The 264,300-nt window shown below is 41.4% G+C and overlaps 2 protein-coding genes across 6 annotated transcripts; one reads left to right on the plus strand and one right to left on the minus strand.

Annotated features, from left to right (window-relative positions):
* Window positions 1–25,791: 25,791 nt before the first annotated feature.
* MUSK (muscle associated receptor tyrosine kinase) lies at window positions 25,792–81,218 on the minus strand. 5 transcript variants are annotated; one of them, XM_064735899.1, is made up of 17 exons: window positions 81,122–81,218; window positions 77,021–77,147; window positions 73,658–73,809; window positions 72,112–72,239; window positions 71,487–71,628; window positions 55,173–55,297; window positions 51,179–51,338; window positions 50,788–50,791; window positions 46,624–46,890; window positions 41,730–41,905; window positions 41,287–41,310; window positions 38,081–38,169; window positions 37,580–37,739; window positions 36,119–36,311; window positions 35,598–35,789; window positions 28,482–28,630; window positions 25,792–26,676 (listed from the first exon to the last, which is right to left on the minus strand). In XM_064735899.1, exons 1-17 carry the CDS (start codon window positions 81,216–81,218, stop codon window positions 26,000–26,002), a joined length of 2,862 nt encoding a protein of 953 aa, XP_064591969.1. In that variant the 3' UTR covers window positions 25,792–25,999. The 5 variants fall into 5 exon arrangements, with proteins under 5 accessions (XP_064591969.1, XP_064591970.1, XP_064591971.1 ...); XM_064735900.1 differs by lacking the exon at window positions 50,788–50,791 and adding an exon at window positions 49,680–49,686 and having other exon boundaries at window positions 81,122–81,200; XM_064735901.1 differs by lacking the exons at window positions 37,580–37,739; window positions 38,081–38,169; window positions 50,788–50,791 and adding an exon at window positions 49,680–49,686 and having other exon boundaries at window positions 81,122–81,200.
* Window positions 81,219–125,652: 44,434 nt separating this feature from the next.
* On the plus strand, window positions 125,653–242,893 carry SVEP1 (sushi, von Willebrand factor type A, EGF and pentraxin domain containing 1). Its single transcript, XM_064735572.1, has 50 exons — window positions 125,653–126,259; window positions 139,161–139,416; window positions 140,561–140,737; window positions 164,353–164,511; window positions 164,757–164,936; window positions 169,875–170,054; window positions 174,316–174,513; window positions 176,842–176,960; window positions 178,184–178,313; window positions 178,965–179,072; window positions 179,294–179,425; window positions 180,700–180,894; window positions 181,904–182,025; window positions 183,630–183,738; window positions 185,622–185,810; window positions 186,143–186,376; window positions 186,895–187,056; window positions 187,768–187,929; window positions 188,756–188,917; window positions 189,466–189,560; window positions 190,675–190,771; window positions 191,400–191,513; window positions 192,354–192,467; window positions 193,349–193,550; window positions 194,602–194,759; window positions 195,843–196,044; window positions 196,713–196,888; window positions 198,235–198,359; window positions 201,704–201,827; window positions 202,350–202,520; window positions 204,603–204,776; window positions 207,586–207,705; window positions 208,468–208,644; window positions 209,411–209,495; window positions 209,810–210,001; window positions 211,011–211,178; window positions 213,113–213,785; window positions 215,140–217,919; window positions 218,903–219,128; window positions 220,254–220,409; window positions 222,215–222,278; window positions 222,954–223,127; window positions 224,079–224,252; window positions 224,675–224,848; window positions 226,142–226,318; window positions 227,658–227,828; window positions 232,748–232,843; window positions 235,990–236,085; window positions 238,669–238,762; window positions 240,349–242,893. Exons 1-50 carry the CDS (start codon window positions 125,741–125,743, stop codon window positions 240,377–240,379), a joined length of 11,073 nt encoding a protein of 3,690 aa, XP_064591642.1. The 5' UTR covers window positions 125,653–125,740; the 3' UTR covers window positions 240,380–242,893.
* Window positions 242,894–264,300: the final 21,407 nt, after the last annotated feature.

Genomic DNA, 264,300 nt, shown 5'->3' on the forward strand with positions numbered 1-264,300 from the left:
GAGGCAGATTAGTGTGATTTATGTCTTGAGAAAGCTGGTATTTTGCCAGCAATCCACTTTCTAAGTCTTTTGGGTGGAGATCCAGCTTGCACCATGATTAAATGCCATGTGCTAGCATGTTTCCTCTTGCAGTCAGAAACTGAACACCAGCAAAAGCAAAAGGAGGAAGCCTGAAGAAGAGTATAAAGATATTTTTTATTAAAAAAGACCAAAAAGCAGGAAGCAGCAGGGTGCCCAGGATAAATGATCCAGCCCTTGCATGTGATCTGCTTGTAATAAAATAATAAAAATCCTGAGCCATTTGCCATGTTTACAGTGCCCAATGGAACAGGACAGCCCTGCTATTTGCTCTTTCAGAGTCTTTTTGTTCCGTGTATTTTCAATATGTTCCCTGTCTGTACTTTTATCTCTGAATTTCACTTTTCTCCTCCTATTTCATTTTTGCATTGTGCAGTGCAAAGCAAAGGGAGTAGAAGAGTGGCTGTGGCTCATTCCCATGCTGACTTGGTGCAATGCAAACAGGTGGCAACAAAGCTGCTGGCTTTCATGAAGGAAGATGTGTACCTTTTCTTTTTTCCTTTGAAAACATATGGTGAGTGCCTGTGTGAAGTTTGCCAGTTCTGAATTTTCTCAAGGTGTTTAATACATTAATTTGATTCTTTTGCAACAAAGTCTTCAAAACCTGTCCCTGGCTGGCTTATCTTTTAAGTCGGACTATCTGAATAAAGATATCTGTGGGTTTTGTCACTGTAAGACAGCAGGAATCCACTTGTTAGTTGGACCATTGAATTATTTTGGCCTTACACAAAAGGCAGAGAAGGAAAAAAAAGAAGATATTAATTTGATACGTGCACACAGACTTTCAGCCATTTTTCATTTTCACATTGTCCTTTTATTTTTCACTTCTCATTTCTCTTGGCTCTCCTGCTATGAAGTTACCTGTTTGCCCTTGACAAACATTGGATGCTTTCTTTCTAATTGGCATCAGGTTTGGGCCCAAAGACTTCAGAGTCAGGCCTTCACCAGTCCCTTTTGCTGAAATAAGGACCATTCTGACACTGCACCCACATTTTCAGCATCTCTAGATCTTCATTACACTCAGGATAAAAAACAGTCAGTTTCTTTTCTATCATTTTTTTAATTGATGGAATGAAATAAACTGAAACAGTAGATCTCTGTGAAATTCCTGGGTTGCATGAAGCCACAAATGACACATACCAGAGATCAAGCACACTCATTTCTGTACCATTCTGGAATGAACAAAGGTTCAGCCCTTCAGTGTTTTCTGCAGTAGCCCTAAGAATTTCTTTCATATTTTCTGCTTTTTACTTTTGCTTCATTTTAACACAATCATGCAAAATAAATCCAGCAATTCAAGTCGCCTTTGAGCATGTGACCTTGTTACCTCTTTTAAAATCATGTATAATATTAAATTTTGACATTGACTTAATATCATTTCTGATTCACTTAATCATCTGATAAGAAAATAAATGCATGCATAAGTGTTTTTTTTCTGTTCTGTCACAAAGCAGCTATGTCACCTCTTTTTTTGGATCTTTGGCAGCCTCTTTCTTCAGCCTTTTGTAATTTCATATGGATGGCTGTTTTGACATAATTCTTCATGTGTAATGAATTATTGTGTAACAGTATACTCAAACCATGAGATCAACTGAAGGAATATATGGAGGCATTAAAAATCTGTGGTGTGAAGTGCAGCATTAAAACCATACAGTGTACAGCTACGTCCCTGGTTACGTCAGAGGTGTGATGGGGAGCACAGCGTCTGAGAAACTAAGACAAGGCTTTTTACATATTGTTTGAAAACCCATGAATGAATGCATTGCTTTGGTATCAAAGCCTAGCAATAACCCTAAAATCAAACATCCAAAAGTTGTGGCATTGCATTAGAAGCTATTTATCATTTAATGCTGCCTTTAGGGCACTTTTGCTTGTCTCTCCCCTTCTCTAGAATTTTTCCAGCATATTACTATCAGCTACAGAAAAGTTCAGAGCATATGTCCAGACTCAGAATTAAAACCAGCATTTGCAGAATTTGTTATCTGAAATTGAATAAACAGGGATGCTTGCATTTGAAACTAGGTGGGGAGGTTACTTTGTGTTACTCTTTCACCTGCTTTTTGCCCTACCCCAATTAATCTCTGCTCACTCAGGTCCCCCATAGCCTGAAGAGAACTGAATGGCCTGGTTTCACAAGCTGCCTTAAAAACCAGTCTCTGGTTTTAAACCGTCTTTTTCGCACTTTCCCGCATCAATGGCACCTCTGTGGTAGCCTGCAGTGTCAGATAGAAGTCTCCCTGACGCAGCTCATACTCTTGCAGACTTGTTTTTGGACAGACTGTCTTTGCCCTCATATTGAGGGAATTTGCAATGGAGTAGCAGAGAGTTTTGCTGAAGTACAGGCTTGGGGCAGTCTCTACAGCTTGCAGAGAGGGCATTTACTACTTTTGGTTTTTTTAAGGTAACGACAGAAAAGTTTTGAAGTTTGTAGCTAGCAGCATTGCCAAAGTTTCCTCTCCTCCCTTTGGAGGCATGCCCATAACTTGCAGTAGTGTGTGGTCCAGAGCACTGTGAGAGGTGAAGAGGTGTCTACTACTTTTGTAGAATCTTTTCTGACCTCTGGTCTCAGAGAATGCTTTCTTCAGGACTTTGACACTAAAGCACAAACAATACAGGAGTGGATAATCTGAAGGAAACTCTTGTTTGGAATGGAGGTTGCTGACTTATTGCTGTCCCTTGGGGTTTACTTTGGCTCAGCTCAAGTTCAATCCTCCAAAGTCCTGAACATCTCCTGCCAGGGACTGGGCCTTGTTTTGTTTTCAACTGACCACAGTGATTTATGGAACTCCTGGAAAATTCCCCCCAACAATATTGTTTAATTGTTTATTCATAAGTCTCCTTTGGCTAGGGAGCTGAGGAAGCTCCAGAGCTGCAAACATGAGCACCTCCACAACCAAAACTCTGTAACAGCTTCCATGTTCTGTGGTGTGAAACACGGAATGTGCTCTCCTCTGGGAGATGCTCATTGCCCCATTGTTTGAGGCATGTAATGTCACAGAGGCTGTGACCCTTCTCTTGCATGACAGCCACCACTTGGCCACAGATGGGACCTGCTGGGCAAGGACAGGAAGACCTTGTTCTTCTCACAGTGCTGACTGCAGGAGCTCCAGTGCTTTATGCCCTAGACAGGGACAGGCACCTTTTTGTGTCCTGAGTAATGCAGGAAGATCGCATCTTTAGGGAGGAGTTTCTCTCCCACCTGTAGCAGAACCTCAGTCAGAAATTTATGAGGCATCTTCACTGAATAAAAGGAGTTGAAAAGAACCTGACAAGGTACATGTGAATAAAAGGGTATGCAGGGCATATGTATCCTCCTGAGTTTGGCCTGCTGACAAAATGAGAGACTGTAAAAATTACATACACACACCTGTAATGAAAACATTTCAGAAATCCAGCACAGACCTTTGAAGATTATATTTCTGAAAAAATCCTACAATGTTTCTGCACGCTGTAGCATTAATTAGGAGAAAGCACTGGCTGAAGACCAGTTTATTCTGGATTTTTTTGTTGTTGTTGTTCTGTTATTTCTGATTCAGTGCACATTACTGTCACAGAATGAAGACATAAGGCTTGAGTGACAACAGATTGTCCTCTAGGAACCCATATCTCTACCCATTCTCTCTTAAGTTCTTTAATAAAAGGTAACCTGTTACCAATACAGTCTTAAGTAGAATATATATTGCAACACCTGACGGTTGCTGTTTCCTGCAAAAGTTTTACATTCCCCCTACAGCCTGGATTACTCCTCCTGACAGTTGGGCAAGGGAGCATTTGCAAAGCCCAGGGATGTACTATCACCAAGAGATCCATGGACCTACAGCTTTGCTGAGGGAAAAGAAGATCTGGCAAAGGATACAAAAAAGCTTCCTGGGAGTGCTCCGGGATGAAATGGGCAGAGAGCCACATTTCAGCTCCCATTTTCTATTAAAGAGAATAGCTTGACCCCTCACATGCAGAGAGATTCCCATGGGGTAATTGAGCAAATTCCTAGCTCTGCAAACACCTGTGGGGTGAGATTTGCCAGTTTCCCAAGTACTGGGGTGCCCCAGCAGCCCCTGCAAAGGTCAGCTTCTACCATGAGGAAAGGTCTGTACTGCTCCAGCAAAGCATCTGAGCACATGGTTGGAATTAAACATGCACTTATTTGTTTTGCTGAGTAGAGGAAAGGAGTAGAATTGAGGCCAGTGATAAGGAAAAGGTGATACTTTGAAGTATAATATAAAGGCAGAGTTAACTCATTGAGTTATGCACATTTTCCAGCCTGTCAGAAAACCATTTAGAGAAATTATTTTCTGTGTCTTTAAGAAAGTGCATATCTTGCTTCCAGATCCTTCTTATTTTTGGAAAATATCTGTTGCATTTACTGTGGCTTTTCCTCAGACATCTTGTTTTATCCTTCACATATATGGTTTTATATTTCTCTGCCACTGCAAAAAATTTGCAAATGAAGTAAACTCTGGATAGAGACCTGATCTCTACCCAGAAAAAAATCCTACAATGCCTCTATCTGTATTTCAGAAGACTGAGTTCCACCAAAACTGAAGGTATTTTTTCTTCTGCTCCTCAGCAAAGAAGGAGTAGCACTCTCATGAGTCTTTTCATACTGTGGCATTGATTTTTGCAAAATATTACAGTTTTTTTTTTTTGGTCATAACAATTCTCCATCATTTATTGCTCTTGTAAATTTATCTCCAAAATCCCTTCTCAAATTTGTGGCTTGGTACCCCACCATTTGCATAGTATAAGGCAGATCAAGAGATGTGAAAAGAACATGCTGGAGTCTGTTTCATTATTCAACATTTTCACGGAACCTCCTGACCACACACAGAACAGTCATGAGTAGTCTCTATACCACGAGATCCGAGTATGCAGAGTGTGCACACAGCTTTGAAACTGAAGATTTCAGTGGAGATGCCAGATTGTCATGCTCTCAGGATGCACATCCAGGGCAGAGGCTTTGATACCAGGGGAGACAGGCAACTGCATGCCATTACTTCAGCTGTGTTACAAACTGGCCCTGTGAATCTTCAGCTCTGCAGCATCTGGTAGGATAGCAGAGCTGCCACTGCCATGCTTTTTGAGAATACCTTCAGGAGTAGACAGCATGGGCAGTATCAGGTACACTATTCATCTTTGGCAAAAATCTGAGATTTTGTACTGGCGGTCCATTCCTGTTTTGTGAAAGGCTCTGGAAACACCTGGCCTATCTCTCATCTTGTTTCATCTCACTGGACATCGGTGTCTCATGTGGTCACTGGTGAAACAAATATGTGTGTTGTTCTCATTCTCTCACAACAAATTTAAGATCAGAAGTTTAGTGAGGTTTGAAAAATTCCCCAGAGTGGATACACCAGAAAAAATTAAGCAGGACTCATGATTTTCAGCCTCTACTGGCATGGTCCTTTTGTTCCCAGTACACCTTAAAAGATGTCCAACACCTTGAATTTCTGTGCCTTTCAAGAGCCATTGAAAAATTAACAAAATAGCATCTTTTCCCACCTTTTCATGTATCCACAAAGAGAGTTGAGAGCCAAACCAACCAGCAAAAGTGTGGAATTTCAGAATCTTTCCACAAAGATCCAATGATGTGCAGAAGTACTTACCAAAAAACTCCTTGAACATGAGCCATGGCTTAAGACACATAATTACTTTACTGAGTGCCGAGTGAATAAAATATGCCAAGAGGCTGCTGCTCTCATGCCATTGCTTCTTGACTCCCATTCCCAGACTCCAGTGGGGTCACAGATGCATGAAGCGGACTGCTGGAATAACACAAAATAAGAGGCAAGTTCTCCCCAAAAAAACTTGCCTTTAAGGCCTAATCCCTAAGTTAAATCCACGTGGATAGAGCTTTTATCCTATTTCCAACCAGGACTTCTGCAGTAGGCAACAGGAGGCAGGGATACAACCTGGAGATTATTCTATAGCACCTCATGTCATTGCCAGGCAAAAGGGTTTGGGCATCTGTTCCCAGGAGAAGGGGTCCCTGCCAGGTTGGCATACTGTGGTGCAGGGAGTGGTTTGGTATCACTGAGAGGTTTCCCTGTGAATTGTTTGCCTCTTTCTTGCACCCGCTGTAATTGGCATTGTTGCCATTGTGGTTCATTTTCCTACCTCATTGCTGTTTCCAGTAAATTGTTCTTATCTCAACCTGTAAGCTTTACCTTTTGTGCCTCCTGTTCTTAATTCCAGCCACCTGTAGAGAGATGGAGAAGGGGAGGGATAACAAGCCAGCAGCTCGAGGTTTGGAGAGTCTCAGTGAGTGTTTACTTGGCGAATACCATTGCTAAAGCATGACAGCCTTCTGTGCTCCTGGGATGCACTTGGAGCGCTGCCCCACAGTCTGCCAGGTGGAACAGGACCTAAGCCACGATCCCACTGGGCCAAAAGGAAAAAGCAGAAGAGAAGGAAGAAGCAGAAGAGAAATAACTGGAAATGGAGCAATATACTTTCTCTCTGTGCACTATACATGGGCTTCAGGCTTTTCCTTGTCTCACAAAACTGGGGACTTCTCACCAAACTAGAAGCCCCAAGTTTCATTCAATCTCTGTTGCTGAGCTTTTTGCAGGCAATCTGGCCCATACTCCCAGACCATTTGTGTTCTGTTTGTGCCTCATGTGATTTGGATCAGGGCAAAAATTATCATTTGTATCAGCTCTCTCATTTCCTCATTTGCTACAGTCTCACACCTATCCACTGTGGCTCATCTTTTCCTTTCTATCCCCTGGTGGTAAACTGCTGTTCAAAACATTGTGCTAAGCCTTCAGCTCTTTTACCATGGTCAGTTTGAAAATCAATAAACCAGCCAAAAAACACCCAAACACCAACAGCTTCCTGTTTATCAACACTATATTACTACTAAAAAATCCCTGACCTCTTAAAAAAAAAACTATTTAAATTTTTAGGAAGACATTCTATTTTCCAAGGGCCTGTCTTCCAAGAGTGTCAGTTGGTTCCTTCAGACAAGGATGGCTCCCAGTTTGCAGCGGCAAATTTCTGTTTTGGCAAATGCCAGCATAGCCTTCAGAGGTTTGATTTGGTGCCTACAGGTGTGGCCTGGCTGCAGGAGCTCCAAGGCAGATTAGGACCAAGCCCTCCTCCACAGGCAGAGGCATCTTGCTGGTAGGTCCCTGGACCTCGCTGCCAAGAGAAGGTTGAGAGCAGCATGTGTCCTTGCAGGACACCCTGGGCATGGCTGAGTGTCATGGTTTGAGCCTGGCACAGAGCCAGTGCCCCCATGAAAATGCCTCACCCTGGTGTCTGCTGTGAGATGTGACCAGGAATAAGCAAAACAGGCTCTAACTTAAACATAAAGACCACTTTATTACTTAAACTACAGGAAAATAGGGAGGGACTATAAGGAAAAAAAAAAAAGAATTGAAAACCTTACAAAAAAACCATTTTCCTCCTCCCCCACCACCTGACTTTCCCAATCCAATACATTCTCCCAAAACAACAAGACAACCCTTTCTTGCATGATTGGGACCTTACAAAAATGCTAATCCTCCTTGAAGCTGAATAAGAAGGGAGATGAGAGATGAGATGACTTGGCCCGGAGATTGTGGAGATGATTGGATGGGGAGAGATGATTTGGAGTGGCCTTTTGGCTGGACTTCAACAAGATCACAGCAATGTCTCCACCCACCAATAAGAAAGAGACACAAGCTTTCCTAGGCGCCATAGGTTTTTGGAGGATGCATATTCCCGAATACAGTCAGATCGTGAGCCCTCTCTACCTGGTCACCCGTAAGAAGAACACTTTCCACTGGGGCCCAGAGCAGCAACAAGCCTTTGCACAGATCAAGCAGGAGATTGCTCATGCAGTAGCCCTTGGCCCAGTCAGGACAGGACCAGAGGTGAAGAATGTGCTCTACTCTGCAGCCGGGAACCATGGCTTGTCCTGGAGCCTTTGGCAGAAGGTGCCTGAGGAGACTCGGGGTCGACCACTGGGATTTTGGAGTCGAAGCTACAGAGGGTCTGAAGCCAACTATACTCCAACAGAGAAAGAAATCCTGGCTGCCTATGAAGGAGTCCAGGCTGCTTCGGAGGTAATAGGCACTGAAGCACAACTCCTCCTGGCACCCCGACTACCCGTGCTGGGGTGGATGTTCAAAGGCAAGGTTCCTTCCACTCACCATGCCACCAGTGCTACATGGAGCAAGTGGATTGCTCTCATCACTCAGCGCGCCCATATAGGTAAACTGAATCGCCCTGGGATTTTGGAGGTCATTACAAATTGGCCCGAAGGTGAAAACTTTGGTCTCTCTGATGAAGGGGAACAAGAAGAGACACGAGCTGAAGAAGCTCCACCATACAACCAACTGCCAGCAGAAGATACACAATACGCTCTCTTTACTGATGGGTCGTGCCGCATTGTGGGAATGAACCGGAAGTGGAAAGCAGCTGTATGGAGCCCCACACGGCAGGTGGCAGAGGCCACTGAAGGAGAAGGTGGATCAAGCCAACTTGCTGAACTCAAAGCTGTTCAACTGGCCCTGGACATTGCTGAGAGAGAGAAGTGGCCAAAGCTCTACCTTTATACTGATTCATGGATGGTAGCCAATGCTCTGTGGGGATGGCTGGAGAGATGGAAAAAGGCTAACTGGCAACGTAGAGGAAAGCCAATTTGGGCTGCTGAAGAGTGGAAAGACATTGCTACCAGGGTAGGGAAGCTGCCTGTGAAGGTCCGCCATGTAGATGCCCATGTACCCAAGAGTAGAGCTAATGAGGAGCACCAAAACAATGATCAGGTAGACCAAGCCGCAAAGATAGGGGTGTCCAAAATAGACCTAGATTGGGAACATAAAGGAGAGTTATTCTTAGCTCGGTGGGCCCATGATGCCTCAGGCCACCAGGGCAGAGATGCCACCTATAAGTGGGCACGAGACCGAGGGGTGGATCTAACCATGGACAGTATTTCTCAGGTTATCCATGACTGTGAGACGTGTGCCGCCATCAAGCAGGCCAAGCGACTGAAGCCCCTCTGGTACGGTGGGCGGTGGTCCAAGTACAAGTATGGGGAGGCCTGGCAGATTGATTACATCACACTGCCCCAGACACGCCAGGGCAAGCGCTACGTGCTGACCATGGTGGAGGCCACCACTGGATGGCTGGAAACCTACCCTGTGCCTCATGCTACAGCCCAGAACACCATCCTGGGCCTGGAAAAGCAAGTTCTGTGGAGACATGGCACCCCTGAGAGGATCGAGTCAGACAATGGGACTCATTTCAAGAACAGCCTCATCAACACCTGGGCTAGGGAACATGGCATTGAGTGGGTGTACCATATCCCCTACCATGCACCAGCTGCAGGCAAAGTGGAGAGGTACAATGGACTGTTAAAAACCACATTGAAAGCATTAGGTGGGGGATCTTTCAAGAACTGGGATCAGCATCTGGCAAAGGCCACCTGGTTAGTTAACACCCGAGGCTCTACTAACCGAGTCGGCCCTGCCCAATCTGAGCCTTTGCAGAGAGTAGATGGAGACAAAGTCCCAGTGGTACATGTCAGAGGTTTGTTAGGGAAGACTGTGTGGATCAATTCTGCCTCGAGTACAGACAAACCCATTCGTGGGGTTGTCTTTGCTCAGGGACCAGGTTGCACGTGGTGGATAATGCAAAAAGATGGAAGAACACGATGTGTACCTCAGGGAGACCTGATTGTTGGATAAAACCTGTATAAATATCACTGTTTCCTGAATGTTATTACCATTGTCTGTGTATAGTTGTATAATGGATGTATCATGTATGTACTTGTAGAGTTAGAATTTATATTAGTTTTAGTAGTAAGCAGACGATATGGGGATAAGGGGTGGAATGTCCTGGGTTGACTATATGATGCTTTTATCCCCAATCGTCTCATTCTGTTTATGTTGAATAATAATAAGTTTTGTACCTTTAAGAGTGTTACAGAGAGTGAAGGGGGAGAGAGAAGAAGCGCGCAGTTTGTTTTTCAGACACTGCACTCCTCCACATTCCTGCTCCTGACTGTGTTGTCTGCGGACAGACAGCGGGACAGAGAGCTTTTTTTTTTTTTGCTTTTTAGTTAGTGTTAGCTAGCTGAGGCAAAGAAGTTCCCTGGACTGTTTTTTCCCTTTTTCTTTGGACCTCTTGGAACTGCTCTGGACTGAACACCCAGGAGAGCACCGGCAGCTGCAGCTGTGGCCCACCGGGCCGGCCCTGGCCTGCGACAATTCCAGCACTGAGAGACTGATCAGAGACTGAGTGAGCTGCTGCTTGAACCCGGGGTTTTTCTCAGTTTGTCATCTCTTTTAGAGTGGCAAGGGGTCTCATTGTTTTGATACTGTTTTGGTCTTATTGTTTAATAAACAGGGGGTTTTTTTCCACCTTTCTCCTAGGAGGTATTTTTCTTTCCTCCCGGACCAGTTGGGGGGGAGGGGCCGATTGGATCTGCTTTTCCCACCGGAGCTCCTTTGGGGGGATTCTTCCCCAAATTTGCTCTAAACCTGGACAAATACATGAATTGGCTGGACTTTTCTCGTAGCTATGGACTCAGTTGTTCCTGTGACACAGACTGCATTTAGGGGGAGGCAGTGCCTCAAAACCAGGAAGGTTCTTTGTGAGGACCCCCCGGCCCCAGGGGGTTGGAAAAATATGGGGGGGACAGAGGTCCCAAAAGCAGAGACTGTGCCTTTTTGGAGTGAGACAAGGCATCCTTGAAAGACAACCCTAAAAGCAGCTCTGGCCATGCGCAGTGGTGAGAGCACTGGGCATGGAAGGACGATGTTACAAGCGGCAGAAGGACTTTTTTTTCTTCCGGGCGGTGCCGAAGTAACAGAGAAGCACACGAGGTTTCAGTGTGTTTCCAGGAGAAGCCTATGGAACGAGAAGGACTCCTTTCCTCTTCATGAACTGATGTTTGAGTATACTAAAGTGTCGTGCCGGGCTGGGCAGTTGTTTTGGGAGAATGTATTGGATTGGGAAAGTCAGGTGGTGGGGGAGGAGGAAAATGGTTTTTTTGTAAGGTTTTCAATTCTTTTTTTTTTTTCCTTATAGTCCCTCCCTATTTTCCTGTAGTTTAAGTAATAAAGTGGTCTTTATGTTTAAGTTAGAGCCTGTTTTGCTTATTCCTGGTCACATCTCACAGCAGACACCAGGGTGAGGCATTTTCATGGGGGCACTGGCTCTGTGCCAGGCTCAAACCATGACACTGAGTCTTCTCATTAGGAAGCAGGACACTGAGTGAGGCGGGACACTGAGGTGACATTTAGCTCTCTCCTGTTGGCACTGGCTTGAATGGGGCCAGGACTGTGTGAACTGGGACTCTGGGTCGTGATCAAGTTGATGTATTCAGGCTTGGTTTCCAACAACATGTGAGATTATGGGGAGAAGTTATATAGTCTCTCTAAAAAATAAAAAAAAGGTATACTTACTTTCGGATTAAAAAATACAGCCTCAAGGGACATGTTTTGAGCAGTACTGGATTTTGTAGCCATCCTGCAGTGCACGCTTTTATTTTGTTTGCAAGACAGGGAGAGGAAAACTGCTTTCCTTGTGGTCAAAAATTATTTTGCTGGGCAACTACCAGACTGGATTAGTCAGGCATGCTGAAGGCCATCTGATCTATTCTGATCAGAGCTGTCTTGCTAATAGTTCTGTAACTGACAGCCTTGTAAATATTTATGAGCTACTTCCCTGCCCTGAAATGCAACGGCTGTTGTTTCTAGGAGTCCATAGATGCTGTGTGTGGCCTGAGACTGCATGAGTTGACAGGCATTGCCACAAGTTTGAGAGCACACACAAAGACACTCGAAATGTGCAGGCAAAGAGAACTGTGGTCCAGAAACAAAAGCTGTAAACCTTTTCCGTTCCCCTCCTGGAAGCAATATCAGCTAGCCAAGAGTCAGTTTGATCTCCCTCACAGGGCATGCAAGGAGAACTGAACTGAAGGAACTATTAAATGACCTTCAGCCAGCTCTTCCTCATGACTTTTGCTTTTCACGGAATTCTGATTTGGAAGGGACTCACAAGGATCATCAAGTCCAAGTCCAAGTCCTAGCCCAGCACCTGCACCCAAGACTCACACAATGTACCCAAGTGCATTGTCCAAATGCCACTGTGACCACATCCCTGGGGAGCCTGTTCCAGTGCCCAACCACCCTCTGGGGAGAGAATTTTTTCTTAATATCCAACCTCAAGCCTCACAGATGCTCCCTCAGATCCTGTCACTGTCACCACAGAGAAGAGATCAGTCGCTGCCCCTCCTCTTCCCCCAACAAAGGGAGTTGTAACTGCAGTGAGGTCTCCCCTCAGTCTCCTCCACGCTGAATAGACCAAGTGACCTCAGCTGCTCCTCACATGGCTTCACCTCCAGACCCTTCATCACCTTTGTTGCCCTCCTTTGGACACTCTCTAACAGCTTTAAATGTGTTTTTTATATTGTGGCACCCAGAACTGCCCCCAGCACTGGAGGTGAGGCTGCCCCAGAGCAGAACAGAGCAGAGCAGGACAATCCCCTCCCTTGCCTGGCTGTGATGCTGTGCCTGATGCCCCCCAGGACATGGGGGCACTCCTGGCTGCCAGGGCACTGCTGGCTCATGTTCAACTTGCCATTGACCAGGACACCCAGGTCCCTTTCTGGAACACTCTCCAACCTCTCATTTCCTGTCCTGTCTGTACATCCAGGGTTGTCCCATCACAGATGCAGAATGTGGCACTGTCCCCTGTTGAACTTCATACAGTTGGTGATTGCCCAGCCCTCTAATTTCTCAAGATTTCTCTGCATGGCCTCCCTGCCTTGAAGGAAGTCAACAGATTTTCTGATTTCATTCTCCTCCCAAAAAAATATTCTCTGCTGTTTTCTCCATTGTGGCAGCATATTCTGTGGGTGTGATTTAAGTGTGCATCATATTTTGGTAGTCCAGCATCCCCTAAAATATAGACACATACCTTCTACAAAGTATCTGAACACCACAAACCTGTTGTCACTTTCTCAGCCCTTTACTCTCTACACCTGTATAGCTTGCTTTTGTGTGACCCTCCTCCACACCATAGCACAAGCCACACAACTCAGGAGCAGTTATAGCTCCTCTTGGTTTTTTGTTTTTTGGTTTTTTTTTTTTTTTGAGAGAGAAACTTACTTCTTCTTGAAATTTCTTAATTCTGTTTAGATAGAAAATTGCAGGTGATTTTTATTTGGGCTCTTTTTTCCCATCCATGAGTTTCTAACTTTCTGTGTTTCCATTTGATGAAGATGCAACCTGTAGCTTTTTAGGCAGCCAAGAACTACTCACTATTCATGTCTCAGCCTCTACAAACCTCAAAGCCACTGAGTGCAATGCTTATCCTTATCTTGTCCTCTATTTGCTCTTTTATTGAAAGGGAGGAGAGTAAAGCAGCCTGACTTGAAGAGTCATGTGAGTTACTGCCCTGTTTTCTCAGGATCAGAAAGGAGGATGGAGGGAAGGTCTCCACTCACGGCCAGGACTGTGTGAATTTTGGGCAATCACTGTGAGAGCTGATCCCTCCAGCTCTTCTCGTTCTTCTGCACAACTAACATTGAAACCGAGACAGCACAAAGGTCCAGGACTACTGTTAGTGATGATGGAGCCTGTGTGATCCAAACCATTTCCAACTCTGCAGCAGTATTAATTTTTTCCATTAATGCTTTGTGCCCCAGAACAGCTGCAGAAGTTTGTCACTGTTTTGTCAAAGAAAGTCAGGGAACAGCCATTAAAGTGTTATATGTAAGAATGAAAGAAAGGAATTAATATCTTCACCCTCTGCCTCAGTTTCCCAAATACTGTTTTAGCAGTTTCAGTTTAACTGATTTATAAAGTATCTTTCTTGAAGAAGTTATCTTCTGTGCTGGAAAAAGGAGCCTATGAAAGGGCTTTCTAAGGGCCTGGGTTTTGAAACATAAATTCTCAAATAAAGATTTAGGTACATCTGTCTTCTTGAACCCTCAGGAATGCCAATATCAGGGGAAAACAGCCATTGCAGCACTCCTTATTGCTTTTGGAATGTTCAGATTTGTGCTTAACTTAACTGCAAGTTGGCCATGAATTGTAGCTCCTAAGTGAGGTCCATGGGAATTGTTCAACTGTCTTCAATGAAAGCTGGATCAGACCCTATTAAGCCAAACGTAACAGTTGTAATTATACATAACATATTTTTGTCTGTACTTTACCCAAAGCAGGGTGAAGAACATGGCTGAGCCTGTTTCAGAGAACTATCCTGTTTGGCAGTAAGTTTTTGGTTCCTAGTCAGATGTTTACAGGCAAGTCTCTGTCAAATATTGAACTTCTGTCCTCAGAAAGGGATAAACTGCACACACCCTTAGGGCAAGCTTGCTTAAGTATTCTCACCTATTGACTTCACAGCAGCTCTCAGTAGCTCATAAAAAAATACACAACAGGGATTAATTACTATCTTGGTCTCAGTCCATTCACAATAGGAGCAGAGAACCTCTCCTTGCTCACCAACAGGCAGACTATCTCATTTTGTGTGAGCCTCAAATAATGAGCTGGATGTGGTGGGTCTCACAAAATTTTCATTATGCTGCTGTTGGTGTACATTTGATGCCTTTGTTTGGACAGAATTAGGAAAATTATTTCTGGACAAAAGCATGTTTCAGTGAACACTGCTGAGCAACTCACCATGACTCTAAGGCCACCCATTTGTTTGTTCAGCAATGTAGGTAAAACCAAGAGTAAAGTAAGAGGGACTCAATGACCTTAGAGGTCTTTTCCAGCCTCGATGATTCTGTGATCTCAATGGCCACAGCACCTATTGTCTCTGGGCCTCCCATGGGGCTGGCACCATACCTCTGGCTGCCCTTGGACTGGCCTTCAGTTAGGTCCTGGGGCTGATGGTTTGCCTAATTGGAGCCACAAGTTACAGCATTCCCCTTCCCACCATGCAGGTTTAGGTAACAGCTTTGGAATCTAGCCAGGTGTTTTATGTCTCTTTGTTTTTCCCTCTTGCTCTCACTCTGCTGCATTGATCAAGACTGTGTTGTAAGCGTTAGGAGACAGGGGACTTCCAGTGCCCGCCTGTCATTTTGACTTGGGAGACTCACAGCACGAAGTTGAACTTCTGTAGGTGGAAATCTTCCACATTTTGGCCTTACTGAAACATGCATTTAATTTTAAAAAAAGATAAATCTTATAGGATGGGCAGGAAGGGCACTTCCCAGAGCTTGCTGTAACCTATTAATTCAGATAGGCGGGGACTACCAGAAGGCTCTTCTTTACGAAAGAACCTCTGAAGCAAGGGGAAAGAGGAAAGAGGGAGAGAGAAAATTTTTCTTGCCTGTCTGCCACCAAAATTGTACATCTGGAAGATGTGCCTAAGGCAGCATCAGGCTATTTGGAGTCTTGACTTACCAGAAATTTCTATATCTCAGGAATTTGCTAAACTGTTTGGATCCAATCATAAATTTGTCACCAGAAGATTTCTAATTGTGTGAGAAACTGCCAGAGGAGGTCAAGTACAGGTCATTCTTATACAATTCTAGCATGAATTTGCATCAACTCAAAAAACTGTGTTATGTCCATATTTACAGCAGCCTAGGTGTTATAAATCTTTGTCTTGCATAACTGTTGATATTGCAAAAACTTTGCTGTCAACAGCAAGGCTGGCATTTTCAAGCATGTTCTGAGCAAGGCAATTTCTCCTCATGGGAAGTTCAAGGGCCAGCAAGCTGCACTAACAACGCAGGGGAGAGTGAAGGATGAGTCTCATACTTCTGCCCCACTTTTCCTGCCCCAGGAAGTGGAGCAGATCAGGAAATTATCCCTACTGTATCCCACCATGTCTGTTACTTGGTAACAGCATCAACACACTTGCTGCTGCTTGGCTAGGACAAATTGTGTTCCTCAGAAGGACAGAAAAGCCATCCAAAAAGTAGTCACACCCATCCTGGGTTGCCTTGTGGATGTTGCCCTGCAGTATCACAGTGTCTCTGCAACACAAATTCCCACCACGGTGTGTCCCACAAGTCTTTCTCCTTCCTACCACCCAGCCAAGCATTGAGATTGAAACAAACAACAAGAAGTTTCTGAAAATGCAGAGAGGTCCATGCCAGCCCTGGGTTCACATCCTTGCTGGGGCAGCAAGCACTGGGATTGTCAGGTTTTTTGGCTGTGGGTGGAGCTGCCTGCTGATTCAGGGAGCCATCTGCAGATGAATCACGGGTTTCTTTGTAAAAAGACTACCCCAGGAGACACAAGGCAGCCAGCTGCTTAGGTCAATGGTTTCAGGGTTTGGAAGTGAAAGAACTGCATTTGGCTGCAATCATTTATAGCTGAGCACTGAGGGCTGCCAGTGACTAGATGGAAAAAGTACTTGCTAAGAAGTACTGCTGCTGATAGTGTGGTGGCGTTTTACAAGTTATGGCACAGGGGCACAGATGGACTTCAGAATCCAGTGGAGTGTGCATCCACCTGTCAGCACAGATTTCCCTATGGCTTGCTCAGAGACGAGGGCTCCAAACACAGGTTTTTGTGATTTTAACTTGGAAAAAAGTCTGTGTGCAATCCCATCTGCCACAGTGGGATCACAGGGTTAGAGTTGCCAGCTGAAGTGTAGGTATTGTGTGCAGCTGTAGGGGCATCAGTCCCTAGAAACTTCCTCTGCAGACGGGCTTGGCTTCTTATTCTGTATCATGTAGTCTATTTTTCCTTATGCCTTTCAGTTATTTCCCTTCAGTGTTTAATACTGTTGCATCTCTGTCCGCTAGAAACCTGGCCAAAAGCCATTGACACAGTCAGTGGGTAGCAATACTTTGGGTTGCACCAGGAGTTTGTTCTAATTCTTGTAGCCCAGCAGGTGCACACAGGGCAATTGCTCATTGAAGGATGCTCAGGTTTTGGTTCAGAAGGTGTTATAAGCATTGCCCAAGAGAAACAAAAATACAATGCAAGAAAATAGAAAGTTAACATTTTTTCAACTACCTATATGCCAATGCCAATGCCAGACCAACCAATAATCCTTTGGGTAAGGAGAAACATGTGATCTGAGCCCGGATTTTACAACCCAGGCCCTTCTGCAAAGGAATCTTAGAATAGGAGCAGTAAACCAGGTATCAGAAGGACACATATTTAGTATCATGACTCCAGCTGTTGCCAGCAGATGGTTTAAGAAAAGCACCAGTTCAGATTGTACTAACATCCATAAAGTAGGTTTTTTGCTCTTTGTTTCTCCAAAATGCTCTAAAAAACAGCACTGTAAAGCATTGAAAACATCAAACATAATGCAATTAACAGGCCTCTCCCATATGATTTTTTGTAATCTATTTTGTTTTCTTTTCCCTTATACCTGTTCATACTTTGGTATCTGTAACCTCATGTGTGCATTACTGGGCCCTGTGTATGACTTTTTGCCTCCTTGTTTCAAAGTTCATTGGAAGCCCCTTCATATCAGTGTTGGCTGAAGCAGTGGATATTATCAGCCCCACTAACCTCTGAGTGGAGTTAGAATTGACAGTGAAGGCAAAGAGGATCTCAGAGTTCCAAAAGAATGAACTGTGCATATTTTTTATTGTAGACAGAGATACTTTTACTTCATGTGTAAGAATTTAATTTAACATTTTGTCTCAAGTTAGTTTTAAAAACTTCTTGCTAACAGATAATCCTTTGTATGGATTGGCATAAAAGGGCAAATGTGTAGTAGTAGCAGCTACTTGACTGCATGGTATCTGTCCAAGAAAAATATTTGTGCAAGTCTTGCTGAGTCAGGGTATGTTTCCAAATAGGCAGAGTGTCCCTCTCATTGACAGGATTTATCTCACACAAGCTAAATCAAATACTCTTCTGTCCTGTAGGCTCAGGGCAATAGTGCATATTGTTAGCAAAAGAGACAGCAATCCTTTTCAACACAGTGTATAAGTATCCTAGCGTTGTGTCCATATGAGGTGTGGTACACAGTAAAACAGATTAGCCAAAAATTTATTGTTTTGTCTAGATAGGTGACACCTGGTGCCCAGACAGTCACAGTTTTTCCCATCTGAGATTACTGAGAGGAGAGATCATTAAAATGCTTTGCTGTTGACTTGAAGATCTCACATGTAAGACACACCAATACCAAGTTGTCTTGTCCATTCCCCTGCCAGTCCTCAGCTGTTGGAGTGCAACATGCTACTGGCACTGAGCTATAAATCAGAGCAGTTTCTCTCGAAATGTAGCTGCTCAGCAGCCTAGCGGCATGCAGACACTCCTGGCAAACTTCAGCAGGGCCACTAATGACACCCAAACCTGGTGGCTTTTCATTGCTGGAAGTTTTGATCTGGACATTTTGTACAGTCCTCTCCAGGAGCTCTTTCCAAACAAAATGCAGCCTCCCAGCCCCAAAAAGACCTGCACCTATATTGCAGGCCAGGTACCTGTCTGAGGTAGGGACGGTGCTGCTCTGTGCAGGGGCCACAAAGCCACAGCTCCACCACTGTAAGAGGTGTGGAAACATTCTCATTTACTGGTGTGGCCCTGCTCCACAAAAGGCACCTGTCTGGACCCTGTGATCAGATGAAAGTGGTGCATTGCTGGGAGGAAAGGAAAGAGAACAGGGCTGTCCTGCTGCTTTCCTTGCGAAGGGCATGAGGTGTGGAGAGTTCAGGGTCTTGGAGCATGAGCATCAGGAGATCTCATCGTGTTCCAGAGCAGAAGAAAAAAATAACAAAAGCACTGCAAATAAATCTCAGCCAAATCTGAGTTAATCTGGCATGGGTCTGACTGTGCCTGGTATTGTATCCCTCAGGAAAATGGTGTGCTCCTCAGCTGAAGAATGCCCTGCTCCTTGCTGCACTTCCCACGTAGTGGTCTCACATCATCCCATCTGCAGCCAGACACGGGAAGTTCCCCTTCTTCACAATAGCCAAAGCCCTCCTGTTCTTCAAAATCACTGCTTTGAAGTTAGCACTGCTTTAAACAAGAAGTCAAATTTAGCACAGCAAGATCTCAACATCCAGTGGGTGAATAACCTCCATTCATTCATCTGGCACTCCTCATTTCTGCACAGATCCCCTCTTCCATTAAGTTTTTTGTTTACATAAAAGTTAGCTAGCCTATATAAACTCCAAAAGTGTAACATCTCTTTTATATAAAAGCCATGGGGGAGGGCAGATAAACATACAAGTGCTCCAACATGTTCACTCATGCCCAGTAGAAATGTATGGTGTGGTTATCTCACAGTCAGAGTAAGCACACTGGCCTATTACTGGCAAAAGATTTAAAGCATCCCAGCAGACAGAAGAAAAATATTTCTTCAATAAATATATTAAATTAATTAATTGATTGTTTTTTGGTCCAAATTTATTATAAAATCTGTCTATCAGTTGCTGATGAAACTCTTATTTATTTAATACTAAATTTGTGGGATATAATATGATGCTGTGTTAGCATATGAATATGTCAGTGGTGTAAAGTATGATCTTTGCTAAGGGCTACCACTCCAGCACTGAAGAAAATTGCTAGTTCTGGTTTTAAGGGCAGCTTCAAACCCCTCATGCGTTCCCCTTTTGCGCGGGGGCGAGAACGGCCCTGGAATCCGGCTATCTGGTGAGGGGCGAAGGCCAGGGCCCCTGCGCATCAGAAAACAGCTCCCCTCGGCGGCTTTGGCCTCGGGCTGAGCTGGGTGATAGCTCGGAGCAGCGCGGTGAGAGACGAATTAGGAGGCGACCACTTGCTGGGGGTAAACTGTCGGTTTATTACAGAAGAACCAACAAAGGAGGGGAAACACCCAGCAAATGGCCCCGAACAAGGGGCAGGAGAGGGTTTTAAGGGAAAAGGGGGGAAGAAGGCAGGGAAACCCGGCTATCCAATAGAAATACATATTTGGAGGTACGAAACATAACTGATACACTAAAGTAACCAGCTGTTATAAATCATAGGAGGGGCTCCGGGGCTACAGCCAACCATACCTCCCAGAGAAAGGAAAATTCTCGAAACCTGGGAGGAGAAAAAGAGTGATTGACTGACCCCAAGGAGGAAACAACTTTCACTTTATAAGAGAAACCAAGGGAGGAGCAGTTTCATTTCCATAGCAACATAACTGGCAGGGTAGCAGCAGGAAGTAATACAGAAAATGGGGGGAGCAAACTAACGAACTTAAGAACACACCACAGCACCCTTTCTACAGTTACAACTGGCCACTGTACCACTAAGTACGGACGAGGGCTCCAGGGAATGCTCTTGGCTGTGCACAGCAGCACTGTATAAAGAGGTGAGTTTCTAAAGATTTGTCATTGAATTAGTACAAAATTTTTCTCCCAAGGTTGAGAAACTTGTAAAACACCCATGACACTATTATGATAGGCTCTGAGGTTTTGGTGGAATAGGTAAATGGACAGGGTTGGTTTCTTTCTTTTTTCCATCTTGTTAATAATAAAATTATCCTAGTCCTACATTTGAACACCACTGAAATCCTCTGGATTCTTTATGAAATATGAAAAGTTGTTTCATGTTACTTCACAGTTCCACACCAGCAGCAGAGGGGCAGTAACTCCCACATCACTGCAATGACAGAAACTTAGCAAAGCCCTCTTAGGACTTTCCTTTGAGGAAGTGAGATGTCATTACATTTAGCTGAAGATGCAAAGTTTTTTAATTAATGGAAAGACACAATAAGGAATTTGCATAGAGGATTGAGTGAAACCTTGTTTGCCCTCCCCAGAAAGCAAGCTTCCTCACCCTCTTCCATAAACACCTACACAAAGACAAGGATATGCATTTACAAAATCACATATGAAAGTCAAGAAAAAATAAATTATCTACTACATGCTTCTGCTTTTCCCAGCCACGTGTTACTCTCATTGTTTCATGCAGAGTGGCTGAATTACGGAAAATACTCAGGGTGACTCAAGGCACTGGGGACATCTCATTGTGCTGTCTGGTTCAGGTGAAGGGGGTCGGAAGGAGGGAAGCCTGGCAGAGATTGTACTGCTGAAGACAACAGGTTCTGTCATAGGGTCAACTTTTTAGCCAGGCTAGAAGAATGTTTCTCTACAGATTTAAAAGTCTATGCATTTGGTGGTGGGAAATGAGTGCACCACTTCTTCTTGTGCCTTGAAAAACTTGGCACATCAGCCCTTTAATATGGTTCAACCTGACTGAGAGAATGAAAAAATAATTCCTTTCCTAATTCATTAATGACTTTCTCGCAAAGACAATATTACAAAAAAACACTGTTTTCCCTAAGGTTTCTAGCAAGAAGATTTGCAGAAAACTCTTTAGATTGTATTGGGAGAATGGCAGGGGGAAAAGAGAGAAATAAAGAATGTACTTCCAGTTTGCCTGATTAATTGTAGTCAGAAAGTTTTGTTTGATTTCCCATTCCTGATTGTTAAAGATTTGCAATTAATTTTAAATAGTTAAAATTCCCATACATTTGCTGAGTGAGTTCATCTTCAAGGATCATATGCAGAAAAAACAAATTTTAGCCTTTTAGATAAACCCATCAGCATGAAATTTTGCTCAGCTGTGTTCTACAAACAGCAAACTCAATACCCTTTTGATTTTCTATCACATTTTAATTCTACACATCTAGGTGTGTGACCAGAATCCATGCACAAATACCAGCAGATATTTGGAGGGAGAGAGATGTCATTGCCATCTCTATGAGGCATCTTACACTTTGGGATAGTCATAAAGGGACTCCAATCTACATTGCTGTAAAAACATTCTCTTTTCCCTTGTCCAGCCCTTAGTGTGTTCTCATAATATAAAGTTTCTTAATGTATTCCTACAGCACCCATCAAATTTAACCCACCAAAACCACATGCCTTTGAGCACACATAATAAGGTAACTTATTACTGCAACTACCTGCAGTATAACAACTGTGATTTTAAAGCTGTAACAAAGATATTTTAGTAAAATGAAACACCATCCATTTTCAAAAGAAAAAGAAAAAAAAACAAAAGCAAAAGCAAAAATCTCCAACACCATGCTGGAGAAGGAAGAGAACAGAGAGAACAGAATTAGTATTATCCTTTTCAATGTCTCTTTATTTTATAAAATATTGCACGCAAGAGTTACACAGGTTGAGATAATGAGAAATGTACATCTCTGCTAGGGACGTCTTTCAAAGCCATCATTCATGAAGATATAACAAACAATCACAGAATAATAACTAGTATATTCCCCTGGGTAAACGAGATGAGACAGTTACGTTTAGCCCACACAGTGTTTGAGAGGATCTGAACTAAATTTGATCGTGTTGTAAACAGTGTCCAATCATTTATGGAATTTAAGCTTATAAAAGTGCATTTTAAATGCAACTGTCAAATAAGGGCACAGGAACATAAAAGGATGTCTGTGTTGTTCAGTTGGTCAGGTTTCACAATATGTCACCAAGGATAAAGATGTATATGCGCTGCCAGCGCTCAAGGCAGCACACTTGCAAAGGGAATGCGTACATCAAATGTGCTGCAAATCCTTTTCTTGGGGGTCTCATCCAGTGCCCCAGATTGCTGGCTCCCTCTGCTCTCAGTGGGAATGGGAGCCAAAGCACCAAAAAGGTTAATCTTAAACTCATATGTTAGTATGGTCCCTGCACAAGGGTGACATGCAAATTCATGAAGCATTCCATATTTTTTGGGCCAGTGTGGACAGAACTAAATGTAGAAAAGTTTTCTACCTTGCAGCACACAAATTTTCTAAAATGAAGACAAAAATGTTCACTTTTGATTCATCCTCTCTCTCCACATGAATTATAAATCCAAACTAGAAAAGCAAAATATTTTTGCTTCCAAGCAACTTTTTTGAGTGACAAATTTTTCTTGCTCTTCTGCTTTATCATAATCCCTTTGTTTACGCCCATTCAAAAAAATTGTGTTACATGACAATTGCACAGAAAGTCTAGAAGAATCTGGCATAGCACACTGTGTAACATAGAATGAAGACAGCAGAATCTTAAACATAAGGAGGAGAAAAAAATCTGTGAAAGGAGGCGTGTCATGAAAGCAGTGAACCTCCAGCTCCTAGCAAGCTGAAAAGCACACAGCAGAAGGAAACAATAAAATCCAGCTAAGGCAGCTGAAGTCCTGCTACAATTTAATCCTCCAAGTACAACACCATCTAGGTGCTAAGTCCCCCTGCTGGATCAGTCCACAAAAGCGATTACCATCCCTGCAGAACATGCTGCTGAGAGCTTCTCTGAGTCTGTCTTCAAATGATCTTTTTCCTCCTGCAAGAAAGGAAGCTTTTCCCATCCTGACCTGCAGACACTGACTACCTGACCCCTCAGTACATGCTTATAGTGCAAAGGCTGGAATGCTGGATGAGGAAAACCAAATTTTCCACTATTATCCTAAATAGGGGGCCACTGAGACAAGCATTTGGGCTAGGAAAATGAGATAAAAAGGGCTACACTTCCAATTTTATGGGAGTCTTTCTTTCACAAAGAAAGTGAGTGAAAGTTCCTAGAGTGTGACATTACAGGCAGCTAACAAGAAGAACACTGATTTTGAAATAATTTTCCTGGGGGAATGGGAGAATGAAAAACTGAAGGCATCACTGGGATCCTAGAAGGCAGAAAGGCAGCGTGTCCTCCACTGTAAATGGGTGTGTTTGTTTACATTTAGCACATGGTGCAGACTTTGCACCTGTTACTGTGGGCTTTGCTTAGCATAAGAATCATTCCAGCTTCAGAGGAGGTGCTGGGTACCTGGACCCTCACCACTACCCACACACACCTTCTGACCCTGCCCTCTCTAAACAGGGTGACAAAATGCCTGATGCGTTGAGCACTGCCAGGATCTTGAATGTGCCCCCTCCCTTACAGAGATGATGCAAGTCCCTGGCTCCGTATTTGGTGATGTATTTGGTGATGCTGATGCTGTATCAGCTCCATCCTTCCAGGCCTGCCTCCTCACTTCTGCCTTCTCAAAACAGGGAAGATAGACAGGGAGCTGATACAACCCAACAAATTCAACAGTGCGCACTGCAAGGTGGTCATAATGTGGTGAAAAGAGCTATATAAGGAACGCCAGTACAATTTTTTATTGAAGTTGAGGGCACTGGGATTTTCAAAGGTATTTGTCTTTAGCACTAAACCTCAGTAAATGTTGTGTGATAGCAGCATGATGCTAGGACTGCTAAATGAGTGAAACAGCACTGGCCATTTTGTGCTTACTGTGCAGACACTACTTTAGCACTTCAACATTTTGCAGCCCAGACCTCTTTTCTTGCCATTGTCCTTCGTAATTGCAAGCTCTTTGCTCCAATTAAAGGCAACACCAGTGGTCTGAAAACATTAAATCATGCTGTTGTGGCCACAATTGGAACAAATGACGTTATATGAGAAAAAACCAACAAAATCAACAAAATAAAAACCCAAACAAACAGGAGAGCAGCAGAGGAAAGTATGATCTTTCCAGTTCTTTATGATTCATAGACCTTTCCAAGACCTTACCTTTCAGAAAACATAGATAGCTACACTCTGCTGCTGCTCTCTTGGTAGGCTAAACCAGTGTGTCCACGTTACAGAAGCCTCACTAAAACACTCACTCATTTGCACTCCTGCTCTATAGTCATAATGCACATCCCTGCCTCAGGCTACATTTTGCATCAGCAGTGGGGCTCTGGGACAACTGCTCCTCACTCCACAAGGAGCTAAAAGGTTACACCCATCACCAAAGGAATAAAATTTACTCTGGCACTGAAGTATCCATCACAATTTGGAGAAACATTTGGTGTTTGGAGATGGGCTGCAGGTTGTTACTGAGGCAGTCTCATCTTTGCTCTGCAGATGGACAGTTTGCAATTCTTCTTGCAAACCTTCTCTACCTTCTCCTAACTGACAGGTTGTCTCTGAAGGACGCTGGTGGCAGACATCCACCTTTCTTACTTCTCTGTCTCTAAATTGCAACACAAGGAAAGGTGGCCAGCAAATATTGTAATTGGACTTAGGAGAGTCTGTCATGAAAGGAAACCGGAAACAGGAGGCAAAGATTGCAAAAGAAATGGAAACAAGCAATTAATACAACCTGCCATGCCTCTTCAGGAGGGGATTCATTTCTTTCTGCTTTTGGCATGTTGAGGACCAGGCAGTGGCAAATAAATACACCTTGGATGCCTACAAGGTGCAGCACCAGGCCTTTGGGATGAATTTCTCCCACAGCATCAAATGGCATTGTAGCTTCAGGGGAAGGTAAGTAAGATGTACTGCAATGCTTAAGGAAAGGTTTTAGATGAGCCTTTAGCAAACATCAAGTGAACATAACTCTGGATTTCCCACACTGGAAAATGGAAAGTGTCATGCTCGTCAGGAATTTGCCTGTCTCTGTAACAGAATATGCAGGTGGCTGCCCAATGGTCCAGCAGGCTCCAGTTTTGACTCTGTCAGTATTATTGTAATGAGAGAGAGTGAAAGTTAAAAGGAAGATGAAAGTGGCCTATGGCTTCAGAAACATCCTTTTTCTGCAAAAAGACTGAGTATGCAAATACAAAATAGTAAACAGTACATGAAAATAACATAATAAACGGTATCCCCAAAAGAAGATTGAACTCTGCAACCTTTTTTTTTTTTAAAATAATACTAGAAAATGTAAAAGAAACAGGATAAAAAGGTAAAAGCCAAGAGTGTAAATGCAGAAGGGCATGGCGGGATCTCCCAGGAAGGGAAGAAACAGTGCTTAGGAAGAAACATTAGTTTGCCTTCCCTAGTCTACTTTTTGCTCCTGGAAATGCTAAATATAAGTACTGAGTTAGTATGACCAGCACTCTCACCAACCTGAGGAGTCCTGTCTTGGTGGCTAAAGGTCAGCCCTGTTGTTTGGGAGGTACAGTCCCACTCAAAGAGGTGCAAAAAGGGGTACAGTCTGTGTTTCATTTTTGGCTGTGGAACAAGCTCTTTCCTCCTCCCTGAGTGAGACACTGTGTGAAGGCACCATCACTCAGGAGCTCTTGGGCTGGTCCAAGTCAGTCTAAATAGGTGGACACAGGAGACAGGAGGGAACTGTATCCCTCAGACAGACATGTTGGCCACGGCCCTCTCATACATGCGCTCCAAGATGCGGTGGATGCTGGCAAAGCCTGGCCGGTCGGCAGGCAACTTGCTCCAGCAGAGGCGCATCAGGTTGTAGAGCTCCAGAGGACAATTGTCGGGGCAGGAGAGGACATTCCCATCCCTCACGTAGTAGATGACCTCTTCATGAGCCATCCCATAGTAAGGCTGCATGCCGTAGGAGAATATCTCCCACAGCACCACCCCATAGGCCCACACATCAGACTCCGTGGTGTAGCGGTTGTAGAAAATGGACTCAGGGGGCATCCAGCGGATGGGGATGGCATCGTTCTCGTTTGCTTTGTAATAGTCAGCAGAATACATGTTCCTTGAGAGACCGAAATCTGCAATTTTCACCACCATGTTCTCCCCCACCAGGCAGTTTCTGGTGGCCAAATCCCGGTGGACGAACTTGCGCTCGGAGAGGTAGGCCATGCCAGCAGCAACCTGCTTGGCAATGCAGAGCTGGCTGGTGCAGCAGAGCGCCAGGGGGTTCGGGAGGCGCAGCCGCGTATCCAGGCTGCCCTGCGCCAGGCTGCACAGGTTGCGAGGCGAGCGGTCACGCAGGTACTCGTTCAGGTCCCCATAGGCCATGTACTCGAACAGCAGGCACATCGGCTTCCCAACCGCGCACACGCCTGCCAGGGCACACACCACACGGGTCATTTGAGCAGCAAAGAGAGTTTTGCTGTGCAAAAGCCGCAAAACACAAAAAGGAGGCTTTCTACAATGCAGAGATAGAGCCATGCAAATACCACCCACTTCGCACGCATCCATCATGCGTGCTGCCTCTTTTCAAGCTCCTGCATCAGGGATCTGATGATGAGCTCCATGGGTGATGCTTACAAATCATGCACATGCCTGCATGCAAAATTTTTCTCAACATCCTGGTTAGAACACAGAGTTTTGGAGCTACGTTTAATGAAGAACTTAGGCAATCCCGCTTAAGTTAGTATTAACTAAAGTATTGAATTGCCTCTTCCCAGGTGCAACTGCAAGGACTTTCAGGAAGTAACCTTTAAAGTTCTGATCAAGTTACTTTTTAATTCTTATATTTCTTATGATTGTTGTGTTGTTAAACAACAATATTGTTGTAGGGGTGACACATATGCAGGAAGACTTCAAAAGTATTCACAAGGGGCATGTTCAAGGGCTCAGTGGAACTCTTGAATTGCAAGGAAACTCCTGCCCTTACGGATTTATTTTTTTTTTAACAACTCATGCAAAAAAAAGTTGGTTGAGGAATTACTTTTGGCATGACAGATATTCAAAAATGAAAGAAAGACAACAGAAAGGAGATATTTGCCATGTCTGTTAGATGTAGAATGCAGTCCTACACGCTTGGCACTTTCTCAGCTTTATTGGTGGGCCAGCATTAACCACACTTCCACGAGCCTTACTGATCATACAGTGATACAGTAATATTTGTGCACTCACCATTAAAATGCTAACCAGCAAAAGCCAACATTTAAAATGTATGTGTTTTGCTTTCTTAGGATCATCATTTAGCAATTGATGATGTAACTTATTGTGAAATCTGAAATTCTGACTGATGTCCTAATATTTGAATCTTTGAGGAAAAACAAATGGCTGCTCCCACTCTGATGACATCAGGATCTGACAAGTGTACGTGAGAGATTTATCATTTAAGCTGTTTTCAACAATGTGGCTATTTCTCCACAGCCCCATGAGCTGGTACTAGTTTGTGCCTGTACCTTTGTCCTTTTCTGGCCTAAAATGTGTTAACAATAAACACAAAGTTTAGTCCAGTTTAGTGCTCTTTCTGCCTTTCATTTCTGTAGCCAAAGTATCTGTATCAACCCAGCTTCCCCAAAAATGTGGTTTATCCATTTCAAAATGTTCTGGAGCTTCCTACTGAAATAAATTAAGATCTCAAATGTCCCTGTTCACGAGAATCAGATCTGCATACAGCAAATTAGAGTAGTACTGCCAGATAAAAGTGGCCAGCAGCATCTACTTCAGAAAAAAAATTTACAATCTTCCAAAAGAATATTTTTTGTCAGCAGCTTTCTTCTCAGAAAGTGTCTTATTAGTCAAGCTTCAGCATCAAGACTTTCTAAAAAATCCAACAAAGAAGGATGTCCTTTCAGATGAGAATGGAAGGAAAGGAAGAGGCTGTTTTTGTGGCTGGCTTTTTGTTAATTTAATTTTGTTTTTTTAATGCTATTAAGTGTTCGGACATCACAATAGTAAGTGGGACATATAAAACTAACAAGACTTGTAATATTTATTTTCAGTACCCACAAAATAAATCACAGTTCCAGGAAGTTCACGTCTTGCCTGTAAGACATCTGGGTCAAGGTTATTAGACTGGAAGCAGAGTTAGGCAACAAGATGGCCAGCAGTTTACCCAGTGCAGCATGAGGAGGTTTTGATGTGATGCACCCTCTTGTTAAGGCAACAGGATGCCTCACTGAGATACCTAAAAGCTTGACGATGTTAGGATTGTCAAACTCTGCCATGAGAGCTGCTTCCCTCTGAAAGTCAGCCTGCATGTCTGCAGATGCTTCCTCCTTCAGCATTTTCACTGCTACCATGGTGAAAGGTTCATATGGCAGCAGCCCTGGGGCCCTGCAAGGAGAGGCAAGAGAGGAAACCATCAGTGATGAATACATGCACACTAAATATAGGCTCTGTTTCTGATGCAGAAGGAGAGGCTGACCAAAGAAAAAAAAAAAAAAAAAAAAGGGAGAAGGCCCCAGAACCAACAGAAGGAACCTTAAAGCCCAGTTTCATCAGTTTCATCTCTTGGAACTGTAATATGCATTGCAGAGGCATTTAATTTGGTTCAGGTAGGACTAAATTCAATATAGCTTTTTTTGATCACTGATCTTGCTGCTTACAGAGTCATTACCGTGTCTGCTAAAGACATAAATAAGGAACAGGTTGGTAAGAAACAGCTGCTCTCTAGGCTGGAGATCACATCATAAACTTAATGGAGGACAGATGAACTCTTCGGCCCAAACAATTCACTTTTGGGGTATAACAGTGGAGTTAAAAATAAACCTATTTTTTATTAAATTGATGAAAGAGCCTCCTTTCCCATACCTGGCACAGCCATGACTTTGGTATATCTGGCTAATATTAGAGTGAAAGTAACAATCACAGGAAGTGTATTCCCTTGGTTTTGTAAGGAAAATAGCCTTTTGATACTGTTCTCTCTCTGTGTGTGTGTGTGTGTGGCATGTGTATGCACCTTTAAGAAGTTATAAAACCATTTGCTCATTTCAGCTGGATTTAATGTGGTGTACCTGAGGTTTAGAAAACAGTTTATATTGCTTCAAGATTTGTGGAAACATGTGACAGGACAGAAGGGACAAAGCAAGCCTGTGCCTTATCTGAAGAACAAGTTAATGGGTAAATACACGTTTTGATACTTGTGAATCTTCAGCTAAAGTTTATAGACACAAATCCTTGGGAAACAGAATCCTGACTTTGAGCAACAGATTTGTTTTCCTATCCATAGGATTCCCTGCACCCTCAACAAGTTTAATTATTTGGGCTTGCCAAAGATTTAGGGGTAGCTGTTGCTGGAGAAGAGTAACTTTCCACTTTCAAACATGCACTAAACCTCAGATGTACATTTTGTTTCCTGCACAAATTCTTGCCAGGAGCCTTGCAGCTAACACACATTCCTTACAGGTAGCCAGCCAGAGCCCATGGGGAGTGGTGCCCATTTATGTGTCACGTTGCTGCACCAGCCTGACTGCCCTCCCGTTGCTTGAATGCCAGGTTATTTTATTGCTCAGTAGCACTAGAGGGGACTCCAATTTCCAAAGCAAACTTCCAGCTTCCTTGTCTTCTACTTCAGACGCATGGCAGTTGCAACAGTTGTACTTGGATGCTTTAAATGTCAAATGTCACTGGATGGCAGGGTGTCCATCAAGAAAGGAATCAGAGGTGGCTGGATCACAGCTGAGACACTCAGCAAGGAGGTGTGGCATGCCAGAGCGGAGGATCAGGCCCCACACTTGTCTGCTACGCCTCCATTATGGCACAATGTCTTCCTTCTTTTTCCCCGTGCTGGCAGTAGTTCCCTGTCTAGTAGGAGGGGAGGAGTACGAGCACCTGCTGTCAATTCTCAGCACTAGAGCCAGCAACAGCAGCCTGAACAAAGCAATAGGGGATTTAAAAGTAAAAATAGGAGGGCTTTATATCTTCCAAATAGTCTCAGAGATTGCCACTCATCTCTGACTAGCAGACCCAGAACAGTGCCAAAGCAGGGATGGGCAGGCTCAGTCCTGACTGCTTTAGAGACAGAAACTCACTCCAGGCTGATGTACACCCAACCACCCAATTTCACTAAATTCTGTAATGTAAACTAACCTAAATGTAGCCAAGTGAGGTTAAGCTACACAATGCCTTTTAAGTAGCCCTCAGGCAAAAGCCAGAAATTTCACCTTTGGTAGCTCATGGTGATGCAGTACCGTTCTGAGCAGGCCTGGGAAACTCACACTGCTCTGGCACAGAGGCAAGAACTGTCTGAAGTCCTGTCAGACAGCTATCAAATGTGACCTCTTTCATGCCCTAAAGACTGTCTTTGCACAAATGATAGGGGCACATCTGCACGGTAGCAGCAGGAAGCAGCTGCCTCTGAACCTGGAGAATTCAGCTGGAGGGCCAGAAGGCAGAGTGTTTTTCAAAAATTAGGCTAATTCTCTCCTAGAACAGGGAAGCATCAAAAGAAATTACTTTAGGTAATCTCTCTTGCAATTAAGGAGGAGAAATTTACACTGCTCATGCATAGGGTGGACAGCAACAGTCCTTTGCCTGCTTCACTACCAATGGATTTGTGCACTGGAGTCATAAATTGGCATTTCAGTGCATGCTTAAAGAACTAACCAGCGGTGCAGCTAGGAATTTCACTCTGAGCCTATCTAGAGAATGTCTGACAGAAGTTCCCAGTCAGGTTTTCCTTCCTAAGCAATGTTATGAGTAGAACAGCTGCCCATTTTTTGAAAAGGTTGCAGAGTTCACAGGTTGGGCTAGTTGCTGCCAGGGTGGAGTTCTAACTGTTTGTTATTGTAATCACCTGTTGTTTTCGTTAACTACCTGTCCTTGAAGAATTCCCCTTCTATCGAGTGGCACCCTGCTGCTTCCTGGAGGATGGCACCCAGACGGCGGAGAGGAAGGGGCGCCGAGTCGGCGTGCAAATGACATCATTTCCTGCATGCAACGGGATGGACCCCTCACAAAACCTAGCCAAAAACCCCTAAAACAACGAGCCAACACAAAATTGATGAATCAAAGTGATGACTGGGTGTGAGGAACAGAATCTAGTGTCCGCCAAGGCCTTTTTACCCCTCACCCTAAAATGACGATGTTGGCTAGACAGAGGACCTCGAATGTTGAACGGAATAGCAAAGGATTTCCCGATGATCTCCTGAGGAAGGAATACCCAGCTCTGCCCACAGACCAGTGGACAAAGCTGCACTCTTCCTCCTCCTCCGAGAGCACGCACCCGTTGTTTCTCCCCACCTGAGCTGATCAGTTTTAATAAAGGCATTGAAAAGGAGAAAGGTCTCCTGCCTGTGTCTATTTCAAGCAGCAAATATGTTAAAAAAAAAATGAGGAGCAGTCTGAACCTGTATTTAAGACTCTGTCCTGTCCCCATCTTGCTCACCATAACAGTTGGGCAGCTTCTCTTAGATGATTAAATAATGTAATTAACATCTACTGAGTCTGGTGGGAGCCTACCTTTTCCTCATTCTTTTGTTCAGTTAATATGTGAGCAGGAGACTGCCCTGAATAAGCAGGAGCTGCTTTTTGAGGAGGAAGGGAAGGTTGGATTTTGGTTTTTTTAATAATTAACACCCACACTATTTTTCAGCTATGTATGAGACAGCAGGTCAAAAAATACCCTTTGCAGATAGAGAGAACATGAGGAGACTTCTGTCAAGAAACTCTGACCTTAGGAACAGCCCTGTTCCTAAGGAGGAACAGCATGTTGTGCATTTGTAGTGCAGGTCTACCAGCCTACTAGCAAAACCTCCATACCGACCTACTGGCAAAGACTCCACATCCAGGCTTTTAGGCAATCCTGATCTTCAGGCATTGCCTGGACCACACAGCTCAGCTCTGGAAGAAAACTTGCATGCTAGTCTGCACTGAACTGCACAGAGCTGGTGCTCTGGTGTCTTGTGAGGCCAGTGGGGTCCTCCCAGGAGGAGAATCAGCCACAAAGACCTATCTGGGACAGACCTGAGCCTGGTCCTGAATTTTGTTTTAAGCATGGTTCCTTCCTTATCCTTCCAAGTGTGAAGCTGTTCCTGGTGAAGACAGTAGCCTTTCATGAGAAGCTAGTAAATGATAGCTAGACACTTCCTGTCCTAACATGTTGCTTGACCCAGGAGTGAGTAAACACTGAATCAGGACTCAGAGCAGCCAACTGGCAAAGGCATCGCTGGCACTGAGTGCAGAGCTGTGTTTACAGAAGAGCAAGAAACATGAGAGCAGGAGAAGTAAGAGGATTGCTAAACTTAGCTCGAGATGTTAATTTAACACATGCAGGAGAGTACATTTTATCCTTCTGAGATGGAAAGGCAATAATTTGAGTTTTGATCATTTCAGTAACCTGGATGAACACACAGCTTATACTAGGACTGCACTGATCTCCCAGAAGTGCACAGAAATGTCTATACCTTATTATAAGGAATTATAAAGCCTTGGAGACATTTTTGATAGAGGTGGTAATGAACAAAGGAGGTCCCTAAGAAGCAATATTTCTGTGGATCCTTCCCTGAGCCAGAGAGAGCAAGCATCTCTCAAGATGCTTCTCACTTTGCAAATGCTAGATGAGATGTAATACTTTCTTTTCTTCTCCTGTGTCTTTTTCCATTGTTTTGTCCATTGACAATAACAAAAAGGCTTAATTGAAAGAAATTGCAGTGCTGAAGTGTATGAAACCCACATAAAAAGTCTTTACACCACTTTGGCACTTACTTAACTAGCACTTTAGTGACATTTGAATGCCCTTTGAGAAGTCTTTCTTGATATCCATGAAAGCCATTTCGAGCTCAGAAAGGTCTGTGCAGCACTCAAATTGTATTAGACCTTCCAGCGCAGGGCCAAAGCAGCACTTGGGAAGGAGAGTGCCTGCCCTGCTGGCACAGGAGTGAAAACTCCTGCAGCATGAGCAGGAAGGTGCTGCACCTCAGGGCGCCCCGAGCACTGCGCTGAGGCTGGGACAAGAGCTGCCCTGTGCCCCTGGTGTGCAGTGCCCCAAGCACTGCTGCTGTGCAGCTTCTATAGCTGTGTTCTTGCTTCAAGCTCAGATGTGTTTGGCCATCCAGGACAGCAGTTCATCACAGGCTAGGCATTTGTGGCAATCCCACTGTGCACCCTTTGAATTTTGTTATTTTTAGTTCCCTCTGTAATAAAAAAAGTATGTTTGCTTTTCTTCCATTAGAAATAATTTATCTCTTCATTAGAAAAAAAAATCCATCACAGCTGTTGAAACTGTTTCCCAGCTGTAACATGTCTAACCTGTACAGAACTAATTTTCTAGCAGGTACATCAACAGCTTAACTATAAACATTACAAATACCTGCATTATGACTACTTTTTGCAAGATAGCCCTTTGCTTTGGCAGTCAAATGAAGCATTTCACCAAGCAGATCTTGGCTCATGGTGGGACTCTGATCCTTCCCTGGGTTTTTGTTGAGGTCATCATACACTACTCTAGATACAGCCACAAAATCAGCTATGCCCCATGCTTGTTAACTGCAAAGGACAAAGATTACTGCCCTGACTAAGCAGGGAACTGTACAGCCTGTACATTTTGTTCTAGGAATTTGGGGATGGGACTTTAGGAGGAAACTATTATTGTCCAGATTGTCTTGCAGAAATTATGGATTCTGTCAAGAAAAACTAGATATCTTCCATCCTCCTCACTTTTAGGGCTGTCAATTAAAGATTTTTCACATTTGTAAAAGTGCACAACCTCACTTCCCATGATAATATCAGAACTGGACTGTCATCTAATATCTCAGGTTTAAAAGAGGTAAAAGTGACTGCAAATTCCAAAAATAAAAAGTGAGAAACTAACTAAAGGGGACACTGAAGAAGTCTAGAGATAAAGGAATTTATATGTGTTACTCAAACACTGATATCCAGATAGCCATGGAGCCAACCAAGGATTGTTATGACAGGAGGAAGGGGCCATACAGAGGTAGGGCAACATTTTTCTGAGACAAGGGTCCTTGTTCTGGCTCCTGGAGATAAGCACAACACCAGCATCAGAGGTGCAGGAATGAGGCTGAGAAGTAGGTGGAATGGACTGCAAGGGGGGATCAAGAGCACCCAAGACCTTAAAGTCCCTTAATCATTTCCAGAAAGGTCTGGAAGAATGAGCTGCCCATAATAACCCACTTTGTATAGAAAGTGAGGAAATTAGCTCCAGGCCACATAAATTTTACTATAAAAAGGTACCCTTACAAAGCCTTGACACACATGTGCCCCAGGACCATAAACTTTCTGTCAGCTGAGTTGATGGTGGAGCCAGGACCATTGATCTTTTTTCCTTCCTTCCACCACTTGCTCTTTCTTTCTTTCTTTTTCTTTCTTTCTCTCTTTCTCTCTTTCTCTCTTTCTTTCCTTCTTTCCTTCTTTTTCTTTTTCTCCTTCCATCTTTAATCCATCTTTTTGTCTCTGTTCCTTTTCACACTACCCCTTTATTCAAAACCTTCTGCCCTGTGCTTATATAGGAGGTTAGGGACAATAAAAGAGCTATTTTCATGGAAGGCATGTAATTTGCTAATAAAAATTTGTACACTTTTGCAGATACTCTGGCTTTTGCAATTCCTTTCACCTACAAGCATCTGCAAATCTTGGCTGTGCATTTTCCATTAAGGCTGGGACACCACAGACACACAACCATACGCCCATCTCTGCACTGGCCTATGCAGGAAGGGTTTTTAGGGGATTTTTGGTTTGGTTTGGTTTGGTTTGGTTTGGTTTGGTTTGGTTTGGTTTGGTTTGGTTTGGTTTGGTTTGGTTTGGTTTGGTTTGGTTTGGTTTGGTTTGGTTTGGTTTGGTTTTGCCGCAGAATCAAATTGCAGTTCAGTTTGGACTGAACCCATAGCATGATGCAAAGACTTGTGGTAATTACACAGGTCAGTACTGGTGTTGTAATGGAGATCACCACACACTGACAATTCATAAACACTGGGAAATGCAAGAACTTCACAATAGGTCACATGTTATAGGCAGTACTCTTGGCAAAATTTAGCTGAACTGTTTTAGCTGAACAGATAATGTCAGTAAGGCATTACATCTACTAGAGAGTAGAAAAGAGTGATTTGCAGCAAAAGTTTAACAAATATTGACAGATAGCAGTGGACAACAAAAACAATTCTTCAAATCTGAGTGTTGTGTACCATTTGGTACACATGCATTTGAGTATTTGAGTGGATGGATAAATGGATGGATGGATGGATGGATGGATGGATGGATGGATGGATGGATGGATGGATGATTTCCATGCTGATTTTTTCACAAGTACCTTCAGATAAAGAAGACTCACAAAGAGACTGCTTACCTGGCCTGGAAGACTCTCCCAAATGCTCCCTCCCCAATATCTCTCACATATTCAATATTGTTCCTGGGATACTCCAGGCTAAGCAATTTTGGATTGAGGAGAAGAGGCATGCGCTGGTACATGGGGTTGGGGTGCAGCCGGTCCAGGAGCAGTTCGGAGGGCAGAGTGGTGAGAGTTGGTGTCTCCGACTCTCTAAAACAACAGAGAGATTTTTGGTCAGTGTGTGCACAGCCCTCAGTCAGGAGATAACTAGCTTCATCTCCTCCTGAGTTTATTTATTTCAGGATGAGAAAGGAAGGTGCAGCAGGGCTACTGAAGGAACCTTGCAGCAAAGTGTCCATGTCCCTAGTCACCACCTTCTGCTGTGGCACAGGAGTTCAACAGAACTAACACTGGGCTGACACAAGCAGAGGGAGGGCTGCTGTCCTCTCACAGGTGTTCCCAGGACTTTTCTCTCAGAAACAAGAAAGCTCTTTTTCCAAAGCAGCGTTTCTTGCACTGAATTAAGTTCCAAGCTTTACCTTTTTTTGTTTTTCCACTGTTTTCGACGACGGCAGCAAACCAGGGTGATAATGCCAAAGATCACGACCAGGGCAAAGCTGGAGATGATTGAGATGATAACAGTCATGGAGTATGTAGGGGAAAATGGAGGAGGAGGAGGGGGAAGATTTAGAGTCTCTCCACTTGGTTTTCTTGTTCCCAGTGATAACAATGCTGTAATGCAAATAAAATCAGAGGGTTATGCCTCTGCTCATTTATAGAGCTTTCTCTAAGAGGAATTTATGAAGCTAACTTGTCACCCTGGAAATTACTGACATTACATACAGCCCTATGACCACATGAGAGGACCATACTAGGGAAGCTTGGTTTGCAGGAAGCAAAACCCATTTGTTTTTGCCTTGTGTGAAAATCCAAGATCTGGTACGACTAATATATACTGCCCATTAAGTTGGGAACACAGTTTTGGCATAGAATATTTGCAAGAGTTACAAATGGGAGGTCACATCTGACAGTCTCAACAGTATTCAAATATAGTAATGTCTGCAGTGGGAAAGATCAATGGTGCACAATGTAAACCACAATGTATCATGTGTCCTAAAAGGAATCTGCAGAAGGACTGTAAGACCAAGTAAGTACAGAGTGATACTTTCCCAAAATATCCTCTTACCCCCAGCAGTTTGCATCTCAGTGTCTTTATGGGGAAAATGTGGAAAACTAGTTTAAAGCACACTTGGCTGAATTATTAGGGAAAAAAATCACATAACTACCTGTGGAGTGCCTTCTGAGATATTCTAGAAAATGCTGTTCTCTGCATGCAGTGTTTGAGAGCAGAAAGAAATTTAAACTCTTCTTTTTAGTTGTCAGCTAAACTAAAAATTACTTGTGTTCACTTATGTCCATAGAACATAAGGGCAGTAAGTTTCCAAATGCAGTTTCTTATTTCTGAGCACTGAAATCCAGAAACTGGGAATCTTGGATGAAATATTTTTTAAAATTTTTTCTGGTTTTGAAGAAGAAATTACAGGAATACTTAGCTTCTACCTCAAAAACCAAAGAGGCTTCCATCTTTTTATGGCTTATTTTTAGTTTAAATTGGGGAACTGGGGGGAGGGGGGGAGGCAGGGCAGTCTTACTGAAAAAAATCACCCTAAACTAAACAACTAAACAACTTTGGAAAACAACCTGAAGCCCTACCTTCTAAACAGTGTGACAAATCAATTTTTCAGAATATCACAAAACATTTCACTTCGTCTTTAGCATTTATATAACCTAGGGCAAGATGCTTGATTCATCTGTCTTCATTTTCCCCTCTTCATGGGGCACATTAAACCTTCTCATTAAAGATGCTGAATGAATCTGTGAGAAGACCCAGAGCTAACTGAATCCAGAGGACAGAACAGATTGGTGTACCCAGGATGAAAACACCTAGCATGGCCCCGGAACAGCAAAAGTGGCAGAAATCATAAAGTGCTGTTGCCTACCATCTCCACAGGGAGACACGCTGCAGTATTCCCAGGTCACAGCTGGATCCTTTGTGTAGCACCAGGGACGCTCATTCTCACCTCCTGGGTTGCGGCAGTAATTCTCAGCATCAAACAGCTCTGGGAAAACCTGAGGAGTCCTCCTGTGCATATGGGGAGCCTTGGGGAAGGAAGAAAATTGTATTAGTGTTTCGGCATAATTTTCCATGCTATTATTATTAAAACAAAATTAAAAGAAAACCCAAAGGAGAGAATCAAGACAGAGCTTTTGGTGAAACAGCCATTTGGTTGCCTGAAATGACAGAGAACACATCTTGACACAGTAAGGAGAACTTGCAGATTGAAATATGATGAGGTTATAAAATGAGCTCAAGAATGAAGACAACTTGTTCCCTGCTCATCCCTTGCACTGAGACTGGGCTGCCTGACTCTGAGAAACTCCTTGAAAAAGCAAACCTCGAGCACAGCTCTCCATTTGGTGCATCTCACACTGACACTCACCTGATCACTCCACTTCTGGCAGGGAATGCCAGATGCTGTGACGTTGGCTGTGCCCTGGTAAAACTGGCCATTGCCACTGTAGCAAGTCCCTGGAAGAGAAAAAAACCTGTAGGGTCAAGGCATTTCAGAACATGTCCTGCAGCAGATGCTCAGAAGAATAAAGTTCATGTTGTTACATGAGACCACCTGACAGCATCAGATGTGAAGCACACAGAAGGACTAGACAACACAGAAAGGGCACTGCTTAGCCTCCTGTTTACTCTCTAATGGATTTTGCACTTTACATAGGCAGAAATCTGGTAAAACTTCAAAGAGGGTACTGCAGCTCTCTCAGATTGAGAAAACAGGCCATGGGTATGTGATGGTTGAACTGCAATAGTTCGCAGTACATCATGCAGAAAGTGCAGGGCAGAACCACACTGAATCCACTCTAGCCAAACCAAGGCAGAAAGCAAATCACAGCACTGGTTCCATGACTCACAGCCTGCATTCTTACTGGGGCACTAATAAGAAGACACTCATATTCCTCAGGCTGGTAGCAGGGAGCTGGAATTCATAAGGGTGCCTTCCTCCTGCTTCTCTGCAGTGCTTATCCTCTTTGATTATTTGGAAACAGCCTATGATTTTCTGCATGCATGGAGACAATACCCATATTGTCTGAACATGATCTGAACTATGATTTAAGGAATGGAATCAGTATAAAACTATATTCTTTATAATGAAGGTAGTGCAGTCACTGCATATACAGGGCTTGTTCCAGCTGCAGAAAAATTAGGCAGAAAATCTTGAGATTTTACTGCAGGAATATGCATTAATGTCCTCACAGGATGTATGTCCTCACATACACATGTCCCCATAGGAGAGTTTAATGTATGCTGGCATAATCTAGGAAGCAGAAGGACAGCAGAGGAGATGCAGCCTTACATATTTCAATACATAGTACCTAATAGTACCTAATCTCTAGTACCTAATAGTACCTAATAGATAGTACCTAATCTCTAAACTCAGCTGAGCTGTGGCTAACATTGTAATAGATGGCATGTATTAAGGTCCATTGCATTGTTAGCCTTGAAAAAGTAACAAACCAGCACATTCTTTTGTCATAATTTTATTTTCTATTATGTTCATAATCTCGCAGCTCAGGAATAAAGAAGAACAAGAAGAAACATGATGCGTTCTAAAATAATGACTTTTTTAAGCAAATACTTTTCATCTTCTTGAAAACTTTGTGTAAGGGTTGACCAAAATTTGACACAAGGCTATTTGTCTTTGTGGATTGTACACTTTTTCGTGTACCAGAACCATAGCCAACACAGCATCATGACTATCTGCTGTTTTCTTCTTGCACTCAGGTTGCAGTTATATATCTTGATAGACTCTCAGCTTACTGAGGCTTCAGCAGGTAGCAGACTCCATACACCTGCAGGTAGGCACACTGCCTCTAAAGTGTTAACTCCAGTCCAGTGAGCTTAAACAAAGCATTGAGTTCATGTAGCCCTGAGGCATCTAAACACTTCAGTAGAGGATTTAAACTTATGACATATGCAAAGTAAAATACTCTAAGGTGGATTTCTTTGGCTGATACATAAATACCATTTATGACTCACATTTGTAATAAGATAGCAGCCCCACATGACCAGAACCTGTAGAGGTGCAACAGAGGTGTTAAACTGTCCTGGAACATACTTGTGTACCTGAGATGAGAATTTACTTGTTTCACATTCAAAGACAAGGAAAGCGGTGCCTGAAACATACCTCATGACACAGCTAGTAATAAACAAGGAAAAGATTTCTGCACAGATTTGAAATAAATGTCAGTGGTACACCTCAAAAGATTAATGTGGACACCTTTAGGGGCAGGAGCAACACTAAGAACCTCTGAATCTTTCATACTCTGGAAATGCAGATGTTTTCATAGACTGTCTTCCTACAATGAGGACAGAGGAATAATATAGCTGGTCCACCTGGACATTAATGAATAATTTGATAACAAGCTAGAAAACAGTTCAGTTCATGCTCAACAAACCCCTGTGCACATAACAGTGGGTCTAAAGAAAAAAGAGGGGTGAGTATTACTAAAATGTTACTATTATATCTTCCTGGTTCATGACTGAATAGTGTACATTTATGCAATGCCACTCTGGGAAAATGCTGTGGAAGCTGAACAGAAAAGTTCATGCATACACAATACACAGGAGACAGAGGATATATCCTGAAACAACTATGGGGAGACTGAAGCCATCCCACAAATGCTCCTCTCATATGCTGACACCTCTGTCTTGTGGTTCCTCTGCCAGGGCAGGGAAGGCTGCCTTTGCAGCCTGTAGGCACTGGCCCAGAGGGCTCTGAAGCCCTTGTCTCCATGTCTGCATCACCAGGCCCCTAGGTGTGGGGTTTTGTCAGGTGAAGCCAAGATCCTTCCATGAAAGAACATTCCCCAATATTCTTTATTTCCTTTTTTTTTTCACTTTGCCTCTCTCTGCATACATAAGGTGTGAGCCACTGCAAAATCTGCAAACCTCACCTGCTTAGATGCCTGGCAAGAGATTCCTTTTTCCAATGAGGCAAGTTCAGTGGCTGAACTTGAAACTGGAATTGCACACGAGTGCAAGAGTTGGGTGTGCATGCTTCAGCCACAGCCAGCAGCAGGGGGGAGCCTGACAGAAGTCAAAGCAGCACTGCAGGACATGCCTGGGTCTCACCACTGGCCATGGGAGGTTCATACAAGAAACAGCCAGACTTCAGAGGTGATTTGAGGAGAGAGCTGGGAGCTTAAGGTCTTGCAAGGCCATCCTGACTTATAATAAAGGCATTAAAAGGAGAAAAAGTCTCCTGCCCTGTTTATTTCAAGCCTGTTGTTAACATACAAGGCTGGAACGACCTCAGAATCAGAAATCCAAATATAGGTAGAGGGGAATGATAGGCAGTGGGTAGAAAGAAAAGGAAACAGCTGGAGGGAAGGGTACCATCTAAAACCAGCATGCCTATCTCATAAAAAGTTACCAGCCCATGGTCCCCCCAACCTCCAAAGAGCTGGAAATGTGTTGTTTCCCCGTGCCTCGGTCATGGAAACCCAGATATTCCTCAGTAACAATCTAAATTCAACCAGCCAGGACCAGCAGAAAACACAAAAACATGTGCAAATGGCAGCTTCAATAAAGAATATTCTGTCTCTAAAAACATAGAGTCTGGAGCAATCTACTTACTGGTTATGTTCTCCTTCTTGAAATCTGTAAAAAGACAAGACAAGATGTAAGGAGGGATTGTCCAGGATGCAATATCACCAGATGCTCACTTAGAAGCATGTTACAGGAAAAGGTTCCCTCCCTAGCAGTGCTTAAACAGCTTAATTATTTGTAAAGGCACCCAAGTGGCAACTTTGCCATCATTAAGACTGTTTTTCAGGATTGTTATGATCTTCCCAGTAAAGATCCAGGCTTTATTTACTTGAGGGATTTTTCCCACACCCTGATTGCACGAGAGAGGCAAACAGCTACAGCAGCCTCCACAATTCCATGCACAGGAGGTGCTGACAGGACCGTACCCACCATCAGCTTTTACTTTAGCTGTAAATTATGGACCGTACCCTTCCCCTCTCCCTTACCAAGAGCACAGCTCTCTGGACAATCAGCAGCATGTGCCATCTTACCAAAGAAAGGGATGTGGGTACAGGAGCTGGGATTCTGGTGCAGGCTGGGCAACCTGTTGCATTCAGGAAGAGTGAGCAGCATCAGCCCTGGCTTGTAAATCCCCTTCTGAGAGTTCTCCTCCATTGAGAGCCATTCCTTAAAGCAGTAGAGATCCTTTACAGCAAGGCAATTCTCTCTACGTTGTTTTGCAAAAAACAGTGAAATACAGCTGTCAATGGCTTGAAAAAAAAAGGCTGCACTTAGCAATGAAGTGCAGGGGTTATCAAGCTGACAGAAATCCATTAATGGGGTGACACTTCTTTAAAGCCAGCGTGTCTGGCTCATAAACCATAAAAGAAACTGTATGAAATGCAACAGCTTCTTTTAAGAAACATACAAACCTACATTTTTAATGAAGCAGGGTTATGCTCAAAACACAACACGCACCAAACTATGAGGAGTTCATTCCAATCTTTTTCTACAGATTTTTTTCACATGTTCTTCTAATAAACATCATAGAATGGTTTGTGTTGAAAGAGACATCAAAGATCATCTATTTCCAATTTCCTGCCACGGACAGGGGCAGCTTCCACTCAACCAGGTAGATCAAAGCCCCATCCAACCTGGCCTTGGACACTTCCAGGGATGAGGCATACACAGCTTCCCTGGGCCACCTGTGCCAGTCTCTCACTATCCTCACAGTAAATAATTTCTTCCTATTATTTAATCTAAACCTCTTTCAGTTTGAAGGCGTTCCCCCCATCCTGTCACTACATGCTCTTGTAAATAGTCTCCCTCTCATTTCTAGAGTTAGAATTTTTTAATATATCCTAAAATCTCACTTGGCTTCTGCCATCTACTAAAAGCAAAAGGTGAGCTGCAATTCTTAACCGTCTTATATTAAATATTTGCATATAATTTTAATCTCACTGAATAAAACCCCAGAATTTTTTAATTGTGTCTACAGGCAACAACTTTAAATCCATTTTTTTCTATGTAGATATCTGCAAATTGCCTGGTAAAAAAGTGACCTGTCTCCCACCTAATGTGTTGCCTCCATAACAATGTGAAATATTCACTGACAAGAAGTGCGTTGGATTTTTAAATGGGACTTATATGAGAAATTGTTTGTGGAAAAGGGTGAGGTAGAAATACCTGCACTAGAAAAAAAAGGAAAAGAAAAAAAAGAAAACACACCATTCTGGGAAGTTTGTGGATTTATTATATTGGTCAGTTTATCAGTGATTTGCTTATTTATGTAGCCATTCTTGAGAGCCTGAGTTACAAAATCAACTTTGAGATCATGTGCAGAGATTTCTTTTGCACAGCTCAGCTGGAGCCTTTCCCAGATCCACAACTCATCACACATGATGCAGAAAGCAAAATGTACTTCTGGGGTGTGTGGGGAAGGATTTAGCCAAATTCACCACCTGGTGGGTTGATGCAACCTCCTTAATTATACAACAGTTTTGGCAAGAGCAGATGGTCATGAACATCAGCAATGGCTAACAACACTGCAAACCCTCTAAAGCGCCTGAAGGGTCATTGAGAATTCTACTAGAGAAATAGCTTTTCTGCAACAGTAATGGATGCCCCTCAATTCAGCAGGCTGAAGTCATCAATTCCCAGGTACTCTGTGCTTGGTTTTAGCCAGTCCTGGCTTATTCCTTCCTCCCTTCCATGGAAGCCAGAATGCGGCCAGATGGCAAATTTATCTTTTTTATGTTAAACAACATGTGGAACAGGAGTGACCTTGTGAAGTAAAGAAATACTTAGATAGGGAAATGAGAAAAACTTGCATTTGAAGCACTGGCTGAGACCTGGGAGATCTGGACTGAATTAGCTCTGTTCATTCCTGGATCCCAAGCACCGTTAAATAAGCCCTTTATTCAGTGTTCAATTGCAAAACGCAGAAGACCATTCTTCTGCAGTGCTGTCTGCTCCAGGGCTAAAGGAAGGTTATCTGCACCCTGGAAGAATGGTAACACAGCCAGAGGGAGGGTGGTCAGTCACTCCTGGATGGGTTCACACCGCTGTTGTAGCACCCAATGCTGCGCACAGAGGGTTTGCTGAGGTCACAGGCAAAGATTACTTCAGGTTATTATTGGAAATGTTATGTCATGGAAATGACAGATGGACAAAGAGCAGTAATGGCAGAAGACAGCAAGTGTGCCAGGAGTGTTTCTAGGGACCACAAGAGACTATGTAAGGGGAGGTGGGGACACACAGACCCAAACAAGGAAGAACTTTCCCCAACACAAGACTGTTCCCTACAGCCTGATCACTTCCTATCAGCAGTGATTGAAACAGAAACTGCAGGTTGTTCTGCTATTGCAGTAGCAGCCAGCAACAAGAGGCAGTTGTAATCAAGAATTATGAGATGAGACTTCACTTTCCCTTAAAAACTCTCATTTTAATCAATTTGCATCTAAATTTACATTGAGTGAACTTTTCCCATGTGGTTTTCTTGTTTCATTTCATCTTATTTTACCCCCCGATTACTTTTAGAAAAGTTTTACTCAGCCTGTCAGTTGTTATTCTTGCTAGCTAGCTTCCAAACCAAATGAAATTAAAAAAACAACATAGAAACGAAAAAATGGTGCAGAAAATAAATAATAAGATACAAATACATGGGCATATATTGAGGGCAGTATGTCCCTGAAGAACTGGGAGAGCTCTCCCACATTGGAGAGAGTTAAATTCTTACTCATGAAGTATTTCAGCTGAAAACTTGTGTAGTCTAGCCAGCTTCTGCAGAAAGCTATAAAGTTGTCAGTAAAAAGAAGTTAAGAGAATTGGAAAGTAACAAAGAGCATGTGAGATGTGTTCAAGAGCCCCCAGACCTCTCTCAGCCATAAAGAAGTCCATAAGATGTCTGAGTTATCAAAAGGAGTATTGGGCTCTGGAAGAACGGCTGTCCAGCTGATGCTCTCTGAGGACAGGAATCAGGAAGGATGCTGTTCCAGAATTTTTCTTATAAAGAAAGCTGCATTAAAATTAGGATCGAAGGAGGGAGGCATAATTAATAAAAACCAACTCATGAATTTGAAGAAAAATGGTTCCAGGCAAGCCCATTAACATTTAGATATATTAGCAGATGTTGTAACTGTTAGCTCAGGTGCATCAAGATCATGTGAATATTTATGTTAGTTTATATAATTCTGACTTTAGAAGTGCCCCAGAAGTACAGGTCTTCAGTCAAATCACTATGAGTTCTGGTCCTGCAGGGCCACTCATGGGCAGGGGTAAATGAAGCAAGGCCAAGATCTAACTGAAATGCTTTGCAGAGCAATATGCAAAACCCTTAGCTGACTAATGTGTTGTTAATGCATGTGTGGCTGAGATACAAATAATGTCACAGGTCTTGAAAAAAGGCAGAGTGATCATGTGTTTAAGGGCACAATGACAAAGAGCAGAATATTGAGGTGGTAGGGAGGAGCCTGCCAGCAAAAAGCAAATGGTAGTACTTGGCTGCATGACTATCTCTGGATAGTTGCACGTATTATTGTTTCGTAGGATACAAGGCAGCATAGGTACCAAGTAGAAAGCCAAATGTATGGTCAATATTCACAGTGGGATTTTCCTCTGCACCTTTGTTTTAGAGGTGTTAAAGGAGAAGCAATGAAAAAGGTCCCAATTACAAAACCAACATGTTGCCGATTGTCTTAAAAAGCCCCTACATATCTGGAGAAATTATTGCCATTAGACATCAGGCACAAGTCCATCCAGCAGTGTGCTTGCCGTGTCTGTAGAAAAGTTTGTATTCTTATTTGGGACACTAGAGCTGGGGCTACTCTTCCAGTAAATGCAGATCTGAATAGTATTTTAAAATGTGTTTCAAGGAGGACAAGATCAAAGCAGTGCACTTTAGGCAGGGATGTCAGCTGCCCAAATGTGGTATGGGTAATGACTACTCTTTTAGGGGCTGAACATGACAGGAAAAAGAAAGCTTCATCCTGATATGTGTGTGCGGGGCTGTCCTCTGCAAAGCACAGCAGGCAGTCATAATTCTGTTTCAGTTAAAAATAACCAAACCTGGACTCGGCAGAAGAGCAAAAACTGTGTGCAGGGCTTGGGAAAACCTGTTTTAATCTAGTCAGAGAATTTGGGAAGGATGTAAAATTTCACTGCAAAGAGGAAAGAAAGAAACTCGCCTCCATGACCATGGTGGGAGGACAAGGAGCAGCAAGGGAAGGGCTGCTCAGGAGGTTGTGTAAGGAGAGAGTAGTGTCTGTCACTGGGATGTGTTTACAAATACCTGTCAACAGTAGATTAGCTATAGTAAGAGATGCTTTGGACTCTTCAGGTTCCCTGTCAGCCCAATTTCAATGCACATTTCTCTGCATACAGAAGGATACTGTAACCACATGGTAGTTTTGGTTTATCAGGTACAACTACACAGGCAATGCCTCTGGTCTCATCATTTTTGTCACATTTTTGTCATAGCAGAAAGTACTAAATGATTGGTATATTGCCTCAGCCAGATTTGTTGCATTTTCTGGAGCTGCATTTAGTCAAAATTTGAAAGAAGCAATTACTCTTTATAGTAATAAAAAATATAGATACTGGCCTAGTAAGATAACAATAACAGAAAACAATATGAATTATTGAAACTACTTATGTAATTCAAATTGATACTTCTTTTCAACACAATCTTTCAAACACCTGATGTAATGTAGATGTGTGGACTTCAAATCCAGACCACACCCTAGCAATGAGCACAGTGAGAGCTGAATCAGTCTGTGTGTACAGAAGAGAGAGCAAAGGGAAAACCTGTGCGAAGCTAGAGGGCCCAGCTTCACTCAGCTTCACTTGCTACTGCAAGCAAGCCTGGACAATCCCTCACCACTCCCCTGCTGCACACACATCCCCACAAAATGAAAGTGAAATATGAGCATGTTTTTCTTCATTTACCTGCACACTGGCTTTGGAGCTGGCCCAGCTCCCGAGGGATTGCACTCCTGGAAGATGTAGTTACACAGCAGAGACTCAGCAGCCGGTTGGCAGAATGAACTCACCATTTTCAGTTCAGTCCAGGCAGTGTGCACAAGCAACTCTTGGGTCTCCTCTGGGTCAGCATACGAGGAGTTGAAGAAAACAAGAGCATTCTTCGCCAAGATAGCACTACACACCTCACCTCTGTATGTGCTGCAGTAGCCTGTGTCACCCTTGTACAGCTTGCTGTCGAGGACAAGAGCACACACACACAAACAAAGAGTAAGCTCACAGACCTGAACAGCTGCATGAGCACAATGGCCCTGTTTCTGAATAAAGTGGCATGTGTAAGGCTAACAGAGGGCAGAGGACATGGTAGATGTTTATACCACTAAAACCAGCTATTATATCACAAGAATGAAAATTCTGCAGGGCACCCTGGTACCAGCCCAGGTGAGCTCCAGGGAGGAGGCTCTGACCAAGTGTTGTTAAAGTTATAAGTGGACTGAAGGCTGAGCAATCACAGAGAACCATGACCTAGCATAGCCCCTCATCCTGCCTCTGGGCTCTAATGGAAAAGAATTTTACTTTCCTGCTTCCCTGCAGTAGGGATCAGCCATGCTGCTTGCTTGCATTGCTTGCAGTTCTGTGGTAACTCAGGATTTTTCACTCTGCTGTCTAACAAGAGTTAGAGTTTAATGTAAGATAGAGTTGATGAACAGGAGCCAGGTAAGTTCCACCCATCGTGTACCAGGGAATTTTCCAAAGGTCAGACCAAGCTCCTGCCTGCCCTTCCACAGCTCCTGCACCGCTCCTGACCTGTCCCTCTTCCACACCTTTAGCTGGGGAACTCAAGAGATGAGGAAGGCACAAGTCTTTGTGTTTTCCTTCCCGGTGTTTTTCTGCAAGGTGCATCTTTTCACCACATCTCCCATTTTGCTAAGTCCTGACACATAGCATGGAGACAGAGCTATGCAGGAGCAGTAAAATCACAGTAGGGTCATCTTCTTTGAGGGCCATTTATCATTCCCATGTTAGTTGTATCTGGAAGGAGATCTCTCCCCCCTCCCTTCCTCCCTACATTCCCATGGCCATCAAAAGCAAGCAGCAGGGCAAGGGCAGTGCACAGACCAGCCGTGCTTCCAGTGGCTCCCACAGTCACCCACCAGCAGCCAGGACTGCCGGTGAGGAGGTGCCCTCTGCCCAGGCAGCCCGTGGGATGCAGAGTCCTGGGTACGGGAGGCAAAGCTGTGAAAACAGACTGCCTGTGTGTGGGGCATGGCCAAATCAGGGCAGAGAGGAGGGCTGGGTGCAGCTGTCCCCACTGCCATTCTGTCAGTGTAACTGGGGTCAGAGAGTTCAATTCACAACATGCCAACCATTTGGAGCAGTCAACAGAGCTATTTGTATCTTTGCCTTTTATTTCTTTCCCTTGTCCAAATAATCACCCATTGTTAACTCTGGGGTTTCTTGCTGATTTTTTTTTTTTTTTCAGAAAGCTGGAGGTACATGGACAAAGGATTACAGAGGGTGCTCACATTTCTGTTCTTCAGATGCTATTTCTGCAGATGACAATCCCTGGCCCTGTTTTAGCTGCTCTATTTTGGGCTCCATGTGAATTTTTTCTTTAATTTTTTTTTCTGTGTTACACTGGATAAAAATTACAAGAAGGCACCAATCCTTTGAGGTTTACCAAAATGGCAGTGATGCTCTGACACTGTATCATCTCAGGCTCCATGGACACACTTTCATGTGACACAGGAGTCTCCCAGCATGCTGCATGAGTCTCACAGCCCATGAAATCTTCCTGCACACAGCAGGTTTCCCCAAAGCAATGCACCAATCCCAGCACCCTGCTGGAACTGCTCTTGGCATGGCAGGGATCATGTTATTTGCATTTCCCTGATGATTCCCATTGTGCTTAATTTGAAAGTTGCATCCTTCCTGTGGCCAGGGGCAAAAGCAGGGACAGGTGTGCATGGGGCTGTTGTGCTGCTGACTTCAGGGGACTTCAGAGGCAGACCGAGAAGAGCTAACAGTGCTAACATTATGTTTCCTTGCTTTTATAAAATATGCAAGGGGACACAGACCAAGTTGCAATGGAGAAGTAGCAACAATATGTTTCTCACAATGGTTTGTCACAGAAAGGAAATATAATGCAGCAAATGTTAAGAACACCTATGGGACAGATGGGCTGAGCACTTGGTCTGTGTCCCCATGCCTGTCATACCTGCAGGGGTGCAGGTGTAAGGTGTAAGTCTGCCATTGGGTGGTCACTTAATCACTTACAAACTTCCTGAATCAACCTTGCAAGCTCCTGTGATGAAAGCAATAGCCTTGCAGGGAGCCTGTGACAGCAGAGTGGCAAAACCATTTGCTCAGACTTTCCCAGGCTCTGCTCTTTTCTGTGGTGGCCAGAAACTGCCAGCCCATCTCCCAGGCTAACATTCTCATTTTCCTTCCAGACTGCTCAGCCAGTGCAGTGTGTAGAAACATGGAAGGATTCTAAAGAGAAAAGACCCACTAAATTGTTCAGTCCTGCAATAATTACTAAGCAGAAGTTCATTTCTCATTGCATGTAAGTGGCTTTATTCATCCATAACTCTGCTTGGAACAAACAATCTTCTCCTGCCCTAATCTGGTGAGCAACAAACCAAATTACATTTATTAACTGTGAACTGGTAGGAGTTTACCTTGCAGTTAAGCTTTGCCATGAACATTTATAAGGTCAAGGCAAACTGTGGATCTGTAACCAAGCAGAAGTTTCTTCAGAATATTCTTCCCAGCTACCATATTTCAAACAGCCTTACTGCTGGCTTAACTCAAAACAATTGTTAACTACCCAAGCTTAATCTCCAATTATGCCTTTGTAAAGGAGATCAGTGATCCCTATGGGTGAACCTCATATGCACAGTTGGAATGAGAGAACCCTACCCCTTAATTTAAACCAAATTAACCAGACCCCCTTGGCTCATTATTTTTCTTCTCCCTGGCCCAGAAAGGGCCTCCACAAAGCCACAGAAAGTCATTCTTACCTCCATTCTGCCAAGAGGCACCAGATCCAGGAATTGGGATGAACCAGGAGAAAGAAGAAATGGAAAAGACATCAGTAACACTTTCTTGCTCCCTCTGAGATGCATAAGTCAAGATTTCCATGCTAGGAAATGTATCTGACAACTGTAAGTTGTATGAAAAAAAGTGCACCTAAATTCTATTCCTTTGTTTGTATCTTCTTGTGGGGAAGAAAAGTTGGCCAACACTGAACACTGTAAAGTGAGAAAGAAGGAGGAGGAAGTGGATTGTTGATGGCAGTGCCAGCTGAAATAGACTCTTGCACCATAAACCCACACTTTTATCCTGGTCCTTTGGGTCCCTTGTAACCAGCAGGCAGCATCCTGTGTTTAAGCCACATGGATATCCATTACTTGAGGCAACAGCTGTAACAACCAGGAGATGCCAGGGCTGGGGATGCAGCAGCGGCACACAGCAGTGGCCCTGGCTTGCCATGCCACAGGGAGCTGGACAGTGCCAGCACAGGGAGGAGGTACTGGGCACCAGCCAAGCGCCAGGGCACCTCTCCCCTTGGAGCCTTGTGAGCTGGGGCAAGGCCAAGGCAGACTCCTGCTCAGGTCTAGGGTGTAGTTCTCCTCCTGCTGAGTACACACAGCCTGGAGGAGTAAAACTTCCACCAGCCCCAAGTACCTGTTCGCCCCACTGCATTTGTAGGACACACACTTGCCTGGGCTGAAAGCAGAAGTGGGGATGGGAAATTCAGTACCAAATGCTGACTACATTATGGAGCAGAGATTATACTGATTATACTGATAGGTTTCAATGCCCAGTGTAAGAAAGGGCATGATTATTTTATCAAGAAACTAGAAGCTAAGGCACTGAGAGATAAACAAGTACCTGCCTGGTTAAAAGCAGAACCAGGGCTACCTTCCCATGTCCAATTTGATTCCTGTTTCCTCACTAAGTCCCCTTGCCTGTCCAAAGAGGGATGGGACAAGCTACCACCTTTCTCCCTGTATGACAAATGCTGTTAGTTAGCTCTGACAGAGGTATTTCTCCTCTTTGGAAATTAATTTTCACATTTGGGAGACATCTCTGAGGGAAGAGATAACTTCAGGCAAGGCAGGGTACTACTCTGACAGCAACCACTCTGCTTTCTGGATGCCAACCCCTTGTGAAGCTGAACTGCTTGAAGCTATTTTCACTTTGCTGTTAGATGATACCAACGCTGGGTCATGGCCACAACTTCCTCCATATGGATGAACTTACCAAGTGTGCTTCTGGGACACAAAGTACAAGACAGCATCAAACATTCAGGAAATGACAGCTATGCCCGTCTCCAAAGTGTAAGAGTATATGAGGAAATAGCCTGGTGGAGGATGTACTTGTACTCAAATTTAGGCCCCCACACACTATCAGCTCTCCAAAGCTTCCCCTCTTCCACCACAGTATTCCACATCCCTTTCCTCTTCCCCAGCAGGAAAGGCTAAAAAAATTAATGGCCTCTTCTTTCCCTGCATACCTGAAATGCTGATGGTTGCTGCTGCTTTTGCGGCTCCAAAAGTTTTGCTGTGCTTGTTTGTGGCAAGACAAGTGAACAGGCCAGGTCGGGTGACATACACTTGCAGTCTGGAATCAACCACTCTGTCCTTGACGCTTTCTGCTATCGACCCCACAGAAACCTGAAAGAGTGAAAGCCCAGCTCAGTAACATTTCCAACAAAGACACAAACAGGCAAACCAAGGAAAAATCTGAGACAGAGTCCCAGGCATCTAAATTGGCAGAGGAAGATGTGGTAAGGAGACAAAAGTGGCAGAGACCTAAAGCTGCTGGTGTTACTTTGGCCCTTTCACAGCCGCCGACTTCACACACAGAAATAAATGCTAAAAGATCTCTCCTATTTCACACCTCAGCAATACTTTTGCAATTAGGTTTCAGTTGAAGAGGGTCATAGTCACAATTTGGTTTATGCAATTGAGCTGGCTAATTACTACACAGCTTCTTGTAGTAGATAGTTTGCCTCTTCATGCCTTAGGAAGGAACTGCGCAGGATGACTTTGTGAACATCCGCTATACAGAGGAAGAAAAGAAAATAGTTTGGAAGTCATTGATTCTGGATAAGTATAATCATTTCAATACTCTCAAAGCAGTCATGAGCACAGAAAGTGCTCTGGCTACAATACTTCAGCAGATACCTGATATATTTTCTTATCTCACAACTAGAAATGTGGAAGGGGCTGAAAATATGATGATTTTGGCCAGCTCTTTTCCCATGTCAGTAATTTGCAGTTAAATGAGCTTGAAGCCTGCTGATTTTGGCTAGTTGGCCTTGATTTACCAGCAAGTCTTTCCTGCCAACATGGTATTCATCAAAGTAGGAAAGCATGGCACATACAGACTATATCTTGCAAAGGCAGGAGGAAGGAGAGTATTGCCTGCTCTAACCTTCATACTGATACTGATAAGAAGCATCAAACATAATTCAAGCAAGGTATGTTGCCTGGGGACCCCCTGGGTGTAACCGACTCTAAGGACTTTGGAGATTTTCTCCCTGGATTCACCCCAGCAAAGCACTCTACCTTCACATGTAACTAAGACAGAAGTATTAATCTGACCTCCCTGGAGGTCAGTAAAAATATGCTTTCAATGAGACCTTTCAGTGAAATGAAATATCAATTGTATTGATAGCAATAATCGAAAAAACAAGGAAGTCATCAGTGTTTTTCCTTGTTGTTCCATGTCTTGTAAGCAGATTGGATTCTCTATGAAAAGAAAATGATGAAAAGAATATATTTGTTTTGCGTCTCTCAGTGTCAGCTTAGACTTGTGGTGAAAGAATGTTCATGGGAAGAAATCACTAAATAATCAGACCAATACAGTTTGTAAGTACTGCACCAGGTATGTCAGCCACTGTGCAAATGAAGGGACCAGGGATATATTTGGCCTTATAACATGAAGTCAGTTCAAGAGGGTGGGAGCCCAGGGGATATTTTTTCACAGATATATCTTTTGTTACAGAGCTGCTCAAATTTAGTTTTAGACTCCTTTTCTCTCCAGAAACCCCTCAACACTAAAATGGTGCAGGGACCTTCTCAGTGGGAAGGAGGTATTTCCTATAGCCCTCCCTGCCTTCCAGCATCTTGGTGGGATAGGTGGCTGCTTGCCATGAGCAGCTTGTGCTAATCCAGTCTTCTCTCCTGCTGGCTCCTCAGGCCTCAGGTGTTCCACATCTGGCAGCACTGGACTGTGCCTGCTGAGCACACAGATAACTGGGATTGTTCCTTCCAGCTTGGGACACAGGAGGAAGAGGTTCCTCAAGTAACCGCAAGCAGTACAAGCAGTATGCACCATATACAGTGGCAAATCACGGCAGTGGTGCCTAGGACTTCCACACTGGCCATCTGTTGTTTGCTTTACTGGAAACTTCAAGATGTTCCCTTGTGTTAACTGATTCCCTTTCCGTTTCAACCACATTTCCTGAGATTTTTTTTTCCAGGAGTTCTCTTTTTAGTCTTTAAAACATCACTTCAGCTACCAGGAAATTGCAGACCTCTTCATATCTTCACACCTGGCTCATTTATTCCTGGATATGTGGAAAACTACATTATAAGGTCCATGATGCCCTGTGGTGCATAGCAGGAGGAAAATGTATTGTGTTTCTAAATAGGTAGGCCAGGCAACTGCTGCACAGAGGAGTTTCCTCCTCCTTTTCCAAGGAAGCTCAGTAAGCTCAGCAGACTCCTGTTCTTTGAACCTCAGGACAATTACAGGTTGGTGTTCAAAAACCATAATGCCACAGGCATGCTGCATCTTCAAAGGACTCACCCTTGCTGTGAACCAACCCTCAAATTCACCATGCCCCATCCACTGCCTTCCTGCTGACTCTCCCAGAGACAGGCTCTCATTAAGCTTTCCTTGCCATATTTAACATGAGGCAATCAGGAACACTACCCTCCTGGTACTGGGCTATGCCTTTCAGACAGCTGTGGGGCAGAGCAGATATGACCAGTGAGACAGTGGTCCAGGCAGGGCCATCATCTCACGTACCTCAGCTCTCTGTGGGACCCACTCACTGGGATCTCAGCAGAGTACAGGTCTGTGCTATGAAAATATATTGCTCTTTCCAGGTACCCCTGACCCCTGCAAAAGGTCGCATTCTCGGTGGGTAAGAAGTCTTAAATAAACACCTACAGTTGTCTCAAACTAAATATTGTCAGAAACCACCAAGAACCCATGGGTCCCAGCAGAGGCTGATCTGATCCCTTTGCTGCTCTGCCTAGCAACACAGAAGGAATATAGAAAATTAGCCCTAATCAGACTGGAGGACACAGTAAGGTATAGAGGAGGCAAGGAAGGAAGACAGCCTGCAGAGTAGCCATGGGGTCTTAATAACTTGTTTTAATGTGTGGAGAGAGGAGATACAAAACAAAATAGTGATATCCCCTTGAAGTAAGAACCAAGGGGATTTATTGGTCCTCTGGACCAGCAAGTCCACAGGAATCAGGATCAGCCTATGCTCAGAAGGACTCGGGGCTGACAGGAGGTCCATGAGAAAGAGCAAAAGCAGATCACCAGCCTGCACTCAGCAGACACTCCACCTGCCTCCACAGAATCATGCCCTGGAGATCACGCCCTTTAAAAAGCTGTCAAAAGACCAAAGAGAGTATAAAATGTGCATGAAGACTAGAGGGAAGCTATGGCAGGCTTGGGCTGCAATGCTACCATGACTGGTTCCCTGCTCACTCCCACACAGGCAATATTAGACATCAAGCAGGTATTCAGCTCACTGATATGAAGGCATTGCAACAGCCTACACACAGGCATGAAAGCCAGGCAAATTGAAAGCAAGCACCCATATTAAGTGGTCAGGATCATTACACCACAGAATCTTTCCTATGAGACACAGTGGATTTGCATTCTTTAGTGCCTGCCACTGAAGAGGGTGTGCCTTTCTTAAGAAGATGTTCCCGCCCAGGCATAAATTCATGAGATATTTCACATCACGTAGGTCAGCCTAGAAAATTTCAGATCTAATATCTTCTTCAAATATCCTGTGCATAATGTGGTTCCACAGGTATTTGACCTCAAAACAGTTTGGTCCATCTAACTCCATGTCATATTTTACATATTTGTCAGATATGCAATTTTCCTTATTATTGTTACCATGTTATTTAAAAAGGAAGGGAAAGATAGCTGCAGAAAGACACAATGAAGTCCTAGAAATTCTGTCTTGGAGGATGGTTGGAAAGATCTAAAGAGCCCTTCTTGGGCTTTTTAGATCCTAACAAATTAATCTTGGGCTTTTTAGATCCTAAAATATTAAGTAATACAACACCGTGGATAAGGGGGACAATATTTTTCCAGGGAAAACTGTAGCAGAGAGATGAGCTGGACTCAACCAGTTTGAAAAACAAGGTGCTAAGTTAGGAAGGAATAGAAATCACTGGTGCTGACTACCAGCCCTTCCAGCTGATAGCAGTCCTCCAGTGCCAAAAACATGAAAAAGAGGCACTTACAGCTTTCCCATTTTCCAGCCAGGTGACAGTAGGGACTGGAATGCCAGTTGCTGTGCACCGCAGTGTCACCACGGACCCAAAGGTGATGTTTTGGGATTCAGGAGCCTTCAGGATTCTGGCAAACACTGTAAGAGAAGACAAAGGTGCTCGTTGAACAATAATGTAATGCTGAGGCTGGTGCCTGGGGGTACTCCTTGATGTAAGTCACAGCTCCATGAATAAAAGTAGAGCATGAACAGGCTTCCCATGAGGAGGACAAAAAAATATTTACATTCTGCAAATAGTTACATTCTGCACCTTATGGACCATAAGTTTACCGCTGGAAATTTGTGTCAAGTCCAAAGCCTAGAGGAGGTAATGTGCAAGAAAACCGAGAGGAAACTCTTTGGTAGCATGCAGATGGAACAGCTTACAGCAAAAAAAGCAGCAAGTTACCATGCTGCCCTTCCCCAGCTGACCTGTGAAACTTTGTCTGAACCATTAAGAACCACCAGTATGGATATGTGCCATGAAGGTTAAGGGTCAGATAAACATCTCAGTCTGATTGCAGTGATGAAAACTTGCCATGGAGTGCTGCAAACACTGGCATTTTCCACACAACAACAAGCTGCCCTGAGGGGAAATGTCTAACATCAAGCATTGAGGTATGAGAGAGTGGCTGGCAAAAACTTTAGGAAGATGAGATTGCAGTGGAAAAGTAGATTTTTGAAGTGGCTTCTCATTTCTACAGCTCTTGCTTCTTTTGTGGACATATGGTTACTGGGCCCCCTGCAGAAAAGTGACATAAGCATTCCCTTCACCCAGCCCCCTTCCGTTTTTGTTGTTGTTTTTTGTTGTTGTTGGGTTGGGTTGGGGGGAGATAGGGAATGGGGGGATTTGGAATTGGGGAAGGGGGCAAGGGTGAGGACTGTTGGCCAGAAATAACAACTGAAGTATTTTTGCTGAAAACTTATTTTGATCCAGAAACACAACCCTGATGGTCTTAACAAGCTGCTGTACTTGGACCACATAGAGAAAAGCAGAGAAGAGAAACTTCCCACCTGGAACATTTGAGTTTTGACCTAAAATTTTTAATGGAAACACCAGAATGTCTGTACAGAAGCAGGCTCAAAAGCACTGCTATTTCTTACTCAAATTTCTCATGCTTAGTGAGTTACACCTTCTAGACCACACAGTAATGTCTAAAAATCTCCATCGGAAATTATAAGAAGCTGGGAAGTTTCTCTTAGTGTTGTCAGAAAAGCCTGAGATCTTGTTTGCCACTTTTATCTGTGTGTTTTTCCTTATCAACATACCTCACCACGTCAGCATCTTCTGTTTGCCCTGTTCAGAATTAGAGCATTTAAGTGTTCCCCTTAGTGTTCCTAATAGTGTCCCCACTATTTGGGATGGGAAGGCTTTGTCTGCAAAATTTCAGTTGAACTGAAAAAAAGTATGTGCTTTCCACATAGTCCTTCCGCCCAGTTCTCAGCTAGTATGCAGCTGAGGTTTGTTTTGACAAAGAGCCTAAAAACAGCTTTTGCTCATAGATAAGTAGCAGTCAGAGTTAATTTCAGCATGGAATCCTTTTTGCCTTTCAATAATCTCTTGGGCAGAGGCTTTTTGGAAGATTAAGTTTAGTGTTAGTTAAGTGAAAATGGAGAGAGGATAAATATTATATTGAGCTTCTTAATTCTGCAGCATGCTTCAAGCAATCCCACTGTCTCTGCTCAGTGCCACCTGCCTAAAGCCAAAGCAGAGCAGTATCAGGCTTCTGCACCTCCTTACCCCTCAGCCAGGCAGCAGGTATGAAGCTCCATCAGTAATAAGCAAAGCTGCAGTCACTGGCCAGAAGCTTTTCTCATGAAAAATAAGTAAAATGAAACCTTTGTCTGAAGTTTCACTTCAGGCCATTAACACCAGATGGTTATGAATTCGGACCCAAGTTTTGCAGGCTAAGCTCATAATTATTTTTATACTTCATTTGGAGAAATACTAAACTTTGGGGCCTGTCCTCTGGCAGCAGTTACGTTCACATGGCTCCAGCTGAAGCCAGCACGTTTCCTTCCAGGGTTGGAATATGGCCCTTAGTGCTTCTCTTGTGCTGCCCAATATGCTGCTGGGACCCTTGCCCACCTGATGCTGCTCTCTGACTCTGCTGCTCAGTTAAATTAATACCAAAGTGACAAATTACCAGCGCCCAGTTAGCTGATGCTGGATGGTGGCATATATGTCCTCCTCTGTACTAGGTGATCTCCCAAAATCTGCTAGGATCTTTCAGCCAGGAGGAAAAAAAGGCACACTTTGAGAATGGCAATAGCACAGGCAGGGTGCAAAGCCACAGCAAGCACTATGGCAGGCTCAGCTCATGCCTGGCATGGTGCCTATGGGAAGGTCAGAAAGCTGCATTCCTCCTCCCAGCGTCCAACCATCAGCACTGATAACTGCACTCGCTTTAGTAGCCCAGCACACTGCTAGGTAAGCAGTTGTCTGCCACCATAGGCAAGGTAAAGCATCAGGCCATTCTTAAGATCCTAAAACACCAAATACTGGGACTAAAAAATCCAGCAACAGCTCCTAAACTTTCACATGTTTCTAGTGGCAAGTACTGCAGGGAGGGATGGCTAAGTAAAATTTGGTCTATAAGCAACTAAGCTGATTTCCAAAGTGTGGAAGAATTGAAATTCCTTCTATCCCCAGGGCTATCATGTGCATTTTTCAAGACCTTCAGAATTAAAGTTACAGATTTAATTCTTTAACATTTCAGATACTTACATTTGCATGCTTTCAAATATCTTACTTAAGTATGAAGCTGTAGATGGTACTACTGGAATAAACTGGGGGGGGGGGGGGGGCAATTAAGGGAATTAATTATTTTATTTTTAAATGAGAAATTTCCTGGGACAAGAACCAGACTTTCCGGGTCCTAAGAGGTTTTGGAGCATAGCTGATCAGCCGATCCAGGGACATATTTTCCAAAGGACTCTTAATCACTGAGAAAGAGTATTAAAAAAATAGTATCACCTATTTCTCAACCGCATAATCTATGGGTAGATGATCAACACATTGACATTGCTGTCAGACTTGAGTGCTGTGGGAAAGTCAGGATGGGTTGCATAAGTGCAGCCAGTGTCACCATCCACCTGTGCAAAGCAGGGCAAGAACACCAGGATGAGCTCAGGGTCCATTTTGGCAACTGCATGAGCAACCAAATCTGTCCTGTATCTAAATGGCAGAACACATACCCCACAACCATGATTTTTCTGCCCCCTCCCTCTCCTCCCCCAACCCCCAATTCCACAAGTAAAGACAAGAGGCAAAGGCAAGTAGGAAATGGCAAATCTGGTGGTAGCGTAGTTGGCAGGAAGAGGTATGTGAAAGACAAGAAGAAGGATCAGGAAATAGAAATAAATGTTTGTAAAATTCTTTTTTTTGGTGGGTTCATGACCTTTTCTTATTCTCAATTTTCCTCAGAGTGAAAATTTCCAACAATCAGTGATTTCTAATGCTTCCATTACTTGTTTGTCTTTTGTCTTTTTCCACATCCTCCTGAATTTGGATTTTGCCTTTGCTTGTTTAGCTACATTACTATCACAAGATTAGCAACATTCTTATCAATACCCCTTGGCTCTCTGCACTGGATTCACCCACAGGCATGCCAAAAAAGCAGTTAGGGAAAGTGGGCAAGGACAGCTTAATTTATTTATTTATTTCAGTGGAAAATAAAACAGATGAGCTGTAAATGAAATCCAGACAGCTGAAAGCCAAGCCAGCATGTCAAATTTCACTCCCAAGCCCCTTAATAAATGTATTTTTTACAGCCTTGGTAAATGATGTTCTGTGCACTGCAGGGCTTGCTAGGAGGTATCTGTACCGTGGCCAGCTTCTCTCGTTTCTGAGAATTACGTAACATCATCCAGTCCAAACAGTAGAGCTTTAATTCACTCACAAAATTTTTATACTATAAAAAGATTAAAGCAGTATGCCCTCCCCCCTGCCTCCACATTGAATGGCTAACTCTTTCCAGGTGACTTTTTTTCCCCATTGGCTTTGATGGAGCTATGTTTAATTTCCCAGGTTTGGGGTCTGGTCCCGCAGTCCTGGCAGATGCCTGCCCTCAGTCTGGGTAAGGCCTATTTTTTGTTAAAGAAGGCTGGATTTGGCCAGTCACAACCAGACAGCTGTGTAGGTTGCCTGGAGCCATGCTGCTGCTTTGGGGAAAGGACAAAATGATGCCCAGAGCACTAGTGATGCTGTTTGTTTTTTTGCCTTTTTACTTTAATATGCTCTCTGTATTCTTCACACATACATTTGTAGCTCTGTAGCCTATTGTACTAGTTGCTGGTTTTCCCAGTACTTTTCCATGGCCCTTCCCGAGGCAGAAAGACAAAAGAACTTGCAGAGCTCCAAGCCCGGGGAGGTGCAGGGCCCCTCTGCTGTCTTGGTTCCTCCTGGGAACCAAGGCCTACAACAACTCTTTGGGACACATTTCATGGACAAAGCCCAGCTAGTGCTGAGTGGGGGACTCCAGAAAAGGGGCTTGACCTGGGGAGGGGGGCGGAATTACATCAACATTTGTCCCCCTAATTGGTGCTTATCAATTATGCTAATTTCCTAAAACCTACAAAAATGCACTCATCCTTGGGAGGGTGGGCTTTTGTGGACATCTTTCCATAACTGCCCCTGAAGGCCTTCAAATAAAGATTCACTCTTATATTATGTCCTTACTAAAATGATCTTGAGTTTCAGTTCCAGGTTGGGAAAAAGGCAACACCAGGATCACTCAAGCACTAGTTTTGGGATGTGGGGTAGGTTGCTTTTTATCCAGAGGCCACAGTTTCTTTGGTGAACCCTGAATTTAAGAGAATATGAGCAACACTTTCCCATGTATGTGGATTAACTTAGCCTGTTGACATCCACAGGTGTTCACATCCAAGAGTTTGTTGACAGAGTCCTGTCGTGCTGTAAAGCATCTGCATCCCCCGTAGTCCAAAGCAAGGTAAGGCCACCAGGAGCTAACTTTGTGTTGGGAACTGCCTGGCAACATTCCCTTCCCACTGCAGCCAAAGCCTGCTCTTATACAGGAGCCAGACCCAATGTGCCTGTCCTCCCAGGTCTGATATCTCAATCTGCCTCGCTTTCCACCACTGCTTTGTATTTATCAATGAAATATGACCTTTTGGGTGGCTGAAACCAGGTCTTAAGCATATTATTTTTGCAGCTAAGCTGCAGAACACAGTGTGTAAACGCAAATCTTGTGTGCACAACGCATTTTCCTTTGCATCCAGTGTTGTGTTGAGATCCAGTATGTCTACACTGCTGCCGGAACTGGTAAACCACATATTGTCTTGGAAGCTTTCCAGATATAAATACCCTGGCAAAGACTTTGCACTGTACAAAATTCATGTATAAGTAATTAGCTAAATTGCAAACATTTTTTGTTTGTATTTGCCAGTGTTCCCATAGCTCTTTTGTACCTGAAGCATGAAAGGTCAGAATTATTTCTTTTCTGCAGAGGTGCTACTGGGCTTGGACTTTTCTTACAAAGCCATAGAAAAAATATTTCTGCTTGCTAGCTGTATGCTGTGAAGAGCCATGAACTTGTGCCACTGTGATTTTTGCCAGTGAGAAGTCCATTTGTCTAACTTCCCATTCAGATTCATTCAGTGCATAACCATTCACCCTTCCTGACAAGCCTAAACCAGGCAATCAGGGAGAGGTAAAAAGCAGAGAGACTACCATTTCCTTCCCACAGGTGAGAGATGAGGGAAGGTCTGACAAATACACTTTTAAATACATAAAAATCTGCAGCATTTGTGTTTTCTAGCATTAGCTCCATAAAATGAAAAAAATTCTTTAAATACCAGTGCCAAGAACAGACCACATACCATGCTTATGGATCAGCAGTCACAGAGACAGCCACTCCAAGCTGTGTGCAGCAGCTAATCACATTCCAAGAACCAGGGCTGACCAGGCAAGATACAGTCTCTGCAGCTGACATGACAGAACCAAATCCCACCTTGGAGAACAAACATATTCTCCAGCAAGGACAAGGAGACAAGGAGTCAACCACTCCTCTTGCAGCAGCAGCAGCAGCCGCAGCAGCAGCAGCAGCTTCTGAGCATGGCTTAGCACTTCCAAAAGGGGGATGAGGTAATAATTAAATCCCAAGATAACTGCAAGGTCAGTTCTACTTTGATCTCCAAGTATTTCTTACCTAAGTTGCAGCACTTATCTTTTTTTGTAAGTCTACCAAGTAAATACAAAGAGGAGCAAAACAGCTCCAGCAAAGCTGATATGAGACACTTCCATTTATCTCTATCAAATTGCTTACCTATTTTATTTAATCTATGTACAAACATGTTTATTGCTAGAGAACCATGTGTATACAAGTTATCAAAGCAAAAAAAAAGTACATACACACTGTAGGAAACCCACACAATCACTGTATTATTTCTCAAGGAGCAGCACTATTATATATGGGGCCCAAAAAAGCAAGGTGAGGAAGAGCTGTAAGCAAGTTGTAAGCAAGCAGTACTTCATCATCCACTGACCCTCACCCTTTTATTGTGGTAACTCAGGAGGATAAGGCTCCAATGCATCTGAAGTATCTGCATTTTGTACACAATGGCAAGATGCAAGTTCTTCTGGCTCCTGATATATTAATTGGGAGACTTGGGTCTTGTTGTAGTCCTTAAAGCATCATGCAGCACAGGCTAGATTCCACAGCAATATATAGACACTCAGCCTGAGGCCATGAGGTGGGACAGTTCAAGAACTGTGTGAAAGGAAGATGGAGAAAAGCACAACATCTCCATCCTGAATCATATGCCTTCAGATTCAAAGCTCTAGTGTCTGATAGAAAATTTTTTCATAGCAAGGCAATAACTTTTCAAGCTAACTTTATTTTAGGGTGGACTCCTAGATTTATGGGTGGTAGAACAATTTACATTAGTAGAAGGACTGATGTGATGGTAAATATATCAGCCACTAACTTTTCAGCTGTGAAGGACTTTACACTCCATGTAGATGTCTCTGGAATCCTAAAAGGAGACACCACAAATACACAAAGATGTAATAACCAGGAGTAAAATGTAAATAGATAGCTTATATCCTGTGTAACTATATAAAACCTGTTCTGTACAAGTGTTCATCTCTATATACAGAGCAAACACTAGATTCAAGGACAAGTGAGGATAATGCGTTCAAATTACTTCCCAAGGAAATGAATGAGGAAATTCTTCTCATGTCATTACTGGTCTTATATTTGTGTTTGGTTTCTTTGAAGGAAAAACCCTTTTAAACCTCCTTATGATCTGTCTTGTCTACAGTACAGAGTCATATCTGATGCATTTATCTTTGCCCCTACCGACTACTGAATGTGAAATTGGAAAGGAAGTTCCCAGCCTCCTGAAGTCAAGGAGCAATTCCTTTGCCTGTTCCACTCATGATCATGACCCATCATGGCTGCTGCCAAGGCTACTAGTCTGTGTGCACATATTGAAATCGTGGTTATGCACACCCAAAAATGAGATAATCCACACATCATCCTGACATCTGGTCTTCACCACTGGTATTAGCAGTACCATAAATTTAATTACATATCATGTGAAAAGTAGTTCCTTCTGTCTGGTTTAAAGTGCTGCTCAGTACCTGCTAGGATGTTCCTTGGTTTGGGGACAGCAAGGAACCTGTTCCCTGCTCATCTTATCCATCACACATTCTTGATTTTTAGTGTTGCAAACTCATCTAGTTCCTCCTACAACAGAGATCCATCTCTTTTCCAAATTCTCAACTCCCCATTTGATATACCCTTTTTGTGAGGGTCTATGAGGAGCTCCAGCAACTTCAGAATGGTTGTCTCAGTTTGCTCTGGTCCCCTTTATCTGACAGCTATGGATATTCTCTATCCTCCACTCCCCCCATTGCTCTGTGGGAAGCTCATGCTTTCTAGCTAGCCAATGGTTTAGAGAAGAGACGGATTTTAATTGCCATGTCATTTTTTCTCTTAAACCCACAATTCATTCAATGATGTGAGAAGGTCATAAGTTTTTCAAGTGCCTTCCCAAGGTCTTTGTTAGGGGAAAGAGGCTTTTGCGAAAGGAAATAACAGGCTCAAATGCTTTTAAAGAAGAATTCTGTGTATGTGCCTTGTCTGAAGCCTCATTGCAGCTCCTCATTGCAAGAGGCCACCCTGTGATAATGACTCAAAGGCAGCATGAACCTCCTGCCAGTGTCACAGCGGAGCAAGATTTGGGAGTAAATTGAATAGCTCACATGTACTTGTCATTTGTTGAAGGTCTGAGGCTGCTTTCTTCCTCCTGCAGCTTTCCCTGTTACCCTGTAATTAGGGCCATGATTGCTTCTGCAGCATCTCAGAACCTTGGGATGACTCTGGTGAGTGCCACAGGTAGGAGGAGATTTAATGAGATATTCTGGGTTCTCAGTTACGCCCACGCCACCCCACTGAGGTCAGCCAAATACTTTGGTGTAATTACAGGCAAACTTGTAATGCTTCCTCCCCATAAACATTTTGCAATGTTTAAAATCAAACTGCTGTATTCACCCTTTACTGTCACAGGACATTGCCTGCAGGTACATACACCAGCACCAACACAAACAGGAAAGGCATCCTTTCCCAGAGCTTCTGCCTCTGCTCAAGGCCAAGCCAAAGGCTCTTCTTCAGTGTTGGTATTTGAATTTCCGTGAGGAAATTTCATCCAATACTTAAAAGAAGAATGGCAAACTTCCTTGCCAGTTTACTATTTGGCAATTCACCTGACCCAAAACACTCTGCCTCAAAAGATGAGAGAGATAAAAATTCTGATTTCACACTGAAATCTAATTTGTGGGAAATGCAAGGCAACAGTGCTGACTGGCTGCTTCAGTGGTCTCTTGGTATCTCCCTGTCCTACATCATCTATGCCACTTGCAGGCAAGTCGACACAAAAGTGTAAAAAACTTTTTGGATGGCATATCAGGAGTCAGCTCATTCATAACATAGACCACCTCTGGAATGTGGTCTATTCAAATTGATAGAATTTTCTTCACTAAATACATGTTTTTATTCCTGTTACTTTAATTTTGGTGTGACTTGCTAGTCTGCTGATTTATCTGTGCTTTATCTGATTTTTTTCAAATTTGTCCCAAGACTATATAAGACATCCAAAAAGCATCTGAAGGAAACTAGTGCTTTACACTTCAGAGGGACAGCCTCTTAACTAAGCAGCAATGGCATTGCTTTGTATTGACAATTTGTCTGCCATCTCCTGACTGGCACAAGAATTAGACTACATGATTAAAATAAAAATCTAGATGGAATCTGGCAATTCTTTTCTTCTGAATGGATGGTTCTCCAAGGAAAGCCTTCCTATTTTTAAGGCTAAGGCCGTTTTCAGAAGTGGCTTACAGGGAAGCATTTTTGTGGCCTGTGGCAGGGTATTATTTTAGTAGCTAGTAATAAGCAATAAAATGTGGCCAGGAAAAGACATCTATCTACCAGAGCTGGAATGCAAAACAAAACAACATCTAAGTCAGGGGAGTATAAGGAGATTTGGTTCTGTAATTGTTTTAATTTGATTGTTTTATGTATTGCCACATAATAGCACAGGATGAAGTGAAGCAGCAACACTTCAGCAAAGAAATTAATGAAATGGCCTAGTTAAAGAAAGGGTCAGTAGCCCTTAACCGATGCTTCTTCAGACAACTGGAAAATGCAGAGATTTGAACCAAAAATGTTAATATATCCATGGAGAATACAGGTAGTTTTTTTGTTAAACACATTCCCTCTTCTAATGTTTGCCCTGGCTATTTTGTTTGTTTGTTTCCTTACAGATGTATGATTGCTAATTTCTACACATGTCTGTAGAGTGACAACTTCAAAACTAAAGGTTATCACACAGTATGCTCCTGAATTCCACAAGTCTCTGGTGCCACAGGCTGGTGGAGATCAAGCTCAGTTTCATATAAATCACAAGATGGAATTGCATCTAACTCAGTACACAAACAACAGGATCATCCACATGCTTTCTCCTGTCACATAGCAGCCCCTGTATTTATTGCCTTTTTCTACACTTTTCAACATTAAAAATGCATCACTGAGCAAACTGGAACTTCAGAGGTTTCACTAGCTGGATGCAACACTGAGAAAAACAGGAAGTTTGTTCTTTACCTGCAAGGGAAGAAAAACCTTTTGCGCACCACATTCCAGCACACTGTTCACATTGTCTCCCTAGTCAGAAAACTGCCATTCATTCACATGCTGCTGTGGTGCCTAATCCACCACAACCCTTTGTACATTTCAGTGACAATAACTCCATTAGTTTCCAGAAAATGCTCTTTCAATAGTTGAAGCTAAGTATAAGGCTAAGGCTGAAATGTGGTTTTTGGTGTTTTTTCATTTGTAAGCAGGGCAGAAATTCATAGTCAACTTTTCAATTTCTTTTGTGATTTTTTTTTTATTGTTGTTTTGAAGAATGAAGAAGAACAAGAGCCCTTCTTTATGTGAATTCTACCAATTCACAAGGTGGAATTTCCCTTCCCCTAAGGGCAGAAGAAACATTCTTCAAAACAAAGAAAAAACTGAGCCCAGATCTGGCAATGGCACCTGTAAATCAGCACAAAATTTACTGGTTTGGGGCTGTTCTGCAATACACACTTCTTATTTGATGCAGAAATTACATATAATCTGAACACTGACTATAAGGATAATATCTGAAAAAGATAGTAAGACATTAAAGCAAAACCATCCAATGGAATTTATTTTGCATGTTAAGAAAAAATTAATGAGACAGCTTCACTCTGTGTCTGAGTGATAAGCATGCTCATAACAGGAATAATCCCATGCCTCTCACCACACAAGAGCTCATGGCTTTAAATATATTCTTTTAATATTACACAATTCATGGATATGGGGAATCCACACATAATGGATATGGGGAATATCATTCTTAGCTCATGTCAGACCTTGGAGACTGTGCAATTTTAGGCAGCAGGCCCAGAAGCTGAACCTGAAAAGCTCTTGTGTGGCTTTTGTGAAACGGTTTGATGTCACTGCAAATACCAACAAAAATGAAAACTCCTCCCCTTCTATGGCTTATGTACATAAATATCTGTCTAATGCATAAAGGAAAAAACCAAAGGTCTTACAGACCCTACAGATTTCAAATGCTCAGAGGAGGCCCAAAAAATGCCTTCTTGGCACAGCTTAAATCTTTATACCCTGCCCTAAGTTTTCCCTTTCATCAATGGTAATTTCTGCATTTGATGACAAATCTCAACACTATTGATGGCAATGACTGCTTCTCTATTTCCAATGGAGTGATTTCAGATTTCAGATAAAACTGGAATATCTTAGTCATCTCAGTCAACATCTTGTCAATAAACTTCAGCCTTCAGACATCTATGTGAACTGCAGATCAGGTAAGCAAGCAAATGACTCTATTCAACCACAGTCCTGAATCTTGGATTAATTCAGGAACCTTTCAGCCAGAGATTCACTTTGAGAATTAATGCAGCAAGCAACAAGAAATCTTTGGAAATCTTTTGGCAAAGTACTGCTTCACTGAGTATATAAATACTCTTCTAGGTTTTGCAGAAGTGTACATTACCAAAGTTGATAATGCAGTGATTAAAAAGCTAATTAGCAAAATGCTTAAGATGATAGAAAATGAATACATAACTGCAGGTCAGAAATGTTGCCTCCAGGAAATTAAAAACTCATTTCTTGGCAAACAGTCAAGATTATAATATTGTTCCTTTATCTCAAAGCGCACTTTACTTTCTGTATCTCAATGTACCTTCCAACTTCTGGATGTACAATAGCAAGAGGAAGTCATCTTCACGTGCTAATTTTAGCAGACCCAACACACTCAGCGCATTTTTATATGTTTGGCTTTGTAGAAAGCAAAAGCCTTGTCCTTTGTGGAAAAAGCTTGTTTCTGCCTATTGAACTTCTGCTTCATGCCATTACTTTCACTAGTCCTTTTCTCATAAGCTGAGTGGGCTGTAACTAGAAGAACCAGATGAGGAAAATACAACCATGCAGCTTCTGCACAGCTGTGAACCAGCTCACTAATGAAGAACTAATTTATAATGATCCCAGCAGATGTCAGAAAGAACCAACCCTACTCCTCCGAGACATTCCTCAGAGGGAAACCAAAGACATGTATCATTTTACTGCTACAGGATGCCCCAAGATGACAAAAATTGTGTGCAACCCTTCTTCAGGAGTGATGCCTGCCTTGCACAGTCACTCATTTGGCTCACTTGGCCAATGCTTGCCTCTTGCATCCTTTCTCCATACCTTATCTCCAGAGCTTGGTTTCTGATCCCAAATCAAGGGGATGCTCCATGGCCTCTTTCTTCTGCAAATGCCCCCCAGGCACCCCAGGCAGATTTTGAGTGAGGGCAGTGCTGTCCAGAGACTCAACACCGTTCCCAGTGAGGAACCAAGCTCTTCCCACAAACCCAACAATTAGGTCCATTATGATTGTATATCTAGCACTTGTGGATTATGCCTTTAAAGAAAAAAACCTATTTCACCATCACTTGTCCAAATTCTTCTGAGTTTGCCCCAGAGTTGGATAATAGATGCAAAAAGACAGGCTTTTTAATCCTTTCAATTAAAATCCTGAGCCAGAATTAACTAATTATAATTCATGACCTGAGCCCTGGTGCCTGAAACCTGCCCTGGGAAAGCAAAAGGGCTGCCCTTACCTGGGACAGGTCTATGCAGAGTGAAGAGCCTACAGAGTCCTTATCTCCTTCACAGCATTCACTAATGAAAACTGAAAAATCAGTTCCACTAAAAGAGGCCTTCAATGCTTTCTTTTTCCTGACAAGAACTGCATCTGAATTTTTATCTAATTGCTGAAATTATTTCAACTTTGCTTTAAAAACAATAAAACCTTAAAAATACTAAAGCTGTGCTTTAAAAGTAATAAATAGAGGTCAGTATTATGAATGTTGAGGAAAACTGACAAGGAATAGATGAAAAAATATTTGGAAAATCAAAATAGCAGCATTTTTCAAATAGTTCTACCTTGGACCACTGAAACCAGATGTACTGTAAGGTACATCAGTAGTGTAAACCTTTGGGCCAAGTCTGTTGTCAGTTTGAAAAAATGGACCCTGCACAATTCATGCTATATACTTGTGACTTGCTGCAATTTCTGGGCCAACTTGAGCAAGTAATTTAAGCATGTGCCAGATCAAAGCACATTTAGGAGCCTGATTGCCTGCAGAGGGCAAAGAATCAGTCTTTCAAGAACACCTCTGCACTTTGAACAAATACATTAAACTGATTGCAGGATGTGGAAGCCAGAAGATAAGGGGCTAATATGTGTGTCTCAAACACTGCTAGCCACAGAGCTGTGGAGCCAACCAAGGATTGTTGGTAGTGCCAGCCAATTACCAACCATGACTGGAGAAAGGGGCCAAATGGAAGTAGGGCAGTGCCTTTCTGGCACAAGTGTCCTTGTTCTGGCTCCCAGAGTTAGCACAACAGAGTACAGCTGAGGCACAGGAGTGATGCTGATGAGCCAGCATGGAATGTAAGGGGGGATCAAGAGTACCCAAGATCCCTGAAGCCCCCCAACCCATTTCCACAAAGGTCAAACATAACGGGCTGCACATGATAACTCATTTGAGTAGAGAGTGACAAACTTAGCTCCAGTGCATGGAAACTTCACTATAAAAAGGACAACAAAGCCGGGACACACGTGTGTTCCAGGGGCCTGCATACCTATCAGCTGGATTGATGCTAGAACCAGGACTCGTGGTGCTGCCCTCTTCCTTCTGTTCATTCTCTGTCCTCCTCTTTAATCCTCTCTCTCTCTCTCAGTCCCTCTCCTTTCATCCTAACCCTTTACCAAAATCCACTGCCCCATGCTTATATAGGAGGTCAGGGATTACCATACACATTTCCATGCCAAATGTGTAATTTATTAATAAAACTTTGTAAGCTTTTGCAGGCACTCTTACTTTTGTCATTCCTTTCAACCCCAAGGACCTATGATCCTTGAGAGCTCCCTTCTGTGCAAGGGTGAGGTGCCACACAGGACCCATTAAAATGGAAGTACACAATAAATCAGTGATTTAGCTCTAGCTAGGCATAAATATTTACACTTTTCCTTGAATGGACACTTGCCTTGAATTAAATATTCCTAGTTAACCAGCCATGCTTATTCACTTTATTTTAATGTTAAACCACACAATGCAGGCTGAGGACTCCAGCAAATACTAGGACCAAGATTAACAAAAAAATCATAACGTTATTACAGAGAAGCAATAAACAACAATTTTCATAAATTTGATTAACACTATGAATGCTCAAAGAATACAGAAACGTGATTTTCCTGCTTTGAATAATTTTAGCATATTATTTACTTGGAGTTATTTTCAAATGCTGATACTAATGGGGTAGGAGAGGCAGGAGGGGAGGGATACTAAAAATAATGGTAGAGATGTGTGAGGGTGATGTGTGCAAATACCAACTTGCAGGCGTACACAGGTATGTGCACATGTAGTTATGCTAAATATCCATGAAAATTGATCTAAAACACCATCAGGGGAAGGGATTTGTATGCACAGCAAGCCGCTGTGTCAGGATTATGAATGTTGATGTCAGTTTGAACAAATGGATCCTGCACAGTTCACTCTATGTACTAAATCAGGATTAATACCTCTGAATTTTGGAAGCCAAAAATATAAATCAAACATGTGTCTGTCTAGTTTGGATGGCCACCTGAAATTAGGTATATTATACAGATGTCCTACCAGAGAAACCCAGGTGAGCCTGAAGAAAGCATTTACTTGTTCACCCAACACATGAATGGAACATGAGGGGAAAATTTGTGTGGGAGCATTGGCCTGCCACTGATCAATTAGGAACTAATCTTCCTCCTTTTAAAAAGAGCACACATACACACCCCAAGTAGGGTATTTGTGATTTATTTTGCCAGTCCTTGAATTAACAGGCTACTGCATAATTCTGGAGATGGAGAAAAACTATCAACCAGCAGCCTGGATTTTTGGTGCAATTCCAGCTTGTTTTTAGATTCCCTAACTGGCTTTGGCAGATCTGGAGCAAAGAATTGCAGTGACAGAGCCCCTTCAGGGTTTGTGTTCATAGCACCAATCTGCCATTCACAGTTTAACTCTTGACAAGCCTTTGCCCATTGTCTCAGTGACAGGGGCCAAACTAAAACCCAGGACTCAAGTTGTTCACATCAAGACCCAACTGTTTTCAGTTTGCTTCACTACTTTTAGCCTGGGAGAAGTACAGTTCTGAATCTAGGTTAAGAATGGCTGCCTTCCTGTTTTAAAGTTATTTAAGGAATTTCTAGTATACATGGTCTGTATGTATAAATATTAAAAAGGGACAAAAAAAACCCTGAAAAATTCACTCATTTTTTAAGAAAATAGCAGACCTACAGTAATGTATAGCTGGATCTAATATATCTGATACTGGTCCCAGAAGGAAGTCTATGTTCTTCTTAGAAATGGGATTGCATGCTAAGTAACCTCGGATAGCTCCAGGCCAAATATAACCTACAATAGTGTTTTGAGGCTTACTAAGAAAATGCAGACCCTCTCTACTTTCTGCATTACAGTCATCCTGAATCAGAAATAAAAATTTGTTTGTCTACTAAATTAGTCAGTCCCCCACTCCCACCACAAGCCCTTGCCCAAACCAAATTCGCTTATACAATTCAGGAAGATAGAATACCTAGTTGCCAACATTTGGGTACCCATGTCTACTGTTCTCAGCACTCTGAAACTGGTGATGGTTACACCACAAAGCAAATACCTTCTGCACATAAGAACTGGACACAAAGCACATAAGGACCAGAAACTGAAAAACCAACCTAGTGTTCATTTAGTGGGCAGAAAATGTTCAAGTCCACAAAGGCAAAAGCTCTCCTCTCCTCTCCTCTCCTCTCCTCTCCTCTCCTCTCCTCTCCTCTCCTCTCCTCTCCTCTCCTCTCCTCTCCTCTCCTCTCCTCTCCTCTCCTCTCCTCTCCTCTCCTCTCCTCTCCTCTCCTCTCCTCTCCTCTCCTCTCCTCTCCTCTCCTCTCCTCTCCTCTCCTCTCCTCTCCTCTCCTCTCCTCTCCTCTCCTCTCCTCTCCTCTCCTCTCCTCTCCTCTCCTCTCCTCTCCTCTCCTCTCCTCTCCTCTCCTCTCCTCTCCTCTCCTCTCCTCCTCTCCCTTTTTATTATCGCCCTCTAGGGTGGTTTTGACAACATCAACACACTACTTCAGGTAAATTCAAGTTAACGGGGTATGCATGAGAGGCTGGCACATGGAGCTGGAGGCTGGTTCAAAAGTCACTCACCTTCCACTACCACATTTGCAGGTTTCGAATAGGCTGTACCCAAACTGTTCTTGGCTACACAACGATACTGTCCTGCATCTTCTCTCTGAACATTGTGTATCCTTAAATTCCCAGAATCGAGGACAGCAATGCGAGCAGTCTCCTGCCGGAGGAAGGAGCCATTGAGGTGAGGACTCTACATGCAGGCTGCACACAAACAGCATCAAAAATCTGTCTACAAAATTTGGGCTTACATGCATGAGCACCATACATGTCCTATAACTCGAGGATTTGGGGCCAGCTCTTCCTGCTCATGACATGACACATTCACCCATTGCTATTTTTGCAGATGAGTGAATTATAGCTTGAAAGAGCTCCTATTTAAGAGAACACTCACAAGTGCTTTCCTCAGTATTTGTCCATACTTAGCAGTGACAGGCATATATCACATAAAACGTAGATACACAGAGAACATTTCGTTCACATGTAGAATCACTGCAAATGAAGATATTTATGAGATGAGCCCTGGATTTTCCTAATGCTTTCTTTCTAGCTACTAGAATTTACAAATACTATAACTAATGCTAATATTTAACACAGTATCTTTAGCAAATATTTAGTATTACTGAAAACCATTCATACTCACCTTTACAACTGTTTCTCCTTTGACCCATGAAACAGAAGGTTTTGGATTCCCCATTGTAGTGCATGGAAGAACAGCCTTTAATCCTTCTATTATTTCCACATTTACAGGTGGACGAGTTATTTTGGGTCCTAAAATTTTTAAAGCCAAAAATTAAACTTGGGATGAAGCTACAAGATAATAGAACAAGACAAATTCAGGAATTACATGCACAAATCTGCTGCTTTTTCTGTGTATTGCTGGAAGATAAAGCATTCTTTCTTAGTTTTGAAGTTATTTGGTAAGAAAGAACTTTCTTCAGCACAGCATTCAGTTAAAAAATATGCAAACCCAGCCAAGTTGCATGGGTTATTTGTTTTCCTGAGTGGAGTTTGACAGTCATTTGAATTAGGGCCTGGGCTAAAATCCAAATTCAGATAAGAGTATTTCCAGTATTGAAGAATGTTAGCATTCCAGGTTCTGACATTTTTCACTGCGTAAACAGTCTTGTCTCAAAGCTCAGATCTGGGTTGAATTGATTTTGAAAGAATTTTAACCCAGGCTTACCTCTAGCTCAACAAGAAGGGTGTGTAAATGCAATTAACATCCTTAACTGAAGGATTTATAACTATGAAAAGGAAAAGGAAAATCAAGCCTAAAAGAAAATGCAGTCAAACTGCCTAAAAGAAAATGCAATCAAACTCCCTTAAAGTTAATGAGGGATAAATTTAAATTCATTTTACTCAAAGAACACAGTCTACCTTAGTCTGAGCTGAGAGTATAAAGGATTATTATATTAATATTTTGGGAGATCTGACATTTTGAGGCCCTTGCATGATAAATGAACCAGCAGAAAAAACACTTTCAGAGAGCATCATCTCCTGGCCACCACCTGAAAGTGACTAGGATGATGCAGAGTTCCAGTATTACCAGACCTTGAGGGTCATCTCATTAGCACAGACAAATCCTTTCCTACCAACAGATGCTTTAGCCAGAATATACCTCCACTGCCTTTTAAAGTGCTTGTGTAAATAACTCTAGCCATGTGAGTCCAGCTTTACTGAGTTTGGCATGTATGTAGTTCTCTGTAAGAGCAAATCTTTTCCCCTCCATGTGGAATGATGAGATTTACAACATGGTGTTCCAGAACATTCAATACTGCTATTCAGAGCATCTGAATATAATTTAGTTGATTTTGCCATCCTCAGGAAGAAATCTGTATAGTGAAATTTTACAATTAAAATTCACCAGGGACTTAAGCAGTATTGCCTCAGAGGACTAATCTATCAAACTCTTTTACAGATTTTTGCACAAAGGGCATTCTTCAAAGCATCCATTTTTCCCTTTGAGCTTAGAACAAATATGTGTTATTCAAAGTAAATAATCACAACTGCATTAAGTTATGATCCCATATGCCATGTCTCTGACGGAAAGAACTGCACCCACCTTCCCAAGAACCAAGAATGGGTTTGCCCTGAACATGGACCCCCAGGTGCCATAGATGGGAGTCTGCTCAGGCTTTTGATTAAACACTCACGTGGCATCAGGAAGACATTGCATTCCCACTTACGCATTTTCACCTGGAGAGCCCCACAGCTCTGTGCAGCTGCTCCAACTCCGTTATCTGCTGTGCAGCAGTACACCCCATCATCGCTGTCCTCCACACTCAGGATGGTCAGCAGCTGCCCATTCCTCTGGATGCTGTACCGTGTGTCAAACAGCCTGCAGGGCACAGCACGGATTGTCAGGGACAGCCAGGGACAGAGAAAGGGAATTGCATTTGAATATGCAGACTGCTAATGTCACTACAAATGGCAATAATTCTACCTCTGATTGTCAACCCACAAACAGAAGGGAAGGTGCTGAAAATGTTGAGTTCTGAATTAAGATTCTAATTTTCACTAGACCATGCAGCTCTGGACTGTTACTAGTGTAGTGGCAATTCTTCTGCCCCGCAGACATTGGTAAAATCAGTAAGCTCATGTTTGGGGTTTTGACTGGCCAAGGACAGGCATGAGCACAAATAATCAGTTCCAGCCAGGTCCTGGTTTAGGTATCATTGTTCAATGTAAGAGAGACATGCTTACACAGGAACTAGAGGTAGTGAAATTGTTTAAAGAAACCTTCTTCAGGAAAAACAAAACAAAACAAAGCATAGCAAAAAAAGTGGGATTTTTTATTAAACAGATAAAGTTATGGAAATATTTTTAAGGTTGTGAAAAAAGACACAAACCAAAGACCATGAACTTTTGTGTCTACATCCTGGAGTAGTTTTGTCTATTTGTTTTGCAAAAAACCCACCAAACCAACAAACAAGCAAAGAAATGTACTGAAGCCATCTGGAAGCTAGAGGATTCAAGGATAGCTATGGTTTAATGACAGCAGGCTTTAACCCAGATATTTCAGAGAACTGCAGAAAGCCCTGAAGCTGGATCAACAAAAATATGGGATATTGTAACAAAGTATGTGGGTCAAAGACCAATTTCATATGTGAGCATGACAAGAGAAGTGTGGTATGTAAATAGGGGGGATATGTGGAGTCAAGTGGGAGAGCCAAGGAAATCAGAAAGAAAGATGATGAGAAATCAGAGAGCTGAGGTATTGATCTTCATTGCAAAGCTATGATAAATATAAAGAAATAGTATAAATAAACACGAAGACATTAACTATTTGTAGTGTCCATTTTCACATCTTTGTTGACGCTTTTAGGAAGCACCTTCATGCAATTGGACTTAGATTTTAATGAACAGTGGAAAAAGGGTTGGGACCTGAGGATTTTATCCCAAGCAATCACAAGTATCTGACCACTACATATGTCAAGTTTTGTCTTTTACTGTTAAAAATTGTACAGTAGTCATTGACTAATCTGAATGTACCATTGTGATGGCTTAGGTATGTATTTCCTTTCAAAGCATTTCACCACTCAGTATTACATCTCCCTCCTCTTTTCCAGCTTGGGAAGAAAGAGTGCCGTGAAGTTTTCCACAATGTAAAAGACATGCTGTCCCTGTCCCCTTCTTGTCCTAAGGAAGCCCTGTTCTGGACGATGGGCCAGGTAACCATTGCACTCAGCACAGGGCACCTGCTGGCTTACTTGCACAAGTTTTGATGTCAAATGGAAAGGCACATCCAGAAGACTAGTGCTGACTATTGTCTGTACTGGCTCTATTCTCATTGAAGTTCAAAGTTTACATACTGTTTTGTTTTGCAGATTAATCTTGCTGTCTGTCCAGGATCCTGGAACCTTGGCAGAAGAGAATTTTGGAAACAAAATAACTGATATTAATTGCTTTTAATTACTAGACCCTTTGAAGTTTGATACACACATACACACACACACTCACACACACACACACACACACACAGAGAAATACATTTACATAGGGTTTTTTTCAGAAAAAAGTGTCTTCTGATCTGATGCTTTTCCAGTGTGCAAATGCTTTCATCCAAGTTTTTAGAAAATAACAAATATATTCATATATATTTTCCTCTGTCTTTGGTGTGAGCTTTTGTATCCAGCAGTACTGAATATTAATGCCTTGTGAAATGAAACGCTGTTACTAATGCTGCTTCAGAAGTCGCTGTAAAGGAATGAAGCACCTGAGCTCTATGGCCTTACCATAAGAGATGATTTTATCTTTATTTTCCATTTTGGTCAAAGCACTGTGTCTCAGAGACAGAGTGGAATGGCTTTAAGAATTATGTTTGGCCTCTGGAAGAGGGGAGTGAGGTGATGAATGATCTGCATTTCAAATTACCTTAGAACACAGAGAAGAATGATAATCTTAAAGACATGGGAGGAGAAAGACATAGTCCTTCAAGGATGGCTTTCTCTCCCTGCTTTGATTTTCCGTCATGAATGTCAAAGATGGGGAAGGAATTAGGAGAAAGGTGACCTGATTTGGAAATAACATCCATGGAAGTTCAGAACTTCATGCTGGAACAAAGGCAGGATCAGAAGTTTAGGGCCAAAGTTTGCTGAGATGGCCAACAATGAAATAAAATTTCTGAAGGCCTATATTAATATTTGTAACTTTCTGCTTTGTCCTACTCTAAAGCAGTTTTCCAAGCAGTGAAACCTCCTTCTGCTGCAGACTTATTTGAGCCTCCTATGTCAGTGGTTCAAAACCTTTTTGGATGTTTAACCACAACAGTGAGAACCATACTTCTGGTGCATCTGAAGTACTACATCTACTCAATATGCACATCTCCTGTGGAGGCTGGGTATTGACTATGTTACACAAAGTTGTGTTGTGCTGCATTTTCCCTCGTAGAGTAAGTCACTTACAGCCATTTAGAATGAGAAACCGATGTGAAGCCATGTGGCAGATGTAATGTGATTTCAGAGCTAGAAGATCAAGTACAGTTTACTTTGTAGAAACCTGTCTGCAGCAAAAGAGCAAAAACAATGGCAGCAACTTCCATTTCCACACTTCCAGAAGGCTGCCTTCTTTGTTGACATCTTGATGCCTGGTTGTTAACATCTGACCATGCAAAACAATGAGAAGACAATTTCCAGATCCAGAACTAGAAGCAAAGAATGGCACAGCACAACCCCTCTCATGCAAAGATTCCAAGAACATTGAGACAGACAACAAACCCTGCTAAGCTCCTTTTAAATATTATACAGCATCCTCCTCCTTCATTAGTGGATGAACTGAGGAAGAAAGCACATTGAATTGTCTGAAGCTGGGGAGAAATGTCCTTGCAGCAGAAACCAACTCTCTGCAAACTCAAATGTGTGAAGGCGCAAGAGCAACCTCAAGTGCTCTTACCACTCCCTCAGAAATACAGAATCCTAGATAATTACAGCCACTCATTCTCTCTCCTGCCACAGACCGATTTTTGTATTTCCAGATATCTCCTGTATCATGAAAAGAAGCACTGTCAATTTTGGCAGAAGGTGCTGGTGAGGGCTGTGGCTGCTCCCTACCTGATGGGAATGCTGTTGCGTGTCCATGTAATCTCTGGCTCAGGATATGACTCCACTACACAGACAAACTTGGCAACATCTTCTACCAGGGCATCCACTGTTTCCAGAGGAGTGCTGATCAAAGGAGCTGTGTGAAGAAGAGAAAATGAGAACATCTTCTGGTGCCTACTGGAGAGTGTTACATAGCCTATCAAACACCTTTGGTGGAGGGAGCCATGTCCCTGCAGGGTCACTCAATGGCATTTTCCCTTGAGGTCTTTACATAAGATGCAAAACAGAGCAAACCAAGCTCCAACAAGCTCAGTGTGTCCCGTGTTTCTGACTCACAGCAACAGATGAGCATACTGCAAGGACACAGGTGAGGATGTCCCACTGCAATAAGGGCGGCATTGCATAGGCTGGAAGTGCAAGGGGCAGCACAAAAATTGAAGCCAAGTTGACCTGCCCCTGGAGTGGGAAGAGTGCCTCCTTATTACTGCAGGAGATGTAAGCTTTTTTGTTAATATTACCAGATTTATTCACTCAACTATTTATCTTTAAAGAAACAACAAAAACAAACATGAAAAAAAAAAAACCCTGTTATATACAAACACCAGACACATTATACAGCACTATATTTTTCTAAGCCAGGCTCACAAAGACCATTCAGGTCATTCAGATTTGTGTCATGTCTAGGACTCATTGTCACTTTCTCACATTTTCTAACCAAGAAGCATGAGAGTTAGAAGTTTAATAGCTATGTCTAATGCTTATTATCATAAATCTGTAGTCATACATTAGTTGACTGTATCTTTAGAAACATTTGCCATCGCTCCGGTGAAAGACTTGCAGCACAGCTGGAAGGGATCAAAGCATAAGCCTAGCCACTCACTTTCCCTGCTCATGTTATTCATTGCAGCCACTGCCTCCAAAAACACTTGAATATCTGGACCAATGGCTGAAAGAGACACATCCATATTGGTTGGACTGGATTTCACTGACAACTGTGCTGAGATAAACTATTTTTTACTATATTCCTGAAACACTACCTTGAAAATACATCATGGATTCAGGAGTCTTCCTGTTCCTCACTGAGCATAGCAGCTTCTGGCCCATTATTTGTTCACAGAGAATCTCAACTGCTGTCTGTCTACTGGCCCTCCATAGTACAAAGAGATTCAAATTCAGGTAAAAAATAAACTATATCCATTTTACCCTTCCCTCCATAAGGAATGGGCAAAAGAGAAGACATTCAGATTAAGGAGACTGAGAATAATAGAAAGTCAATATCTTAATCCTTTTTCAATTTACATGGAAGTCAAAATTGGAATGTCTTTGGAGTTCTGCCGGAATTATTTAGAGGAAGAAAGGATCAGCTTCCACTATCAGGTTTATGTAAAACTCTAAACACTTTTGACGCTTGATCAGAATGAATCTGCCTCAATAATATTTCTAGACTGTATGACTTTGGATCGTACCATTGATTAACAGCAATGACTATACTTATGTAAATCTCTAAACAACATCTAAGATAGCTCTAAAGGTCATATGGATGAAACTTCAATTAGAACAAGTCTGTGACGAGTTCGTTGTCTAAGATCACTGCTTCAAATTGTATCATGCATCACTTTATTAGGTCATTTTGGTTCATATTAAACAGATATAATCATCTGCATCATTTCCCAGATGAATCCCGTACCAGTGAAGCCAAATGGAAGACTTCTATAAAGTCTTCATTTTCCTACTACTGAAGGACATCTCAGGAGAATAACCCCCACCAATGGTTATCCTCTCTGCTTTAAATGAAACGTTGCTATTTTGTGGAAAAGTTTATTGGGGTTTAATGGCATTAACCCCAGAGTTTTGCAATCTAATTTTATATAGTACAGTTTTGTTGCTGTTGTCCACATTCCTCGATCTCTGGATGGATCCTTTTCTAACCCTGAGAAATGTAAATTTTTACAGTAATAATAATTCAAATCAATTAGTTTTATAACTGTTGTAACAGTGAACAAAGCCACTCCCACAAATAATAAAGGTACATTTGTGCCAAGAGCTGGTATATATAATGACAGTATTTTGTTCTTTGGGGAAACAAAGAACAGGTTTCTATTAAATAAATAATTTCCTGTCAGATTTCTATATTAAATAAATTCTCTAGAAACAGTTACATACTTTCAAGTGTGTCTATTATTCAATAGATGACAGAATATTGCATAGACATGGTCTGACCTGGTCCCTTTTGAAAGCCAGCATACAGATTTTTGGGCAGAATGAAGCCACGTGCATCTAAGAAAATAGTGTCCAAACTGACAGCACTACAGTAACAGAAAAAGAAATCATTTTAAAACTGCCTTCCCAATTGTGCATCCTCAGAGAGCAATCATGACAGCAACAGGGATGCATAACTTTCTTTTATGCTCTTTTCACCTTTGTGATATTTAACCCAAGCAAGGACAGTGAGCAGTGGGACTTGCCGTCATTTTGTGAGGCGGCAACAGAGTTCCGAAATGGCTGAGAAGGGACTTACATCTAAAAGCCATTCAAACAGCTTGGATGCTTTGTTAGTCCATGTTTTCTTCAGAAAGCGCTCTTAACTCATGATGTGTGCATTACCATATTTTAACATAGGAAAATAAAATTTGAACAATGTACAGACATCACATAGAAAAGGAGCCAGGCCTTTCCATATGCATATACTAGGCCTTTCTCATATATTTAAGGTATCCTTGTGGCTTTAAATAAATTGAAAATAAATTTATCTGTATATGTGTAAAGCCACACAGGTGCCATTTTTCTGGATGTCAGCTGTAGTTTCCCGAGATAGAAAAATGACCCAAGGCTGGTCACGGGACCATGAGAAAGCCAAATCCCCTTCTGTCCCCAGCCCACCAGAAGCTTCCAAATGTGTTGGCTTTGGCTTTGGATTCACACTTTTGAAACCAGACCAACCAGGCAAACAAAACAATACAGAAAACAGAACCAGTCCCTCTCCAACACTGCAGACACCTGAAGAAACTGCAGTTCGTATGGTAAAAAACAGCTCAGCTGTGATGTCCTAGAAAAGGCAATGTATCTCTTCATTACACTGCGACACCAGAAAAAAAATCTATCCCTGTCCTCTTTGCTTTTCTTTTCTCTCCACTACTACTTATCTTACCACAATATTCACAAACATTAAGTTCACAAACTTACTTACTTCAGTGCCTTACAAATATACCAATATTTTTATTTCAAAACATTTTTATAAAGAAGACACATTATTTCTCTTTTTTTAATTTTGGAAATAACCTGACTAACAATTATAAAAGCATAGCCCTGCAAGAGCAGCAATGTTAGCCTAACATGTGAATACCTGGCATTCCCCTTAAGATTTTATTTTGTTTTTCTGAAGCTGTGAAGTCTCTAGTAAGCGTTGAATTTCAAAAGTTTTGAATTGTAAATCTGAATCACCGTTCAGAAAAAATTGTTGTCCGCAGCTTTACCAAACAGGTCATCCAGAATGATATCACAGTTGCATTTTGTACCTCAAAGACTTTTCTAAACATATTTTTTTTACCAATTCTTTTGTTAGTTAAAAGTATGTGAGCATATGACCATATGCATGTGTGCGCACAAGATAGGAAGAAGGTATGATAACTTCTGTGTTATATGCTATAACAAACAGTGCATATTTGTACATATATATGTATTCTTTGTAAAGACATCACCGATATTTATTTATTTATTTTGAAGCTTTATATACTTAAAAACCTACACAGATGTGCTGAACACAACAGAGCTTGTGCTCTGCAGCAACTGGTGCTACCAGCCATTAACACTTCTGAGCTTCCTTTCACAGGAGAACTTTACATCCCACCCAAGCTGAACCCAAAGGTCTCCCCTGCCTATTACAATGGACTATGTGCTCTTCACAGACAAAGAATTCAATTCCAAACACAAATATGAGAATATTTTCTCTGCTATCCTTCTAAAAGCAGAGCAGTGACCACTGAAAGCAGACCATTTTTGTATTTTTTGGGAACGCTACAGCACCACCCTCCCCACTGCTAGCAGAGACACCTTCCCCTTTGCAAAACCGCCTTTAGCAAACGGCAGAAGAAGAGCAGGGAAAAAGCAAACCTTTCAGAAGTGTCTCAGCCAAGCTGAGGGCTGCCAGGGTGAGGACGTGCACCAGCGGCACCTTCAGCAGGTCATTCATGTTTGATCCAGAAGGCATCCAGCTCCTTCAGGCAAGGCGTGCAGACTTCCCAGCCGGCTGCATTTCGGAAGCAGTGTTCAGGCAGAGCTTCTCAGCAAGTGACAGAGTGGGGTCTGAGGGATCTAAGTATAATCAGGAATTCTCCCACCCAGTGGTGGTGACGGACGTGGCCAGCTGGTGTGTATCCACTTTGGTCAGTGTGAAAGCGTGGGGCTCATGAAACAAGAGAAAGCAAATCCCTTCTGAATTCCTTTTAAGCAAACAGAGAACAGTACAATGGGCAATGCATATCCAGGGCAGTACCCTAGCCCACTGTTGCAAAGTCATCAGATTTTTATTCCAGAACACTGTAAGTGCAATAGCAGGAAAAAATGCTCTCCACTGCCTTTTCCTTCATCTTAGTCACCCTCTTTTCCAATTTTTCTCCTCTCGCTCACACTCTCTCTTATTATAACCTTTCAAGATGGGCTGCAATATGCCACCTGTTGCCCTGCTGATAGTATTTCTTTTCTTAACAGATGCATTTGCTGGAGGAGAAGAGGTTGGCATTGGTGACTAAAAGTGCTTTTCTGTAGGGAAATATGACAGTGGGGTTTAATCTCCAGAAATATCTTGTTAACCACCAGGTCCCTGCCTAAGATGAAAGACAGACGAACACTCATTTTCTAGGAAGACTTAAAGAAACATCAGAATCAAGATCTTCTGACTCATTTTTTCTTGCCCCATCCTACCACAAAGGCCTACACTATATTTTCCAAAAATGTCAAGTCATTTGTACTGCCTGTTTTTCCAACACAAATATTTATATGAAGAGCAAAGAGGCTTACCGCTGTGGAAAGGCTGATGCAGGGGCAATATCTGCATGAGCAGGGAAAAAGATGAATAATTAGTCTGGGAAGAACCTAATTGATCATGATCCTCTTGGAGCATGACTCCGCATACTTTTTGTCATTTTTTCAGCAGAGTGGACAAGAGCTTTGCACTAAACTACATGGTTTGAGGAAAGCAAATGTGCAGTCATAACACATCACAGTAAAAGGTACTTTGAGATCTCTGGAATTTCCTTTATTTACTGAAACTCTTGACTTAGACCACTTCTAAACAGTCATTTCTGCAATGAACGTACATGGCCCAGCAATGCTTCTTCTGAGGAGCAAATGGAGTAAAACTGACCAGTGCTGGGAATGTGTGAATCCATGCAGTTTGGCATGGCTTTATAATAGCAATGTTACTTTGTGGACTTGCCATCTTTGATTAAGAACAAGGATCTCTAGACAAGCATTCCTCTGAAGATGAATAAAGGCAGAAACACTCCCAGAGATGTTAAAGGTATTCCAAAAATTCTGGAGCTAGAAATGACAAAAAAGCAAAACAAGTAGACAGTGATGGAACAAGAATAATCCTCCCAAGGAACAGAGAAATACTGATTCATGGCTGAAGTTACAGGTACTTCTTTAGTTTAAGTCCAGACATATCCAAATAAAATGCCCCATAGAAATGCAACTTGGATTTTTAGGGTAAAATTCTGTTCATGAAGGGACTTGGCAAAAGACCTTTGCATTGCTGGATTCCTGTTTGGAATGTGTAATAAGGGCTTTGAAACTGCACCATCCATATGAGTGCAGAAACTAATATTTCCCTTTTATTTGCCAATTGCAGCATTTAGAAATGTCACTGCCAGCAATGGCTGTTAAATGCTAACAATGCCTTTGCATTTTGGGGATTACCAAAGTACTTTTAATCTCTCATTTCCTCTACTTCATGTATTTTTAGTAAGGATCATAATGAGCTCCACTATTCTAAACAGAAAGGATGTAAATTTACTCAGTACATGAGAGTAGAGAGAATACATGGGCAAAGGTACACAAGCTCCAGCTACACATGCCACACAACTAACATACAATGTATATGGGAAGCTCATGGTCATCTGTGCCTGTCATGGAAAGATGTTTCTATTATTTCACACTGAAATCAGTGAAAATCAAATATTGGTGACACCAAACCTTCTTTGATTCCAAGTATTTTCCAAGCTGACCTTATAAAAGTAAAATACATCTTTTTTACTTATGGGGTTATGATTTTGTTGCTTATTGGCTGGTGTGATTAGGGTTTTTCCTAACAAAGCAGACATGCATGCAGTTTACAGATAATTGTTTTTACATCTGTTGTTTCTTACAGTCATGCCCCAAGTCATGCTTCTGCTGAGATGAGGTCCCAGCAGCCTACTCAATAATGAGAAGAAGTCCAATCCCCAGCTTTCAGACACCGTGGGAGAAGCTTTGATCCCATAGATTTCTGCTTATCTCTCTGCACTTCAAACACTCCAAAAATGTCAGTTCATGAAGTTCAGTACACAAGACAAGGTGTGTTCATTCACCTAGCTACCATTTTTTCCCACTTTAAACTGTTTGTGAAGTGACAAATACTGTATTTTGAAATAAATGCATAAATACAAAGAAAGTAGTAATTTGTTAGAGTTGGTAGAAGAGGTAATTAACTTGCAGTCAATGAATTGCTTGACATTGCACCGCTATGATAAGTGGAAATTCTTTGCTGGAGAGAACCATAGATCTTTTTTTTGTATGCCTCTGTACACTTCCCTCCTTCTCCCAAATATTCTGCTGGAGGGTAACAATTTGCATGCTAATGTGACATAATTTGACCACTGAATTATTTGAAAACTGCCTTTTCTCCCACATCACTCTCTTGGATGTCTTCTCCCCAGGTAGTCCTAGACATTCATCCAAGTAGACAGGCTAGGACAGGTATTTCCAACAGAAACTGTCCAGACAAAGAACAAAATCATCCTACAGAGAGACTTAATGAAATTGCATTGGCAGTGCTCCTAATCACCCAAGCATCTGGTGATTCACAATGCAATAGTGCAAGTCAGCACTAACCCAGCCTGAGGAGTGATTGACTGGCCTGACCTCAGTTTGAGGTGAGGCTGACTGGCCTGTAGATCCCTGGATCCTCCTTCTTGCCCTTTAACTGGGTGATGTTTGCTTTCTTCCAGCTCTCAGGCACCTCTCCTGGCCACAACAACCTTTCAAATATTTGTGGTTGGTGTGAGGTGCAACACCACATCCTTTGTCATTGGCCTCTCCACCTCTTGTATGAGAAAGTGATCATCAATACTTTCAAAGAACATCCTGGATTGTGTATTGCTGAAGGTAAGCCAGAAAATGAGCATGCCCTAACCAGCCAAGATAGCAGATGTGTACAGCCACAGAAGACTAGTGGTTTTTAAAGCCCAAGGTGCCATGCCATGGCTCCAAGCCTCTTCCAGCCAGCAGAGAGATGAAAAGGATGTACTGTGTGGCCTTCCCTTCAGATGGATTGCATGCAGATGTCCCTGCATGCACTAACTTGATGCCTGATGCACACTTGCTGCTTCCTGCCTCAAAGCTGCTGGCCTCTTAGATAGTGGTATCCTCACAAAACATTTGGCAGTGAAATCCCTTTTGGGGATGCACATGTGCCTTTCTATGCAGAAATGAATCATGGTCACACTATCATAGAGTTATGGTCACACCACTCCTCCCATTCCTCCCTGCTCACTTTGCCTGCAGTGCCTACAGGCAGCGCCAGCTCCTGGCAGTCCGACATGGAAGAAACATCTTTGACAAGGCATGCTAGCATTAGGGGAGGAGATAAACATCATTTTCGTTCTCTTACTACACAGTGCAAGTTGCTTCTTTACAGTAATCCTGAGTTGAAGCAGCTCATGTAGCCACCAGCTCCAAGGGATTCAACCCAGCCTCCCACGCACGCGCAGCCAGTAAGGTACTGTTGCTTGTGTCAGAGCAGCAAATGCTGTACTCAGTGTGATATGTAAAGGAGTGAGCTGTACTGCTGCTGTTCTTTACCCTGCACTTGACACTTCCTTGTTTAGTGTTTTTATTTTTTAAATGTCAAGATGAAATAATGGCTTTTCTCTAAAGTCCTTTAATAAACACAGACCCTTCCCAAAGCCCCACTTAGTGTTTAAATTTGAGGGTTTCAGACACACTTGGCTTGACCTCTACCATCAGCCATCTGGACCAATCTCTGGTCTCCTACTAATATTTCAACACTTACTAAGCTCTGGTGTTTCAATCTGAAATAATCCTCTTTTATTCTCTTGAGATTTTGTGGCAGTGGGGAAAACTAAAATTTGCATTCATTTCTTGCTATCATCTTGCTATTAACTTCTCTATAATTTTTCAGCTCACAAGATCTGACAGTACTGACTAAGGACAATCTAAGATGCCATACTATGTTTTGTGGTGGGGCAAAATTATGCAGGGTTATGAGATATAATTAGTGTGGTGGAATAATGTAAACAATGTAAAGAAAGAGAAATAAACCTTGCCATGCACCTAGCTAGCTGTGCATGTTATAAATAACACAGAGGATGAGCTGAATGCCTTTATTTTGTAATATATAAAACTAATTCCTCTGCTGGGAGATCTGCCTCCTATTTCAGTTGCTATCAATGTTATCCAGCCCCACACCATAGCACAGGGAAAGACCCCACCCTCGATAACCCTCTCCTCTCAGAGGATAATGCTGTCATGGTGCTGAGCTGGAGTGGGACAGAGATGCCGTGTTTCCCAAAGAGAGTTGCCAAAAAAATGTATGACCCTTGCTCCTCAGCTTCTGGTTTCAGTCTGTCAACCTGTGCTTGCCATTGGAAGAGTACAATCTGGGGACCAGGATGGCTGTTGACACACAAAACCTGCTCTCCATCACATGGTGTCACAGCCCAGCAAGTGGGAAACAAGACCTGCATTTAGATAACATTATAGCAGAGCTCTTACTGGCCCCTGCTCAGGGAACTGGGAAAGGAGGGACCCAGTGTGGATCTCCAGGCCACAATAGCCATTTGAAGGAGAGCATCTACCTAAGTGATCCCTTTTTGCAGAAATAAGGATGTGTTTCACAACAGGAATACATTAGGGACTTAATATATCCCTTTGATTTTGATCCCAGAATACTGCACCTTGTAGCATATCACTCTCACCAAGAAATAAATATAACCTTAGCTTGATCTGACAGTAACTCTGGCAGTTACTGCAAAAATATAGTCACTACAAAATAAAATCTGTTTCATATCAGAACTCCTGTGAGTATTATTTTAATTATTGTTAACATCTCTTTAAAAGAATTAAAGTTAAAGCCAAAGAAAAGAACAATTAAATAAATGTATATGATATCTCGTGTGTCAGATCAATAAATTTTCAGTTTTCAGATTTTGTCTGTCATTATTTGCTGTTCTTGATTGCTATTTTAGATTATAGAGGAGCAAAAGGCAAGCAGTGGGAGTTTATAGGCATGCTCCAAGCAAACAACCAGCTTGGTTTCAAACATGCAGCCTCTAGCCAGGCTAGTTTCAAGTGAAAGATTGTGGTCCTGTACACAGTGTGGAAATCAACTGGCCTGAGTGATCACAGAATCTTAGGCCTGTAAACATCCTTTCCTTCCATCACCATGACACCTGTGAAACTCACAGCATCTCTCTGCAGCCAGCTGGGATCCAAGAGGTGTTACAACATAGGGGTGTGATTTGAGGAAACACTCAAGTTTCAGAAGTACCTGCACTCATGCAATATCTTGTCTGCCAGTGGAACAGGACACTTGAAATGGAGCTGCTGCATCCTGCCAGCTGATGGCAGGTTGCCATGAGTGGCTGCAGGAGGTGTGCAGCACACAGGTCCCAGGGGCATCCTATCCCCTTTCCTTTCACTGAATGTGGGCAGCGTGCAGCGACATGCGAAACAGCTCCACCCTCTTTTTCCAGACAAGATAGCTTTTCCTGTTGCTCTGATAGCAAGAAGAACTTTGCAGCATGAGTAGCTGAGGAGTTTTTTGACCCTGTGCTATATGCTGAAAGTCATTTTGGGGAACTTTGGCTATACATTTTAAAAATGAGAAATTAAATTCTGCTCTGAGCTCACCCCAGGCAACCCCATTGACGTCAATGGAGTGTAACTGAGAGCAGAAGGTTGCCTGTGATCTTTTTTACTTAGAGTTCACCTGCTGCTCATTTGAAGCCATAATCCTTGGTGACATCCCAGTCAGACAGAGGCTTGCACAGCACAGATCAGGTCCCAGTGTGAACTTCACTCAATGAGGCATTCTTAGCTACGGCATTTTGGATCATCTCAATATCTACCTGCTGCAGCAGTCACACTATTTAAACATTGCTGTGTATTATCTGGGAGCACAATAACTAGCACAGCAGTATAAGTGAGTATATCTCCTCAATCAAATGGCAGATCATAGCCCAAGGACACACCCAACACATTCAGCACATTTAAGAGCAAGCCCTGCAAAAGTGATATCCAGATGATGTGAGGGAAGGAGAGGAATTATGTGAATGGGAGGAGAACCAAAGACAGAAGCCTCAAGGAAACATTCTCAGTAACAGACAGTTCCCCATGGACAATAGGCTCCCACAGGGGGACTGCAGCCAGAACAATGCTTTCTGAAGAAACCACAATGGGGTTTTGTGCGCTTATGCAGATTTAATAGCCGAGCAGGAAAAGCATTTGAAGCACATAGGGCAAGAGGAGGGTGCTCAGGAGCCCATAAGATGCTACAAAAGAGTGATAGGTATGGAAGCTTGCACATGCCCTATAAGCCTGGGGAAGAAAGGTCAACAGAGAGAAGAACCATCACCAGGTTCTGCACAGCAGGTGGCATTTATGACAAGGAATGAGATGTTATGCCTTTCTGTCCCATATTTATTAGCACTGTCCAATAATCTTCCTTAGATTTGTTTAATCTTGAGAAAGAAGTAGGAAACAGAAAACCTGATCCAAAATACTGGCATATCCACATTAGTCCTTTAACTTCATTGGACTTGACCTGAGGGTCCTGTCCCTGCATGTTGTCAATATAGTATCATTATCACTTGATATGTTTTTAGTGAAGGCATAATTTGTGGGCCTAACCCTACAGCCCAGGTGTGTAGGATGTGCTTCTGCCATTGACTATATTGTGAGTAAATAATGAATTGTGCATCAGCTGTATAGCTGGTCAGGAGATAATACAGATGGGGTCAAGGGTTTGCACCTAAACTGAAATTGTCTTGGGGCTAACTAAAGCAAAACACTCACTTGAAAATCACACGGGATAGAAGCCATTTCACGTAATTCTGCAAGAGGCTCAGACTCAAAGGTAGGCTTAGAGCCCTTGCCAAGGGCCCTAGCTACTGCTGGCCAAGTGGCTTCTCCTACACACACCTGCCCTGACATTTTGTCTCCAGATGGCAGCTAGAGAGGGACACTAGCCTGGGTGAGGGCCTTTCCTCTCCTCCCTCCCTCTCTCTGTCTGCTCCATTCTGCTCCAGATGGAGAGTGGGGCTCTGGTCACTGCTTCAGCACATCTCCTCCTTGGACCTCCTTCCCTCACTAATGGCAGATTTGCTGTGGGCAGAGGGTCACTGGAGAAGAGGTCATGTTAGGGAAACCTGCATGAGATCCAGGATGTAGATGTTCCTGGGGAGCAGTAAGATACCTGAGCATCTTTGCAGGAGTGGCCAAGGCTTCAGCCTGTCTTAGAAATCATACTTGGCAAGCAGCACTGTGTTTCAGCCCCTAAAATAGCTTACAGCCTAGTCAGTCAATTCTTCCAGTCAGTGCTTCTGTGGAAAGCTTTTGTCTTGGAAAAAATTTTCATAGCATCTGCCTTTTTTCTCTGAGTAGAAGTATCAGCTCTGGAGCATCTGGATGATTAATAAATTCTCTGGTCCAAATTACTCTTCTCTGATCATTGCAACAGGCATGCAGCAAGGTTGGATTTCCCCCTGCCCAACACCAGGTTAATACACTGCAGCTGCTGAGCAGTGCCTGCTGGCATGCCTGGACCAGGCGGGGTTTTCCCATGGTAAGATCCTTGTGTGGTTGCAGACTAGTCTTGTCAAACTGCAGTCATCCACTCTGCTCAGTCAGGCCACACAGCTCCACAGGATGCAATCATCTGCGTCCTGCAGCCCTCTCTGTCCCACATCAAGGCATTGCATCCCAACTTCATTACTCTTCCCCAGCCATCTAAAGACAGAGGGGATGTCCATGAGGTATGCACAGAGACCCACTCCTCTCTTAGCAGGAGAGGAAAATCCCACTTTCATTGACAACAGAAGCCAAATTTCTAACAAGATAGTTGAAGATGCAAGACAGAAAAACCAAAATGGACTTGAATTTTTCACCAAAATGTCTACAAATTTCCAAGTGGTGTAGACTGTTACCATTTCCTTGGCAATAGTGAAACTATGCCAGCTTGCCTTTCCTTGAGAACTTCATATTTGATTGGTATCACTGACAACTCAGCTCTTTGTCTTATCTGCATATCAGAGTTTCCCTGTGCAGCTGCTCTGCTCTGTGAACTACCCTCTCCCACACCCTACCTTCAGCTGAGAAAGAAGTTGTTTAGCCCATGGACACATTTTAAGTCCAGTCTCTGTGAAGACTTGTGACACAGAAACTGTGTGGAACATAAATTTAAATTTCAGCGGATCTATCTTCTTACCTGAATCCAAATCAGGACAGAAGTCTGACTCTGCATTTTGAATATGAAGTTTCTGTTAAAAGTCTGAATTATTCACTTGGTTAGAACATGATGCCAATAATGCCACACTTTTGGTTTTGACCCTCATGCAGGCCATTCATTTAAGATCTGGACTTGATGATTCTTGTGGGTCCCTTCCAACACAGAATATTCTAGAACTCCTGTAACTCTTAAGTGAGGCAAAATGCAGTTTCTTTTTACCCAGGCTAGGATGAGATGGCTTTTTAACATCAACCACCACCCACCAGCCTACATCCATGCTGTTGAACCACTCGAGGTAGACAGCCTTCCGATCACCTTCTGGTAAGGGCCCAATTTAAAATGCAAGCCATCTCTAAGAATTGTTTTAACCTAGTCCAATACTGTTTCAAAGAGCTCATGAGCTACTGAATGGTGCGCACCTTGAGCTTCTAGCACTGGGACCATCAATCACTGCAATCTCCAGGTATATATGGAGCTAGAATCCAATCAAAGTCAGGGACCCCCTTTCTAAGAGGGCCTAGAATATTAGTCTAGACCAAACACAACGTCTTTGGGATATCTGGGTGTTTGGCCCTTCCTCATCTTGCACGGCCCCAGAGCTGCTGTCCCCATTAATGCCAGTGTGCTTTTCACACCAACAGGAGTACTCTGGACGGGCCTTTCACAAACAATCATCACTTTCCTTTCTTCACCCGGCTGAGCTGGGCAGTTATTAGGCAGCTGTCTACAGCTCTCATGCAGAAACCACAGCCCTAGCTCTGGTAGCTGTTGTCACTAATGCCAGCTGGTGATGCTTGTCCCAGGCCGTGTGCTTATCCCAGTAAACTCCTGTAAAACACTGTTGCCTATCCTCTTTCTCTGGAGCTATAGCACAAAAATTCAGCTGCACTTCAGTAGAGCCATTGTCTTCTTCCCCCTCAGTTCTCCCCTTTGCCTTCTGTGAGCAAGGAAAAGCCTTGCACAGTCATGCAAGAGGCAACATCACTCACTGGCATTATCAAGGGTCAGACAACATGAGATGCATTTCTTCCAGGAGTCTCCTCAGGAGGATGAGAACATGTGTCTTGGTAATGCATAAATTTATCTACCCAGATACTGGGCCAGAAAAAGCAGGAAACATCTGTACCTGTAAGGTGACAAAAGCACATGAGGCAGCTGCACTCAAAGGCATGGTGCGAACACGGGTGCTTCACAGCAGTTGTGTGTCTGCTTTCAGACATTGGAAAAGGAAAGAAAGATATCTGCTTTCCCTGATGAAATTTACATCCTGAAGAAAGTGTCACCACAGAAAGATTTCAAAAGAGACATTCCATATCTAAAATTGTTGGGGATTTTTTCAGAAATGGCTTGGAAGACAGCTGTGGGGGACAGGTTCTCACAGCCTGTTTCTGTAAACAGCAGAGGTTCTCTGGTTGTTTTTAATTACAAGTAAAAGTGACAAACATGAAGGCCTTGAGAACCTTGCATATCAGAGTTCTCAGGCAGCTTTCTCATAACAAGTGGATGTTCTATCTTTGGCTGTTTTGGGAAATCAAGAATAATTTTGAGAACCCAAATCTTGGTATTGGAAACATAAGGAGGAGTTGGTATGTTATCTCTGACCTATTGTGAGCTCAGATTTTGCAATATGCATGAACTTAATTAACACGGTTATAAAAAGTGACTGATTGATGAATAAACCAGAGTTGATGCTGATCAAGAAAGATGGGTCTCTCCCTCCATTCTTCAATATAAAATGACTGTTTTGGTGGGGGATTTTTGTTTTGGTTTTTTGTTTGTTTGTTTGTGGTTTTTGGTTTTGGGGTTTTTTGGTTTTTGGGGTTTTTTGTGGACAAGTATGATTTTGAATGTATTAATGTGTGGTATCACACTTGTCAAGGCACCTCCAACAACAGATGCATGACAGAGGCTCCTGGGGGCTTGCTTCTGGAATGTCAGAAATGCATTACAGAGATACAATGTTCAAAACATCGAGAGGAAAAAAAATTCCCGAATTAGGCAATTATGTCAGGCTGAGGAAATAAGATAAGAACCTGAAAATCTGAAGAATAGTTGTATTTTTGAAAATACACTATTGTCCCTCAGGTATTCAAAAATAATGAGTCAGATCTTTAAAAAATCATAGTTGCCTTAAAAATGAGAGCTGTGGGGGTTAGTAACCTTGCATTGTCTGCACTATTAATGGTCACATTCCTAAATTCTTCTGGGAAAAATGGAAATTGAACTTTATTTTGTAATAAAAGCAGAGACTCTTACATAATCTACCAGCCCCAGGGACTGATGCATTTAGCAGAACATCAGATAATATAAAATCCTAACAGTTGACAATACTGGAGCTAAACTTATTTGTGTAACCCTGGCAAAAGATTTCAGGGCTGGTTCAAGAACCCACATCAACAGGAATGGTGTGCTTTGGTGGAGTCATTCACAGACATAATTTTTCTAAGACACAGTTTCTGCATAGTGGCTGTCAGAAATTACATGATATCTCTGTTTCATTCAATGGAAAAAGTCTCTTTGAGTAAGAGAAAAGAAAAGCCCCTGAGGGACAGACTTCTGCAGGGACAAATGCAGAAGAACTAGTAGAACAACTAGTAGAACAAAGCACAACATTTCAAAGGAGCTTCTGAGGTTTTAGGGTTTTTACTCAAGGCGAATGTCTCCCATTGTATTTCAATAAATGCACTGTGTTCCTCTAAAACTTGTGCCCTTTATATTACATTGTGATGACATTCATGTGTATCAATATCAAGTGTATTTTAGGTTTGGCTAAAATACACTTATTTATTGCTAACAACTTAACTTATAGGAGGACCTAAAGTTTGATTCAAAAGGAAGAAAAACTCTCAGCTTCCAAAATTTCCAAAAGTCCTTGCAGATGTCTGGCCTCTCCAATTGTCAAGTTCCTCATGCTGGGAGATGACCTGGGGGCCTTGGGTCTCCACCATCACACTGAGAATGGATCTGGCATGGTTTCCTAGGCTTTAAGGATGTCACCATGCACTTTACACTGGAAGAAACACTTCCCATATTTGACTGGGGACAATTCCATATTTAGAAACAACTCTAGAATCACAGACTTATGCTAAATGTCATATTCTCCACACATTGGGCTTCTTCCTGGAACACAGGATTATAATCCTCTGCCAGACCTTTCACTCACCCCCTCAGATCCACCTGACCTTGGTTGTTGCCATACATCACAAAGTGACTAACATGTTTTTCAGAAAACATGTATCCACATTTCCAGCAAGAATGCTTCATCACAATTTCTTTGCCAAGTGATGCTGCATCTGGCCATGGCTCTGTTACAAAAGACAGAGCACCCTATGCATTTGCTAAGAAAAGCGATGAGGCTCTTTCTCATCAGCTGTTATCCTTAAAAGTGAAGGTGCTGCCAATGTAGCACTGTGCTCAAGCAACCCTCACGGGCTGCTCCCTGCCTGACAGAAGCACAAAATTACACAATCCTTTCTGTGCAGCTGCTATTTGAGCAACTGTGGTAATGTCTAGACTCTCTTGTCCCTTGTGTGAGCTCAGAGGCATCACTTTGCCCCAGTCCAAGCTCCTACAAGGCTTGTTAAAAGATCTGTGACCCTTCTTGTGTGCCAGCCAAGAACATATCTGTCAATGTGGTCCTCTAGCACGGGAGGATTCAGACTCTTTCATACAGTACTTCATGTTGAGTTAGGTAAGAGAAGCTGGGGCTAATGGAGACCTGCTGTTTCATGGCAATGACTCTGCTGCTCTCTCTGAGGCTGTAGTACCTGTCTGTGATAATGCACAGCCCCTGTTGATATCTGTGTGGGATGAGATACATTCCTTTGCCTCCACGCTGCAACTACTTGGCCTCAACATCAGTGCTGGCAGAAAGGAAGAGGGACATGTAACCAGAGATGAAACTGGGTGTGTCACTTATATAGCACTAATTACATGGGGCAAGAAAGGAGGCAACAGCAAAAAAAGAAAGTGAGAAACAAGCCCATTCACAGCAGACAGAGAAGGGATAGAACCTGAAAGATGTGGAGTTAACCAGGGATGTGGGGGAGAAACCAAGTTTGGCCTTGAAAGATGAAGGCACTACTTAGGTGCAAAGTAGGTTTTAGACAAAGGGGATTGTGCTAATGGAAAAAAATAAATCTGTGCTTGGTGGTGTTTGAGAGAAAGAGATTTGGTGTGGTTACCCCAATCTCACCAGCATATGCAATCAACATGCTAGGAATAGCATTGTGCAACAAAGCAGGCTCACCTTGACTTTCACCCTGAGAGGCTGCACATCATATATTTGCCATGGCACTGACTCTGAACACCACTAAAAATATGAGCAGCTTATTTCTTCTCAGCAAGAGTTCAGAGGGTGGTGTTTGCAAGACAATTAAAAAGCCTAACCTGGGGGGTCTCAGCTGAGGTTGTAACCAAGAGTCAGAGGAAAGTCTATTAGGACATAATTTACAATACAACTTGTGACTTTTTGCTATCCTTGTCCAGGCAGTCTGAGTCTGCTTCCAGTCTGCTGCTTTAATAATGCTCTTTAAGCCCTTGTGTGGGTTTAAACTTATAGTATGGAGGTATTAATCTATAAACACCCACATAAATCACTGGGCACCAGCAGCAACTAAGAAACTGTGCAACCAGAACAGTAGCTTCTCTCTTTATTAGCTGTTGTCCTGTAAGTTACCATGCTAGTACTAGATCAAGAGTGTGGGAAAAGAATTCTATCCAGAAAATCCCTGACCCTTGTGCTCAAGGTGTGGGAGCATTTCCCTAGTGGTACCCAGCACCATGAGACAGCAGAACCAGAGGGCACAGGGCTTACACAGTGCTGAGTGGGATAGTAGAACAGCACTGAACAGAACTAGTAAATTTTCATCCTGTTGTAGGTAACTGGTGACCTGGGAGCCAATATGCAGGGCTGGTGCCTCTTGCAGGGCATGAGGCTCTCCAGTGCTACCCTATTAACACACACAGAGTATGCACAGGGAACAAACCCTGACACCCAAGCAAAAGGAGAGTTCTAAAATGTCTGACAAGGTACCAGAAAGCGTTTTGTAGTGATACATCCTAATTTTGAATTTTATATGCATTACAAGCATATTCAACAAGTAAAGTGACTCCTGTAATAATTTAAATAATACATATAAATTGTTTATCAGAAGTGGATTACAAAGATGTGTTCCTCTTCTTTGCAGAAATATGGATTAATTTCACAAGATTTTGTACTACTACTGGGAGTCATATGCAGAAGCCTCTTCTGTGTAGGTTTTGCTGTGCATCAAGTATTGATTCTGCAAAACCTCATATAAAAAATGGTCAATGAATGAGAATTTAAGCAAAGCCTCCTGATTTTAAGTTAGATTTTTATTCAATCTTCAGATAATAATTCTGTAATACTGTGTTAAGTACCTGATTTTATCTAAAAGCTATTACTTTTTAAAAGTCAGTTAGTAGGGATTATTGAACAGTGACAAGTTAAACTCTTTAAACACTAAGGAAAATAAGTGAGGCCTTAAAAAGCAAAATGCAGTCTGGGACTAATTCCCAGGAGATTTTTGGAATACAAGGCCTCTATTATATTAAAAGTACTGATAAATCACAGAAATAGAGCATGGATAATCTTCTGCTTTAATTACACTTCTATTTAAAGTAGTTAGAATCTAGCTGAGTTTGGACTACTAAAAGATCTGCCGGGAGTTTTCAGGTTTGAGGAAAGACAAATGGGACACAGTGGTGCAGTAAGCATTAGCTGATCCGAAAAATAACCTCACTTGGTACAAAGTGCAGCATTCCTTTAAAACACAGTCCCTGGCAGTGGTGAGTACAAGGGTTGAAGTATGAGAATGAGACACTTCAGGCACATATCTGAAATTGTGCACCTTATTTACCTCCAGTGAACTTACTCTTTCATCAAGACATTTCTGTGAGCCATGGCACCTGAATTTCTGGGAAGAGAGGCTCCTAAGAGCAATACATTGGGTGTGTGCACGTTACTGAACTAGAGATCACTTAAAGAAAGCTTGAGGATGAGCTTGAGAGATAACAACCAAGTCAAAAGCAGATAAGAAGTTAAATTGTGCTATAAGGTCCTTTTGAAAGGAAAATGCTATATTGAAAATGAGTTATTGCTGTGTGGGTTGCCTTCTGAGCCACTATGCTGGCTAAGGACATATGCAGAATTATCTGCTTCCTCTGCACATGTCCTCCACTAAAAGGACAGGACTAAGTCTCAGATATTATTTACTATTAAACTCCCAGAGACTAAGATATCCATTTCCAATGGAGTCAAGCTTGCAGTGGTAGGTGACATTTCATGGAGAAGACTAAGACTTGGCCCCATTTTTATCTCATGTGGAGGAGCACAGCCCTTGAGAAATAATGTTCTGTGATGTGAAATTACATGCTTTAAATCCCTATTTTGAACATGTAGCTTTAAGACCCATCCATAGCTCTAGAAAACAGCATCTGGTAACTGGATAATACTGCGCATTTTGAACAAAAGGATTAAATGAAATCTATTTAGATAATTGGTCTAGAGCCATTTTGTTTCATCATTACAAAGTTTCACTGACAAAGTGTTTTCCTGCAACATTTTTTTTTGTCAAAGCGTGTTCTCATTGGGTTCTTTTAATGCATGATCCTGAATAGTCTGGTATGAAGCCACAAGGACATCTAGCTATGGGTTCTGGCAGATAGTGCTTTCCTCACAGCTGAAGAACCAGGATACTGACAGCACAAGAAAAAAATGTGAAAAAAATAACACAATTCAACATATCTAACAGAAGAAATAAAGTGCTGACTGTTGGGACACTATCCGTCTGCTGTTTTAGTGGTGCACAGGAAACAGCAGAGTTGACTTGGACTGAATGAGTCCTACTCCTGTAGCCTTCACCTGTGGTGTCTGCCTGGCAAACAAAGGCCACAAGCCTTCTGACACTGAATATAACGCTGCTGAAAGCCTTGTGCAAATCCTCACTGGGATTTTTCATGAGCTGTTTTTATGCCGCCACCTCTGACTTCCTTTACAAGGCATGATTCTGTCAAGGGCAGAAATACAGAAAAAGTCCATTCTTTCAAAAGCAGTGAATCTGGTTTGTTTCTATATTACTGTTTATTTTATGACAGTGTAACAAAGCCTGTAAATGTTGTTAAGTCAGAGTCAGTATTAGCAATGGAAATAATTACTACCACTTTAACTGATGTTTTGTTAATGTTACTGTAGCGCTGTCTCATGAGTCATGACAGGATGGAAATTAATTTGTCACTGCTGTAGGTCTCTTTCTTTACTATAAAGCAAGTTTCTCCTCTTACATTCATCTGCTCTAGTGCCTGTAATAGAACTAATAAACCAAAAACATGCTTGAACATCCTTGTACGTGCTGCCTTCTCCATGGCCAAAGCATTTTAAGTGTTGTTTTGCATAGGCAGTGGAGCAGTCATGTGAAATTGAGGCCCTGGAGGAGGCATCTCTGAAAGTCACAGAAAGGCTTTGGACTCTTTCAGCCTTTGAAAACATATATTTTTAGTATCTTCACAAAGAAATTTGCCTCTGAGGACTTCATATTATAAAAGTTGTGCCTGGTATCAATTCACAGCATAGCCAGCTCTCCTCTGTCCCAAGCTGGCTGACAACATGGCAGTGCATGGAGTGTTGTCCCCTTGGCAGCCAGAGGTGGATCTTCATTTCTTCACACCCCTTCCAGGGTGTCACCTTCTTTAAACCATAATACAGTGAAACCACATAAAGAACAAGCAAGAAGATGCACATTCCACCTGATGACCACAGAAGGGCCTTGCAGTGGTCAGGGCTGGAGCATGGACTGTGTGAGGGATGGCAGAGGGCGACTGGGCTGGCTCAGCCTGGAGAGGAGGAGGGGAAGGAGGGACCTTACCCGTCATTATGTGGTGCACAAGAGGCAAGAGGACATGATTTGCAAAAAGGTTTATTTTGGTTTACTTATTAAGAAAAGTTTTTCACCTTAATGGTGAAAACGTCACTGGACGATAGGCCTGGAGACATTGCAGGATCTCCAGCCCTGGAAATACTAACACTTTGATAGCACAGAGCACACAATAACCTGTTCTAATGGGACCTGCTTCGTGCAGGGGGCTGCATAGCTAGAGGTCTCTTCCCATCTTAGTTATTCCATTAGTTAATGAAGACTTTAGAAAGCTTTTTGTTTTATTTCTTTGTCTAAAGAACTGGCTTTTAATCCCTGTTAAGTTTCTCTGCCTTGGATTTAGCAAACTCACAATGTTTCAAGCAAAACCTTAGACCAGCTTTTCACATAAGCGTTTTTATTCTAAAAACTCCAATAGGAGAAAAGAGGTAGATTCTCATGCAAAAATATAAAAGACAATTCCTCACCGCTTTTTTTTTTGTTTGTTTGTTTGGTTTTTTTTACCTGTTAAAGCAGGAATTTGTTCAATTTGTGCAACCATTTTGCCTTTACCTCTGATATGTTCAGCTATTCTTCAATACACCAGGGCTGCAGCAGCCCAGTCAGTTTTTAGGTGGTGGCTTAACCTGCATTTCCCAGTGTGGATTATGACTGAGACAGCTGCAAATTTATCTGACTTCATCTGGCTCTCTTCAGATCTGCTTCCAGACTCTCTGAAGAGTGAATAAATAAGATCCCTAATGCTAACTCTTTCTGCTGAAGAGCTTATTCTCATTTGTAGAGCTCGAAGAAGCCTTTCTCCACTGTTAAGAGATTTTTTTATTTTAAAAATTAAACTTAGCATTTACTGAAATTTAAATCTGTTGTAAGTTGGAGGCATGTACTTTGGGGTGTTTTGTGATATTTTAATGTCTGAAAGTGGTGCAGTCAGAAAAGTTGTTAAGAAATTAGACTTAAAATCAAAAACAACTTTTCTTGAAAACAGACTCCAGCAGTGAGCGGGCCGAAAGCTCTCATCCACATGTGTAGGAATCCAGCTTTGTCTCTGGGAAAGTATGCCTACCCTCTGTGACCAATGAGGAATCACAGCCAATAGCTTACCTGCCTTGCACTTGAAGAGTGAGATCTGAGTCCACCTCACACCTCCACCTGCTCCCTTCACCCAGGCTGTGCTGGTCCCTGAGCACCTTTGAGGAGGTGACAGTTCCCTCTCAGCACTGCGCTCATGCTGTCATAGCAACCTGGATTTGCAGCACATGCATCCATCGTGACAGGACCTGTGGACAAAGGAAATGTCAGTCTCTTTTCAGAGGCTCCAAACATGTAGTTAAACACTTAAATGTTTCATTATGTCAGGATGTGCTTTGACGATACACAGAGGAAGTAACGGTGAGCTTTCCATCTGCAAACTCCCCTTTTTCACATGAAATTTCAGCTCTTGAAACCAAATCTTATTGTGAAACTCATTCCAGAGGGCTTTCTGTGACACTGATGCATATTCCATAAGTTTTGAAACAATACAACACCCTCCTCATGATGCAGTTAAACTGCACCATTTTCCTCATTTCACCATGGCTGTCTGGTTTTAAGCACTGCAGAAATACAGATGTGTATTTCAGACTTGAGAAAAAACAGGACTCTGATAGTCTACACGATGTATTGGTCTGCAACACGGCTGTCTCTTGCATCAAGCGAAAAAGTCTTATCAAAGAAGGACCTGAGGAGGGAAACAGCTGCACACTTTGGAGTTCGGAGGGGTTGGCATGACTTTTTTTCTATTCCTGTAGCAGTTTCACTTCATTCAGTTGTTTTATTAAATGTTTGGACCCAAGGGCTTGCTCCCAAAATGCATCAAGTTTCTCTAACCACTGCTTGAAAAACCACTGCTTGAGAAACCATCATGCCAGTATGTTACCCACAGTACTCACAGTGCTCACAAGTTAAGACCTGAAGGGAATTTTCTCAGATTTACTGAACAAGATGCCAAAGACTTGGTAGCAAACTTGAAAATATGTTATATCCTGTCTATTTCTTATCTCTTCCTCCGCATCTATAATCTTCAATTCTCTTGACCCATAACTTTCACAGGGTAGATTTGCCTAGCTGAATGGATCACAACATTATTCAAAATAACACAGAGCAGAAGTGAAGTAAAGCTACAATTTTCTTTCAGTAGATATTGCATTTTAGCATCTGCAGTCACCGTATGTTGAATGCTATGATCAGTGCTGATGGAAACCAACAGCGCACCTACATAACACATGAAAATTTGCTCAACTAAGTGAGAAAACTTGGATTCTTCTTGTAGATGATACAGGATCTCTTGGGACTTGGCATGAATTGCAACAGATAGCTTAAAAGCAAACAGAGTTTGGCTCCTAAGAGATTATTCAGGAATATATTATCTTGTCTCCTTCAAATATGGAGAGAGAGGTTTAGCCAGCCTTACAGACTAAACAAGTAGAGCTGACCACATGCAGCCTCAGACAGTTCCTAAAGCTCTTGAGACATCTGTCTTTCAGATTTGCTTTCCTTTTCCATGGATGTGTAGAATCTATCAATCACTGAATGACATATGGAAGCCTGTCCAGTATGTGGTGCAACTTGAGGAGAGCTCTTCTGCAAGTTTGACAGGGCACATAATTAGGTTCTATTGCCTAATTCTTTGATCTTACCAACTTAGTAAATATTCTTCTGGATGGGAGAGAATGGGTTGACTGCCTAAGATATAAATAAGATCTGAGATGGTCCCTATTGCTTCCTCAAGTTGTCTTGAGCTTGTACAGTTGTACTGTACAAGCAGTACACTCTGAGTATCACTTCTTGGTTTCCTTGACTTCCTTGCTTTGTGTGTTAGCAGCATTGATTTATTAGACGGGGTAAGTCTTTTCATGAGCAATTCCATGGAGGTCATTAAATCAAAGGCACAAAACAGTTGTCAAATGTTATCTGATACATGCCATGACTCAGAAATCTAGATGTCATGAGCATTTTCAGTAAACACCAGCCCTGATTTTCACCTCTTCCTCTGGTTTCTCTTTACTTGGAGCATTTTCAGGGAATATAATCTACAGAGGGCAAGGAAAAATGCTAAATTCTAAAAATAGCATGGCCAGTGCTTGATTCTGTCCATGAGTAAAATACAGGTACATTCAAGCTAGTAACTTTCCCATGTGAATATTTAATTCCCCATGATGAATTGCTCTCCTAAGCCATGTCGTATAAGTGAGGAGCAGCTGGGCTCTTGTGGTCTGTTCAGCCTGGAGAAGAGGAGACTTGGGAGAAGTCACTGCAGGTTCAGCTTCCTCCTGAGGGGAAGAGGAGGAGCAGGCGCTGATCTCTTCTCTGCCAGTGACAGGGAGTGGCCTGAAACTGTGTCAGGGGACGTTTAGGCCAGGTATTAGGAAAAGGTTCTTCGGCCAGAGGATGGTTGGGTACTGGAACAAGCTCCCCAGGGAAGTGGTCACAGCACTAAGTCTGACAGAGCTCAATTAGTGTTTGGCCAATGCTCTCAGGCACATGGTGTCACTCTTGGGGATGGTGCTCTGCAGGGCCTGGACCTGGGTTTGATGAACCTTGTGAGTCCTTTCCTACTTAGCATAATCTTGATTTTGTGTAAATATTAACTTCTGAGGGGGAAATGAGCTTAGACTGTCCTCAGCACAATTTTAAACCATCGCCAGTGATTTGTTCTTTGTGAACATACTGACATCTTGTGGTTTCATCTGAAACTGACTGGTTCACATTCAGAAGAGAAATTTCTGCAAGGGACAGTTGAATTTCTTACATAAGTTGCATTATTTTTCCTGATTCCAGGAAAGTAGGGGAAAAATAGATGTGAAACTTAAAAAGAATATTTTTCTTAAAAACAGCTGCTTCTAAAGTGGCTGAACAGACTCTGAAACCTGGAACACTGAAGTGCAGGAATTCATAGTTTCTAGCAGAGCTACCAATAGCAAGACTCAGCTCTTTTTCCATCATTCACTGCACTGTCTTCAGATGGAGGGAGGTGAAGTTATTGTCTGGGGGTGCCTACTCAGGGTGACCCAGCCTTGTCCTTCTCCCCAGGCCCCTGGGCCAGTGCACACATGCACTGACACAGACTGCTGCTGAGAACATGCTTACCTAGAAGATCTGTGCTGTTCATGCCAAAAAGCATTTCCAAACACTGGCTAAATCAAGAATGCAGACAGCTGAGTAACAAGTGACATTCATACCACAAAACATCCCAATTGTGACTAAAAATCTCGCCTTCTCTATAAAAGGAATTTTAACAAAGTTTAAAAAGTTAAAAGTTCTGTGGTGTTGCATTGGTGGAAGCTGTAATGAAAGGGACTAGACAAGATATGAAGAGGACAGGCAGCAGATACAATGTTTGGATGTAAGATTATTAATTTCTTATGGAGCTACTCCAATTCAGATATGGCAATTTTTTCTTCTGGGCTGCATGAAAACAGACCTCCTTCCCATGAAAGTGCTAGTCACAGCGAGTGAGGGAAACAAGTAACAGGAATCTTCTTAAAACCCACAAAGATTATGTGATCAGCTTCTCCCTCTGTCAAGCAGTGAAAAGTGGACCAGGTGTTCACAAGCCAGTCTGACATGATGCATGCAAACTACGTGTGACAAGAGCTGCTGTGTCCTTGCAAGGAGCTTGTGGCTGCGCAGCAGCACTGGGCACAGGCAAAGTCCCAGGGGCCCAGAGTCCCTCCCCATGGGAGCACCCCTCATTGTCGGTGTGCCCCACGCACACCAGCAAACTGCTGCACAGGCAGCTGCTCTGCCCTTCCCTGGCTTCCCTCCACCACTGGCCCCCGGGACATTTCCTCCAAAACATGTACGGCAAAATTGTGCCTGTCTAGAGATGGGCTGACATTACTAAACCCTCTCTCTGCTCGAGACAGGAGGCATGAAGGCACTGAGACTAGTCAATGTGGTGGGGAGCACATCCAATATTTATCCCTAGCCATCAAAACATGCAGGAATGTCTTGCCTAAAGCCATGGTAGCCTTTGTGGATAATTAGGTATGAGGCTTAGTGTGAGGCTCAGGCTGCAATTACCGTCCACATCTCTGTCGTGATGCCTGTTACAGTGCAACTCATATTCCCTCTGAGACACCCTTGTTACTGTGGGGGGCATGGTGCAGGAGGAAAATTGTATGAGGAAGAGGGGTTGTACAGAGTAGTACAGCTGTTACTTGTTCATTTCAGTGCCTCCTGAAAAAGAATAAAAAATAAAAAAGTTTAAAAAAAAAACAAAAAAAAAACCACAAACCTACAAGCAGAGATCCTGTGAGGGAGACTATTCCAGTTTTCATGTGAGCTCAGAGATAATAGTGCATTGAATGGTTAGTTACTTCTTTCTCTAGCCAGACAACATTGCCTGCTTCTCCTGGAAAGAGTATTCCAGCTGCACATGGCTAAAATTTACTTCATAGCTTGAAAGCTCAAAGTATTTACATCAAGGAAAAGGCTAGTAGTTGTACCTCTGGTCATTTCTATTAATGTTCAGGGTGTATTGCTCTCAATGTCAGCCTTTCAGGAGCTGTGGAGAGTGTTTAAATAAGATCCATGTAGCAGTCCTCAGGAAGATCTGTGCAGTGCCTTAATTCATGCAGGGTCTGCTGCATTTTAGGTATTTAGGGATGGACTTTCCTTAGAGCACAAGAACTTGCAGCCTTTGCGAGATGAAAGCAACCTTTAGAGGATAGAAAGATTTCCCTCAAAAACATGAGGCTTCCCTTTTTACAGTCTGCATTTGCAACATGTCATAAAATCCATGCCAGCCTCTCCTCCTGGTTTTTGCTGCCAGCTTGGCTGAACCTCAGTGATGCCCACAACGAGAGGCTCTGGCAGGGCACACGGCCACCCACAGCAAGAGTTGCCGTGTGTGGGCTCCTTTGATATGGATGGCAGGTGGACTTTGTGACAGGAGCAGCCACAAGCAAAGGTCAAGCTGTCAGCTCTGACCAGCAGTAAGCCGTCTGCGGAGTGGAGGACACAGCTGGGTGGAGAGGCTACCCCGCAGTTTTGGCCTCTCTGGAACTCCGAGGGGCTCTCCCCAGCTCTGCAATGTAGTCACTCTCATCCTTCCCTAAGTGATCTCAAAGGCTTGTGAGGGAAGGGACCAAAGTAAAATTGTTATAAAATGTTGTTTCAACTCATAAAGTCGCTGACAAGGGAAAAGTAAGAGCAGCAAATAGAAGTCACATAAAATTGGGACTGGGAAAATATCTGCTTCAATGAATTTTGAATTAGCCCTTCAAAGCCCATCAGAACTATATTTTGTCCTTACTGCTTTCAACACCTTTCTCTGTCCCTGCACCTGAAACGTTGTGATGCCAGCCATTCTGATGGATATCTCTGCACATGCACCTACCAGGTCTTCAAATAAGGGGCCACTTCCAATGGCTTAGCTGTACCACTGATGGAAGTGGTAACAGATGCTGCAATCAGTTAGAGAGAAGAGTGGACAAGAAAAGAGAGGGACAAAGTATTTTACCATGCTGTCAGCTGACAAGATTGCCATTCTTCTACCATCCTGAAATGGAAACGAAAAATTTTGAAAAAGAGCAGTGGTGGGCTGAAACTAACAAAATATATTATTGATTTTTAAATGAAAATTACTATTTATCAATTTGGATTTTCTTTGTGTGTTAAAATGGCACAGTTGGACAGCTCTTGCTTTACGATATCTGTTTTCTTGCAGTCTCAAAACAGGCTAATCTTTCTGGAAAAAATTTAATGGGAAAATGGCACTTGTTGTCTACTTTGCAGTGTACCACTTCACTCTGCCTCTTGATCTATGAGGATTATTCTACATGAGATTATTCCACCAGGAAGAAGTGACCAGCTGCTTGGTTTATTGACTTTCTTTGCCTCATTTGTGCTGCTTATTTTAAATCACTTGTGGGTGTAATGAAAATAATGATCTCAGTAACTCATGGTCACTCAGATTCTGCTCAGAGCTCTTGGGCACTAGAGCAGCTTCAAATGCCACTGTGTCTATAGTATGTCAGTAATTGAATATTTGTAGCTTGCCTAATTTTAAGTTTTTCTTGTATCTATCTCTGTGGAAAAAATAGTAAAATATGCAATACTATTTTAAAATGCCTCCTGTCCCCCAAGTAGATGGCAAAGTCCTGACTGAATCCATCTTCACCAGGTGTTGCAAGTATGCTGTATTCAACAGAATCAGATGGGCAACCACAAAAATTGGTCTTTTTCAGGTTTAGATCACATTTTAAGAAAGCATTTGTGTTAGTGACCGTACAAGGAAACTGCTAACGCTTGCAGCTGTTTCATTACAGCATCACCAGAGGGTGGCAGGACTCTTTGTTGAGGCCACTGCTGCTGACTTGCAGTGCTGAGTTTGTACAGACACCCATCTCACCTCACCCTGCATTTGTTCTCTTGATCCACAAGAGAAGTTAGCCTCCTGAAAGAGTAAATGCTACTTTTTATCTTTATCCTCTTGGAAGACAGCACAGAAAATTGGGACTGAAATCCGCATCAGAAGAGTTTTTGTTGTCTCTCTTGAATGACAGCTTGCTTCCCTCCTCAGTTTTAGTGGAAAGGCTAGACCAACTCGATTCATACAATTGCAAGAGCAGTTACTGTCCTCTGACCTACCTTCAAAAGCAAATGCACTGAAATAGGACATTCTACACATTTCAGAGCTGTCTTTGTGGAAAGCAATTGTTTGAATGCTACTTTCCAGCATGCCGTTTGCACAGCTTTACATGGTTGCTGCTTAGTACTTGCAGGACCCCCAGTACTTCCTTCTAAATAGCAGAGACTTCTTTTCTTTTAGCATGGATAGTATTGGAGGGTTTCCCAGTTAGGACCAAAGTGGCTCTTGTCAAGCAAGAAAGAAAGCAACTGAGGAAAAGAGGAAGACATGTATGTCTCCCAGGAACTTCAATGCACTTCAAACACTTCCCACTCATTGGCACAAAGACAGAGAACCACAATGTTCATAGGTGCACCAGCATGTTGCTATTTTTCCCTGTTGCCTTTGCTTGCTCAGTTTGGGAGTGTCTAAAGCATCTCTGGGGAAGGAGAAGAATAGCCTTGGTGGAGACACTCAGCTCATCTAGCAGCTACTACAACAGGCTGCGTGTGGCTTGGCTGCACCAAGTCCTTTCCAGATAACCTTTTCTCCCAGGAGGAAAGAGGGTATTTTCTGCCACATGTCAAAAAAAAATGCTATGGGCATTCATTTATGTTCAGTAATTGAATCATACAATTGTGACTTTAACAGTTTTGGTCAGTTCCCACTAGATGATGCGGCAGCCCCTCCAGGGAAGAGAGTACGTCCCTAGTTTTAACTACAAGTTTAGCTGAAGCACTCTTTCTGCTCATCCATGCACATCCAAACCCTACTGTTCATCTTATCCTAAGATCATTCTGAGCAAGGTGTTTTGCATTGATGACAAGATGATGTGCTGAGATGTCCTCCCACTTACTTAACAGGATATTCATGCCTGGGTGGCAGCAGGCTTCCAGTGTCAGCCTGAAGTTCCAGATCTCTTCTGTCTTCCTCCTTTCTTCTGTATGTATGGGACATTATCTAGGGTATATTAACATTGGGGTTTGGTGGTTTATTCCCAGAATATATTTGCATCAATCAAGCAGGGCAGATGTCCAAAAATTCTGCCTCATTTAGCTGGAAGCTGAAACAACCCTTCTGGTAAATCTTTGATGTGGTAGCAATGGGGATCATAATTTTAGGAAAACAAACCTAAATTATCATCTTTCATGTTGTAGTGGTTGGGGGGAAAATGAGAGGAGGGAAGTTGTATACATATTCTCTTTGAGTGACTTTCTTAACGACACTCTCATTGAGAGTGACTTTTGCCAAATGCTGTTTACTTTTTGCTGTCAAATCTGCCTGAATTGATTGAAAAGTGAGACTTGTTCCCCTCTGCTTCCTAAGTGACACACAGACTGAGTGTGAGAAACAGCCTGCCAATGGCTCCATCAGGAATCCTGTGTCAGTACAACAGCTGAAAAATAGAAGACACTTTGCCAAGTCTCCATCTTAGCCCATGGTGTCTCCTACTGCTCTTCCATGGGTGCAGTTATATGGCTAGAGCTTGGAGAAGGCTTAGCTGTACAGAATTCTTGCCCATGGAGTTTTTCTTGCACTGCTGTAAAATTCAAAAGAGAAATAAGGCAAGAATCTTATTTCAGCCCAGACTGATCATAGACAGATTACAACTGAGAGAAATTAAGCCTAGATAGCAGTAGATATGAATTTAGGAGGGCACATGAAACCAGACTAGTGGACTAGAAAAATTGAGGGGGTTGTACACCAGATTTAATTAATTGTGTTCATTTCTAGGACTGTAAAAATTTTTACAGGCTTTAATGCCATCTTCATGGAGTAGCTGGACTCTAGAAGAAGCAGACCTCAGTCTCTCATCCTTTTCTAGAGTGACCTGTTCAGTATGTATTGGTGGTATTTATTTTGCCCTTATAAATTAAATGAGGAATTCTTGTTACTTACTTACACTTATGTCACAGTAAATAAATGTACTCTGAAACTCAGGCTGTGACTTTTGCTTCCTTTCTTCTTTTCACAAGACATCTAATTTAAATGTGCTTGCTTCAAAGTTAAGATGCCTGATTTGTCCTTGTCTTTCCAGGTGCTTCACAAGGAGTTAGATCCATATTTGACCAAGTCATATGGTCAGTGCTGTACCTTTCAAGGTCTAGTTATAGCTGTGAAGATTTTTGGCTGGCAATACTTGATGATATACAAATTCTTTCGGAGCTTGACCAAAATACATAACTTTGGTGCTCCATTTTGCACAGCTGCAAAAAGTGAAGAACTCAAAGTGAATCATCTTCTTTGAGCTACTCTTTCCTGGACAAGCTGTTGACAAATGGGAAGCATAAATAGTATTTTAAAACCTAAGCATAAGAGGAGAAAATAAAGCCTGTTAAGTAATCTCAGATGCTTCCACATGAACAGCCAAAGCAGTGCTCAGCACACCCTTGTTCTCCCCTGTGAGAGACTAAGCAACACCATCACTTTTTGCAGGGCAGAGGCCTGTATGAGGATGAATTACAGGAGGGAAAATCTTTGTGCCAGCCTCTCTCCTCCACCTGATCCCCATAGGGGGCACATTATTTTCACTATGTTGTCTCTTCCCTACCTGCCTAATACCTTTATTCAAGAGAAAGGAAAAAGAAAACTTCCTAAATCAGCACACTAAGTCAGAAACACTGGGGATTAACTCCATCATGGTCTTAGAAATCTAGAGGATTTTGCACAGCCATCCTCTGCCTTTGCACTGCTAATGCTTTGTCTAAAAAATCCTTGTCAGTTTGACAGAAAGAGCTAATTCTATGCAAAGACACTTTATGATTTAACTGACACTAGAACGGTGAAAATCTGTTTGTTCTCTGTACCTCAGATTCTCTAAGACAAGTATCATGGCTGTGATCCAGCCAAGCTTTTAGTATGAATCTACACTCTAAGTATGTGCATCATCTTATCAGATGCAAGCAGTAGAAAAATAAGAGCCACCATAACATAAATGCTCCCTGGATTGCATATATTTGAATTTGTCTCTTTAAAATGGATGTTGAATATCCTCTTTGCAAGTGCTTTTCATTGGTCCTCACTTGAACAGAAAGCTTCTTTAAGAAATTTTTTGTAATCAACCAAGTGGGGAAAAAGGGAAACAGATTAAGAAATGGCCCTGAAAACAAGTAGAATGACGATTTCAAGTTACCATGAACTTGTAAATGTCTATACAAACCTTTCATATGTTTGCAGAGTAAGTCTTGTTCTACATTATTTTTGGAATCTGGGTGGGGTTCCTCCACTGCCAGTTCCAAACCCCTTCTGCTGTCTGTTCAGGCCTCTCAGGCTATCCCATCCCTGGGTGGTATCTCCAGGTCTCTCTGCTGTTCCGAGGCTCTGACCTAACAATTGCTGAGTTCAAACGACACCCCTGGGAGTGAGCTTTCCCTCCCTCCCCTTCAGGAGGGGTGGGAAACAGACCTTCAGCTCTCAGACATGCACTTTGCTCTGTTCTTCCTGACTTTGTCCAGGTTAGCAGCATGCACAAACACACTCAAGAACTCAACTCCTGTGGTGACAAGCCAGATATGGCTTACAACAGAACACATCCTGCTGTACTAGTAAATGGCATATTTCATGATAAACTGTAAGGCTGCTCTATCACATTTGTTGTACTTTGAGGCACCTGAATGAAACAAGACTTTCCATCTTGGCAGTGTTGAACAGCCAGTGCTTAAAGTACTGACCTGCTTACAAGCAGGGAAACATTCCAGTTATGTAAACAGCAGAGAAGTACTTTTTTTCTCTGCATTCCTAGAGTAAGCTGACTTTAGCTGAGTCCATAAATTCTGTGTGTGCTGTTCCCTTTGCTGCCTCCACACACACAAATTGGTTTTGTTAGAACCACAGCCTGCTAAGTAACCTCTTAAGCAAGGGGTTTCAATGTGCTCTTGTAAAAGCCAGCAAAAGATTTTGAAAAGAAATTGAGCGACCAGCTCTAAAATGTATTTCCAAAAGAAGCAAAAACTGCTATGCTAGATGAGGTCAAATGCTGCTCTGAGCAGCAATTGTTTCCAACAACAGTTGCTAATGACAGTTGAAGGAAAATATACAACAGGACAAGACCTCATTTTTTTTCCTCCTGCTCCTCTTCTTCTCTTCTTCTCTTCTTCTTCTTCTTCTTCTTCTTCTTCTTCTTCTTCTCCTCCTTCTCCTTCTTGTCCTTCCTCTTTTTCTTCTTTTTCTTCTTCTTGAAGTACTGACTAAAATAAAGATTAATAGCCACACATAGTTCTCTTCCTTGAATCTATTGAGCCTGTTTAACCTGTTAATGTCACTATCCTCTGCAAAATTCCCTCCTGGTGATTTTCAATCCAACTTATGTAGTGCCTATAGTAGAGAAGAGGTCAAAAAAGGAGGGAAAGAACACATTTTTGCTGGTTTAAATTGGCTGTTTCTCATTTTAAATCCATTTCTTCTAACCCTTGAATTATTAGCAGTAATAATTCTCAATCCTCTACATTTTCACTTTTTATAGTTACATTCTCAATCATCATGCTCCCAGAAGCAACAGTTATTTCACATATATGATGGTTTTTCTGTTCTTTTGTTTGCTGTGACTTGAAACGAGGCAAGAAAATAGGCATATAATGTTACTGATCTGGCTATATGACCAGTTCATATAGGACTGGAATGCTTTTTATTCTATCTTTCTGTAGCTATAAGAGAAAGCTGCATCTTATTTTTTGCCCTATGATGTACACAGGGACTTGATATGCATGGAGTGCAAGAATGTTGTCACAGAAATGCACAGTAGGCTCCGGTTTTCCTTCAGTTGGATTGGACCTCCACCTTGACCACAACAACAGAAGACAGGTGGAAATTATGCTTGAAGTAAAAATACAAATCTGAGATTCTTCTTGTGCAGTTCCAGCTCACTTCTTCACTCATTTATTCAGGAATCTTGTCGGCAATGTATGTTGCAATCAATCCAATCCTACATTCATCCTACTAAATTGACTTCACTCTATCAACAAAAATGTTATTCATTTTCTGGTTCATTTTCTTTTCAAATTCAGTGTAAACAAATACCTACTGGTCTTCTAACATGGAGTGCAATTGTTTCACCTTGTCTTGACTCTTTCTGATGTATTTCGGGCAGAAGACAGAGCAGAACAGACAGATTAACTTCACCTATTTGATAACTAGTATCCAAAGTATCCTCAAAGTAAGGCTTCTCTGGAATGTCGGAGATAAGGAAAGCCCCATATAACTAAACAAACAGCTCAGAACAATAAAGTGATCCATGCAATTTCCTGTATTGTCTCTCGGGAGTCCATGGGCTCATGAGGCTCCTAGGTGAGCAGGAAAAAGACAAGCAGCTCAGCCAAAAACAGAGGTACCGCCATAAAACAAACACTCTGCAAGAGCTGTGTCAGCTGCAGTGGGTGTTATTTCACCTTTTCAAACTGCAATCAAAATTGAGATTACCAGGAAAAAGAAACAGCTTGGGAAGTTTGAAGAATGTATGTGTCAGGTCTTGCTCAGAAGCCATAATTCTACTTTGATGCCAGCATAAGCATTTCTAAGCATGGAAAATACATTAGGAAAACCTAATTTTCAGGTGCACACCAGAGTTTCTTTTCACATAAACATATGGAAATGGGGACCATGTTCTCAAATGTTGAATACTGCCCTCTTTCTACTGACTCCAGGGAGAGTTGTGTTGGTGGCTGCATTGTTTTGCAAAATGTAGCTTATCTGAGTAGCATGTAGCATAATATTGCTACATGCAACTGTTCACATTAACTATGTGAAGTTAATGGATTAAAAGTTTATGGGTTTGTGGAATTATGTGTTTTCTCCCTATATCTTTTAATCCCTGTTAGATTTTCTTTCCTTTTTTTATTTCTTTGATTTTTTTTTAAAGTATCTCTATTCCAATTTGAAGATGAAGTCAGATGCTTTTTAAAATGAGTAGCAAATGTTTACTTTCCAACCTGTTTTTAGCATTTGGGTGTAAGATGATAAAAGTGATGTTCAGCTTAAGCTGACCTTAAAGGACTCTGTATTATCATCCACATAATGCTGCATTTCACTAGAAATAAGCTTATAAATAAAATTGAAAGAACAGCATGAAACCAACAGATCTGCATGCCCCTCTTTCTATCAACACATACCTTTGTTAAATGCTTGGTAAACCACTACGAATTGTTATTGGTCCAATCCAGCAATATTTTTATGGAGTAGCCAGCCCTGTGAGAGGCACAGTGTTAATTTAGACTAATTCAGTGTGTGCAGAAAGACTAATTCTGTCAGCACTCTTTATTTATTATAACTCCTGCCCCACTCAGAGCAAGCACCATTGTCCAAACAGCCAAGGCAAGATATCTGTGTTATTTCCCAGCCTCTGAGTAACCACTTTTGTAATCTGAATGTGTCCCTAAAACTTTTTAAGTGGTCTTAAACATATGATTAAGGTAGCAGCCAGATACTGCATGTTTCCTGTGGCTCTCTGAAAAAAAAAAATGGTGTTCTAGACAAAATACAAACTTTAAAACATTTGGAAGGCAAAACCAACAGAATTTGCCAGAGGACAGCTGTTTCACAATAGCTCTCAAGTTTTTAAAACTTATTTTCAACGTGTGCTAAAGGAAAAACAAAGCTCTTTCAATGTTTTTAGGAGGCAGAGTCATTACAAACTGGATCTCCCCTGACACAGGAGTTCTGAGCACATACTTTCCACCTCTCAGCAGCAAATCTGTCATGTTTGGCTTGAAAATCCTCTCAAACTGTATGTTAGACAAAATCATGTTTGGTAAATCATTTTGAAAGCCTTTGGGCACATCTAGTGAGTCTATGAACTCTAAACATGCAAAGTATCACTTTGCAGATCTGAAAGGTCCATACCAGCCCCAGTTCAAAGGCAAAGGAGACAACAGGAATACTCTCGGTAACCTTTCTAGGATACTAAGATTTTTTTCTTTTTGAGGGAGTGGGGGGAATTAAGTTGTGTTTTTAATATATTTTAGTCCTTTTTTAATCCTGCATTTATTTCTGAACATAATTCTACCTGTTCCTCTTGAAAATAAATTTTAAAAAACAAAATAAAACAGAAGCACAAACAGACAAATAAACAATCCCACAGTGTGGAGATCATGTAAAAAAATCATGTCAGTAGAGCAGAGCCATAAGCTTTCCAGAAGGACTCATGTACTTCATAGGGGTTTTTTGTGTTCTCACAATGCAGGAGCACATTTTGTGTGTTCTGTATGTTCATCCATAGGATGCCAGAACATTTGCTGATGAACTTAGCATTTTGCCATTTAACCTTTAGCCACAACTATGCAGACTATTTAACAAGGCAGGCCAAGGAAGTTAAAGTTTTTAAGCATACTTGTGTAGTGATCTTAGAATCTTAATGTGTAAGTGGTCAAATCTTTTTATATTCAGAGCCCAGAAAAATAAATGAGCTTTCCCATTTTGCTTCATGTGACTGTTAAAGATTGTTTTATGAAACAATAATCAATGTGACTTTCCAAGGTCATGTGCATGTTAGTGACAGAATTCAAATATAAAATGTCAATGCACTCTTAATTAGGTCAAGATGTCTGAGCAAAATTCCTTCTGTCCAAAGCATCCTCTCATTCCATGTGCAGGATAATTAAAATAAATTATGCCCATGAGAAAAGCCATGCTCTAACATCAAAATCCCATTTATCTAGATAAGTCTTAAATCCTTCCTTGTTTTGTTCTGATGAAGTTCATCTGTCTTTATTTGCAACTGATCTGGCTTTGCTTAAGCTTAGTGCAGTGGGTTGTGGGGGGAATTTTTGCCTCTATAGCTTCCATGATTTGGTTAAAGTCATTGAAAATAGGAGTCCTTAGCCCCTTCTGCTTTCCAGCTCCCCTCAAGCTCTTTGTCTTAACCTTTGTTAGTGACCTTTAAGGCCTTCTTTCTTGGCTACCCTCAAGAAGAAACAATCTGGAGTCATCAACAGGTCCATTTCACCCTGAGGTCATAAGGTGAGGCAATGGTTTAGATTTCAGGGAAACACCACACTTTGGTCATAGGTATAACAGTGGACAGCTCATTTCACTGCATCTGTACTCTGGGGAGAAGGCTTGAGACAGACAGTCGTGCCAAAGACAAAAAAAGAGGATGAAATGCTCTAATATTTATTTTCCTAATAGACACTTCATTTCCTCTTCTTCCTTTTCAGTATTTACATTAGAAAAGTACTTCCAGCTCCTTTGCATCCTGCAGCACAGCTCACTAGTAGCAATCATACTCACCCATAATGGTGTATTACACACCAAAAAGGATAGCTGACCCTAGCCTTTAAAACTGGAAAAGCACCCTCCCTTCTTTCCTACCACCTGGAGTAAGAAAACTAGCCACCACATGTGAAGGGCAACTGCTTCCCTGACAGCCCACAGCTCCCCAAGAACTCACCATCCTTCCACTCTGGGTTTTGCTGAGCTGCTCTCTAGGTGAAGGGAGGTTGCCCCTGAGTTTTGACACTGCAGAAAGATGTGTCCTTACAGTAAGCTCTCAAATGTGCTTGCAGGAGGAAAAAAGTAAACAGTTAAAGGGAAATGACGACACAAAGAGGAAAAAAGTTCCTTCTAAATATTTAATAGAGCGGGGAAAAGCAATGCTCAACTAGGTTTGCCTACATTCATTATTTTTAAAGGTTGTTGCTTGGTGGTTTGTAACATATGCAGCTGATAAAGTAACAAAATTTAGTAAAGTAATTAACAGGTTTTAAAGCTCTCGCTAGTCTTTCCAGAAAGAAACATTCCTGTGTTCTTGTAGCCTTTCACTACGGACAGAAAGCAGTTTCCACTATTATCCCAATTTTAGTTCTGCAAACTCTGCTTTGGGAGTTCAAATTTCATACTTTTATTGAAATTCAACTATTTAATTACTTAAGAGTGAATTTTAGCTGTCACTGGACATGGTTTTAATTTTATGAAGTTTTATCATGCATGTCTTTCCTAACCAGAGTTACATACATGAACTGAAACATTAAATGCATGTATGTATATCAATTTTTTATGACTTTTGGTAGGCCTGCTGGCAGCTCCTGCAGCTATGAACTTGAGATTGCATGGGACAAAACAAAAGACAGAAAAAAAATTGAAAAATTTGCTGATCATATATCTACAGGAGTGTAAGAATAATTTTCAGTATCATAACTAACTATTTTTTTAAGGATACCACAGCAGTAAAATTCAGTTTTAGATTTCATGCAGCATTAGGCTTCCTCTTCCCTCTTGTCTATAGAGATGTTCTAAGGGTTCAACAAATAAAAGGAACCTTTAAATAAGCATATGGATTTATGCATTTTTTAACATTAAAACTTTCCCAAACTGTAATAAACAATATAGATTTGTGACATACTGTAGTCCTTTTTCCTCACATTTTTTAAAAATACAATAATACTACACTCCTAATCCATTTATTTTTGCCAGTGCAACATGAAAATCTGCAAAATTCCTGTCAGGGAAACTGAACAATTCTTAGAAGGAACGAGACACTTTGACCTTCTATAGTTCTTGAAGGGCTTATCAATTAAACGGTACTAAATCTCTATGGGGGAAAAAAATGACCCTTTTTTCAGTGGTTGTGGTAAGAGGTCTGGAAATACATGTGGAAATCACTCTGCTGTTTCTTCATGCCTATAATTTTAAGTAAATAAGATATGTTCCACTTTTTTTTTTTTATCCAAACCACCATGTCTACATGAAGGTTAAAATCCTCATCAACAGCAACAAGAGAGAAGGAAGCAAGATTCTGCTAGCATGGGTCTCACACATAGAAGCAGAGGAAAAAGCTGATCCCATCCTCAGCAAAAAGAACCATTTTATGACTGGGTCAAAGTGAAGCTGGTGTGTTTTAAGGTTCTTAGTTTACATAAATGACTGTTGTTGTTAGTCGTTAGGAGCATCTACAATGTTCTTAAAGAGTTAACCTACAGTCTTTATCTGGAAGGGCAGGGACAGTCACTTCTGGGAGCTTGTCCATTCTTGAGATGGACAAAGACTGTGTGCCCCCATCACTGCTATTAAGTAACAAAATTGCTTCTAAATATCTTACTCTTTCCTTTTTAAATTACATTATATGATGCAACCTGTAAACACCTTAACAAGCTTTATCTAAAAAGTGTAACCCATGGGCTGACACTTGTACATGCACAAACAAAACAACACAGCAGGAAAAAAGTGAAGCAATTCTTGAACTTCTGAAGAATAAAAAAAGAGCATTCCTTGTGGAATGATTTTGCAAGTGTGTTTAATCAATTGCAAATAAATAGGAAAATTGGTGTTTGTAAGAAAGAAGCTTTGAGTATAAAAGACTATTTAAGTTTGGGTGAAATAAGCCATTGCTTTCATTCACAGAGAGAATTTTCAAACCAATTATGTTCTCTTATGGCACTTCCTCTGATGTCAAGAAAGACCTTTTAAGGATTGTCAGTTCATTGAGGAAATAATGGTATCCCAAATATATGAACTTGTCCCCATTTCCTTGGTGTATGCATATCATCACAGCCTGAGTCTACTCAAATTTAAAATTAGAATTTAAAATCAGTGTAGAAGCCTGCACAGGTGGCCTCTGTATTTGGAGACCTAAAGGGTCTACTTGAAAGATCAGAGCACAACCTGTTTACTGAATCCTGAGATCATGGTACTGCACTTATATGTTTAAAAGATGGAGTTAAATCAAGCGCGTATGTTTTGTGTGCACAGTCAAATGATGAGGAAGCAAAATGCAAAGCTTGGAAGGAGAACCACCAATAGAAAGGAAAGAAAAAAGCAAACTAGCCAAAATACTTCCACATAGAATTAATGATTCAGGATCTTCAGTTCCTACCTAATGGCTACTGCTGACAAGCCCTGGAATTTTCCTTCCTGCATGTGAGTAGGTATTATTTATATCCTGTAAGATAAGTTCTCCACACTGCTGTGAGATGACTCCAGTCTAGGTTTCTGGTGAACAAATGTGGTTAAAGCTTCAATTCATACAATCTTAAGAGACTTGATCTGAGGCAACTCTAAATTGATTGATTCTCTTAGAGGTGCATAAGCTATGACAGTCACACCAGGATCCACCAAGCTGTCATAACTCACCTCGACAATGGGCTTGTAACATCCCTGATGATGGAGACTGCAAAGCTGCAAGAAGAAGCAGATTCTAATTGAAGCCGATCTCGGTCCTGCAGCACGATGAAGTGCATGGTGCTGATAACAGCTCTGTCTTAGGATAAGACACTGCTGAAGCACATTGAAGTCCTCTCTTCTTAGCCACCCTCAGCCAAAGCTCTTCCCTGCCTGGGCATCTGTCCTTGCCCACTGCACTTGCTATAGGGACAGACTGTTTATTCACGGATGACATGGAGAATGGAGATCCTTAGACCAAATCTCTCCCAAAACTTGCTGTCTAATGCGAAATAAACCAGCAATTGAATAATAAAGACTTCAGTGAACATGGCACTGAAAAACCAGATGAAATAACAATGGCTTTAAAATACAGTTTCAGTAAACTATGCCTGGAACAAGAAGAGAGTACAAAGGTACATGTAAGTAGAATAGCTTTATAAAATGAAAGAGTAGTACCACTAAGTTGATTAGATATGACTTTTCATCATTACTTAATTTTTGCACACCTCAGATAATTTCAGTGGGGGAAAAAAATTTATTCCTGTTTATAACAAAAATAGGCTTTATACAACATACAGTAAATTTATTCCAAGAAATATATTCTACATCTTTTTTCCCAATATATTTTTATGAATAGTGGCAGTACTGACACATAGAGTAATTTTTTCAAAGTAGTATGTGAGTTTTTATTACTAGTTGTCCATTGACAAAAGATGGTACAAATCATCTTCTACCATACACTTTTCAAGAAGATAGCAATTAACTTTATTGATTTCCTTTCTGATAATAATTATTATTTTATTTCATTTGAGGATCATGCTTTACATGCTGAGAAAATTCATCTAATGGAAATATCAGAAACAATAGAAGTTAGAGCATATGCTGACTGAACTAGATTCATCTATCTCCTTTTTAGCCATGCAATACTGATCTGCTGACACATGCACAGAAAATCTTTGTGACAAGTAGACAAAATACAAGACCATGGAAAAGGTAAAAAGCAAGATATGGTTCCAGACATGATTACTGTACAGAGAGAGGAGTACACTAAGTGTGGAGCTCATCACACTGATGTGTCTTCTTGCACCAGACAGACAGACTTAGGGCCATCACTTACATGGACATACGTGAAGACAGAAAGGCAATTCTTTCCTCCACACAAGAGAATACAGGTATAACATTTAGATTATTACCTTCAGACTCAAATCTGGGAATCCAAAATGGTGTCAACTGCCATGTCTCCATTGGCTTCACTGCTTTCCAAAGTCCATCCAAATTTTGGTGCCTTTCTTAGACTTTACTTTGACAAAATTTCCATCAATAATAAATATGAACTATGCTTGAATATGCATGGAGGAATTAGTCCTAGAACACAGAGTCTCAGTTTGAGTTCCTGATGTTTATTTTTGTTTTGCTGAAATCTTAGTATTATCCAGCCTTCCTTAACCAGGCAGGAAAGGAGACACTTTGGACTGTTAACAATAAGAGTCTATAACCTGATTGTCCCTTCAACCAGAAAATAAAAAACCCACATGAACCAAATAGGTCAGACTGCTTAAAGACACCTTAAGCTTACTCCAAACACTTTTTTAGTTTAATTGCTGCAAACACATAAATCTTTAGCGTGATTTTAAGTGGGCGAGGGAGCCAAATGCAAAACACAGCATGTCCTCCTTTCTGTTTGCTTTAACTTCTGATAGGCTGACAAAAGGGATGTGGCATGGTTGCTTGGATGACTTCAAACAAGACTACTTGTAAGCTCTTGGGGCGCTGAGTGTACCTGCTGTTAGGACAGAAAAGATGCAGCAGATGTCTAGATGAGTACAGGATGGAGGCTGACACTCTTCCAGCTGTCCCAGTATTGTGAGATGACTGCTGGCTGGGATGCTCCAATGCTGCCCTCATTAATGTGTAAAACAGGTAACTGGACCTTTCTGCTGATCTAGCTTTCATTTCACTTTTTGTCTGCTCCCATCCTCCACCAACTATTACTGCTGTCCCTGAAGTTAGCTAAAGAACTTACACTTCTTTCTGTAAGAGAAACCTTGTATATTTTCCTTCTTGTGGCACTGTGATTTTAAGAGCTCTTTGTCCTAGATGTGTATCACAGTAATTCTGAAAGCATTTCAATTTCTCACATCTTCAGTCCTGGGCTGGCTTAATTTCAAAATAATATTGTGGGTAATATGAATAAAAACTCCTATACAGAGGGAAAGTGAGGTAGTATGAATATAATGACCCATATCAGACTAGAATAAGCATCTGGCTGTGTGCAAGTCTTTTAACTAACATATTCTGTAAACAGTTTAAAGATAGGCAAGTATAGTAAATACTCTTTTAAAATCTAGGGTACAGCACTTCATATTTTCAGAGGTGGAAGAGATATATTTGCACTGGCACTGGGAGGATTTTTATTCCACAGTATTTCTGCACACAAATGTTGAGGCATCCTCTGTATTTCTACATGGCTTAGAGTTCAAGTGTTTCACTACACACTGGTGTGTGAAGCATCTCCTTTTAAGAGAGGTCCCAACATATTCACCTAATATCATGTAATTTTTTTATTAGAAATGATAGTGAAGTCTCTCTCTGTTCATCAACTCTGTTTTTCCTCATAATATATTATCCTATCCCTTTTACTGTGTTGGTTTCCACTAGCTGGAAATTAAACCCCAAGTAAGCAACTCCCCTTCTCCCCACCCCTTCTGGTAAAGGGAGGGACAAAAGCAGAGACTATGGGTTGAGGTAACAATTTCTAGAAAGTACAAAGCAGTGAAATAAGACATGCACCATAACAACAGCAATATTAATAATAGTAACAAAAAGAGAAGGTCTTTTACCCACAAAAAGATATTCACCACCAGGAAAAAAACCATGATGGCATGGGTAGGCCACAACCTCATGGCTTCCCCAGGCAAAGGCACTCACACAATTCTGCAACCACAACACCATCACACCTCTCTTCAGTTGTTGCTACCAAGCTGAAGATAATTTCTTGTCTGAGAGCAGTATTTTCATCATAGTAACTTAAATGCACATCCAAAATATTTCATAATCATATGCAATACTAGAAGGTGTGAATTTTAATAAGGTAGCTGTTTCCCTTGAAACTGGAGTCCTTTCTTTAACTACAGCTAAAAGTCACACTTCTCCTGCTTGTGCGTTTCAGTTGCAATTGGGAAGAACTGCTCTGCATGCCCCAAACCTTCTTTCCCTTGCTCCTTAAACTTCAGTACCTCTGGAAATTACAGAACTGCACTACTCATTCAGAAAAGCACTTTCCAGTCATGTCTGTGAAGGCCATTTCTTAGATGCTTTGGACATAGCAAAAAGAGTTTAGAAATTTACCCTCATTATCCCAGAGTACTGCTCTGCTGGGTTAGTGCAGAACATCTTGAGAACGACACATGCTCAATCAGCAGTACCTCTATGCTATAAGTTAGCAGAGTGAAAGACTGACAAAGCCCTTGTATTTCAAGGATAAAATATACAGCAAGGTTTGAAAAAGCAACCTGGAATAGTCTGTCTACCAAAACTATTTTTTAATTGTATCAGCCTATTCAGGAGAAAAAAATGTCTGGCTTCACCCTACAGACTTTGTCTACATCTTTTGTCCTGTCCCACTGGAGCTTTCAGAATCTCAAGTTACCTTGAATATGAACCTATCTTTTATGACCAAAGGTGCCTTCCATGTTTTTCTCACATTCAGCATTTGCCTGGATGCTTCAAAAATCACACAGCACATACTTCAGGGTGTAGAACATGGCAAAATACACTCACTTTAGCATGAATGTTGTAGGTCAAAGACAGACTGACTGTGTGCTTATGGATAAAGTATGCTTCATGAATTCTGAAAAGCTTAGCTTAGAAGTGTAGTGAACATCTGCTGTGCAAACAGAGACCAGCAGATGTTTTGATTTTGCCTACCTTTTTTTTTAATTTTGGAAGCTAGCCATATGATATCTTTATTGTGCATTGGGCTTGTCCACCAGCGAAAACAAAATTCTTATGACTAAACTTCATCATTGTCTGAATACTGAGAAGCAATACAAATCTTGTTTTTCTTTTTTTGTAACTTGAACTAATAACCCATAATTTGGCTCATTCAAATGTTTGTTTGCTCTGCTGAAGACTAAAATGCACAGACCTCTGCCTGAAAGGAGCAATTTTTGGCAGACTGACACTTCTCCTCCTACATAATGATCTTTTTCCAAAGTCATGTGGACAGACATTTTGCTCTCATTTAAGCACTATGTATTCTCTTCAGTCTGTGTCAGAACTCCCAGAGGTGTCAATGGGATCTGTGTGTGTAAATCAAAACTGACTGCCTTCAATTTGTGTGTGTTTAAACAGTATTTATGTGGGAAGTCTGGACTTCAAGTTTCTAGCCCTGGAAAATTTATCTTAAAATAATTATAGCCAGTGAATTACTGACATTTGAAAGGATTGCAAAGTATCTCTCCCAACTTTTGATGATAAAAATGTGATAATTTAAGAGCTTAATATCCTTTTATTCCTCCTTCTTGAGAATATTCTTATATTTATAGAAAATTCTTTGTTTCCTCCATATGTTCTGTTTACAACTGAGGCCTAAAATGGCCAAAAAAATCCTCTCAGATTTTATGACTAAGATCTTGATAGCCTAACTTTGGCTCCTCAGAACTGAATGCACATTACATCCTGTATAATGCTCTCCTCCTTTCACTATTGCCACACAAAAAAAAAATTAAATTTTAACTGTCCAAAAGTGCTGAGACACTGTGTTGCAACAATGCATTCTAACATAGGGAGCTTTCAAGAGCAGACCCTGCTTTGCAACAAGACTGCAGCCTTGCTTGATCTTTGCTCCAGTCTGGGGGCAATGAATGAAGCAGCACTGGGAGGTGAAGGTTCTCAGCCAAGAGGAGAAGATACATTCAGGACCTGGATGTGTTCTTTCTCCAAAAAGGCACAGGAAGAAAGAGGATGAAGCAACTCCCCAAAGCCCTTTCTTTCTCCCCTTTTCCTAGAACAACTCTGCTGCTTTCATGTAAAGAGATTGAAAGTATTTCTACCCCTGCTCTGTAAATGCTGTTCCTGAAAGCTTTCCTCCTCATGTAGTTCCTTAAACACCCCCTGCTGAAATACTCCCCTGACATCTGCAAGGAGAAGTGGACAGCACAGAGTAATCCTGCACCTTGGCAAAGGCTGAAGGGGAAGAAAGCCTAGCTCTGCTAGCTACATACTGTGTTAGGTTTCCCCAGATGGAAGCTGTGTGCTTGAGCACAAAGAGAGTCTTAGAACAAGCTTAACTAACATCAGGCTATGATTTCTGTTCTTAAGCTGTCATTTTATCTCTAGTTTAGCTAAAATTTAGAATGCTGTAAAATTCCTGCAGAAGACATTTAATTTGCAGCTGGGTTTTCCACTGTGGTACAAAGTTGCTAACAGAACATCCTTACTGTAAAAACAAAAATGACCTGCATTCCTTCAAAAATTGTAGGGTATGTGATATTGTGGTGCTGTCTTTGCAGGCACAAATACTGTGTGGGCTGAATACAAGGATGTGCTCTGTCCAGCTGTATTTGGGGGAACATGAAGGGGGGGAAACACAATGCTTTTCTTCTCCATATTTGGAAAGATGCTTGGCCCTGTTTCATTGAGTAATTCAAGCAAAAAGCTATTTGGCTAAAGGACAGCAATCCTCAGACTGTTTGTTTGCAGAAGGGTTTTTAACTGGGGGTAAAGATTTCCCTTTTGTTTAGTAATCAGACTGGTGTTAAATGACCATATGATCTTGTGGGGAGACAGTAAAGAATTACTGGAATTCACCAAGTCTGTGGATTTTAATAAGACAATTAAAGAGATACGGTAATGTGATTGTAAAAGCGGTTGAAGTGGTGCTCTTAAGCTTTCCTTTTCAGGGCCGGTCAGCCCTCTTCTGTCACATGACAAAGACAGTTTATTCACAAGATCTATTTTTTTTTTTTATTACCTGCTGTTTTTAATGGAATAGAGTCACAGTCCAGCACCACCTTAAGTATCCTGTCATCAGAAGCTACATAAAATCTGCATTTTGTGTTCAAGTAATGAAGCCCAGGGCAGATATTTTGACCTTCAGGGACACTTAAAGTGGGAAAAAATTCCTTCTGCTCTCCACCTCCCCATCTGCTACAGATCAGTATGAACCAAAGAGCAAATAATATGCATGAATACAACAGGGAAAAGACCATCAAAAGAAGAGGGCTTAAGCACACCAACATGGAAAGGATTTGTAAAAAGCTGGCAGGCAGGCTTGGAGAAGGCAGTTTCATTACAACAGAGATTTCCCCTGAAAATGCTGCTTTCAGAAAAGCTTAGTGAACATACAGTGAACAGAATGCTTGCTGCTTACACATACATACACGACCTTCACCATCTGCAAGACAACTTTTTCTTTTGCAAGTACAGCCTCGTGGATAAAATACTTTCTTGAGGATTTTGCATGCTGAGTCCGAGCTTTTAAGTTTCAGTTTATTCCAGATATTATTCTAGGGTTTTGTTAAATCACATTAGGAGCAGACTTGAATTCTTTGGCTGCCCTCACTCTTTCCCTCCTACCACTGGATTTCCTTTACTACAGATGCTGATGCTAATTTCTCAGTGTCTTGTAATTTAGTGTCTCCTCTCTGCACAAATAGATTGAATGCCATTCAATGTAAAGAGACGTACCCGTGTTATATACAAGGGAAAATATACTAGGAGAATTATTCACTAAATACAAGTTACCAACTCTTTTCAAAGCCTTTTGCACACTAATTAACCATGGACTGAAAATTATCCATTTCCTCTTGCCATTTACATTTTCCTAGATTTTGTTTCACATTAGCACTGTGCTAGCATCTCAGTCTTGCATCCATAGTCAAAGTTTAGCTGCTCACCTCTTTATCCCTCTACTATTACAAACTCCCTGTGTGATAGATATATTTACATCTTGCAGTGATGAGTTCACTCTGCAGCCCTGTACACGTTTATTTTTGTTAAACCAGTAAGAATTTTTGTGCAGCATGACTGGAAGGTCTGTGTGACTTAAGAAAATACATGCTTTTGAAATTTGTACATGTATCAAGGATTAATTTAGAATCTCCCTGGGGTTTTTTTTGCATTCGTAATTCTGATGAGATCAACAAGACTGAAATTAACTACTATTAATTTCTAACTACTGTGTTTTCACCATTAGTCATACCTGATTGCACACTGGCAACGGGCCATTGACATGAATTGTTCTTCTTTTGCTAAAAGTGTTTTCAGTATGTCTTCTTTTCCTCTGCTTGTGAGTCCTAAAATGTGTGGCATCTCTAAAGATGAATCTGGGAATATGTAAATATGGGTGGAACAGAGGAACTGACAGTTAGCTTTCCAACAAGCTAACCCAGACTAAAGTACTTTTTATGATCTGAAAACTCAGGGGTAATAGCAGAACATTGTAACTGCAATGATCCTCTTCGGTTAGGAGCACCTTGAGAAACCACTCAAGTTTGCCTATACTTTTCCATTCTTTCATTCTGGTTTGTGCAAAGACCAACACAGTCCTACAGCCTACTGAAATAAAGATGAGAAGACTAAGTGTACTAGTGGTGTGGTGTGACCACAGTGGATGCAATTGGAGCATCATTTCCTAATCTTCCAAAGACCAATGGAGCAAATCACTTTGCTGAGGACTTCAGCGGTTGTAGCAATTTTCAGCTACGCTTTCAAGACAAAAAGGTTTCATAGTAGCCCAAGTATGATGTTGTCTCTGTCATTTCACTATAACATGAACAGAAACTGATCAGTCCATCACATAGCATACCCTTTGGTACCAGAACTGTTTTTCACATATGACTCTGTAAGTGTCTGATTTCTATTTTCTCTTCAGGCACTGAGTTGCAGAAGTATACTCAAGAAACAGATTTTTGTGAAGCACTTGGATTACTCCATAAATCTAAAACATGTAAAATGTGTACATCAGATGCATCATTTCCCTAATTAAATAATATTTTCTGTTACTTAGTTTCTTGTCATTTGCAGTGAAATTTGAGTATTGCTGGGAAGTCAAAAGGACAGTATCAGAACAATTTTCCATCAGCTAAAAGCCTCAATGTGTAAGGAATGTATAATTCAACCAAACGTAAATGTAAATGTGGGGCTGAACTTGCAAATGAATCAATGTACCTGCATATTCCATCACGCTGTGATGTCAACAGAAGCAAACTCGAGAGGAGGAGTAGAAAATATGTAAAAGAAGGAAAATACCAACAAAAGGCCAAAAGTTGCAATCAACAGGTTTACATGGCTAATCTGTCCCAGGGGAATTTTTCTGAGACTAAGTTACTCCTGAAAATGCAGTTGATAAAGAAACAGTAGAAAACTGTTCCATTTGAAATCAATGGCTAAAATAAACCCAAGTTCTCATCTCATAATATTCTTGAGATTTAAATCTGTACTGAGACTGATTGAAGGGTAGCGGGTTCTGAATTTGGCAGGAGGTCTCATTGCGAGTGTATCTCTCTCCTAAAGTGACTCACAGACAGCAAGACAGCACAGGATCTCTTCGGAGAAATGGCCAGTAATGTCACAGTTGGCAACCAGGAATTTTTATAACACGCACAGTTTATTGTCACTGTTGCTGCGTCAGTGTATATGTTTGCAAACACATGTTGATGTACATATGCAAGTGCTGTCCCTGTCCTTCATGCACACACCCTTGTGGACACTCACCTCACGTATCTGGACACCTCGCTGTCACTGTGTGACTCGTACATAAATAAAGTATTGCTACATCTTGAAAGTTGAAAAGCTGAGTCCTCAGGCGGCTGAAGTGCGCCCTTGAACAAGAGAGGGAGACTGTGACAGAGCCAGGAGCGAGACCTGAGCATATGGACCCTTCAAACCTCCCAGCCGCAGGCGCATCCTCCCCGCAAAACAAAGGGCTGAATTAACCACGATTAATTCAGCACGTGTCAGTGCAAGCCTTCACTCCGTCCCCGCGAGCAGCAGCTCCAACCCGCGCGGCGAGGGAGCGGAAAAGGCGCTCCTCGCTTTTCGGGGGGTCCTGCCTTTCCGCCCCCCTTCGCTTCCCAGTGACCGCCGCCCGCTCCGCGGTCGGGCTGGCCCCCGCCAGCCGTGTGGGACCCATCGGGGCGGGACGGGGCGGCGGGAGGCGGGGAGGGACGGGGGGGGGAGAACGCTACCGAAAGGCGAGGAGGGGAAAACGGAGAGAGGGGCGTGCGAGGGGCAGCGCCTCAGCCGCGGGGGATTAAAGGGCGCGGATACCTGCGAGGGCCGGCGGGGAGGCCGGCAGGGAGGCAGGCCGGACGCCTCTCCGAGTGGAGAAGAGGTGGGGCGTCAGGGGGCGACAAGCAGCTCTTCTCCCGCGCCCGCCGGCGTCTCCCGGCGCCCGCCGCCACGCCATGTGGCCCCTGGTGGCTCTCTGCTGCTGGGGGGGACTGTCGCTGTCCCTGTCGCCGGCGGCGCCGCAGGGCCGGCCGGGCGGCCAGCCGGGCGTCCTCTTCCGCGCCCCGACTTTAGCGTCGCCGTCCCTGGAGGCGCCGCCGCTGCCCGACACGACGGAGAGCAAAGTGGAGAAGCTGGGGCGCGCCTTCAAGCGCCAGGTGCGGCGCCTGCGGGCGCGCAGCGGACGGCTGGAGCTGGTGTTCCTGGTGGACGAGTCATCGAGCGTGGGTCCGGCCAACTTCCTCAGCGAGCTGCGCTTCGTCAAGAAGCTGCTCTCCGACTTCCCCGTGGTGCCCGCGGCCACGCGCGTCGCCATCGTCACCTTCTCCTCGCGCAGCAACGTGGTGCCACGCGTGGACTACATCTCGCGGCGGCGGCCGCAGCAGCACAAGTGCGCCCTGCTGGGACGGGAGATCCCCGCCATCGCCTACCGCGGCGGCGGCACCTACACCAAGGGCGCCTTCCAGCAGGCGGCGGTGAGACGGGGCGGCTCCGCGGAGCGGGGTGCGCGGTGCGCCGGGAGCCGCGGAGCGAGCGGCGGGGCCGTGCGGGGCGCGCTGTGGCAGGGCGGCGTGTCGGCATCGAAGGGAGGCACGGCGATGCGAGTCGCTGTAGTGCGTGGGGTGTTGGGGCGTGCGGTGTGCTGTGCTGCGTTGTGTGTGGTGTGGGAATGTGGCTCTCTGCGTTGCTCGAGGGTGTTCCGCGACTAGCGGTGTAGGGCTGTATGATGGGGTGTGGGATGCAGAATAGTCTGGTCGGAGCAATTAGTCACTATCTTCCCGTGCTATCTGCACCTGCAACTCCCATGTTTTCTGCTGCCCTTGCAAACAAACGTGTGAAATTCGCTCTTTGAAGGGACATGGAGCCCGTATCTCAGTTTCAGAAGTGATACATGAGTCAAGTCTGGCATCTGAAATGCCTGCCTGGTTTCATGGCAGCGGGACTTGAGTGCCTGCTAGCTGTCAGACCTGCCTGCCAGGTGTCTGTTTTAATTGCTGATGACTTACAAAGGTCACCTTAAGCTGCGTGCAGTATACCAGTAAGTAGGGGCATGTCCCCAGGAGCATTTCCAGACACCGTAACACAATCGCTTTTCATGCTGTCCTACAGACCCATAGCAGAAATTTGGTCTAGGCAGCCCCTGGACGTGTGTTGGCACTTGGTCATGCTGGGGAGACTTCTCGGTTGATGGTCAAGGGACAGCCAGTCTACCCAGGAAGGTTTTTTCACAAGGCTAGGCCCAGGTCTTCCTTGTCATTTGGCCTCCGTGTTCATAAACAATCACCAAACCAAGTCTCATTTGCAATTTTTAATTTTTTTTTTTAATCTTATTTCTGGTAGTGTCCTGTAGATGAGCATGGGTGCACTTGTCTTGAAACACTTACACATTCTCATTTGGAGCTGAGGAGCGAGATTGCAAGAGGTGCGTCGCTGCTGGGCATATGAAATTGGCAGAGATTATTCTCTTCTTCACTTTTGGCAGGAGAAAGCAAGTTCACTTAAAATGTGCTCAGAGCTGCTAATGCCAAACTTGCTTTAGGAAAACACATCCCTGTATTAGATCTTCCACTGTGAAGCCATGTTTCAATATATATCCATCCCAGGGGTGTTGTGTGAAAAATTTAATGATACAAGTTAAAAATAACCGTTAAAAACAAAATATAAGCTTAAGAAATACCATCTGTTGTCTTGATACGAAATCTTGACTAATGATATCTTTAAAGTGGAATAAACAAAAAATCCCTTCAGAAACCTACAATTTAGTTTCTTGAGCTAAACTTTGTGGCTGCAACAGCATGACTGTCATTTTACACTGTGTTCTTATAAGAATGTGGGAAGAAAAATATTCGCATGGTGACAGGGAAAATTAAGATAGAATGACAAGGTTAAATTCCGGTCTGTTTACTAGCTCTTGGTTAAAGATACTGTACTGTGGTTTTCTTCGGTATGATTTCTTCATGTCACACAAATTAACATCTTCACAGAATACTCTACTTTCCAGACACTCTTCAGAAAATTACTGTTCTAAGTTTAAAATACTACTGTTGGAATAAATCTAGAAAGTTTTTAAAGTATAATGAAACTGCTATTCCCTCTGGACTCTTAGACTGCTGCCGTATGTTTTTAACTGCCCTTTGGTACAACCATAATTATTTCTTCTTTCACTTTTCTAAAATGTGTCCTTTTTTTGAATTATTCTTTTTCTTTTACACTTTAACTTGGGATTCCTTATTCTTCTGACCAGAATCCTCTGCTGCTTTTCCAAACTCAAAAGTATCTGCAAAGCATTACAAAGTCTCTGTGATTGTATCACTTATAGTAATAGAAAATGAAGGAAAGTGCATTGTTAGAGTAAACCCAGCACTTAAATCGTTGTGCAGCCCTCTTCTTTGGTAGGTTACAAAGTCATTAATTCACATCTGTGACAGTTCCACTGAAACCACAGAGGCAGAGAGATAAGTGAATTCTGCAAGGTCATCAGGCCAGTTAGTGTCTGACCTGGGAACATGAGTGAACAGCAGCAAGATTTACATAGCAGTAGCTGTCTCAAAACCTGTGGCAGCAAAACATCTTCCTAAAAGCAGTTGCACAACCACACAGCGTCCATCTTCTTTGAAAAACATAAGAGAGTTCTCCTTGACACTGCACCTTGGCATCCTCTCCAAAGGTACTTTGCAGACAAGTTTATTGCAGAGTTTCTGTGTTTTGTCAAAGCTGTCCTTACTAACTTTTGCCATGTAGACCACACTTTGGCATTCCTACAATGCCTGTTAAAGATAAATTCTATGTGATTCACAGAAAAATGTCAAATATACCACAAGAGACAGTGGCAAGAGACAGAATCCTGATGGGAATGGATGAACTTCTATTGATGTTTGGGTTTGCCACCCTGTTTGTGATTTTGTGCCATACTTGAGCTAGCAAGTGCTCATTTTTGGAGTCTTTCTTTTAAGGCACATGCAAACAGTCTTAAAAAGGGGAAGAAGCTGAGCTCATTAATTCAAAACTCTTTGGCTTCAGTTTTTCACAGCATAAGTTGATGGGACAGCACAAACCACATGCAGCTTATGTTAAGCAGATTGCTTACTGCATTATGGAAAGCTACAGAGCTGTTGTGACAGCAAGAAAGAACCAAAGCAGAATTGAAAATACAAACAGGTTAAAGCAAGTGTTCTTCCTGATGCTTAAGGAATGCAACTAAAGCCAAAAGACCTTAGTGGTGAAAAGTGTTGAGAGACCTATAGGCAACTCTATTGGAGCTTCTAATCCTGAGAGATAGCCACTGCTAACACCACCCATTAAGTTTTGTGAGAAGGATGTGCATTTGTTACCAGATGGGCTTTGAAACAGAACTGAGGGGTCCTCATGCAATTATGGAAGCTTAATGGGTTCTTGTTTTAGCAGCTGAGAGTCACAGTTACATATAGCCACCATTGGTGCACTATCTTTTTTGATGGACAGTTTAAATATCCTGAAGCTGCATTAGTTTTGGTGGTCTAAAAAAACAAAAGATGAAAATAAAAATTATTTAAACTACTCCACATGGCAATGTGTTGATAAAATTGTATCTTCTAAAAAGATACCATTTTAAAAAGAAGATAGTCTAATTTCTGTCTTTCAGTGGAAGTAAAATGGGAACAATTTCTCTTCGTAATTGAAGTGGAAGTTATAAGTGTGCACTACTGTCAAGCAGAAGTCAGAGGTAGTACTCAGACAGACTCGGCCAAGTCAATTGTAAAAAATCCGGCAAAGGAGTAGCTGAGGGAGCCTTTGGGAGCTCTATGTTATAAAAATAATTGTTGCATTAAAGAAGTAATTTTTTTTGGTTTTGTAATTCATCTTCACTCCATTGAAGTCAATATAGGTATAGGTATATGCAAGTGGAAGGTTTGTCACCTAGATCAAGGTTACACATTTCTGAGAATCTGGTCTTTGAAATCTGGTGTTTGTATCTGATGTGATTTTGGGGGAGTGTGATGAATGTCCAACCAGCATGTCAAATACCATGCTCTGTGTTACAGTGAATAAATATTAAAAAATGCCCCCCAAAAGAATGTAAGCACATATCAGTTTAGAATAAACAATTCTAATGCTTATTTAATGCTTGTTTAAATAAGTAACAGTGGCTTTGTTTCTTCTGTATGACAAAAGTACAAGATGCAACACTGTTACCCACTAGGAAAATTAGCTTTTGTTTTCAATGCATTTTCAGATTCAGAATCTCATTTTCAAATTTAAATGAAAAATTTATTGGAGCTAAAGAACTGAAAATCTTTTCTTACCATGTACTTGGTTAATTTTTTTTAATTTGAAAAAAGTAATGCCCTCTCACTAAAAAGATGAATATTCAGAATCATGTGTATTGTCTGGTTATCAAACATGTGTTCATGGATTTCTGCTCCTATGTTCTCTGCAATATCTGCAGCTAATAATGAGAGAGCAGCAGATTCTAGGCTATCTTTGGCATCATGTTCTAAATATCCTATGATGGCTTAGGTCAACTAGAGCTAACTGACTGGTTGACAGTGTTTTTGGCATGGCTTTGGAAGTCTGTGTTAAAGATATGGTAGTAAAAAAAATCAAAAAGTCAACTTGGTTCACCTCTGTGGCCACCTTTGCAATTGCAGAGCTGGTAGCTAGGGGTTACTGAATTGCTAGTGTTCCTGTCAACCATCACTGGTGTCAGCTCTAAGTGTCCAGTTGTAATCAGTGTGGTGTTGTGAAGAGTACTGGTCCTGCATACTCCAACCTTGCATGGGTTTGTTCACAAGATTAATAAGGCAGGGCCAGAGGCAAGATACACATCTGCACATTGTTCCTTGCCCTTAGACCAAGCCTGAAATATACCTATCTTTAGAAGTTTTTAAGTAGTTAATTTTTCTCTGACCTTTTGGTCAGGACAGACAAAAAGTGCTTTGTTTAGCATAATATCTGTGGCTGCCTAATCAGGGTTAATACTTTCTTTAGTTGAAAACCTGTTCTTTGGAATTCTTGTGCTTGTGCTTACAAAATTGTGCCTTGCCTTTTAGTCTAATCAGAAGCGTGTAATTTGGAAGCCTGGTATAGATATTGCTGCACAAAATAAAACAAATCTTGTGGATGTAATATGGAACCAACAATACAATGAATGATACATTTCACCATTATGGTGTCTGGATCATATCATCCTAAATGTCTCAGGAATAGAGATTCCTTTTCATGAGAAAACCATTTCTTGTTGTCATCTCAGAGCCTCTTTTGGAAGGATCTGACAATAAGCCCCTTCTGATCCCCAGTCCTTAGAAGTTATGACCCTCACAGAGAAATCAGTCTTATCATGTGCTTTACTTCAGAGTTACAAAGACAAACCAGAAAAACTGCTGAGTGATTTGTTCTGAGAGAAGGAATAAATTCACAGCATTAAAACTTTGAAGAAGTCAGGACAAATAAGTTGGTTCATTTTTAATTCATTTCCTAAGCTTATGAGAGGCCTTTACAGCAAAATACATAATATTTAGCAGTAGTTCCTGACAAAAGCCTCAGCATTAAACTTCTGAATGTTTATTTTCCGTGTTCTGTGATACATATTTTATCCTTTGTCCTCCAGTCCCATATGCTGCTGGAATCTGTGAGTCAGATTTTGCAGGTGAGGCTGCATGTTTATGATGCTAAGAATTTTCTGACTTTTCTAGGTGCAGAAATTAAAAGCACTATTGCTTTTAGCAACGGGTTCTTTGTAGGACTAGGACCCTGCTTAAATTTTGGAGCTGCTTACTTCTGTATGACATTAGCACAATCCAAAACAAAGCTCTTTTAAAATTATAATAATCCCTCTGTTTCAAGGTCTCACTGGCAACCTCAACCAGGAAGATGAAGAGCAGCCTTGAATGTAAGCAGCAGTCTGTGAAGAGCTTTAACGTTCAGAGTTGTGGTGCTCTGCTAAGCGTGGGCACTATGAACAGTTAAGCAGAAGGTTGGGTTTCTCTCCCAAGCACTCCCCCACACCCAGTTGGTCTGGGACATCTCTTATCAGTGATAACTTTGTGTTAGTGTTGCTCAATTCTAGCAGTCCTGGAGAAAAGGTGTGGGGGGGGAAAGTATTCAGATGATAATTGAGCAGTGACAGCTGGCAGTAGATGGGCCAGTTCATGAATTGTGTTTGTCCTTTTGGAACTAATTATTCAGTTATGCTTTTCTTCTTTCCCCCTGCTTATTTAAAGTAATAAATGCTTAAAACAAACACAAAAGAAACAAATATTTGGCAGATGTACTAGTCAATAGTGATGTGACTGCTTGGTCTGAAAATGAACGAAAATCAGTTACGTATTTAGTAAAATATTTTTGAGTCCCTATTTTTATTATTAGCAGAAGACCAGAGAGGTACTAAAGAAATCAAATAACATCTTTGTAATTTTAATGATGGAGACTGCTCACAGACAAGAAAACTAGGATTTTTCATTTTTTAAATCAAACTGAGATCTATTAGCAACTGTTATGTTGAGTATAGCACGCAACATGGCAGCATATAAAGGCCTCCAGCAACTTTGCAAAGTCTTGATGAAGTTGTTAAAAGTTATATAGCACAAGAGCTCAGAAAATATCTATGTTCATAACATGCCCTGTTTTTTAATGTCATGTTTAGAAAACATCAGAATTATTGACGATGAAGGATATGCAGGTTAGTTGTTTCCTGGAAACAAGGTGCATTCTGTTCTTTCTAGTTCAGAGCTCAAAACTGCAAGCCACAGAATTTCAAATCACAATATCCAACAGTCCTAACACAACTGTGTGAGTCAAAATTCTGTGTTATAGCTCCTATCATTGTAGAGCAAGTGATGGTTTTGGGTTGTTTAGTTGGTTAAAAAGTGAAAAACCATCACTGAAACCATTTAGTGACGGTTTTTGGTTGCTTTCGTTCTGGCTGCTCAAGACTGTGTTGTAAGTTGGTGTTTGAATATACCCGGGGATGGAGAGCCCACAAACCTTCTGGGAAACCTGTTTCAGTGGTTGATTACTCTTGCAGCAGAAATATTGCTTCCTCTCTTTAAGTGGAAAGTTGGTAATTAAATATGTACTTCTTGCCTCTTGCTACCAATTAGAAGATTCCATATACATCTTTTTTACTACCCCCCTCATTAAGTATTTATATAATATGCATGGATAAGAGGACCTTAAGCCTTCTTTTCCCCCATCTGAGCATTACTAGATCTGTCAGTCTTTACTCAGATGTCCTGTCAGTACATTTCCTGGCCATGAACTTGCCTGGCTCTTTCACCTGTGTGCTTTCAGCCGCATAGGGGGGTTGTCTGACATAGTTGTGAGATTTACTCAGATCATGCCTTCCAGTTACTGAAAGAACTATTTAAGTATTTTAAATATCCAGATTTCTATAGATACTTCTTTTCTTTGAATCAAGATTGCATTTCTTGCTAGTGAAATATCCAAGGGAAGCTTTAAAATTAGTTAATTCCTTCTAGGTAGGTGACAGCTTATTCTCTAGAGCCTGTGTAGCAGTGCAGAGAAGAGTGGGAAAAGTTGGAAGCCAAAACCTCTAACTGGGGGCTATCTTTTAGTTAATTTTTGAAACCTAAAGAGGGGATAAGATTCATTCAATTTGAGCAGTGAAAAGAGCAATGTATAGTGACCAAAAGAAAATGTGATGAAATAACCATATTTGCTGTTTTAGAGGGGGAGCTCAGGAGGTGTAGCCAGTTCTTTTATGCACCCAAAATCAATAAAATAAAACTCCTTAGCACCAATGCAACACTAAGAAGCAGGCATTCTTTGTTCAGTTGGATGCATGAGGGGATATCTCCCCCAAAATATCTTGCTTGCTGAGTGCAGGAAAAGCTCCTGTTTATATACTATATTTTACATACATATTCATAGATTTTCCCAGGGAAAAAACTATATATATGGTAATAATTTTCCCAAAGTCATTACCTTACATTCCCTTCCCTCTGGGCATGCTTTCTGTCCCGGGAGACTGGTGATCCCTGGTAGAGGGCAACCTCAGAGTTGTACCTGACGGCCTGGTGAACTCATAAAAGCTTGCAAAATCTGGGTTACTTTCCAGATCTTCTTCCTACAGAATCAGCATTGTGTGCCTCCATAGGCCAGTGGTTTTTGAAGAACAACCACCTACCAAGTCCAAACAATTCTTCACGTGGCAACAGTTTCCTGATGCAGGGGAACTGTGTTTGTCACACTCTTGCTCTACATTATTCTTGGGAGATGACCAGATTCCTCAGGAGTGCTCTGGATTCAGTGATAAGATGTCTCAGCTTCACCAAAAGCCATGCTTGATCACAGTACTGGTTATTTTTTTCTTTATAGAATATTTATTTATGTAAAATCTCCTGTCAGATTTGAACATTTTTACCTGAGAGGTGAAAGCAAAGAAATCTTGGAACAGAGTTGAGCTTGGCAAAGATATTTAGCATTGCCATTTCCCTTTGAGAATGGGAATGCTGATCTGCTTCCGAAGCCACCTATGACAAATTAGTATGTACTGTTTTAGTATTGTTATGAATACATGGAACAAATCTGTGCAGTGTTTTTTGTAATAAACTAGCATTCATTCATTTTAATATAGGCTTAATAACAAATATGTTTCATTATGGATAGTTAAATTAATTCTATAATATTATAAAATGGAAATTATTTCTTTTATATTGAATAAGTGATCGTATAGGAAAAAGAATCATTTTGTTCTATTCAGAGCTCACCCCCTGGTGTGTATGTTTTAAGTCATTCCTAAAGTGAAAAAAATTCCAGTGAAAGTGGTCTTTTGGGGTAGAGCAGCTGAATGGCTCTCTAGTGGAAAGCTTTCTGGTTTGCTTCTGAGTTGCAGTGGTGGTTCTTCCTGATCTATAGGAAATAATATTTGCTTTGTAGTGTTTTTTCCTGCAAAGTGAATGTTGAATAATGTTATTTTGAGGGTTAGGCTCCAACTTAAGCATTTTCAGGCAAGCTACTCCTGGGGCTGTATGATGTTACAGCCTGGCTTGGTCTGTAAAGTGAGAGAGGGTAACCCATTTCAACTTGTTTCCTTCTAGATAGATATATTAATATTCAATTCTGTATGATCAGAATCTTCTTTAAAATCAAAAGAGCAAGTAAAGACAGGAATCAGGCCCAAGATCATATGTTTATGGATTACACGCAGAAGATGTAGTTGAAAGAGTAACAAAGAACCTTTGACAACATCATTGCTGTGGCTGTCAAGTGACTGAAGAAGTCTTTGCCCTTCAATACTGCTTATCTCCTAATTTTGTGGTACAAACCCATGTTAGTGTTAAAAATGCAGAAGTTAGGATTTAGCTGGTTTTGTGACTGTACTGATAGGATTTACTTTTCCATTACAGTAGTGAATTTCTAGAGAAGGATTTTGTATGATAACTCTTTTGTTGCACAAGACTTCATATTTTAATTCTAAGGACTTTTATTGGCACAAAAAATTGTTTAGACTGCCAGATATTTGTACACACCAAACAGTGACTGAACACAATACAGATGGTAATAACTTTTTGCTAATGTGAAAAGAATGTTTTATTTAAAATCTGTAAGGATTACTGAAACTGACTGATCTACTACTTCTCTGAAGGAAGTGTAGACAACAAACTAGTTACTGACATAGTAAAAGGCTAGGTATTTTTAGTGGCCCCATGAATTTCTATTGAATCATCAATAGCACTAGTTGTTTTGTTTTGTTAATACTTGTCCCCTATTAATTTATAGTATTGACCAAATGGTCTAAATTCTCAATTTAACCGGCTGTTCAGCCCTGTAATTTGAGTTATGGCTGGTGCTCAGTTTTTGGTGGTAAAATCAGAAGCAGATGTGGATATTCATGTGAAAGAAACAGGTTCTCAGGATCCTTTAAACTTACTAGTACCATTTAGAGGGCTTTTAAACTGTATTTATGAAGAACCTGATGATTTATGAAGGAACTGGAAAGCCTTATCATGAAAAAAAGTAATCTTTATGTAGATGCAGTCCATTAAGTTGGCAGGTGCTGATGAACAATCTCTGCATGTACTTACAAGTTTAAGGGTTAAACAAGTTTAGGGGTTGAACAAACATTTTAAAATACATGAACGTTTTCTTCGGGGAAAAACAGCTTTTTGGAGAGGGAAGAAGAAGAGATTACTCAGAATAGAGGGATGTAAGTCAGGGTTAGAGAAAACAAAAATTATGTGAAATCCTGCACAAATATTGCAGAGAAGAGGAATGGAGACTGATACTTGGATTGTCAGCAGCACTGACAGGCTGGTGGCCTGTCCTCTTGTTCTCACAAAAAGAAAAAAAATACTAAGTGGACCAGCAGACATAGACAAATTGTTTTATAATAGACTTTTGTCTTCTTTCCCACCTCTTCCTTGCCCCCCTCCATGCTGAATGTTTCTTTCCCTCCCTTTTGTTTTCCTCTGTTTTTATGCAGCAGGGATTCTGTGTCTAGAGTTACAGCTGCAAGACATGAGGGCCAAGCTGGTCAGTCACTTTGTTTTGTTTTGATTTCTAGGGGCAATATGTAGCAATCTTGTCTGTTTGTCTCTCTGTTTCTCTACTCAGATTCCCTGGTGCCTGAATATTCAAGTCTTCTGGGCAGCAGGAAGATGTCTTCATGCTCTCTTACCTGTTGGCTCTGTCCGTGTCTGTGTGACAGAAGTGCCGTCTTGCAGAGGTGGTTGCAGAGGGCAGAAAAGATGTTGGCTCTTGCCTTATCTGAGGGTTGTGTAGCCAAGGCATATTTTCCTTTTCCTGAATAGTCATTTACTCCTCAAAGATGGTCTTTCACTGATGCTTTCCACTTACTCAAACCCACATCTTTTAAAAGGTCTTGCTAAGCAATTTTTCACGGGACCAGGCAATTTCTTGGCAAACTATTTTGGAGTATCATTCAAATTTCTTGATTACTTGGAAGTTCATGGAGGTTTGTGTTTCAGGAGTTTCCAAGGGCATTTGTAGCAGTCTAATTTTGTAAAATAAAATCCCTGCTTATTTGCTAGTCAGATTTAAATAGTCCTGAGATATCTGTAGTCCTGTCTAGACTACTGGGGCTCAAGCTCATATTTTCCCTGGCCATGCAGACAGACATGTCTCTGTGTTTAGGGAGAATGTGGAAGTATAACTGCTGCTGATTATGAGCATTAATTGCTGAAGAACCAGGGCGATGTTGGAATGCTATCCACTACCTTCATCTGCAAAGTGTGGGAAGCTCCCTGTTTATGCACTGAGGGAAACAATGCTGAAGGATACTACAGAAATTGCCATACTTCCAAAATTAAGCTTTGTTCCCCCTTCTGTACATGTTATGGCATAATCACAAGCTGAAAAAATAATCTGCTAGAGCAATCTGCCTGTAGGTGGGATCTTCAGAGACCTGCACTGGCAATCACCATAAGGTCTCTTAACCCTGTGTAAGTTGTGGTTTCTTCCTCAGTTACACGCATTCCAGAATTTGAATGTATTTGGGGCATATTTTTCCACCTTTATTATGTAATTTGCAGATTAAATGTTCTTTTTTCAAAGCTCAGAGATGCTACAGTTGCCAAAACCAATTCAGTAGGGATGGAACATATGTTTTCCTTGTCTTGTTTTTCAAAAAAGGGCCATTTTTACTAAAATAGCTTCAGACAAACATCCCGAGTAGAGAATATCAGCCTGGATATTTGAGAAGTTGGATAGAAGTTTAAGTTGTTTATATTCTGTTTTAAAATAGCACAGTTAATGGTAAATATGTAAATTATACATGTGAATTATAAATAACATTACTGTCTCTGTCTGCAGTCACTTGTACTAGAGCATCAGTTTCAGAATGCATTTTGAAATTAGGCAGTAGTACATTTTTCTTACTGTTTGTCTTCATGTTGCCCTTTGTCTTGTCTTTTTCTTCCTGATTCTTTTCATTCTAGTTTCCCACTTCATTCTGTTTTCCTACTTCATTCTGGTTTTCCACTTATAACTTAAGCAATATGAGGAACAATAAGTTTGATTTGTGAAGGGTATTTTTGACTGCAAGAGAATCTGGTTTCACTCCCTTTGGGTTTTGCAAACAAGTAGTAATAAAATCAAGCCCAACAGCAAAATATTGTTTGGCAGTCTCTCAGACCACAGTGCCAATGGTATGCGCTTTGATTTATGGTGTGTGTGCTTATTTTTGCATAGTATCTACCTGAAATCAGAGAACTGACAAATCAAAATCCAGTTGTCCTAAAATTGAGAAGAGGTATAAAAACTCTATAGGTTATTTAGGCTGGCCTAGATAGTAACCTTTTGGATCAGCTGAAAGCCAGATGATTTCACTTCATAAGATTTACATAAAGATTTTGTAATAAAACAGTTCAGCTCGGTTGATCTCTTGTTTTGGAATTTGTGCTTGTTAATAGTGTCTTAATCACATTTACCTCCTTTTCATACAATGACATGTCTTTTGGAATATCATTCAAAGGTCTATTAAATGTGGTCTTTTGCATTAATTGTAGCATGGTACAACCTGTTATTGAAAAAAACATGGGCATAATACCTGCTACCAACTTGGAAGTCTGCATCTAATTCTTTCTGCATAAATTCCCCGAGGATGGAGAGAATACATCTCCACAATCCCCTGCTTTAGGGCTGTGGACAGCACCTGGCCATGATTAGGAATTCTAGTGCATTGTCAGACTGGAATTCTGAAATGGGCAGGAATCTGTGGGGCATGGTCTCGCTCAGGCAGTTGGGAACAGTATCATTCATGCTTTGTGTGAAGTATTAGGAAGAGCAAGCAGCGGAGTAGAAGGAGCTACAGGCATTTTTTAGGCCATGATGGACTATCCAAAGTGATCTTGGCAAACTGTTGTAAGGGAGGAAAGCATCATTCAGCATGGACAAATGGGGAATTTTATGCTGAATTTAAAATAACCAACAGTCCAAATATTTGTTAGGAGAAGCCTTACAATAAATCAGCAGTGGGGTTTATAATTTAGTGGTCAAAAAATAATATTGCGTTAAAATATGTTAGATTGTACTTTGGGTCTTGCACTAGATTTTCAATGTTTGTAGTACCTATTTAAACTTCAATCTGAACAAAGTCACTTAAGCTTTCCTCAGAATCATTGTGAATCTGATGCATGGGTGACTTAATCAATCAGCATGAAAAGTGTCTTATTTCTTATGATGTGATGATTTTTGTGGTTGTGTAAACTGTGACCACCTAAAGTGTGACTCAGGTGATTTGCCTTCATCAACCACAGGCTCTACGAGCTGTTTGACCTTTGTTATAGTGGATGATCTTGCAAGGGCCTTATTAGCTGTATAATTCAAGTTATAGGAGTCATATAATGGAGGAAGTAATGTACCGGCCAACCATTGTCAACCTTTGGCTGAGGTGTGCAATTTCATTTTCTCTTCCAGCAAATACTACGGCATGCCCGTGGAAATGCTACAAAAGTGATATTTCTCATTACTGATGGCTATTCCAATGGGGGAGACCCGAGACCCATTGCAGCATCCTTGCGTGAACTTGGAGTGGAAATCTTCACCTTTGGGATATGGCAGGGGAATATCCGAGAACTGAATGATATGGCATCCCACCCAAAAGAAGATCACTGTTATCTTCTTCACAGTTTTACTGAGTTTGAAGCTCTGGCACGCAGAGCTCTTCATGAAGGTATTAATGTCCTAACCTCAGAAATCTACAGGGAGCAGAGAGATCTGAATAGAAAGCTCTACAGTACTGTCTTGCATTTACACTTCATGTAGTGTTGATTTTCTTTTTATTTTTCTCCTACTTTTTAGCAGAGGTGTTTGTCTCTCAGTTAAAAGGATAAACTTTCTTTAACTTAACTCATCATCAACAGGATGTGAGAAAAATTCTCCTTACTGATGTGTATACATGCTTACATCCCTTCAGCTCTTCATTTTGTCTATGAAGATCAGACTGTGCTCTTGGCCCAATGTATCTTGTGCTTGAACAAGTGAACCTCGTAGTCAGGTACAAGAGGCACCGAGTGTACACTTTAGAACTAGACTTAATACCTTTAGGGTGTCTCACACAGTAACAGCCCTCTCACAACCAATCTGGATCCCTCTCTGTAAGAGTCAATACAATTTGTGTTCATGATCTTATACATGCAGCAAAACTGGAAAGAGAGTTCAGACTGCAATTCCTCTTTTAATCTGCTATTTCCTAAAATAAAAGTTCCTTCTGAAATAGAGGGTAGATTTAGACAAGCAAGAGAGAACACACGATTAGACGTTTGTTTGACAATGCTGCTTGATTGAGGCTTAGAACAGGCGTCAGACTAGTCATTTGAATTTATTTGCTATAATTTTTAAAGACATACTAATTTAAAATAACAGTGTAAAATAAGGTTTTCTGGTGCTTTGTTGCCCGCCTGTTTGTTCCAGGTAAGGTTGGTCTATGTGAATGTGCTGAAGTTTTTTAGTTTATAATGTGACCAAATGGTTTTACATGCCATGACCAAATGTTCTCCTCATGCCAAATCGGAAGAACCATCCACCAAAGCTGGGAAAACCTGTCCCAACAGCTTCTGTTGGGAGTGAGACTGCATTCTGGCAGTGTTAGACTCAAACAAGGAGAAAACCTGAGTGCACCACTGGATTTCAGTGAGCCCTTTTCCAGAATAAGGACACCAATCTTTTGCATGTGGAGCATAGCAGGGCTCTGCTCCATGCTGCCTACTTAGAGCTGGAACCTAGGGCTTTTAACAAGTGTTTCACTAATGATATAATGTGAGACTGTGGCATTACTCTTGTTTGAATTCTTGGTTAATAAATTTATATTATTTCAGACCTGCCCTCTGGCAGCTATATTCAAGAAGATATATCTCATTGTTCATATCTCTGCGAGGCAAACGAGAACTGCTGTGACATCATGGCAAGCTGTAAGTGTGGCACTCACACGGGCCAGTTCGAGTGTATCTGTGAGAAGGGATACTATGGGAAAGGACTACAACATGAGTGTACAGGTGAGTCTCATGTCTCAGCATTTTCAGGGTTTCTCTGCATGCTCTGAATGCATGGCTAATCTATCTGAGAGCTAAAAGATCTGTTGAGGATTATGGCTATAAACCTGGATCAGAATGCATCCAAGACTGCTAGAAGACTCTCTGGCTGAAGACATAAGAATAGCTGTAGCAGCAAAATTCACCTCACACCTTGTCTTCAGCAATAGATCAAAGAGATGCACAGGAACGAGGTAAGAATAGGGCAAATGTTCTGACAAAGTAAAACTTGCCTAAAACAGAGCACACCTGAAATTTGTGACCACAAGTTTACAGAGTCTGAGGTAATACCTTTTACTCTCAAGTGCTCATAGTACATTCTTCCCTCATGAGTTTTGCTGATCAGTTTTTGAACTTCCATAAAGTCTTCTGTTTGGAGAGGGGCTATATGTGTGGATCTTTGCAGGATAAATTTTGGGTGAAACTTACAATCATGGAAATGTGTTTTAATTCTCCCATGATGACTTCCAGTTACCATAGAGGAAGAAAACAGTTGAGTCACTAAGGAGAGACTTCTCATTGTGACATTTTGCTAATACTGGTTTTGTTACTAATTTTTGGACAAATCCTTTTTACTCATATCCATTCGAAGTATGATTAAAATAACAGTTTATACTTCTTTACAGAAGTTGATCCATAAAGTTGTATTACACTCCCTGCCAATTATCACATTGTAATTCTCCTTGTGCCTCTGGAACACCTTTCCTTTTTTCAGTGTGTAAGCAGGAATTCATTGAGTTTTGAAAGCAACATGAGTACAGGAATGCAGTTAGGAACCTATATCAGTACTGGCACAATGGATCAGAATTGTATTTTATACAAGTGGTTGCAGCTCCCTTTTGTGCTTGATTTACTCTAAACAAATACACTATTCCATTTCTCTTATTTTCAGTTCTAATATTAATTTATTTAAGACAAAACCTCCTTTTCATCATATTTTTCCTTTTGTCATAAAGTAGTTTTCCTTTACCTTGAGCGCCATAGTAAGATATTGAACAAAATACATACAGCATTTCTGCCTTTATCAGTAGTTTGTGTCATTAAATGTTGTTTTGAACTATTCGTCAAGACAGCAGGACTATCATTTTAGAGTTGCCCTTTCTTCGTGAAAGGGTCTTTTGGTGGTACTACCAAAAATTGTAAAAGTCAGATTTCTTGAAATGGTTAGTTTGCAGCTGCAGACAAAAGTTTCATTTTTGCTTCCTTGGTGCTTCTGAAGTAAACTTGTAGAAGGGTCTGATATTAAATACACTGCAAGTAAGCTGATAATTGCAGCCATCTGCTGTGTATGTGATGGTAGTTGAAGTTGCACACATGTATTTTAGGGAGAATTTGACCTAAGAAACTCAAACATTTTATGTATGCTCTGTTCAACTCTTGTATTTGAACAGACAGACATGTGTTCTTTAAAGGAAAAAGAGACTATTTTGAAATCTTTTATTCTGAAAAGGATTCCGACCTTTTTTTAACATTTCGCATCCAAGCATAGCCGTGGGTTTGTAAAGCATAAGGAATCTTAAGAATGCATCTTAACTTTTCCTCATTCTATAATGTGCAGGAAGATTTGTGGCAAGTTTACAGTGACAGGACTTCGATTTTAATTGGACTATCTTTAGGGGTTTTTTGGCAAAACTTGAAGATACTCCACTAGTCTGTGTTTCCCTAATACAGTAAGGCTTTTTTAAAAGAATTTGAATTAAGAGGGAAATTGCTTTTCTGTGTAGCATCTCTTAGTTTTGCTGTTGTGTTTATTTTCTGTCATTATTTTCTGTATTCTCTGCTTTTCATAAACAACCTTACTGTTGTTTATGGTTTTAAATGTGAGACATCAGAATAACATGTAAAAATCCTTACAGTTTTTTACTTTCATAATTACCAGAAAACACTCTGTGAAATAAAATAGGAGCCACGTGCTTTGTGCTGAAAAGCGGAAATTCAGTGTCCCACTCCCGCTCTTTGTAGTATTGTTGATGTGCCACTAAAGGAAGAACAGACTGACTGTTCTCTGCTTTAAAAAGCAAACCAAACAAAACTTCTTGGCCCACACTGGGTACTTCATGTGGCCAGAGATATCTGTGATAACTGTGGCAAAGGAAGGGAGTGAGAGGAAAAACGGGATTGTAACCAGCACCCGAGTACTGCAGAGCACATGAGCACCTCCTCTTCAGTAACTCTTCACTATTTCTTCTCCTCCTTTTCCTTGATCACAAATTCCTTGAGGTTCAAACTAGGGACAACCAAAGAAAAGCACAGAAGGCAGCAAAAATAAATCTTGTGATTTCTCATTAGGACCCTTTCTTCCATTTCGTCAATAAAAGATGAGTTGTTTAAATCAATTGCACCTTTCATAGGGAAGTAAAAAAAAAATATTCAGATCTCCATTGGTATCTTTTTCTCTTTCTTACAGGGTTAGAATATATGCTGTTTGATATGCTATATATATGCTCTTTGATATGCTGTTTTCACAATTTTTTTTGAGTAAGACTCCCCTTGGAAAGTTCTGGTTTAGATGGTCTCTTGGGTTGGATGACCTTCTAGGTTCAAGATGATGCAACTGAAAATAGTACCCATCATGTTCACCTCATCAGTTGCTCCTAAGCACAACCACTGTTATTGGAGAGATTAGGAAACTGCTGTCTTTCAACCAGTAGTTTCTTTTGTCTAACATGTAGACCCTATTTTTTGCAGAACAAGGTGTCCATAAAGATGATGTTCAGCTCACAGGGCAGAACAAGTAACTTAATTCCTTGTTCTCTCAGCTGGTTATTCATTCTTTTGTTTATATTTAGCTCTCTGCTTGGATATAATTATTGAATTCTGTCCGGTTTTCGGCTGTTTGGAGGGCCTGGAAAGGCTCGGAGTGGCCTTGGGGCAGCCCGCGTATCAAAGGACGAGAAGAGGCTTCAGTTCTTCTTTCAGTCTCTGTGTTTATTAATTGTTTATCTAAAAGATTTTCTTTCGGCCCGACAGAGGTCTGCTCAGCAGCCAGCCATGAGCACACTGTCTCGCCCTCCGGGCAGTCACCTATCTTTATACCCAAAGTTACGTGTACAATATTTATCATTTTTCCCCAATACCTTTTACCCTTATTGCCCGGTGCACTTTTAGTAATGACCAATCCCAAAGTGCCACCATCGCTGCAGAAGATGGAGGAGAAGAAGAAGAAGAAGAAGGACAGGACACGCCCCAATTCCTCCATCTTACTTCTCTAAACCCCCCTGTACAGAAATCCTAAAGCCTGTGTCTCACCCTCTAATTAACTAATCCCTTCACCATTCACCCCGGTGAAATCCTCCTATCCTCATACAAGTGTCGTCTCCTGTGTAGGATCAAAGTCCAGCCACCAGACACTTCTGGCAACATTCCAGGACTCCCGAGCCCCCCAAGGGTGGTCTCGGTGGCTCGGCACCTCAGTCCTGAGGTGCTGAGATCCCACAGAATTCCACCATCCACATGAATATTTAATAGCTTGCCTAAGCTTTTATTTAGGAATATGCAGCATATCAGTAATCACATGCACAGCTACTAGGGCAACAGTCTTGGCTTCAAAACACCACATGGATTAGATTTCTAAAGAGCCTTTCCAATGAAACATGAAAACATGTGAAAAGTTCTTTTTTTTTTTTTTTTTTTTTACAAATATTAACTCATAACACATTACTGAAAAGACTTTAAACTGAGGATATATAGGTCCAGCAAGGGAGGGAGGATTTGCATTTTGTGGTTTCTTGGACTGTGGACCTAATTTTCATCTGAGCATTTTTCCATGATATTTTCTGGATTGTTCCTGTTGAGAATGCAAAACCAAACCTGATGTTCATAAAGTGGATATCTTTCTAGTTAGAAAAAAAGCTTTTGAGTTTGATACACTACTAACAGTTCTTTCCTTAGTCACACACAGGAAGAACATTAATTCCAGTGGTGACTCCAATCATCTAGTCAAAGGAAAGTAAATATTTCTCCTGCCATGCTGTCTCCTTCCTCTCTTCCTTTTGATAGGAGCTTCCACTCCCCGGAAGCTGAATCACCCTTTCTCAGTATTTCTCTATGGGAGGTATTTCTTTAGCTACCCTGGAGGAGTTACTGACTAAATGAAGCCTTGCCAACCATCTTGAAACTTGGCAGATGGTACTTGGAAATTTTAACTAAGTTTTCAAGATTCCTCCAAGTTTTCAAGTCTTCCTCCAAGGCTTCCACATACAGCATATGCTGTACTCCTCAGCAGGTGCCTGCCATGGATCTGGAGGAGAACCACCACTCTGAGATTCTGACAGACAGGGAGGGAAAAGAAAGCAAGAAAGGGAGTGTGAAAAAGAGTGTGGAAAATATCTTCAAGCATAGTAAGATCTTGGGCTAAATTTGCCTGTTGCATCTGAAGATTTGAATTAGTTCATGGAACTGCAGATTTTCAAACCCTTAGAACTTATTTTCTTGCTGTCTCACAAAGCAGTGCTATTTTATGCTTTCATTCATTATTCTGCATCTTGAAACTGGGTGGGAGTTTGTTTTGATTTCTCTCTCCTCCTTTCCTTTCAATTTCTAAATCAGAAAAATATTCTTGATTTCTAACTCAGCTGTCACTAAAAGAGGGTTCTTTGTAAGACCTGCAGCCATTAAAAACTGACAAATTGAAGAAAGGGCATTTCTTTGAAAAAAGTGCTAAATGGCTGCAAGTGTGGTATTTTGTGTCACATAACCCTGCAAATCTTGAAATACCAAAACAAGAAAGCAAATAAAAATTTTACATCAGATGATTTCAAATAACTTGGATTACAGTTGTGCAAGGAAGTCGGAATGTACATGCTTAATGAAGCAATAATGAAATGCTTTCAAAACCTGAACAGTTTGGAAAGACTTAGACTCACCTGCTGTAGAGACAGAAAAGCTGTACTAGAGAGACCTTTCTCTGTGTACAACCTCTGTCAGCCTGTGATTCACCCCTTTTACTGCTCTTTAATCACGATCCCATTTCTCTAACCTGCGGGGGGATGAGATGCATTTGTATACTTCATTATTTGCAATTTAATCATTTGTTACACAAAAGTGACTTTCAATCTGTGATGATACACAGAGGTTCTATTGTGAGTATGCTGTGTCAAAATGCCTGGCTGTCATGAGGAGGGAGCTAAACCAGGAGGAAGGATGCAAAATGCCCGTAACTAAGTAATGCTGAATTGATGCCTAAATTAATAATGGCAAAAATATTCCTTCCTGCCATTCTGTGTCTTTTTTTCTGTTTCTTATAAATCCTGTGACTCTTTATGGGTTTCAGGAGACATCATGATGGTTAAATACAAAAGAAATGTAAATGTGTTTTTCCAGTGAGGGTAACATGATGGGTGACTACAGGAGAAAAGTAACTAAGTTTTCCAGTGGTTTTCCACTGAGAGTACTGGAAGAAAAGTGGATGAGAAAGGTGGGTATAAAAAACAAATGCTATAGACATGGCTATGGAAATTTAGCATGTTAATTATATTTTTAAAAGTCTTTTTAAATCTTAAAACAATAATGTAAAAGCATTAATAATTATTGTTTTCATGAAGACTGGAGAAAAATGGCTTTTACAAGTGTTTTGTGTGCAAAATAAATACATCCAGAAGCATGCAGACATGCTATTCCAGATTTTTTACATTTAAATCTGCTTTCTTAAAATTTAGTCCCCTGAAGCCCAGTATTGTGTGCTTTGCTTCTGAAAATTAGGTAGAGATTGTCCTACTTGTTGCTATAGAAAGCAAAGCAAAGCTGAGGGGAAAACTTAACTGGATGCTGCAAGATTTTTTTAAATGTGGCACACCATAGAAGTAAATTCCTTTGGATTCAAAATGTAAAATATATTGTCAGCATGTTCTTCTTCTCAGGAGAGGCTTTTGATTGAGTTTTTGGGGTTTTTTGTTTTGTTTTATTTTGTGTGAATGATTGAGAGAGATGAAGATTGCTACATGATCCTATGGTAGTTTTGTTGTTATTTTAGGTGACTTCTGACATCAAAGCAGTTTGTTTCCCATGTGTACAACCTGCTTTATGAAGATGAAGCATTTCTGGCAGTGAATTTAAATCAAGATTTTGTCCACCAGAAAAGTTCTTTAGCAAACTCTAGAGTCAGACCATGAGCTCTCCATGAAAAAAAAAGACAAGCATGAGTTTTAACATCTGCAGGGGCTTTACCTGCAAAATTGTAAAAAAAGGATCTTTTCTCAGTCAGTTTGGTACAAATTTTTCACATAAATAAATGGCACATGAAGCTGCTGGTGGGTTTTCACCATGTCCATAGTTTTGACAAGCTGGTTGAAGTGGATTAGCATATCTCCACTAGTATCAATGAGATCTGGATCAAGTCTTTGGAACTGAGTGGTTCTTCACCTTGTGTACCAACTATATAAATCTTCTGTTGCAAAAGTAAAATTTGCAGGTAACACGATAGCTAATATAGGTAGCAATGTTTCTATGGTATTTTTTTCCTAACTCTGTACCATGTAACTTGTCTTCCTTGAATTTTAAACTCAACTCTGGCAGAAAAAGAAACCTCAGAAGCTAAAAAAACCAAAACAAAACCAACAAAAAAGTTTTCTCTGTATTTCTGCACCATTCCTGAGGAATTTCTTTAACAAATGAAGTTGTAGGGTGAAGGTGGAAACCTAGATTCAATTTTGACATATGCAGACCAGAAAAACAGGGATGTAATTTTACACCTGTACAAAAACATCCATCCTTCCCATCTAGATGTTATCTGAGGCTTTAGAAAATAAGTTTTTATGCTAAATCAGGCTCTTTCCTATTAAGTCCAGAAGTGTTTCTATAATACATTTGTTGGAATATTAGAAAGTGATGTACAACTTACTCTTTTTTCCTGATCTTCTTATTGGAATAGCTGTCCCCTGAAATCCTTAATCAAAAGTTTTCTACTGCAATGTTCTTTGTTTACCTCTGTGGATCACATAGTGTCGACTTTCACTACCTTTTCAGAAACACAAAGCCTGGATGTTTTTGTAGACATATTGTTCCTGAACTGTTACCATCTCAAAAATTAAAAGCAGACAACTTATCATTCTGTGAGCTTTTTTGTAGGTTTTCTCCTAGAGAAGAAAATATTTAAATTCTTGAAACAGTACATCAAGGATTAAATGAGATAGCGGTATAAAGCAAGTGTTAATTTTTGAAGTGAGGAGTGGTTAAAATACTCAACATTCGTTTTAATTACCTACTTTGTTCCTGGTGGCTCTCCAGGGCTCCAAAGCTTCACATTTAACTACTTAAGTCATTCCTATAAAGTAATTTCTTCTACAATTAACTTACAAGTTTCAGTCTTAGTACCTGTGAGGTTGTGAATAAGCATCAGGATTTCTAGCATCATAAATTGCTCCTGAAGTCTTGTCAAACATGATTCCTTTAACTGGACTTGAGCACAGCACTCCTATTGTGACAAAATCAGGCATCCCCTGTGTCTCTACACTTGGATTTTAATGGATAGTACACACTGTATTTGTCACATGTCAAACAAATTTGACTTTAGCTCTCAGAATCAGTTTCAAATTAAGTAGGAGTGTAGGAATATTTTCTCCTTTTTTTAATTCCTTCTCTTCAGTTATGCTGTGAAATTCATTCTGCCCAAGCCAGTGTACATTGCAAAGTGCTTTCCCTGTAAGAAAAAGTATTTTCAACATTTTAAACAAAATTATCTACTCCTCTCCCAATGCAATAATATTGTGTATAAAGTGCAGTTTGCAGCAATTGCAAATGTTCAGAGGTGGTGACATGTTACTTGCCTTTGTTTTGCTCAGAGGGAGAAGAAAACATAGAAGCAAAAATGCACAAAGCTCATCAGGTCATAACCCACATCTAAGTAAGTTATTTGTTTGCAGATTTTGACCTATGTAAAGCCTTTCAAGGGATGTGTATCCAAAGGGCAATATAGAGGCTTCTTCTAATAATGTCTGTTCACTCATCTACCACTATCACAAGAGCATAAACATTACAGTGGGAAGGGCTAATATTGTTTTTCTGCTCCCTCTTTGGCTCAGCCCTCTCCAGCTGACTTCTCTGTGCTGTCTGTGGAAAATGTCTGGCAGGTTCCTCAGATCATTTCACAATTGCTTCAGGGAAGAGCCCTCTCTGCCCTCTGCAGTTGTGCTCTCGCTCTCTCCCACATTCTCTGCTTCTTCAGACCCACAGGGGTCCAGAAGCACTTCAGATTCTGGAAGTGCTTCTCACTCAAGCAAAGACCATGGACAGTGAGAAGGATGTGGTGGAAAAATCACTGTGATGAAAAGGGTTCAAAAGCCCACTCAACTTGGAGAAGAATTACAGCATGTAGGTTACAGATAGCTTATAGATATTCTATTATAAGCTGATTATACCTGCAGAGTACTCAGCAACCAGAATATTTGGTTGATTGTCTTACAAGCTGCCATGTTTTCTTCTATCAGCCTAAAATCTGCTGCAGATAGCCCAAATTTCTCAACCTGAAACAATGCTGACTGCATAGTGGAGTGTGATCCGGTCCCCAGGGAATGAGAAGGCAGCAGCACAGATTGATTTCATCAAACAGGAAATAGTTTTTTACTGGGTTTGTAGGTGATTTGATGAAAACAGAATTAGGACTCCGCATAAAAATGGAAACATCTTCAGGCCAAAACCCTAGGGTTTAGTTTGTAACCATGCAAAACAAAGACAGAGCAGCAACTCAACAATTCCAGTGCAGATGTTTTAGTAAAACCAACACCTGACTGTAGTTTGAGAAGTTAAATTTTTTCTCCCTGGTCTGAAATTTATTGAATAGGAAATGTTTTAGTCAATAAGACTAGGAAGAATGACTGGACCTTGGGATTGGTGGGGAGTTGAGAAGCTGATGTTATAGAAGTGAGTATAATGTTGTAAATATATGGTCTAGCCTAGTATATGGTCTATAGCCATATCTTATATATACAATTTGGACCTGACAGGTTTGAAACAAATAAGCAGTGTAAAGCATAGAGAAATGGCAAATATCTACCATCTGTGTCAGTGTGGGCAGATGTGCTGATTTTATGCAGACCTGCACTTATTGTAACAATTTAAGAATTGGCTCCTTCTCTTGGCCATTAACAAAAATCTGCTGGGGGTTTTCTCCCCTGACATCCAAAGAAACATTCTGAACACGCTCACGCATGCAAAAAAAAAAAAAAAAGGTGGAGGGGGAACTTTTGCCCCCAAAAAGTACAAAGAAAGGGTGTTCCCTTGTAAGTGCTAGTAAGTATCCATGCAAAATTGCCATCTCCTTGTCGCATGTGGTTTGTTTCTCAAAAATTCCAGAAGATAAAGTACAAGAACTTTTCTACATTGAGGCTACTAGTACTGCAAGTCTTTTTTTCAAAACTTATTGCCATTAACTCTAAGCTGTTTATTGGTTAGTACTTCACAGGTTAATTGAGAGTATAGCATTGCTCTGACTACTGTCAGGCTCCATGTCAGCTCCAGTTTTTGGTTTTATGGCAGAAAAGTGCTTGCTGCATTCTAACTGTGTTCCCCCAGAACAACTCATATCTGGAAATATACATAGGTGGTATTAGAAGCTGTGTAGAGATAGAGGCAGTATTCTGGTGGAACACAGAAGCACCTACATGATGGGCTGGGAGTACCCTAAGTCACATGAATTTAAAGACATACATTCTGAGTTTTATGCCTGTATAAAAATATCTGGAGCTCTGGAAAAAAACACTGGCCTGTTACTGTGTTTTCTTTATCTATGCCTTGTTTCACACATTGCCCTCCTGCTGACTTCAGAACATACCATGAAGCCTGTGCAGGCATGGGAATGCCAGTCTGCTAAAGCCTGCTGCAATAACTTTAGCATCTTAGCAGTCAAGACCAGTCCATCTGACATCAGCCACACTGTGTATGCTCACTTTGGGGAGTCCAGTGCAGTGAGGAAATGCTTTAGGAAATTTAAATGCAGTAGGCAATTTGTCTGAATCTTCTGTATCTGTTATTCCTGTGACACAGTGGTGCCTTGAGTCCCAAGAAAGAAGGTATGGAAGAGGGGCTTTCTTGAAGGAGTGTGAAATACTGCAAAAGTCAGTCAGGTAACTCAGTTCACAGGACTAAGGTTTTCTAATACAAGGAGGAAAGTGGGAGGCTGAGTGGCCTTGTTCTGAGGAGTCATGGTGTCAGCACAGGATGTAAGTAGTGCTTGCCAAGCATCATAGTCATTTACCAGAAGAGTTACATGTTCTTAAGCTGGTGTTTTCTTTTGGACTTGCATTATTTTCTGTCTCACAGAGGCATTAATATGTATGCCTAAGCACATTCCGATCCTTTAGGCCTATTTCTGTTGTCAGCTTGCAAAGAATATCACATGAAATGCAAATTTTTCCCTCATTTTAGAATCTAAGCTTTTGCCTCAACTTTTTAGCAAAATATGCTGTCACTTGCAAATCCCTACATTTGAGGTTTTTATGTCATTGTGAATTGTAGAGGAGTAAAACACATATATAAAATTGTATCTCTTTTATTTCTGAATGGAAATTCAAAATGCCTTATGAAGTGCAATACCTTTTTTGAAACATGGCACTTCTATGAGCGCCCATATTCTTCCTGGTTGGCCAAAACCTCTAAAAAATTGTCCCAGTGGCAGCACAGGTGTTCTGGCTAGGTCATGGCACAAGTCACAGTAGGCATTCTGGTTAGGTCATGGCACAGAGGCAAGGACACTTAGTTTTCATTAGTCGCTTAATTTCATAGTGAGAGTAGCCAAGCTGCATTCATGTGTGGCTCTTAATGTGGACCAGTAGCTCAACTTGTGCTCACAGTCCAAACCCCTGAGAACAGAAGTAGTGTGATCAAAATTTGTATTGAGAAGGCTCTTACTTGCCTCGGACACTGAGGGACCCTCTGCCAGTGTCTCTTTAGTGTTGCAGCAGCTGAGGGTTCCCATCATGCCTACCTTTTTCACTACCTAGCAGTGATACTCCTTTTCAATACTCATAGAATCATGTAACTGTTGAGGTTGGAAATGACCACTAAGATCATTGATTCTGACCATTAACTTAACACTGCCAGGTCCACCACTCAACCACGTCCCTAAGTACCATTCCTACACATCTAGTAATACCTCCAGGTTTGATGACTCCACTTTTCTGGACAGTCTTTTCCAATGTTTGACTTTCTTAACCTTTTGGTGAAGAATTTTTTACCAGTATCCAACTGAAACTTCCCCTGGTGCAATTCAAGGCCATTCCCTTTCATCCTATAACTTGCTACTTGGAAGAAGCTGACGCCCACCTGGCTACAGCCTCCTTTCAGGGAGTTGTAGAGAGCGATAATTTCCCCCCATGGGCCTCCTTTTCTCCAGGCCAAACATGCCCAGCTCCCTCAGCGACTTGTGCTCTAGACCCTTTTGCTTCTTTGCTACCCTTCTTTGATCGCACTTCAGTGCCTTAGTGTCCTTCCTGTAGTGAAGGGCCCAAAACTCGCCCATGGTAATTGTTCTCCCAGCCCAGATGCCAGAGGAGTTTGGCCTGGAAGCAGTAATAAACTATCCTGTGGCCCCAAGAGCATATGTATGGCCCTCAATTCCAACTTAAGAAGCGAGGCATCTTGCTTTGCTCACCTCCAGGATTCTTTACTGTCTTCACTCTCCTGATAGTACATCACCATCAACAGCATTTTATCATCAGCTGCCTAGACACCTTCCCCTCTGTCTCAGACAAGAAGGCAACTTTGCACTCTGAGAGCCTGTGAGAAGGCCCTTATTGCCTTCTTGTTCCCCTGCTTCTTTTTACCTACTTATCCCTCCAGATGGAGGTGATGGATTACAGCTGTGACTTGTCTGGTTTTTGCCTCAAGGCTGTTGCACAGGCAAGTATTAATGGTAGTAAGTTCAAGGTCTATGAATGTGATGTTTCACAAAGCTGTCTATAACATCTTGAATTTCACTCCCAGTGATGTTAGATATTGATTTATTCTCATTATTTTAAGGTAATTTTTGGGACATTGAAATAGAAAGTGCAGTGCCTTATGCATTCATAATCAGAGTGGTAGTTTATAAAATGTCACTTGCACCCTCACTGGTTCACAGTCTGCAAAAGTAGAAGCAACTAGCTTAGAATTTGTCTCCATCTCAGGAAAAAATGGGATGTTTGTAGGTAGCATTAATTATGTTGTGAAGATAACTATTTGGAATCAAGTGCTATTTAGAAATAGATTTTCTAGCTAAAACTCTGTGGTTTGATAATTTTGAGTGTTGGGTACATTGAGCAGTGATTTAATAATTTTTGCTGCTTACCTTTTTTTTTCCATTTTGCTTCAGATTGCTGTTAAAAGTGTTCCCTCCTTCTTATTCTCCGTCTCTGAAGATGTATGTAGTCTTGTTTATGGCAAAAGAGCTTATAAAAAGAGCTATATTTAAGGGAGAAGGTAGGACTGGAAATATAGCAGTCCTTTCCTCCCAAAACATGCAAAGAATCTCACTGCCCTTTAGAAAGACAACAAGTTTCTGCATTTTTAAGGTGGAAAATTTGCCTTTCAAGCAGAGAAAAGGATGGAGAAGTGAGACACAGAGCATAGATTCACTTAAATGTGCAGAGAGGTTGAGACAGTTCCTGGGAAACCTCACTCTGGTGTTTCCCTGCTCCCTTTCTGGCAGCTGCCACAGGAGGGTTCGTTCTGGTTTGATCAACTGCTCTTCAGTAAAGTCCTTGGATCTTACAGGTGCTACTTTAGCACTTTCTGTCAACACTGATAGCAAAATGGGGGCCTTAGAAATGTAGGACTCACTGCCCTGGAATTCCTTCTTTACGGGAAGATTCCTGCATTGCAGAAAATTAGGTCATTGAAGAGTGGCTGTCTAGTGGGGGATGAAAAGCATGGTTCAGAAATGTTTTAAATGGCAGTTCTTCAGAGAAGGAAGCTGTGTTAGACTGAGGCCTGAGGCTCTATATTTGGTTAAGGTACTGTAACATAATCTGTTTTATCTTTCACCCCTTTAATTTGCAGCAGTAATGTTCACTTTGTTGACAGCCACAGTACTTAGTATTTAAAAATACTTTCTTCCATTCAGATCTGCAGTGACCCTCTTCCTGCAGCAGATACTGCTTTAGCAAGGGTCAGACCTGTTCTTAAGAACATCTTTTATATCTTGCAAAGGAATGGGGGCAGGGGGGGCCAAGGGCAACTGGAGAAAATGAAGTGAAAAGCTGTCAGTTTTCCAAATGTTTCTTGAGCAAGCAGCAGTTAGTAGTGAGCATACTGACTTAGTTGTTATCTCAGTGCTCTGGCTTTCCATAAACAAGACTTTTTTTTGGTATACATATTTGGAAAATATTAAAAGAATTCAGGGAATCCTGTCAGTTTCCATAAGAGTTTTGCTTGAGGAATGAGGAGTGGGATTTATGGCATTTTTCACAGTAAATCAGGAGTATCAGTGGTGATTCCAGGAATTAAATAGGAACTATAACATCAAGTTTACAACAGCTTACTGAACTCTATGCAGGAATAGTTGGGCTAGTTTCACAATATGTAAAAAGATAGTTGGCAAAACCACCACTTTTTATGGCCTGATTACTGGCCTGAGCCATTGCATGTCCTCCAGCAGTCTTAAGTTAACCAAAAGCTCTGTTTCCTACTCTGGGCTGCTAAGTAAATAAACATGGAAATAGTGACATATGTTCTCCATCTGCACAGTCATGTGCTATATCTTCAGTGCTCAGAAATGTTACTTAATAGGAGTATAATCACTGTTGTTGAAAAGTATATTTAATGATAAAAATAAGGGATGTGGAAATGAGGCCAAGTTTGGCACCTAATGCAGTAATGACAGTTTATTGAGGGTCTGGCAGAAATAGCTTCTCTTTCCTGTTTATAATAACTTTTACTTGCTGCATTCCCCATCTGTAATTGAGCACTGGCACTGCTCTGATCTGCAGAGAAAGGAGGCAGAAATAGGTATCTGGGTTTTTTTTGGTTTGGGTTTTTTTTTAACTCCAGGATTATATGCACCAGAAGCTGTAAGGAGTGGGTGTTGGAGACAACAGAAGAAAAGGAGTATTTCATGTTAGGCTAGCAAAATTATTCAGGAACATACAGGGCTCTGTTCATATTTTGTCAGAGAGAAAATTCACAATTTTTGTATCAATGAGAATGAGAAAATCTGAGAATGTCTCTTGACTACTCCTGGATTCCCTACACAACTGGTTTCTCTCAGGAAAGCCAGTTTGCTCACTGAGTTTGAGCAGAGAGTAATTTTTGGTTACTATTAAGTCCCAAGAATCACTGAACACAAAACTTTTCAAGTTGCTGAGTTGGTAAACATAGTGGAAATGGATCTTGAACCACCAGGCACGTTCTTCCCTGCAGTAACCTATTAGTGTTGTGGAGATTGGGATGCATGCTTTGTCAGCTTCTAAACCCTTCTCCCTTATTTTGTTAAACTGAGCAACCCCACGAGAAGGTGATGTGTTGAGTTAGCTGTAACATGAGACTCCTGCTCCCTGCTTCTGGAAGAAAGTGCAGGCTGTGCTGAGCAAGTGCTGGCTGGATTTTGGTAATTTCAGCGAGTCCCAGGGGTTGCAGGCAGTGGAGATTCTCACTTCTGTCCACATTCCTCTGGGTGTAGCGCATTAGTTGTTAAAGAATGGGTTTTTCATCCCAGTTCAGACTCCTTGCTTGCCAAGTTGTCCCTCTTTCAAGCTGTGGATAAAGAAGTCTATTTCTTGTTCCCCAGTGTGTGCCTCTAGGTCGTGCAGCAGTTAGCTGAGCAGCACAGATCACAGCCCAGGGGAGCTTTTCAGCTCTTCCATATCTAACAGCCATCACTTGGGATCTGACCTAGGGATAATTTTACCCCTTTAGGCACCTAGTTGCTGATTATTAGTCCTTCCTGTTAGGGAGGCAGGTGATAGGTTGGTGCAAACATGTCCTTTTCTTGTCCTTCTCTTTTCCTTCTTGACCCAGAACCTTTTGTGAAAGGATGAAAAGACAAGTAGAATTATTTGATAGGTGGTAAAATGGTTAGACCAGGCCTAGAGAATCCTGGGCTTCCAGTGCCTTCAGACAAGAGAGGTATTAGATCTCTCAAGCAGGTGTTTACTCATCTGTGTGTAGCACAAATGAAGCAAAATGTTTGGATTCTCTTTAATGGAATTTTCTTTACATCAGTCAGTCAGTTTGTTGGGTTTTTTTGAATTTGCTGTTCTAGAAAAGAATGTGCACCCTCACTGGCACAATACCAAAATGGCAAACAAGTGCAACTAGTACAGGATGGCAAAGCTCCTTTTCAGTGTTTACATATTTAAATAGCAGGATGCCATCCAGGGCACTTAGAACAGTTGTATTTAGAGTAGCATGTGCTATCACATCAGCAGTGATCAAGGTTTGCTGAGGAATGTGTGTCTGTGATTATGATAAAGACCATGTCTGCAGAAGCCTACTGTATAGCAGTGCTGCTCTGAGCAAAGCATTTTCAGAATTTATTGTATTTCCCCTTTTTGTATAAGGGTCTCACTCTACGTGAAGTTGTAGACAAAAAAACCCCCTTCACTTGCATGTAAATAAATTCATACATAATCTTTATTTGCTTAACAAACTTAACAATATTAACTGAATTAATTTCCCAGAAAGAATTTTTTGTAGTTTTGGAATTAGTTTTACACTTTTAGCATGATAACTTCTATAAGTACATGGGGACATGAGGACATAAATCAGTATTCAAGTTTTAAAAATCAGAAGTGCTGGTATGAACTGATATCTGTCACTGATAGGCATGTATATGTTTGGGCGTCTCCTCCAATGAATCACCAAGGCTGGCTTTTATGTCCATACAAGCAGCAAACCTGTAACTGCCTGAAATGCACTGACACTTAAACCCAATGAGCTTCGCTTCAATACCAGAATGTCACTTCTGTATATAGATACTGCACAAGTTGTCAGGATCTATCTTGCTATTTTTGTAGTTTGAATGAAACATAAGTAGATTTCTTTTAAAGTTACAGTGCATGGAATCAGGAATTTTTTTCTCATTCTTAAGTAAGCCACATGCTTTGAATCAAAAAGAGAAGTAACCTGTAAAAGTCTATCTAGTAACCTCTATCAGTAGTCTTTGTTTTTAGGATTGTAAAACATATAAAATACATCTCACTGCTCTATGTTCTTCCAATGCAAGAGTGGATCAAGTATGAATCTGTTTAAGGCACTTAGCTTGCTTGTAACATGTAATAGTTGGCCTTCTTCTTAAAGAAAGTTTTAAAAGTGAGCATAGATGCATTTCCTCTATATTGTCAATACTGCTGCTGTGACCAAGGAGGGTGTTTGGCATTCAGAGTCATTGCTTTGCAGTAATCCTGTGTGAATGTGCTGGCCCCAAGCCTACCCAAAGATGCTCAGGTTCTCATTGGCATCCTAACGTGTACAAGCTGTGATGCCTCCTGGGCTTATATTCTTCAAGCAGGCAGCTTGTTCTCCACATTGTGGATGCTCGCAGCAGCAGGATGAGATGCTCACCCAATGATTGGATCTCCTTCCAGGCAACATATTCTGCCCCGTGGGAGGGGATCCAAGATTCTCATTTTTATCAAGAAAACGTTTTTTCTTCTGAAAGTTTGTTATGACTGTTTGAAGTGCTTAAAAATCTAGTGCTAAATCATCTCAGAGTGTTGTAGCAAATTCTGCAGACTACTTGGCAGTGGAATATTTCAATTTTGCTGTATGCCACCTCAACTTCAATGTTTGGATGAGCCATCCCCTATGTATCATGCAGAGCCAGCTAAACTTCTGGATTGTTTCAGCCTGCTGCCTTTGCCTGAGAGAAAATTTGTAGAGCTACTAAGGAGATGGAGGAAAATACATAAAATATGACCAGAGACATCTAGCTTGTTAAATTGCTAATCATGTTGCTTTGAGAAGGATGCTTAAAAAATACTGACAAAGTGCAGATGGATGAGGAGGTTCAATGCCATCTGAAATTAATGCAGAGCACATGCTGGGGATAATAGGAGATATTAAAGAGCTGGAGAACATGCTAAGACTTAGAAATCCTTCCCTGATCCCTACACATAAAGACAAGCTCAAGGTTTTCCTTTGCAATCTTTGTACAAGTCATACATGTCAAATGTTTAACTAAAGCCACTTCCTTGCCTATTTTTTGTAATCCTAGCATGCTCCTGCCTTGGTTTTCTGTTTAGTTGGTTGTTGTTGTTGTTTGTTTGTTGTTTTGCTTGAGAGTTTTTTGAAGCATCATACATGTTGCAAACTGCAGAAAGGTGGATTACTGCATCTGCCAAAAGTTTAGATTTGTTATTCCTTATCTTTCTAAAGGCATTTCATAATCACAATGTGGGCAACCTGACAAACGTACCATACAGAAGATCTTAAGAAAAACCATCTTCCTAGATAATAAAGGTGACAACAAAAGCTGTAATTTCTGGAGGTAATCTCTACAATAGAGACCCATCATGTGGAAAGTCTTAGAGAAGCAAGCTTAAAGATCTTTATGTTCTGGCACAGTAAAATATATTTCAGAGGCCGTGATGGTCTCTGGCCAGTAATCCTACTGGCCCAAGCTGAGAAGGACTCCTAAGATGGTTGCAGCAAAAGCCATGAGATGTCACTGTGAAATACACAGAGATGGCAGAGGTCTGGGGAGTTCCATGCAGCTGTGGCCTCCCATTTGTAATTCACGTTCTTCCATTGCAGAGGTCGCTTACCCTTAAAGCGTGCAACAGCAGCAGGAGGAGTTTTGGAGGCAGGAGGCACTATGAGCAACACTGTATGCTGGTACTGTAGGACATCCCAAGAAGTCTTTTGACTGCTTGGTGTGGAATGGGATCTCCATTTCCTACATAACTCCATGGCTTGTCATTGTAAAGTGCATTTTATTTGGCAGGCTATTGTCAAAAGAAATTCATACTAGCCCTTTGTTCCTACTGCTGCTTCTAAGCAAGGGAGTGCTTGGCTCTTAGACAAATCTGATCATGCAGTACTTTGTCATGTTGAGAGAGGCAGATATGAAAGTAGAAAGGTGTAGCACGATACTGTACTGTAATTTATCCATGTATCCTTAATTATTAAAATTTTAATTCCCAATTAGTAAAATAAATAAGTTTTATAGTCAGATCTATTCGTGGTGGCAAATCTAATACATGACTATTTGCAAATACAGCTACCAGAGCACTTTTTTCACTCACTTGAAGGCTCCAGTGACAACTTCTTTTTTTTTTCCACTGTTGCCAATGCATAGCAATAATAGGTGAAGTAAAGGAGTGGAAGGGAGAACGCGCAGCTTCAGACTGCAGTTCTTCAAGGACATAAATGTGACTTAATTTGAGGCTTTGGTTGTGGATCTTCCACATAACTTCCAAAAAATTTACTAGAAACACAAGGAATCATGTTAGGTCTAGGATCCACACAACTAAAAACCTCCATATCCAGTGTCTGGAGATTCTGTAACCTATGGGTTCCATCATTTTTAGTGGGCGCCAGGAAACCAAGTAAGAGCAGGTATTCATGATATACTGTGATTCTGGGACAGATCTGTCAAGTACCTATCCATGCAATCAATATCATAAAAATAATTACAGTATCATAAACACAACTTGCTTAAATGGCAAACTAGGGTTTCTTTCCTCATTGAAGGTGTTTGGAGGCTGAGTTACAAAGACTATTGGAGATTTGCATGGAAGTGTCATTTCATTTAGGCTTTGCGCTTTTGAGGAAAAAGTGAGAATTATAGACTACAGTCATCAGAGTAGCTGTGTATCAACAGAACTCAGGGTGATGCAGAAGAGAACAGGATATTGCCTAGCTGATTCCTGCCATATCCCACAAAAGATAAATCCTTAATCAGATCCTTCATTAGCATATAGTGTGGAAAAAACGGTTCATGCCAGGGATTACTTAGTAAAGGTAGTTAGTGGAAGAAATTATGCATTGAAGAAAAATACAAAATCCCTCAAATTAATCTTTCAAATACGTGAAGTTTGAGTCTCCTCTTTCTTAACACTGGGATAATTGAAGAATAATTCCATTTCAGTGACTTAGAGCGCTGGACTAGTTGGAGAGGGAATTGAGTTTGCCTGCTCTCCCAGGATTTTGAAAGTTTTACATTTTTAAGGCAGCAATGTTTATCCTTAAAATTTGTACTTGTACACTTAGAGAAAGAATTGTGATCCCATGCCACAGAGCAGATGAACGCTTTGTCCTATTATCTCCACCTTCTTAAGTCCAGACTGGAGACTTTATGCCATTGTGGGAGTTCAGTGCTAGTTGGTTTAACTTCGCTGATGGCTTTAGTATTTGCAGTTTTAAAAAAGCCAAAGTGCATAATACATATGAATTGTTTGATGAATCTCTGAAATAAGCCTTTGTTTTTGTTGTCACTTTTACAATAGTAAATTCTTGCATAAAGATTAAAATGTCTGTTATTTCATAATTGTAGGAAGGCAGAATAAAATTCCTACTGAATTTACAAGTCTGTTCTTTACTTTTTTAAATAGTCTTTTCTAATATTCCATGTTCACTGTTTATCTTCAAACAACATGTTGACGTATAGGTGTGCTCTCAGTATGGTTGGTTGACTGAAATGTTTTTATGTCTGTCCTGTGGGTCTTTGATTCTAGCAAACCCCTGTCATATTTCTTTTCTAGTGATTTCTTTTCTATGTGCAACTTAAGTATAAGTAAGAAAGTGCATTCTATTGGTGGCCCAACATGTCATCAGGCCCAGTAATGTTCAAAACCAGAATAGACATGCTCTATTTTCTTACAATTTTTCAGTCAGTTATACACCCTAGGAGAGCATATGTGAGGAGGAAAAGGCAGGAGGCATGCTGAAGTAACCATGTATTACTTCATTTTCATTTCTGGTCAGAAATTTAGTGCACTGTTCTTAGTATAGACCGTAGAATATGCATGTGAATTGTTGATGAATATCTACTCTTTTATGAAAGCAGGTTGTTGATGACAACTTCAATATGACCCATCTTTGTGTGCTTGGGGAATTTGGGCCTTGTGCTTTTTCAAGTTCACACATTAATCTCTGCTTCCAGATATATTCCAACAAAGAGGTAATCCTCTTGTGTAGCTCAGTGTTCACTATTCTGGTCTCAAGAGGAGAATTACATTAAACAAAAAGCAATTCCTTGCTCCTCCCCTTGCTTATGGGCAGAGAACAACATGGTTCACATATATAGAAATTCACATCTTTTGTTTTCAAAATCATGTTTGCAGTGTGCATATGAGTTTCCTCTCTCTTTAAAGACTGATACTGTTAAAATTGTTTTCCCATTTTTAAATTCTTGCCTCTTTTTGTTATTCTTGATAGTGCTAAAATGGTGATTATTTACACTGGGTTTATTCACACACTGTTTTGAGGCTTTTTACACCTGGAGATGGCTGGAAAGGGAACCAAACCTTGAAAAAAAATTTATTTTTACAGATTAGGACCAAAGAATATGATCTTTCCCTGTAGTAAGTTTTTTGCTGGTACAATGCATACAGGTGACTAGAGTGAAATTTGGCACTGCTTGATCCTAGAAGATTCCCAGCTGTATGATCAGTCGTGGATTGAGCCACACGTACTCTTCAGATGTGTTTGTCCCTTAAGCTCTGTCTTAGCTTTGAATCCATCACTGAATGTGGGCTTGGGCCATGCTGTGGTGCTGGCTAGGATGGATCTGCCATCTAGCTGGATCAAATGTGGACAGTCCAGAGTAGATGGCCAGGGCTCTGCTCATCCACAGCTGATTCTGGATGGTTTTAACATGAGCTGTGGCCAGGCTAACCTCTGTGACTGTCATGGAAATGGTGGAAATGTGCAGTGTGCTTATGCTCTATTCTTAAATCATCTCTTTGACCTCTCAGGATAGGCTGTGTGATCTCACACACTTGGAAGTGTCTCTGTCAGCCAGTGCTTTCTGGCAAAGATTCTGAATGAAACTCGTGTGGAGTTTCGTAGTTTGAATATGTCTAGGGCATATGTGGGATCAATGAGCAGGGATTCAGACTTGAAGAAAATTCCACATAAAATGCCAAGTTAAGGATATACTTCAACTTCCTGTAAAGGCAGTGATAAGCATTTGAAGCATACATAAAGAACGAGGACATTTGGGAAAACATGTTTTTCTCAGTAGAGACATTAATAACGATCTTAACAGTGTTATTTACCTCCTGCTGCTTGACTGGAAAGAGCAAATTGTAAGTGTGATTTCAGAATTAATCATTTTCTTCAAAGCCAGACTGATTCAAAGCTCTAAGCAAATTACTGGGTTTATTGTTAGAAATGTTCACATCATAGAATGGGTGATTACTTCTATTCCACAGTTCTCAAAACAGAGAGGAAATTGCTGCTGTGTTTTTTTTTCTTTTAGGTGAGGTTGAAAGGAAAAGAGAAATTAGGTTGAGGGTTTGTTGGTTTATGGGGGGGATTTTTTGGAATGGAACACCTAGTTTAGATGTCATTTTATATGCCATACATGGAAAAGAAGAGGCTAATTTACTTCAGCTGGCATATGGAGGGCATCTCTGTCACAGAGCAGGTCCCCTGTGATGCTTAATTTACACTCTTTCCTGTGTCCTCTTGGATGCACTTCATCACTTTGTGTTGGATACAGTTTTAAAAAGGATGCACAGAGACCTTCACAAAGTGCCAGATGGAAATATTTCAGAGATTTCAGAGCAATGCTTCTGATACTCTGATCATCTAAAGCAGGAGAGAATATTTTGGAGACATGCAATGTCCAAGATGGGAATTTCTGCACAGAGCAAAGGATAGAAGCAGAAGTCCAAAAATATTGCCTTGGATGGGAAGAACAGGTGAATTATATGAAAGGGACTTTTTTTCCCAATACTTCTCTGAAAATCCCAAAACAAAAATTAAAAAATCCCTTCTCTAAATCAGATTGGATTTTTCTGCCTATTTCATTCCTGAATTGCTCTCTTTTGTATTTATATCTCTTACTGAACAGGCATTGTCTCCTTAAAAGTGTGTTTAAAATACAAATTAGTGAATCCAATTTCAGCACCCAAAACTGCCTCTTAACTGGAAGCCACTCAGTTGCTTTCTTCAAAAAAACCACTCAAAGTTTTTTGAAAAACCAACAAAAGTATTTTTTCTGGAAGGTATCCAAAAAATCATCCTCCTTCTGGAAAGTGCCACCTGTTCATATTGGCTGATTTTTTGGGGGGGTATATTCCACAAAAATTGGCTTATGTAAGTAAATTCTCTCATGACAGCTGAGGAGAAAGGAGAATGGATTTTCTTTTGCCTTTGTTTTTTTGGTTTGGTTTCTTTTTCCAGTTGCCTAGAAAGCAGTAGGTTTTCATTAGGAAGACAAGAGGCAGAGTATCTTTGCATCCAAGTCTGAGATAGACCAAGTTGGTCTTATAGCTTCCAAAGAGGAGGTTGATACTGCCAGAATATCTGAGCTCCAGTAAATACAGCTCCGTAGGAGACACCAATTCCACAAGCAAAGCACACCTCACTGTGTAAGGAGGGAGTCACTGGAGCCTGGTTGTGGTTGTGCTGTTCTTCATCCCATTCAGAGCTGCATCAAATGGTACCAATTGGCTGAGGGGAGAATGACAGGGCCTGACCTGCAGTCTGAAGGAGAAAATGTGGCCATTTTGCTGACAATTAAGTTAATGGAGTGAGAGTTTTTTGGCCAGGTTTCAGTGTTCCTATTGCATAATAGAATATTTCCTGAACTTTTCATTAGCAGTTACATTTTTCAGCACAAGTGTCTTTGCGTTTCAAGTGGTAATCTGGTCAATCAAAATTTCACTTTAGCAGCAGTTGCTGTGTTGTCTTGTTGATTAGTCACTCCCCTAATTCACACATCTTGTGAAAGAAACACAAATAATTATAGTGATTTCCTGAAGACAAGAATTCAAGGCAGAGAGCAGTAAGGTTTAGAGCTATCAAACCCATCTGAAGTTCTCTGGTGAGAGATGCCTTTTCCCTGTGCATTTTCTCTGCCTTAGAAAAACGTCACCTGAATGTTTTTAAAGCCTGTGTGTGCAGTTGCACAGAATTAATAATATGAAATGCAATGTAAATGAGTGCAAAGGCCTCAAGCAGTAGTTGCTATGATTAATTCCTTCATTGTTTGTGCCTCTCGCATTTCAGCACATCTAGTATATAGATCACATATATCATATGACCATAATGTGTAAATCAAAGGCAGGAGTTTTGCTGGCTTGTATTAGCTTTCAGCTAAGAATCTCTATGCATTAAACATCTTGTAGTTTTGAATGGCAAGGATTAAGTCTGAACTGATTTTTTACAGTTCTGAATCAAGAATGTCTGCATAAGGTCTGCACAGGTTTTGTCATTGAAAATCTGGTGTGTCTTCTGGGACTGGGTTTCTTTTCAAGATGATTAATCATGGACTTAATGTCAGTCCCCAGACAGTCACTATAGATAACTCCACCAGGTCTGGTAGGCGTTAGTTCAAACCTGTTAAGAAGTCTGCAGTACTTCAAGTGGACAATGCTCCTGCCCTAGGTGACACTGAATATATAAATGAAAATGTAGAAAGAGTAAAACAAGACACCTGAAAAAATGCGCTAGGTGAAAGGTGAATGTCCTGATTCCTTTCTGTTTTCTTTTGCTGAAAGCTTGTCCACCAGGAACGTACAAGCCTGAAGGTTCACCAGGTGGAATCAGCACTTGTATCTCGTGTCCTGATGAGAATCATACTTCTCCACCAGGAAGTACCTCCCTTGAGGATTGCACGTGCCGGGAGGGTTATCGTGCTGTGGGACAAACCTGTGAAGGTAAGTGTTTCCATTCACAAACAGAATACCCCTGGAATGCACAGTGTAGTGCTGGAACAATTTTTTAATGTGGTTTTGTACTGTAAGGGACATGTCAAATTGCATACAAGATTCTCTCTGTCATTCCAAACCTGCAAAAATGCCGAGGTGCAAGCTGAGTTAGAAATTATAAAAGATTATTTTCCTTCAGGGGCCTGTTGCACTCCAGCTAGTAACCACTTTGTTGTGGCTGTTTAATTATTTAGTTGTTCACTGCCCTGAACTGAAGCCCCCTGAAAATGGTCACTTTGTCCAGAATGTCTGCAACAATTACTTTAATGCTGCCTGTGGAATCCGATGCAAGACAGGATTTGATCTCATTGGAAGCAGCATCCGGCTTTGTCAACCAAATGGGCAGTGGTCTGGATCAGAGGCTACTTGCAGAGGTATGTGTTTGAAAAGCATTTTTTCTGTTGTTTGTCCTTAGCAGTGGTTTTCTTCACTCATTACACGGTCAGTTGTGCAGATCTGATCCTGTTAGCCCTGTGTGAAAGTTCGTTCCAAAGGTTGGCTAACAACCCGATCACTCTGTTTCCTTCCTTTACAAACTGGAAGAAGGACTTCTGCAATAGAAAAAGCAGAGCCAGATTGACTAGATGGACAGTCTTTTGCAAGTGAATATACAGACTCCTTCCTTAAACCTCTCTTCACCTCTGTCTACCTAATTTCTATGAATTTTTGTATCTACACTGTATAAATCCAGTGAAATCCTACCAAGTATTTAAATATGTAACAAGACCTTGCCACCTGGCTGTTTTAGATCATCTACCACATTGTCAGCATAGAGGGTTGCTGGTCTTGGGAGACATTAGCCGTGGAAGAATTCCATTTTGTTTCCTTTCAATTTCTTCTTACCAAAAATAGGAAAGCCTGGGACTTGAGCAGGGTCTTTGGAAGTCTTTTGAGTGGAATTTCAAAAGGGAATGACTGACAATACCCTAGAATTTCACTATGAAAGCATGTCAGCCCAAAATAAGGTGTGAGACTGAGACACAAGAAAGAGCATCCTGAAAAAAATATTTCTAGATTTTCTGATAGGAACAGAGTTTTGTTTTGCTACAACAAAACTGCCTGAGTTTGTGTTTTTTATGATTTAGAATGAAAACTCCGATCCCATGCCTGTATATCTGTCTCGTATGTCTTCCAAGGAGAGAATGAAAAAAAAATTAACCAGGTAGAAGCCTTTATCTCCTCAACATCCACAAGATGTAGTTCAGCATGTTTAATTTGACTTGAATGCCCTTGACATTAGTGTGCTACACTGGAAGCTAGAAAATAAAAGCCATCAGCTCATTCTGTAACTCTTGTCCTGGCTTTGTGTTCAGGGCAAAAGGCAGGACTGATCTTTGGTGGAATTAGCAATTTATGACAGTACAGCAAACACTACAGCCCTGAAAGAAACAGCAACTTATGGTTCTGGAAGGAGGAATTTGAGCTAGAGATCAGTCTCTCAGGATATTCTTTGTATAGCAGTTTACTTCAGCTTAGATTTATAGGAACTTTTAAAATAACCACAGAAATCTTAGGTTTCCTTTGTAGCTTCCACTGACAAGAGGAGAACGTTTCAATAGAAAATCAATTGTTGGCCAGTACTATGAGGGTATCTTGAGAAGCAGAATTTGGAGCTGTGGACTTTCCAGCAGTCAGAATTGCGTGCTGCTTCAAGCAGACTGGGACACTGGGAAACAGCACCTCTGTTAAAGCTTCTATCACACAGGCACCCTTTGTGCAAAAAATCTGGGAAAAGCTGCAGTCAGGCACAAAGAAGGGATCCTTTGTCTTCTCTTTCATGGAGAAGTGGAAGATTCTAGTACTTGAAGATCTTGCTGGAGCATTTAAAGGAATTTGTCTATTTGGAGTGTGATCTTTCTTTAACAGGGAATTTGGAAGGTGAGGGAAAAGTCTGCATTGAGATACTGTCTTGATATTGAGCTAATATACTTTGAAGCATTGGAATATTTTGACTTGGCTTTGTTTGTGCTGTTGTCCATCATCCTAAAGACTTCCAATTAAAAAAAAAAAATTTAAAATACCACTGTTACATGTGCTGGATCTGCTAGTCTTGATTCACTCAGACTATGAAAGGGAGCAAGATCAAAGGCATGGTTTATAGCTGTCTTGTTAATCCCAAGAGTATTTTATCACATAAATTAGGAAGAGGAGAGGGAAGGAAAATCCCTTTCCACTGCTTTGGATTTTGACATTAAGTAGTCCTCAGTTCTTTTGCTAGCTAAAATCTGCTGTGCTATTAGAAAGTGATTAATGCAGTCATATGTCATGCAATTAACAGTGACCCAGGGGAAAAAAAAACCTGCAAACCCCATATTTAGTCCAGAAAAAAATTATTAGGAGAAACCTCAGAGCAAGCAGAATATCCTGTTATTGTTGTTCCTGTTTCCACTGGCTTTTTGGAAATGGAAAACGTGTTACTGATAAGAGGATGGGCTGGTGTTTAATGCTTGGAACCATGACTGAGGTAACATGGGCTCAGGTACAGGTTTCTGCCAGAGCCATGCTGAGACACTGAGCAAGCATGAACACTGACACACGTGAGGAGGCAAGAGCACTGCAGGTGTGGAGTCCTTCCAGAAGAAATGGCTGGACAGCAGGCAGTGAAGGAACTGCCTTCTCTGTAGGCACGTGAACATTGACAACAGCCTCCTCACCGCTATTAATTCATTCTGGCTTCCTAAGTAGTAGAGTTTGGTAGAATTTGCTTCTTTTTTACTGCAGATTGGGTATTTCTACTTCTGTAGAAGAGCAAGCCTACTTTCTTTTTTAAGAGCAAGCCTCCTTTCTTGTGGATAGAGCATTTGAGTTTCAGCTGTAAATATGTTTTTCTTACTCCCCCTATTAGAGTTAAGATACAGCATATTATGAAGCTACTCTGAAGCTCAGAGTGCCTCACAAATGAGCATTTCAAGGCTGTTTTTAAATACACTTCCTAAAGAATGCCTGTGCATATGCAAGCACAAAAGTAGTAATACCTTCAGAGAGTAATGTGAGACAGTAGTAACATAAAGACATATTAGGTACATTTGTATGTCTTCTTTTCCTTCTTTCTTATCCCATATACAGAGGTTTTGCTACTTTTTTTCCACTTAGGTGCCACCGTAGCTGTTTGTTTTTTTAAAAAAGACATTATTTTACATGTGTTTTTTGTAGTTTTCAGAGGCTGTGCAGTTAGTGGTAATTATAGAGCTGGCTTGCAATTGAGGCAGCATTCAGCCTATATGCCTATTAATTAGTTTGAGGTGTCTAGTGGTGTCCACTTGTGTGCAGAGTAAGCAATTGATGGAGAAAGGAGAGGTTGCCAAGTTGGTTTCCCTTTGAATGCATTTATAGAGGAGATCCTGTTTTGCCTCCTACCCGGCAGTAGCAAGATTAGGTTAATTGGTAAAATCAGTTTCCCAAATCAGAGCAGAGAAGCTGCTCTCTGAAACCACCCATCACCAGAGGTTGCCCTCCTGCCAGTAACGTAAACAGAAGCTGTGGAAAACAATCAAATGAGAGCAGAGCTCCTCTTGTGAGGAAGGGATGAGAGGCTGGGAGAGCTGGGCCTCTCATCCCTTCCTCACAAGAAGGGAGAAGCCTGGAGAAGACTGAGAGGGGATCCTATCAATGTATATAAGTATCTGAAGAGGAGGGAGCCAGGCTCTTGGTGGTGCCAAGCAATAGAACAAGACTCAACGGCAGAAACTGATGCACAGCAAGTCCCACCTGAGCTGAAGGAAGAACTTCTTTACAGGGAGAGTGACTTGAGCACTGTAACAGGCCCGCCAGAGAGGCTGTGGAGTCTCCCTCAGCAGAGATACTCGAAGCCGTCTGGACACAATCCTGTACAATGTGCTCTAGAATGACCAATGTAGAGCAGAGAGGTTGGACTAGAAATGCTCCAGTGGCCCCTTCGAACTGTAGCCATTCTGTGAGTTTAGGGAACTGCAGTCTTGATTATATTTTTGGGCATAACACCATCTCTCCTCATTTGTTTTTATCCCTCTTTTGAACATACTGGACTGTATCTGCCAACTTCAGCTGAGGTCAGTTTTCAGTTTTTGATCAGAGTTTTCCACTAGTGTTGGAAAGCCAGTAGCTGGCTATTGGTGTATCATCATCATCATCATCACATGCTCATCTCCAGACAGCAAGTGTGCATAGCTTAGCTCCTTGAGGGACCCAAAGGCCAGGTAGTGCATATGTATTTCAGAGTTTTGTCTGGAGGGGATCAAAGACACAAATCCTGGAGCATGACCTCCTAGCTGAAAAGGAACTGCCCTGAAAAGACAGTACAGAGGAAATAGGTCCTACTGTAAAGTCTTGGGTTATGACCATGAAACAAAGAACAAACCCAGGTCATACCATTGCTACATTTTTCTTACCACAATCATTCAGATCTTCTGGGATCAATCTTAGTTACAGAGCAGCTTTGTGCTGTGTTGGAGCATCAGGATTCAGTAGTAAAACCGTAAGACAATCTCTCTTCACTTCCCTGCTTTCCTGTCTGCATACACATCCTGCACAGGACTGCATACTCCTTGGAATCACACTGCTTTCAGTGTTTGCAAGACGTTACAGAGGAAAAGACTCTGAGCTGAACAGAGCCAGGATGTCTCCATGCCTGACACCCGAAAGGGTCTCTTTTGTATCAGCAACAACCTGATTTGTTCCTTTTCGTCTCTTATGGACTTGCTATACAAGCCATATAAACAGCTTGTATTCCTTCCTACTCTCTCTGTCTCCTCCGGCATGTTGAACATCTCTTCTGATTTGCTGGGGCCTTCACATGTCTGTGTTGTATGAATACAGTCCAGAGTGCCTGAGAAAATTCCTGAGTACTGGGACACTGTCATCTAACCTGTCCATAAGCTCTTAGCCTGTTCCTGGTGTGTGCTCAGCCCCTACCAGCCTGCCAGTTCGAAATCCCCCAAAAGTTCTCAGACGTTGTTGGAGACTAGAAACTCCCAAGAGCACACCCTTTTTCACAGGGGGCCATTTGCCTGCAGCTGCCCTGTGTTGGAGGCCAATAGGCATTGCCAGCTCAGGCTGCACACTGTGTACCAGATGCACAGTTAGTTTGTTAGTTTGAACTTATGTCAATACTTACGTGAGCTTGGAAGTGTGTGCATACATTCTGTGTTTTAGGAAGAGGAAGGTATCAAGCCTCTGAAAAAATCTACTCTGTACTAGCTCTATTCCCTGAATTCATACAAACTACTGTAACTAATGTACAACAGTATCTCTCCTACCTCTCTGAAAACTGGGCATAGTGTAATTCCACTGATCCTCAGTGCTGAGAGTGAACTGGTGTTTTTTCCCCTTTGCAGTTCGAACATGTCCCAGACTTCGGTCTCCTCAAAACGGACACATTAACTGTTCAACAGCTGATATTTCCTACAAGACAGTATGTTTTGTGATCTGCAGTGAGGGCTATGAAATTGAAGGAAACAGCAAACTCACCTGCCTGGGAACCTCTCAGTGGGATTCAAAGGAGCCAAAGTGTGTGGGTAGGTATCTGATCTAACTCTGTGTTAGAGTGCAGCCTTTTCTGACATGTTATCACAGGTGAGAAATTCTTCATGTTTTAATAACTGGTGAAGCTAAGACATAAATGAGAATTTGTCAATGGATGTTTTATACACATCTTAGAAGTTGGGGAAGGGTGAAGGAATTTGTAAATGGAGAAAGTGGACAGATTATCATTTAAATACAGTGGAGGGCTGATTACTGAAAGGATCTCGTTAGTGTCAGACACTGTCAGACAGTGTGTTGCAAGAAACATAGAAGCTGTAGGTCTAGGGATTAAATATGATCAACCAGCATTTTGAGTTACCATCATAAAACAAAACTTGACATGCAGACAAGGACTAGCTTATGTTATCCAGGCACTGTGAGTGCTGACTAAAGGTGCAGCTGTTGTCATTTGTGCTGGACTCACAGCAAGGAAAGAGAGTTTTCACAAGTTAAGAGCCAAGCACCATCAGGACTCAGAGGTCACACCAGCTGTGCAGGGATACGTAGGTATGTATTGTGTTCCAAAAAATAAAGGATTGTATATTTCAAAATTATCTGTTTAGGACAAGTGTCAGGTATTGAATTAACTTTGAAAGGAAGATGATGAAATGCAGTTGAAACACTTCTAAGCATACAGTGAAGCAGGGGGGGGAAAGTCTGAAGTCCACCAATACAAAAGTTGATCCAGTGCTGACTAAAGTTAGGGTGAAGTGTATGTCACCTGGATCCAGTAAATGCAGTGCCAGTAGGGTGACTTCATTTGAGCCTCAGGCTATTTCTTTACTGTTTTATTGCAGTCTTAAAAATGTGGACCTGTCTGAGACGAGCATAAATTTCTAACTGCAAGTACATTTTCTGAAATTATGAAAATAATCCACAAGAAATAATTTAACAAGACAGTTTGCTAAGAGATCCTAATCTTTCTTCTGTTAAAATCAGTGGAAAAACTTCAATTAACTTCAAAAGGAAAGGACCCTGAAATCCGGTTGGGATATTATAATTAGAAGATTAACTATATTCATCAGTTGAATTCATCCTTCCTAGCTTAGCATTTTGATTAATAAAATCCAGCTCTACTTTCTATCAGAAGATTTCTTCACACCATGCAATATTGCCTCCATTCCTGGATTATCCGTGGCAATATCTTTTTTGCTGAGTCTGAAAAATTTAGTGAGAAAGTCACCTTTGATTGTCAGAAAGGGAAGAGCGTTAGCTAGGAAGCATCTCTGCTGCTTCTTGTGACTGGTGTTTAGAACAAGCTTGCTGAAATTCTGGTTCAATATTCATGTGTGGAGTTTTATTCAGGGAGAAATGTAAATCAGAAAACTGATATTGTATACTCCTCTTGAAGGTTGAAGCTGCCCTTTGTACCCATTTTCTGAATATCATCATTGTCATGGATGTATTGTCTCTTAATTTTTAGTCCAAATAGCTCCTAACTATTATTTACAGTCTGCTGTATAAAAGGTACTGGAAATCCTGCTTTGTTTAGGCATTTGCAATTGATAATTTATTAATTTCATATCCTTCTGTTAGAAAACTGAAATGGAGTTTTCTTCAGTCTGTTACCTTGAAACCTTTCTTGGACTCAGGATATCCTTCTGGCTGATTTTCTGAATGCTTTTGGTTTTGATTGCTCATCAGTGCAAAGTTTGCCATATTTGCAAGTTAGCTCACTGAGACTGTACCAGAGCCATGTGTAACCAGAACTGACACTGCCACAAAACATAACGTTTCCTGGATTGTTTTCAGTCACTTCTGTGAGATCTATTGTCATGCATCTCTTTCTAAGAGACTGGAAGGTAATACAAGTTTGAATATTACACAAATTTAAAATTTTTGTCTTTTTCATTAAAAATATTGTTAAGAATTAGCTACTTCTGAGGAGGCTACATGTATTTTATAGGTGTCTGACAAACAAGATATCTGCTAAAAAAAGGAAAGCTTGATCATTTGTCCAGTTTGGGGAGAAAAAAAAACAAAACTGGGAAAGCTCCATAGTCATGTTCTTTTGTTTCCTACCCATCTGCAAAAGTTTAGTATCAAACACTTTTAAATAAGTAAATTTTGCAAGATGCTTTTCTCCTTTCTTTGTTCAAGGTTTAGTGAAGTAAAAAGACAAATGACATCCTCCAGGGTGTTGATGCCATCTAGCGTTGGAAGAGCTTCTAATTCACACTCCTAACTGCTGCTGGCCAGTTTTCCTTCCTGCAGCAATCTTGGCAAAGGATTGAAGGAAGGAGGCATGATTTGCTTTGTAATCTTATTTGCCAAGTTCCTTTTGATGTTGAAAATTACAATACAGTGTTATGTTTCATCACAGGTGCTTGCAGGTGAAAGCAGGTTCTTGTGTCTCCTTAGAAATACTCCTGTATTAATTTCCTACCAATATGACTAATGTCATTGAAATCCCTCTACCCTTAATGAATTCCAGACTTTTGGATCAGCTTGCTCAAATTCTGGAGCTGAGCACAGATAAAAAATCTAAACAACACTATTGTAGTTGCTTTTCCTGGTAAAAACCTGTCTTACTTAAAAGAAATTCCCTTTTGCTACATACATCAAATTTTATTCTGATTTTTGTCAGACATTTTAGGATTGTGCTGTAGTTGGATTTTTCTACTATAGCTGGATGTATTTCAAGCAAGAGGCCCAGCTCTTTTTACTTCCCTGAGAGCTGCAACTTCCTCTGCTTTTCATGCTTACCTGTTTCAGTTGCTCTACTTGTTCCCAGAGTAATATACATTTTAATCTTTTAGATTCCCTCTACAAACACTGTTTTTAAAATTTGTTATCTTTTTGCTGTTTGTCAATTACCTTCATGTCGTAAGCAACCAAAACTTAGGGTTTGGGTTTTTTTCCCTGATGGAGTTGTTCCACCTTGCTGAGCCAACAGTGTCTCCCTCAACGATAGAAATGAGTTGGAAGTGTTTGTGCCCTGTGCATCCCATTGAAATGAAGCGCAGTTGTTAATTGCTTGGGCTTTTAAGCATTTCAGCATTGAGGGTTTCAGTTTCAGCAAATACACAGAATGCTTAGAATCTTTAAATTTCTTTCATGCATAAAAAGCAGTTTTCAGTTACTTGCTATATGTTTTGGGAAAGGAGAGGAGAGAAAAGGAATGTGAAGTGTTTTGAATGTGAATCACTTTTGTGTCGTTAAACCATTGCTACGAGCTCAGTAGAACTTGCCCTCTGTGTAGTTGGGTTGGGTTGGTTTTTGTGTTCTCTTGGTGTAAAGACCTGTCTGATTTCTGCACTGACAAGTTATAAAGAGTTACACATCTTCTCATTGGCTCTGAATAAGGGAGCATTTTTCTTGTGTGTTTGCCTATTAACTGTTCTAAGAAACAGTACAGGAAGTGTGCAAACTGCATTCATGAGATAGTCCCTTTTTGCCCCTTTGTTAATGTCTCCATATTTGAAGTAAAAATAACATTCCTAAAAACAACAGCTTAAGAATGAAACAAAGCTTTTTGTGAACCTGTTTAAACAGGTTCACATCGTGGTTTTTGCTTTGATGCAAACTGTCTTCAGGATTTGTAGTGAACCTTATTAATGGAATAGTTCAAAACTTCCTTTAAAACCTTTAAGCAACCATCGACCCTCCCTGATTTTACAGAGCTCAGCTGCTTCCTATGATTACCCTGAGTCTTTCCAGCTGTTTTGAACACAGACAAGACCAAGTCCAATTTAATTTCGTTTGGAATGCAGTAAGCAAAATCATGTGTCGTGTCCCTAACCTATAAAGAGTTCATGGCAGAATTTCCTTCTTCTTCTCCCTTTCCTATTTCAAGATAGAGTATAGAAGATGTAGAAAGCTACAGGTCCTCTTCAATGCCCTCTCTCCTGCTATGGTCTAGTTTTCATGGAAGCAAAGAAATGCAACTGCAAAGCAACCATGAAAGATGAACTTGTAAGGAGAAGAAGAAGAAATTTTTAAAAAGGCAAATCTATAGAGTAAGATACAGTGGATCTGCATGAAAATTATCATGTTTTGGTTTCAGTGAAGAGCATGAGCAAGATATAGAAGAACTGATAAACTGGCTGCTGTTTACTTCAGTCATAACTGAAAATCAAGTAGCAAAGTTTCATCAGCTTGTAATGTTTTGGTGCACTCATACCCCTACAGACTCTTGAAAAGACTGTGTATTTTTTGTTCCCACTAATTTTCCATATGATGTTATTTGCAGGTTTTCTGCATGTGTACTTTGTGTATGTCAGTTATAAGTCACGTTCTGCTGCTGTCTTGCAGAAAAGCGTTGTCCCATCCTCCAGAAACCAGCAGGTGTGACAGTTCTCCCTCCCAGATGTGGGCTGGAGCCTGCCATTTCTGGGACTGTGTGCCAGCTGAGCTGTCCCCAGGGATTCATCTTGTCTGGATCTAGAGAAGAAATAAGGTGCATTTCATTTGGGAGATGGAGTGCAAACATCCAGGAGGCTCTGTGTAAAGGTAGAGCACAAAATCATGTCTGGGTATACACGAGTGCAGAATTGAGGGGCAGCGCACAGCAAATAACCGAGTGAGAACAGGCTTGGAGTGGGGGAAGCACAACTTGCACAGTGTGCAAGAAGTATTGCCTGGACCTTTACAGCTTGCCTGTCAGATTTAATTGTAGTTTGTAATAAAAATGTGGAGTTCAGAGATCCCTTGAGTGTGATCTTGTAGTGTTCATCATCAAGTTTCTCTCCTAGGCTACATCTCTCATTTGTTTGGAAGCTGCCTGAGGTAAATTTCAAATTTCAAAGTGGAGGTGAAAGCTCATAGCTTGAAGATATTCAAAGTGGAACCCACACTTCTAATAAAGTAATAATAAAATAAACTTATGTATTAGCACAAGTTTATATAAACGCTGTAAAGGCTGTGTAAGGCCTGGCTGATAGAAAGACTATAGAGAAAAGTTAATTTTATTTGTCTTTGAGTCGCTGCAGCTGTTGACATGCCCCAAGCAACAATGCACAAGAGTTAAGGCCAGAATTCATTAACACCAAGTGCAGTGGCTGGCCCAGAGTGTAAAGCTGGGCAGGAGAAGGTGGCATGCATTTCAGTATGGCTCTGCCATATTTACCCCCCTCTCTTCTAGAGGTGCTAGGTTATTCATTCCCTTACACACAGCCATAACTGAGCTGGAAAGGGTCTGACTTTGGATTATAGTAGGATAAAAACAGGAGTTTCTCTGGGAATGTGCTCTTCACCTCTTTGTGAACTATTGTGCTCTGAGAATTATTTCTTTCCCCCCAAACTGGGGCCCTGGCCAGCCCCTGGGTGCTGGAACAGCACAGAAAACAGTCACGCCAGTTGTCATGCCAGGTCGCTACAGAAACTGAGGCTTTTTTTCCTCTGTACAGGCCAGGAAGATTTTTCTCTCTCTCTTTAAACATACTGCTTCCCATTTTGTGATGTACCACATTGTTTTTCTGAATCTCTTGTGTAAACCTGGGCCAAACCACAGTTTTTAATATTTGATGGGATCCCAGGACAAGCTGAAGTGTTTAGATCAAGATAAAACAGCATGGCTTGGGTTCAAGCTTTTAGGTACTACCAGTGCATGAACCCCTAATGTAGGAGGCACTGAGAAACTATGAAGCTTATTCTTTTTGAATAAAAATGAACAGTTGTGTTTCAATTGCTTACATTCTTGTTATTGTCTTTCTCTGTTTTGGTGCCAACAAATTTGGCCAGTTCATAAGAGCCATTTTCTTTCTGACTTATTTATTATTACCCTTTTTAGAGAATTTCACTTTCAAGTGGAATTTGCCCCAGCCTGAAGGCTGTGGTCAAGGGAGTGTGAACCATAAGTGGTAGTTATTTATAAGAGTGCATTTCTAATGAAATTTTCATTTGAATGAGTTCAAAGGAAGGCAAAGTCCCATGAATTTACTGCTTTGCCTTCTTAATTATGTAATTTAATTGCCCAAGTTATGTTTTTACTGGAACTATTTCATAATAAAAATATAGGTTATATCAGTCCTGAGTTGTTTTAAAGCCTCTTGGGCATAGATGAGTTCAGAGCCAAATGTATCCCTGTCTTATGATTCTAGAGACCATTTATCAAGCACTACAGCAATAAAAAAACCTGACCACAAATGTTTTGGGGGGCCCTGTGCCAAAGAACTGAAGAAGTACTTCAAACTTCAAGTTTGTCAGAGAAACTTGAGGTGTAGATGTTGGTGGTGGTGTTACCCATATTGTACCACCAGTCCTCTGGAACCATCTGGCATTGTCACATGTCACAAGAAGACTCCATTTGCCCCACATAATACCTTGTAACAAGAGTTTATTAAGGAACATTTCCAGCAACTGCTATCTGAATTCTTGACACTGTCACTTTTAAGTCAATTCCACAGCATGCTCCAGAGAATTTGAGTCACTATTGTCTTGTTTATAGTATCTATATCATGTCACAACTACTTTCAGGTTTTTTTCGTTGCTGACTATCAGAAACAAATGTTTTCATCTGTGTGTGTCCTGTGTCTGGGCAGGGAAAGGAAATGGATGGAAAAGGCAGGGATGGGTAATAAAAGAAACAAAATTATTCTTATTTATTATTTGATATTTAGTTCTATGTAGAATAGCGTTGTAGTCAGTAATAAACAAAAATACAGCAGAAATCAGTCCTTTCCACAGGAGAATTTACTGTGCATGTGTGAATATCTAGGAAAGAATTACAAATGGGTAGAGACATAAATTTTACAAAAAAGGCGGTACAAAAAAGAATGATTTTAAGGTTTTACTTCTGCAATGCCTCATATAAAACCAGATTGTCTTTTTCTGGTTTAGATATTGAAGCGCCTCAGATTCACTGCCCAGACAATATTGAGACTGTGACTCTGGAACATCATAACTCTGCTAATATCAGCTGGCAGGTACCAACAGCTAAGGATAACTCTGGTGAAGAGGCAAGTCAAAATCTGTATCTATTTAACTGGAGGCAATCTGTCTGATTTCAATAATTTTATGATCTACTAGAATTTCTTTCTTCTGATAAGCAGAAGTAGAAGAAAAATCTCCTGGGAAGTTTGTATCTTGAGAATTCATCATTTTCTGTCTCAATTATATTTATACAGTCACAGAACACTGCGTGGAGTATCAGTGCATAAAACCTCATATGGTTAATTTATGTGGTCAAAAGAAAGAATGTGCTCTTGTTTATAATATGAAGACAGCTGCCTTAAAAATGAGCACTTAGAATGTGAAGAAGTTTAATAAACTCGTCTCAGAAGGAAGTAAACCAGTTCATTATTCTAAAGGGCTAACAAGAACACACTGTGATAAGTAAAAACCAATTTCAGCTTCCTGGGTGAGAAAGAGAAATCTGATTTTCCTGTGCAGGGTTCAGAAATGTGGCCATTGGCTACTATGCTAGTCAGGGTGTCTGGAAATTGAGTTACCAGGAAAGCTTGCTCCAGAGCTGTTTCATAAAGAGCAGCATTCCCTACAGGCTCAGGCACGATCAAGTTACAGCAACTGTATGCTTTATCAGGAGTCAGCAGAAGAGCAGCAAGACTGTGTGAGCTTTTAATGCGGGAAGTTTTTTCACTAGGAAACTGAGCTATCTCAGTAAAAGAGATTTAAGTTCAGACATTATTTTCTATGGCATAGCTATGGTCAGGTACTACAGCTCTGCTGTCACAGGGTCGTTCACTGAACTGTACAAGCCAAGTGCCGTACTGAAGCATCTGTGGGCTATTGACTCACACAGGTACATAGATTAAAACTGAACATGTACGTTCTTATGGCCCACCACTGTCTGCTCCACTCCTCTCCCAGGTCTGCTGCCCTTGCAGCTGGAGCAAACAGGTCCTGAGCTGACACAGTGTGCCTTCATTTGACAAACAAGGGTCAGTGTGGAATTTTCTCAATGCACAGTGCTGTAATCTGCACCGGGTCAGGGTCAAGATCCTGACTAGGGAAATCCATGTTGCCGTAAGGAAGGCAGATTCAAGACGGGGCATAGAGCACTCTGTTGTAAAGTGTGTCCTCATTACTTTGAGGGGCTATTTGCATTCAGAATGAACAAGCTTGACATTGAAGGATACTATTCTGTCCACTTTTTAAAACATTAATATTATGATTAGTAACCAGCTTTGGCTTTTAAATAATTAATGTTTTCCTGTAACAGGTCTCAGTTCATGTTACCCCAGCTTTCATACCACCATTTCTTCTCCCAATTGGCGAAGTTGACATTACTTACACAGCAACTGATAAGTCAGGCAATGAAGCAAGATGCACATTCAATGTCAAGGTTATTGGTAAGTGCTGGTAACAATCACTGGCTGTCTATCATAGCTGAAGCCTTCTTATTTGTGCAGAAAGAGATTGTGAGTCACTGGCCTTCTCGTGTGCAGTTATAAGCAAAGGAATATTGTCATCTCCATAAAGGCTTTGCATATCTCCATAAAGGCTTTGCATATGTCCAGTCACTGCTTGCAATGTTCAGTTTGGGGTGCATTGTATTCTGCTGTTCTTTCTGACTGTTAACATTTCTCCTCACCCTGGTTTATTAAATGCATTATTGCATTGTCAGTTATTGCCGTCATCATGAATCTCTATTTAATTCTTGAAAGACTCCAACAAAGTTTCCAGAGTTCACACATATTGCACTGCTGCAAATCCTTATTCAAGTATTTCTGTCAGACAGTTGTGTTATTCAGGTGTCCTGCAGGTAGTCCAAGGTTTGCTCCAGAGAAGGCAAACACTGCAGAAACCACAAATTCAGTAGAATAATTACTCTTATCAGTAGAATAATTACTCAGCATCTTCCAATTGCAGTAACTTGCAAGTATGCACCTTTGTTGTATCTTCCAATATGAAATTAAAGCTGCCGTTCTGGTTAGAGATGCTATTTGAGTCTGGCAGTAGTTCTGCAAGCTAATGTGATGCCATCCTTTCAAATTCTGCAGATGCAGAACCTCCTGTTGTTGACAGATGCAGATCTCCACCACCCGTGCAAGCAGCAGAGAATGACTACTCAGTGACATGGGAAGAACCAGAATTTTCGGACAATTCAGGTGAGACAGTGGTCCCCAAAATATACATGAGACAGTGGAAGGCCAGAGAGCTCCTTTTGCTCTTGATCCCTTGGAGTTTGAGATTTGCTGAGGTTCCTTTTACTTAGTTATTTTTAAATAATTTGGAAGATTTTCTGCCATTTCCTTTTCCATTTGTCAGAGTTGGGTATGAGGAGCACTTCTCCTTACCGATTCTTTAGGTTATCTTTCAACTCTTCTAGGTGGTCCACTGGCCATCACTAGGAGTCATGCACCTGGAGATCTGTTCCCCAAAGGAGAGACAACAGTCCAGTACACAGCAGTGGATCCTTCTGGCAACAGCAGGACATGTGAGATCCACATTGTCATCAAAGGTGTGTTGTCTTCAAATTCTGGCCAAGACCTGGTGTTGTTTTACCTGAATATCATGAAGGATGCAAGACTGCTCCACCTCCTCATTTAGTTATTCCCATTTTGTATTGAGGTAACTTGAAGGCAGTCAAAATATTTGCCAGTACCAACAAATAAATTATCTACGACTGAATCAGCACAGCAGTGAATTTGGTACTGTAAATTCAAATTACGTATAAAAGCATTGAAATTATGATTCATTAAGCAGTAAAACTTACAGTTTTTGCAAACCTATTAAATGTATTAATAGGTGTTACTTAAATCTTGCTTCTACCAATTTTTCTCTAATTACATGCAAATACCGATGTAAGTATAATACAGCAGCAGATAATAAAACACTCTTTAGAGTGTTTATTTTGGAATATGCCTTTATCTTTAGATATACTACTGCATTTTGTTTATTGCATAAACATCTCTTCCCCATAGTTCCCTCTTTCATTAAAAATCAAAGAAATCATTTGGCACATAAATTATATTAAGAATGAAAAATCTACTTTATATCTGCTTTCTACTTTCTATGTCTCAGTTGGACATCTGTATAAAAATATCTGTTAGTGAAGAGAGAATTTAAAATCATGCAGACAGGAATTTTGGTATAGCTTTCAGGAAAGGTGAGTTGAAGATGAATGTGCTAGTCTCTGATTTGCTCTAAAGCTCAGCAAGAACCACCAGTGCTTGGAACTGGCATTGTTCCAAGGTCTATAGCGTCTCAGACTTTTTGTGGTTCCCTGTTTGTGACATAGTTTCTACAGACATTCACAGCTTCCTTCACAGCTGGCCTGAAACATGAATCATAACTGAGGGCATGAGGGTATCCTAAGATGATTCTAATGAACTCATATGTTATTGTGAGGGTCCAGAATGTTTAATGTTTAATTTCAGAATTCAAGATGTAGTATACTTTACTAGAATTCATTGTATAAAGTTTATGTGAAAACTTAGTTTTTTAAACTTAGATGTTTTAAATTATTTTAATAAATAGTTTTTCATATGTATAACGTTTTTTTGAAGTCTTCATGTTTCTCGTTTTCTGATTGCAATAGCAGAATTTGAGAATTACTTAGCAGTAGCCTGATCCTGACTTTATGGGTATAGCAAATAATGCTTCCACAAACTTCAACAGAGGCAAGATCAAATCAATACTAGGTACTTTTGGAAATCCTATCAGTGCTGTTTTCATGCAGGATCACTTATTTCACCACATTAATCGATATATAAATCTTTGTACTTTTCATAGGTTCTCCCTGTGATGTTTCCTTTGAGCCTGTGAATGGTGATTTTGTCTGCACATCAGATGAAGCAGGAGTTAATTGCACACTGCACTGTGCAGAGGGTTACAGCCTTTCAGAAGGAACAAGTGAAAACTACTATTGTGCATATGATGATGGTCTCTGGAAGCCACCTTATTCTCCAGAGTGGCCTAGCTGCTCTTGTAAGTCTTACTGTTATTAGAATGGATTTGCAACTTCAAAACACTAAATTTAATGAGAAAGCAATTGAAAATATTTTAGAAAATCTGACTTCTATTTATTTATATAACAAATATACTCTGTCCTCTGCCTCTGAATTGTTACAAAGATGGTGAAATAATGTTTGGAAGTCTGTAAATATGTTTTTTCAGAAGCTGTCTAGATCACAAAAGTAGCAGTGAATTTCAATTCCAGGAGTCACAAAATAGCAACGATGGCAAAACAAACAGGTTAATTGAAACAGTTTGCTAACAAACACATCAGTGTCTTTTTAATAAGAATACAACAGTCTTTGCAATTTACTAATTGAAATTCACAGTGTTTGCTGTGCTTACATATCTAATTACCACCAGATTAGAAGAGCTTATGTGTTCTCTTTGAGAGGGACACATGCGAAATTTCAGTGGTGGAATTTTGCACATTTAGTGACATTTTTATAATATGTGTATTAGAACTACATTTGAAGCCAGTCTTGGTACCATGTTGCATCCACTTCCATCAGAGTCAATTTATTGGTTTCAGCAATAAAAGATCAGTGTTTCAGCTATGAACAAGCTAGAGTTATGTTTCAGAGCTGCCAGTTCAAAATCCGTAACTTGGACACTTCAGAACTTGGCTTAATTTCTGGATAAGAATTTTTATATTTAGTCTAGCAGCATTAGTAATAAGACTTTCATATTTATGGCATTCCTCTCAGAAGTCAGCATGGAGTTTAGTTGGCAGTTCATTGTTTTCTTCCACTGAGAAAAAACTGAAGTAGAAAAGTTACCTGGGTTTTAATTTCTTTAAACTTTTCTAGTAAATTTTGTGCCTGCCAAAGGGTCAAATCATTGACTGAGATGTAAGTGATCCATTTGGATTGCTAGACTGCACTTACCTTCTTGTATTTCAGTTTTAGCCTAAATTGTCTTGATTTTAGTTCTGAAACTCTTGCACTGATCAATAAAAATTTATTTCTCCAACATTTTTCAGTAAATCGTTTTGCAAATCATGGATTCAAATCCTTTGAAATGCTCTACAAAGCAACACGATGTGATGACAACAGTCTTCTAAACAGCTTTACTGAAGCATTTCAGAGTGCACTTGGTAAAATGGTAGGTTAGTAAATACTCCTTTTCTTTGCATACTTTTTGAAAAATATTGTTACTTTTTCCAAATATCTAATTTTCTAGAAGGAAATTGACAACAGAAGCTTTGAAATTAAATCTGAGATTTTTCAGAGGGTAACAAGATATTTTTAAAAATTAAGATGGTTCAGTGGTATTTTAATGTAATTGAGTTTGGTCTCCAATGTGGACTTTTACAGGACAGAATTTATACAAGTATCCAAGATTTTCAGTAGGCTTCCAAAGAGAACCTGTGTAGTTTTGAAACCCCCAATCAATTGTCCCCTCAGTTTTTGAAAGTTGGATGGGATCATAAAATAAATGCATTTTGTATAGGATATGTATGATATATAACCAAATAGTATGAATTAACACACACGTGTACAAATGGATACATTCCACGTTTGGTGTGTACCTCCAGGCACTGAAATCCAGTAGCAGTGATCTGGTCAGGTTTCATGAGTTTCTGAATTCTCACTCTTATCATTAAGAACTGCGCAATACTGAATTTGAAGAGGCCCTGTCTTTCTTCTCTGCCATGACTCTTGCTCTCCACTTCAATATCACAATCTCCCCTGTTAATCCACAAATCTCTCCTCATCTGAGAAGCAGAACCAGCAGAATGTTGAGTTCTGATCCCAGGAGTGGATGTCCTGGCCTAGTGCGACATCATTTTTCCAGTAGAGAAAACTGGGCATCTACAGGTGTTTTTGCAGAATAAAGCCCATATTCTAATAAAAGGTTGTCTACTAACTAAAAAAGTCATTGTTAGAACATACAGATAGTAGGCAAACTCCTGCAGCTTTGGAACATATGTCAGTAACACTTGCCAAGTGGCTGAAAAGTTAGGTGACATGTCAGGCAATGTCTAACACTTGGACATAAATGTCTGTTACTCACTTGCCCTTATTCAGGTTTGTTCTTTCCAGTAGAGAAATCTTGATTGGTTTTATTTCTGTTTCTTTCCCTGGTGCCGCCAGGTTCCAGTGCTCGGACCGATCCTATTTGCATGTAAAAGATAAGAAAAAAGTGGGTAGTGACCTATCCAAGGATTTACATCTAAATGCAACAGTCTTGAAAAACCTTTAGAAAGGCTGTTTTTAATATGCTTATTACTATTCCCAAGAATTTGAAGAAGTAAGGTTTGAAAGCTAGAAAAAAGTGACAGCATTGTTTTAAACCTGACAGAATTACAAGCAACATAGCTGGAGAAAACACAGGTGCTTTATAAATATGAGTTCTTCACTCCTCTTTGGCAGGGAGAAAAATGCCTGAATTCATTTCTCTATTCTTAGATTTGGCATGCAAGAGTGATTATTTGCAAGAGTAATGAATTGAAATCTTCTCTTAAAAAAAAAAAATATCTATAATGACGAGATTGTACTCATGTAAATTGCTTTCTTACTTCCAAGCTGTATCAATAAAACATGGTCTTCCAGCAGACCTCGCCAGGGTTATAAGAGACATGAAAGGGGAAATCCAGTGTCACTGACAGAACCAGTACTTTGCATTGTAATTAGAAGTTTTTGTAAGTCAGGGGAGAGAGCTATGTGGTTTTATGTTCTTAAAGTTATTCTTCTTTATGTTGAAAGGTCCCATCATTCTGCAATGATGTTGATGATATTGACTGCAGATTGGAAGATCAGACACAGAAACACTGCTTGGAATATAATTATGATTATGAAAATGGATTTGCCATTGGTAATTATTGATTCCATAGGTTCTTAGCCATCCAGGTTTAAAGCAGCATGGTTCTTGCCACAATGTCTTTAGTGAGATTTTCTTTTTCTTTTTTTTTAAGTTACTGTGGTACTCATAAGGTAATCAGCAATTGCATAAAAGGTTTTATAAAAATATTGTGGAACTTTTTGATGTCTTGTATCAATGCTGCCTCCTATATAATGTGGAGTAGAATTTCCTGGGATGCCTTATGGTGGGGAGGGAAAAAAAGCACACACACACACAGAGTCCTAGAAACCTGCTTGGTTAGCCTAGAAAAAAGGAACTCCTTAAAAACATAGTTTAAAACCAAAATAGTGAAAAGCTACAATAAATAGATTAGGAAGTTGTTAAGAAAATGAGGAGCATCTGTGATGCCAGTTCAGATCTCCACAGAATCCTCACTGTGTAAAGCTGTATGTGCTTAAGTTGGCTTATTTGCTGTGAAAATACTTCCTGCATGCACAAGCAGATTTTGCACCATGACTGTGGCAATATCTGAGTGAAAGCCATAACCATCCTAGTGGTTGTTCCCACTTTGGTTCATGCCAAAGTAAGTATGTTGTCATTTTCAGTCCATTTTTGAATGGCTTAGTGACCATCTTGTACTGCTGTTATTCTTGGCCTTTCTGAGTCCTGTAAGGTTGCTGGGAGCAGAAAAGCTGAAAGTGGAGAACTTACATTACCTATCTTAGCAGGAGGCATTTTGGCAGATCCACATCAGAATCTGTCATAGGACTGTGTCTCTTCCACAGGTTTATAGTGGAGTTACTCGGCAGAACTTCCTGCTTGTGCTCACCTTTTATAATGCTTCACTCTGAGGGCATTTGTTTGTGCTCAGACATGGGGCAGGTCTGGACATTCAGTCTGCAGTTGTCATCAGGGTAAGAATGAAAGCCGATGACAGCTGGAACTAATCTGTAAAGGCATGTGGAAAAAACACTTACAGACATGGACTTTAGTGTCCTATTCTCTTCTGGTTCATGTCAACCTCTTACCAAAATAACCTTGTTGCTGTTTTGCCAGGAGTTTCTCATAATTTTACGCTGTGGAAGCAGGAGAGAACTCTCTTCAAGGCATAAGAGACAGCAGTTTAGAAAATCAGTTGTGAAACACACAGTATTAAACTGTGGAGTTAACTTGTCCTAGTTACCACTGTAAACAAAACAATATTTGTGATGCTAACAGATAATCGGCAGATTTTTTTTTCCTGTCTTCATATCTTTAAAAAAATAATCTAGATCAATGAAATAGACCACATCCCTCTAGATTTAGTAATCATGAAAAAGTAGATTACGTACACAAAATATTTTGTTTGAAATCATGTTAGAGTGATGAAAGACATTAGAGAAGGGTGAATCTGACTCACTGTGTATAACAAGAAATGCCTGTCTGGGGGTAATACACAGACAGGGTGATGCCTTTTCTGAGAGGCCAGACAATGTTAGAACTGTTCAGGAGTTGTTAGTAGAAGATGCAGTGGAGACATGGCATAGTGTAAGCTGGCAAGAGGTGGAATCAAAGGCAATATGGAATTGTTGAAGAAGTTGCTGGCAGATGAGGGTGCATGTGAGGGTTCATGCAAGGCATGAAGAGAAAGAATTGCAATATGTGACTATTATAACTAGTTCTTTAAAACTTTGACTGATTTCACCAGACTCAAGACCTCTAAGGTATCAGTCAGGAGTAAAATTTTTTGTTAATAAAAACTCAGGTACAGTGGCCACTTGTACAGATTCAAAGCCAACACATGTCATCCAGAGCTTCAGACAGATTATGTTGTAGTTGTATTTTAGAAGTAAGTGAGGGTACTTATTTTCCACATGATGTTGATTTCTTTTTGTTTTTTTCTTAATGTCCCACAGGACCTGCTGGCTGGGGAACAGCAAACCACCTGGATTATTCCTATGGTGATTTTGTTGATGCTATACAAGGAGAAGATTTATCCAAGCATCTCTCTGCCTCTGTAAAAGCAGCACCTGCTCGGGTCAAAAGGCATAAGCTGAATGTTCCAATGACTGACCAAAAAATCAAGTTAATATTTAACATTACAGGTGAGACAAGTCAAAACACCGAACTTCTCTGCTTCCTTCTTTTTAAAAATTGTGTCTCCAAGAGATTCAGTAAAAATTCTTTAGCTCACAGAAGCCTGGTGAAGATGCAGATGGCAGTTCTCTGGATAAATTTGATAGCCCCATTTCATAACAGACTTTCTTCTGGAGGGAAAGATCACAGCCTCATTGTCATGGAGAGCTTTGTGCACATGGCCTCCTTTTCACTTTCCACTGGCAAGCTTTAGTGCTGCACTCTTGATAAGTTCCAGAGTACGCCAGAAGTGCTGACTGCAAAATTTCTGTGTTTTTTGTGTTTGCTGTTTATATTCCAGCTAGCGTGCCACTGCCTGATGAAAGGAATGATACAGTGGAACTGGAAAACCAGAGACGGCTCCTTAAAACTCTGGAAACGATCACAAACAGGCTGAATAGAACTCTCAATAAGGAACCTATGTATTCTTTTCAGTTTGCATCTGAGCTCATTGTAGCTGACACCAACTCACTGGAGACCGAGAAAGCCTTTCTTTTCTGCAGGCCTGGTTCTGTGCTGAGAGGGAGAATGTGTGGTAAGCCAGATAACTTGTTTCTTATGTGTGTTTAAAATCCTTTTGCAAAACAAACTTTTGGAGGATGTTTGCAGAGGGTTATGATTTGACACAGTCCAGTGTTTGTGGTCTCCCATAACAATAAACTGCAAAAATGCTTTGCACAGTTTGACTTCCAAAGGATGTTTATATTCCTAACCAAGGCCTGTGGAAAAGGGATCCTTTGTACCCAGGATTCCACTCCCAGGGGGAAATCAGGCATATCCTTGCTTGGCCATGCAGAGAAAACAGTGCTTGGTATGCAGTCTTTTAACCCTGTTAGTCCTGTGAGTGATGTGTAGCTAAGGTGGATATTGGATTCCATTTCTTGTGGATAATTAAAGCTTTGCAGTGTTCCAGAGAGATATCTCCCTACCTGCTGGGGAACAGAGCCACATTTCATAAAACTTTGTTTGAATAAATGGGAACTCCGGGGGCAAGAGAGGTATGTATGATTTTTCACTCTGAGGGAAACTTAGGTTTCCAACATTACATTACAGTCAACTGCCCTTTGGGTACGTATTACTCCCTGGAACATCTTACCTGTGAAAGCTGCTGGACTGGATCCTATCAAGATGAGGAAGGGCAGCTGGAATGCAAAAGTTGTCCATCTGGTAGCTATACTGAGTATCTACACTCTAGAAGCATCTCCGAGTGCAAAGGTAGGGACTTCTGTCTTATTGGGACAGCCACTTGTGAATTCTTGGTGACATCCTTTTGGACATGGTGGAAGTACTGGAGTGAAGCTAGCGTGTGAAACGAGGAGCAGTCCTAATTGCACCTTAATGCATATGTTAATATATAAGTTTTCATCACTGCTCTACCATGTGGGATGCCCAGGCAGAGGTTCTAAGAGTGGGCCTGTGATGCTTTGTTTAATTCCTGTCTTTCATTTCTGTATTTCATTTCTGTGATTGCATTTTTCAGACACTAATACACTTAAAATAATTCCATTGTCATCCTTGCCAGCCACTTTCCATCCTACCCTACAGTGCTGAGGCATTGAACAGCACAGAACCGCTATGTGTTCATGAGTTCTTCTGAAAAGGAAATAGCTAGTTTGATTTAATTTTTATTGTCTTTATTGCCTTTAGTTTTGTTGATTAAAATGAGTAACTGAGTTGCAGTAAGTAATCTGTGAGGCTGATTGCAGAGAAGTCACTTGTTAATAATTCATAATTGCACTATCAGTACGCTACCACAACAGTCTTTTTTTTTGCTCTTTGTACCCGTTAAGTCCTTCAGAGTAGAGTGTGGTCCAGAAATAAAATTCCTTGTGATGTGTATTGTGATTTCAACATTATTGTCAGAGATCAGAAGCCCTGTTTCCTGTTGGACATTGCTCAAACTTTCTGAACTCTTTTGCCTTATAGCTCAGTGCAAGCAGGGAACTTATTCACCTAATGGCCTTGAGACGTGTGAAACTTGTCCACTTGGAACATATCAGCCTTCATTTGGATCCAGGAATTGCATCTCTTGTCCAGAAAATACGTCAACAGTAAAAAGAGGTGCAGTGGATGTCTCAGCTTGTGGAGGTTTGTAACAAAAAGGGTAATTAATATTTTTTAGACTAAATATTAAAAATTGTTGTTTAAATATCAGCTAATGTTATCCAATTCATCAGCCTGAGACTGAATTCCTATTCTGGTTAAGTGTAGACCAAGGAATATTTCCATCAAAATGATAGGTCATTTCCTGTTACCAATTCCCCTCCTTCTGATTCTCATATAATGAGGAATAAAATGAGATATGTGATGGGTACCTAAATGAAAATTTTTCCTTACAGAAGAGAAAGGAAATTGTCACTATTATTTCTCCATTGTTTTCTTTACAAAAGTTCTGAATTTGAACACAGTTTGCTCAGTAATTTTTTCAAAGAAGTTCTCCTCAATTGTCTTTGGCAAGCTTTGCCAGAAGAATTCCCAGGAAAATAGTCTGTAAGGATTCAAGGTGCAAAAAAGTCTTGTCTTTGTCCTTACTTCTTCTCGAAGGGGAAAAACCCAACAACTGAATCAAACAAACAAATTTTTAAAAAACCCCAACCAAACAATAACCAAAAAACAGGTGTGAAAGACAAAAAGGAAGTTCCATTTAAAAGCTGCCTCCGGAGCAGCAAAAGTAGTAGAATTAAATACTTCCCAGGTATTGCCATAATCCTTTGAGAACAAGATGGCATCTCACAGAAGATTTTAAATTAACGTTTCCCAGAGTTGTGAATTCCTGGCAGATTTCATCTTGTTCCTTTTAAATCTAAGAAGACACTATGACAGAAGAAGAAAGAGTGATAATAAAGAGGTGGAGGGAAGTGAGGTGCGCATGCAAGAGATCAGGTCACTCAAAAAGGTTTCCTTCCTCTTGCAGTACCATGTCTTGCAGGCGAGTTCTCTCGCACAGGTTTGACACCTTGCTACCCTTGTCCCAGAGACTACTATCAACCAGACCCAGGGAAGTCCTACTGCTTGTCCTGTCCCTTTTATGGAACAACAACCATTGTTGGTGCCAGATCCATCACCGACTGTTCAAGTAAGCCAAGTAATCTCTGCTGCATGAAGTGATTAAGGGGAACATCTAAAACATATAGCCAGAAATAGTGCTAACGGAAAACATCCCACTTACTCTCTGGACTCTCTGTTTTCAAGCAGTGAAATTCTCAGCTGGTTCTGCCTACTGGTGCTGCTTTTGGCTTTAAGTCTAACTCTGATGCATGCTAAGGCTCAATAAACAGAGTATACATAAGCAGTGTGTGTGTACATTTCCTATGTGTACTATACAAATATACTATGGAGAGAAATATATATATATATATAAATATACAGTAATACGTATGTGCATGCCTGTAACTGTACATAAAAAGACACAAAATATTTTTATGTGTACATACATGTATGTGTTTTAGAAATGTTTGTCCTTACATATTTTTGTAATGGATACTGTAAAGTTTCTTTTTATCAAATTCACTTTTTTCAGCATTTCTTTCGGCACATTACTTACATGCAGTTTTAATGCCCCCATGGAATAGGGACCTTGTTACACAGTGTTATTAACAGTGCTTTCATGTCTTTACTCTTCAGGTTTTGGCTCTACTTTTTCAGCAGCTGAGGAAAGTATGATGATGGTACCAGCCTTCCCAGAAAATATCAGCAAGCAGTATAAAGTCAGCAGTCAGGTAAGGACAGTGTTATTTTAAAGTGTTATTTTCCAGTGCTATCCCAAATGAAAGAAAAAGCACTTCATGCAGCAGTAAACAAGTAAGATCTTTTTGACTGTAATTCTTTTGCTGACTGAAAAGATGAAAGGAATGGTTAAGAGGGGAACACTCAAACTCTCTGTGTAATCATAGAAGCAGTTTCATTGAACAGAGGAAGTGGCATCAGCTCTTGACAGCCTTCACCTGATGTATTAAATAACTATTGCATCTGTGAAAGAAAAGTAAACTACATGGAAGAGGTTCAGACAATCTAGAAAAAATATATTGACTGTGTTCGTTCATCTGAGGACTTCCATATGCTGAGTTCCAGAAAATTCTACCAGACATCTAATCCTCAGACGTAAAATCTTGAGTTTACATGTTGTAACACACTTACACTTGAGAGGAGGCAAGCAGAGCTCCCTCTGTTGTGAGTACCCTCTCTGAAATATGAGTGAAATTAGTGTAGTGACAGTGCTTGCTGGAGATGCCTCCTTGTCCCCAGCCTCTCACCTCTAGTCTGTAACTTTGACAAGACTGCTTTGATTGAATTGGAATTTGGAATTGTGTAAAAAGGAGCAAAGTCGACTCGTGACAAATTTGGCCTGAACCATTATATAACACAAGGACAGGAGACAAATTAATCTCCTGTGGTTTTAGCTGACCATTAACTTAAGGGCTTTGATGAATTCGGGTTTGCAAGAACAGGAGAAATAATGCCACATGGTGAAATTCCCTGCCAGGCCGCCTAATGGCCAGTAGCAGGAAGCAGTAGCTGATGTAGAGGGATGCAAAGTGGAGAACTTGTGTATAAATGTAGTTTAATATAAACTGTGAATCATAGCTCAGACAGTTTTAAGGAGATTTTGTTAAGTGAAATGTTATTTTAAAATAATATTCAGATTTGCTGTATTTTTCAGTAGGAAAAAACCCACAAATGGTTAGCATGCTGAGAATACAAAGGAGGAGCTAGAAGCTAAATCTGGTGTCTTTTTCATCCCATCTTTCCAGAGTGACTAGTGGGGTATACGGTTTAAAACTAGAGTATTGTCCACCAGCTTTGCTGTAAGTGTATCATTTGTGCCTTTGGCAGGTCTTTCATGAGTGTTTCCTGGAACCGTGCCACAATAATGGGACATGCAAGCAATTAGGAAGTGGATATATTTGCATATGCCCACTTGGATATACAGGTAAAAAACTGGGAAGCAGGTGAAGTGGCTACTACTTCGTGATGCCCTTAAATTGGGGATGTTTTAAGGAGCAAAGCATTTCAGTATAAGCCTAACTAATTGGGATATGCATCACATGTTTAGAATATATAAAAAATAGATACTTCTTCATGTCCTTGCTGAATTATGTTGTGTTTTGCAGAAAAGGTTTTGAATGGGATTTCTTTTAATGGAATTGGTGGATGTGAAAATCCTATGACTTGGCAATATTTATGATTAACAAAAGCTAGAAATTTGCAGTCTTGACAGCGAGTTCCACCTGTACAGAGTCTGTGCTTGTCTTCAGTTTTAGCTACCCAGTTGCTTTAAATCAAAGAGATGTCTTATAATCCAGCTGTTATCAAGAAGTTACTTTTGATTGCCCCTCTCTGAAGCTGAAGTCTGTTGCCCAATGTGCATCACACCTTTCTAACAACATTTGTCTTAGATCTGTGTTAAAGCACCACCTAATGAAAAGATTATAAACCTGAATGTCTGCTAATGTAGGCAATTAATCATGTTTTCCTACATTAGCTAGTCATGGCATCCATTTTTCTGAAGAATTTTAAATTTTGGCTTCCAATTTTAAGTCCTTTATTTTGCATTCTAGGCTTGAAATGTGAAACACAAGTTGATGAGTGTAAATCATCTCCTTGTCAAAACAATGGAATATGCAGAGACGGCATTGGGACCTTTGTTTGCCAGTGTCAACCAGGCTATTCAGGTAATTTGTTTCATTTCATAGCTTTTTTTCAGACAGGCTTGGTTTCTGTGCCAAGTAAGTAACACAAAGCACAAATGCTGTGTCATTCCACATCCAATTATAACAGGAAAACAATATGATCTACATCTTAGAGTAAGGTTCTACTATATGTGAATAGGTTTTGAAATAAAAGAGCAAGCATCCAAGGACAGGGTGTGGGAGTGTGTGTCTGTGTGTGTGCATGTACCCTTCTCCTTTCTGACATTTCTGGTCTGAAAAGAAGAATAAGGGTTAGAGAATTAGAGAATACTAACAGGGGAAGTGCTTGTGAAACTAGACACAGCATTTATATGGTTGCTTTACTGCAGCCTTAGGAATAAGTGAGTGGGCTTTTGATTATATTTTTTCTCATGCACATTGAAGGTATTGAAATTTGCAGGGAAACTAACACACTCGAATAGCTAGCCAAAACAGCACCTGATTTCTAAATACGGAAATAAACTACTGAGGGGTTGATTTTGTGTGATTAAAAACAAGGTGCTGTGTTTTCCATTAGAAATGGTCCCCCCCACCGTTCATATTTAAGACTATACATTTGTCAACATCAGCAGTAGCTGGATAGGTTTTTAAACATTATAAAGATACACAGTGGACTTTGCATACTGATGCCAGCATCTAAATAACACAGACTATCTTTGGAGTGTTTCAGTAGTGCCATCAATCACGTGATTTTGTCACCTGCTCTCAGTAACCTTTGTCATGCTCGTGGTGCAGTTTTGTTCTGCTGTCTGCATCCAGTCACTGCAGCATAGAGTCTGTGACTGTGTCTTGATCATGCCTTGTAATCCTGCGTGTTCAAAGGTCTCCTGTGTGAGGAAGACATAAATGAATGTAGCTCCAGTCCATGTTTGAATGGAGCCCACTGTGTGGATGGCAAGAATGGCTACCGTTGCACATGCGCAGAAGGGTTCACAGGTACACGTTGTTCTCTTTAAGTCAGCTTTTGCTCTTTCTGACCAAAAAATGTGTCTTCCTACCCTACCCAAAGTATTTCCATCCCACCACTATATAGCAATATATATCTTACATGTTGATATGCATGTTAGTTATGGATGTTCCTTAGGTCCATCTAGTCTCTCAGACTCTCCGTAGTGTAAATGTGACTTCAGAAGGATTTTCTAAGTGCTGGATCTTCAATTTCTTATTCTGCCATAAGCTTCCTGTATGATGTTAAGGAGCTAATAGCAGCATTTTAATGGGTTCAAAATGTTGTTTTTAATTTTATTTAAAAATAAAAATATTTTAACAGTAGATAAAATGGTCTATATTAAAACTACTCCCCAATCCCATAGTCTGCTTTTACAGATTTCTATAACAAGTACACATATCTGTTGATTATCATGTTGCCAAAAATCTTCACTATAAAATCACATGCAGTTTCAGTGCTTGTGACATAGGGCCTCTTTCACGTCATAAATCACAGAATCACGTTTCTGGCTTTCACATCTCTCCTTAGAGTTAGGGTTTCAGCCAAATGTCTTTTATAGTAGGTTTTCATTAGTTGCTCAGAATAGTTTCTCAGGTGATTTCCTCGTTCACCCCAAATTAGTCACATTTAAATTTGACAGTTTGCTACATGTTATTTCTGTAACTGTTAAGATGGTTCCCATAATTCCTTTGTGTTTACTTAACCTCTGTTAATGGAGTAAATTCCAAACCTGCATGGTTACTCTGATGTTTGCTTTTTCTCAGAAGATCAGCTACATCATTTAAAACAAAGAGATGGGTTAATAATCTTTTTTCTTAGGTTAATTCAATCCAGAGCTGTTACTTTGTTGGCGTCTTTTCCCCCTCAGGTGATCACTGTGAAAGGGAGATGAACGAATGCCTTTCCAACCCATGCCTGAACAGGGCTGTTTGTGAAGATCGAGTTGGAAGTTTCTCCTGCAAATGTCTCCCAGGTTTTACTGGTGTCTTGTGTGAAAGAAACATTGATGAGTGTCTCAGCAGACCCTGTAGGAATGGAGCTACTTGCAGAGATGGTATCAACAGCTTCAGGTGACAAACAGATGATTGATGTAATATAATGTGGAAAGTCAGACATGTTGAGGTGCCTCAGCCTTCTCAGATTTCAACAAGCATATTTTGGCAGCCTGATCCAAAATAAGTGGTCCCTTTATGAAGAAGGAGATCTTAAAAGACAAGAAAATATATCCTAGTGTCTTGACTCTTAAAAATTTCAAGTAAAACAGCAAAGAAAATATGCAGAGTTTGAAATGTAAGCATGGTAGGACTGCATGGTTTTAGTACTGATCTTCCAAAAGATGTCCATTTTTCCAAACTTCAGGGGCGTATCTTGCTTTCCATTGGAATAATACATGATGACCAATTATGTACCTGGTAATACTACATTTCTATAGCTTGAAAAGACAGGGATAGCTGTACATACCGAGCCTATAGAGGTTAAAATACAAACCCCAGTGGAAACTTCCAGCTATTTAATTTTAGGATTTAGGGTAACTCAGATCAGAAGCTACAAATGCCATCAGAAGTGTCATATCCTAGATCACTGTATAGCTAGATGGGCCAGCTATTAACATCTGTGTTTAGTTTAGTCTTTTCCCTCCCAAAAGCCCCAGAAGTTTTAGTGCCTTTCAAGCACCTTGGTTTTCCAAGTATCAGTTTTGGTGTCTTTATACTGGCTTGGTTTTCCCCATATACAAAGGTGACTCTCTGAAAAGTTGCATACCTCTCATCATTAATTTTGTGTATATAAGAGGTATGTTTTACTCGTGGAAGTGTAATGGTTATGTCTCACAATTTCATATAAAAAATGCAGGCTCTTTAAATATTGTCTTGTCCCTGTCTAGATGTGTTATGCAGCTAATAGAGTGCATGCTTAAGAGGAATGACCTCTTAAGCATGCTTATTATGCATGCTTTAGAGGAATGACCAAAATAAAATTCCATTAATTCTGTAGTATATAATCTGTTGAATTTTTTTTTTTAGTATTGTTATATACTGTTCTCATTGGCAGATCTGGCCTCATAGCCAGAACTCTTTGTTATGATGGCTGTCACCTTTGAAGTGTGCTTCTCTTCCTCCATAGGTGTTTGTGTGTGACAGGGTACACAGGACAGAACTGTGAAGTGAACATCAATGACTGTGCCTCCAGTCCCTGCTTAAACCAAGCCACCTGTGTGGATGCCTTGAACTCGTACGTTTGTAAATGTCCCCCTGGCTTTACAGGCAGCAGGTGTGAAACAGGTACACAGGACTAAGTCTCAGAAAAAGGTGGCTTGACTAAGTCTCTGTGCAAGATTTTCACTGGCTGGGCTGATTTCATACAGCTTCCCCAGAAAGTAGCTAGGATGGTGGGACTGTGAGAGGATGAGTGTGTGACTGCAGCATTAATAAGTGTAATTGCAGACAAGTAACAGCATGTGTCTGAGTCATTTCTCTTTTCTAAGGCATGATTCTAGATTTTTAATACCCCGTAGGTCTATTGAGTTTAATTTGTATTTGCTCTGTGTATCTGGGTAGATCTTTCTGTTTCTTGTGTTTTGTGTAGGGCTTTGTATCACAAGGCTGGAGATTAGTAGGGGGTAGTCTTAGCTTCAGAAGTCCTAAAGGCATCGAGTTCCCTACAGACAAAAGAGTATCAAGTTTGCTGTGGACAGGTGGCATGGATCACACCCATAGCACAACTTCCTGGGGGATACTGGAGACCACAAGGCTCAAATCCCTCTCCCTGAAAATTATAAAGTAGCCAGTGAATCTTTCAACAGAAGCCATGCTGATTTCCCAAAGACAGTAGAAGACATTTACACCTGCCATCCTATGTCAGAGTTTAACACCCACCTTTCAGGACAACTCCACTATATAACATTACATGTAGCATCCTTGCAAAGCCTGTCACTGTGCATTGAACAGTAGCCCAGAAGTGCTGTCTTATACCAGCAGTGTATTTCAGTAAGTCCAGAACAGAAAAATCTTGAGTTATTTTGGGTTTTTTCTTCAAAGCTTGATTAAATGGAACCAGGTGATTATACATCCTTATGTTGTTGGATGGTAGATGGATATGTCATTTCAGTGATTCAGTTCATGTTATTGCTAGATATACAGCGTCTCTTCTGGATTTTTGTCTTCAAGCGCTGTATTTTAGCCTTGGAAAGCTCTGTATGCTGGCTGATGTTAGACTACCAAAAGTTCTTTCTATCTCTATTCAAGTTAGTGAATATTTTTTGTGCAGGACTGCAGTCCACTTTATTGCATTTGCTTAGATTTTATTGGATTCTCTTTCCATGTTTGTGTGACTATTGTTCTCAATACCCTTTGTCTTCATTGCAGAACAGTCCTCTGGTTTCAATCTTGATTTCGAAGTCTCTGGTATCTATGGATATGTCATGCTTGATGGCATTTTACCATCTCTTGGTGACATCACCTGTACATTCTGGATGAAATCCACTGACACCACAAACTATGGGACTCCCATTTCTTATGCAGTAGAAAATGGAAGTGATAATGCATTTCTTCTGACTGATTACAATGGGTAAATCACAGTTTTGCTTTTCTATAGCTTACAGATGTCTTGGATTGATAAAGGAAGTGTAGAACAGAAGTTTGAATGTAAGCTTTGCCTACTTTGGAATAGAAAAATCTGCATCCAACTCCCTTGACAGAGTTGTTTCTTTGTTTTGTTTTTCTTCTTGCTTTGTTCCCATCACTTTTTGCTCTATAGAAGAGTAATGACAAGAGAGCTGTGAATTTAGACAACATGATTTTTTTTTCCTGTACTATATTCACATCTTTTCTTAATGGCTCATTGAGACAATTAGTGGAACAAATGGAGCTCAGCAGTCAAAGTACTTCTGGCATGATTCTAAATGCAGAGTATGACTTGCACTTTTGCAAAAGCAATGTGACTTGTGGTGTGACTTCTAGTGTGACTCAACAGAAAAATTTAAGAATCCACTATGCAGTCATGACTTGAGCCTTCATATTTTGTCACAAAAGCATGTCACTCATTTCACCATGCTTTGCATATGATAGCCAACTTCCAAGTCCTCTATGATGATCTTTCAGGAGAGATTTCTCACATGATAGTTATTACATGCCAGTTGTCTTGTTAGTCAAATAACATTTCTTTGAGTCATGGGGGACAGACCATGCTTTTAAGGTAGCTGCATGCAGCTGAGTATGCCTGTGTCTTCCCTGCAGCTGGGTTCTTTATGTGAATGGGAAAGAGAAGATAACAGACTGTCCTTCAGTGAACGATGGTAACTGGCACCACATTGCGGTGACGTGGACATGCAGGGATGGGGCGTGGAAGGTGTACATTGATGGAAAACTGTCCGATGGAGGCAGCGGGCTCTCTGTCGGATCAAAAATCCCTGGTATGATTTATTTGTATTATACCACATTTGGTTGCCTTAATTCTGTTTTTATTGCAGAATATGCAAGAAAATGTTTCGGTGTTTTTAGGATATATGCACATGTTCAGCATTTCTGAAAAGCTTATGTTTGCTGTTCTTATTTTGTGAGGACAGTTCCCCCAGCTCAGCATCACTGAAAACAAAATGCACATTTCTGAGGTATACTGGTAGGTAGCTTGTTTTATGGACATCACAATTTAGTCCACAAAGGAACATGTGCAGGGCTGGTTCTGGAATGGCTTTGTGAGAGTAAGTGTCTCACTCAACAAAAGACAGTTTATCTGGCATTTCCCTTACATATATGTGTTCAGGGTTTATTGACTTAGCCTTTTCCTGTTCTTTTCAGGCATATATTTGAAGTTATGTTTGTATTTTTTTCTAACAAGGTGAGGTTTGCTATTTCATCGTTTCTTGTCATCAGTTATCTATAGCGTAATATCCAAGGGCACAAAAAATAGTATCTTCAGCAATTAAAGAGCTATGAAAAGCTTGGTATCATTTGGCTGCAAAGAGGTTTTGTTTTGGTACTGTTTGCGTACTGCCACCATCCAAATTTGCATAGAATTTCAAAATACTATTTCATTTAAATAAAAAAAAATACAGTATTAAAGCATTTTAGTCCATGACCCTTACATTTGCCCCTGTCTTTCCCACTTAAATTGGAGTTCTCTCCAGAGATAAGACCTAAGTGTGCTGTCTCCATTACTTCTTGACCTTGTCCACATACCCTATGATGTAGAAGATGCATGTTCACATGTTAGTGGACAAGGTGAATAAATTTAATTTGTGAGCCATGTCTCAGAGCATTAACTAAGCATTAAGTATGGAATCATACTCCCACACTGAAGGTAGTTAATGCTCTGAGACATGGCACACAAGGGGGGTATAGAATCACATTTGACCTGTATGAGTTTGTAAGCTTTTGTTTGAAGCAGGAACCGTAAGTTGGTATTGTAAAATGGGCTCCACCTGCTCAAAACTGCATTTTATGTTGCTGTGTGTTATGCTTCAAATACTGAACTATAAGTGATCTCATTGAGCAAATATCATTCCTGAAGCAGCCATAGGTGATTTCTGCTCCCATATGAGTTTGACAGTCACTTCCAAATTGCTATGTTGACGTTTCTCAGTCTAACATAAGTCTTCCAAGAGCTTTTTCTGAGAGAGTTTGAAGGTGGCTGGTCTTCACTGCAAAATCCAAGTAACATAGGGCAGCAAAAATTTTTGTTTTGTTTAGTTTTTAATCTTCTTATGGGATCCCTGCTGTAAGGCTTTGTTTCCTACCCCTCTTCAAATTCTGAGTTTAGGTGGCGGTGCACTTGTGCTGGGTCAAGAACAAGATCAAAAAGGAGAAGGATTCAACCCAGCTGAATCTTTTGTGGGCTCCATCAGCCAGCTCAACATTTGGGACTATGTACTTTCTCCACAGCAGGTAAGTCCTGAGTGCAGTGTTTGAGCAGAGAGCTCTGAACATAGGATGAGCATTTGAGAAGGCACTCTAGGTCAGCATACTGGGGAGACCCCTACTCCCACAGAAGTCAGTGGGACCAGATGGAGTTCTGGCTTAGGGTAATAAGCTTAATGTAGTTAGTAAAGTAGCTTTAAGCAGAACAAAGCCTGGTAAAATCAACGCTGAGTCACCTTCTATTTTGAATGAACCTTTCTGTAGTATGTAGCTTCAAAACAGGAAGGAAATCATGCATAAAAATTTAATGCTAGAAGAGAGAGAATGCTAGAAGAGAGAGAAATCCAGTGAAATAAGTCAAGTGTTTGTTATACAGACTACATACAGTTTCCTCATTCTGCTGTTAAAACTTCAGAGGGGAGACATCACAATCTGAGCTTTATAGTTTCAGAAAAAGTCTGAAAGGGCAGCATAACTTAATATGGAATTACACCTAATCAGGTACCTAAACTAACAGCTTGGCAGCACCAAATTTCCATTGAGTTAAAAAATAATAAAGACTGAAAGATGTCTGCAAGGACAGTAATCCCTCAACTTTTCTGGGAGCCAAGCTTCAGTGCTCAGTTATCCTCAAGTGGAATTTGTTTCTCTATACCTAGTTGGGACCTCCCACTTCCATTTATGACTACTGCTTGTGTCTTCCACCATGCACTGCTGTACAAGCCTGTCTGTACCTGATCATCTCCCAGCACACACAGGGCTGCTGAGAGATGTCCCCATAGCTGCTTCTGCTCTAGGCTGAGCCAAGCTCTCCTCCCAGGGCAAGTGTTCCATCCCATCTCTGAGCTTGCTCCAGCTCGTCAGTGTCTTTCTTGCTGTGAATAACCCAAAATGGAATGTAGTAACTTCATATGTGATCTAATAAGGGCTGAGAAAGAATAATCACTTCCTTGGTTTTCTGATGGTAACCCTATTCACACAGCCAAGGATGCTGTTGGTCCTCAATATTTGCCCAGTCCATAGCTGGCTAATACTCAGCTCACTGCCTGCCAAAGTCCCTAAGTTCTTTTCCACAGAGTTCTTTTCCTGGTCTTGGCTTTCCTCACCTATATTGTTCAGAATTTTTTTCCTTCCCATTTTCCTTGTTGAATTTTTGAAGTCTATCTTTACTCCAGCCTGTCAAAGTGCCCATGCATGCAACTCTGTCCTTGAGCACACTGATTGCTGATATTATCACCAGCCTGATATTATCTGCAAACCTGAGGACAGTGCTCCATCACTGCTTCCTGCTCATTACTATTTCAATACTGAAGGTCAGAAGTGCTAAACTGTTGAAAACACTTGAACAACAAAGACAAATGTTTAAAGTTAGAGAAATTTCTTTGAGGAAGAATCTTTGGATTACAAAGTTTTGCTCTTTTCCTGATTTTTCTTAAATTTGCATCACTAATTGATGGTTTATAGCTGTTTGTTGTCCCTTTACCCAAATAAGAAATAATAGCATGAGTAGGAAAAAAAGTAAAGCAGAATCTTTGCTTCCAGCACCCATATGTCTCCTCCATTTATTTCTCTGTATTTTTACTACTTTGCCTCTCTGACAGGTTTAAAGCTACCCAATTACCTGCTGCAGTTCTTGAATTTTAGGATCACCATCTGTTGCATTGCCAATCACATCTTCAAGTTTTTGTTCACTAGCAGTTTTGAAGCTGATAAGTGTACATGTGATTTTACAGAGCACACTGGTAAAGAGTTTTAAGTACAACTTTCTGAAACTTTCTCAGTAGTTGCTCCTGTTTAATGACAGGTTTGATTGAATTCCCACATGCTTGAGATGCAACAGTTAGGACAAGGAAGAAAATCCTGCTGTTCATTTATAGTATCCATGTTGCTCATCTGAAAAGACAGATGTAACACCAGACAGGAAGCTGAGTCAAGCTTCCTATACAATTTTTACCTCATTCATTTCAGAGCTTGGAATAGTAAAGTGCTATTGTAATCTGTAATCATTAGGTTTGTTCTGGCCAGCTGGAACTATTCATTAAGTCTTAACTTTCTATTCTCAGCCATAAAGGAAAGCAGGGTGACAGAATAGGTTGCTTAGTGAATAAAGGATGGTGGAATCTAGTCTTTAAGATTTTACTCACATGCTTTAGTTGTTTATTCACTTGCACATTAATTTTGTATAGGTAAACTGTCACTCTGGTAGCTTTGTTGTTGAATAGACAGTAACAGAAATATGAGTTGTGTATAGGGAACTGTGAGGTCCTTTCTGGCCCTCTTCTATCCATCATATGCCTTGAAAGGGCTGATTCCCAAACTTATTTTTCCTACATTGAAAATATTTTCATGCAGATTCCTTGCAATTTGTTTGCAGCCTTTGGCCTAAGCATCTTCCATTGGCACAGATTGCTGAAATGAGAACTTTGAAATGGCCTCAGAATAAACAGAGAACGTTGGCTCCTTCTCCAGCTATACTGACTGTATAAAAGTCTAACTGACTGCTAAAAGTCCAGTCAGCCTCAATGGGTTCAGAGTAGGGACAATATGAGAACAGATCACTCCAAAGTTCATGATGTACCTTTCTGTCTCACAAGGACAGACACTGTGGAATATTATTCTTGGTTGAATTTATCTGCTGGAAACTTGACAGAAGGCAATCACCCATCTGAGAAAACTTTTCTATCAGAGACATATGGCCAGATCTTCTTTCAAGATACTAATCTGCTGTTGGTCTAATAGTGTGGTCCTTTGTTTCTCCTGTACTTAGCTGGCCTATATAGTTCCTGTTTCTATACTCCATTACTTATGTCCCCATCCCACTTTGGCTGGGCCTTGCCTAGAGTGTTATACAGAGTCAAGTTAATTCAGTTCACAAAACTCGTGTTCTGGAAACAACTAATTACCTTATTAAGCTTCTCCTTTTTGTGTTTCTGTCCCTTATATGTGGTGCAGGGCTAGCAGTTTTCAGGATACAGATCTTGAACACTAAGTTCTTTTTGGCTTCTATTTGACATTTTCTGCAAATAGATAAGTGTTCTCTTCAGGTTGGAGCCTCATTACTGTCTTTTGGTGTGACGTAGATGTGTTCTTCTTTTACAGTAACAAATGCAATTGTGTCTCAAGAGCTGTGTTCAATACCTTGTTTGTATGTCAAGTAGTCCTTCAGGTAGTGACTCAGCCATATCTAGGTGGCTTATAAGAACAGAATAATAAGTACTTCAGCCAGGAACCTCTTGTGCTAGAAAAGATGAGCATTACTCCCTCAAGGATCTGTTTTAGTGCTGCATACACGCATGAAGGGAATATTTTTTTTAATATTCTTTTCCTACACTGTCCTCAAACATATCTAACCAACTTTTTTAAATCCATAGGTAGAATCTCTGGCTACATCCTGTCCAGAAGAACTGCAAAAAGGAAATGTACTAGCCTGGCCAGATTTCCTGCCAGGAGTTGTTGGAAGAGTGAAGATAGATTACAAGAGTATATTTTGTGCTGGTTAGAGCTTTACTTCCTCGAACCCATTTTTTTCTGAGCAACACTATAAGGCTCTTATATGGGGTCAACTAGCAAACTTGCAGCCTTTGCTCTACTAACCTTGAATAAATTATTTTGATTATTTGACAGTTAGAACATGCAGTCCTTCATTCCTCAAATTCCAGGGTTTTGTAACAAAAGTTCATTGAAATCTATGACAAAAATTTATTGCTTCCTGAATTGAGATGGGAAAAGAGTGAAGATGGTAGTGGACCAGGAAAAAAAAATTCCTGCCTTTTATTCTAATAATTATTGTATGGTATTAAAATACCTGCTGCCTCCTTGCTTCTTTTTCTGTAGATTCCTTTTCTGATTTTATATGTTGATGATTGTCAAAACCCTTTGGACCCATGGGATGTAACGTGCATAACATTTCTGAAAGCTTTTTCCTGAGTAAACTTATACGGGATCAATCACATAACCAGTTTGTTCATTTCAGCATGTAGCTGTACCTCTTACTGAATGCATATATTCTGTTCACAGATTGTCCATCTTTGCAAGGATCCATACCTCATCTGCGGGCCTCTTCTGCTGATTTAAAGCCAGGGTCAAAAGTGAGCCTTTCCTGTGACCCAGGATTCCAGATAGTGGGAAACTCTGTTCAACACTGCCTTAACCTGGGACAGTGGACACGGCCTTTTCCCCGATGTGAAAGTGAGTTGTCTCAGTGAGCTGGCAGGATTAGGAAACCCTGGTGTTTATTTGGATCCTATCACTATTCATGGCCTGGGGTTTTTTTGCAGCTATCATGCTCTTGTATCCATTCATGTTACGGCATAAACATGTATGCTTAAAACTAAGCTCATGTTTTGCTGAGCAGAAACTGTATCATGACCATGTTCTTACATATTTTCAGCCAGTTTCTAACATCCATGGCTGTTAGAGAAATTAGTCCATTTGGATCAGCAGTCTGGTACTTTCCTCCCCAGTGGCATTAGGAGTGTGGAAGATGCACAGGAAATGCTAAAATATCTCTGTGATTTTTGGATGTCACTGAGAATGTCTGGTTTGAAGTAGAAGCCTTGACTTGAGTAAATTATGACCTGATGTCTTTATAGGCTGCATACATTTCTGTTAGGGCTTGGAAGTGCTCCAAGATTTACCGGATTTCTTCAAAGAAACTGAGCTGTATGCATTCAGGCTGCCAAGTTTCTTTTGATTATATGATTCCTGCTCCTGCTTTCCCCTTTCCTTTGGTCCTCCTCTGTTGTGACTGCCCATATGACTGCAGTTGCTTGTGTTGGAGCTGATTACATTTTTCATTTCAGCAGAATAGAAAATTAGCTCCAGAAGCAGATATTGCATAATCCTAGAATTTATATGTAGTTGGGAGGAAATCATCAAATTTGTTAAAAATGCCTTTAAAATAATTTTATCTAAATTTTAATGTCTTCCTCTTTATTCAGTAATTTGTAGCAAAAGTCTCATCTTCTGTATAAATTAGAGCATGCCCATGAGGATTTACCCAAAAGCAAGTCCTGCTGGGCAGAAGGAAAGCTCACTGGCAGAAACAGCTTTGCACTTTCTTGGCGTGTAAGCTGCGATAACCACCAGAATCCTGTTAGTGTTTCTGTTTTCTCTGCATTGGGCCAAGCAATTTTACCTGCTGAGCACAGAACTGAGACAGAAGAGGGCTGACCTGCCACAAACAGGCTGAGTAGATGAAGGCTAGACTTGCCCATTGGCCTTTAAGGTACCTGTTCTACAAGGACCTGATGAATGAAAGTTACTTGAAGATACCTATTTCCTGCATAATGAACTACAGGTTTATACTAATGGTGTAGGCCTGAAAAAGTACTGACTGAATCAGGCTTAGTGTAATCACTGTCTTCACCCACCAGAATCCTTTTCCTCTTCTTGGTGCTAAACACTTCCAAAACCACAGGTGCCTGAGAGCCTGTCTTTGTTACAAACTCTCCAGCTCTATTCCTTCCCAGCAAGTAGTTGGCTTCCATAACTATAGGCTTTAAATTCTTGTTGCATGATCCTTGCATGCAGCTGGGGGACTAGGACTTGCTGTAACCTGTGTATCTACAAAGATGACCTGTGTAGCTGTTGGAATAAGTTTAAGCCTTTTTGATTGAGGTAAAGATGCATAGAAGAAACTCTGCTAGAATAAATAAAAACCTCTGGTAGGCAGGTACAGGGATGATTTCTGCTGTCACAACTGGGATCAGATGGGATTATTTACTATAGTCAATCTAAGGGATGGCCAGGTTTGTATGTGAAGTCAGCTCCAGTCTCTCCATCATTCATGCACTCCCTCATCTCAGGCCAGGACTGTAATTCTTAGCAGTCTCTGTTGGCTACTTTTGCAGTGTTTAAGCACAGCAATCCTGAGCTTGATTTTCAGCAAAGGGAAGTAACAACAAGGCAAACTCACTTTTCTTTTTTCTTTATAACTCACCAAGGATTATTTCTTATCAGAAGTGTTCTGTGACTGAAGGGCATCTGCTCAGATCTCAGCCACAGATGTCTCCTCAGGAGCTAGCAAAATTTTTTTAGCAGAAGCTGGAAAGTCCTCTAAGACTCTTATTGAAAAATGCCCAGAAAACAAGACCCTCCACTAGACCTGGAATTGATTAGCTACTTCAGAAAAGGACTGGGCCCTCTTGCTAATGGGATTGTACAGCTGCAGAGAAAAACATGCAGTAATGGCTCTCATGTGGAATTATTCTGAAGATGATGTGTGTTTGCTCTGCTAATGCCTGTGCCCTCTTTTCACCCATCTTGCAGGAATCAGCTGTGGAGTGCCTCCAACTTTAGAAAATGGATATTATTCAGCTGAGGACTTTTTTGCTGGCAGTACTATTACCTATCACTGTAACAGTGGCTACTATTTGTTGGGTGACTCCAGGATGCTCTGCCTGGACAATGGAAGCTGGAACAGCGTTTCACCATCATGCCTTGGTAAGAAGTGCCATACATTTGGCTGCATGCACTGACAATCTCACAGTTCTCCTGTGCCCTTAGGTTTGAGCAAACATTCATTCTGAAATTGTGGAGGCAAACCACAATCCCACAGTCCAAAATATTCATTTTTCTGAAATAACATGCTCAGCCTTACATGAAACCAAAACTACATTCTATCACCTTTTTCTGTCCATCCTCTTGTGTGCCCCACATCCTGCTTTTATCAAATATATATAAAATTATATAGGCCTGCATTGCACTCCCAACCTTTCTCCTTCCATGTCCTGCAATCCTTGCATTCTGTGCTTCTGACCTGTGCATTTTGTTGCTCTCCAGCATGCTGTCAGTGTCTTATGCTCTCTGACCAGGTTCTTTTAGATATTTCACACATGGACATTGTAGTATTTAATATCAGATTTACTGACCTGAGGACAGTAGATACTGCACAGGATTTCCAATCAAGCCGAGTGATACAAAATGTACTGCATAGCACAAGAGAAACAAATTCAAGTTACTTAATAAAATACAGCAATTGTAATACACAGTTTAGGTATAGTTCCAGTGTGTTGTATTATCAAGCTCGGTAATATGTTCATCCTCATGACCTTGCACATCCCCAGTAGCTGGCAATGAATGTGTGAGTTAAGGCCAGCTCAAGCCCATTGGTACTTGTCTGACATTTATACCTCATGTTGACCATGTGTTCATTTCCACTCCTCTGTGTTGGTCTGGCTAACTCAGAAGACATTCACACTCTTTAAGGAGCTCAAGGAGAAGCATTTACACTGTCGGTTGATCCACTCAACTGTTAGTTGATGTTTACCTGAACAAAAGACCACCTTGCTGTCTCCTTAGTCCCTAACTTGATGGGCAGATCACCTCTGCCAGTGTTCTCTGAACTTTTTTTCTGTTGTGGGGGTTTTTTGCTGAGTCAGATATGCCTGCCAGGAAGCAGCTGCAGCATTGAGAGCCCTGGGAGTACACTTGTGACCGCAGCTCATGCAGTTGCCACACCTTAATTTACTCGCTGGTCAGTTGGGTCTGATGTGCCAGGTGCAGTGGCACAAGCTGGAAGGTGTGAGAGGCTGGCATTGGACTGTGTATCAAGGACTAGGTGTCACTGGCCTTGCAGGGCCATGTCTCCAGCATTCCCCTGCTGAAATCCAGTACCTAGCTGTACTTGGATTGCTGCATCTGGTTGTGCTGGATCATAGCCATGGGAATTGCGCGGTAAAAAAACTGGCAAGATTTGTGTTTGACTCCTAATTCTTTGTAGGTATAGCACATATTTTTTTCAGTCAAGACAAGCAAAAGAAGATACCAAAGTCTTTTAGTTCTGCCAAAATTCTCTTTGGAGTAGGATCCCTCTAGTTTTGTAGTATCTTGTCCAGCAGCACTTCTTCAGAATCTAAAAACATCATCCCAGGTACGTCAAGGCTGTCCAAATAGTTCAACTTCCATGCTGTAGGAGTCACAACGTTCAGAAGGAAAAAGCCTGCACCCCACCTTCCAGCTTGCCTTGTCTCTCCTAAAGCTACGTTATGGGAAAATGAAAACAAGAGTGGATTTGGCACCCTGACCCACCATTTACCTTTCTGACTCATGCTTCAGGGACGTGCTAGCAAATCCTGGCACACCTATGCCCTGAAGCATTCCTTTTGTTCTGTTAGGGTGTGATTCACCGTGTAGTTCCACCCCACTGGAAGTCTCTTGCCTAACAAGACATTACAGAAGAAGCAGTCATTCCAGTTCTGCTGTGGCAGCACTTTGCATTCTCCTGGTACTTGTGTAGTTGGCAACTCTCTGGGTATTACAGTGCAGCTGTCATGCTGCATATCAGAAAGAAGCTCCTTTTCTTTTCAATGTGTCCTCTCATGCTGATCAGACTCATCCAGTAGTGAAGAATAAACCCTCCAATTCAGTAAATTTTCTTGCTTTTTTAACCAGTGATTTTTTACTGGAAATGGGCAAAGAACACAAACTGTGTGTCTGCATGGCATACCTTGATCAACAAGGGTCCTGTAGCAGGGCATTTAGATTAAGAATTGTTCTACCTCTCTCTAACAGTATGAAACAAGCATTTTTATAGAGAAGAATAATCCCTGATGCCAACACTTTTCAATTAGATACTTTGAAATTGATTCTTTGCAATTTTGACTCATTGTTTTCATACCAGGGATGTTTTCTTACTTAATCCTTGTCTAGATTAAAAGATTTATAGTAACTAATATATTTTGAATTATTTTTAACACTTCTGGCAACTGCAGGCTCTTTTTGGGCCTAGTCTAAGATATTAGAGCCTTCATCAAAGATGGGGCTCTAATGTTTTCAGAGTATTTCTCCTCTTGACTAAGTTTTCCTGTCTTATAAGTAGGAAGGTTGAGATCAAGAGGATTTCCCAAGCAAGAGTTTAATGCAAAAATCCTTCCTTAGGGTGTCTACGCAGACTAGTAGTACAATAGTTACAATATCTGTTCTTTTGCAGTTTGGAAACCAGATACTTTGTGTGGAAGTAGTGACTGAAAGTTAGTAACATGTATCTCTGATTTTCTCATGTTGTGCAGTACTGCTGAGTAAATTATAATTAAAATTACAATGCAACTTTACAGTGAGTTATAAATATTTGTTTAAATATTAAGTATTTTTACCAATGGATGAAAAATGTGATTGCAGTAAGTGATTTTTAATTGTACTACTTAAAGTAATTCCTCTTGACAGTAAGACAGAAATTTAAAGCAAATGCTTGCTACAAATAACACACTAGAGACATGGGTTTTGTGGGTTTGCTTTGTTTTGTTTTTTGCAGATGTTGATGAATGCGCTGTTGGATCAGATTGTGATGAGCACGCATCTTGTCTCAATACGAACGGATCCTATGTTTGCACTTGCATCCCTCCTTATACAGGAGATGGCAAAAAATGTGCAGGTATGGGAAAGAAAAACATCCAGCTAGCCTTTCCAAGATTCTATATAGGCCAGTATCCTGCCTTCCAGTTGCGAGACAACAATTGATATCTGGGACAGGCATGCTTTCATCTCCAGGTCGGTTTAGTCTGGATAGGGCTGTGATAGTGTCTCCTTTTGTTTCTTGAAAACTCACCTCTCTGTGAGGATACAGCTGTCACTGGGATGCTGCTCCAAGGCATACACACATGCAAAAACCTAATTGCGTGCTGAGCGCAAGACCTGGGAAGGCCACAGTGTTTCACTTCTCAGAGCAGAGCTGCGCAGTGAAGAAACATTTTAACACAGGCTTCTGAGTAGGGCTAGAACTACCTGTGGAAACATTAAACAAGGTAACTTTGGAAGAAGATAACTAGACAGTGGCATAGGTTGGCATAAAAGGTAGTTGAGCAGTTTTCATTTTCAGGGATGGACATGCTGGAATGGGCTTTCCCTCACAGAGGGAGAAATTACTGTAAGATATGTTTGCTTCTGACAAGGAATGCAAACTCAGTTACAGAGGCTCTTCCACATCTTTAAACTTGGAGATTAGCTTACTTGCATGAGTCTTCAGTCATTTACATATAAAAGAGAAATGGCTGTAAATTTCTTTTGTAAACTACTTTAGTGTTTTCCATATGCTTTGCCTTCTACTCTCAGCAAATTCCCAAGGATATCTCTTGTAATTTATTCACAAAACCTGACACATAAGTATGTTATTTGTAGTTTCCCTCTTTTTCCTCAGAACCTGTGAAATGCCATAATCCAGGAAATCCAGAGCATGGTCATTTACATGGGGATACTTACAGTGTTGGTAGTCAAGTAACATTTTCCTGCAAAGAAGGGTTCCAGCTGACAGGAGTGATGAAACTTACTTGCATGGAGTCTGGAGAGTGGAGCGACCCAACACCCTATTGTGAAGGTTGGTTCCTAGGGGTAATGCATGCTGAAATGTGACTTTAACATTAGGCAGATGGGGGGGGAAAAGTAATAGTGAAGAGCCTTTAGAGACCATGGCAGCTTATGAAACCCTGTCCTAGCAGATCTGGATGTCAGTGTTGAAGTCTTTGTTCTCTTAAGACATAAGCACAGTTGTCATGTCTGTAGTGGTTCTCTCTTACGCAGATTCTCCAGTGCGTCAGAGGTATAGACTCAGTCTAATGGAAGCATTAGAAGTGTTCTTCTAATTCTAATTCTTCTCCACCCAGCTTTCCATTTTCAAGCAATTAATCACTTAAAGACCATTAACTGTCTCAGTGGATTAAAAGCAACCTGAAAGGACAGGCTGATGCATGTACATAGTCATGGTATAATAGCAGAAATTGTTTCTTTAGAAAACCAGAACAAATGAGATGAAGCAACAGGTAAAGTGAAGAGTTGACAAAGAATGTCTGAGGAAGAAAACAACTACTTTGTCCGTAGAGAGAGGTAGATATGGACTCCTCTTGATAATCAAGCATGTGGTTTGTAGCGTGGTCATAACTGCCTACTTCCAATTAGTTCAGTTTCTCAGTAAGGTGAACTCAGATAAAGAGTCCTAAATGTCACTTACAGATTAGTCAAGAACTCATTGTTACCTAGGGCTTTATATTTCTTCAAATCTTTTCAGAGAAAACAAAGCAAATCCTAATCTTGTTCATTTTTGTTTGTGTTATATCAACCTCTCTTGTATTCCTGTCTTTTTAAAGCTATATCCTGTGGTGATCCAGTTATTCCAGAGAACAGTGCCATTTTTGGCTCAAATTTTACATACCATAATAAGGTGGTGTACAGGTAGGAATTCAGTATGTTTGAAGTGCTGTATTAATAACTGATTGACAATCTGGCAGCAAATAAGAGTATGGCTGAATTGAGAGATTGGTTGAAATGAAGGAGAAGAGCAAGATGGGATTAAAATAATGGAAAGACATTTGGTTATAGAGTGGCTGTTCATTAGCAGAGCTGAATGTTTACTCCAGTACTACTTCTCTAGTTCCTGAAAAGAAAGATGGTTTATGCAGGTGTGGATGATGAGAAAAAAGGGATGGCTGATTATGTTGTGCACAAAAGGCCCTGTGTTTGATAGCACTTCTTTTCTTCTAATGCAGATGCAATGATGGATACAACTTGGTGGGTGAAAAGGAAATTCTATGCCTTGCTAGTGGCATTTGGAGTCATGCTCCCCCCTCCTGTGAAATGGTGACGTGCCCTAGCCCACAGGATATCAGCAATGGAAAGTACACGCTCAGTGGCACAGCCTATCTTTCCTCTGTATCATACACCTGTGACAGTGGATACAGGTAAATGCATGAATGTGCCTGAGCCAAATGCAGGTGGCATACTTGTTAGGTCTGACTTATATCTGAAAGAAAAAAGCTGGGATCATTGCTCAGAGTAATAAAATACTAAAACAGAATTGGAAAAGACTTCTTTGTACCTTGAGGGTACTTTTTGTATTTTATCCTGAACTGGAGCAGTTCAGAAAAGTCACTCAGGATTTGCTATGTACATATGTTATGCTTTTCATTTTACCATTAAACTTACAAAAATATTTTGAATATTCAGAAAAATAGTTTTCATTATTTCTGAAAGTTCTCATTTGCCTTTGAAGATCATTATACCTCTACAACTGTAGTTCATATTACTTTTGCTGTTGCTTTTCAGCACCTTTTGTGAAGGAACTTTCTGGAAGTTAACAATTTACTCCTTTAACAATTTGTACTAGTAACTTATTCTAAGTATTTGTTCTGTTTTACATTTGTAAGCAATTATATTGCAAACATATTTTTAACATGCTGCAATTAAAAATTAACACATTAATCCTATATCCAAGGATGTGACTGAACATGCAGGTTTCTGCCTCCCCTCATATCTGCTTGTACTTCTAGCAGATATGCTCTGACATAAATGGTCCCATATGGACCTGTTTAGGGATGACATTTTCCTGCTGCAATCATTTCCTTGTCCAGATGCAGGCAGGTAGATGAAGTGCGTTCATTTGGTGAAACAAGTATTTCTTTTGTGTTCAAAGAGGGGCAAAGCTGCAGCAGAAATTGTGTGTGTCTTCCTTGAGAGCCTTGAGTCTTCACACAAAATCCACCAGCTTGCTCTTCAAAGTGATGTGAAGACCAGCTTTTTTAATAACATCGGGGTGTTTTTCCATGAGCAAAGCGTGAGATTCTGGCCTCTACTAAAGTCAGTGAGAAAGACTCCTTAGTTTCACTGGAGCCAGAAAGCAAAGCAGCTCTTTCACTCTCCATCCCTCACCCAGAATGAAATGATGCCTTAATAATGGTCTTTGTGTCTCAGCCTTCAGGGACCTTCTGTACTTATCTGTGCATCTTCAGGGAGCTGGAACAGCACACCACCAGCTTGCAACATTGTGTCTTGTGGTCCCCCTCCTGCCATCAAAGATGCAGTCATCAAAGGAGATAACTTTACTTTTGGAAACACAGTTTCTTACACCTGTAAGGAAGGGTATGTAGATCAGCACTACTGGATCAGCACTACTGGATCAGGTTGAGTAAAACTGGTGCACTGTTTGACAAGTCCTTTCTAACTGCACACTAATTCATGTTTGCTACTTCTGTCTTAACTTTTTGGAAGTTAAATGCAACGGAGATTTTTTTTGTGGGTGGTCAGGTTAGTATGAGACAGAGATTTATTAAAGTAGTTTCAGGGGAACTGAATACACTCAGGAAGAGAAGAATAGAGAGAGAGGAATCAGGGGGAATGGTAGCACAATTCAATCGGGAACCCTTTTGCTTGGAGTTACTGGAGAACCAGTACTTCTGTGTTAAATTCAAGGCTCTGATCATAGCAAATTCTTTATGTCTCATCAGGATGTAAGAATGCTTTTGATGCAGTTGAACTGTCTGCTATGGTGTTCCAAATTCTATTTCCTTAAAATTAAGACTCATTGTTTATTGAGGTGTATTGTTTTAAATTTGTTTTTATCTACTCTATGTAGAGAAATTTTCATCAAAGTGGAGGCTCAGTTTTGATGACATCAAGCATGAAAGTATAATGCTGGACTCTGATCCTGCAAAAACCTTTGCACACAGTAATCTTTACAGCCTATAAGCAGTTCCATAAAATTTCTTGAAACTGTTCTGTCTAAAAGGCAGAGCAGATAAGCAGAGCTTTTTGCCAGTTTAGGTCCAAAGTGACTGAAGAATTTTCTGCTTTTTCTCAGTGTAAAATGGTAAATGACAAGCCAGCATTTTTCTTATAAATTGTCTTTGCAATGTTAATTGAAACATAATTGACATAAAGCATCCTTATTATGTTTTCTAGACTGTATAGTGATTTTAAAAGCTGCTTCTCTTTCTTGGGCAAGCATTTTAAATGGGGTAGGATAGCAGCATTTAAAGGCTGTCACAGCTGTTTGCCTGTGACAGTGGATTATTTTAAACATTGGCACATAATAGGCTCTTTTTCTGAGGTCCAGTCATGAGGCCTTGAAAACAAATTCTGCAAACAAGACAAAACAGTTTTACAGATGTTGCTTCAAGATCTGAACAGCCTGCAGTTGGAAAGTCAATGGGGACTTTGCAGTAGTTATTGTTTCTTTGCTCTTTGTGAGAGCACACCACAGAGAAAAAAATTTGAGAAAACAGTCACAGGTACTGTGAGTACACTACTGCCTGTTGCATATGTAAGCAGCCGAGGTTTAAGTGGGATGATGAGCTGCATGGATTAATGCCTGTCCCTGCATCCCAGAGACAGACTGGAGAACTACAAGTACACTAACAGTATTAATGTGGTAGAATTTTATTATAAATAATTTCATTTGGTTTTTTCCAGTCAGCATTAATTTTTTTATTGACTTTCTAATATTTTTTAACAGTGAGTTTTTAGGAAGAAATTATTTTAAAATTGCTATATGTGTTATTGGTAAGAGCATCTCTGGGTAACTCACTAAGAAGTTTCACTTTGCTTGCAAGTGTGAAAATAGATTGAAAGGGCTAATACAAAAACCCAAAAGGCCTTTCTAGGTTTTTCATCTCTTTCTTTTCCAATCAGTTTTGGTAAACAGAAACAGTTTCTGAGTGAGATCATTTTCTTGAGGATTGCATGGACCATTACAGCACAATACTAGGTTTACTGTAGTACTTTGAGGCCAAAATGGAAGCTCAGAAATGGTCATTGGACATCTTACCTCTCTCTCAGACAGATGAGAGAGAGGTAAGATGCACAAGGTGTGCTAGGATGCCCACCGTTGTGATACTTCACCCATGGATGTGTAGGCTTTAGGATTTTCCTTTTGAAGTTGATCATAGCTAATTTAAAAGATCCTGTTGTTCTGGGATTCTAGCAACAAGCTCATACTGCAAGGGCTTCAGGAAACCTTAGGTGGAGTTTGACAGTGCTTGTATTTTTGACTCACTGTGTTGTTTCCTTATCCACAGTTACACATTAGTTGGCCCTGAAACCATAGAGTGCTTAGCCAGTGGCAAGTGGAGTGTGAGCCACCAGCAGTGCCTGGCAGTATCCTGTGATGAACCACCCCATGTAGAAAATGCATCACCAGAGAGTGGCCACCGCCTCTTTGGTGATATAGCTTATTACTTCTGTTTGGATGGTTACAGCCTGGCTGATAACTCTCAGCTGCTTTGCAATGCAGAAGGGACATGGGTGCCTCCAGAGGGCAGGGACATGCCCCACTGCATAGCTGATTTCTGTGAAAAGCCTTCCACTGTCTCATACAGCATCCTGGAGTCCATTAGTAAAGCCAAGTTTGCAGCTGGCTCCGTTGTGAGCTTCAAGTGCATGGAAGGCTTCGTTCTGAACACTTCAGCCAAGATTGAATGCCTGCGAGGGGGCCAGTGGAATCCTTCTCCTCTGAGCATCCAGTGCATCCCCATCCGCTGTGGAGAGCCTCCCCACATTAGCAATGGCTACGCCAGCGGGTCCAACTACAGCTTTGGAGCAGTGGTGGCTTACAGCTGCAACAAGGGGTTCTACATCAAGGGAGAGAAGAAGAGGACCTGTGAGGCCACTGGCAACTGGAGTGGCAGTTTGCCCACATGCCACCCAGTGTCCTGCGGAGAGCCACCGCAGCTTGAGAATGGCTTTATTAAGGTACAGAATGTGATTTCTCATCTGCCTGATACCATGGGAAACTGAATGTATCTTCACAACTGTTGCTGTTGGAGTTTTTTCTGTTTTGCTCTTCTGTTAAAACTGAGGAAGTACATGATTGGATAGGATAAAGAAGGGGAAAAGCAGGTGGATTTCCATCAAAATCATATCTGAAAAGCATGACTATTTCCATGGAATTTCCTATCATAAAGTGGCTTATCAGTTAGGAGACATATTCAACTGATTTCCTTAATGTCTTAGTCTTCATTTGTTTGGTTCTTGGGTAGCTTTCAAGTGCCTTCTTAGATATGAAGAACTGATGCCAGTTGACAAACCTTGCTTTTTTCATTGTGATAAAAAAATCTGATATGCAATAGATAAATCACCTTGAGATATTTTTTCTTCTTTTGATGCAAGCACATTTCTTTACTGAAGTCAGAACTTCCCTTTCCTTATCAAATTAAATTGCAACAATGTTGCACATTTGGCGCACAAGGGCAATATTGTGGTAAGGAAGATCAAAACCACTATTATAAAGATTTAACATTGAATTTTTGAAACATTTTTCTTCTGAGCATCCCTCTTCCTTCCTTAAATCCAGGGATTTAAGATACCAGGATACCAGATACCAGGGATACCAGATACCAGAGAATCTGCATTTGCTAAATTTGGAGGGTGGAGGTTGACATTCCAGTTCCCACATGAGTTTCCAGCAGTTTCTGTTCTGACTCCCAGACAGATGCATTTTCTAATTAATGCATATCACTCTGTTTTGTCTTCCTTAGGTAGGATCGCTCCCTCATCTATTCCTTACAGTTAGAGAAAATTTTTATTACCTCAATCAAAGCCCAGACTGCAACTTTTAGTTGCTTCTCAGCTGCCTGCTCAAGGCCATGCAGCTGCATATGTGGCATTTATAAATGTCTCCTAGTTGCAGTAGATTTGAGGGCTCCAAGCTCAGATACACACAGAAGCTAAAGAATCACGACAATAATAGGCCATTTGATGGCAGCTTCCCCTGATCCATTTTTTTCCCATCTTCCTTTCCCCACCTATTTTGGTCTCATGGCTCAGGAGGGGAGAAAGCAGAGGAATTCTTTTCTAGCTTTCACCTTTTAAGGTTTGAATTTTCTGTTTTATTTTGGCCTCAGATTTCCTGAAAAGAAGAGTGCATTATTTGAGGCAAGATATTTTGTGCCAGTTACTTGCCTTCATTCCTTCTGAGACAGCCTTTACTGCTGTCAGGGATTCGGCTAGAAGCTAGACCAGGAGAGCACAAGAAATTAAATCAGTCTCCTGTTGCCAAATCATGCCTCTGCATTTCAGACATGTCTCTCTGTTAACTGTTTTCCAGGACACCACTGGGCACTTCTTTGAAAATCAGGCAAATTATCAGTGTGACTCTGGTTACCAGATGGTTGGGAGCCCAGTGTTTATCTGCCAAGCAAACCGGCAGTGGTACAGTGAATTGCCCCCTTACTGTGCTCCCCTCAGCTGTGGAAAACCACCATCCATCCAGCATGGCTACTCCAAGGGAGAAACTTTTGAAATGGGCTCCAAAGTTGAGTTCTTCTGTGATGAAGGCTATGAGCTGATTGGAGATGTTTCATGGACGTGTCAAAAGTCTGGGAGATGGAGCAAAAAGCAAAGTCCCAAATGTGTGCCAACAAAATGTCCAGAACCACCCCTGGCAGAAAATCAGCTGGTCTTGAGAGAAGTGTCTTACCAAGTTGGTGTTGTACAGTTCTCCTGCAAAGAGGGTTATGTTTTGCATGGCTCCTCTGTACTGAAATGCTTGCCCTCCCAGCAGTGGAATGATTCCTTTCCCTTCTGCAAAGTTGTACAGTGTTCTGCACCTCCCTATATCCCCTTTGGGGACCCCTTGACTTCATCCCTTCATTTTGGAAGCACTGTGAAATACATCTGTGTGGATGGGTTTTTGCTCAAGGGTGAGTCCACCATCAGGTGCCAGGCTGATGGCTCATGGAGCTTGCCTTTGCCAGAATGTATTCCTGTGGAGTGTCCTCAACCAGAAGAAATTCAGAATGGCATAGTTGATGTGCAGGGCCTCACCTTCCTTAGCACAGCCCTCTACACATGTAAACCAGGTTTTGAACTTCTAGGGAACACAACTGTCCTCTGTGGAGAAGATGGACAGTGGCTTGGGGGAAAGCCAGTTTGCAAACCTATTCAATGCCCAAGGCCTAAGAAGATTCTCAATGGCAAATACTCATTCACAAATTTCCATTATGGACAGACAGTTAGGTATTTCTGTGACAGAGGTTTCCAGCTCCAAGGGGAGGAAACACTGCGATGCCTAGAAACAGGAGAGTGGAGTACAGAGGTTCCCTCTTGCAAGGCCATAAATTGCCAGCCCCCTCAACCCATTGAGAATGGCTTTGTGGAGGGTGCAGATTATAGCTATGGGGCCATGGTCATTTACAGCTGTGTGCCAGGCTTCCAGCTGTCAGGCCTTGCCATGCAGACCTGTGAAGAATCTGGGTGGTCTAGCTCTACACCAACCTGCCTTCCGACAGACTGTGGCCTGCCTCCTCACATTGACTTCGGAGAGTATGTGCAGCTGAGACATGGGGAAAGGCGTCCTGACCAGGAGAGTGTTACAGAGAACCCCTCCCTTTCTCATGTGTTGCTGGCTGACAACGTGAAGGACTTCAAAAGTTCTTTGAAGGAAGACAGTGCAATGCAGCTCACCACTTTCTTATTTGGAACTATCATTTTATACACATGTTACTCTGGCTACGAGCTGCTGGGAAACCCTGTTCTAGCTTGCCAAGAAGATGGGGCTTGGAACGGCACTGCCCCTGCCTGTGTTTCAATAGAGTGCGCCTTGCCATCCCCCCCCGAGAATGGTTTTTTGCACGTCACAGAGAACAGGCTTGGCAGTGCAGTGAGGTACACCTGCAGGCCAGGATTCACACTGGTTGGCTCTGACACGCGGCTGTGTTTGCCAAGTCGGCAGTGGAGTCACACTGCTCCTTACTGCAAAGCATTAACGTGCAATTCACCTACCCATCCTTTGAACGGGAAGGTAAGAGGGGAAAACTACACATATGGGAGTGTTGTCTACTATGAATGTGATCCTGGTTACCAGTTAAATGGCCCTGCAGAGAGGAGATGCCAAGAGAGCCAGAAATGGGATGGCAGTGAACCAATCTGCATTCCTGTTTCCTGCGGCCCACCACCAGTTCTGGAGAATGGTCAGGTAACTGGAGAGGACTACACATTCCAGAGACATACAGAGTATAGGTGCAATGAAGGTTTCCTGTTAGATGGGGACAGGAGTAGAGTCTGCCTTGAAAATGGAAGCTGGAGTGGAATCACTCCAGTTTGCAGAGCTGTGATCTGCCCTGTGCCACTGCCTCTTCCCAATGGGAGAACTACTGGCTCAGATTTCAGCTTTAATAAAGAAGTGCACTATCACTGCAATGATGGTTATAGCCTGCAAGGAGCATCGACGCTTACCTGTCAGCGTGACGGTACCTGGGACTCAGAAGCACCACACTGTGAGCCAGTCATTTGTGGACCCCCTGAAGACATCTCCCATGGCTTTCTGAATGGCTCAGCCTTCACTTTTGGGGAATTTGTCCACTATATATGCTTCCCTGGTTATAACCTGCATGGCAATCCCTTACGGCAATGCCTGTCCAATGGGTCCTGGAGTGGGAGCCTTCCGTCTTGCCTACCCTGTGTGTGTCCTACACCACAGATTCGAAATGGGATTGTTCTTGGTACAGATTTCAGCTGTGGGATAAGTGTGCAGTTTCAATGCCTGGAGGGCTTCAAACTGCTGGGACCTCCTGAAGTCACCTGTGAGGCAGCTGGCAAATGGAGTTCTGGGTTTCCTCGCTGCGGACAGATTTCCTGTGGTGCTCCACCCATCATCCCCAACACATTTATCAACGGGAGCAGCTCTGAAGATGAGAACACAATCATCTATACCTGCTTGACAGGTTTTGTCATGAAGGGGGGTCCAAAACTGACTTGTGTGGAGACAGGTGTGTGGAAGAAGCCATACCCAAGCTGTGAGCTCTTAAACTGTGGCCCACCACCATCTATCCCAAATGCAGAGGTTCTTGGGAACATTTACACCTATGGAAGTAAGGTCCAGTACAGGTAAGGATGATACTGCTATTCTGTTTTCATTAAAAGTCTCTGAAGGAAAGAAGATGGAAGGTTCATGTACCTTCAGTTAGTGCAAGTTTCTACATACTCTGATTGACAAAGCCCACATTGCCATGCACTTTATAAAATACTGTTTGGAAAACTCCAGAAAAGCATTTCAGCTTGTTGGGCTGATGCTTCCACTGACTTTAATTTCCCATTTCCATTTGCTTTCTTATTCTTCTCCACTGAAACACTGTTTTCAACATATAGGGTTTTTTATCAAGTGACAGCAACAGTCAGCAGGGTGTGCAGCTTCTCTCCTCTTGGCATTGTATTTATGGTTTCCTTCCGCTTCAGATGCCTCTTGTAATACAAAAGACTTGATATCCCTCTTCTCCCATTATCTGCATTGCAGCGCTGTGCTGTCTGGAGCACTGGAGCAAATTACTCCTTTGATAGATATGAGAAACTGAGGAGTTTTTGTTAATTTCCTGGAGTACTTTTGCTGCCCACTACTAAATCCACTAGTGCAAGCCAGTTGAGTTGTTCTTGGTAAAGCACCATTGAGTCAGCCTTGGGTTTCTAAGCAAGACTAAGGCTTAGTTTGTTCTTGGAAGAAAGTGAGATCATCTTTAGAATTGCTTGGTGCTCACACACTCTACCTCGCCAAAGGCCCTCCTAGCAAAGAGATGGGCAGTGTAGAAATTGCCCTAAAACTTCCAGTACCCTCTGAGTACTGAAGCCACCAACTCATTTTCCATTGTGATGCTACAGCAGCATGAAACAGCTGGAAATGAAGTGTGAAGTCTCCAGCTCTTGCAACAGAATTAATTCAGTTGAGACATACTTCTTACAGGCTTACCTTGAAGTAATAGAAAAATCTCAAGACATATTATTAACAACTAATGCTGAAAAGTTACTGTCCTGACTTTTTAATTTATGGGTTATTCCTAGCTGTGTCTCTCTGGTCAGGTCTTCATGCTGTGTTGCAGATGTCTGGAAGGCTACACAATGGCGACAGAAGTGGATATATGCACTTGCCAGGAAGATGGACAATGGTCCCCTCAGAGTATTTCCTGTTGCCCCCGAAAGTGTCCACTTCCAGGAAATATCACTAATGTAATCGTTCTTGGGAACAACTTCACTGTGAACTCAAGCATCACTTTGTCATGTGTAGAAGGCTACACTCTGGTGGGAGCAAGCACATCTACATGCAAGGTATAGTTTTATTAGCACTGTTATATTCTGCTGGCCTTCTTGAATTCAGGAGTGCTTCTCATATCTTCCTTACCCTTTGGCCCTTAACTGGGCACAACTAAAAATTTCAAAGCATATTCTGCAAAATGTTTTATGTTTAGTTGTTTCCCAATAAGAACAATTGTTTTCTATGTATGGACTTTCAGAACAAAAAATATTTTATTTCTCCTTCCATCAAAAGGCTGTCTTTTAGAAAAGCATTCATTTTATCACATGCCAAGCATTAAATCACTATGTCTGAGATTTAAAAAAAATTATGTCCAAGATTTCTAATATATTTTGAGGATTGCAGGCAGAGATTTATCTCTAGAATAACAGGCAGTTGACATCCACTGTACATCTGTAGAAACTTGAATCCTCGTTAAAGAACAAAGATCTTAATCCACTGTACATCTGTAGAAACTTGAATTCTTGTTAAAGAACAAAGATCTTAATCAGTTCCACTGGTAACCTCCTGTCACATTAGCTGTGGACAGCCTCATCTTGAGTTTGTAAATAGACTTTTAAAGTCACTAGGTACACTTGTATGAGAAAAGCTGACCATGTGTGGGTTTGCAGAGTAAGTCTTTCTTATTAAATGTTTTCCCCTCATTTTGCTGTTTCAAATATCTGTAGGAGTAGTTGTCTTTGACAAGTGTTTCTTCAGGTATCAGACTTCCCTTAGTAAGTCAGAGAAGGCTGCTGAAGCACTTAGTCATGGTGTTAGACATTCAACCAGGAGAGAAATACAAAACATGAAATCAGGCAGATGTAAGTTTTCATTCTTCTGATGTGTTGTTCCCTGAGTGGTTAGGTGACCTTGCCCCAGTGAACTTTCTTTTCCAAGCTTTTTTCCCCCTTTTTTTTTTGTTCCATCTGCCTTTTAAATCTCAAGCTAAGGGTTCCTGCCAAAGATAACACTAGTCTATGTTAACGTCTTGAAAATGTTACTTAAATTACCAAGTTTTATAAAGGTCTGAACAGATAATGTTATATCTGTACGCCCACAGCAACTGGATGCTCCTACCAAGATTTTTCTTTTTCAATTAGATATGATTGCACATATAAAGCAGTGCTGTTACATTTCTAATTACATTTATTTTTCAGGAAAATGGTGTTTGGGTGCCACCATTTTCTGATGACATCTGCAGTCCTGTGTCTTGTGGAACTCCAGAGTCTCCAGAGCATGGATTTGTGGTTGGCACTAAATACAATTTCAAAGATGTGTCTCTTTATAAATGTGACTCTGGCTATGAATTACAAGTAAGCAAGCTCAAATCCCCAACACTCTAAGTTCTCATTTTCTGTTCCTGAGTGATTGCTATGGACTGCCTCATTCATTTTGACACTATGGAAGCTGGGTGTCTGCTGGTTTTTTTATTGTCTGTAGACAGTTCATGCTATGTTTGGGACAGTCTTTGAATGGTTTAAGGGTATAGTTGAAGCAAATATCCTGTTCAGAGGTATGTGTCCAGCAGGTATCTTGCAGTATTTGAGTTTTCTTAACTGAAGTCCTCTGCAAATGCAGCATTACATATGCTTGTGATCATAAGTCGCAGAAGAGTTAATTTCTCATGTTCTTCCTTAGCCAGAGTTAGACTAAGTTTTTTTTTTCTGATTTGTAGTGTCCCAATCATTGTCTGTGTGACAAGAGTTGTGCCTTCCAGACTTAAAGTTCCTCATAAACTCCACTGCCCTCAGTTCTATGACATTGCCAGATGGTATTAAAGTGATAGATCAAAGATATTCCATTTTGTTCAATGACAGCTTTATTCCCTGATGGAGGAGGAATCAAAGTTCTTTCCTGTCCATTGTTTTCATTACAGCTTTTATCCCCACCTGAGCTCTGAAACAGCATTGCTTTCCCAGTATCAGGATTCAGGCTAGCAAGTTCAGAGCTGGCTCAGTGGTGTTTTCAAAAGCTGCAGTGAATTCAGAAATGACAGTAGGTTGCTGAGGCACAGCATGATCTCCACTGTTCCCAGGTGATGAGTGAGACATGAGGTGGTGAGATGTCTCCAGGACAGAGGCTGGCTCTTAATGCCGGTTTTGTGCAGGTCAAGCAGAGTGCAGGATTGCACTTCCTTTGTCCTGTTGTAACATCAGTAACTAATTAAGAACTTCATGCATGTAAAATCACCCAGTCAGAAGTTAATTCACTCAGTCAAGTTAAAATTAGAGTTTGGAGAATGCCTAGGTAACAAAGACTTTAATTTTCATTATGTTGTCAAATAGTGCAAATATGCACTGGAGTTGAAGGTGTTAGTATTTAGACAAAAAGGTAGAGTTGCAGTTTCAAATAATTCTAGTAAGCAGTAAACCAGTGTTGTTTTACAGTAATAAGCTCTTCCAAGCTTCGTAGTCCAGTTTCGCCACCTAGTGTCAAACTGTGTCCCCACTGTAGGAGTCCTCCTTTCTTCCTTTGGGAAGCAAAGTCCATTGGGTGTGATGCCATACAGCAACATGTCAAACATCTACTCTTTATCGATAGGTCTGCTTTGTAATAAAAGTACATTACAGCAAGGGACATAATTAAATATTGTCCTCCATGTCTCTGGAGAATTAAATCCTGGGCTATTGAACTGTCCATAAAACTTGTATGTAAGAAAGAAATAATGTCATTTATAGCAAATATAAAGAATGAGTGTTCAGGATGTGGTTAAATCAGCGCATCATGTTTATCAAACTCCAGCTTGTATAGTTGTTGAAAAAATTCCTAGTTGAATTTCCTATAAGTAAGTCCTGAAAGGAGAAAAATTGTCATCACAACATATTCCTATGAGCAAGAATGATAAAACTGAAAAAAAAAAAGAGGATTCTCCAGAGATAGAAGGACAAGAGAACTAACTGGCCCCACAAACTTTTGATTTATAAAAGACACCCATCATTTTGCAGAAAGTTGTGCCATAAACTCTAAGAGTAGCCTTGGGCTGTAGCACTTCATTTTCTCTTTGGATGGGTGGCACATGGAGAAAAAGCTTCCTCACTTTGCTGGATACTAAAGATGAGGGGAGAAAAGAGTTTATTAAAGCAAAGTTGTTCTTTGAACATTTTCTCTTGTTTCACAGGGTGATGCAGAACGGACTTGCCAAGAAGACAAGCTTTGGAGTGGCAGTGTGCCAGTGTGCAGAAGTATGTTCTACCTGAATCTATCTCTTAATGTTGGTCAAGGGTGATATCACACAACAGAAATCACTAATGCTCATTTTGCTTTATAACCCATACTGTCTGCATTTACCTAAATTTTTTTGGTAAGTACTGCTGGTAACAACCTGGAAGGGCAGAGTTGCTGGTGTGTGCAGGTAGCAGTGTGAAGAAAATCTCTACACCTTTCTGCCTTGCTCCTCTGCAGAGAGCTTCCAGTCTGACACTTGAGGTCATGGGCTCTGCGGTTACTGAGGACCTCTGAGCACATTAGTTGCCAGGAATTACACATATTTAGCATCCTCCAATGTAACTCTGTGGATGTCATTCTCAAAGACACTTCACTTATCTGAGATGTCATTGATTGCAGTGCTGAAATAGGAGTTTCTACACAAATGTTTACATGGACTTCAGCTGTTGGCTGAAGGAGGCAGCAGTTTCCTGAGGCTTCCTGCCAGCACAGTCGCAATAGATTTTTTACTTTTAGCATGAAGTGGAAGCACCAAGTATGATTCTGCTCTGCTACTCAGGGACAAATTCCTGGCAATGACCAGGTAACTGCTGTGTTCTTTCCTGTTTCTCAGAGTAAAACCTGTGGAGGAGCTATGAACAGAACAAGCCATACGCATTTTGTTTGATTGGAAAGTATTGCTTACATTACAGGAATATCATGTGGACCCCCAGATATGATAGAAAATGGATCGGTTCAGGGAGAGGAGTTCCTGTTTGGCAGTGAAGTTTTTTACAGCTGTGACCCTGGCTTTGAGCTACAGGGGCCAAGCAGAAGGATTTGCCACGTTGACAGAAAGTGGAGCCCTTCTGCCCCAACATGCATACGTAAGTAGCATGCAGAGCAATGTGATGTCCAGGAAAGCTAGGGCAGGAGGAGAGTGTTTTGTCTGGCTTCCTCCCTGTCTTTCCCTCCAGCAAAGGGCTGTAAGAGGAGCAGCAAGAGGAAAAGCCAGCAGTACTTCTCTGATCAGAAGCAATCTCCTTTTGGCACATTGAAATGGTATAAACATAGAGAGGGTCATGCTGAAGTCAGTAGGGTAGGAATGTGGCCTACTATATCTGACTTGCCTTGAATTATGATGTGCAGAGCCTTAGACATGTTCACCCCTGCCATGCCAAAGCAAGTATATCTTGGCCACTGAGTATGTCTTGGCCACAGCTGTGCTCCCTAGGATCAAGTCTTGGCTCTCTATCAAGAAAATAACTAATTGAAGGAGCTTAGGAAGAAGGATTTATGACTTATTTCATACAGCTTATAAATAAAATGCAAATATTTATAGTCTTTGCCAATAAATAATTTTCCCTCTTTTCTTGCTGGTGTCATAGTCCTATGCCTTGCATTCTTCTCTCTCACCTTTGATGAGTTTACTTGATCTCCACAGTGTGCGACAGGGGTCAAGATTCTTCTTAAGTACTGCCATTGTTCTGGAGCACATTTTGAGGTCATCTTCCACTGTAGGAGCACAAAAGGGACTGAAAATGCAGCCTCAGGCATGCACAGAAGAAATATTCTGGATCCTCTGTTGGTTTGAGCGCACCTCATATCTTATAACACCACCAAATACAGTTAGATGCACTTTCAGGTGTCTGCAGTGTGAACCCCAGGAGAAAGGGTGGGAAAGGAATTTTATAACTCTTCTCCTTGTAACAGTTCACAGCTTCTTTCCTGCTGTTCCTTCTGTTTATTCAGGAGAACAGAGCTATCAGATGGTGTGTGACTCATAGAAGGAATAGTCTTCATTGTGTATAAAACCCAAAAGTTTTCTTCTCTCTTAGAAATTACTTGTGGGCTTCATCCTTCCATTGAAAAAGCAGAGGCCATTTCTACTGGAAGCACATACAGAAGTAATGTAACCTATGTGTGCAGCTCTGGATACCATCTTGTTGGGCCCCAGAATATCACATGCCTTGCCAATGGGAGCTGGAGTAAGCCCTTGCCGTTGTGTGAAGGTAACTGTTTGGTTTCATGTCCTGGAACATTTCAATATGGGATAAGCAATAGCTCCTCCCTTATGCATGGATATCATATAATCCAGAGACTGAGTTGCTTTTGAAAAATGATTCTGTAATATGGGGTTTCTGGAGAACCTATCAGTGGCAAGAAAGAATGATTTCCATCTTTCTGCCCTACTGGCCCCAGTCTGAAGTCATAAATGTGTCCTCACTTCCCCATTTTGTTGGGGCTTTTCTTCATCACCAGAAGAAGCTTCTGTCCTAGGCTGGCTACATTTCCTTCCCAGGGTTACTGAATCAATGTTCTTCATGATTTATAAGTCTATATTGACTTTTAACATAATGTGTTATTAATTCAGGAAATGTTTGAAGTCCAGGACTAATATCAAGCTGAATTAATAAGACCCCTTCCTTTGCAGAGACCAGATGCAAAATTCCAGTTTCCTTGCTGAATGGGAAAGCAATTTATGAAAACAATACAGTTGGCAGTACAGTAACATATCTCTGTGAGAGGGGATACAGCTTGGAAGGAGAACCAGCAGCAGAGTGCACAAGAGATGGAAGATGGAGTAATCCCTTGCCTCTCTGTAAACGTGTGTGTTTGCTTTGTAATGGAAAAGTTTTTGCAGAGAAACAATAGGGGCAGTTACTGATACAAGTTAAAGCATTAATTTAACTGAGTGTATTTTTGTGACAGTAAGAGAACAAGCTGCCTTCTGAATAGGTCCCTATAGTTGGAAAGATGACATAAAGCACTTGATATATAGTAGAAGCAGGTAAGAGAATCATTTGGAGGAGAAGGGAAAGGGAGACTTCATTGTCATCCGCAACTGACATGTTGACAGGGTGCAAAGGAAAATGCGCTAGATTCTTCTCGGAGTTCAACAGTGGTAGAGGGAAATGCAATGGACACTAGTTGCAATAAAGCAAAGCTCCAGTGAAGTTTTTAAAGAAACTTTTTGCCATCAACAGAGTCAAGTAGAGGAGAAGAAACCCAGAGAGGACATGAGATCTCCATCCACAGTTACCCAAATTTAACTCAAATTTCTGATCAGGTTCCAGAGCAACTTCTAACCTAGCTGGCCATGTTTGGAGAAGAAGGTTGGACTTAATGGCTGTATAAATTCTTCTGCAATTCTGTGAAATAGTGTGTTTTGTACATGTTCACTGCACCCACACACCCACAATAGCCTTTCTTGTTACTGTATGTGTCTGTAACTAATTTTAAGACCTAGTGTAGTCTTAGGATGGTTAATTTAGACATTTAATTTTTGTATTGCAAAGTACTTATTCATATTAGTATCAAGACACTGACATAAATCTCTGCTCTTTATGGAGCCAATATTTTCCACTCTGGTGATGAGATCACCAATAGACCATGCAAAAATAGCCCAGCAAGCTTGCAGCCAGCAGTAAATAAAATTAGAGAGATTCTAAACCCCAATGAATGACACAGTAAGTCTCTAATCAAACATCTGAATTTTTGCTGCTCTTTATTGATCCAGCCCCTCCGAACATGAATTAGGATAGGTCTGGTTCTCTTTTATAGGAAGATTATGGTAAACAGGAAGGACAAGAGAGAATGGTTTCACAGCAACAAGTAGGATATTTCTCACTTAAATCCTTAGTGTGTCCTTAGTATGGCATCAGCAGAACATGGTAGCAAGCCATGAGGCAGCAGTGAATTAGAAATTTTTTAATTACTATTTTATGACCCACATCTCATCATTTCAAATCAAATTACAAATTGGATTCACATCCATTCAGCATCCATTTCTTCTCATGTGTTTTGGGTTTGAAATTTGCAGAAACTATTCTAAACTGGTCTCTCTTCCTTCCGTCTCTTTTTCTTCCCTTCTTTTCCCTCACACCCTTACTTTTAACAGCAAACCCTTGTCCTGTGCCTTTCATAATCCCAGAGAATGCCCTTCTGTCAGAGGTAGATTTTCATGTGGGCCAGAATGTATCCATCAGGTGCAGGGAAGGCTACCAGCTGAAGGGGCAGTCTGTGATCACCTGCAATGCTGATGAGACCTGGACTCCAGCCACAGCTAAGTGTGAAAGTAAGTACAAGACACGCTGTTCCACAGAGATTGGTACTTTCCACAGGGCTCTAAGAAGCTCTAGAGAAGAGCTATGTTTTCTTTCTTTTTAACAGAGGTATTCCTTTTAGAAGGACTCAGAATACATCTGTGTGGGTTGGTGTTTCAACAGTATTCATCCTACTATTTACTACGCCCTTCTCTATATGTATTCTTCATTTACCTTTTGCAAGCCCTGGAGCTGGGTTGGTTGCTGGATACCGTAAATACCCTAAGAATGATTTCTATGAGGTTATGGATGATGAGACAAGAGCTGCAGAAAGATGTGCTGCCTTTTATTTTATTTGTTGATACTCACAGCAGGCAGTATCCTTTAGCAAGCATGTTGGAAAGCCTTTTGACTTCTTGTAAGCGATACTGTTTAGACTCATGGGATCACTGAATGGGTTGGGTTGGAAAGGACGTTGAAGATCATCTAGTTCCAACCCCTCTGCTATGGGTAGGGATGCCATTCATTAAATCAGGCTGCTCAGGGTCCCATCTAGCCTGGCCTTGAACACTTACAGGTATAGGGTATCCACAGCTTCCTTGGGCAACCTGTTCCGGCACTTCATCACTGTCTGGGTAAAGAATTTCTTTCTAATATCTAAACTAAATGTTTTAAACTTCTTTCAGTTTAAAACCATTGCCTCTTGTTCTGTCTCTATCTTCCCATATAAATACTACCTCCTCTTAATAAGACCCTTTAAGGAACAGGAAAGCTGCAATGAGGTCTCCCTGAAGCCTTCTCCTGGATCCATGCTGAATAATCCCAGCTCTTTTTACCTGTCTGGTTAGGAGAGATGCTGCATCCCTCCGCCCTTCTCTGGACCCATTCTTTCTTGTCCTGAGGACCCCAGAGATGGATACAGCACTCCAGATGGGTCTCATAAGGGCAGAATAGAGTGAGATAATCCCCTCTCTCACCCTGCTGGTCTCACTTCTTTTGATGCAGCCCAGGATACCAGTGGCTTTCAGGGCTCTGTCCAAAAATGCAGCTGTTGGTTCATGTTCAGCCTCTCACCATGAAGAACCCCCAAGCCCTTCTCAGAGTTGCTCTCAGTGACTTCTTCTCCCAGTCTGTACTCACATTTGGTATTGCCCTGACCTGAGTGCAGCACTTTGCACTTGGCCTTGTGGAACATCATGGGATTCTCATGAGCCCACTTAAGTTTGTCTGGATCCTTGGACTCCATTGCTGATTGACCATCTGGAAGGTGTCTGTGACACCTCCGCCCCCAACAGCATTGTCTCCAGGGTTAAAATCTGTGTCATGTAGGCTCTGCAGCTCACCAACATCTGGATGGTTTCTTTTGTTTAGAGATATCTTGCGGTCCCCCAGCTCATGTAGAGAATGCTCTGATTCGTGGTAGCTTCTATCAGTATGGAGACATGATCACCTATTCGTGCTACAGTGGGTACATGCTGGAGGGGCCCCTGCGGAGTATTTGCTTGGAAAATGGAACATGGACAACACCACCTGCCTGCAAAGGTAAGTTTTTTTTACTGACAGAATGATAGCTTAACTTGCCATAAACACAGAAGTGTCATCCTAGGTGCAATAAAAATAAAAGTGAAATTTTTGCTAGTTTTAGTGCAGTCATATTTCCACTCAGGGCATTTAATTCCATGTTATTGCTTTATTTCCAGTTTAAAGAGGTAGGCTTCCATAATTTTTTCTTTAGTCCTAGCTAGTCTTAGGGTTTCTTTTGCTACAGTGTTGTATCCCACACCTAGTATCTTTTCTCCTGACATCTTTTGCAAGAAGTGATGACAGAACTAGTTATCTTCCTGACAAGCTGAACTGTTTCAGATAAGCACTGCCAGTCAGTTTTTCACAGTCAAAAACTGAACACTGCAGAAACCAAAATAGAACAAATGGGTTCTTAGTCCCTCACTATGTTTAAAGTGTGGCAGCTCCTGAAATTCAATTTGCAATAAGAGGTAGATTGATATAGCTCACTAAATAATACACACTGAGCCCTCTAGAAAATTCATAGATTTAACAATATACCAGGCTTTCTACACTTGGCAGATCAGCAGGTATTTGTTATTTCTTGGTCTGTTGAGCTAAAATATTCACTTTTTTAAAGCCAAGAGCTAACTCTTCCATTTAGAAGACTCAAATAAATAAAAAGTTTTGAACAGAAAATGGGGGAAACAAAGAATTGAAGAGAATTGAAGAGAAAATAAGCTCAACAATAAAAAGCATATATAAGCATATTCAAATACTAACTTAAAGCCATGGATGAGTCACAGCAAAAGAGTTCAGAGTCACAGGGCTTTGGTGGAAGAGATCTTGTCATCTGCCTTTTCCAAGTCAGAAGCGTGGCTTGCTCTCTGCTGCTGGGCAGCTGTGGAGCAGGGAGTTAGCTGCACCCTGAAGACTTATTTCAGACTGTGGAACAGCCACCATGACAAATTGAGCTTTAGGTATTTTATTGAGAAAACAGAAAACCTTACAACACAGAAGTGGCCAGTCACGAGCAGCCCCATTCCTCTTCACACAGAAGAAGAAAAGTTCAAGGACACTCACCTGGGAGCATTGGAGTCATTATCAGAACTGTCAGGTCAGCCTCTCCTGCAAGTCTCAGCTCCCCATATCAAAATACAAGCAACATTTCTTCCTTCCTCAGAGAGTTTCTGTTTAGGTTAGAAGCCATTTGGAGATAGAGAATTCTATACTGTGCTAAGCTTCACAAATCATGGACCCCTCATCAGTTTTTTTGCATGAATTCTGACAGTAAAATATTATGAATATTAATAGCTAAATAAGTTGAGTTACCCTACTCTATGAAAGCAGGCGCTCCCCTAAATTCCTGTATGTGATAGTTACAATGTCTTGACTAAAAATCATGGATCAGTAGAGCATTTTGAGAAGAACCAGAACCAAAGAAGAGGGTTTGCTACTCCTGAATATTTCAGGAGTAGAGCAGCTTTTCCTGAGAAACAGGTTTGTCTTGGATTTGTGACCATGGCTTGCCACTGGCATGAACAACTACCCATCACGCAGCCAAGTAGAGAAGATTTGAAGGAAAAACAACTGAGTTACTTCAGTTATCATGATGTGAACAAAAGTGCTTTTGGAAATTTGCGCTCCCAAAGCACAAGGCTGTTTCTAAAAAGTTTGTATTTCTAAACTGTAATAGCTACAGAATTCAAGGGATCTCTGCATAATAGCTACTTTACCTAAGCTAGAATTCAATAGCAAAATTATTTGGATAATATCTGTTCCAGTTGTAACACTTTGGATTTTTCAATTGTCCTTTTAATATCACCAGCTTTACTTTTTATTCTTATTTAATATTTATTAGTTACAAAGAACTCCTTTTATGCCAAGGGATGCAATTGTCTGCTAAGAAGGGTCACCAGGGACCAAGAAGGGCTGATCTGCAAAGCACTGTCAAACATTCTGTTTGCAACACTGCAATATCTATTGGGACTGTTCAGAGGAATAAGTATTAAGGAAAAATTATTTCAAAAAATGCAGTGAAGAGGTGGAGACATGATGAAGGTGGAAAACAAAGCAGAATAACCTATGTATTAAGAGAGGGGAATAACAATTTCCCTCCTCTTTTCTAAAAGGGGACTTTATAAGAGCTAAAGATGTTTCTGAGAGGACTGTCCTGCATTTTCATGACATATGTCAAAGTGATCTTTCAAAACTGCTTTATGATTCATGTGAGTGATTTTCCTAACAAAAGTCCTACAGGACCCAAGCCTTTGTGGTCTACATCAGAAACTACATGAAAGCACTCTTTGTAATGACTCATGCTGCATTTCTTGTTTATGGCTGTGTGAGTTGATTATTAATATGTTCTAAGCCTGCTTGAAAAGTTCTGACCCAGCTGAACAGGTTTATTAATGTAAATATTATAATTAAAAAGCAGACTTCTTTGGAAGAGCTCTCACCACAGCCACACTTGCCTGAATCACCACTGGTTAGAGGTTGCTGGCCAGATTCTGATCTGAGTTTCAGGGGTGAGAAGTATTAGCTTGGATCTGCTGATAGTAATTATCTGCAGGACTCATTAGGCTGCTCAGATGCGCACAGCTTACCTGACTCCTTACCTGACTTTCTGAACCGCTCTAAAACTCTTGTCTGTTTGCCCTCTTCACATCTTGTTGATTCTGAGTGGTCCATGTGGAGCTGTCAACAAGAAAGTTTGTACCCCATCAGCAAATAAGAACATTATGAGAGGAAAGCTGGGGCCTGGGGAAATTGTTCACTTGCAACCACAAGGAAGCATTTTGCAAAGCTGAAAACAGATAACAGAATTTATTATTCCCCTTCTGACACATTTGGCTTGCAGCAGAGTAATGCTTTTGTGTCCTGTGTCAATAAATTTACAAGGGGATGTCAAAAGATTTATACCATGGATGTGAGATTTGCTACCATAAACTAAAGTCACATTTGATACTTTCTATTCTCTCCCCAGCACATCAGGACTGCATTCGTGGTTTTTACAATAGACAAAAAAAAATAAATAAGAGATCTCAGCTTAACTTCCAGTCCATTTTCTAGTCTTATCCGTTGATAAGAGTAATCCTCACAGATTCAGACAAGTAGTCTTTGCTTGCCTAAATTGGTGTATAACAACTGCACATCTAGGGATGATACATTCTCATTCAGTTTCACAACCAGGACCTGGGCAGAAACCCAGGAAAAGCCTATCTCTACCTGACATCTGATTACTGAGTAGCAAGGAGTTGCCATCCAGAGCAATTTTTGTAACTCATGAAATAGCTGCATCTTCTACATTAACAGAGAGGAAGAATATTTCAGAGACCTTATTTTGTGGGCTTTGAATTTAATGTAGGATATCATTTATACATGAATATTGTACCTCACATCCCATTATACATTCATGGAATATTGTTTAAGTGGTGTAGATCACACAAAGCTTTAAATGGTTCTTCCATTGCAGAAAAGAAACCTGTTTGGCACACTATTCTGCTTTAGTCAACACCCAGAGACAAGCTGTCTATGTAGTAACAGATATTTTTACAATAAAAATTTTCAAAATCACTGTTAAAATATTGTAAATTATGTTAATCTTTTAGAGATCTCTTCCCATTCTCATTATCAGCTGACACTTGATGGGAAGGCTCTTGAGACTGAAAAATAACATGGCAGAGCCTTGGCCTCATTTCAACAGACTCCAAGCTGTATCTTGCATTTTGGCATGGCTTAGCTACAGGAGTGACTCAAGTTTGTCTCTCTGAGGGAAAGATTTGCATTCTTTCCAATGAGGATTTCAGGTCTGAACAGTGTTTCAGTGTGCCAATCCACTGTTTGTATTGAATGCTAACAAACACTCAAAGCTTAAGTGCATATTTTGCTCACCTAATAACTAACTAACAATAGCAGTTCAGATGCAATTAGGAGTTCAAATTGAGTTTCCTGAGATTACTGTCAATTTTATTACTTATATGTTCTGTCATATTGTCTTGAAGCTGCAATTTTTTATTTTCTCCATATGGTGTGTACACCGACATGAGAAAGATCATGCTTCTTCCAATGATCATTAAGTATAACATGTTTGTGCATAGCTTTCACCTGGTTTTCTAAAGTAGACCTGGTTTCCCTGGATGTGCATGACAAGAGATGGTACAGTGTCATCGAAGTGACAAAGAAGTCCAAAGTCTGTCCAGCCCAGGCACCACATTGGCCCAGCATGACAGACTCCACTCCAAATTCTTCACTTTCATGATCAGATGCATATTAATAGGAACGGAAGCCGAGGAGCCCCAGTCAGTGTGAATGCTTGGCGAGGTTTTTAGTCATACTTTGAGTTCCAGAGGTGAACACTTACTGTGCCACTGCTGCACCCTTTTTGGTCACTTCTCATTATGGTGGATGATAGTGCAGTAAAAATTGCCTGTTCTATCACACAGTTAATCTTACTTTAGACAGTGTATGCCAGATGGCATTATCTTGGTGTTTCATACCAAGATTAGAAGAAAGCTTGATTCTATTCCAGAGTCAATGTAGAAGGCCTGGGTGAAGGGGTGAGGAGGGTAATAGGTTTTTATGGTGTATTATTTGGGTATTTTAATTTTGTATTACAAAAGTTAGTGGGAAAATCATATAAAGAATAGTGTCAGCCTTGAAACAGTATCCAAATAACTTATTCAACTATAAATATGTCTACATTTTCATTCTTTCTGTGGACAGTCTTTTGATTATCTTAATGATTCCACACTCTTGCTTACAGTACCTAATCAAACACATAGAGCCAGAAGATGATGTAGCCCTTGAAATCAAAACCAGGCAATGTTTCTGAACTTCACTGCATTTGTTTGTTCTGCTCTAAGCTTTACTCTGCAAAGGTCTGTGCAAGTTACTACTGAGTTACTAGGCTTCTAATTCAGTGTCCAGAGTTTGTAATGAAATCATGGTGTTTCCAGCTGTCTGCCGCTTCCCGTGCCAGAACGGCGGCGTCTGTGAGCGACCCAATGCCTGCTCCTGTCCCGATGGCTGGATGGGCCGTCTCTGCGAAGAGCGTATGTATGCCATCCCTAACTGTAATCCTAAGGGTTTTGTTGATAAGACAGATGAATTTACTGCAGTGAACCAGAAGAGGCATAAGAGATAAAACCATAAAAATCATTAATATATTCTGCTTGACAAATGTAAGGGAACAGAAAGGTAAGTACTTGGCTTGTTTCTAGAAAAATAACTGTTCCCTTACATCTTCAAAGCAAAATAAACACTTTTTAAATTGATGTGATTTTGTTTCTCAGTACTCTTTCACTGTGGTTGAAGAACACCTTGTTTCAGTTCTCCAAAGTCTGTTTCTAATAGCAATACCTGATAGTTTTGGGAAATGAACAGTGATTAGAACAGAAGAGATGTGAGTGTTCTGCTGGTGGCTACATTAGTTTCTCAGCTTCCATTTTTATCAGTCTGTGGTTATGAACCTCATCAGTTCATGTTCAAATAATGTAATGTGTCACATTTTCCAGGCTGTCCCTCCTGACCTGTGTACTTGTCCCTCACAAGTTCTAGACTGGTTTTTCCTGTCATGAATTTCCAAATTATTAGAGAACTGGATCTGTTGTCACTGAAAAGAGCTAAATCTAACTCTCAAATCAGATTCCCTGGGTGACATTGGGATGCCAGTTTGATCCATGTTTCTCTTCATGGTGGTCTTAGCACAAGGAATTTGGGAGATTTAACCCTTTCAGCCTGGCATAGCTGCTGCATGAGGACCCTTATTACTGTACATATAGTAAGGCATAGCCTATGTGGAGAGAAAAGGAGGTGCCCTTTATTTAGTATTTAGTATTCAGTATGTATTACAGCGACCTGAGAGGGTGTTCAGGGTGAGAGACATGGACGAGAATCTTAGTTCATGATCAGAAGGCTGGATTTATTGATATATGATATATAATAGATTATAATTATACTACAAGAAATAGAGAGATGAGTTGCAGAGGCTTGCTAAGCTAAGAATAGAATAGCAAAGAATGAATAACAAAGTTCTGTGTCCAGCAGAAAGCAAGGACAAACTCTCCCGTGAGTGGTCAGCAAATCCAAACACTCACAGAAGACCAATCACAGATGCTCCTGTTACATTCCACATCAGCAGATAATTATTGTTTATATTTTTCTTCTGGGGCCCCAACTTCCCAGAAAGGACAAATCCCAAAAGAGAGGATTTTATGAAAAAATGTCTGCGACAAGTATGGCCCTGATGTAAGGTTTTAGCATGTCCAAGATCTACAGCAGGGGTGTTGTCACTGTCCCCAAATCTGAGTCACTGCCTCTGACTCTGAATATACATGGAAACCTACAAAAATTGTGCACATTCTCATCTACTTTTTGGAAAAGAATATGGTTCAAGTGTTAAAATGGTCCTCTGAATCTCTACAGCTTTCAAGTCTTCTCTGTGACAGTATCAGTTTCACATGGCAGAAATTAGTAGTAGATACAGAAGGAAAACAAGAGGTTCAGCAAGTTTTATCTTTTTGCATTTATGGAAACTCCAGCTATGTAGTGTATTCACACATCTCCTCTTTTTCTGTCTCTGTGCCTGGCAGTATCACCACAGTCATTTGTGCAACTGAGTCCTGTAAGTCTCACAGTCAGCGTGAGAGGCTTTCGCCCTGTGTCTGAAAAAATTTTGTTTGGTATCCCACAATTGAATTTATTAGTTTCATCAGTAATGACACTTGAAGCATTCTCCAGAACTAGACATTTCATTTATGATCCCAGCCATTTCAGTCATCATCCAATTCAGACTGGCAACTGACCAGGCAGGTCACACTTCATGAAGGTACAGGCACTAGGGGTTTGTTTTGGTTTGGTTTTTATGTTTTGGTTTGTTTTGTTTTACTTTAGTATAGATAGTTAGAAAAGGGGAAAGAATTCTCACAATTGGTCAGTACAACACTAATTTTGCATTGCTTGTCAAATAAGGTGCAGCAGTGAACAGAAAAACAGGTTTAGTCTTTGAAGTTGAGGGCCTGTTCTGGAAGCCCAAGGAATTTTTGAGCACTAGCACTGAGCACTGACTTGTCAGTATCAAGCCACAATAAGCACACTGAGAGAATTTAGTCACCCTGTAGTTCACAGTACCTTTCACAAAAAAGATAGGATTCATGTTTTTGAGAGAGTCCTGACCATTCTAAAGAACTTGCATGGTACTACAAGTTTAATGATTTAGAAAATTATTTCCTGGTGATACAGGTTAGTCCTGTGAGGTTCATGGAAGTTCACAATTATTTTTTTATCCAAGCTGACTGTACCTGCTCAGCTTGATCTCTGCTGTGCAGCAGAAGAGGAACCCCTACCTCAGTCTTATGCAGCCCCCATCCACCATCCCAGTATTAAACTCTACTGGAAATGCCTCTTGAGGGTCCAAATTTGAGACCCAACTCAACTTTTGCTCTTCTTAGAGCAGGTACGCTCAAGTGCTTTGTTCACTTAGCATAGTGGAGATGATAGTTTTGTGAAGATACTTAAAGCATGAACACATGGGAATTTTGCAGATCTGCTCCAAGGAGCAGTGTAGCTCGATTGCTGCTCTGTCCAGAGGTCATCAGCTGATTGGTATGTGCTTTGTTTCTTCCCCAGAGTTTCCAGCCCTAGCCTTTTTCACCCAAAATGCCTTATATCCAAGCTGCTTTTCCCAAGGGGCATATAGTTTCACCTGTCTCAGCATATTTTCACTGGCCTAGACAAAGTGCTTTTCTATGGGCAGGGCACAGATTAACTTGTTTTGGATGCTACATCTGCAAGCCCAGAGAATTCACGAACAATCCAGTTTTTTGTGATTAAAGTATGAACTGGTGTTGTTAGCACCATCACAGAAGTGGCCAATGTCTGTGGATATTACATGTGAGATACAAACAGCCCTGGCTCATTTCCCATGAACACAGAGCCTACAAGCACCTGAAGGACTCCAGCAATTGCTCCAGCCTATCCATTTCTTTGCCACTACTCTTTGTCATATCTGTCTGTCATGTCTGTCAGTTGTATAAGCTGCTCATGCCTGGTGGGTAGGTCCTGCTCAGCTCTGCTAATACTCCATGCAAACAGTTCAAGGGTAAGTAGAGTTTCTAGTTAAACATAAGCTCATGTCTTGCACACTCTATTCTTTGCTTTCATGGGAGATAATTATTTTTTCTGGTTCTCTTCTCCTTAGCAATATGCATTCTGCCATGTCTCAATGGAGGTCGCTGTGTGGCCCCTTACCAATGTGACTGCCCCCTCGGATGGACTGGATCACGCTGCCATACGGGTAAAACTTCTCACCTGCCTTTTTTTTATCACTTTTTGGGACTCTGCTAGCAATAACTAGCACAGTTGTCTAGGGACTCATAAAGCTCCTGAGCTTGTCAGGAAAACCCAGGCCTACAATAAGGTTCCTGGAGGATTTGCTGTTCCCAGCTGTACACTACCTTCAGACTAGTCCCTCCCTGATGAGTCTTTAAAAGTACCAGAAAAGCTTGCTCTCAAAAAGGACAGACAGTATTCACAAAAGTACTCTCTGCAAAAAGCAGTGCAAAGGAGAAAAGGTTTCCAAGGAGAAGAATAAAACTATTTTTCTCAGTTCCAGGTGCATGATTTTCATTTCCATATTCAGGAAATGCAGGTCACCATTAAATTCACAAACAAGCTGCAGGTATTACAGAGGTTTTTCACCACATAGCTGTCTTGTTTGGTGGATGCCCACTGATTTCATGGGTACTGAATCAGGACAGAGAGCACACCAAAGCAACAATTTAAGGGTGATTGAATTCAATAGATTCATTGTACAGAGGTGCCTTACATTAGGTATCATCTAAGTTCTTTGAGCAAATTCAATGTGCACTTCTTTTTACTAGATCTCTTACTTGCACCTAACCAAAGGTGAAAGTCATGGAGCACACAAAAATAGTGAGAGGTAGGAGGGAAGTGATTCTAGTGTCCAGGTTTGTGGCCTAACCAGTCCGTTTATGTGTGATGAGGTTAGCTCTACTTATGGAAAATATTTGAATCTGAGTTTAGAATATGGGATTTCATATGAAGACTGAACAAACACCAGATTTTGAAAGACTTTTCCCTGTGAAAAGACAATAAAACTCAGCAACTGACTGATTACTGAAACATCTTTCAATCATTGTTAAATCTTAAACACTTACAAATATTAGCTATTTTTAAGCATGCATTTCAGTTTCTTCAGTATTTTTATTGTCCAGGTGTACCTTAACTGATTTACAATAGGATCTTAACATGAAAGCCCAGTTTTGCCTTCCTGCAAGACTTTGAAGTAGCTGATGGGGTGAGCTGGGAAGGAATTCATGCCTCTGTTAATGAATGTTCATAGTATTTGTTTAACTGATAAGAATGGTGAATCTGGGGGATAAGCTGTGCAATACACTGCAAACCAAATCCTTCTGCAGAAAATTGAAATACCAGAGAGAACATTTTCACTCTGGACTATTGTATTTTAAAGGGACTCTTACCTAACACATAATGCATCATTTCCTCTCATATTTCACAAGCTTTGCATCTATAATAGGTGCTTGAGGAGGATAGATGGCTTCTTGGCTTTTTGGCCAGCCATTCAAATCTGTACAGGCTTGACTTGCTTTTCAGTAGCTAAAGGGAAAATTATAGTGAACAACTGCATCTGCATCATAAACACTGCTTATGAAGTTTTTTAATCATTTGTTGTTTCAACTACTGATATTGACATTTTGCTGTGATAGAGAAATACTTCAGTGGCAGCTAAAGATGTTTTGGTCATATGCTTCATTCCAAAATCAGAAGTAATTTTCAACATTATGCACTTGGTGCACTTAATTGTATATAGATGGTCTATCACAATAGCCTCCTGCCATTGTTTGTTCTTGTTTGGCCCAGAGGAACTGGAGTAGGTTTTTTGCATTCCTGTGACTACTCATTTCTATTTCCTGTCATTCCATAATAATTAGTGCTCCCTAATGCATATTCCTTGCAAAAATATTACCCAGACTTTGTCCTCACTATGGCATTATCTGCTTTAAAGTATTCACATATTTCCTGCAATATAAATGTTTGTGTTTGAAGGACCTCATTAAGTGTATATCTAAATTGGTTCTATAAACTGTGTGGTCCTTTACCTTTCAATCTCAAAATTGATAGGAGGACTTGAAACTTTGTGTTTGGTTACGTGATACCCTTGGGTTAGACTGTCACAAAAAAGCATGTTCAGCCAGGCTCAGTGTGACCTGTGAGGCAGACAAGGGTGTTTTTTCTAATGCCCTGTTGCAACTAGTCTCACCTCTTAGGGCTATCCAGTGTCTTTCAGGATCTTACTGTCATTCTCTGCTTCCTTTCCTTATCTCCATACGGGTGCCATTCCGTGAAGTCTTCCTCCTTGCTTGCTATTGATCTGCGCATGGCTTTCTCACCTTCAGCTTCCTCTGCTTTTGCTGTCTCTTTCTATACTTTTTTCCCATGTCTGGTGTCTGTTTGTCCTGGCTAGTGTTAAGCTGTCACATACCTTTAAAAAAAAATTTACAGTTTATTCCTGTTCATTTCATGATTCTTCTAATTCTTGCTCCTACTTCTGCTTGCATTCCTTTGTTGTCTTAATTGGAATCAAAGAACAACAGAATTTTTAAGGCAATGTGAAATTACCCACTGGCTGTTTCAGGCAGCTCATACAATGCATCAGACAGCAAGAGTAGTAGAAGGAGTCAAATCACACTTAGCAGACATATGCTTCTCAGGCTGCCCTTCCCATTCTTAACAGAATAAGGCAGGATGGATTTTCAGTGTCCTGCTACTATTCCTCAACAAATCAGCTTGTTGTGGATGTGCTCATTAATGCAAATTTGTGTGTGTTTGTGTGCAGCTGTTTGCCACTTGCCTTGCTTAAATGGTGGGAGGTGCATACGACCAAACCGGTGCTACTGTCCCTCTTCCTGGACTGGACCTGACTGCTCTAGGTAAGTGTCAGTGAGCACTGTCCCAGGGCTAGACTGAATCACATCCTACTGAACTCTAAATCTGAGGAATGAGCAAATAATTTTAACATTTTGAGCATCTCTAGATTCTGTAAATCAGTAACCTTTAGATGCCTCAAGTTTCATAGGCAATATGTAAAGACCTTAGAGGGTACTCTGCAAAATGATTGCCAAACTTGTAGCAAACTCTGAAAATTCTATCTTTACATATAATCAGAGAGGCAAACCCACAATGTTTAGACTGATTTTTTCATTATGTAAATGGAGGTGGAATTTTGACATGTAATACAGAATATTCTTTGGGAAATTTTGGTGGCTTACTCTTTACTAGTGTTCATTTTGAACTGTATACACCTCAGCTAGGTCCATGTTTAAAACTGGGGTTATGCAATGTTTATTATGACTTATGTAAGTCATCTTACACCCAGCATTGAGTGATGTAATCATTTAAAGAGTACAACAAGGTGCCTCTGAGGCAAGTCCAAGTTCAAATCTCCTGGCAGCTCTAGGGCCATGATAGCAAAAAATGTGTATACCTCAACTCACACAGCCTCTTGCTGAACACAGTGGTCATTATTCTGGAGAGTTAAATAAGAACCAGATGAATATTACTATTTTTCTGCAGGGAACAGATGAAGCCTGTGACATTGTAATCTTTTCTGTTCTTTCTGGGCAGAGAGTGACAGACATTTCTTCCTATCCCTCTGATAGACAGTTTATCTTAAAACTATAGAATGCTTGACTGACAAATTACATTGTCCAAAACAAATAGTGTTGAGTTGTCAGCTGTGATTATATGTGCCTTTGTGAAGCAACTTAAATGTATTGCCAACAAGCAGTATCTTTCAGCTTTAGAAAGGTATGCATCTGAAGTCTGGTAGTATATCCATTTAGGACATGAAGTAGAAAAGCCCAAATTCAGCAGGCATAATAGCCAAAAATAGTGGAGCTTATCTCATGATAAAAGTTTCAGGCTATTCCCAAACCAGACTATCCTTGGCTTCTTTTGCTGGGTTTTTTTGTCCAAATCCATAGCTCTGTGCAGCAGAGCACAGAAGGTGGGTCATTAGCCCTGGAGGATTGGGGTCCAGCAGCTTGTTCCTTCTAGAGAGGACATGTGTTTGAGAGGACATTTCCCAAACATAACTGGATGGGTGAAGAAAGAAACAAGCTCTGAGATCTGTTTCACATTTTCTTAAGTTTTGGCCTCAGTTACTTGTGGCTCTTGATGGGATATGATACCTAGGAATTCTAAAAAAATACAGGCAAATAACATGATACCAGAGATTCCCTGCTGCAGTTAACAAGGTGTGGATTTATAAGGGGAAGCTGAAAGGTCCGAAAGTTTTTAGCAGCATGCAGAATAAGACTAGTTCCAAACTACTCTGTGATGAGCCATGACTTAAATTAAATGTCAGATATTTCTATTTCCCATGGCACTCTCTCCACCTCTTTGAGCTGTGGCATTCTAATCCGTGGTATACTTTCAGACACCATCCTCTTGCGCCTCAGTGTTGATCATTTGATATGTTCAGCACACCACTGATTTTACTTTGTTTTTGATGCAGGAAGCGGAAGGCTGGATTCTATCCCTTTTAACATCAGAGCAGCAATTCTGCATTCAGATATCTTTCTTCAGCCTAGGCACCAAGGCTTGGATTCTAATGCATTGTAAATCAAATCCATTGTTTCCCTTCCCCCACCCCATCCCAGCTCCCTTCTTTTGTATTTTATTTTGTGATACATCTTTCAATTTTTAAAGAAATCCTCTGTATTTTTCATTTATAAAAGTATTATCAAATATATGCTGCTACACAGGTGTCATACACATACAAATGTAAAAATTCCTACAATCCACTGAGGAAGTGCTTGTTTAAGGTGAAGTCCCTCCCATTTCTTACATTAATTAAGCTAATTAAACTGTACTATACTGCCAGCTGTGGTTAAACAGAATATGGCAACTCTGCTTAGGAGCTGTCAAAGCATACTACTGTCCAGCAACTCGACAGTAAAGTGTGTTACACAAGGCTGAATGAGCCTCTAAACTCTGCATCGGGCCTGTCTTGGAACTTCAGCTGATAAAAATTATAACTGCATGTGATAAGATCTGCGTTGTAACCACAGTTTCTGGTGAGCATAAGAAGAAGATTCTGTAGTGTAGTTTATGTGACATTAACTTCATTGGAGAGTTACTTAATGGGAGGCATCAGCATGAGTTTTACATGAGATTTCTTAGTAAAAGCGATGAGGGAACACCATCTCGTTCAGAGAAGAATGGATTAAGTCTAGCCAACAAGAGCCTTGAAGCTTTCTGACCTACAGGCTGTTCAGGTGTAGCTCTAAGCTGAATAATCCAGGATCCAGCAGTAGGAAGCAGATGGATCTCTGAAACTCGCACCTTCCATTTGCCATGGGATTCACAACCTGCCTATAACCACCATCCCTTTCCTAGATAAATAAGGTACATCTCTTCATAGGTGAATGGTTTTGATATCTTAGGATTGGGTCCCAATATCTGACTGTCCCTGAGATGGAGAGAGAAGGCACCAGCTAGGTTTATGAGTGAAAGTTTACTATTGCTTGCAAAAATGTTGTGGTTTTGTTATGCAGAATCCTGAAAAAATTGGAAAAGACCTCTCTAAACACACACAGGCAGAAATGCTCAGCTGACTGAGAAATACTGAGGGCATACATCTGAGCAAATATAATCAGATTTCTCATTCTCAGACTGGTGATCCCACTGTGTCTGAGGAAAACACACATGAGTTCCACCATTAAGTCATGCTCTGATGAACTGAAATGTTAAAATTTATTATTAAGTAGAGTGGTGGAATTACAAGACAGAAATCACATGCATTGCACCTTTCAAAGTCACATGTTTGGTAACTGTTAACAGTTAGCAAAAAGTCTGATCTATGAGAAAAGATCTTAGAGTCAGAACAAGAGTCATTGATCAGAAGCTCCATTTTCCCAATAATAACAGAAAAGTGTAATTTGCAGTTATCATTGGGAAAGAAAAAGAGAAATAAATTTTACCTTCTGTAGCTTCCTATTCCTGCTTAGTTACCCTCCAGATTAAGAGTCTGCACAACTGCCCCACCCCTCTTTATGGAAGTACCTTCCTTTTATGCATGAACCCTGATACAGGAAAGTGATAGGACACCAAAACAAGCTCACAGTTGCAGTAACAGGTCTCTAGTAAATACTGACACATAACTGATGGCTGTTAGCCCAAAACCAGAAATGGAGAAGAAAGAAACAAGCAAAGTTGTCAGCCATTAGGAGCTTTCAGCCCATTAAAAGAAAAACAGATAGTAAAAAATAGGAGTCATTAGGGGATCAAATTAATGTGAATGTAGATTCCTTCCCAGTGGGAGCTGCAACCAGCTGAAGAATTGTGGTTTTAGCTCCCACAACCTTCTTTTTCTAATGAACTCTGCTAGCACGTAGCAAAAATCTTTTGTCTCCCAGCTCCACAGCCATCGACGTTTACAGCTTTGACTGAAGTTAGTGTTCAGTAAGTAATGTCCACATTTCAGCACACAGTCACCACCATTTGTAGTCACTTTGTTCCTTGGCTTCCTTGCTGCCTTAACAGCAAATGAAGGAAAGCTGCATTGAGCAACACAGGACTTCTCAAGGGAAAAAGTAGATAGGTGAGAAAAGTAGATCTTTATTTATATGTCATTCTCGTGTTTTTGTCCCTTTTCCAGTGTGCTTCTCTGGTGTGTCCTCTGACTCTGTCCTGGTCGTGTCCAGAGCAGAACAGCAGTGGTGAGGAGAGTGCTTAGATCTGGCAGGACATTGCTGGACAGTTCAGGGCTGGAGAATAGCTTTTAGCACCCCAGCTTCACACTAGTGACTTGTACATGGAGTCCTGGGATCAACCCAGTCAACATGTTTTTTAAGGAGATATGGTGTTAGGACAGAATAGCTGAAACTAGAGGCTGTCATATTAATGCTATTGATGATGTTTTGATACTTGCTGGAATATTTTCCCCACCCTACCCAGTACTGTATTGTCATTTATGTCACTGCTTGTTGTGTGTTTTAAACGACTTCCATGTGATGCACTTTACACTGTAAATAAAGTTGCACCCTGTTTAGTACCTATATAGAGGCAACATTGTATTCTTTTTGTAAACCCTCACAACAATTATATTAAGCTATTAATCTTTAGGATCTGATGGCAAAGACTACAAAAATAGACATCCACTTAAGCAAAAAGACAAAACAATTGCCAGCAAACTTAACAGGTTGTAATGGATTAGTCCAGATTTGGACTTGCAGATAAAAAAGCAGTTAGCACCTCATTTTTCAAATCCTTTGCTCTGCTAGGGCAAACCTGTAAAGGCCAAATTTACCACTAGCGTGAAGAGGCAGATCAAAACCTGCTTCTCTCACTACTGAAGGAGATACTACTTGTTTTATTCAGCATCAGTACTGGAATTTTTAAAGTTATGGAAATGCCCATATTCCTGGACAAATGAGGTAAAGAATCACTGTAACAGGAAGAAATTTTTTTAACTCAAACACGACTCCTCTAAACAAATAGCATATATTACATAACAGGTAAAAAATTTAGAATGTGAAGTTTTTGGAGATAATGTTGTAAACCTGACAATGTTTGGATACATAGGCGTAAGTGGAGACTTGGAAGTGCAAAATGTGGTCAATGTTTGAAACCTTCCCCTGAGCCTGCAACTCAAAAGGTGGTGTGAGGTAACTGATAGTGTTAATGAAGCCCTGAAATTTAATGTGTATCTTATGAAAATATAGAAATTTGCAGTACTTGAAATATGGGTAAAAATCCTGAGTGGGAACAGCTGGGATGCCTGTGCACATGGGCTTAGATCTTGTGCATGCTCTGGAAACACTGAGAACTGCCTTATTTAAAGAGTGTGGTAAGAACAGGCTCTTTCCCTGCCCCTGTTCCCTTTGTTGCGACCATTAAACAAGCTAAAACTCTTAAAAGAGTCTACTGACACCTATGTCTCGCTGCTTGGAAGTACACTGGGAAATGTTTGTGTTGACTCAGATCTTGGGGGGGCACTGGACAGGGTTAGTGTGTGCTAACACTTGTTAACTTGAGGAGTCACCCTTACACTTTAACAGTCTGACCAGAGATCTCTTTTGCATCTCAGAGCAGGAACAGTTTGTGCACCTCTGAAATGTCTTAGAGCAGTTTGGATCCTCACTGCAGAAAGGATCCCTACTGCTTTTACCGCACTGCAGATTGTTTTCTGGGAGAACACACCCTGACCACACATTACCAGCACCAAGAGACAGGAATTGCAGTCCCCAGAGGCAAGCCAGGTGGAATATACATTATTGGTCTGTTTCTCTAAGGTTATTTCCATTCATGCACATGATGCAGAATATTTCTTCACATCTCCATCCCATTTACAGAGAGCTCCTCTCCCAGGAGTAGGGCTGCTCTTCCATTATCCTTGCTTTCTAGACTGACATGTTGCTATTGCCTGCCAGTGTCAAGCTCTGCAGGCTTGCCACCTCTCCCTGCTGAGCTTGGAGCACTACAAAAGCTGGTGCTCTTCACAAGCTAATGACATTGTTCTTAGCATAGGTTTGTCCTTCATGCCAGATGTCCCTCCTGTAGATGGACCAGCGTGACCACATACTTGTTTGTGCTGTTAAAAGTATCATGCATGGCCTGATGAAGAGGGCATTTGAGTTTCTCCCAGCCAGTGGCAGACTGTACCACCACAAGAAAGTCACTTCAAATCTTCCCATTTTATGTATGGGTCAGATGAGCCCCACCTTCTCCCCCAAGGTGCTGCAGTTTTAAAATGACAGATGAGATTTAAGCATCATTATCATCTTTACTAATGACAGCCCTTCTGCAGATGTCATCTGCACACCTCATTGCTAGCTCAGTGGACCAGCACTAACCTTAATCTTTTCAGTCTTATATCTTTGCTGAATGTAAATCTTCCTCCTTCAAATTTTCATTTGCAACCAACATCTGCTGAACAGATTGTCCTGAAAACTCAAGTTCTTTCTCTGTCTCCTGAAGCTTTGACAATGTCATTGAGTCCAGACTGGCACCAGTTCTGTTTGGACCCAGAGCCTGCATACATGGCAAAGGCCAGAAAAGGAGGTTTATGGACAGGGACAGATTGTCACTGTGGTGCTGCTGGCCTGCACCACATAGCAATCCAAGAGCACGGTGAGGACTGATCCTGGATCTCGACTGAAGGCTCTTCTCTCCTGGATGACAATTTTGCCATGCTGTATCCCAGCAGCCTCAGGAAATCAGTCTGTCGTTATGCAACCAAGTGGCAAAGAACAATCACAGCAGTCACCAATCCCAGCTCACCTATACCCCGCAAACAAATCCAGGACTTTCCTAGCTGCCTCTTAGTCATGCCTTCCATTCCTATCTCCTCCTAGCTGCTTCCTCAGTACATTTATTCCACTTCGTTTTCAATAGTCTGGCTGTAGTACTTCCTTCTCGGTTGGGAGTGGCATGATTTTTTGCAGCGAACTCAGAAGTCACCAGGATTCATTGGATGTGAAACCAACAGCCTCACTGGCTAGGAGGGAGGCGCAGTGTGAAGAGTGATGAAGCTCTGCAATTGCCAGTGCAGGGCTGCCTCTGCAATACACAGTGGCAGCCCTACAGAGCTGAGCACTCCTTCATCTGCTGCTGCCTCGCCTTGCCTTGCCATCCCTTCCTTTTGCACTCCTTGGCCATGCTTTTAGTTTTACAGTTACAGGTTATACTTGCAGCTGCTGGGGGGGGTGTCTGCATTTTCCAGCCAGACACCAAAGGCACAGCAGAGGCACATCCACATCAGCTTGCAATACCTGGGGAGAAGATGCTGTTGCCTTCTCTGACTGCACTGCAGCAGCCTAGGTTTGCCCTTTTCCCTGACATCTGCTCCACTGTTGTGGGGAAATCACAACTAATTTCTGCTTCTGTCCTTGTGCAGCTCTGTCCAGGAAGCTACAATTTCATAGGTGAGGTTGTGAGCAGGGTCCTAGGCTGGTGCACAGGACACAGGAGTCCAGCAATATGCAGAGACCCCATCTACCTCGTGTACATACATCATGAGATAGCGTAAGCAGGTCCCAAACATTGTTCACTGCCAAAGGAGTTATTAAGGAATTACTGCTCTCAGCTGCTTCTGGAGGGTGCAATATCAACTGATAGCCTCCAAGCCACCCAGAGCACCAAAGCCAGGCTGCATGCCCGTCCCTGGCTTAGCTGGGGAGGCAGAAAACTCTTCAAGGAAAAGGTAGGTTCACAACACTCTGCAAAAACCAAAGCCTCAGAGTTGGACCTTGTCCTGGCCCCAGACAGGGAGAGGGTAGAGCTAGGCAGTAACACCAGGAAACAGACATGAGAGCCCAGGAAGTTCCACAGTCCATCCCTGGCAAGTAGGATGGGGGCAGGAATGCCTGCAGTGGTTACTGGTCATGCTGAACAGGGATCATCTTACAGCTGTGCCCTGGAAGAACCTGGACACAACTCCAGACCCATCTCACCTAGCATGCGGCATTTGGGGAATTCCCAAAGGTGAAGGGAGGTTTCTCCATGCTGGAAAAGAGGGGGTGGCAAAATGGGAGGCTCTGTGGTATGACAAGAATGGAAACCTCAAGAAAGCTGCAGTTTAGAAAGCACTTAAGTACATGGTCATGTCGTACAACCATTAAGGGTACTTAATTGCACCTATGCAGTTAAAAACATGTTTAAGCATTCTTCTGGGCTGCAACCCTTAGTCAGTGCAAGATTATAAGAAATATGAAAAATTGTGTCAGCCCTGTAGACACTCCTGAGATGGCTGCTAAGTGCCTGGCACTGAATATCTGCCATCAGCTGAATGTAGAAAGTTGATAAAAGAGGTGGCTGCCCAGTCAGGTATTGCTAGGCCAGATGTCTGGTATGATTTTATTAAATAGCTTGGTTAACAATGTAGGGTAAGGGATAAACAACTCATTAGTTAATCTTGTTTATTGCAGGAAAGTGCTATAAGCGCCTGTGAGAATAAATTACATGAAGGAAGGATAATCATAATAAAGGGAAATGATGTGAAATTAACATTAGAAATGACAAGTCAGTGCTTCCTGAGGAAAAAAAAAATTAAAAAAGAATGTGCTCCTGGGGAGAGAGGGAAGTGTGAAGGCAGGCTGATGACCTGGCTATTCCCACCCCCACTTTCTTTGGATTTCATGCTTGGGAACAAGCAACACTGGCAGAGTCCTAGGCAGATGAGAGGAGAGCAAAACCAAGACGAGCCTATGGCACTGGGGAGATGCAGCAACAGAGCTTGTAAGAATTTTAATTTGTCTTAGTTTCAGTAGTATGACTTCTCTCTGGCCAGCACCAGTGAAATAATGTTCCTGCCATTCCTGTGTGTGCTGGCAGCTGGTATCCACATGGGAGGAGGAGGAGTATCACAAAATCTTGAGTCGCAACACTCTGAAATGGCAGGTAAATAAGGGAAGATAGACACAGCTAGCCAGGGGCAGGGGGCAAGCAGACCCTGTTCATGCCACCAAGGATCACACTGCACAGCACCTGTCCAGAGTGTGATTTTGCAGCCTAAATGTTCCAGAAGCATGGGGCTCTTCTGATTTCATCCCTGGTAGGATTACATAAACCAGATATGAGTGGCTGCCATGTATAAATACTGCTTTTGAGGACACTTCAGGCAGGAGTCACTAATGGTAGATAAAACAAAGGATTGAATGTAAGTGGAACTGATATCCCACTGCACCAAGAAGCATATGAGTTTTCTGGGTTATCTGTGGGGCTCTAAGGAAGCACTGGACTTGATGAGGTGAGTTAGTGTAAATCACGGCATGATACAGCATGATAAGCACACTGTACAGTCAGAGAGCTAAATCCAGAAGGTTTCTTATGTTTCTGCTTTCAAGAAGCTACTGGGGGTATTTGAGACTTTCAGGTTATTCATGAAAAGATGCAAAAGTAGTATAGAATGAAGTTTGGCTGGGCATAAATTACTTGGTACACAGACACCAGCACTCTGAAAACCATCAAGAATTTAATGACCAAGAGTTAGAAAAGGGAGCACTGTCTATCCATTTACATTTCCCAGAAGATCTGTAATTGAGCCTTAGGGCAATAGAGGTAAAAGCTATGCAGCAAAAGTGTACCACAGAATCATAGAATTGTTAAGATTGGAAAATAGCTTTAATAACATTGAGTCCAGCTGTTAACTTTGCACTACCAAGACCACCACTAAACCAAGTACCACATTTACATGTCTTTTAAATGCCTCCAAGGGTGGTGACTTCTGGGCAGCCATTTTCAATGCTTAGCAACCCTTTCAGTGAAAAAAAAAATACTACCATCCAATCTGAACCTCCCTGGTGCAACTTGCTTCCACTTGTCCTGTTACTTGTTATCTGGGATCAGAGAATGACCCTCACCTGGCTACAACCTCCTTTCAGGTAGTTTCCTTTTCTCCAGAATAAACATACCAGCTCCCTTATGAGTCTCCTCATGAGACTTATGCTCCAGAACCCTCCCCAGCTCCATTGCTTTCTGGACATGCTCCAGCACATCAATGTCTTTCTTACATTAGGTGTGCAATGTCAGGTGTACCAGTCTGGGCACAGCATTCAAGGTGGGGCCTCACCAGTGTCCAGTACAAGGGGACAGTCATGTCTCACAGCCCTAGTCCAAAACTATTGCTGATATAGGCTAGGATTCCATTGTCCTTCTTGGCCACCTGAGCTTCCTGCTGGCTCATGTTTAGCCAGATGTTGACCTGTACCTCATGGTCCTTTTCTGCTGGGTAGCTTTCCAGCCACTCCTCCCTTCATTGTGTGATGTTCTTGTGACCCAAGTGCATCATCTGGCACTTATCCTTGTTGAAACTCATACAATTGGCCTCAGCCCACCATTCCTGACTGTCCAGATCCCTCTGCAATCCCTTCCAGCAGATCAACACTCCCACCCAGCTTGGTGTCATTTGCAAACTGACTCCAGGTGCAGTCAATCCCTTCATCCAAATCATCAGTAAAGATTTTAAACAGAACTGACACCAACACTGAGCCCTGGGATACACCAGTAGGAACCATTTCCCTGGGAATTGTAGGGGCTTTATTCTACTCCATATCCCTGCCTTTCAGCTCAAGTACCCTGAGGACAACCAATCTTAGTATTACAGACTGAAGCAAAGAACAGATGAAGTAGGCTTGCAAAAGAACTTGCCTTCACTGATGCCAGGTTCCCTGTCAGACCCAAGAAGGCTCAAGACCCTGTCACATTTGATACATTGTTGGGTGCATTGTCTCTCTGCCTTGTCCTTATCACCAGTGATTTTTTTTTAAATAAAAAGCAGGGGCAAATATCCCCAGCAATCATTACTAGGCAACAGCCCTTGTAGTTCAGTGAAATTCAAATCAAGTCAAGGATCAGGATCTCTATGAGGAATCAGTGGGCTAACGCAGGAAGTAACAGCCAGGGTAACCACCTGTAAAAGGACAAGAGGACCGCAGCTGGATCTTCCACATTGTCCAACACACCCAAAAATTCCATTGGGAAATAATGTGACATCACTCAATCCAGACAATCTCTGCTATCAGAAAACCTTCATATTGCCAATATTCCCCAACAGATGAGTTATTTCTATACCTCCCTCATACACACACATGTGCACAGGGGAGCCACTTTCTGTTACTTGAGAGGAAGTAACTGGCCTCTTGTGCCAGCTCCACATGTCCCTAGGCATGGATGGAGAATGAGCTGCAGATCAGCTGCCCATGGTTAAAATGACTTCCCCTAATTTAAAAACATCAAAAGCCTATTGGTGGGAGATTTAGTTGTGCCCTGTCTAGGCAGGCAGAGAGGCATCTTCAGGACTACAAAGCAGTGAGCCAGATGCACAGCAGCCAGTGCCCTGCAGCCTGGCACAGTCTTTCAGGGGCAGCACTGCTCCACACAGCAGCCACATGGAGAAGCAACGCCCAGCATGTTGTCTCAGCTGCCTTGGGTGCTGAGTGCTGCACAGTGCTCAGGTGCAATTAGCCCTGCAGCAGGGTGGTTTAAGGTCAAAAGTGAGTGTCACATGTCCTGCAGGAAGCAGGGTGCCTTCACCCAGCGGGGAGCAGGGCAAATGGGACCCTGAGCAGATAACATCAGGGGAGGGGTGGGGGGGAAGGTCTTGTGAGGGAAAGTCAGTCTCCAGGGCAACAAAGCTGTTGTCCCTCTGGCAGAAGGCAGACTGGCAGGAAGCTGCTCTGGTCGCACTGGTCCCTATATCTTGAACTATGCAGCTGTGACGTCAAAATCCAGGCTTGGCCTCCAAGAGGAATGTCATATCCGGTAGGGCATCCTGCTATACTGTAACAGGGCTACAGAAACTCCTTGCTACCCTGCCCGCAAAGGCAGACCTGGCTGCCAGGGCAGCACACCATGCTTTTACATAAGGGTGCCAGAAGCTCAGGCTCCTCTGCCATCCCTGCCTAGATATGATGAGTTGATGGGATGGATGCTGCTGCCATCCTCAGTTTCTACCTGCACCCATGCATTGCTGCAGCTGTGTTGGTTTCCCACTCTTCTTTGACAAGATGAGGTGTGGATGTCACTAGGTGTGATGCCAGGCTGGTGTTCTGAGTGTCACAGGGCAGATCCTCTGCAGAGATGGGTGTGAGCCTGGCCAGTTTTCAGACCACAGCCACATGTAATTAATTTCCATAGCAAGACTTGCAGGTATTGATGTCATCTATGAAGATGGGGAAACTAAAGTACAGGCAGCAGATAATCTGTCCAGCCATGCACTGGAGATGGAGAGATGCAGTCTGGGTTGGAGCAGGGACATCTCAGTTCCTCCCTTAGGCTGTACTGCTGCCAGCCCGTCTCCAAGCTTGTAGTCAGTGGCTGCTGGGGGCTCTCAGAGATGTGGTGGGGTGTCTGAGGATGCAGGAAGAAAAGTGCCACATGTCACCACTGACAGGGTGCCTCAAAGGCAGACAGAGGAGTATTCAAGAAACCTTGGGAGAGACACATGTCCAATCACACAGTAGATCATCAGGATCATAAAAGCAGCAAATAACTGGAAGCACTGAGAAATAAAAAAATAACTGAGTGGGCAAAAAGCTGAGTCTTAGCATGCAATGGGTTTGGGCCTTCAGGCTTACCATTACCTCTCTGCAAGAGTGTGCAAAACCTTGCCTGCTGTAGCTCTCCAGGGCCCTGGGCTGCTTAGTCCTCAGAAAATTTCTCTAGAAAATGGCAGGATTTCAGTTTCCCTCAGGTTCTAGCCACTACATCATCAGCACTGCCTACCAGATTAGTTTACAAGACTGACGCAACCAGAATTGAAGTACTGCAACTGCATATTCTCTGCTGAAAGTGCCTGTTAGAATACAGGAACAAAAAAAGAGAGAAAATCAAAGAAAACCAGACATGTTGTTTCATGGTGTTCAGTCTTGTCTGGAAGGATTCAGGTCAGACCTGGTGTATCCCTGCTTCTAGGAGGAAGCAGCGGGTAGCAGTCACCATCACCTCCAACACTCTTGCCCAGGACAGAAACAGTGAAAGAAAGGCTGAGAACAGGCTTTTAGCCCTGCTGATACTTCCCATAGCTACACAACCCCAAATCTCTCTATCTGAAGTTCCAGTAGCCTGTATTTTGACTGCAGACATAGCTTCTGACTCAAACCATCCTGGCAACCTCCCAAGAGAGGGTCCTCACACTGGGATTTTTGTTGGGGCATTGGATCCTACATCTGAGTAATGTGCAGCTCCCACACCAGTGTAGAAAAGAGGTCTACATTGCACCATAATGAGAAGCTCTTTTACCTTCTCCCTGAAATGATGCTTGCACCTTGGTACCTGAAAATCTTTGCTACCATTGGTAAAACAGTCCTGGAGAGTCCTTTTCTAAAGGAATTTTGCTCTGTTCTTGATGAAAACCAACATTTAGCTGCTGTCTTTGTCCTAAAACAGGCTGTTTTCATTGGTCTTCCTCCAAAGCATCTTTAAGAGGAAGTACTGCCCTTACCATATGAGCAAAGCAAGTACATACTGCTCCAGATTGGCAAAAACAAAAAAGGTCAGATGAAGATGACTGTATCCCTGCCAGCCCTCAGATGTTTCAGCCAGGATTTGATGGAGTCTGATTGATATGTCCAAATAAAATTCTCATATGAGCTGGCCACATTCCTGAACTCTAGCTTAAATCTCATAATAGGATAGTTAATCTCCTGCAAGTCTGAAACAGCTGCCTGTGCCCTGCCACTTTCTGCAGAAACCTTTTTGCCCCTACACCTTCCCAGTATCTCCATTCCAGAGTTGAACTGCCAGCCATAGAGTGATTGCCCAAGACACAGTTTCACTTTCTCTGTGCTCTGTGTAACTACAGCTGTATCTTTCTCCCATCTCTGTAACATCTCACACAGCTTTTTTGTCTTTTTTCCCCTACCTTTACCTGTTTGTGTTTTTCTTTCCCTTGGAGATGCAGCAACCATATCCAGCCAGAGCCTTTTGCCTTCATACATATGGTATCAGCAGTTGTGTACCCCCACCAAGTGCTTCAGCAACCTCTGTTCAAAGCAGTGATGCAATCCAATGAGCCAGGCCAGGGCTCCTGCCAGTCCTGCTGTGAGCTCATGGTGTGCTCCCAAACAAACCACTCACCCCCATCAATTGCCTTGCACACCTTGGACACGAGCTGCCTTTCCTGGGCAGGCACAGACAAGCCCATATCCAAGTACGAGTTGCACAAGGAGACTTGCACTGGGGAAAAAGCCTTTTCCAGCTCCAGGAATGGGCTGAATGCCAGCCTGCAGCTCCATCCCTCCCATCATCACAGTGAGTTGACTGCAATGCTGGAGTGTCTCCATGGCTGCCATGCCCATAGCCCACCAGGCCTTGTTTGGACATAGATCCTGTTCTTAAAAGTGTCTGTAAACACACTTTTCCACTTTCTACTGATTTTGTTTTGGTTTTTGTTTTTTCTGCAGCACCCAGAAGCTGGTTATTTAAACTGCAGAATACAGTGGGAAGTACTGTACATGGGGCTATCCCTGATCCCATGTTCCCCTCCAGTGCATTGGTCTCTGTGTAAAGGAAGGTGGCAGAAAACCCACACCTTCTAAAATAATCTGTATTTGTTACATCCTTTATCACAGCTGCTCATGGTCCCCCAGGGTGTTTTGGTTCCTGTTTGTCCTAATTTTATTTGTATAAAACAAGGTGCAAGGAAGGATGAGGGAGAGGTAAGGAGACAGGGAGAAGAGAATAATCTGTTCTTACCCTCCACAGTGCATGCTTCCAAGTCCAAGCATCTCCAAGGCCATCTCTCCATGGACAGATGGCCTCAGGGCCACCTAGCACCCAATGACTCAACATCCAAAGGTGTTCTTGTGTTTACCCTTTTCATGGATGAGGACTCCCAACAGGCACCCTCATGAAGCACCCCCTGCCTCAGCCATCTCCCAGACATCTCTGATCAGCATGCATGAGCAGTATTTGATAACATCTTTCATGCCTTGTGCTGATGATATAGGCATTTATATTTCTCCTTTTCTATTCTGTGTCCAAAAGCAGCTTGCCAGCTATCTGAAGGGGAAGAATTTTCCCAGACATACTGCAGGGATGCAAACAAGTTGTTTGCACAAACAAGTGTTTGCGCCTGTCCTTTTTCAGAATAATTCCTTTTATTAACCAAATCACTTTTCCAGTTTGCCAAGATCATTATCATTATTCCAGTGCTTCAGGGCAGTGCATCTCCTGAGTTAATCATTATCTGTAGATGTCAGAAGCACATGCCACAGTCCAGCATTCAGGTCAACAATAAAAACAGTAATTGGGACCAGACTGAGAAAAAAAAAAATCATAATAAATCAAGAACTTTTGGAGCTTGCCTGAAGTACCTCATCTGTGTGCCCAGAAGTGATTGTCGCCTGATGCATTTGTCCAGCAAAATCTGTACCCACCTTCTTGTAATCTCATTTAAACCATGCTCTGGAAAGCCTCACAGGAGAAGGTATAAAAAGCCTAAGAAGTGCCAAGAGATGTGCCAGATGTCCTGCTCCTGCACGTCAGCATCACCTCTTACCTCCCTTCAGGGGAAATCAGGTTTTTATAGGACAATCTGCTGTGCAGGTGTCATGATGCACATTTTGAGTCTTCTGTTATATTTTCTGCCTTCATCAAATTTTCAGTGGTAATTACAAATAGTTCTGGGACTGACTGAGCCAAGTCTTGCATTGTTTGAAGATTAATTTTGTCAGGTCATGACAACCTGTCAGTGTCTCACAGCTGTGGGTTCCTTTCCCTCCTTGGCTGAAATCTCATTGGTTGCTCTTACAGTTTAACAACTAGCACAAAATGAAGCCTGCACCTCAAAATTAAGACTGATGCAAATACAGAATTAACTATTTTAGCCCTTCCAGTGCCAAAAGTTCCTGCCTGGTCTTCCACTTTGAGTCTCACAGGCAGCTACCACTATAAATATTTACTGGGACAGGTGATAAAATTAAAAAATTAACTCTGTGCCTCATTTACAAAGTCTTTATCCAATGAAACTGCATTTTTTTGAGCCACTTATCTTTCAAAGGAAGTGGTTTGAAAACAGAAGGTAAATTCACATCCTGGACTGTCTGGGGCCCCACTTTAAGCCAGATGTTTGGGCTGATTGTGACCCTTGGGCACTGGTGAAGTCTACCTAAAAACACTTCCTGCATTTGGAGAGATGCTGCACAATCAAGACCATCCACTTGAGAAATCAGCAGCCTTGTTTCTTTTAAAACATTTAGAGCATTGTCTCCAGACTGTCCATCCACTTGCTTCCTCTTGGAGTAGTGAGGGGCTTCTGGGAAGGCAGGACTCTCTCCCAACGCCCCTTTCAGGGTGCACCCCACATTCTTCTGAGATGCCAGCCAGCAACTCCCTATCATCCAGATCAACTACACAGTGTTGTTTAACTCCAGCAACCAGGATTTAACCCAAGGATTTAGCTTACACAATGCAGGGGGATGTGGTCTCAGCTGACCATTTTCCTGAAAACTTCTCTCTGGGACTTACAATTCTATAAACAACTCTTCCAGAAAAAATGGTTTTACTTATACAAGGCACTGTTTTGTTACCTCATGACTGTACAAGTAGGATAAGAAGCTTTACAAGGAATATGTCATTGTAGGATAAAGACCTGTTGCTGCATTGGGCAAACATATTCAGACAACTACATGAAAACATTAAGATGGTGTAACCATGGGTGATGGCAGCCATCTCTTGCACCATTAGCATGAAGTGGGGTTTGTAAAAGAGAAGTGGAAGGGATTTGCCTTCCTTAATTTTTTTTGTGACAAATACAATACAAATTATACAAATACAGGTGAACATGGATCAGAGAAGGGAGATGATAAACGTTCTCACCTTGACTTTAACTTGGGAGTTCTTACTGAGTAAAAGGGAATGATAATGAAAAGCATCCCAAACAGTGATTTTCACCTATTCTTTCAGTTGTGTGCCTTGTTTACCCAATGTCCAGTTTTGTACACTGCACAGGTTTTCTGGCTCTATCATGAAGAAGGTTTTTTTGATTTCCAATTTTCATCATGGGTGGCACCTGCACCTCTCCTTCTCATTCAACAGGGCTAGCTAGCCCTGTCCCCTTAAACATAGAATGCCACGAAGGATATTTAATTTCTACCAGAAGCAAAGGTGCTGGGTACTTCCAGTCGGACCCCACCAACAGGCCCAGCACTACAGGGAACTCCAGCACCACTCTGGCACTCATTCCTGGCTGACCACTGTTCCACTGACACAAGTAGATGGGATCATCTACAAGGACCAGTCCTGGCCCTGTTCTCCTTCCCTAATGCATAAGGCCATGGAGACTCAGCATCTGGCCCAAAGGCAATGAAAAAGTTGTCCTTTATTGGCATCATCTGCCTTTGGCAGGTACAAAAACATTAAGCATAGTTTAAAAAATGAGAAAGAAGTTGGCCTCAGGTGTCATCAGCTGCTGAGATGCCACTCCAAGTAAGGGGGCACTCACCTTTCAAACCTCTTGCACAAAAGCTCCTACAGAAGACAGGGCTCCTCTCCATGCAGCAGAGCAGCTTTATGTTTCCTAAAACGAAGCTGCAGTCCAAGATGTGCATTTGGGTTGACTTATTTTGCCCCAGCCCAGGCAGTGGGAGAACCAATGGGAGGAGAGTGGTGTGCAGCCACCTCCAGCAGCACAAGGATTAGAGCCTTCACTTTTGCTGCCAAAGTCAGAGGGGCTCAGCTTATCCATCAGTTAGATGAATTCCTTCTCTCTTGTAGTTAATTTCTTGTTTTCTTGCGGGTATTTGTTTGTCATGGATTTTACCATTCTGCTATAGGGTTTTCAGATGTCCAGAATGAAGTGAATTTCAGCTGGGAGGTCAACAGCAGGATTTCCTCCTGCAGACCCAGGCAGACCCACGCCTGCTGGATTATCAGGGCTTGGAGCTATAAATTAGCTTTCATCTAAAACCTTTGGTGTTGCAGCTGTGTGGTAAGGGGAAAGCCGGACAGGTGTATGGCTGCTGCAGCAAACTCATCTCATGCTGTACTTGGAGGACTTAACTTAGACTGATTTTTCATCTGCCTCTGCACCTCAGTGGCAGGGACAGGTCCCTGGGTGTGATTCATACTGCAGGTGGCTAGGGAGTACCAGGAATCTAGCCTTTTCCTGGGCAACAGCTGAAGCATCAATGGCTAAGCTAGTAATGAAAAATTTATTTCCACAGCTGCCTCTTCATTGCAACAGCAGCCCCAAGGTTCCATACAAACCCAAAGAATTACGTGTAATTGCAAAGGCACACCTGGCTCTAGCACCAGCGCAGTCCTGCTCTGACCTGCTGAGGCATCACTGCATGTGCCCTGTCTGCAACCACACCTGGGCACCACTGGCAACAAAAAGACCTCAAGGTAGCTGGACCTCTGATCTGGCTCAGTTTGGCCCTTTCTGTGCTCCTGTCTCAGGTAAAAGATTACTGCAGACTCCTATGGCTCCCTTTGAAACCTCCCCATTTTTCAGAACTCCTGGGGTTGAAGAAGCTACACATAGTTTTCTAGTAAAACTAATATGCCTGTTCCCTGTTTGCTTTTAGTATTCCTATTTAATACCCTCAATGCATGACAACATGAAAATACCTGTTTCCTACTGAAGAACACATCAAAGACCTAAGTAAAACCAAAAATATTAACTGATAACCTCCATCTTCTGAAGTCAGAGTTAGTAACTTTCCATCCTTGAGCTCTTTTCCGCTCACACCATGTGATTTTTCGTTTAAGGAGCCTTTCTCATTGTTGTATTCTGCTTGCCAGAGATTATGATCGCACATTCAAGAGCCTTAATCAAGGAGCAAGCCTGCCTAACTTGAGCTCTGCACTGGTTGCTAATGAAACCAGCTTTCCATTTGACTTGTACTGGATTCAGTTTGCAAATGCCATTTTCCTTCTGTTTCACAATAAAATTGGATTTTCAGGTGAGGAAACCACCTTGCTCTGATGCAGTGCTAGAGGAGATAAGCCCAAAAAGCCCTTTATGGCCTCTCTCCAGCCAGTACCATGCTCAGTTTTACATTTCCCCTCATGTGAAGTTGATTACACATATGCACCCACACATACGTATGCGTATGCACACACACACACACACAGACACGTAGGCGTGATCCGATGAGGAGGTGGACAGATCCTCAGCTGAGGAGGTACAGTTTTTCTAAGCCTGAAACTTGGCAGGAAGACCTGAAGACATCACAGCCCCGTGTCCCAGGCCTGTTGGGGGTTATCCAAAGAACCTGGTGGGGTTTATTGGGAGTACATCTCGCTGTGGTGCAAATGAAAACACATGACCCAGAAACACTGATATCGAAGCCCCAGAGGCTCTCTGGGGACGTCCCTCTTGTTGTTCCAAGGACTCTAGGGAAAAATGTCCATCCAACAGACCCAGGGCTTTTTCTGCCAAACCCCAGCTGCAGCCAGCTCCCAGCAGATGGAGCAGGCTGCTCCCCAGTCTGAGCCCTGTCCCCTGAATCAGAGTGACTGAAGGATGCCCTGGTTGACATGTGTGTCAGCACGACAAACACTTTACCCTAAAACCCTCAGGAAAGGGCTTCTTTAATACCTGAGCTGACTTCTCAGACTGTCAGTCACAAAAGATTTCAGTGTTGTTAAAGCAAACAAAATGAGAGTAAGGGGAAGAAATCAACCTTACTTCCCTTCAGGTCTGTGCTTTCCCGTGATTGATGCAGAATTCTCTGGTACCTCATCACAATTTTATTTCACCTGACTTCCATGTCAGATGGGGCAAAATGTAAAAAGAATCTGAATTATTTATTTTTGACCTAACAGGGGAAGAAGAAAATAATGAACAAATTATTATCAAGGAGTTTTTAAAGGAAAATGAAATGTTTCACTGCAGATTAGAAATTCTTTCTGCTGGTAAATGAAAGCCAGCTGTGACCAGTGACAAAAACCTTGTTCTCTCCACTGTCCCAGCTCTGAGGTTTTCCTACAGTGCTGGTACAATGGTATGTGTGGCACACACCACCACACACTGGAAAACCCATGTGTGCAGACAGCCACGCGTGCAGGTACACCTATGCACAGGGAATGTGCTGCTGAGCCAAGGAGGTTCCATGCTCCACAAAAACCCTGTGTCAGGTCTTGTTGTCAAACTGGGACTCCATTTTTGATGTCAACACCTGGACAAAGTGCCTTGCCTGCAACAGGAGTTTTCCTGAGCATTACCATCAGGATGGGCAGAACGGAGTCCACATTAAAGAAAACATCCCTCAGAAGTTCGCTAAATAAGAAAAAAAAATGTTGAACTGGACCCGTTTTGCTGAGTCAGGATGAAGTAAAGGTGCTTCAGAGGAATAAGCGCTCCCACTTCTGAGTCATCTGATAAAATCACACCCTTTGACTATCTCTTAACTCTGCTGATATGAATGACTTATATGGAAAATAACTCAGTAGTTTGCAGATTGCCAAATTCAAGAAAGCTCTTGGGAATACACAGACTACCTAGTGGATAGGTGTGTGCTGCACCCTGGTTCTGTGGATTTACTCAAGCTCTCCTTCTGATTTCATTCGTTGACAAAGGAGGAGTGCCACAGCACTGAGAATAAAGCTGAGCTAGTATAAAAATGGTGTATGAACAAAGCCAGACGCCTCAGATTTTGCAAAGTCCAGATAAAAGAAAAGATTTTCTACCAGGACACCTTTTTCAGATCTGAGGCATTTCCGTAGTGATCTGTTACTTCTTGGATGAGCAAACTTGGCCTACAAATACAGCAAGTCCCTAAGAGCCAAGGTATAGGCTAGCAAAACTCTTGGGTTAGCAGAGTGGAGAGCAGGTAGAGGCTGGGGAGCCATCCTGCATGCTCTCAGCCAGTGCCCAAGAGGCTCCTTTGCCCCTCAAAGGTGCAAGGGTGACATTGTCACCTCAAAAGAAATCATTAGCAAAGCATTGCCTGTGGCAACTGCATCTGCCCTGGCAGGGTTTGTGGATTTGTCTATTCGAGTATAGAAAGGGAGAGGGATGAGGGAGGATGTCTGTGTCACTAACTGCGTTCTATTCACTTTTTCCCAGACTACTCTTTTGTTCATCTAGTGTGAATTTGACAGCCATTTTAAGCTGAAAAGCTACACTGGCTTTTAGCATCCTTTTTGTTCCACAGGGAGTGCTCATTACCCAGTGAACAAGAAGGTTTCTGGGTCAGAATGACCTGCTGGCTTGTATCTTAGGATCAGGCATCTTAACTAGACTGGGAGGCACCCAGCTGAGCATCTCCTTGGGCTCTGAGAGAGCAGAGACCCTTGACCCCTCATTCTCAGGCCATTAGCCAGAAACTGGTCTTGCTGCTTAGGATGAAAGTGAAGCAGAATCCCAGCTCTTGGGACTTAATAACCACCTACAATAAAAACAAGTAATGCTACAAAATAGTAAAACAATCATCAGTTAGACGAAAATGTCATTAATGGATATTTTTCCAGCCCTGCTTCAAAGCACAATGATGGGCTTTCAACAGAGTGATTAGAACAATGCCTAGAGTGGAAATATCTCATATGAACCAAGTCCTTCTGGATGCTTTGGCTGCAAATTTTCCTCATGCTTAAGGTTCAAAGGATGTGAACAGGGTTCAAAAATTTGGGGAAGGGGGATGATGCACATTTTCAAAAATAACCTCTGGCTCTTCTTAAGAGAGACAACTCAGGAAATACGGTGCTATGGCATGCTAGAGAGGTGACCTTACCTAAAATTGGCTGTCCGAAGGAAACAGACAAAACTGTTTCATCCTTGTCTCTCTGTCCCTCCATATTGCTGTGCTGTTCTACAGCCCCATGAAAAAGAAGGCTGCCCTTCAAGCATCCCCACAGCTAAGGGAGGCTTGGGGCCTGCACACATTGCAGGAGGTGGAGGGAACTGATGGGACAACCCATACCCCTGGGAGCACCTTGTGGTGCTAGTGTGCTGTGCTGCACTGTGCCCTGGTGCTGCCTCAGAATCAGGCAGAGACCTGCTAATGCACAGTAAGCACACAAAAGTTGGGATCAGGGGGCGGGAGCAACACTGTACTGCAATGCTGATCCCTCAGCTGGGGGACCCTGAAGTAGTGTTCTTGATTCTGGCAGAGGCAACCATGGTTATTGCTCATGGTGACAGCTGAGCAAGCCTCCCCAGTGCAGGTCAGCCCTCAGCACACTGTAGGTCCCACTCATAGGCAGCTGCTCTGATCCTGAAACAAACCCCAAACCCTGAGCACTCAGCTCAAGCCATGCCATCTCTGGGGCTACAAAATCAGATAAACAGAATTGCAGGGTGAAAAGCAGCGTCTGAATTTAGGAGCAAATTCTGAAGTTCCTCAACGCTTGGGAAGATTTGGTACAAGATACTTTGCCCGGCTTTCTTCTCTTTTCACCAGTAATCTCTCCCCCACCCAAAAGCAGGCCAAGCATTTGTATGGATTCAGGTGTAATGTTCACAAAAAAAACTCCTTACTGGCAGTGCAATAGACCTGCAAGGATCCTCTGTCTTTAGCAAGCACAGTGGAAACCTAAAGAAGCTTCCTGACTCTGCCTCAGTAACTTGCTTCAGCAATAAACTGCTGCAATCATATCTCTTCTGGGGAGGAAATAAGGTTCACCTCCCAGTTTAGAAGGAATCAAGAAAATGCATTTCAAAGGAGTGACTCTTTGTAAGTTTGTAACTGCTGTGGTTTGTAAATGCTGTTGTTTAATTGCAGAAGAGCAGCCTGTCCAAATGTATCAACATTCAAGGACATTCTGAAGCTCCTCTCTGCCCATGAGTGCACATACTGAAGACAGCACACTCAGGTAAAATAGCACAGCCTCTGTGCTGCAAGTTCTGAAAAGTGCTGGGCTTGTTACTTGTCATGGTGGCAAGTTCCTTTATTCTACCTACTCCAAAAGGAATGAGCAACGTAATGTTTTCTAATTTTGAAGTCAGTCTGATATTGGTTAAGGGCTGTAAAACAAAGACTGAGTCACCTCTATTTACAAAGACCCATAGTCAACATTACGTCTTGAGCACAAAATCCAAACTACTAAGACCCCCTGCCCAGACTGCAAGAATTTAAAACACCACCAACTCATATAAGTAAGGCAGTACTGCTGACGGCAAGAGGCTGCCTTTTCAAGGGTCGGACCAGTAAGTAAACTAATATTTGCATGTAATATTTGGCAGCTTGGGTACAAAGGAGATGTAAGGCATGGAAAAGATAGACACTTCCCCTTCCTAAAGTCTCTTGTGTGTACTCCAGCAACTAAGCTTTGCTATAAAATGAGAAAGGAATCAAACTGCTCCTGGATTTAATTCTTGCACAACCAAAGCCTCAGGTACATTGGAATATGAGTCCAGCACAAAACACCCCAAAATATCCACTTATTCAGGATTGTTGGAAATATATACCAGGCATCTAATGCAGTTTCACATGACGGAAGTCACATCAGGTTAGGTCCTACTCAGTAGAGATCTTCCCCAGTAGAGATATGCATGAGAAAGGGAGTTCCAATATATATTTCTACTATTTTTGCCAATCTTTGCCCACTTTACTTAGTGCTAACAGAGTATACAGCAGCTAAACAGGTTATATTAACATATCAAATATAAAAATATGCCTTTTCCTTTGGTTTTCCTGAAAGGATTCTTAGTTTCTGGAAACAATCCTGTTCTACTCAAGCTACCAGATCCATGCCAGCTGATAAAGAGGGATAAGCCAATCCAAATCAAATACAGACAAATAAAACATCATGTTTTATTGCTGAAAATAGGAGAGGGTTTCTGGCCATCTGCCAGGAAGATAAAGAAGGATTAGCTGGACATTTCTTATTTCAAAATCCTGACCTTTTATCACTGTTCAAATTTCCACCTTGGTATACAATTTGGAGAGGTAGCCATTTCTTATCATGAGCAAATCTATTAATTGCAACAAATACTTAAGAAAAAAATGAGGAAGAAGAAATCAGGGAAAACCAAATCTGCTCCTGAATGGGGAGAAGCAGACTTTGTAGGACAAAATGCAAACGCATCTTGAACTGCAGGAAAGTGATATGTTTTCTCAAAAATATTCTTCATAGCAACCCTCCATGGCCACTGTATTTAGTGGCCACTTATTTTTATCTGTGTCAATAAATAACTGGAGCCTCAACTTCTCCAGACCTGGACCTGGCTCTCTTGGGAAAAAACTGCATGCAACTCAAACACTGTTCTTTTTATTCTACTTCAGTCCTAAGGGGCCAGCACAGACAGGCCATGATGACAAAGGGCAGGTGCATTTTGAGTGAAATGGGAACTAGAAACTCAAAGTTTATACTGTCATGAGTGAATGGTTTAGGTCATTTAACAAATCACCATCAGCAAAAGCAGGTTTAATATAAATTTGTAAAAGCACAATAAAGTTCAATAGCAGGGTCTACTCTAGCACTTACTACCTAGATGAAGCACAAATGAAAATTGTTAGAATCACTTTAGAATTAATTATACAGAGGCTGGGGACAAAAAAGGGTAAGAGGGAGACTCTCCCATTGCATAACAAGGTTCAATGAAGACTCCCTTTCTTTTTAAACTCTTGATGAAGCCTAGATGTGGCTGTGCCAAAACTTATAACAGTTTACAGCTAAAGGATATAATATCCCTTAGTCATTCGCTAATTTAATACTTACAAAATTATTCAATAGGGTGTACTGTAACCATAGCAGTAAAATTGAGATGGCAACATTCAATCTACACCTGCTTTAGTCTGTACTCACATCTGCACACACAGACACATGGAAGTATGTACAAAGTTATATACACCTGTTTAAAAAAAAACCCTCAAGTTCAGTGAAATATGTCAGATGCCTTTGCATTTCTCAATGGGCAAAGAATTGACCTTCCAGGAGGATGGGGTATCAGCCCAGTCCCATGGGAACTTTTGACAACAGTTCCCAGAGTCCCACGTGTGAGAGCTGGTAAGCTCCAAGAGGCATCCCACTCAGAGAGTGTGGTGAGTTGACCCTGGCTGGACACCAGGTGCCCACCAAAGCCACTCCATTACTCCCCTCCTCAAATGAACCAGGGAGAAAGCTGCCTCAGTCAAGAAAAAGACAGGAAGAGATCAGTTAGTGCCACAGGCAAAACAAATTTGACTTAGGGAGATTAGCTGAATATATTACTAATAAAAATCAGAGTAGGAGAATCAGAAGTAAAAATAATCTTAAAAACAGCTTGCCCGCACCCCTGCCTCCTTCCCAGACTTAACTTTATTCCTGAATCTCTATCTCCTACCCCACATTGGTGCAGGGAGACTGGGAATGGTCAGTTCATCACTTACTGTTTCTGCCACTGCTTCCTCCTCAGGGAGAGGAGCCCTTCCCCTGCTGCACAGTGGCATCCCTCCCACAGGAGAAGTCCTCCATTAGCTACTCCAGTGTGAGACCTTCCCATGGGCTGCAGATCCTCGTGAACTGCTCCACCAGTGGCTCCCTCATGGAGTCACAAGTTCTGCCAGCAAACCTGTTCCAGCATTGGCTCCTCCCTTCATGGGTCTGCAGGTCCCTGACAGGAACCTTCTTCAGAGTAGGTTTCCTACCATGGGCCTTTGGATGGTGTATTTTCAGCATCCACCTTTTCCAGCATGGCGTCCTCCATGGGCTGCAAGTGGATTGCTGCTCCTCAGCAGCCCTCCATGGGCTGCAGGAGAACATCCTGCCTCATCATGGTTTGTACCACAGGCTGCAGGGGAACCTCGGCTCTGGTGCCTAGAACACCTCCTGGCCCTCCTTCTCCACTCACCTTGGTGCATTCCTCTTACATATTCTCACTCTACTCTTCTTTGGCTACAATTGTTCCTGTACAATTGTTCAAGAATCTTTGAATTAGTGAAACTGGTTGGCAATGGTACCAACAAAGAGCAGTTTTTCTTCTAGTCAGAGAAGAGGAGGAAGAGAGGACATGTGAAAGAAAACAGCATGGCGACACCAAGGTCAGTGGGAAAGGAAGAAAGGGAGGAGGTGCTTCAAGCGTTGGAGCTGAGATTCC

The sequence above is a fragment of the Zonotrichia leucophrys genome, chromosome Z (assembly GCF_028769735.1).
Source record: "Zonotrichia leucophrys gambelii isolate GWCS_2022_RI chromosome Z, RI_Zleu_2.0, whole genome shotgun sequence".
NCBI classification, from domain to species: domain Eukaryota; kingdom Metazoa; phylum Chordata; class Aves; order Passeriformes; family Passerellidae; genus Zonotrichia; species Zonotrichia leucophrys.

Coding starts and splice junctions, on each gene's coding strand:
- SVEP1 (XM_064735572.1), top strand. CDS start 125,741: ATGTGGCCCCTGGTGGCTCTCTGCTGCTGGGGGGGACTGTCGCTGTCC. Junction 176,961..178,183: donor AGGATAACTCTGGTGAAGAG/GCAAGTCAAAAT, acceptor TTCCTGTAACAG/GTCTCAGTTCATGTTACCCC. Junction 210,002..211,010: donor ACCTGTGACAGTGGATACAG/GTAAATGCATGA, acceptor TTTGTGTCTCAG/CCTTCAGGGACCTTCTGTAC.
- MUSK (XM_064735899.1), bottom strand. CDS start 81,218: ATGCCTTCTGGATCAAACATGAATGACCTGCTGAAGGTGCCGCTGGTG. Junction 37,740..38,080: donor GCCAGAAGTGGAGTGATCAG/GTGAGTGTCAGT, acceptor TCCTTCCCCAAG/GCTCCCCATATGCACAGGAG. Junction 35,790..36,118: donor CAGTGGAAAAACAAAAAAAG/GTAAAGCTTGGA, acceptor CTGTTGTTTTAG/AGAGTCGGAGACACCAACTC.